The following is a 285,927-nucleotide window of genomic DNA, read 5'->3' as shown; positions in this document are numbered from 1 at the left end:
CAATTTTCAAGATACCATTGATTATATGTTGCATTCTTATTTCAGGAACGTTGAATATCAAAATATGTATATGTAGAATTGATGGGATATAGCATCAGCTATTATCAAAAATGTCAGATTCCTACTCCTTGAAGGGAGTCTCACTCGAGACTTCTGTCTTGCCCTCTGCCCACCCAGGTTCCAGCAGGAGAACCACCTCAGAGAGCCGGTGTCACTGTGGGGCTGAGATAGTTGCTAAGAGCAGTTGCTTTCGATTATACAATTAGGGGAGGAATGGGAGGATGAGCTCAGGGCCTGAGGCTGCAGCCCAGACCCAGGAGTGTATCTGGCACCACCAAGGCGGGGGCTGGAGGCAGTGTCCACCACCTGCCATGTCCAGAGCCAGGCGAGGCAGGCAGCTCTAGGTTTTGGGGATTCAGAGACAAGGCAAGGGGTTTACCAAAAGCACCAACTCCACTTTGGACAAATCCCTCCCTCTTTGGTCTTCCATTTCTCTGTCTGTTACTATGGAGATAGTCAGGTTGATGGATGGTTCTGAGCTCTTGGGGGAGGCTGTGCCACAGAGGCCCTGACCCCATCTTCAGCTAGAGGGATCCATTTGTATTTCTTCCACCCTTGGGTGTTCCATGTAAAATTGTGTTAGTTCCCAAGCTGGAGGATGGCTATGAAAGCTTTAAAAAGCACAAAGATGGGGCCAGGCGCGGTGGCTCACGCCTGTGATCCCAACACTTTGGGAGGCCGAGGCGGGTGGATCATGAGGTCAAGAGATCGAGACCATCCTGGTCAACATGGTGAAACCCCATCTCTACTAAAAAAATACAAAAAATAAGCTGGGCATGGTGGTGGGTGCCTGTAATCCCAGCTACTCAGGAGGCTGAGGCAGGAGAATTGCCTGAACCCAGGAGGTGGAGGTTGCAGTGAGCCGAGATCGCGCCATTGCACTCCAGCCTGGGTAACAAGAGCGAAACTGTGTCTCAAAAAAAAAAAAAAAAAAAAGCACAAAGATGGCCTTAAAGTTCCTCCAGGGTTGGCATCAGTTGAATCCAGAGGTTTTCAAGCCTGAGCAAGCTGCGGAATGACCTGGAGCCTTTTCTAGGAGGGGCAGAAACCCGGAATCTGCCCTTTTAGCCAGCTTCTTGGTCATTCATGTGTATGATTTCTTTGTTTTTTATATCTCAGTTGTATTTCTGTAACTACCCAGTTTATTTTGATTTTTTAAACCTTTACATTTTTTTTGAGGCAGGGTCTCATCTGGACTTTGTTCTATACTTAGTATTTCTTTGTTTTATACAGCATTTCTTTGGCTTAGCTGTGACTACAGGCGCACAGCACCACGCCTGGCTAATTTTTGTATTTTTAGTAGAGATGGTTTCACCAGCCTGGCAAGGCTGGTTTTGGATTACATGTGCATATGGAAACAGACCTATTCCACAACTGACCACAGATAAACTAGCATGCAAATGTCCTTTCTGAATATGATTAAGTTTCAGAGGCAGCATGGTTCAAATGGAAGCAAATGAGCTGACCTCCTCATGAAATAAACTAGACAAAAAATCAAGAAGTATTAAGGGTGCTAAAGACTGATTCCAAATCTTTTGTCTCTTCTTTTTTCTTTCTTTTTTTTTTTGAGACAGGTTCTCACTCTCACCCAGGCTGGAATGCAGTGGCCCGATCTCGGCTCACTACAGCCTCCGCCTCCCAGGTTCAAGTGATTCTCCCACCTCAGCCTCTCGAGTAGCTAGGAGTACAGGCACACCCCACCGCGTCCAGTTAATTTTTGTATTTTTATTAGAGACAGGGTTTCACCATGTTGGCCAGACTGGTCTTGAACTCCTGGCCTCAAATGATACACCTGCCTCAGCCTCCCAAAGTGCTGGGATTGCAGGGGTAAGCCACCTGCCCAGTCAGTCTCTTCCCTGTCTTTTAAATATACAAATGTGCCCTGTGTGTGTGTATGTGTGTGTGTGTGTGTGAATTAAAACGATTCTAGACTTGTGAGCTTCTATGGGTGAGGCTATTGTCACTCCATAAAAGGCCCTAGGGCAAAAAGATCGAGGTAGTGCAGGGAGCAGAGGGTGCCTGTTCTCCATCCAGCCATCATCAAACCCACTGAAGAGGTAGACTCGATTATCTTAAGTCTCAGTGGGCTTAGATGTTGACCTGGGCCTTCAAGGGAGGTTTTACTCCACTGTGTTTTATTTTGTTGTTTTCTGTTTCTTCCACTGTTTTTGTTATTGGGGCAAAGTGAGAGGCTCAACTAAGCTTCCTGAATCAATGGTTTTTATTTTTCTGCCAAACAACTGATTTTCATCTGCAATTATTTTTTAAGGTAAGAAACAGTAAGTCATTGAAGAAACAGCTGGAACGTTGGGCTATGTGGAACACTATTATACTTTAGCTTGCTCACTGAGAGATGCAGAGCCAAAGGCTGGGGTCTAGTCAGGTTGGCCGCCACAGGGCAAGAACCAGCCTCGATGGGCTTCCTCCAAGAACGTTCTGCAGCACCTGACTCGCTGCTGGTACACCATCTCAAAAGGCAGCCATGCACATGATAGGGATCTGCATTAATGAGCTGATTTTGTGGATCACAGCTCCCAGGCAGTTCAGGTTTAGCTTTTCAGTTTTTAACTTGATTGCTTTTTCTATTCCTATCTCTGCTGGGCAACGTGGCTCTTGAGAATGCCATGCCTCTTCATGCAGCTGTGCCCTCGGTAGTCAGGGGATTCCCTATCTCATACCCAGACGTCATCATGCTGTCTACCCTGCAATTCTCTGAAGTGTTTTTTGGGTTTTTCTTTTTTTGAGCCAGAGTCTCTCTCTGTCACCCAGGCTGGAGTGCAGTGGCTTGATCTTGACTCACTGCAACCTCTACCTCCTGGGTTCAAGCGATTCTCCTGCCTCAGCCTCCCACGTAGCTGAATTACAGGCATGTGCCTCCACACCCAGTTAATTTTTGTATTTTTAGTAGAGACAAGAGTTTCACCATGTTGGCCAGGCTGGTCTCCAACTCCAAACCTCAGGTGATCCACCCGCCTTGTCCCAAAGTGCTGGGATTACAGGCATGAACCACCGCACCCAGCCCTCTGAAACATTTTTGTCAGTTAGTTACAGGTTTCATGAAAACTGCTTCTGCAATGGGTGGCCAACAGACATTACCCAGACACACAAACAGCACCTACTTAGGAACCTGCTCTGCCATCTTTCCATGCACAGAGGCACCCAGAGACTGCCCACATGACTTCTTTCAAGAAACATTGAACAATTAATTCTACAGGAACTGGTTCCCAAACTCAAATGAGAGTAAGGAAATACCATCCCAGTCTGAATGTCTGAACCGTCCTAGTCCTAGACCTGGACTTTGTTCTATATTTAATATTTCTTTGTTCTATACACCATTTCTTTGGCTTAGTTTGTGTGAAGGGCTAGGACACCCAGACTTATTTTCCAAGAAGAATCTGCTTCTTTCCAAACTAACATTGCAGACTAAATGCCTGGATTAGGGTTAAGGTCAGGGTTCCAGTTCTCCTGCCCGCCGGGTTCAAAGTCCATCTCTCCAAAGCAATTTCTGCCCTTCCCCTTAGTCGTCTTTGTGGGACTGGGTCCTCACCATTTTTTATTTTTTTAGATGGAATCTCGCTCTGTGGTCCAGGCTGGAGTGCAGTGGCGTGATCTTGGCTCACCGCAACCTCCACCTTCCGGGTTCAAGGGATTCTCCTGCCTCAGTCTCCCGAGTAGCTGGGACTACAGGCACATGCCACCATGCCCGGCTATTTTTTGTGATTTTAGTAGAGATGGGGTTTCACCATGTTGGCCAGGCTGGTCTCGAACTCCTGACCTCAGGTGATCCGCCCATGTTGTCTTCCCAAAGTGTTAGGATTACAGGTATAAGCCACCGCATCTGGCCTGCTCCTCACCCTTTATATCAGTGATTCTCAACAAGGGTCATTTTTGCCCCCCAGGTGATATTTGGCAATGTCTGGACACACATTTGGTTGCTGTAACTGAGCGGGGTTACTACCAGCATATAGTGAGTAGAGGTCCAGGATGCTGCTAAGCATCCTACACTGCAGAGGAAAGCGCCTCGGGGCTAAGAATTGTCAGCCCCAAATGGCAATAGTGTTGAGGCTGAGAAACCCTGCCGTAGTCACAGCTCACGTGCTACCTCCCGAACAGGCCTCCGTAACAGCCCTAGTCATCTCTTGTTAGCTGTTGATTTTCTTCCTAGTATTCAAACCATCTGAAATGACCGTATTAACTTGTTTACCTGATTTTATGGCTGTGCCTTAAACTACCTCCCCACTCTGCCCCATATAATAATAGCTCCTGGTGATGATGGTGGTAGTAGTCAAAGCAGCTGGCATTTATTAAATATTTGCTGTGTTTCAGGCACTTGCTCGTGTTATATCTTACAGCCATCCCAGTAACCCTACAAAGTAGGAAGTATTATTAGCTGTGTTTTACAGATCAAAAAATGAGGGTGCAGAGACGTTTGCCTAAGGACAGCGGCAGTGAAGGAGCCACAGTTCAACCCCATACCCTCTGAATCTGCTGCCATCCTGTGCTCCTCATTCCATGGCTTCAGAATGCATGAGATAAAGGCTCCATGGCTGGTCCAGCTGGCCATCCCGATCACCCTGGTAGGGAACATCCCGCCAGGACAGAATAATGGACATGGGTTCATAAAAGCAAAGAGTTGCCTGGAGTTCATACTCCCGATTCATGGCTGGGGTTCTCAGAGCATGCTCACCAGCAGACACAGAACCATGGCTCCTTGCACATCTGCCACTGGCTAACATGATTTGTGGCTCCATCTGTCTGCCTCCAATACGCTTGGATCTGGGAGGGGCTCCATGAGCTCCCAGCCCCATCTGTGAAGGTGAAGGCCTGGGACCAGAGCTTCCCCCAGGAGGGGACCTGCCTCTCTGCTGCCTCAGACCAGCTCCAGGCACCATCCAGCTGGTGAAACAGCCCAAAGAGCTGCCCTCTTCCTTGCCAGCACCCAGCATCCTTGTGTTTCTGAGGCAATCCTTGGCACCAAGTGCCTGGAAGAGAATCTCAGCAGCCCTCATGAACCAGGGTCTGTTCCTCAGAGTAGACCCTTGTGAAATGAATTTCAGCAGAAGGCAGCAGAGCATTTGGTGGGTGTCTCAGGTCCAAATGCCCGCCAGGGCCAGGTAAGTACCATAAGTGTGCAAATCCAGCTGGATGACCGACAGCATGAAGTGGCCGGGACTGTATCTACTCAGCTCCAGCCTGGTATTACCTTTCAGGGATATAAGCTCCATGTTTCTAGAGAAACTGGGAATCTGGGCTTTCCAGGAAATCTAATTTTTAAAAATTTTAAAAATTAAATGTAAAACATTTTAACAAACAGAAAGCCAATAAAACATTATAGTTTAGAGTGGAATCTAGGCCAGGTGTGGTGGCTCACACCTGTAATCCCAGCACTTTGGAAGGCCAAGGCAGGTGGATCACCTGAAGTCAGGAGTTTGAGACCAGCCTGACCAACATGGTAAAACCCCCTCTCTACTAAAAATACAAAAAATTAACCAGGTGTGGTGGCGAGCACCTGTAATCCCTGCTACTTGGAAGGCTGAGGCAGGAGAATCACTTGAACCCGGGCACAGTGAGCCGAGATCGCGCCACTGCACTCCAGCCTGGACAACAAGAGCGAAACAACATCTCAAAAAAAAAAAAAAAAAGAGTGGAATCTAGACAAGAATGCGGGGCCTGAGAGATGAGAGGTCTGAGTGTGCCTGCTCTTAGCTGGATGATCTTGAAGACAGCCAGCTCTCCACTCTGAACCTATGTCTCATCGTTTAAAGGGGAAGGCTGTCAACCTGGCCTGCGGTTCAGGTGCATGGTAAGGAAGCATGGAAACACGTGGTATTAGCAGTGAGTTCTACAAGGAACACTGTAAATAAGTGGATCCTCCCTTCTTTAGGCCTCAGGTAAGACAGCTTCACCTCCCTCCAACCCAGCTCCCACTTTAAAGGAAGAACTCAAGTGGCCAGGCTCTGCTGGGCCAGCTCTGGCTGGTTGTAGGCCCCTACCCCTATCAAAGACACACAGGCAGGACATCTGGGAAGTCAGGCCTTCTGCTGCTCCCCGGCTGTGTGGACCGAGGCAGGTCATTTCCCTTTTCTCAAGCTCAGTGTCTCCCCTTGTAAATGGGAGGGTGAAACTGGATGGTCTCCCAGGTCATACCTAGCAGGGAAGCATGTCCCAGCGGCACTCCAGGTCTTCTTACTTAGAGTCATGTCCAGCAGGTCTGAGATGGGAGGTTTCCCAGGAGAGGCTAGTGCACAGCCAGGCTGGCACACTTCTCCCTGCTCTAAAGCCCTACGCTGTGTGTGCCAGTTCTCAACTTTCAAGAAGAGCCCTTAATAGCTCTTTTGTGCACATTTACTATGTGGCAGGCTCTGTCTTTGGCACTTTACTCATGCCCTTATCCTTACTTTGCCCTCACAACGCCACCATGATCCAGCTGGATTATCACCATTGCCCAGATGAGGGTACTGAGCATCGGGGAGGCTGAAGGTCTCACCATGCCGTTTCACCCCTAGGTGACACATACCCCACACAAACGCCCAATCACTAAAATCACTGCTCCTGCCCCACAAACACACCAGGTATCCAAGGAATGACAGGCAGGTGGCAGTTTTAAAAAATGTTTTAAAGACACGGTCTGGCTCTGTCCCCTAGGTTGGGGTACAGTGGTGTGATCTCAGTGCACTGCAACCTCTGCCTCCCATGGTCAAGCCATCCTCCCACCTCAGCCTCCCAAGTAGCTGGGACTACAGATGCACACCACCACACCCAGCTAAATTGTTTGCATTTTTTGTAGAGACAGGGTTTCACCATGTTGTCCAAGCTAGTCTCAAACTCCCGAGCTCAAGCAATCTGTCCACCTCAGCCCCCCAAAGTGCTTGGATTACAGGCATAAGCCATTGCGCCTAGCCCTAATGGTGATCTTTAAAGATGCTATGGGTAGCTCCCAAGTTCACCAAAGGAGCTTGCCAGGAGGGAAGCAGGTGCCCTGGAAGAGTGGGAGAGATGACTCCCAAATGTCAGGGTGAAGATCATGGAGAGTCTGGGGTAGAGGGCACCTGAACCAGGTCTGTGGAATGGGAAGTCACTTCAACATCTTGCATAGTGCAGCAAATGATGAAGCCAATCTAATCTTCTGGGAGTCATGAGCATGGATTTAAAAACTTTTTTTTCAAAATGGGATCTCACTCTGTCACCCAGGCAGCAATGCAGTGGTGCAATCATGCCACTGCAGCCTCGACCTCCTCAGGCTCAGGTGATTATCCCATCTCATCCTCCCAAGCAGGTGGGACTACAAGCACGTGTTACCATGTCCGGTTAATTTTTGTATTTTTTGTAGAGATGGAGTTTCACCATATTGTCCAGGCTGGTTTTGAACTCCTGGCTCAATGATCCACCCGCCTTGGCCTCCCAAACCATGGGTGTTTACCCTTTATCCTTGTAACTCCCCTGTGATCAAGGAAGGGAAGGTCTTACTAACTCATTTTACACTTGGACAAGATGAGGCTCAGAGAGCTCCAGTGACTCACAAGCTAGTGGCAGAGGCACTCCTAACCCTTTGATTGCACTGACCTTAGAGTGATGGTTGTGATGATGGAGGTGATGGTAGGAGCTAATATTGAGTGACTTTGTAGCAACTCTATTAGGTAAGTACAGTTGTTATCTCCATTTACAGGTGGGAAACTGAGGCTCAGAGAAATGGATGAACTTACCCCAAGGTGACACAGCTACTAGGTGATAAAGGAAAGATTCAAATCTTGGTAATGTGACTCTAAAACTAAAGCGAAAGATTCAAATCCTGGTAATGTGACTCTAAAACTAAAGCTCTTTTTTTTTTTTTTTTTTTTTTTTGAGACGGAGTCTTGCTCTGTCGCCCAGGTTGGAGTGCAATGAATGGCACATCTCAGCTCACTGTAGCTCTGCCTCCTGGATTCAAGGGACTCTACTGCCTCAGCCTCCCAAGTAGCTGGGATTACAGGTGCGTGCCACCACACCCAGCTAATTTTTTGTATTTTTATTAGAGATGGGGTTTCACCATGTTGGCCAGGTTGGTCTCGAACTCCTGACCTCAGGTGATCCTCCCAAAGTGCTGGGATTACAGGCGTGAGCCACCTCACCCAGCCCCAAAGTTCCTTTTTTTGAGACAGAGTCTTGCTGGAGGGCAGTGGTGCAATCGTGGCTCACTACAGCCTTGACTTCCCGGGCCTGTTCTAACCTCCCACCACAGTCCCCCAAGCTGGGACCACAGGCATGTGCCACCATGACCAGCTAATGTTTTACATTTTTGTAGAGATGAAGTCTCCCTATGTTCTCGAACTCCTGAGCTCAAATGATCCCCCTGCCTCGACCTCCCAGAGTGCTGGGATTATAGGCGTGAGCCACCACACCCAGTCCAGAGTCAAAGCTCTTAACCACCAGCTCTTCTGGCTGAGGAATCTTCCCTGCCAAGATGCCAGTGACATAGGTGCTTTTCTCCATCCAGCTCACCTTATTCTATTTACCCACACTAAGAAACTGCACCTGCATCAGTGAGTGAAGCCCACCCCCACATTACTCTCAGAGACTCACTCACCCTCTACTATTTGACTTTGGATAAATTTCTTTTCCTCTCTGAGCCTCAGTTTCCATATCTGTGAAATATAGAGTTTAAACTAGTTGAGAGCAGAGGTCCTGTTTTTCCATAGTCTATAAATCTGTGAGCTTATAACATTTCAGGCTTGAAAATTTCTCAGGCCGGGTATGGTGGCTCACTTCTGTAATCCAAGCACTTTGGAGGCCAAGGCGGGTGGATCACCTGAGGTCGGGAGTTCAAGACCAGCCCGACCAACATGGTGAAACCCCGTCTTTAAAAATAAAAAATAAAAAAAAATAAAGAAAATTTCTCCCCTGCCAACAATTTGAATTTGTCCTTGAATCAATTACAGGAGCAAAAATTCTCTCTTATCTCTGTCTCTCCCTCCCTCCCTCCCTCCCGCTCTCCCTTTCTCTCCCCTTCCTTCCTCTTTCACTCACTCCCATTCTCTCAATTTTCAGCCTCATTATAGTTAACTCTGCTATTTAGAGACTTATTATCCAAGCTCATTATGAGTAATTATTCAGTCTGGAGGGGAAACAGCAACACTGCTAGTTTAATTTAATGCTTACCTAGTTCACTTAATTAGCAATAGGTCTTGGCAAAACTGTGGAATTCATGGGTCCTTGCTGGCTGGGTGGGTGGGTGGGTGGGGAGAGGCTGTGTGTTGTTCTTAGAAAGACAAACAAGGTTTCAGAATAGAATGTGGGAGGAGGCAAGAGAGGGCTGCCTGTGACCTGGGCCGTAACATCTGTCCAGGTTGAGGCTAGCTCCCAAGAGTGAAAGGCTGCAAATTGCACAGAGCTGGTAGGACCTTAGGTCAGGTAGCACTTATTAGGCCCTTTCTGTGTGCCAGACCCTGTGCAAAGCTCTGGGCAAACCTTTTCCTTATGTCTCACGTGTGGGACCTGTACATTCAAAATAATATGAGTACTACCTGCCTTTGCTAATTCAACTCTCAGTGAGTCCATTCTCCTTTCAGTAGTCTCTATGGAATGTTGATGAGTTAAGGAGAAATTTTCCCATTTGTTACCACTATGTCCTTTACCTTTCTCACCCTTTTCACAAAGGGAGGCCTCAGGCCCAGGACCTTGGGCAGGCAACAGAATCTAGCTAGAAGTCGACATTGTTCAGCTTTGACTCTTTAAATGCTTTTAGTCTACTTATGGCAAATGATAGTGGTTGTCCATGTATGGAAGTGATGTGATTTTCTATTATAGTAAAAATAAGTGAATTGTACTATAGAACAATATTGGGTAAAAAGAAGTCAAGGTTGTACCCAGATGTGGCAACACTTTCAAGGAAAGAGGAGGATGAAGAAAGTCCCCTTCAGGACTCTGAGTTAGAGATTGCCCCAGGACATCTACCAAACCCGAATGCTGTCTCAGAATGCTTCTCAACCCAGGACTCCAGGCACCAGATGTCAGGGTGACCATGCCCCCACCCCGCTTCCCAGCCCACCACAGCCTCTCAAAGTTCCTCCCAGGCACCCCGCCCAAGCCCTACAAGTCTCCAGTTCCTCCTGTCGCTCCTATCACCCCTGTTGCCCCTTTGCCATCTCATAGACCACTGCTCCCCCTCATCTTGTCATTGGTCCTGCTGGACCCCCTTTGTACCCCTCAGTGGGTAAACTGAGGCCCAAAGGGATGACTCCACAGTGAATAACAGCAGAGCCCTGGCCAAGCTGAAACAGCTTCCCTGGGCAAGCCCTGGTCTGTCCCCACTATGAGCTTTGGAGCCCAGCAGACAGGGCCCTTCCTAAAGGTACAGCTCCCACCCCACAACCCCTAAGTCCTGATATGCCTGTCCTGTGGCCCATCTGAGAATCAACGTGTTACCCTTCCCAGGTGACTTTGTCTCCATAAAGGAGCCTTCATGCAGCACAGAGTGGTGGGTGGCAGAGTGGGACAAAGGGGCCACAGAAGTGTGCCCGCCATGCTTCCTGTGTGCCACCTTCAGCCTCACCCGGGGCAGGAGCATTGCAGTCACCCACATTCATGTCTTCCTCTGCCATGACATGGATCCCATAGGGATCTCAGGGCCAATCAATGTGTGGCCCATGTGGCCATCCCTGGGGGCCTTCCACACCCCGTCACCCAGCCAGAGGCTGTCCCAAGACACCAGAAAAGAAAAAGAAGTTCTGGAGCGAGCAGCATCTGTCTTTATATCAGCTTTATTGGCGGGTTCGTAGCTCCCTGGGCCGGGCCTGGCTGCTTAGGCCAGCCTCTTGCTCACGCGCTCATAGGTCACGCTCCCGATGGTGGAGAACTGAAAGAAGCAGCCAGGACAGAGGGAGTCAGTGCCCCAACCCAGGCCTCACCCCGAGGTAGCCAGGAGGCACCTCCGAAGGAAGATGGGCCTCTAATCCCAGCCTTGAATAGATGGGAGTCAGGCACACCACTTCTTTGGGCCTCAGTTTCCCAATTTGTTCCAGGAGTCAGTGTGCAGACTCCCCCTGTGATGAAGGGTAACCAGTTGTGAGGGGTGATGTGGCTCTGGGTGTGGAAGCTGCACCTCTGTTCCTCTCCATTCACCCGTGCCAGGCTCTTCCCCCACATGATTCCATTTACTCCTCCCAACAGCCCTGTGAGGTTGTTCCCATTGTACAGATGGGAAAACGTAAGTTTAGAGAAGTCAAGTAACCCTTCCAAGGCCACACTCCATGGCTGCATCCCACGGTGTTTATGGGCACCTGTCACAGGTTCACTGATGGGAACATACAGTCCCTACTCTCAGGAAGCCGAAGGTTTAGTGGGAGAGGCAGGCAGGGGAATACTGTTCATTGAAGGCCCGTAGTGGACGGTGCCCTGGGCTCCACGCCATGGAGCTGTGCTGCCGTTCAATGTGCACGTCTTCATTTGGTTCTGAAACCCAGCACAGGAAAGCAGCATTTCCATGAGGAGGGCAGGTGGCAAACAGAGAGCTGTGGGAGAGCCTAGAGGAGGCAGGGAGCCCCTGACTAGGGAACAGGGTGGGGAATTGGCTGCCGGACAGAATCCTGAAGAAGTGGATTTGGAAAAGCAACAGGAGACTGGGAATTCAGAGCAGAGGAACCACATGGCACAGAAAGGGAGATAAGAACAGCTCTGGCCAGCTCAGGAGCAGTGGCTGGTCCAGGGAGACTGGACAGAGCGTACCTGTAGGATTGGGCAGTAAGGCCCTTGAAGGTCGGGTGGAGGAGTTTGGTCCTGATTCATAACAAAGGTCAACAGTGTGAAGTGATGCGTGACTTGCATATGGGATGGATGGAAGGTGGAGGACAGGTGGAATCAGAGGAGGCTGGGGCTTAGTGTAGGGGAGAGGTGATGAGAACATGGCGGGGTACTGTTGGCAGGAGGCAGGAGGAGGGACGCTTACAAAATGCGCTGTCAGTGGAGAAGTGGAGAGGTGCCAGGATGATTCTGGGCCTCTAGAGATGGGAGATTTGCAATTAAGACAGCTCCTCTCAGGGCCTAGTCATGCAATTTTGTTCATGTGTGCATGTGCCTGGGTCTATGTGCATGCAAACGTGTGTGTACCTAGCTGTGTCATGTGTGTGTGTGTGGATGATGACCCTGAACTCTGGTCACCGCCTATACCACATGGGCTCCATAATGAGGAGCCTCTGGGAATTGAGAAGCAGGTTTGCTCAGCTTGGGAAGATAATTCTCTTGTCAGTCCCAAACCTGCTTCCAGTTCTCCTGCCCTATGTTCGCCCCGCACACTTCACAGGCTGGGGAGCTTGGCTTCTTCTGGGAGTCACTGACTGACATTTTATGTAAAAATGTGTCAAAAACCCTGTCATCAGACCCTCCAAAATGTCAGTTTTCACCCAGGAAAAGAGGGATATAGTCACTTTTGTTCTTTTTACAGTTTTTCAACACTATACTTCTGTTAATTTTTAGAATTTTTTTTTTTTTGAGACAGAGTTTCACTCTTGTTGCCCAGGCTGGAATACAATGGGGCTATCTCGGTTCACTGCAACCTCTGCCTCCCAGGTTCAGGTGATTCTCCTGCCTCAGCCTCCCAAGTAGCTGGGACTACAGGCATGCGCCACCATGCCTGGCTAATTCTTGTATTTTTAGTAGACATCTGGTTTCACCATGTTGGCTAGGCTGGTCTTGAACTCCGGACCTCAGGTGATCCACCCACTTCGGCCTCCCAAAGTGCTGGGATTACAGTCGTGAGCCACCACACCCGGCCAAGTTTTAGATTCTTTAAACAAAAATGTTAAAGGGAGATAAAAGACCCGTGGGCCTTGGCAGAACAGGCAGAGGGCCTAGTCTAGAAGTTGGCAGATGAAGTCTGCCTCTGCATGTACTAGCTGTGTGACCACGGCCAAGTCCCCTGCTGTCTCTGAGCCTTGTAATGCTGCACTGTAAAATGAGGATAATGGGAGGTCCCTGAATCTCTTGGGTGTTGTTATGGACTGCATGTGTGTCCCCCACCAAAATCATACGGTGAAGGTCGAACTCCCAATGTGATGGTACTTGGAGACAGGACCTTTAGGAGGTTGTTGGGTCATGAAGGTGGAGTCCCCATGAGGGATTACTGCCCTTATAACAACAGACACAAGGCCTGGTGCAGTGGCTCAAGCCTGTAATCCCAGCACTTTGGGAGGCCAAGGCGGGCAGATCACTTGAGGTCAGGAGTTTGAGGCCAGCCTTACCAACATGGTAAAACCTTGTCTCTACTAAAAATACAAAAATTAGCTGGTGTGGTGGCACATGCCTGTAATCCCAGCTACTCAGGAGGCTGAGGCATGAGAATCACTTCAACTGGGGAGGCGGAGGTTGCAGTGAGCTGAGATTGTGCCACTGTACTCCAGCCTAGGCAACAGAGCGAAACTGTGTCTCAAAAAAAATAAATAAAAGGCCAGGAACAGTGGCTCACGCCTGTAGTCCCAGCACTTTGGGGGGCCGAGGGGGGCAGATCATGAAGTAAGGAGTTCGAGACCAGCCTGGCCAAAATGGTGAAACTCTGTCTCTACTAAAAATACAAAAATTAGCTGGGCGTGGTGGTGTGCACCTGTAATCCAGCTACTCGGGAGGCTGAGGCAGAATTGCTTGATCCTGGAAGGCGGAGGTTTCAGTGAGTGGAAATCACGCCACTGAACTTCAGCCTGGACAACAGAGCAAGACTCTGTCTCAAAAAAAAAAAAAAAACCAGACATGAGGGAGGTGATGTCTCCCTGCCATGTGAAGAAACCAGAACGGAGGCCCTCATAAGCCCTTGCACACACTGGCACCCTGAGCTTGTACTTCCCAGCCTCCAGCACTATGTGAAATAAGCGTCCGTGGTGTAAATCATTTGCACCAGTGTCTGAGAGAGGCAGTGTGCTCCTTTCCTCTTGTCAGGGCTTGAGATGAGGGCACAAGGAAGCAAGAGAGAGAGAGGAGGATCAAAGAAGGAGAAGCAAGGGGGTTGTGAACTCTGCCTTCCTCATCACATCTTCCCTGCTGGAGAGCTTCAGAGAGGAGCCAAGGGCCCTTTCTAGACCTACACGGGACCCCAGAGGTCTCTGGCTCAGGTCACAGGCTCACAGTGAAGGAATGAAGTGTGGAAATGCCGCCTTTTCCCTTTTAACTTCACACCCATTTCTTCCACCTGGGGAAAACTTGAAGACCCATGGGAAAGAAACAGAAGTGAGAGGAAGGGCCACCCAGGGCACCACCTCCAGTGTAGGAGGGGTGGGTCCACAGGTGTGTGTGTTGGACCTGCCAACATTTAAAGAAATTTTGTAATTAGTTGTCAATATTTAATAGTGTGGAGATTTCACATAAAAGTGCAAATTTCCAGCTTCTCTTGATAAATCAGAAGATCTGATAGAAGGGGCCCGATGTCCCTCATGGAAATGGAGTGGAGTGGTGGCTGTCCTTTGAGGAGCCCACCTGGACCACCTCCTTTATTTATATTCTAGGAAGGATCTTCCGGGCTTCCAGTCTTGTGCCCCAGAGGTGGCTGAGTGTGAGTGCTGGAGTCAGGCTATCTAACATCAGATCACGGCTCTCATCAAAGCTGTGTGCTCCCCTCATTTAGCTTCCCTGTGCCTCAGGGAAATAATGACTTTCCCTGTGCCTCAGGAAAATGGACATTAAAATCCCCACCTCACAGGGTTATTTTGAAGATCAAATGACATCATGTGCATCCAGCACTCAGCATAGAGCCTGGTACAGGGGAAGTGCTGGTAAAGCCAGCTGCCCAGAGGCCTATCTCTGAGGGGCTGTGGCCAGGAGGAAGATAGATGTGCAATCATCATCCCAGGAACCAGGAGGACACTTACCTCCACCAGCTTGTCACCCACGATCTCTGAGGTCTGTTGATAGTTGGGGAAATTCACCACCAGCTTCCCACCCTCCATCTGCACAGTGGCCTGGAATGGAAGCACAACATTACGCCTGGGATGTTGCAAGTGATTGGCAACTATCTGGGGCTGGTGGCGCAGGCAGTAGGAAGAATTTACCAAGGCCAAGAGCAGTGGTTTATTCCTATAATCCCAGCACTTTGGGAGGCTGAGGCAGGCAGATCTTTAGAGGTCAGGCATTCGAGACCAGCCTGGCCAACATGGTGAAACCCCATCTCCACTAGAAATACAAAAATTAGCCAGGCTTGGTGACTCATGCCTATAATCCCAGCCACTTGAGAAGCTGAGGCACGAGAATCACTTGAACCCAGGAGGCAGAGGCTGCAGTGAGCCAAGATTGTGCCACTGTGCTCCAGCCTGGGCAACAGAGCAAGACTCCGTCTCAAAAAAAAAAAAAAAAAAAAAAATTTACCAAGACAGTTGTAGGTAAAGAAAGTCAGATTTCTTGTTTCCTATGATCCATATTAGAGGAAGTTAAAAAAAAAAAGATTAAAAAAAAAGGAAAGATTTCTTAGAGAAAGTATGAAAACACATTACAAGAGTGCACTGGGCAGGTCAGCAAGAGAGGAGCTGACTGCAAGGAGACAAAAGTCTTGCTGGGGAGTTTGTAGACTGTTGCTTATGCTGTGTGCTGAAGAAGGTTTTGTGCAGTATTGATAAAGCAAAGGTTGCAGTGAGATAACTTACATTTCTCTATCAGCTGAGGTGTTTGATGATAGCTAGACACAGGAAGATTGTGAGTTATTTGCACGGGGGTGCTATGTGTCCTGGACCACGAAGAAAGGCAGACTTACAGCTTATCTGCTCTCTCTTTTTGCTTTCCCCTGGTGCCACCAGCCTGACTCCTTTTCTATAATTAGAACTCCACATGGGTTACCAGAGACCTAATGATAGAGGCAAAAAGCTGAGGTTCAAATCCCTGGTCCCACCATGTTCTGGCTGCAGGGCCTTAGACACACTACTTGTCCTCCCTGAGCTTCAGTTTCTTTACTTCTGAAACAAAAGCAAATTACTGCATTTTTTCTTCTAGCATTCACTATGTGGCAGGCACTATGCTAGGTGCTTTCATGCGCTGTCTTGTTTAATCTTCACCACAGCTCTTGGAGCCAGAGACTGCATGTAGTCTCATTTTGCATACTAGAGATACAAGGCTCAGGGGAGTGAAATGACTTGCCCAAGGCCCTACAATTGCTGGAGGGAAATCATGGTTTCAAACCCAGCCAAGGCTAACTCCAGAGTCCAGCCTCTTTATCTCTGTGCTACACCGGGAGGCAGCATAAAAAAAGCACTTATGGCCCGTCATGGTGGCTCACACCTGTAATCCCAGCACTGTGGGAGGCTTAGGTGGGCAGATCACAGGGTCAGGAGTTCCAGGCCGGCCTGGCCAACATGGTGAAACCATGTCTCTACTAAAAATACAAAAATTAGCCAGGCATGGTGGCAGACACTGTAATCCCAACTACTCAGGAAGCTGAGGCAGGAGAATTGCTTGAACCCAGGAGGTGGAGGTTGCAGTGAGCCGAGATCACACCACTGCACTCCAGCCTGGGTGACAGAGTGAGACCCTGTCTTGGAAAAAAAAAAAGCGCTTTTGCTCTCTAGTGCCTGGTGTAAAGGCCTGCCCCTGCTGTGTGACTAAGGCAAGGGGATTTTTGTTTGGTTGGTTTGTTTCTTTGTTTTTGAGACAGTCTCACTCTGTCACTCAGGCTGGAGTACAGTGGCCTGATCTTGGCTCACTGCACCTCCGCCTCCTGGGTTCAAGCAACTCCCCTGCCTCAGCCTCCTGAGTAGCCAGGATTACAGGCATGCACCGCCATGCCCAGCTAATTTTTATATTTTTGGTAGAGACACTATTTCACCAGGTTGGCCAGGCCAATCTCAAACTCCTGGGCTCAAGCCATCTACCCAGCTCAGCCTCCCAAAGTGCTGGGATTACAGGCGTGAGCCACCGCACCTGGCCAGCAAGCTTTTTAATCCCACAAGTGTTTGGTTATATTAAGTTTTCAGCAAGCATTAGCTATTTTTCTTACTCTTTTAGTGCCCATTTTTGATTATTAAAAACCAGGAGCATTAAATTGCCACATAACACAAGCTCTTAATGCTGGAGGCCAAACTGGAGAAAGAAGCCTCAGCTTGGGAGCAGGGAGGCCGTGTTTGAGACGAAGTCGGATGGAGACCTGGGGAGGGAGGGGGACAGGGAGTGGCCTCTCACCTTGAACTTCTTGCCCCCCATTGTCTGTATCTCGCTTTCCTTGCCAACAGTGAACTTGTTGGTCATGGTGTGGCCCCCGGCGTAGTGCTGGGACCAAGTGAAGTCCTGCCCATCCTGCTGCACCTCCGTGACGATCTTGAAGTTGCGGGCCTTTTCGATTACATCACTGGAGATTCCTGGACCCGGGACAAGCAGAGTAGCCATATAAGAGTTGCTTTTAACCCTGTGATTTGGGGAAAGAGCTTTCCTGCCTGCCCCCACCCCCCTACCCTCTGTGCATGGTAGGCTAGCCTGCAGATAGAGAGCACAGTGCCTGAGACAGATAATACATTCTGTGAGCCACGTGGCTGGGGCAAGTCACTATCTCTCTGAGCCTCAGTGTGTTCATCCACAAGATGGGGATAATAAGGCCCATCCCAAAGAGCTGTTCCAAGAATTATATTCCATGTGAGTGTGTTGTGAAGCTCCTGGCACATAGTGGGTGCTCATCAATCATAAGCAAGATTCTGATAGTAATATAAACATGACGGAATCTTGCCAAGCTCACGAAGTTCTGGAATGAACAAGGCTTCCAAGATTGTATCTTCTGGCCAGGTGTGGTGGTTCATGTCTGTAATCCCAGCACCTTGGGAGGTCGCGGCAGGCAGATCGTTTGAGGTCAGGAGTTCGAGACCAGCCTGGCCAACATGGTGAAACCCTATCTCTACTAAAAATACAAAAAATCATACAGTCATGGTGGTGGGCACCTGTAATACCAGCTATTTGAGAGGCTGATGCAGGAAAATCACTTGAACCTGGGAGGCAGAGGTTGCAGTGAGCTAGGATCATGCAGTGCAGTCCAGCCTGGACAAAAGAGCTGGACTCTGTCCCCCTCTAAAAAAAAGAAAAAAAAAGATTGTGTCTTCTAATACTTCGATTTTACAGATAAGGAAGTGAATACCCACAATGGGAAAGGGACTTTCCAGTATTTCCTTGAAAGGTCTTGAGTTCATGGCAGAATCAGGTCTAGAACTGAGGTGGGTTCACTTCCCCTTCCACAACATGAGATTGTTAGAGGTGAAGCCAGGTCATTGCTCCTTCAGGGCCACTGCCCATACATGACTCAGAAGGGCTATCAAATCTTCAAGGCCACAGGGCACAAGGACCCAGGTTTCAGGGCTCCTCTGACCCAGCTGGCCGGAAAGATGTGGCCACCGAGACGGAGGGCCCAGGTCTCCTGGAGCTGTCCTCTGAACCTTGAGAGTTATACTGCCTGAGACTTTTAAATAGTGAGATACTGAGATTTCCACAGGATTGTCAGATCCACTGTCTCACAGTTCCTCACAGCAGACCAGTGCTACAAGTCAAGCAGTGAGAGAAGGAAGGAAATCATTGGTCTCTCTGCCCACAGTGTCTAGCACAGTGAGAGGTCTGTGTTTGCTGAATGACTGTATGAAGAAGTGACTTGTCAAACCTGGTCTCCGTGATAACCCTTTGGTTTCCTCTCCTAGGATGTGGTGACACCACTCATCATAGGCTCCTGGGTGCCAATGGCCTCTGCCACTGACTTTGGCAAGTCACACTGAGTCTCCATTGGTAACATAGAGATAGCGTTGCATATAGCTGGTGTTCAATAAATGTTTGACGGGCAGGGCACAGTGGCTCACGCCTGTAATCCCAGCACTTTGGAAGGCCGAGGCGAGCAGATCACCTGAGGTTAAGAGTTCCAGACCAGACTGGCCAACAGGGTAAAACCCTGTCTCTACTTAAAAATACAAAAAATTAGCCAGGCGTGGTGGCATGTGCCTGTAAATCCAGCAACTCAGGAGACTGAGAGAGGAGAATCACTGGAATCCAGGAGGCGGAGGTTGCAGTGAACCGAGATTGCGCCACTGCACTCCAGCCTGGGAGACAGAGTGAGACTCTATCTCAAAAATAAATTAAGAAAAATAAAAATAAATGTTTGACCAAATAAACATCAAATCTCTACTTCATCAGCCAAGTCCCTACTTTACCAATTAACTAGCTGTTTGACTTTGGACTAGTTACTCAATTCTCTGAGCCTCAAGTTTTCCGTCAGTAAAGTGGAGATACTAATAAATTCTGTATGTGTTTTAAAGTCAAAGAATGTCTAGGTTGGGCGTGGTGGCTCACACCTGTAATCCCAGCACTTTGGAAGGCTGAAGCGGGTTGGATAACCTGAAGTCAGGAGTTCAAGACCAGCCTGGCCAACATGGTGAAACCTCGTCTTTCCAAAAAACAAAAAAATTAGCCCGGTGTGGTGGTGCACACCTGTAATCCCAGCTACTCAGAAGGCTGAGGCAGGAGAATCACTTGAACCTGGGAGGCGTGGTTGCAGTGAGCCAAGATCACGCCACTGCATTCCAGCCTGGGCAATAAGAGCGTAACTCCATCTCAAATAAATAAATAAAGTCAAAGAGTGTCTTTTAGTTCTTATTATCCTCAGAGCCTAGGAGAAAGCAATTATTCAACAAATGTGTGAATGAATAAGTGAATGCATGAATGAAGTCCTGTCCCATTCTACCTTAGGGGTTTGGGTTCCTGGCACAGAGCTGGCTGTGACAAACCAGCCCCGAGGAAGGCATACTCAGGAGCTCACTCACCCAGCAGCTTCATGAACTCATCGTAATTCTTCTCACTCTCTATCTCGAACTTGCCAGTGAAAGCCATGCTGCTAGGAGGCTGGAGGCCAGAGAGCAGAGGGCTGAGGAGAACGGGTGGTGCTGAGGGGCGTGCTGTCCCAGTTTATAAACTCTCCCAGTTGCTGAGGTTCAGCCCCTAAATCACCCCACTTCTTCTCCCTCCTGCCCTGAAAAGGAAGCTCTTGCTATTTTATGATGTGGGCAAGACCTGGAGGGGCAGAGCCCTGAGGTTATTCACCCTTGGGAAGTGCTGGCTGTGATCCCATTGCCATTGCCAGCAAGGCCGGGGTGAGGATGGCCACGGGTTTGAGGAGTCATCACCTCTCTGCCCATCTCTCCCTCCATTCCTGCATGCCCTGCCCTCCATCTATGCTCTCACCATCTCTCGTCACTCATGCACTCCCTCACTCTGCAGCCAAAGCATGTGAGCACTTGCTGCTTGCAGGGCCAGCACTGAAGAAACACGAACGAAGGACACACACACCTCTGTGTCAAAGACACAAAGACAAAGAGCCTTTTGGTTTAGTCCAGAGACAAGCACACACCTGCAGAGAGTTCTTGTGTAAGCAGGATGCAATGCACCCCAGGAGAAAAGCAGATGGCTGGACTGGGCATGGGGCAGGAGCAATGGTGTCCAGCAGGGGGCTGGTGCATGTTTGGGGAGGAGGTGGCATTTGGCATTGTCTCGGAGGACCAATAGGACTTGGATGTGTAGAGAAGCAGGAGGGTTGGAGGAGATTGAGAACAAAGGGAGACGATATTCTAGGATGAGGGAACAGTGAGATGAAGATGGAAAGAGCCACAGTGGAAGGAAACAATGAGTTTGGCTGGAGCAAATTACACTTGAAGGAGAACAGATGCCCCAAAGGGTGCAAATAATGCAACCAGAGTAAAGCAGCAACCCATGGACCCAGGGAGCGCACCTGGAGGAGAAGGTGCCAGGTACCTTGAAAACACCTGTGCGTCAGGCACTGGGCTGGGAGTTGAATGAATTTTATTTTGTTCAAGTCTCAGAGCTGAAAGGGGTTAGGGGTTCAGACTCTTGACTTCCAGTTCCTGCTCTCTCTCCCAGTACCACTTCACATGCAGGAACTCCATCTCCTCAGTGATTGCTCCCGCCTACCTATCTTATGAGATCGCCCTCTGCACTGGGTAAAATTGACAGTGCAAAGTATAAAACACTCTGCAAAGGCTCTCGTGATTATTATTGTTATTAGAGATGGAGTTTTGCTCTTGTTGCCCAGGCTGGAGTGCAATGGCACGATCTTGGCTCACTGCAACCTCCACCTCCTGGGTTTAAGCAATTCTCCTGCCTCAGCCTCCTGAGTAGCTGGGATTACAGGCATGCGCCACCATGCCCAGCTAATTTTGTATTTTTCGTAGAGACGGGGTTTCTCCATGTTGGTCAGGCTGTTCTCAAATTCCCCACCTCAAGTGATCCTTCTGTCTCAGCCTCTCAAAGTGCTGGGATTACAGGTGTGAGCCACTGCACCTGGCTGATTATTATTATTAATTCAGGAAATCTCTGCACATCTATTTCCTTTTCCAAGGCCTGCTCTTCATGAATCTCCTTTCATTTCTATCCAAAGCTAAATTCAATACTGACTTCCAGACATGGGACTAAGGGATCTCTGAACTGATGAAAAACCAACTTTGCCACATTTTACCAGGCTTTAATCTCCAATCTTGGAATTGAAATTCCAGTCTTGGAATTTCAGCCAGGACTCTTCTTTTAGACAGACAGACAGACACACAGACAAACACAGACACAGACACAGACACACACACACACACACACACACACACACATCATGGATGTTTCTGATAAGTTATCTATATAAACATTTCAAATAATTCAGAGCAAGTAACAGTCCTATCAGAGGTGACCTGTGATAATAGTTTGGTATCTCTCCTTCTATGCTTTTTCTTTTTTTCTTTCTGAGACAGGGTCTCTCTTTGCTGCCCAGACTGGAGTGCAATGGGTGATCTCAGCTCACTGCAGCTTCAACTTCCCAGGCTCAAGTGATTCTCCCACCTCAGCCTCCCGGACAGCCGGGACTACAAGTGCATGCCACCATGCCGGACTTTTTCTGGGGGGCGGGGGCCAGAGTCGCCCTCTGTCGCCCAGACTAAAGTGTAGTGGTGCAATCTTGGCTCACTGCAACCTCCACCTCCTGGGTTCAAGCGATTCTCCTGCCCAGACTTCCTAGTAGCTGGGACTATAGGTGTGTGCCATCATGCTTGGCTAATTTTTGTATTTTTAGTAGAGACGAGGTTTCACCATGTTGGCCAGGCTGGTCTTGAACTACTGACCTCAGGCTACCTGCCTTGGCCTCCCAAAGTGCTGGGATTACAGGCATGAGTCACCGTACCTGGCCTGCCTAATTTTTGTATTTATTTTTTGTAGAGACAGGTTCTTGCTATGTTGCCCAGGTCAGTCTCAAACTCCTGGACTCAAGTGATCCTGCGGCCTCCCAAAGTGCTGGGATTACAAGCGTGAGCCACCACACCCAGTCCTTCCAGGTTTTTAAATGCACATATTTGCTTTCTTGTATAAATGAAACTATATAGTTCTGTTACCTCCTGTTTATGTAATGATATAGGCACATGTCTATATCATTACAAACAGGTATATATCCTGTTCAGTAGCTCCAGAGTATTCTATCGTATGTATGTCTCATAGCTTAAACTTAGCTATTGCTGGATTTTTAAGTTTTTTCCAATCTTTTCCTATTATAAATAACTGTGATATAAATATTCTTGTTCACAGCTTTCACTATACATGTCAGATTATTTAGTAAGATTACTTGCTAAGGATGAATTTCCAGACATGAAATTCCTGGAGCAAAGGGTTTTAGTATTTAAAATGTGTGTATCTACTACTTTACTGCCTTTCAGAAAAGCTGTAGCAGTTTACACTCCTGCCTAAAGCATGTGAGAATGTCCCCTCACTGATAATAATCATGATGAAATAACAATGACAAGAATAGCTCACATTTATTGGCTCTTTATTATGCATTTGGCACTCACCTGTTTTACATGAATGATCTCATTTAATCTTCAGAACAACTCTATGAAGTATATACTGTTATTGCCCCCATTGCGCCTAGGAGCAAACAGAGATTCAGTGAAGTATTAACCTTGAAAGTATACCTTGCCAAAGTCAGAGTCCCAGCGTATAGTTTATATTTACTCTTAAAATAGCTTTCATGGCTTTTAAGGACATTTCAAAAAATCCCTATAATCCCATAACCCTAACACAAGTAACTGCTTTCATTTATTTATATATCTGAGACAGAATCTCGCTCTATTGCCCAGGCAGTGGAACGATCCGACTCACTGAAACCTCCACCTCCCGGGTTCAAGTGATTCTCCTGCCTCAGCCTCCCAAGTAACTGAAATTACAGGCACATACCACCACGCCTGGCTAATTTTTCTGTTTTTAGTAGAGACAGGGTTTTGCCATATTGGCCAGGCTGGTTTTAAACGCCTGACCTCAGGTGATCCATTCACCTCAGCCTTCCAAAGCTGTGGGATTACAGGGGCGAGCCACCATGCCCGGCCTTATGTTTTCTGCTCTCTTCCCTCTTTCATTATTTCTCTCCTTCTCCCTCATCATTGTGTTCTTTCTTATCAACTATAACAGATATACAATAACCATACCCCACAATATTGCATTCTATTTTTCTTCACCCAGCAGTAGTTTGTAAACACAGTCCCATGTCTCTAAAAAGCTATTAGGTTTGGCCAGACATATAGCTCATATCTGTAATCCCAGCACTTTGCAAGGTTAAGGTGGTCAGATAACTTGAGGCCAGGAGTTCGAGATCATCCTGACCAACATGGTCCATTACCGCAATAAGGGAGATGTAAGTCGGCCATAAGGTCTTTAAAATGGGTATATCTAGTACTTTACTGCCTTTCATGAACTAGAGCCAATGAGTGAACTAGAAAGATTTAGGGGGTGGGGCACAGTGTCCTGGAGTCTTCTGGGGTCTCTAGTCTTGGAGGAAGTTCATGCCTTGTAAAACCGCTCCTCCTGCCTTGGCCTGCCTGGAATGACTGCTCACCTTTCATCAGTCTTTGAGTTCTAATTGTCCTTCTACCCCCACCTCCTCCAATGAGGCTTCTTTGATTACTCCAACCTATAGATATTGCCCCTTGCAAAAATCCCCACAGCCTGTACCTTCTCTTTGTAATGGATCAGTGGGGAAACCTAGGCTTTAGAGTCACTCAGCCTTTTCATGTATTAGCTCTGAGACTTCAGACACACCATTCATTATTCAACAAACATCACGTGAGCACCTATAGTTCACTGGGTTCTGGAAGTACCAAGTATCTGCCCTCAAGTCTCAAGTCTTTTTTTTTTTTTGTCTCACTCTGTCACCCAGGCTGGAGTACAGTGGTACAATCTCAGTTCACTGCAACCTCCGCCTCCCAGGTTCAAGCAACTAACCTGTCTCAGCCTCCCAAGTAGTTGGGATTACAGGCGCACACCACCACACTTGGCTAATTTTTGTATTTTCAGTAAATACGGGGTGTCACCACGTTGGCCAGGCTGGTCTTGAACTCCTGACCTCAAATGATCTACCTGCCTTGGCCTCCCAAATTGCTGAGATTACAGGCGTGAGCCACGGCACCTGGCCTGTCCTCAAGTCTTGTGAGAGACACAGTCTCATAAACAGGCAATTACAATGTGATGTGATCAAAGAAAGAAAGGCTGTAACATAAGGATATTTTTGGAACACAGAAATATTACCGGATCACTTCCCGAGTATCAGGGAAGGCTGATATAAGAAGACTTGACAAATAAGCCGAAGCCTTAACTTATTTATTATTGTTGTTGTTGTTATTATTATTATTATTATTAGGCAGTGTCTCACTCTGTTGCCCTGGCTGGAGTGCAGTGGCACAATCAGCCTCAGCCTCATAGGCTCAAGAGAACTTCCTGCCTCAGCCTACCTAGTGGCCGGGGCCTCAGGCATGCATCACCACGCGTCGTTAATTTTTTAGTTTTTAGTAGAGACGAGGCCTCACTATGTTGTCTCAAACTCCTGGACTCAAGCGATCCTCCTGCCTTGGCCTCCCAAAGTGCTGGGATTAACAGGTGTTGAGTCATCACCTGGCCTCATTCATTATTATAAGGGGAAAAAAATACCTATCTTCCAGAGTTGTAGTGAGATTAAATGAAAGTACATAGCAAAAGTGCTTAGTACAGGATCTAGCATTTCACAAGCAATCACTGAAGGATACTCATTGGCAATTTGTCCAGCCTACCTGCCTATTTTGAACTACTGTTTATATATTGCAGCATTGATGTAACCCTTCACAAAGTGAGTCTTTTATCTCCTCAGGCTGCATTTCATACTTCCTTCTGTAAGTGTGCCTGGTGGGCTCAGGGATAGTGTTGATTTTGTTTTATTTGTTCAGATCTGTCTGTGTGTGTGTTCATACACTGCTGGGGATATAGGAAGGGAGGCTTGTGAAAAATGAAAACCCCTGTGACCTGACTCCCCAAAATTCTGATTTGGTGGCTCTGAGGTGGGGCCCTAGAATCTGCATTTTTACCAACTCCCCAGTGATTGCAGTGCTCAGTGGCCTTGAGAAGCTCTAGGCCAGGGGATGTGGGCAAGAAGGACCAGGTGTCTTCTCCAGGCCCCTGCTGAACTCCCCTTCCCACTGACTTCCTCCTGCATGGCCAGAGCTGTGTTTTCCTTGGTTGCTACTTATCCAAGGTCAGTGTCCAAGGCAGGATGGGAGTGGTGGGGCTATGGGAAAAGATGACATTGGCACTCGGCTGCCTGACTCAGCCATGCTCCCACCCCTTCCCTAGAGTCCAGGTGTACATCTGAACCTCCACCCTCCATCCACCCACACCCGCCTCTTCCCCTCTTCTCCTGGGTTTTCCTATTTGTTCAGACCCTCATTAAGAACCTCCCAGGTGGGGTAAATGAACTCAAACTGTCTCCATATCACAGTGAAGTTTTATGGGGCAATAGAACCAATAGAACAACTATACCCCAATGGAGATAAAGAAGGGCCCAAGGCTAACTCCCCTGGTCACCCCAACTTTCCATCTGGACTCTGGCCCCTGTCTCAGCCAGCCACCATTATTCTCAGAGTAATGCCTGAAGAAGGGAGTGGGAATACAGGTTCTCAAGTCCATAGGTGGGGAGGAGGCCCGGGCACCCTCCTAATCTCTCCATCCCCGGGACCATACAGGCTTTGCATAGAGTAAGTGAGCTATCAGAGTTATCAATTCCTTAATTAAACTCCCCTTCCTCTTTCCTCAACCAAAATCTGAAATGCTAATTGGCACTGATCCCTAGAATGTCAGGGTTAAATGGGACCTCTGAGAGCAATACTTTCCCACCATGATACTTCTAGTTTCACTCTCAAGAATCAAAGGCCAGGAGTTTGAGACCAGTGTGGCCTAATAGTAAGACGCCTGTCTCGGCCAGGCATGGTGGCTCATGCCTGTAATCCCAGCACTTTGGGAGGCTGAGGTGGGCGGATCATCTGAGATCAGGAGTTTGAGACCAACCTGACCAACATGGTGAAACCCTGTCTCTACTAAAAATACAAAATTAGCCCGGCATGGTGGCACATGCCTGTAATCCCAGCTACTCAGGAGGCTGAGGCAGGAGAATCTCTTGAACCTGGGAGGTGGCGGTTGCAGTGAGCCGAGATTGTGCCATTGCACTCCAGCCTGGGTAACAAGAACGAAACTTTGTTTCAAAAAAAGAAAGAAAGAAAGTAAGAAAGAAAGAAAGACCCTGTCTCTAAAAAAATTAAAAAACAATTAGCCAGACATGGTGGCTTGCACCTGTAGTCCTAGCTACTGAGGAGGCTGACGTGGGAGGATCACTTGAGTCCAGGAGTTTGAGGCTGCAGTGAGCTATGATCATGCCACTACATTCCAGGCTGGGTAACAGAATGAGACCCCAACTTGTTAAAAAAAAAAAAAAAAGTTCGGGCACCATGACTCACGCCCATAATCCCAACACTTTGGAAGGCCGAGGCAGGCAGATCACCAAGTTCTACACCATCCTGGCCAACATGGCAAAACTCTGTCTCTAGTAAAAATACAAAAATTAGCCAGCCATAGTGGTAGGTGCCTGTAATCCCAGCTACTAGGAAGGCTGAGGCAGGAGAATTGCTTGCACTTGGGGGTCGGAGGTTGCAGTGAGCCAAGATCAAGCCATTGCACTCCAGCCTGGGAGACAGAGCAAGACTCCCTCTCAAAAAAACAAACAAACAAAAAAACAAAGGCTAAGATAAGAAATTCCAGTTGGCACTTTGTTTATCTACAATGAGAAATGAAAGAGATAGAGATTTTGGGCCCAGGCTGCCTAGGTTTGAAGCCCAGCTCTGTCACTCACTGGTTCTGTGGCCTTGGGCAAATTATTCATTTTTCTGTCTCAGTTTTCTCATCTGCAAAATATGGATAATAATAGTGCCTACCAGAGGGGAATGTTGCTAACATTAAATGAGTTAACCCAGGGGTGGTGGCTCTCACCTGCAATCCCAGTGACTCAGGAGGCAGAGGCCAGGAATTCCAGACCAGTTGGGGCAGCATAGCAAGACCTTGTCCCTAAAAAAACAAAAAAAAACAAAAAACAAAAAAAAACTTAGCTTGGCATGATGGCCTGTGTCTGTAGTCCCCCCGCTACTCAAGGGGCTGAAAGAAGGATCGTTTGAGCCCAGGAGTTCGAGGCTTCAGTGAGCTACGTTTGTGCCACTGCACTACAGCCTGGGTGACAGAGCAGGACTTGACTCTAAAATAAATAAATAGACCAGGCACAGAGGCTCCTGCCTATAATCCCTCCTCTTTGTAGCCGGGGGTGGGAGGATTGCCTGAGCCCAGGAGTTTGAGACCAGCCTGGGAAGCATAGGGAGACATCTCTACAAAAAATAAAATAAGATTAATCAACTGGGCATGGTGGTGTGTGCCTATAGTCCTGGCTAGTTGGGAGACTGAGGTGGGAGACTGTTTGAGCCTAGGAGTGGAAGGCTACAGTGAGCCACGATCACGCCACTCACTCCAGCTTGGGCAACAGAGAGACATTCCGTCCAAAAGTAATGATAATAAAATGAATAAATAAAATAAAATAAATCAATGAGTTAATTTTTATAAAGTACTTATTGCCGCACCTGGCTGAGGGTGTTCAGTGAGTGTTGGGGCAGGCTGGCCGTGCGGCTTCCACGCTGCTCTGACCAGTTCCCAGCTTTGCAGAGTTAACCATCTCCCTTATCTCCAAGTGTCACATATACTAGCGTTCAGCCCTCCTTCTTGTCTTTCCTCTGAGCACTCATTCCCTTGGTGATTTCATCCAGCCCCTAGCTTTAAATATCATCTTTTGCTGATAACTCTAATTCTTTTCCTCCATCTCAGACCTCTACTCTGGACTTAGTATATCCAACTACCTACCTAACAATGCCTTATGCCATTTCTAACTTACATCCAAAAGTCCTGCTCCACCTTCAACAAAACTTGCTCCCCCCATGGAGCATCTCAGTTGATGGGAAATACTGAGAGCCAAGATCTAACGTGCACCTGCAATGCGCCAAGTCCTGTGCTAAATGCTTTACATGAATTATCATCTTATCCTCCCAACCAGTCTTGTATGTCAGTCCTGATATCATCCCCATCATGTAGATGAGGAAACAGAGGCTCAGAAACAACATGCTCAGATGGTAAGTGAAGGAGGCAGTCTGACTACAGGTCCTGCACGCATGTCCTCTAACTAAACTCAATTTTATTAGATGTAGCCTCCAGAGGCAATCAGGGCCTTGGAGACTGATTGCTCCTCTGGTACTTAGTGAATGACCCCGAAGCACCAGACACCATGTTAAGCACTCAACACATGGCATCTCTCTTAATCCACACAACAAACTTCTGAAAGAGCTGTAATAATCCCTACTTATGGCCAGGCGAGGTGGCTCACACTTGTAATCCCAGCACTTTGGGAGGCCAAGGTGGTCAGATCACAAGATCAGGAGTTCAAGACCAGCCTGATCAATATGGTGAAACCCCATCTCTACTAAAAATACAGAAATTAGCCATGTGTGGTGGCATGCGCCTGTAGTCCCAGCTATTGGGAGGCTGAGGCAGGAGAATTGCTTGAACCCAGGAGGTGGAGGTTGCAGTGAGCCAAGATGGCACCACTGCACTCCAGCTTGCGTGACAGGGTGAGACTCCATCTCAAATAATAATAATAATAATCCCTACTTACAGAAAAGAAGGCCTAAGTTCAGAAAGGTTAGGTGACTTGTCCAAGCTTACACAACAAGTCATTGATTAAGTTTGGATAGAAATTCAGTTTTTTCTGACCAATAGTGGTACTTGTTACCACCATGGATCCTGCTGGCTCTCTGATAAAAAGCAGAATGCCAGTCTGTTAATTTACAATGAGGGCTGGCCAGGCACAGTGGCTCATGCCTGTAATCCCAGCATTTTGGGAGGCCGAGGCAAGTAGATCACCTGAGGTCAGGAGTTTGAGACCAGCCTGACCAATATGGTGAAACCCATCTCTAATAAAAATTAGCCAGGCGTGGTGGCATGCACCTGTAATCCCAGCTACTCAGGAGGCTGAGGCAGGAGAATTGCCTGAGCCCAGGAGACAGAGGTTGCAGTGAGCTGAGATTGCATTACTGCACTCCTGCCTGGGTGAGAGAGTGAGACTCTGTCTCAAAAAAATAAAATAAAATAAAAAATTGATGGCAGCGCACAGTGGCTCCCACCTATAATCCCAGCACTTTGGGAGGCTGAGGTGGGTGGATCACTAGGTCAGGAGTCTCAAAAAAAAAAAAAAAAGTGATGGTGGCCAGGCATGGTGGCTCACACTTGTAATCTCAACACTTTGGGAGGCCGAGGCAGGAGGATTGCTTGAGCCCAGGAGGTTGAGGTTGCAATGAGCCATGATTTTGCCACTGTACTCCAGCTTGGGTGACAGATCAAGACCCTGTCTAAAAAAAAAAGAAGGGCATGAGGAATTAGAACTGGGATGTGGGGATGGTGGGAGTGCTGCAGGAGACTTGATAAGAAGGTAAAGGTTATTTCAAACCAGCTGCTGTTGTAAGGAAGGTAGTGGGATTCACCCAACGAAGAGAGGAAAGAACCAGTGTGTATCCCAAAGCCCTGCTGAGGGAGGGTCATGAACTTCAGGTCGTGTTACCCCCACCCGCATTGTGCCATCTCTTCTGGCTGCAGCTGTAAGTTCTGCAGATGGGAGGTAGAAGGACAAATGCTCTCTTGTGTGTAAGGATGGGGCCTGGGAAGCTAATGTGGCAGAAGGATATTGAGGGTCCTGGCAGAGGAGGGATACATCTATGGGCTGGATAGGAAGTAGGTGAGACTGAGTAGGGGATGAAGTGAGAAAAAGTGATGAGCTGCAAAGCTGGAAGCTTCATTCAACAGGGTGAGACAATTTTCTCTTCTGCTATGTAGCTCCATCTCCTAACACATAGCCTGGTGCCAGTAAGTACATAGTAAATGAGTAAAGTGATGAATAATTTTTTCTTTCTTTTTTTTGAGATAGAGTCTTGCTCTGTCACCCAGACTGAAGTGCAGTGGCACGATCTCGGCTCACTGAACCTCCGCCTCCTGGGTTCAAGCACTTTTCTTGCCTCAGCCTCCCGAGTAGCTGGGATTACAGGTGCACACTACCACACTAGGTTAATTTTTTGTATTTTTTTTTAGTAGAGACGGGGTTTCACTGTGTTGCCCAGGCTGGTCTTGAACTCCCGAGCTCAGGTAATCCACCCACCTCGGCCTCCCAAAGTGCTGGGATTACAGGCATGAGCCATTGTGCCTGGCCCTTTTTTTTTTTCCTTTTTTTTGAGAAGAAATTTTGCTCTTTTTGCCCAGGCTGCAGTATAATGGCATGATCTCGGCTCGCTGCAACCTCCGCCTCCCAGTTTGAGTGATTCTCCTGCCTCAGCCTCCTGAGTAGTTAGGATTATAGGTACCCACTACCACATCCGGCTATTTTTGTGTCTTTAACAGAGATGGAGTCTCACCATGTTGGTCAGGTTGGTCTCGAACTCTTGACCTCAGGTGATCTCCACTTCGGCCTCCCAAAGTGCTGGAATTACAAGGCATGAGCCACCAAGCCCCGCCCGCCATCACTTTTAATGACCATATCGTAATCCACTGTACAGACGTATCACAACTTACTCAGCCATTCTCCCTTTGTTGGACAGTTAGGTTAGAAAAAGAAAATTGTGTACATCAATAGGAAACACCACAACATGGGGAAAATAAAAACAAAAACATTATTCAATACCAGGTGTTAGCATGAACACTATTATGTGAGGCAAGTGGGATAGAGCTGAAGATCCACCGGATGGTCATGGGTCATAAACTAGTAGAGGATAGTGACCTCTGAGATGGTGACCTGGGACAAGCTGGGAAGTTCTGCAGGGCAGTCACCTCACTGGGAACAGTTTTTGCTAGACAAGGAAAACCTTTATTTTCTGCTTCTGTTCTGTGTCTCTACCTGTTCCACTCCCCACTTTTGAGCTGAACTGAAGGAATTTCTTTTCTTTTCTTTTTTTAATAGAGGCAGGGTCTCCCTACATTGCCCATGCCGATCTTGAACTCCTGGGCTTAAGTGATCCTGCCTCAGCCTCCCAAAGTGTTGGGATTACAGGCATAAGACACCAGGCCTGGCCAGGTGATGAAATTTCTGACTGTTGTAGACAAGTCCTTTGAGTCACAAGTCATGAAATCCATTTGAGGCCAGGCATGGTGGCTCATGCCAGCCACACTGGTCGCCAAGACAGGAGGATCACTTGAGCCCAGAAGTTCGAGACCAACATGGGCAACATAGGGAGATCCTGTCTCTACAAAATTAAAAAAAAAAAAAAATCCATTTGAGGCCAGGTGTGATGACATACACCTGTAATCCCTGCACTTTGGGAGACTTGAGGCAGGAGAACTGCTGGAGGCCAACAGTGCAAGACTAGCCTGAGCAATATGGCAAGACCCTGTCTCTACAAAAAAATTTTTTTAATTAACCAGGCATGGTGGCATGTGCCTGTAGTCCCAGCTCATAGGGAGGCTGAGGCAGGAGGATCACTTGAGCCTAGGAGTTCAAAGCTACAGTGAGTTATGATTACACTACTGCACTTCAGCCTGGGTGACAGAAAAAGACCCTGTAATAAAAATTATTTAAAAAAAAAGAAGGCCGGGCGCGGTGGCTCAAGCCTGTAATCCCAGCACGTTGGGAGGCCGAGGCGGGTGGATCACGAGGTCAAGAGATCGAGACCATCTTGGTCAACATGGTGAAACCCCGTCTCTACTAATACAAAAAATTAGCTGGGCATGGTGGCGCGTGCCTGTAATCCCAGCTACTCAGGAGGCTGAGGCAGGAGAATTGCCTGAACCCAGGAGGCGGAGATTGCGGTGAGCCGAGATCGCGCCATTGCGCTCCAGCCTGAGTATCAAGAGCGAAACTCCGTCTCAAAAAAAAAAAAAAAAAAAAAAAGAAGAAGAAGAAGAAAAGAAAAAAGCAAAACCTACTTGAGCTAGCTTAGGTTTGAAAAAAGGTGATTTATAAAGTTGAACCATCAGCATATGTAACTGCTGATATTTGACCTTTTTGACCTATAAAAACAACAATTTCAGATGGTTCAACCCAATATTCTGAGAATGCAGGAGGATCTCAAGGAGCCCAGGGATAGGAAATGAAGTCTAGGTTCATGAGGAACTAGAACCAGAATCTGAAAAACATCAGGAACCCTTCCCTCCCTTCTTCTACTGCACCCCTTTCCTTTCTGTGTCTGTTTCATTGTCTGCACGTCTCCTTTCGGGCTCACCCATGTGCACGCAGACAATACAGCTTTCAGAACCCAAATCAGAAGAGAAATAATCTGATGGGCCTATCCTCAGTCAAGTGGGCATCTCTGGTCCAATCAACTCTTGGCAGGAGAGAAAAAGTGTGCCTACTCCAACATCTACAGGTGTGACCTAGGGCGGTGGTGGAGAAGAAGGAAGAAGATTGGGAGGCAGGTATAACAACATCCAAGCAACCTCCCTACCAAAGCGGCCATGACGCTTGAAAGATACTGCTTCAGAAGAAAGTCAGATGGCAAAAGGTCATCCAGCTCCCATGCAATCATTCATTGCCCCCTCTCCTGCCCCTGGCTAACCGTGATTAATTCCTGTGGCAGCCGCAGGAATCATTCCTAATGAATTTCTAATGAACTCATTTGGTGTTAATGCGATGTGTAATTCCACAGGACACTCATTGTAATTTAGCCTTATTAAGTCTCTAGTTATTGGGAACTACCATTGCTCTAAGCTCATAAGCGGGAGAAAAGTAATTATGCAGAGCAAGCAGTTAAATTATGAAGAGGACTGGACATTCTCAGAAGGCCGGGACGTGGCTGCTCCTGTTTTCTCCTTGGGGTGCGCTGCTCTACAAAGGTGAGCAGGCTGCGCAGGTCCTCAAGCTGAGGCAAGAATGCCCACCTTGACTTCCGTTCTGCAATGTTAGATCTGTGCAGGCTGCCCCTGTGTTCTGGGATTTTTAAGAGTCAACCAAAGGTGGCCCTGTCCCCAAATGATCCATCCCACTTGCCTGCTGCTTGGGGGAATTTCCACCATAGGGATAGATTCCTTCACATTTGAAGTGCTGTTCCAGGTTGAAAGGTAACTATACCACAGTTCACAAAGCAGTCACTGATAGGTTATCTCATCTGATTATCACAGCTTCCCAATTATTGTCATTAAACTCCTTTGACAGATGAGATTAAAGTGCACAGAAGTGAAGCCACTCGGTTCCCAAGGTCATCACTGGGTGCCAGGACTAGGAACAGAGCCCGTATCTCCTGGTAACAGGGTGAATTCTCTTTCCAGCATACCTGTAATTTATTGCCTGCTGTGTTTTTCATATGTGACTCATGCTTCCACCTAGAGCATATGTTTCTGAGGTCAAAGCCCTTTCTATGATCTGCTTTACCTGTTTGACTTGCCTTGGTACAGAGGATGGAGCTGCAAGGCTCCCTCGGTTAGATCAGGTCAGGTCTCCTGAACATACCAGGAGGATTCTACCATGAACGGGCTGATGGTGTATCTCCTTTTCCCACTTCTTCCTGAAAGTTTCTTATAGTCCATTTTATACTTCTGATTAAAACGTATGTCTTACTTTGCTCTCTGTTGATACAGTTGAATACCTGAGACTGGGTAATTTATAAAGAAAAAGGCTGGACACAGTGCCTCATGCCTATAATCCCAGCACTTTGAGAGGCCAAGGCAGGGGGATTGCTTGAGGCCAGGAGTTTAAACCAGCCTAGGCAACACAGTGAGACCCCATCTCTAAAAATAAAATAAAAGAGAAAAAGAAAGAAAACTATTTATTGTAGTTTTGAAGACTGCGAAGTCCAAGCTCTAGGGGCATGTCTGGTGAGGGTCTCCTTGCTGGTGGGGACTCTGTAGAATACCAAGACAGCACAGAGCATCACAGCAAGGGGAGCTCACTGAGAGCCAAACTGACTTTATTTGTTTGTTTGTTTTAATTTTTTGAGACAGGGTCTCATTTTATCACCCAGGCTGGAGTACGATCACAGTTTACTGAACCCTCAACCTCCCAGGCTCAAATGATCCTCCTGCCTCAATCCCCCAAGTAGCTAGAACTATAGATGTGGGCCACCACACCCGGCTAATTTTTGTATTTTTTGTGGAAAGAGGTTTCACCATATTGCCCAGGCTGGTCTTAAACTCCTGGGCTCAAGTGAGCCGACTGCCTTGGGGTCCCAAGGCGCTGGGATTATAGGCATGAGCCACCGCACCAGATCTTTATTTCTGAGACAGAGTCTTGCTCTGTTTTCTAGATTGGAGTGTAGTGGTGCAAAGATGGCTCACTGCAGCCTCAGCCTCTCAAGTAGCTGGGACAACAGGTGTAAGCTACCACACTTGACTAATTTTTATGTTGCCCAGGCTTGTCTTGCATGCCTGACCTCAAGCAATGCTCCGACTTCGACCTCCCAAAGTTCTGAGATTAAAGACCTAAGCCTTGGTGCCCAGCTCCCACTCTTGTGATAACTAGTCCACTCTTATGATAATGAATTAGTCCATTAATTTATTGGTGGATTAATTTATTAATGAGGGCAGAGGCTTCGTGATCCAGTCCCCTTTTGCTATTGTTACACTGGGTATTAAGCTTCAACATGAGATCAGAGGGAACAAACATTCAAACTACTGCAATGTAGATTCAACTTTTTTTTTTTTTAAGAGCATCTAGCCACGCGTGGTGGCTCACGCCTGTAATCTCAGCACTTTGGAAGGCCGAGGCGGGCAGTTCATGAGGTCAGGAGTTGGAGACCAGCCTGGTCAATACAGTGAAACCCTGTCTCTACTAAAAATACAAAACTTAGCCGGGCGTGGTGGCACTTGCCTGTAATTCCAGCTACTCAGGAGGCTGAGGCAGGAGAATTGCTTGAATCTGGGAGGCGGAGGGTGCAGTGAGCCAAGATTGTGCCACTGCACTCCAACTGGGAGACAGAGCAAGACTCTGTCTAAAAAAGAAAAAGAGAGCATCTTGTTCTGTCACCCAGGCTGGAGTGCAGTGGCGTGATTTTAGCTCACAACAGCCTCAAACTCCTGGGCTCAAGTGATCCTCCCACCTCAGCCTCCCAAGTAGCTAGGAGTAAAGGCATGCACCACCTTGCCTGGCTAATTTTTTTTTTTTTTTGTAGACAAAGAAACTAGTTATATTGCCCTCAATGGCCTTAAATTTCTGGCTTCAAGCAGTCCTCTTGCCTTAGCCTTTCAAAGTGCTCAGATTATAGGCGTGAGCCATTGAGACCAGTCTTTTTTTTTTATTTGTTTTTTTCTGTGTGAGACCAGTCTTAAACTTAAAAAAAATTTTGAAATCATTTTCTTCTTATGATAAAAGTAACACATGCTTTTTACATAAAATTCAGAATAACGCAGAAAAGTCTAAAGAACATAAAGATGACCTACAATCCCATCACTCACATATAACTATTGTTTAACAGTTGGTGTGTATTTACTTCCAGACTTTATTATATGCACAAATAAATATACATGCAAACATTTTATCCAAAATGGGAACATACCATATGTAATGTTTTGGAAATAGCTTTTTATTAAACTTGGAAACATGACATTTTTGAAAGATGAATTTACATTGTTGAATAATAAATAAAACTAATTTAACAAGAATATCCTTGGTAACTCCTCTCTGTAATAAAAAAAAAACAAAAGAAGGGTAATTTAGAGAATAAAACCCAAATAACTCCATACAAAAGTCAGAAAGAAAATCTGGCTATTGCTACCTTGTCTCCTAAAATACCTTGGTTATCAATTTGATTTGGGTGTTTGGCATGAAGAAGCTGATGGATGGAAGATGAAGGCCTGAGAGCAAAGTCACGTGACCCTGGGAGTCAGGATGAACGGACTGGGCCATGGGAGTTTAGAGGTTAATCTAGGTTCGCGATGTGCCCCTTGCCTATTGCCCTGCCTCATCTTCTGTTATAGCCTAGGTTTCTGCTGCAAACTCATTTCCACTGGAATCCCCTCAACTCACTGTGCTGTTTTGCATTTCCTTGCCTTTGCACCTTTCCTTCCATCTAGAATGCCAAGCAGCATCAATGGGAAAAAATTGACCTTTATGCAATGCCTAACTCAATTATTTGCCTATGAGGAAAACAAAAAGACCTCCTTAAAGGGCAAAGTATGTTTTTTGTCTATATGGAAGGAGCTCCTGGGGCAGGTGGGAGTAAGGTTTTTTCTCCTTTGAAGGTGGAAACACCCTAATCACCGCTTGCTTTGGGGCTGTGTCTAGTATCCATGACTCTAGGACTGCTGTGCATGTCCAAGCCACCCTGGACCTGACCTCCTTCCTCCTGGGTGGTGTTCTGGTCTGTAAGTCCCTCTCCTAACTCTTTCCTGAACTTTCTTCAGTCCCGGGTGCTCATAGCCAAGCAGCCCTCAGAGCTGTGGGTATGCATCTTGTGGTTGTTTAGATGTGGGTAGGAAGAAATCATGTCACCATCGATGTCACCAGTATATGTGCCTCTCTGTAGAAATGCATCCTGCCCATGTGCTTGTATGTCTGTGGTACTATACATAGAATTGCATGCATGTGTGAGACATGATGTATATGTGTCCTTCTATCTGTGTACCTGGGAGGATATATACTTTCCTCTGTGTATAGTAAGTGTGAATCAGTGTGTATACATATAGAATATTATGTGCTTTTTTTTTTTTTGAGACAGAGTCTCACTCTGTCACCCAGGCTGGAGTACAATAGTGCAATCTCGGCTCACTGCAACCTCCGCCTCCTGGGTTCAGGAAATTCTCCTGCCTCGGCCTCCCAAATAGCTGGGACTACAGGCACCTGCCACCATGCCCAACTTTTTTTTTTTTTTTTTTTTTTTTTGGTATTTTTTTTTTTTTTTTTTTTTTTTTTTTGAGACGGAGTTTCGCTCTTGATACCCAGGCTGGAGCGCAATGGCGCGATCTCGGCTCACCGCAATCTCCGCCTCCTGGGTTCAGGCAATTCTCCTGCCTCAGCCTCCTGAGTAGCTGGGATTACAGGCACGCGCCACCATGCCCAGCTAATTTTTTGTATTAGTAGAGACGGGGTTTCACCATGTTGACCAGGATGGTCTCGATCTCTTGACCTCGTGATCCACCCGCCTCGGCCTCCCAAAGTGCTGGGATTATAGGCGTGAGCCACCGCGCCCGGCAGAAGACTCAGTCTTTATCATAACTCTGCCAAAACCACAGTGCTGGCAGTGGGAGACGGGACAACCACATTATTTTTTTAATTCTCTGAGACACTTTCAGATTTGAGCTTTTCTATCTGAGGCACCACTGGCCCCCCAAAAGCCAGTGGAAAACCTTAGCTGTTATGCCCCCTTTCTTTCCAACACCAAGCCCATCCCTGCCCATGGAGCTGAAGACCTACCCCTGGAGCTGGAGCTGCAGGAAGCCTGAGCCCAAGGCTGCTAGCAGGGTGAGGCTTCCTACCTCAGGTGGGCCCTGAGCCCTTGGCTTCTCCTTCCCTCTCCAAGCAGTGTGCTTGCCGGTAAAGAAAATAGGATGCAGGGGATGAGGGAGAGCAGGGGAGGAAAGACATGGGCTGAGCACGTTCACACACCACTCATCGTGTGGCCCCTGTGGAATTTCACTCCATCTCCATAGTGAGCTTTTTTCTTAAATGTATTATTTATTTTCATTTTTATCTTTATTTTATTAGAGATGAGGATCTCGCTCTATTGCCCAGGCTGGAGTGCAGTGGCAGGATCATAGTTCACTGCAGCCTCCAACTCCTGGGTTCAAGCAATACTTCCACCTCCCAAATAGCTGAGACTGCAAGACTTCAGCAAGGACCTTGTGGGGCTTTTTTTTTTTTTTTTTTCCTTTTGAGACAGAGTCTTACTCTGTTGCCCAGGCTGGAGTGCAGTAGCACAATCTTGGCTCACTGCAACCTCTGCCTCCCAGGTTCAAGAGATTCTCCTGCCTCAGCCTCCTAAGTAGCTGGTATTACAGGTGCCCACCACCACAACTGGCTAATTTTTTTTTTTTTTTTTTTTTTGTATTTTTAGTAGAGATGGGCTTCACCACGTTGGCCAGGCTGGTTTCAAATTCTTGGCCTCAAGTAATCCATCCGCCCGCCTCGGCCTCCCAAAGTGCTGGGATTACAGGCATGAGCCACCATGCCTGGCCTTAAAGTCCTTATTTTTTCAAGATTTATATTGAAGTATTTACAGATGAAATATAATGTCTGATTTGATTCAAAATAATTGGGTGGAGCTGGGTACAGTGGTTTACACCTGTAATCCCAGTTACTTGGGTAGCTGAGGCAGAAGGATTGCTTGAGCCCAGGAGTTTGAGACCACTCTGGGCAACATAGCAAGACCTTGTCTCAAAGAAAAAAAAATGGGGTGAGCATTGCTAAATAAAATTTTTGAGAGGTCATTGTTTTGTACTGAACTTCTGGGCTAGGCCCTAATAGATCAGACCAAACCTGGGGTTTGGAGTCACTCAAAATGGAGTCACTCATTCTGAGGGGCCACATAATCAAACTAAACTTAGAAATGGGCCAGTTTTCCGGACGGGCACGGTGGCTCACGCCTATAATCCCAGCACTTTGGGAGGCCAAGGCGGGTGGATCACGAGGTCAAGAAATGGGCCAGTTTTCCAAAAAAATGGAAGGTTCACAGCAGCTAACTAAAATGGCCAGTCAACCTGAAACAGCATGATAAGGAGGTCTCCTGGGCTTTAACCCTACAAGGAGTGTAACTCTGAAATAACCAATCTGCTTTTCGTTACCTGTTTCTGCTTTCTTCAACATTTTTCTGCCTATGAAGCCTGGCTTCTGGCCAGGCATGGTGGCTCATACCTGTAATCCCAGCACTTTGGGAGGCCAAGGTGGGCAGATCACCTGAGGTCAGGACCAGCCTAGCCAACATGGTAAAACTCTGTCTCTACTAATAATATAAAAATTAGCCAGGCATGATGGCACATGCCTGTAATCTCAGTACTTTGGGAGACTGAGGCAGGCAAATCATGAGATCAGGAGTTCAAGACCAGCCTGACCAATATGGTGAAACCCCATCTCTACTAAAAATACAAAAATTAGCCAAGTGTGGTGACGCACAGCTGTAATCCCAGCTACTCAGGAGGCTGAGGCAGGAGAATCGTTTGAATCTGGGAGGCAGAGGTTGCAGTGAGCTGAGATCACAGACTACTCCAAAACAAAAAACAGCCCAACTTCTCTGCTCAGCTCATTGGAGCACTTTTCTGTTTTGTACATGGGATGCTGCCCAATTCATGAATTGCTAAGAAAAGTCCATTAGAGTTTTGAAACTCAATTTGTTGACATTTTGCTTTTTGACATGGTCAAGTGGGGAAGTGGGTGGGATAGGGTGAGGTAGGATTGGCCATATTGATCAGTATGGAGCTGGACGATGGGTACATGGGGTATTCTCTCTATGTTTGTATGTGTTTGAGTTTCTTCATGAGAAAGGAAACAGCCCCTCCCCTCCCCTTCCCTCTTTCTCTAAAAAAAAAAAAAAAGAAAAAAAAAAGAATTAAATGGAAATAAAGAAGTCACTTTCTCAGAAAAGCCTTTCTGGCCCTCCAGGCTAGGTCAGGCCCCTTTTCTATGCTGCCATGCCACTTCTCCTTCATGGCACTTAGATGAATGATAATGACATTACTGAGGATTGTGTCTCCTCCATATCTGCCTCCCCCATAGACAGCAGAAACTAGAGGCTGCTTAAATTTTTGTTTCCACCCAAGAGCACATTGGTGAATGAATCAGTGAATGGCTGGGTGCAGTGGCTCATACCTATCATCCCAGCACTTTGGGAGGTAGAGGTGGGCGGAGCTCCTGAGCCCAAGAGTTTGAGACCAGTTTGGGCAACTTTGTGAAACCTCATCTCTACAAAAAACACAAAAATTAGCTGGGAACGGTGGTGCACACCTGTAGTCCCAGCTACTCAGGAGGCTGAGGTGGAAGGATCACTTGAGCCTGGAAGGTGGAGGCTGCAGTGAGCTTTGATCACATCACTGCACTCCAGCCTGAGTGACCAAGACCCTGTCTCAAAAATAAATAAATAAATAAATAAATAAGCAAATTAATTAATGAGTTCAGAGAAAGGTCACTGTAGGCTGGAGAAAACAGGAGAGGTAGCTTCCTGAAGAAAGAGAGGAGGGGGACGGAAAAGAGAAAGAAAGAAGAAGGGTGAGAAATGAGAAGGGGAGAGGGAATCCCACTTAGATCCTCCTCCAACTCTGATTTTATTTTATTATTTTGTTACTTAATTTTATTTTATTGTATTGTATTTGGCTACCATTCCTGTTTTAAAAAATGTTTAAATCATTTTTTCTTTTTCTTTTTTTTTGAGATAGTGTCTAGTGCCAGGCTGGAGTGTAGTGGCATCATCTCAGCTCACTGCAACTTCCAGCTCCCTGGTTCAAGGGATTCTCCTGTCTCAACCTCCCGAGTAGCTGGAATTACAGGCATGCACCACCATATTCAGCTAATTTTTGTATTTTTACTAGAGACAGGATTTCACCATGTTGACCAGGATGGTCTCAATCTCCTGACCTCGTGATCTGCCCACTTCAGCCTCCCAAAATGCTGGGATTACAGGCATGAGACACCACAGCTGGATAACTTTTGTATTTTTAGTAGAGACAGGGTTTCACCATGTTGGTCAGGCTGGTCTCAAACTCCTGACCTTGTGATCTGCCCGCCTCCCAGATTGTTGGGATTACAGGCATGAGCCACAGCACCTGGCCCTGCCCCATTTCTTGTAGGATGGCCTGTCTCTCCTTAGCAGTCCTTTCAGGAGGTTTCGTTGCTCCGGGCTGGTGCTGGGATTCAGGTTAGGATGTGAGCTCCCTGATGGGCGGAGATCCCACTGGGACAGGTCTGTGTCCTTCCCCCGCCGGACACTGGGGCTCCCCAAAGGACAGGCTTCAATGCGGGTTTGCTGATGGAGACCAAGGAGAGGGGCGGGGAATGAAGATAGCAGGGGCAGATGCCAGGTAGGGAGAGAGTGAGACAGGAACGGCAAGAGAGAGGGGAAGAGGGAGACCTCAGTAGGAGACTGTCGAGCCCCGCCTGCCGGCCCCAGGCTGCCACGGAGCTGGGATGCCGCGACCTGGAGCGCCCTCTGGTGGCCGACTTGGCCCGGCCCCGGGTGGCGCAGGAGAGGCTGAGCACAGGGGACCAGGTGCTGCCCCACTCCCCACCGCCATTACCTCTAGGGGTGGGTGAACCTGCCACTACCCTAAGCGTTCATCCAGCTTAGTAACAGCAACAATGAGACTGTCACAAAGACAGTCCCAGAGAGACAGCCGAAAGGAAGAAAAGGGCTTCGAAGCCATGACAAGTCTTAAGTTATTAGCATCACAGAGAAAGGTGAACAAGTTCCCCCCAAGGTGTTCTCCCCACTGTGACCTGGGACATCCTTTCATTTGTCTCAAATGACTTCTTTCCAGCTTTACGGGGCTACCTGGGTCAGCACCTGCAGCGCCACCACCACCACCATCATCATCACTGTCTTCATTACCTCTGGGCTGGACTTGCCTGTGAGCTCCCTGGAGCCAGAGGTGCAAAGTCTGCAATGAGACACAGAGCCAGCACGCTGGGAGGGGCTCTGGAGACCATCTCATCATTCTTTCATTTGTCTCTTCAATCCATTTTATTAACCCCTCACTGTGTGCCAGACACATGGGCCCTGGAAAAACAGAAGAGACAAGTGAGGTCCCTGCCCTCCAGGAATTAAGATAATGTGTGGGGTCAAAAGCGCTGCAAAGAACAGCAGGATGATGGGCCAGTATTTGAGGAGGTCATTTTCAGATGGGGTGGACAGAGAAGGCGTGCCTGAGAAAGGAATCTTTGTGGACACCTTAATACTTAGGACATGGGGCTGAGAAGAGCAGGCAGAGGAATTTCAGGTAAATTGCACAGTTGGTAAAAAGCTAGGGGGATGATGCAGGCAATCTTAGCATATTGAAGGAATAGAATGAAGGATAGTGTGGTAGGAGCTTGGTGATGAGTGAAAAAAGGGGCCTGGGTGTTAAACGTGTGCTCTGAATGAAGAGATCCCCTTAACAGGCTTTGTGTGAGCAACATGACTGTTTATTCACCTGGGTGCAGGTGCTGAGTCGGAAAACAGTGTCAGCGCAGGGTGGTAGGACAGAAGTTAGTTTTATAGGTTTGGAGTAGGCAGTGAAAAGTTACAGAAGTTATAGTTCAAGGCGGTTTTTGCAAGCTGGGAGGGGGTCGTAGGGTCTGGAGTCACTAGGTTGACCGAGGTCGGTTACAGAGTCCAACTGCCTTATCAATTGAGGTGGGAATGAGGAACAATAGAAGACTGCCTCAAGTTAATTAGGCTCTGCAGGGTTTGATCTTTCTTCCTCTTTTCATGGTCTTCCAGTTACTTCAGATTTTCCAAGTCCGGGAGGCCATCCAGAGGTGTACGTGCGGGTCACGGGGGTCGCCATGGCTTGACTTAGGGTTCAAAGAACCAGCCAGTTCAAAGAACCTTGCACTGGGGACCATGAACACTTGAAGCCTGTGGCTAGGAATCTGGCTTTGATTTTGAGGGCTGAGGGGACCATTACAGGGCTTTAGGCATGGGGATGGCATGATCCAATTTGCACTTTTTGGGTCATTTCATCTGCTTCCTGGAAAGCACATGATAGGAAGCGGGAGCGTGGAAGCAGGGAGACTAGGGAGGTGGTAACTGCAGAAACAAAGAGGTGTGGCTGATGGGGAGGGCAGGAATCTGACCCTGCTGGATTTTAGAGGCACAGAAGGCAAACCTGCTGTGGTGTTGTCTGGAGGGGACAGGGAGAACAAAGGCTGGGTGCCTCCCTCTTCCTCCTTTACCCCCTTCCTAAATGGCCTAAACCATCTCCCTCAGGCCACTAAGGGGGGGGGGCGGCGAAGGACCCCAGACTATGCTGCCAGAGGTCCCCAGGTCACGAAGGCTTTATCTTGGGTCTGTGCAGAAACTAGGGACCTGGGGCCAGAGGTATTTTCAGCCTTCTAGCTCTCTCCTTCCATGTCTGCAATCTCTCTCCCCACCCTCTCTTCCCCCGTCTTCTCTCCCTCTCCCTTCTCTCTCCAGCTCCTTCCCCCTCCTGCTCCTCTCTCTCTCTCTCTCTCTCTCTCTCACACACACACACACACACACACACACACACACACACACACACACACACACGAAGCAGCCTTATCAGGAGGAAGCCTCCAGCAGAGACAAGCGGTCTCCAGGGACAGAGCTGAGGAGCTGACTGAGGAGTTTCCGGAGCACGGGGAGGCTGACTTCCCTGCTTTCCACATTCCTTCCAGCTCCCACTGTCTCACCTTCTCGCTTCCTGCAGCATTTCTCTCCAGACCCATGGTTCTCAATGGAGGAGACTTTGTCTTCCTGGGACATTTGGCAATATCTGGAAACGTTGTTGGCTGTCTTAACTGAGGAGGGGGCGGGGCTGGCAGGGAGTGGGTAGAGACCAGGGATGCACAGGAAAGCCCCCATGCCAAAGAACGATCGGGGCCAACAGTGCTGCTGCTGAGAGCCCCCGCAGGCTCTGCCAGCAGAGCTGAAAGGGACTGTCCTCTTCCTGTGGTCCCACTGTCACCACAGTGGCCACACTGTCCCTGCACTATCCCGATTGGTCTTCTCAGGCACACTGTGAGGTACACAGTATTATTCACTCAAGGTCACGCAGGCAGTCAGAGGCAGAGCTGGGATTCAGACTGTAAGCCTGTGGTTTAACTGGACTCTCTCTACTGAAGGGGTTTTCACAGGCTGTGTCACTGTCATTAGCAATGGCACACATTGTCTCAAGTGAAGTCTTACGTAAATCCAATGTGTGAAAGAGATAATGCAGAGCTGCCTAGGGTGAAGCAGTGTGGGAGGGTAAGAACCCCCTAGGCCCGCCCATCCCTACCCTCTCTATGGAGCCTCCAAAGCCATCTGTCCAGCCTGGCAGGGCCCCTGCAGAGGGCTGCACAGTTGTGCACTGCAAAACTCTAGGGAAGGCCACTCCCGTGGGCTTCTCTGTGGGGCTCGTTGAGGTAAGGCAGAGCTTCTTTAGGGAAGGATGGCAAATGAGATTTCTCCCATTGCAGACATGTGTTGCTTAGCAGACAAGGTGTCACGGTAGCTTAATAAGGTCTGGGCCGGGCTCGGTAGCTCACGCCTGTAATCCCAGCACTTTGGGAGGCTGAGGCGGGCCGATCACAAGGTCAAGAGATCGAGACCATCCTGGCCAACATGGTGAAAACCCGTCTCTACTAAAAATACAAAAAAATTAGCTGGGCGTGGTGGCTCGCACCTGTAGTCCCAGCTTCTAGGGAGGCTGAGGCAGGAGAATTGCTTGAATCTGGGAGGTGGAGGTTGCAGTGAGCCAAGATCACACCACTGCACTCCAGCCTGGTGACAGAGAGACTCCGTCTCAAAAAAAAAAAAAAAAAATTAAGGTCTGGAGCAGAAAAGCGGGATGGGAGTGGCTGTGAGTGGTCAGCATCTGCCTTCCCATTCCTAAGATATGGAAAATAGAAAATTGAATAGGACTAGTAGATATCTTGACACTCCCCACCCCTTGCAACTTAGCAGTGACTCAAAAATGAAGCTGCCAACCCTCGTTCCGAAAAACCTTACAAGACCTGAGGCTCCTATATACGCTATTCCCCCAGGAAAGCCTCCCCAACCCTAGAGCCTCTCTCCCCAGAGCCCCATCAGGTTTCCTGTTTGAGGCCTCCTATTGTTCATCTTTACCTAACATTAACCCAGATTCATGTTTGGGCAGAGGGGCTGTAGTTGAGGTTTTCGCCGCGCTCTCAATCCTCTTGGGAAAGGTTTGGGCTAGAACTGGCAGAGTGGGTCAGATAGGGGATGTCCCTCCCCAGGCCTCACCGTGAAGTGAGACCCTTCCCCACTGAGTGTCAGAGCTGCCCCGAGGCATCATCAAGCCACCTGGCATCTTGGTGGTTTGACCGTGAGGACCGGTGGAGACCCCGTAAAAGAAGACTGGGAGCACTGTCTGCTCTCTCTGCATGGGCTTCTCCAGCTGCCCTGCACTTGGCTATCTTCCAGCCTGGAATAAATCCTTCTGGCCCATGTCCCCTCCGTCTGGACCCAGCTACAGAGTGACGCCGCTGATGCCAGAACTGACCCTTCTGTTCCAACAGGGAGTGGTGCCCTTGGGTCCCAAGCGGGCTGCAGGCCTCCCTGAAGTGAATATTCAGCAAAGTGGAAGACAGCACACGGAAAGCATGCAGCAGCTCCCTCTGGGGAAGAGAAAGAGGGAACCTCATTGCTCTATACCTTGTGGACTTATTGCAGTATAAACCCTCATGGACCTAAGAAAAATAATAATAAAGTAAAAATTAGCCAGTTGTGCTGGTTCACGCCTGTAATCCTAGCACTTTAGGAGGCTGAAGCAAGCTTAGGAGTTCCAGACCCTGTCTCTACCAAAAATTATCCAGGTAGGGTGGCACGTGACTGTAGACCCAGCTATTTGAGAGGCTGAGATGGGGAGAATCGCTTAAGCCTGGGAAGTTGTGGCTGCAGTGAGCTGTGACCGTGCTACTGCACTTCAGCCTGGGGGACAGAGCACGTCCCTGTCTCAAAAAAAGAGAGAGAGGGAAGTTTGAGGCTTGGCAGTAGAACCTCTGAATGAGGAGGTTTCCAGGCCAGCAGTGAATACACTGAGAATGGACTATGACCATGTGGAGGGGCTCTTGTTCTCAACCCCTTGTGCTGGCCTCAGAAAGGAAATTAAGTTCCTTTTTTTTTTTTCTAAGACAGAGTCTCACTCTGTTGCCCAGCCTGGAGTGTGATGGCCTGATCTCAGCTCACTGCAACCTCCACTTCCCAGGTTCAAGCGATTCTCCTGCCTCAGCCTCCCAAGTAGCTGGGACTACAGGGGCCCACGACCAAGCCTGGCTAACATTTGCATTTTTAGTAGGGATAGGGTTTCACCATGTTGGCCAGACTGGTCTCGAACTCCTGACCTCAAGTGATCCACCTGCCTCAGCCTCCCAAAGTGCTGGGATTACAGGCATGAGCCACCACGCCTAGCCAGGAAGGAGATTCAATTCTGCCTTCCCAGGAAATCTTCTGTCTGTGTATTTGTTCATTCAGACAACAAATATTCCTTGAGCTCCTGCTATGTACTGAGCACCACGCAGGGTGCTAGTCAAGGCCCTGCTTTCCAGGAACAAATAGACCAATGGGGTGGGCAGGGAGTGGGGAATATGGAGGTACAGGCAGGGAAACTGGCCACCAGAGCAGTGGTCAGCATCAGGACTGAGATCTAAAGGGACTGCCATCAAGGTGAGACATCAGGGGTCAGGAAAGGCCTGGAGGAAAGGAGGTGAAAACTGGAGTGAAAGAATGAATAAGAAGCCTGGGAGCGTTGGAGTGCAGTGGAGGGGGGTTCCCACACACAGAGGGAGTCCCTGGTGAGAGGCCCAGCTCTGCCAAAGAAAAGGAATGGGGATTTCTTTCTTTTTTTTCTTTCTCTTTTCTTTTTTTTTTTTTTTTGTGACAGAGTCTGGCTCTGTCGTCACCCAGGCTGAAGTGCAGTGGCACGATCTTAGTTCACTGCAACCTCTGCCTCCACCTCCCGGGTTCAAGCAATTCTCATGTCTCAGCCTCTCGAGTATCTGGGACTACAGGTGCGTACCACCACGCCCAGAGAATTTTTTGTATTTTTCAGTAGAGACAGGGTTTCACTGTGTTAGCCAGGATGGTCTCCATCTCCTGACCTCGTGGTCTGCCTACCTCAGCCTCCCAAAGTGCTGGGATTACAGGCATGAGCCACCGCACCTGGCCTTTTCTCTTTCTTTTTCCTTTTTGAAGACAGGGTCTTGCTCCATTGCCCAGGCTGGAGTGCAGTGGTGCAATCACAGCTCACTGCAGCCTCAACCTCCCAGGCTCAAGCAATCCTCCTGCCTCAGCTTCCCAAGTAGTTGGGATTCCAGGTGTGAGCCACCATGCCTGGCTTATTTTTTATTTTTTGTAGAGACGGGGTCTCACTATGTTGCTCAGGCTGGTCTCAAGCTCCTGACTTCAAGTGATCCTCCCACCTCAGCCTCCCAAAGCACTGGGATTACAGGCATGAGCATCCAAGCCCAGCGTGGGATTTCTTATAGGATTCAGGAGCCACACTGGCATTATTTTCAGCTACCCTCTGACCCCAGACGGCTTTTCAGTAGAACCTGGGCACACGCACCTTGCCTGGCTTTACTGCGCATGCACATCTCTCTGCCCGGTGGGCCAGTGAGCTCCTCAGCTGGGACTGAGCCTATGTCTCTGAGGCTGCCCTGCCGTCTGGCTCAGTGCCAGAGGCATAGTAGGGCCCAATGTGTATTGGATGATTCTGTTGCAAGTTCATGATCTCCAGTAGAAAGGGGATCCAGGCCTAATGGGCCATTAATTCATCAGACATATGTTGAGCACTTATTATATGCCAGACATGGGCTAAGCCTGGGGACTGAGTGGAGAATGAACACACAAGATTTCTGCAGGAATGGAGCTAACCTTGCACCAGGGAAGACACAGTGTGTGCAGAAAAATGTCAGATAGGGATGACGGCTCAAATAGGAGAAAACAGGGTGAGGGATAAGAAGACTGCTGAGGCCAGGCATGGTGGTATGAGCCTGTAAATCTCAGCCACTTGGAAGGCTGAAGAAGGAGGACTGCTTGAACCCAAGAGTTCAAGACTAGCCTCAGCAACATAGCAAGACCCTATCTCTAAAAAGTTTAATTTAGAAAACAAGGACCAGGACAGGTGCAGTGGCTCACGCCTGTAATCCCAGCACTTTGGGAGGCCAAGGCAGGTGGATCATGAGGTCTGGAGTTAAAGACCAGCCTGACCAACATGATGAAACCCCGTCTCTACTAAAAATACAAAAATTAATCAAGCATGGTGGCGGGCACCTATAATCCCGCTACTCAAGAGGATGAGGCAGGAGAATTACTTGAACCTGGGAGGCAGAGGTTGCAGTGAGCCAAGATCATGCCACTGCACTCCAGCCTAGGCAACAAATCATGATTCCATCTCAAAAAAAAGGGGGTGGGGCTGGGCACGGTGGCTCACACCTGTAATCCCAACACTTTGGGAGGCTGAGGCGGGTGGATCATGAGGTCAGGAGTTCGAGACCAGCCTGACCAATATGGTGAAACCCCGTCTCTACTAAAAATACAAAAATTAGCTGTGTGTGATGGCACCTGCCTGTAATCCCAGCTACTCAGGAGGATGTGACAGGAGAATCCCTTTTTTTTTTTTTTTTTTTTTTTTTTTTGAGATGGAGTTTCGCTCTTGTTACCCAGGCTGGAGTGCAATGGCGCGATCTCGGCTCACCGCAACCTCCGCCTCCTGGGTTCAGGCAATTCTCCTGCCTCAGCCTCCTGAGTAGCTGGGATTACAGGCACGCACCACCATGCCCAGCTAATTTTTTTGTATTTTTAGTAGAGACGGGGTTTCACCATGTTGACCAGGATGGTCTCGATCTCTTGACCTCGTGATCCACACACCTCGGCCTCCCAAAGTGCTGGGATTACAGGCTTGAGCCACCGCGCCCGGCATTTTTCATTTTCATTTTTTTTTTTTTTTTTTGAGATGGAGTTTCGCTCTTGTTACCCAGGCTGGAGTGCAATGGCACGATCTCGGCTCACCGCAACCTCCGCCTCCTGGGTTCAGGCAATTCTCCTGCCTCAGCCTCCTCTGTAGCTGGGATTACAAGCACGCACCACCGTGCCCAGCTAATTTTTTGTATTTTTAGTAGAGACGGGGTTTCACCATGTTGACCAGGATGGTCTCGATCTCTTGACCTCGTGATCCACCTGCCTCGGCCTCCCAAAGTGCTGGGATTACAGGCGTGAGCCACTGCGCCCGGCCTGAGAATCACTTGAACTCGGGAGGCGGAGGTTGCCGTGAGCCAGGATTGTGCCACTGCACTCCAGCCTGGGCTACAGAGCATGACTCTGTCTCAAAAAACAAAAAAAGAAAAAGAAAAAGAGGACCAGTGGGGGCTGCCAGGGAAGGCTGGCTGGGGAGACGTCACTGGGGCCTTTATCCTTGTGAAGGCTGGCAGGAAAGTCCAAGGAGTCACGTGAGGGAAAGGAGACATGGCTCCCTGGCAAGTTAAAGAAATAGAAAGTGCTTTGAGAGGTCAAGGCAGGAGGACTGTTTGAGCCCAGGAGTTGAAGACCAGGCTCGGCAATATAGTGAGACCCCATCTCAAATTTTAAAAAATTTTTTAATAAAGAAAAAGAGAAACAGAAAGAATGCCATTGAAGCTGAAGCAAAAGGAATGAGGGGAGAGGGGAAAACAGTAGAGAGATGAGCAGGGGCTAGTTAGCACAGAGTCCTGTGGTTTGGGGTTTTTGTTTTGTTTTGTTTTGTTTTTTGAGACGGAGTTTCACTCTTGTTGCCCAGGCTGGAGTGCAATGGCTCAATCTTGGCTCACTGCAATCACCTCCCGGGTTCCAGCAATTTTCTTGCGTCAGCCTCCCAAGTAGCTGGGATTAGAGGTGCCCGCCACCACGCCTGGCTAATTTTTTGTATTTTTAGTAGAGATAGGGCTTCACCATGTTGGCTAGGCTGGTCGCAGACTCCTGCCTCAGGTGATCCAGTGACCTCAGCCTCCCGAAGTGCTGGGATTACAGGTGTGAGCCACCGTGCCTGGCCAGGTTTGGGGTTTTATTTCAAGTAAACTAGGAAATCTTCCAAGGTTCTAGGCAGGGATGTGGCATGATCTGATTTGCCTCTGCTTCCTGGGTTCAAGCTGTTCTCCTCCCTCAGCCTCCCAAGTAGCTGGAATTACAGGCATGTGCCACCACGCTCGGCTAATTTTTGTGTTTTTACTAGAGACGGGATTTCTCCATGTTGGTCAGGCTGGTCTCGAGCTCTGGACCTCAAGTGATCTGCCTGCCTCAGACTCCCAAAGGTCTGGGATTACAGGCATGAACCACTGTGCCTGGTCTTGATTTGCATTTTTAAAAGACCACAATAACTTTCAAAGCATGCTATGGTTTCCCTGTAGCCCCAAAACAGATTCAGGATATATTTTCAGGGATGAATCAAAACCACTTGCCAGTATACTAGACATGGGTTATGGGAAGGGAGGAGTCCTCAAAGCCTCCTAGACTTAGGGTCTGTGCAGCTGGTTACTCTGAAGCTATTCTCAGTAGAAAGAGCTCAGTTTTGGGGTCAAACAGTTCTAGGTTTCAATTCTCACTTAATATCACGCCTCAGTTTTCTCTTCTGTAAAACTGAGATACAGGCCGGGCGCGGTGGCCACTGCACTCCAGTCTGGGTGACAGAGTGAGACCCTGTCTCAAAAAAAAAAAAAAAAAAAAAAAAAAAAAAGCTGGACGTGGTGGTGGGCGTCTGTAATCCCAGCTACTTGGGAGGCTGAGGCAGGAGAATCACTTGAACCTGGGAGACAGAGGTTGCAGTGAGCTGAGATTGCACCATTGCACTCCAGCCTAGGCAACAACAGCGAAACTCTGTCTCAAATAAATAAAATACGATTTCTTGACCGGTGAGAATCCAAATGTCAGCTGCTATAAACAAAGCTTCATGGAAACACATCATGCCCATTCGTTTACGTCTTACCCACGGCTGCCTTGGCTACAGTGACGGAGTTGAATAGCTGTGACAGAGCATGTGGCCTGCAAAGCCCAAAGTATTTACTCCCTGACCCTTTACAGGAAAAGGGTGATTCCAGTGTGTACTCTGGATGTAAATAGGAAGGAAGGAAGGAAAATAAGCAAAGAAGTAAAAGTGTGCAGAGCCCTGCTGTAAATCACAGCAGCAGGGCAACATTCTCACTGGAGGAGGCAGACTGGAAAAACATCACCCAGATAACCCAGGGTCCACCCGAAGGCGATGGGGGAGGGACGAGTTCCAAATCCAGAGAAGGAAGGGCATTGCAGGGAACCGCTCCAACCCGGAGGGACCTTGGAGAAATGAGTCTAGCCCCTCTTTTTAGATGAGAAAAATCTGAGGCCCAGAGACAGGAGGCAATCTGCCCAAGGCCACCCAGCCAGGTCCCGGCACTGCCTCCCTCTCTGCGGGAAGAAGCCGGCCAAAGCCGAGGGTCCCAAGGGTGACACCTCGGGGCCTGAGACCTCCTCCCTTCAACGGGGCCCCGGAGGGTTGGTGCAGGCCAGGCGCTGCGCGGCGGCCGCCTCTCCCAGCGGGAAAGAGGAGGCGCCTCCGATTGGCCTCCCTGCAGTTCCCGCTCCCAGCTCTGCGCCGCAAGCAGCTTTGCCTTTGGAGCCAAGGGCCCCCACCCAGACCCAAGTCCCTTTCCCGCTCCCCACCCCCCGCCGCCGAGTTCCAAGGCGGGACCGCGCTCAGCCAGCCGGCTACCTGGCCTGGGGATTTGCTAATGCTTTTTTCTTTTCTTTTTTTGACAAAGCGCAGAAGACACACCCGGTTTCCTAGAGCTAGGAAGCAGCATTTGATCGCGTGTGGCTGGAGAAACTCGAGCTTCTAGCTGATAAGGAATCGGGAGGAGAGGCCGGGAGGGCATTCCTGGGGTGCTTGGCTCCAGCCACCCCACCTCCACCAGGGCTTCCCGCCCCGTTGGAATCCTAGCTCGGCCCCTGCCTGCTTTTCTCCCTGGTGAATTGGGAGGGCTGCCCCAGAGAAATGCAGAAGATTCCCTCTCTTGTAGCCTGGAGAAATAAAAATAATTACAGGCCGGGCAATTCCAGCACTTTGGGAGGCCGAGACAGGCGAATCACCTGAGGTTGGGAGTTCGAGACCAGCCTGGCCAACATGGAGAAACCCCGTCTCTACTAAAAATACAAAATTAGCTGGGCATGGTGGTACATGCCTGTAATCCCAGCTACGCAGGAGACTGAGGCAGGAGAATTGCTTGAACCTGAGAGGCGGAGGTTGTGGTGAGCCGAGATCATGCCATTGCACTCCAGCCTGGGCAACAAGAGTGAAACTCCATCTCAAAAAAAAAAAAAAAAAAAAGCAAATTTTTTAAGGGCGCAGCTCAGAACAGGTGCTGGAGAGGAACTGTTGGTGGAAAGGGTAGACCCTTCAGCCCACAGGCCCAAGCTTCCCACAGTGCCCAGCTTCCATCACCTGCACCCTTGTTCCCCCAAGTCAGGGCACCACTCCTGATCTGACTCGAGTTTTCTGTTTCCCAAGTTTCCCCACCCTTTCATGACGCCCCCAGCCCTCACTCTGTGCAGTTGGTTCCTCAAGCGTTAAGTACTGGAGTCTCCCCTCTTCCCCGTACAGTCCCTTCACCTACTTGCTGGCTCCCTTCCCTCCGGGCTGTGCCCCTCTTCTAGTGCCTTCAAGGTAAGCTGTTTTGCAGTTGCTGCTGTTGTTGGAGACAGGGTCTTGCTGTCATCCAGGCTGGAGTGCAGTAAAGCAATGTTAGCTCCCTACAGGCTCTACCCAGCCTCCTGGGCTCAAGCCAGCCTCCAGCCTCTTTCTCCCGAGTAGCTGGGACTACAGGCCGGTGCCACCACGGGAGCCAAGGGAAGCTGTTTTCAATTTTCTCACACCCTATAGCTCAAGGCCAGGGAGGTCAGGTCACCTGAGGGAAAAGACCCCTCTTTCCTGTCTCTTGTCTCAAAGGAGGAGGAAGTAAAAGTTGAAACATAGCAGGCATGAGGTCAGTGGCAGGTTGGCTGACCTGGAGGTTAAAGATTAAACCCCCCACCCTTAATCACACTCCTGTCTATAGATCGCAGGCATAATATGGAGAAACGCCCTGCATTGTTCTCGCTCAATCTTGCTCAAGCCCCCACCTGGTCATGTACCCCACACCTACTTCATCTATCACAACCCTTTCACAGGTATTTTCTAGAATTGTGCAGCCTTTAAAAGGGCTAGGATTGGCTGGACATGGTGGCTCACGCCTGTAATCCAAGCACTTTGGAGGCCAAGGCAGGCGGATCACCTGAGGTCGGGAGTTCAAGACCAGCCTGACCAACACGGTGAAACCCCATCTTTAAAAAATTAATTAATTAATTAATTAATTATTTAAAAAAAGGGGCTAGTATTGTCTCAGTCGGGAAGCTCGATTCTTGAGACGCAAGTCTGCCAATGTTCCCGGCCGAATAAAGCCACTTCCTTCTTTAAATCTGGTGTCTGGGAGGTTTCCCATGCGGCTTGCCCTGCTACAACTCTCTTGCAATCCATTTTTTTTTTCACTCTATCACTCAGGTTAGAGTGCAGTGGTTCACTGCAACCCCCAGCCCCCCAACGCCCGACCCTGTGACTTAGCTCCCACCTCAGCCTCCTAAGTAGCTGGCTCCCAAGTAGTGGCACCACCATGCCCATCTAAGCTTTTATATTTTTGGTAGAAACAGGATCTCACCATGTTGCCCAGACTGGTCTCAAACTCCTGAGCTCAAGTGATCCACCCTCCTCGGCCTCCCAAAGTGCTGGGATTACAGGCATGAGCCACCACACCCAGCTCTTCCTCCCTTCTTCCAAACACATTACCGCCTGTGGGTTTATTACATCAATCTTTCTTTCCTGCCCACAACTCCTCTTGTTCCTCTCTCTTGCCAGCTTCTTGGAGGCGGCCCTCACTGGTCAGAGGTGGCTCACAGCTGTCTTCGTCTTTATTCCTGTCACCACCACTTCAGCCTCCACCTGGAGGACTTGGCCGCATTTCTTAGCCCCTGCAGTCAATTGTGCCCTCCACCCACCTCAGCCATCCTTCCACGGTCATATCCCTGACTCCCATCCTAGCATCACACCTCCTCTGAAATCCCAAGGTCAGCGGTTCTCTTTGACCAGCACTTCTTCCTCCTGCCATTCATTTGCTCCTTCCTCCAGCATGTCTTTGACTTCATCTGGGCCCTGAATCCACTATCCTTCATCCCCCTCCCTTCCAGCCGAGTCTGTCCCCAGATAGTTCCCCTACCCAGACTCATCCAGTAGTATTAGTTTTGTATTACTTCCTCTTGCTTAAAAGGCTTTCTTGCAAAGCTTTTGTTCTTTCACAAAAATGTCCTGGTTTTCCTCCTGCCTCACTGTCTGCTGCTTCTCAGTCTCCTTCACAGGTTCCTCCTCTACTTGGCAAGAAAATATAATGTGCTCCCCCAGGTGTGGTCATGGAACTGCTTCTCTTCCTTGTTAATGCTCTTCTCCTAGGCGATTCCGTCCCATGCTGAGACATTTAAGAGCATATATAGGCCAGGCGCGGTGGCTCAAGCCTGTAATCCCAGCACTTTGGGAGGCTGAGGCGGGCAGATCACGAGGTCAGGAGTTCAAGACCAACCTGGCCAATACAGCAAAACCCTGTCTCTACAAAAAATACAAAAATTAGCCAGGCATGATAGCAGGCACTTGTAATCTCAGCTACTTGGGAAGCTGAGGCAAATCGCTTGAACCCAGGAGGCAGAGGTTGCAGTGAGCTGAAATTATGCCATTGCACTCCAGCCTGGGTGACAAGAGTAAGACTCCGTCTCAAAAAAAAAAGAAAAAAAAAAAGAGTACATATAGGCCAGGCATGGTGGCTCACGCCTGTAATTCCAGCACTTTGGGTGGCCGAGGTGGGCATAGCACCTGAGGTCAAGAGTTCAAGACCATCCTGACCAACATGGAGAAATCCCATCTCTACTAAAAATACAAAAATTAGCCAGGTGTAGTAGCAGGCACCTGTAATCCCAGCTACTTGAGGGGCTAAGGCAGAAAAACACTTTAACCCAGGGGGCAGAAATTGCAGTAAGCTGAGATCACGCAATTGCACTCCAGCCTGGGCAACAAGAGTGAAACTTTGTCTCAAAAAAAAAACCGAAAAAAAACCCATGGAGCTGAATAACTCCTATCAAGTACATAATACTTGAGAATGATAATAAAGGACTATGTTAGTGATTTATATATTTACTATACTATATTTTTTATCATATTTTATTTATTTATATTTTTTATCTTTATTTATTTTCTGAGACCAAGTCTAACTCTGTTGCCCAGGCTGGAGTGGAATGGCACGTTCTTGGCTCACTAAAACCTCCGCCTCTTGGGTTCAAGCAATTCTCCTGCCTCAGACTCCCGAGTAGCTGAGATTACAGGTGCCTGCCATCATGTCTGGCTAATTTTTATGTTTTTAGTAGAGACAGGGTTTCACCATGTTGGCCAAGCTGGTCTTGAACTCCTGACATCAAGTGATCCACCCGCCTCAGCCTCCTAAAGTGCTGAAATTACAGGTGTGAGCCACCGTGCCCGGACCTTATCATTATTTTAGAGTGTACTCTTTCCACTTATAGATACCTAAAAGTTAACTGTAAATCAGCCTTAAGCAGGTCCTTTGAGAGGTATTGCAGAGGAAGGCATTGTTGTCATAGGAGATGTAGCTCCCTATGTGTTTCTGCCCCTGTAGACCTTCTAGGGGGACAAGATGTGGAGGTGGAAAACAGTGATGTGGATGATCCTGACTCTGTGTAGGATCCTGATCGTGCCTGGATGTTTTTGTCTTAGTTTTTAACTAACAAGTTTAAAAATTGGCCAGGCGCGGTGACTCATGTCTGTAATCCCAGCACTTTGGGAGGCCAAGGTGGGCAGATCACGAGGTCAGGAGATGGAGACCATCCTGGCCAACATGGTGAAACCCTGTCTCTACCAAAAATACAAAAATTAGCTGTGCAGGCCGGGCATGGTGGCTCACGCCTATAATCCCAGCACTTTGGGAGGCCGAGGCAGGTGGATTACGAGGTCAAGAGATCGAGACCATCCTGGCCAACATGGTGAAATCCCATCTCTACTAAAAATACAAAAATTAGCTGGGCATGGTGGTGCGCGCCTGTAATCCCAGCTACTCAGGAGGCTGAGGCAGGAGAATTGCTTGAACCCAGGAGGCGGAGGTTGCAGTGAGCCAAGATCACGCCATTGCACTCCAGCCTGGATAACAAGAGCGAAACTCCATCTCAAAAAAAAAAAAAAAAAAGAAATAGGAAAAAGTTTACAGAATAAAGGTACACAGAACGAAAATACTTCTGTACAGATGTACAATGTGTTTGTGTTTTAAGCTGTGTTGTTATAAAAGAAAGTTTTTAAAAATTAAAAAGTTTGTAAAGTTGGCCGGGCATGGTGGCTCACACCTGTAATACCTTTCAGAGGCCAAGGTGGGTGGATCATCTGAGAGCAGGTGTTCAAGAGCAGCCTGGCCAACATGATGAAACCCCATCTCTACCAAGAATACAAAAATTAGCCCGGCGTGGTGGCTCATGCCTGTAAATCCAGCTACTCGGGAGGCTGAGGCAGGAGAACTGCTTGAACCTGAAGGCAGAGGTTGCAGTGAGCTGAGATCACACCACTGCACTCTAGCCTCGGCAACAGAACAAGACTCCTCATCTCAAAAAAGAAAAAATTTTGTAAAGCAAAAAAGCTATAATAGGGTCAGGCGCAGTGGCTCACCCTTGTAATCCCAGCACTTTGGGAGGCCTGAGCTCACGAGTTTAAGACCAGCCTGGAGAATATGGCAAAACCTCATCTCTACAAAAAATACAAAATTTAGCCAGGCATGGTGGTGTGCTGAGTAGTTTCAACTACTCGGGAGGCTGAGGTGGGAGGATCACTTGAGCCCAGTAGGTGGAGGCTGCTGTGATTGGTGATCATGCCATTGCACTCTAGCCTGGGCAATAAAGCAAGATCTTGTCTCAAAAAACAGGAAAAAAAAAAAAGGAAAAAGAAAAAGAAAGAAAAGCTATATATGGTAAGCTAAATTTAACTTGTTATGAAGAAAAATGTTTTTTATAAATTTAAATTTAGTGTAACCTAAGTGTATAGTATTTATAAAGTCTACGGTAGTATACAGTAATGTCCTACTCCTCATTCACTCACCACTCACCCACTGACTCATCCAGAGTAATTTCCAGTCCTGCAAGCTTCATTAGTGATAAACACCCTGTACAGGTGTACCATTTTTCAATTATTATTATTTTTTGAGACAGAATTTTGCTCTTGTTGCCCAGGCTGGAGTGCAATGGCATGATCTTGGCTCACTGAAACCTCTGAATCCTGGGTTCAAGCGATTCACCTACTTCAGCCTCCCAAGTGCTGGGATTACAGAGGTCCACCACCATGCCCAACTAATTTTTTGTATTTTTAGTAGACACGGCGTTTCACCATGTTGACCAAGCTGGTCTGGAACTCCTAACCTCAGGTGATGCATACGCCTCTGGAAGTGCTGGCATTACAGGCGTGAGCCACTGCGCCCGATTTCAACCCTTTATACTGTATTTTTACTATACCTTCACTTTGTTTAGATATGTTTAGATACACGAATACTTACCATTATGTTCCAATTGCCTACAGTATTCAGTACGTAAGATACTGTACAGGTTTTTGGTCTAGGAGCAAAGAAATGGCCTGATAACTCATTTCTCAGAAGACCAATTGTTAAGTAACACTTGATTATAAATATTTTATATTCATATAACCTCAACAACTCTGAGATAGGTAATTTTACAGATGAGGAAACTGAGGTACGGAGAAGTAAGGTCAGGAGTCGATTTTCTACCAAACCTTTCAAGTTCTGTAGAGAATGGCCTGAAATCTAGGTACTGGGACACCCTCAGGTCTCTCATGCTCACTGAGTCTGTCAGGGGCCGGTGAGAGCGGCACGTCTGCCGGGGTCTCTTGACCTGCAAGAGGGTCCCAATACCTGGAAGAGAGAGTGCGCAGAAGAAAAGAAAAGACAGGACAGCTGGAGTCTGGAGGGCTGGCCCTAAAACCAGCCACTTTATTGTACACTGAGTTAGTATATATATCTTTTCCTACCTCATTTTACAGGAACATTCTTTGCCCCACCTCATTTACATAAGCATTCTTAGTCCCATCTCAATTATCAGAACAGATGCCATTATCTTAATAAAGGGAAGAGACAGCCATCCGGCTACAAGCTTAGGCAGCGGAAAACACACAATGGGTACAATCAAGTCACACAATGGGTACAATCAAGTCACGCAGGTGGGTCTCATTATCAGGGTGAGGAAATCTATAGTTAAAATGTTAATGATCTATGCAAGTCATCAGAGAGGCGATAGACCATTAACTTTGCAAATAGCAGTCACAGGAACAAGCATGGGACCCATCAATAGAGGGTAAACAAAGTCATAAAACTAGCCCAGAGCAGGTACTTCAAGAAACAATGCCTAGTAAAACCACACAGCCTTCACCCAGCATTTTAGGTCAGTGGACCAGAAATAGGCTTCTGCAAACTCAAACTTCTATTAAATCTCTCCTTCACTGGTCTCGACTGCTTCCAGGGGGTGGGAAACGTGTCCGGGCTCAAGCTCCATTATGGCGGGGACACCGAGTGGTCTCAACGCTGGAGCGATCCCCACATGAGTCTAAAACAGAACTTACCTCTCTTCCCCAGATTTCTCTTGCTGGGGTCTCATCCTCAGCCTTCACTCACCGTGTGCCTGTCATGCCAGTCAGAAACCAGGCGTCCCACAGCCAGGCACCATGGCTTACTCCTGTAACCCCAGCACTTTGGGAGCCCAAAGTTGGAAGATCTCTTTAAGTCAGGAGTTCAAGACCAGCCTGGACAAGATATCAAGATCCCCCCATCTCTACAAAAGTATTAGCCGGGCATGATGGCACGCAACCATGGCCCCAGCTACTTGGAAGGCTGAGTCAGGAGGATTGCTTGAGCCCAGGAATTTGAGGCTGTAGTGAGCTGATTGTGCTATTACACTCCAGCCTGGGTGACAAAATTAGACTCCTCTGACCCGTCTCAAAAAAAAGAAAGAAGAAAGTAAAGAGAGAGGAAGGAAGGTAGGAAGGAAGGAAGGAAGGAAGGAAGCCAGTCAGGCGCAGTGGCTCACACCTGTAATCCCAGCACTTTGGGAGGCCAAGGCTGACGGATCATGAGGTCAAGAGATCGAGACCATCCTGGATAACACGGATCTGTATTTAAAAAAAAACAAAAATTGGCCGGGCGCGGTGGCTCAAGCCTGTAATCCCAGCACTTTGGGAGGCCGAGGCGGGTGGATCACGAGGTCAAGAGATCGAGACCATCCTGGTCAACATGGTGAAACCCCGTCTCTACTAATACAAAAAATTAGCTGGGCACGGTGGCGCGTGCCTGTAATCCCAGCTACTCAGGAGGCTGAGGCAGGAGAATTGCCTGAACCCAGGAGGCGGAGATTGCGGTGAGCCGAGATCGCGCCATTGCGCTCCAGCCTGGGTATCAAGAGCGAAACTCCGTCTCAAAAAAAAAAAAAAAAATTAGCTGGGTGTGGTGGCACGCACCTGTAGTCCCAGCTACTTGGGAGGCTGAGGCAGAAGAATCGCTTGAACCCAGGAGGTAGAGGTTGCAGTGAGCTGAGATCATCGCACCACTGCACTCCAGCCTGGCGAAAGAGTGAGACTCTGTCAAAAAAAATAAGAGCTTTCCTCTCCACCAGACCGCTGCTGAGCCTCCATCATGGATACCAACCGTGTGCAGCCTATCAAGTTGGCCAGGGTCACCAAAGTCCTGGGCAGGAACGGTTCTCAAGGACAGTCCTGAGACTGTCATGTCGCAGGTGCGCGTGGAATTTATGGACGACACGAGCCGCTCCATCATCCGCAATGTAAAAGGCCCCGTGCGCGAGGGAGACGTGCTGACCCTGTTGGAGTCTGAGCGAGAGGCCCGGAGGTTGCGCTGAGTTTGGCTGCACGCTGGGTTTTGGATGTCGGATTCAACCACTTGAGATGGAAATGGTGTGTCACAATCTGGTCCTTTATTTTGTGCTGCCACACGTAAATTGAGATGGACCTTTAAATAAAGCGTTTGTGATACAAAAGAGAGAGAGAGAGAGAAAAGAGAAGGCGAGGGGAGGGGAAGGGAGGGGCAGGCAGGGCATGGCGGCTCATGCCTGTAATGCCAACACTTTGGGAGGCCAAGGTGGGTGGATCACCTGAGGTCAGGGGTACGAGACCAGCCTGACCAACATGGTGAAACCCTGTCTCTACTAAAAATACAAAAATTAGCCAGGCGTGGTGGTGGGTGTCTATAATCCCAGCTACTTGGGAGGCTGAGGCAGGAGAATTGCTTGAACCTGGGAGGTGGAGATTGCAGTAAGCCGAGATCACCCCATTGCACTCCAGTCTGGCTGACAGAGCAAAACTCTGTCAAAAAGAAAAGAAAAGAAAAAAACAGAATAGAAACCATACCTCCCCAGACTTCTCACTCCCAGATCTAATCAATCATCAGAGGCCCTCCTTATCTCTGGCAGCTCCACAAACCAGCCTCCAGGCACCTACTCCCACCCTACTGCACCCTTGCTCTAGACCCCAAGCTTTCTTTTTTCTTTTTTTTTTTTTTTGAGATGGAGTTTCGCTCTTGTTACCCAGACTGGAGTGCAATGAAGCGATCTCGGCTCACCGCAACCTCCGCCTCCTGGGTTCAGGCAATTCTGCTGCCTCAGCCTCCTGAGTAGCTGGGATTACAGGCACGCGCCACCATGCCCAGCTAATTTTTTGTATTTTTAGTAAAGACAGGGTTTCACAATGTTGACCAGGATGGTCTCGATCTCTTGACTTCGTGATCCACCCACCTCGGCCTCCCAAAGTGCTGGGATTACAGGCGTGAGCCACCGCGCCCGGCCCGTGACCCCAAGCTTTCTATGTGCAAATCTATGCTGCCACATCTCATACCCGGCAGTGGTTCCCATTTGTCTCCTGGCTACACCCCACACTCCAGCCACTTCTGGAATCTGCAGTTCCACCTCTCATCCCTCCCTTCCCTGTGGTGCTGCTTGGGTGCTCCTCTAGGCCTCTGGGCCTCTGCATAGCTGGTCCTGGCTCCGCTCTTTGCCTGGGCTACACTTACTAGTCCTGTAAGAGTCAAAGCCTTCTCTGCCCCATAGGTCTAGATCGTGCCATAACATCCAATGTTCACCTCCACCTTACTGGAATTGCTTGTCTGTCCTGTCCCCAAGTAGAAGGTAAGTTAAATTGGTCTTGTAAGCAGGGGCCTGGCACACAGAGGGCGCTCAACATTATGTGTGTTGCATGAGTGAATGAACGGATGAATAAGTGGATGAATCAGTCTGGATGCCAAGCATGGAGGTGGCACATGACACAGCTGTCACAGCGTGGAATGTGTGGGTGGTGTTCACATTCATATATCGGATAGGCTGGGAGCTTTAGCTTTGCACTCAATCAGGAGTTTCTCACAATATTTATGTGTGTGACATGAGGCAGGTCACTCAGCCTTACTGTGCCTTGGGTTTTCCACCTGTGAAATAGGATGATAATATCACCTTGAAGTGAAGTGTTTGCTATAAAAAGCATGCCCTTGGAGGGCTCCACAGACAGTATTTATCAAGCGATGACTCTTTGCTGCACAGCAGATGACAGTTTTGCTTTGTAAATCGGTTTGATCATACCTATCTCCCAGGGTTGCTATGAGAATAAAATGAAATAATGTTTGTAAAGCAGTTAGCACAGTGGCTGTAGTTTTGGCTGTCATTCCTAAGGTGCACTTGAGTCCCATAATGTAGTGTGACAGGCAGGAAACCTGGGTTCTCCATGAGTGACTCAGAGATAAATTTTCTCTCTCAGATGCTTAGCTTTTTCATCTGTACAGTGGGTCAGTTCACTGGGCTCTCTGGAGGTCTCAAATTCAATGATTCTGAGTCGTGCCTGGTCCTTATCATCCCTGATACTGCCAGGCACTCTCTTTCTGCTTTTGAGCCCACTTTCCAAGGAAAGAGGAAAGACCCCTTCTCTGTCTCTCCAACTCTGCTCCCTCAATCGCATCAAAGCTGATTCACTCAGTGACTCATCCCCTCTGCGGTCCCTGGTCCCTGCTCTTCCGGCTTTCAATGGGTGCTAATGGGTCAATTGGAGGCACTAATGGAACATACAGGAACTCAGTGTTAGTTTACTAATGGGTCGCCCCATCTGCCTGCCCTGTAACCTAACGCCTTCACCCTACTAAAAGGCACTCGGGGATTTCCTGTTGGGCTCCAATCTGCTGGTTTCTTTTTTTTTCTTTTTCTTTTTCTTTTTTTTTGAGACCGAGTCTCGCTCTGTCACCCAGGCTGGAGTGCAGTGGCATGATCTCGGCTCACTGCAACCTCACCTCCTGGGTTCAAGAGATTCTCCTGCCTCAGCCTCCGAAGTAGCTGGGATTACAATTGCCTGCCACCAGTCTGACTAATTTTTGTATTTTTAGTAGAGACCCTGTTGGCCAGGCTGGTCTCGAACACCTGACCTCAGGTGATCCGCCTGCCTCAGCCTCCCAAAGTGCTGGGATTACAGGCGTGAGCCACTATGCCCAGCCCAATCTTCTGGTTTCTGACGTTGAAGAGGGAGACCCAGGCATCTCAGATCAACTTCTCCTTTTTATTCCTAAGACTGTAAACTTCCCCTTATCATTCCTAAGACTGTAAACCGAAGCCCTTTTCATATGTAATTCCTAAGACTGTAAACCAAGACCCTTTTCATATGTTAATCTATAAACCTAAGATTCTTCCACATGTAACATCTAAAGTATAAGCCTATATAAAGATGGAACCTTCCTTTGTTAGGGGAGCTTGGCTGTTAGGCAACTATGCCACCTTGCTCCCGGCCGAATAAACTCCTTCCTCCTATATCTGGTGTCCAAGAGATCAGTTTCCCGTGGCCGCTCCTGCTACAACATCTTGAAAGTCAGAGGACAGGAAGGGAAAGAAGATGGATTGATAGACGGTGGGACAGGCTAGGCATGGTGGCTCACGTCTGTAATCCAAGCACTTTGGAGGCCAAGGTGGGCGGATCACCTGAGGTCAGGAGTTCAAGACCAGCCTGACCAACATGGTGAAACCCCGTCTAAAAAAAAAAAAAAAGATAGATGGTGGGACAGATTGGCAGAGGATCTGAACCAACAGTCGGGATATCTGAGCTCCCGTCCCAACTCTGCCACTGACTTGCTGTCAGTGAGCTAATCCGCTCCCCACTCTGGAGCTCGGTTTTCTCATTTGTAACATGAGGGAAGTTGGGCTATGAAGTACTTGCTGGAGCTGACATCCTGGAATTATCAAACAGCATTGCTTTTGCACCTGAGAGCTCAATGTCTTTTCATCATCATTCAACATCAGAACTATGTGCCAACCTATATCAGTCACTGAGAATCAGGGGTGAATGAGGCACAGTTCTTGTCCTAGGAACTCTCAGGCACCATCTCATCCTGCTACTATTTTTCTTTTTCTTTTTGAGACAGGGTCTCATTTTGTCACCCAGGCTGGTGTGCAGTAGCTTGAACACACACCACCACACTTGGCTGATTTTTTTTTTTTTTTTGAGATGCAGCTTTGCTCTGTTGCCCAGGCTGGAATGCAGTGGTGCGACCTCAGCTCATCGCAACCTCCGCCTCCCAGGTTCAAGCGATTCTCCTGCCTCAGCCTCCCGAATGGCTGGGATTACAGGCACCTGCCACCATGCCCGACTAATTTTTGTATTTTTGGTAGAAACGGTGTTTCACCATGTTGGTCAGGCTGGTCTGGATCTCCTGACCTCATGATCCGCCCGCCTTGGCCTCCCAAAGTGCTGGGATTACAGGTGTGAGCCATCGCGGCCCAGCCTACTTGGCTAATTTTTATAGTTTTTGTAGAGACGTGGTTTCACCATATTGCCCAAGCTGATCTTAAACTCCTGTGCTCAAGCGATCCACTCACCTCAGCCTCCCAAAGTGCTGGGATTACAGGGGTGAGCCACCGTGCCCGGCCCTGCTACTATTTTTCTATTCACAAAACAGAGGTAGAAATAGAAGGAAGGCTTCTACACTTCCTAAAGATCTCCTGTGTGCCTAGCTAAGGGCCCAGAAACGATAAAGACGTTTTCACATCTTTCAGTCCTTTCGGTTCTCTGACTATACCATTTTCTTTTGACTCTTGGCCTTTGTACAGCCCATTCCCTATGCCTGGCATTGTCTTACCTCTCAGTTTGCTTTTCAAGCCTCACCTTCATTCATTCATGCATTCATTCATCCACTTCACACCGAAAGAACACTTACCTTGTGCCAAGCCGTGGGATTGGTATCTAGAAGTGAACAAGATACATTCTGTCCCTGTTTTCTAGAAGCTCGAAGATTTTTGGTTTTTTTCTTTTGTAATTTATTATTATTTTCTTTTTCTCTTTTCATCTTTTTTTGTCTTTTTCTTTCTTTTTTTTTTTAATAAAATTTTTTTTTTTTTTTTTTTTTAATAAAGACAGGGTTTCACCATGTTGGCCAGGCTGGTCTTGAACTCCTGACCTCAGGTGATCCGCCCGCCTCGGCCTCCCAAAGTGCTGAGATTACAGGTGTGAGTCACTGCGCCTGGCCGTTTTTTTCTTTTTCTTTTCTTTTTTCCTTTTTGAGACAGAGTCTTGCCCAGACTGGAGTTCAACAGTGAGATCTTGGCTCACTGCAACCTCTGCCTCCTGGGTTCAAGCGATTCTCCTGCCTCAGTCTCCCGAGTAGCTGGGATTACAGGCGAGTGCCACCCGGCTACTTTTGTATTTTAAGTAGAGATGGGGTTTTACCATGTTGGTCAGACTGATCTCAAACTCCTGACCTCATGATCTGCCCACCCCACGAAGTGCTAGGATTACAGGCGTGAGCCACCACGCCTGACCTCCCTCCCCTTTTTTTTAAGAGAGAGGGTCTTGGCGCAGGGAACTCACACCTGTAATCCTAGCACTTTGGGAGGCCGAGGCGGGCAGATCACCTGAGGTCATGAGTTGGAGACCAGCCTGGTCAACATGGTGAAACCCTGTCTGTACTAAAAATACAAAAATTAGCCAGGCGTGGTGGCACGCACCTGTAATCCCAGCTACTTGGGAAGCTGAGGCAGGAGAATTGCTTGAACCTAGGAGGTGTAGGCTGCAGTGAGCCGAGACTGCGCCATTGCATTCCAGCCTGGTCAATAGAGCGAGACTTGGTCTCAAGAAAACATAAAAATAAAATAAAATAAACAAAAACGACACCAGACACAGTGGCTCATGCCTGTAATCCCACCACTTTGGGTGGCCGAGATGTGCAGATCATGGGGTCAAGATTTTGAGACCAGCCTGGCCAATATGGTGAAACTCCATCTCTACTACAAATATAAAAATTAGCCAGGCATGGTGGCGGGCACCTGTAATCCCAGCTACTTGAAAGGCTGAGGCAGGAGAATCGCTTGAACCTGGGAGGTGGAGATTGCAGTGAGCCGAGATCTCACCACTGCACTCCAGCCTGGGCAACAAGAGCAAAACTCCATTTCAAACATAAATAAATAAATAAGAGAGTGGGTCTTGCTATGTTGCCCAAGCTAGACTTGAATTCCTGGGATCATATGAGCCTCCTGCCTCAGACACCTGAATAGCTGGGAGTACAAGCACATATCACTCAGCAGTTTACAGATTTTTATGGGAAGAGACAGTCAATTAAACAATTTCATTTAAGAAAAGGAGGTTGGCTGGGCACAGTGGCTCACGCCTGTAATCCCAGCACTACGGGAGGCTGAAGCGGGTAGATCACCTGAGGTCAGGAGTTCGAGACCAGCCTGGCCAACATAGAGAAACCCCATCTCTACTGAAAATACAAAATTAGTCGGGCATGGTGGCACATTCCTGTAATCCCAGCTACTTGGGAGGCTGAGGCAGGAGAATCAGCTTGAACCGTGGAGGCAGAAATTGCATGAGCCAAGATCGTGCCATTGCACTCCAGCCTGGGCAACAAGAGCGAAACTCTGTTTCAAAAAAAAATAAAAGAAAAGGAGATCAGGTGCTTTGGCTCAAGCCTGTAATCCCAGCACTTTGGAAGGCCAAGGTGGGGCAGGGGGAATCATTTGAGGTCAGGAGTTCGAGTCCAGTCTGACCAACATGGTGAAACCCCGTCTCTACAAAGGTACGAAAACTAGCAGGGCATGGTGGCAGATGCCTGTAGTCCCAGCTACTCTGGAGGCTGAGGCAGAAGAATCGCTTGAACCTGGGAGGCGGAGGTTACAGTGAGCCCAAGATTGCACCACTGCACTTCAGCCTGGGCAACAGAGCAAGACTCTATCTAAAAAAAAAAAAAAAAGAAAGAAAAGAAAAGAAAAAGGGAATTTAAGTTAGGATGAACATGGGAGGGACAGAAACAAGGGCTGAGATAGGTGGGGTAGGTAGGAGAACTCTGGGAGGAGGCAGCAGCATGTGCACAGCTGGGAGACAGGAAGGATATGGCTTCTTAGAAGAATGGAAAGACCAGTGTGGCTGGAGCAGAGGAGGCCGGAGAAGAGGCAAGAGCAGGAAGCCAGCACTCCCATATTCGGGTAGGTCTTCCCCTGGACACCGAGCCCCCTTTCCCTCCCTGTCACAGCGGCTGTCACACTGGATTATCATTGCCTGCTCAGTTCTCTGACTCCCCAACTGGACCTCAGATTCTTGAGGACAGAGATCACCTCCCATAAGCATTGTACCCTCTGTTCTTAACTCATTGCATAAAGCAAAATCACCATTATCCACAAAGGCTGGGAAACACTGTCTCTCCAGGCTTCCCTGGCCTACACCAGCATTCATCAGGAGGCTCCAATGAGATAATAGGATGGTCACCTTGATTGTGATTGCCCTTCTCCCAGGTATCCAGGAAAAGACCTGTCCTTATGCCTCTCAAACCCTCCAGAATCCGCTATGGCCACCACCGGAGCCCAAGCCACCATGGTAGCTGCTTTCTCTCCTATTTCCCCCAACAGACTGCTCCAGCACTTAAAATTTTGGCAATTAATTCCTTTTTTTTTTTTTTTTTAACTATGCAGACCGAAAGGCAAACAAAAACAAAAGCATAGTCAGTTTCCACTGTGCTTAAAACAAAACCTTTACGCCCGCCTGCAAGCCCTAGCTGATTTGGCTTGTTTGTGTCTCCAAGCTCATCTATCTGCTCCCTTTCCTTTTGCTCCTCCACACTGGTCTCTCTTCTCTTTTTCTGATTCTTACATACTCCGAGGTTTATTCCTGCCTCAAGGAACATGTGCTGTTTCCTCTAGCTAGAATGCTAGAGGAATGTTTCCCCAGGTTTTCACCTGACAGCCCCTTCCTCGTCCAAACTCAGCTCCCAAGTCCCCTCCCTGAAGGGGCCTTCATGATGACTGCCCCCTCCCCATCACCCCTTGCCATTTTACACCCTCTTAGCTTGCCCTAGGATGTCCTTGTTTTTTCATTCAGTTATAAGTCTCAGTCTTTCCTCTCTCAAAGATGAAGTGCTTGAGATCAGAGATCTTACCTGCCTTGTTCGTGACCATGGCCCAGAACCTGGGCCAGTGTAGGTCTTCAGCTATCAGTCGTTGAATGAATGAATTTATTGATCTCTTTTCTATGCTAGGCTCTGTTCTAAGCAGTTTACATGTATTATCTGGCTGAATCTTGCAATGGCAACCTTGAGAGAAGTTGTGGCTTAGGCAGGGGAAGTATCCTGCCCAGCATCACGCAGCTAGGAAGGAATGGAGCCTGGATTCAAACCAGCCTGCCTCCCAAGACCACACTCTCAGTGACAATGGAGTGCTGATCCCCACAGCAAACCTTCATGTTGCACATATGAATGAATGAATGAATGGATGGGCAAATTATAAACACCTGGACTGAGTGGCATGACTGAATGATAGACATTTCCAGCTTTAAGAAGTTCACTGTGTTCATCTCCTTGGGCTTCTGTTTTGGAGTGGGGAAAGAAGAGAGCACTCATTCACTGAGGGACCACCATGCATCAGGTACTGAACCAGTGACCCTTGTGGCTACCTGTTCTGCCCAGAGTGCCACCACCACCAACCCAGGCATGGGGGGGCTAAGGGGGTATCCCCAGGGAGCATCGCATCCTGGTAGCTGCGGCCCCTCCTGGGGCGGCTCTGCTATCTTGTGAGAGCCTTGTCTCTGGCTGGCTGCCACCTTCCTGCCAGCCAAGCGTCTTAGCTCATCAATCAAGCGGCTGCTCTCTGCCAGGCTGGATCTCACGGGAAGACAAGTCTGCTGAAGACGGAATGGGCCACAGGCTCAGGAGGGAATCGAAGCCACTGAGGGGGAGGGAGGGGAGGTGCAGAAAGACAGGCAAGATCTGGATCAATTCCCCCTCAGCTAAGAAGGGTCGATTGGGGGAAGTAGGGAGGGCAGGGTTTCCATTGGAAGAGGAGTGAGAAAGGAGAGGTGGAGAAAATGGCTGGTGTGGGCGGGGGCGGGGGGCGGGGGGTTTCCCATTGCAAAGGAAATTCAGCCTCCGCTGGTGCCCTGCCAGCTCCCCGCACCCCAGGGAGCAGAATGACTCTGGGAAAAGCGGACAGGTTATGGCGGCTGATTTATCACAGGCCCCGCTGCTCTCCCGCACCTCTCTAGCACCCTGCGGCCTGGCTTCCCGTCAACCCAGATTCCCCAAATACCTCTGGAGGGGCATGGTGAGGGGAAGCTGCGCACCTCCGTCTTCCCCACTGCCCTCTCCTTTTTCCCATCTCCACCTCTTGGGAGTGGAATTTATGTTGTCTCCCCAGAGACTCCGGTGAAAGTCAAGATGTCTGAGCCGAACACTCCTTAGAGATCTGCTAGTCCAGAGAGACAAACCAGCAGCCCTTGCTTTTGTTTTTGTTTTGCTTCTCAGTCTGCACAGTTAAAAGAGAGAAAAAAAAAAAAGAATTAGTTGCCAACATTTAAACAGAAATAGATTGCACATAAAAATCTGATTTCTGAAAAAAAAAAAAAATCTGATTTCTGGTTTCTCTTAAAAAATTCCAAAGATCACGATCTGTAATTCCAGCACTTTTGGAGGCCGAGGTGGGTGGATTGCCTGAGCTCAGGAGTTCAAGACCAGCCTGGGCAACATGGTGAAACCCCATCTTTAAAAAAAAAGAAAAAGAAATTCCAAAGATCTGGCCAGGGACAGTGGCTCATGCTTGTAATCCCAGCACTTTGAGAGGCTGAAGCAGGTGGATAGCTTGAGCCCAGTAGTTTGACAGTAGCCTGGGCAACATAGCAAGACCCTGTCTCTACAAAAAATGGAAAACTTAGCTAGGTGTGGTGGTGCGTGTCTGTGGTCCCAGCTAGTCAGAAAGGTAAGGTGGGAGGATCACTTGAGTCCAGGAGGTTGAGGTTACAGTGAGCTGAGGTCGTGCCACTGCACTCTAGCCCGGGTGCCAGAGTGAGACCCTGTCTCAAAAAAAAAAAAAAGAAAGAAAGGCTGGGCACGGTGGCTCATGCCTGTAATCCCAGCAGTTTGGGAGGCTGAGGCGGGTGGATCACGAGGTCAAGAGATCGAGACCATCCTGGTCAACATGGTGAAACCCCGTCTCTACTAAAAATACAAAAAATTAGCTGGGCATGGTGGCGCGTGCCTGTAATCCCAGCTACTCAGGAGGCTGAGGCAGGAGAATTGCCTGAACCCAGGAGGCGGAGGTTGCGGTGAGCCGAGATCACGCCATTGCACTCCAGACTGGGTAACAAGGCGAAACTCCATCTCAAAAAAAATAAATAAATAAAATAAAAATTAAAAAATACATTGTTGTTTTAAGCCACTACACCCTGGTGTGTATTTGTGTATGTGAATATTAACTGGAACATTTATATTACCAAACATGCATTACTTATTCAAAATTCAGAGTATCTTCCTTGTAAATATACAAGAGATGGTGCTGAATGTTAAATGCACAATATCTATTTTATTTCCTCACAGGGTACTGCCATTATCTCTGTTTCACAGATGAGAAAACAGGGGCTCAGAGAAGTTCTTTTACTTGTCCAAAGGCACACAGCTCATAAGAGGCATCCCTGCAAGATGAAACCAAGAGGCTTCTCAGCTCCAGGCCACCGCGCCCGGCCGACAACCATGTATTATGATCCCTCATGGTTGTATGTGTTGACCCATTTCAGATGGGTGGTTCTCACCTGGGGTCTCAGGTGTTGCTGTAGTCACATGGCAGCTGGGAAAAACGTCAGTTGAATGTTTGACTGGGATGGAACTTTTTTTTTTTCTGGAGACGGAGTTTCGCTCTTGTTGCCCAGGCTGAAGTGCAATGGCGCAATCTCGGCTTACTGCAACCTCCACCTCCCAGGTTCTAAAGATTCTCCTGCCTCAGCCTCCCAAGTAGCTGAGATTACAGGCATGTGCCACCATGCCCAGCTAATTTTTGTGTGATTAGTAGCAACGAGGGTTTCACCATGTTGGACAGGCTGATCCCACACTCATGACCTTAGGCTATCCATCTTCCTTGGCCTCCTAAAGTTCTGGGATTACGGGCGTGAGCCACCGCACCTGGCCTGGGACTGAACTTTCAAGATACGCACTCACATCGCTGGCATATGATGTGAACCATGAGCAGAGAACTGAAATGGGAATGTGAACTGCAGTGGCTCTGTGGGGCTGCTGCATCTGGCATGGGCTTCTCCCAGCGTGGAGGTGAGGATTGGAAAGAGAGCATGCCAAGAGCAAGCAATCCAAGAGAATGCAGAGTCACTGCATGATGCTTCTATGACGTAGCCTTAAAAGTCATAACATGGGCTGAGCATGGTGGCTCACGCCTGTAATCCCAGCACTTTGGGAGGCCGAGGTGGGTAGATCACAAGATCAGGAATTCGAGACCAGCCTGGCCAAGATGGTAAAACCCCATCTCTACTAAAAATACAAAAATTAGCTGGGTTCGGTGGTGGGTGCCTATAGCCCCAGCTTCTCAGGAGGCTGAGGCAAGAGAATTGCTTGAACCCAGGAGGCAGAGGTTGCAGTGAGCCAAGATCGCACCACTGCACTCTGGCCTGGGCGACAGAGCAAGGCTGTGTCTCAAAAGAAAAAAAGGCATGGGGCCGGGCGCGGTGGCTCAAGCCTGTAATCCCAGCACTTTGGGAGGCCGAGGTGGGTGGATCACGAGGTCAAGAGATTGAGACCATCCTGGTCAACATGGTGAAACCCCGTCTCTACTAAAAATACAAAAATTAGTTGGGCATGGTGGTGTGTGCCTGTAATCCCAGCTACTCAGGAGGCTGAGGCAGAAGAATTGCCTGAACCCAGGAGGTGGAGGTCGCGGTGTGCCGAGATTGTGCCATTGCACTCCAGCCTGGGTAACAAGAGCGAAACTCCGTCTCAAAAAAAAAAAGAAAAAAAGGCATAAAATGTCACCCCAACCATTCCTGATTGGTCTATACCAATTGCAAACCCACTCAGATTCAATGGGTGAAGATGTAGACCTCACCGCTCAAAGAAATCTGGGACCATGTTTTAAAACCACCACAACATATATGAAAACTGAGAACAGGCCGGGAGCGGTGGCTCACTCCTGTAATCCTAGCACTTTGGGAGGCCGAGGCAGGTGGATCACTGGAGGACAGGAGTTCGAGACCAGCCTGGCCAACGTGGTAAAACCCTATCTCTACTAAAACTACGAAAAAATTAGCTGGGCGTGGTGATGCCTGCCTGTAATCCTAACTATTCAGGAGGCTGAGGCAGGAAAATCGCTTGAACCCAGGAGGTGGAGGTTTCAGTGAGCTTAGATTGTGCCACTGCACTCTAGCCTGGGAGATAGAGCAAGACTCCATCTTAAAAAAAAAAAAAAGGGGCCGGGCGCGGTGGCTCAAGCCTGTAATCCCAGCACTTTGGGAGGCCGAGGCGGGTGGATCACGAGGTCAAGAGATCAAGACCATCCTGGTCAACATGGTGAAACCCCGTCTCTACTAATACAAAAAATTAGCTGGGCATGGTGGCGTGTGCCTGTAATCCCAGCTACTCAGGAGGCTGAGGCAGGAGAATTGCCTGAACCCAGGAGGCGGAGGTTGCGGTGAGCCGAGATCGCGCCATTGCACTCCAGCCTGGGTAACGAGCGAAACTTCGTCTCAAAAAAAAAAAAAAAGAAAGAAAGAAAACTGAGAACACAAGTTTCCCTTCCACCTTGTCCCCTCAGGGCTCAGTTACTCCCTGTAGCAACAATTATTACTAACCAATTTCTTATGTGTCTTCCCAGAGAGTCCGCATATACATAGGTGTGAGAATTATACATATACAGATATCTCTACTGTCTACTCTGGTTATCCAAATACTATTCCAATGCAGAAAAGCAAATGGATTCAGACCACCTCTTGGATGAACGATCTGCTATCCAACTCTTTTTTTTTTTTTTTTTTTTAGAGACAGGGTTTCACCTTGTTGGCCAGGCTAGTCTTGAACTCTTGGCCTCAAGTGATCCACCTGCCTCGGCCTCCCAAAGTGCTGGGATTACAGGCGTGAGCCATTGCGCCCAGCCTATCCAACTCTTGTTATTTGCTATCTGAAATGAAATGTAGGAGTCAAAGATTCCAGTAATGTAGCATTCCTTGCTTTCTGAACCCTAGATATCTGAATTCAGAAACCAAATAGATTTAGATAGCAAAAGATGCTTGCATAAATACACACAAATACCTCTTTTTAGCATCCCCCACAAATGTGAGTGTACCAGACACACTGTTCTTACCTTGCACTTTTCATTAATAATTTGTCTCATATGTCAGCCTGTTTCAGCATATCTAGATGGACCTCATTTCTTGTAAGAGCACAGAGCACTCCATTGTTCAGGTGCATCATAATTTGTTTAGTTAAATCACCTCCTATTGGCCACTTGGTCTTTTTTTCCAATCTTCTGCTAATCATAATCCATGCTGCAGTAAATAGCCTTCTCCTCAAGTGTTTATGCACTTTCGCAAGATTATCTGGTGTGATAAATCCCTAGAGACAGAATGCTGCGTCAAAGGGAAGCGTTCCCATGACCATCTATGCTCTCTCCTGCCAGAGCAGGCTCAGACCCCACATCTCTTGTGCTCTGGCCAAGATCTTTTACCCTTGCTCATACTGTCACCTGTGGGTTCCTGACTGCTTCCAGGAAAGCAGGTGGCAGCTGTTCCCAGCTACTCACCAAGGTCATACAGAGGTCTACATGAGTGAGGGGAAAGAGGGGACCCAGCAAGGCTTTTGCAAAAGAATGTCATATGGAGCTGGGATCTCACCTTACTTAAGTTCCTCCTGATTTTCAACAACTGCTGCATTTGCTTCTCACAGACCCCAAAGCAGTTGCTGGGGTGATTCCCTTTAAAGAGAAGGGCTGAGTGAGGCAGCTTACACCTGTAATCCCAGCACTTTGGGAGGCCAAGGCGGACGGATCACTTGAGATCAGGAGTTCAAGAGCAGCCTGACCAACATAGTGAAACCCTGCCTCTACTAAAAAAAATGCAAAAATCAGCTGGATGTGGTGGCATGCACCTGTAGTCCCAGCTATTCGGGAGGCTCAGGCAGGAGAATTGCTTGAACCTGGTGGTGGAGGTTGCAGTGAGCCAAGACCACGCCATTGCACTCCAGCCTGGGAGACAGAGCAAAGCTCCATCTCAAAAAAAAAAAAAGAGAGGAGGAAGAGACAGGTTGTTTTTTGTGGCAGGTCTGCACCCAGCTATGTAGAGCTGTCTGTAGAAGCTTCTAGATATGCAAAGGCAAAGGGGAGGAGGCACCGTCAGGACCCCCAGTTGTTGCCCCTTCCCTTGCTTTTCAGGTATCACAGGATTTACCATAACCGCTGGGTTCTACTTCAGGGCATACTAACCTCAATTCCTTCTTCTTTTTTTTTTTTTTGAGTTGGAGTTTTGCTCTTGTTGCCCAGGCTGGAGTGCAATGGTGAGATCTCAGCTCACTGCAATCTCTACCTCCTGGGTTCAAGTGATTCTCCTGCCTCAGCCTCCCTAGTAGCTAGAATTACAGGCATCCACCATCATGCCTGGTTAATTTTTGTATTTTTGGTAGAGAGGGGGTTTCACCATGTTGGCCAGGCTGGTCTTGAACTCTTGACCTCAGGTGATCTGCTTGCCTTGGTCTCCCAAAGTACTGGGATTACAGGCATGAGCCACCACACCTGGACACAATTCCTTTATCTTTTAAGTAGGAAGAATAATAATACCTGCCATGCAGGTTTGTTATGAAGGTTAATTAGACTAATAGTTTGCAAAGTGCTTAGACCGATGCCTGGAACATATTAATCACAATATTTCTGGTTTTTTTATTTTGAGACAGAGTCGTGGTCCATCACCAGGCGCCAGGCTGGAGTGCAGTGGTGCAATCTCAGCTAACTGCAACCTCCGCCTCCCGGGTTCAAGCAATTCTCCTGCCTCAGCCTCCTGAGTAGCTGGGACTATAGGCGTGTGCCACCACACCCAGCTAATTTTTGTATTTTTAGTAGAGACGGGGTTTCCCATGTTGGCCAGGATGGTCTGGATCTCTTGACCTCATGATCCACCTGCCTCGGCCTCCCAAAGTACTGTGATTACAGGCATGAGCCACCGCGCCCACCGCGCCCGGCCTAATCACAATATTAATAATAGGTTTCTCTTTCTCATTTAATCCTCACAACTTCCCGTGGAGAAACAGGGGTCATTATTGTCTTGGTTTTATAGACAAGGAAACAGAAGCCTGGCAAGATAAAGTGACCTTTTGTAGGTCACAAAGCTCTAGCAATGGAATTTAAACTAGGTTGGTCTGACTCCAGCTTATTCCTGCTCTACCATGCAGCTGATTCCAATCACATACAGTGACCAGGCTGGGAACCTTAGTGGTGGGCCCAAAGCTCCCATGCTCTCTGTCTGGCAGGCACTGGATAGTCTGGCTTGCCTCTCACTGTATCCCTGACCCCCACCCCATTCTTGCCAATGGAAAGCACACATAGCCAGCAGACCAGAAGGAGAAGAAGTGAAACTGTGTTCTGGGAGTAAAAACAGGGGTGGTGAAGGGGGATAAGATCATTTCCACCTCCTTATTGTAGTGAAAATTTGCTGAGACCTTTGTATGTGGAAGATACTGTGCTCAGGGCTTTGCATGGCAAACAATTAAGATTCTTGTGACTGGCCGGGTGCAGTGGCTCACGCCTATAATCCCAGCACTTTGGGAGGCTGAGATGGGTGGATCACGAGGTCAAGAGATCGAGACCATCCTGGTCAACATGGTGAAACCCCGTCTCTACTAAAAATACAAAAATTAGCTGGGCATGGTGGCACATGCCTGTACTCCCAGCTACTCGGGAGGCTGAGGCAGGAGAATTGTTTGAACCCAGGAGACGGAGGTTGCGGTGAGCCGAGATCGCGCCATTGCATTCCAGCCTGGGTAACAAGAGCGAAACTCCGTCTCAAAAAAAAAAAAAAAAAAAAGATTCTTGTGACTGCAGGTAAAGGAACCCTAACTAAATAAGGAAAACCCAACTTATTAATTGGCTCGTGGAATTGGGAAGTCCTAAAGTGAATATTGCTTCAAGTAATACATGATGATGTCTACATCATCTTCATCATCTTGGCTTTATTTCCTTCGAAGAAGTGACTTCATCCATCCACAGATAGACAGGCTTTCTCCAGATTCATATTCTCCCAATTCAGTAACCCCAGGAAGAAGCAGTCCTTTCCCAAGGTAGGTACTGGTTGACCTTCTTGAGGCTTGAGCCCACCTCGGGGACCAATCACAGTTGCCAAAACAGGGATCTCATGATTGGCTGGGCATGGTCTGTGCCCCCACCCTGTGCCCAGGAAGAGGCCAAGGCTCTGACTGAAAGTCTCAGCAGAGCACATAAATGAATAGCATGGATTCTTGAAGAAAGGAATGCTCCACAGACAAAAGAGTCAATGAGTGAATTCATGACCGTTTCACTATATATGCATTACTTCATGTAATCTGTACTATAATCTTCATTTTGCAGAAGAGGAGACAGACACAGACAGATTGTGTCAGAAGGTCACACTCAGCTGGGCGCAATGGCTCACACCTGTAATCCCAGCACTTTGGGATGCTAAGACAGGTGGATCACTTAAGGGCAGGAGTTCGAGACCAGGCTGACCAATGTGATGAAACCCCCATCTCTACCAAAAATACAAAAATTAGCCAGGCATGGTGGCAGGCACCTGTAGTCCCAGCTACTCGGGAGGCTGAGGCAGGAGAATCACTTGAGCCCAGGAGGTGGAGGGTGCAGTGAGTTGAGATTGCACCACTGCACTCCAGCCTGGGTAACAGAGTGAGACCCTGTTTCAGAAAAAAAATAAATAAAAATTTGAATTAAAAAAGGTTACACTCTTGCCAGTCACAGTGGCTCATGCCTGTAATCCCAGTACTTTGGGAAGCCAGATTGCTTGAGGCCAGAAGTTAAAGACCAGACTGGGCAACATAGCAAAACCTTGTCTCTACTAAATAAAAAAAAAAATTAGCTGGGCATGGTGGTGTGCACCTATAGTCACAGCTACATGGGAGGCTGAGGCAGGAGTATTGCTTGAGTCCAGAAGTTTGAGGCTGCAGTGAGCTATGCTCACACCACTATATTCCAGCCTCAGCAACAGAGTGAGGCTGTGTCCTTCACCCCACCCCTCAAAAAAAGCCAAATTAAAAAAAAAAAAAAAAGAAGGTCACACTCTCAATAATGGCCCAGCAAGGAATGGAACTGGAGGTTGTCTGACTCCACAAAGCACCCACTTTTACCCATGATCGTTTCCTGTCCTCACAGGCCCTGCAGAGCTCAGGGACATGCATGGGAAACAGGGAAATCTAGGAGGAATTGGGGAGTGGGAGAGAAGAAGGAAGATCTTTGCAAAGCGTCTCTGGGCCCTGCCTTTAGTGGCCTACAGTAATTTCCAATAGGGAAAGAGTCAAGTGCCCACTGTGGGTGTGGATCTCACCAATACATATGCTCAAAGGCTCTGCCATACCTCTTGGCTTGGAACCCTGGCTGGGGATATACCAGCTTGTTTTCTACTCTGTGGGCATGAGTCAGGCTTTGCCCTGGGCTCGGGTTTGGGACTGGGCTGTATTGCTTGCTGTCTGTATATTCTTACACATAGGAAGCAGCCCTCATCAAAGTCAGCTTGTCAAACAACGGGCCAGCCACCCTATTCCCCAATGGGGAGCCTCTACCCACACCAACTCTACCTCAACCAATTCCTCCTACAAGCCACAGCCTCTCCCATGCTTTGGATTTGGCACTTCAGCTGCTCCTTTGCTTGTCTGGAAAGCTCTTCCTCTGCCCTCTCTCCTGCCTGACTCCTCATCCTGTGGAATTCAGCTAAAGGGTTACTTCCTTCAGGAAGCAGCTATGTCATGCCTGCCGCCTCCCCCTGGTCTAGAGGCCACTTCTCTGTACTTACCTCTAATACAGCACTAATCACATTCTGATGAAATTCTTTTTACTGGTCTGTTTTCCTCACCAAAATCTAAGATCTCTGAGAACAAGAACATCTTTGAACACAGTTGGTGCTCCATACATGTGTGTTGAATTGACAGATGAATGAAGGACACTACTAGGACCTATGACATTCTCTTTGTGGGTTTGGGCTCTGGAAATCAAGGCTGCCTAGGGTATATGTTGTTGTCAGAGGCGTTTGAACCAGTGTAACTCCATCTTAAACAGGAGCTGGGTAAAATAAGGCTGAGACCTACTGGACTGCATTCCCAGGAAGTTAAGACATCCTTAGTCATGGGATGATGAGACAGGAGGTCAGCACAAGATACAGGTCATAAAGACCTTGCTGATAAAACGGGTTGCAGTAAAGACACCAGCCAAAACCCACCAAAACCAAGATGGTGATGAAAGTGACCTCTGGTCGTCCCCACTGCTCATTATACCCTAATTATAATGCAGTGGCATGCTAAAAGACACTCCCACCAGCACTACGTCAGTTTACAAATGCCATGGCAACATCAGGAAGTTACCCTATAAGGTCTAAAATGGGAGGAACCCTCAGCTCCAGGAATTGCCTGCCCCTATTCCAGAAAACTCATGAATAATCCACCCCTTGTTTAGCATATAATCAAGCAATAACTGTAAGTATCCTTCGTCCAGCAGCCCAAGCTGCTGCTCTGCCTATGGAGTAGCCATTCTTTACTTCCTTTCCTTCCTTAATAAACTTGCTTCCATTTTACTCTATGGACTCTCCCCGAACTCTTTTTTTCATGAGATCCAAGAACCCTCTCTTGAGGTCTGGATTGGGACCCTCTTTTCCGATAACACTGGGGGTGATGACAGGGCAGAAATGCAGCCATGATTCTTGAGATTTCATTGGCAAATCTCTCTGATTTCAAGCAATCAGGGTAGGTTTTAAGGGGCCCCAGGTTCATTGCTATCTTCTTTCTGCTGTGAAGAAAATGAAGTAGAATTTTGTTCTTAGGTAAATCACAGACTTGTGTAGAACATTGGAGTCACGGAAGCTTAGGTGAGCAGGTGGAGGCGGGGCAGGGAAAAGTTTTCCTCTACTTTCTTAGGATAATGACTGGGGGCCTGCAAATTAAACTGACAAAAGACAGATTAGCATGAGAAGAGACAGATTTAATCATTTAATCATGTCCCTACAGGATTTAATGGAAAAATGTGACTCAGGACGGCTTTAGAATTGGGAGTTTATACACCATCTCAATAGAGGAAGGAAAAGGGAGAAGGGCACTTACAGGAACACAAGGCTTTTAGAATAAAAGATAAATGGGCCCTTAGGAGAATAGATGGGAGATATGATAATTTTGTGACTATGTGTTTAGGTGTGGTGACTTCTACTCTTCAGAGATAAGAGTCAATCTTCCCTGATTGCTATGGGAGGGGATTTATAATTGTTCTTTTGAGAGGCTCTACTTTTAGGCAGATCAAAGATTTCAGGAACTCAAATACCTTCTGCTCAAAGTAATTTTTATGCCCATGGCGGCATATCCTGGACCCCTTCACTGGAAAGCCCAGGGATTAGATACCGACTACGTCATTTAAAACTGGATTTAGGCCGGAAGTAGTGGCTCACGCCTCTAATCCCAGCACTTTGGGAGGCTGAGGCGGGTGGATTACCTGAGGTCAGGACTTCAAGACTAGCCTGACCAATATGGTGAAACCCATCTTTAAAAAAAAAAATATATATATATATATAATGATTTCAAAAAATTTAAAAAAAAAAACTGGATTTAGGAGCTCAAACCATTTTTACCAAGTCTCAGGTCTTTTTCTATCTCTTACATGTGTCAATTAATCACTCTGTTGTCCTCTTCCTCCCTCTCTATGATGTCTTTCTCTGTGATGGCTTCATTCTCAGGCAAGCTCCTCCCATGTCAGAACCAGATGCCCCCCAGCACCTCCAGCTATGCATCAAGCCAATTGCTGGCAATTTTACTTTTTCCAAGAATTCCATCAAAATCCCTTGGATTGGGTCTCACTGGATCCAGCAGAAGAAGAAATCTACTGATTGGCCAGGCTTGGCACACATGCCCACCCTCGAGCTGGGAGGGTGGAAAGGCAAAGTCAGCCTCACTCAAACCGCATGGACCTAGAGTGGAGGCGGGGTGGCTTCCCGGAGGATAACTAGTATGCTGCTAATAGAAGGAGCAGAATGGATGCTGGGCAAGGGAAAACCACATATGTTTTCTGTACAGAGAGATTCTACAGTGTGAGAAAAACTGAATCACAGAGTTATTGGATCACAGAGTCTCAGGAGACCCCTTCCAGGTGGGCTTCTCGAGTTCTTTCTGCGGCAGCTGCTTGCCCGGTGCCTCAGGGAGCCCTATGCTGTCCCTGACTGATGCTTGAGTCCTGGGCAGCCTGGGGAATCGGGGTGAGGGTCCCCCTGGTATCCCCCCTCCCTCCTCACTGCTCTTCTGCTGGAAGATTCTGGGTCACAGCTGCCCACCAGGCGCCTTGTTTATGCTCCTTCCCAGCCAGCTCTGGGCTCTGGCCATCTGCCAGGCTGGCCGTCAGCCACACTGACCACAGACTACATTCTCTCTCCCTGACACACAGGCCCAGTCGGGAGGACATCCGGGGCTCCTCCAGGGCTAGCAGCAGGCCAGGGCACAGGGAGCGGTCCACTTGGAGGCCTCAGCCTCAGCCTCTTCTGGACTAGGATGGTGGTCTCCTCTCTGTCCTTCCACCAGCACTGAGAGCTGCAGCCCCGCTTCTCCAGCCACACACTGAAGCGTGCTGTTCAAACCTGCTCAGACACTCCTAAGGCTTGGGCCATTACGTTTCTCCCAAGTGAGAGCCAGCAGCAAGAGGAAAAGAAGGGTTAACTTAAACAAGAGCCAGGAAAGGCCAGGCCTTCTTCCTCTCCTGGCAAACTGGATCTCAAAGAGATTCCCCAGTGGCTCCTGCTATCCCTTCTTCTTTTCCTCCTTCCCTGTTCACTGCTCCCTCCACAGAACATTCCAGCAGAAAGACAGCTTTAAAAACACCTAATGTGGGCTAGCACAATGGCTCATGCCTTTTGGGAAGCTGAGGTGGGGAATTGCTTAAGCCCACAAGCTCAAGACCGGCCGGAGCAACATAGGAAGACTCTGCGCTACAAATAATTTTTTAAAAAATTAGCCAGGCCTGCAGAGGTTTCAGTGAGCCAAGATCATGCAACTGCACTCCAGCCTGGGTGACAGAGTGAGACTCCATCTCAAAAAAAAAAAAAATTAGTCAAGTTGTGGCACACTACCTTGAATAGTGGTCCCAGCTACTCAAGAGGCTAAGGCAGGAGAATCACCTGAGCCTGGGAGGTTGAGGCTACAGTAAGTTATTATTGCACCAGTGCACTCCAGCCTGAGTGCAGAGGGAGACCCTGTCTCAAAAAACAAACAAACAACAACAACAAAAGAACCTACTCTGGAGATGGCAGACTGGCAGCTCATAGTCCAGAACATATCGTACTTGGCCCATCTACTTTTTAAGGAAAATTTGAGCTGACATTTTAATAATTGGAATTTTTTTTTTTTTAACATGGGATTTCACCATGATGGCCAGGCTGGTCTTGAACTCCTGACCTCAGGTGATCCACCCACCTCAGCCTCCCAAAGTGCTAGGATTATAGGCGTGAGCCACTGTGCCCGGCCAAATTTCTTTTTTTTTAATCAAGAAAGTCTCGCTCTGTTGCCCAGGCTGGAGTGCAGTGGGGCATCTTGGTTCCCTGCAGCCTCCACCTCCTGAGTTCAAGTGATTCTCCTGCCTCAGCTGAATGGCTGAGACCACAGGCATACACCACCACCCACAGCTAATTGTTTTGTATTTTTGATAGAGACAGGGTTTCACTGTATTGGCCAGGATGGTCTTGATCTCCTGACCTCACGATCCACCCGCCTCGGCCTCTCAAAGTGCTGGGATTACAGACGTAAGCCACTGTGCCCAGCCTTTTTTTTTTTTTTTTAGACGGAGTTTTGCTCTGTCACCCAGGCTGGAATGCAATGGCATGATCTCAGCTTACTGCAACCTCTGCCTGCCAGGTTCAAGCGATTCTCCTGCCTCAGGCTCCTGAGTAGCTGGGATTACAGGTGCCTACCACCACACCCAGTTATTTTTTTTATTTTTTTATTTTTTGTATTTTTAGTAGAGACGGGGTTTTGCCATGTTGACCAGGCTGGTCTTGAACTGCTGACCTCAGGTAATCCGCCCACCTCAGTCTCCCAAAGTTCTGGGATTACAGGCGTGAATCACCACACCCGGCCAGGAAATTTCAAATACAAATTGATGTGTCCAATTTCTTTAGAAAGCATGTAAGATCCGCTAACACTGGACCCCCATGTCCACGTGGCACCAATCAGCATATGCTGAGTGTCAGTTGCCCCCGAAGACAGAATAGGCTTCTTACATGTGCCTTGTAGACAGTGAGAGCCTAGAGGCCCCTCTTATTCCCCTCCACTGAGACCAAGTGACAGCTGTCATTTTCCTTCACCCTTTTTTTTTTTTTAAGAGACGGGGTCTCGCTATGTTGTCCAGGCTGGAGTGCAGTGGCTATTCACAGGCGCGATCCCACTACTGATCAGCATGGGAGTTTTGACCTGCTCCATTTCCAACCTGGGCTGGTTCACCCCTCCTTAGGCAACCTGGTGGTCCCCCGCTCTGGGGAGGTCACCATATTGATGCCAAACTTAGTGCAGACACATGATCGGCATAGCACACTACAGCCCAGAACTCCTGGGCTCAAGCGATCCTCCCACCTTAGCCTCCCGAGTAGCTGGGACTACAGGCATGCGCCACCATACCCGGCTTTTTTTTTTTTTTTTTTTTTTTGAGATAGAGTCTTGCTCTGTCATCCAGGATGGAGTGCAGTGGGGCAATCTCTGCTTCCTGGGTTCAAGCGATTCTCTTGCCTCAGCCTCCTAAGAATCTGGGATTACAGGAACATGCCACCATGCCCGGCTAATTTTTGTATTTTAGTAGAGACAGGGTTTCACCATGTTGGTTATACTGCTTCTTGAACTGCTGACTTTAAGTGATCCACCCGTCTAGCCTCCCAAATTGTTGGGATTACAGGCATGAGCCACTGAGCCCTGCCATCATTTTCCTTCACTCTTGCATTTTTTTTAAATTATTACTTTAGATCTGCCTCTATGGATTCATCGGAAGTAGGAAATGAAACTGAGACTGTGGCATGTTTCAAGGAAATCAGAAGAGAACCTACCTCTTTTAGAGGAAATGAATATTCCTAGATGTTTCTATCATTGGCATGACCCCAGTAAACATTTGGGTTTGTCATCCCAATCTCGACAGCCCCCTCCTAGTTTGCAGTAGGACCCATCCAGGCCCAGAAAGGGACATCCAGTCCCTTGGCCAACGCTGGGATGAGCCAGGGGAAAAGGGATGTCAAGGGGGCTTTGGGTTCGCTCCATCCACACTTGCTCTCAGCAGAAATGAGGACGTCTTTTCAGAAGCAACATCACCCTCATATTCATGTCCCTCACTTTAAGGGGGAATTTAGCCAGGCCTGGTGGCGTATGCCTGTCCCAGTTACTCAGAAGGCTGAGACGAGAGGGTTGCAGGAGCCCAGAAGTTCAAGTCCTGCCTGGGCAACATAGTGAGATTCCCATCTCTAAAAAAAATAATTTAAAAAGAGGGAACCAGCCAGGCATGGTAACTCAAACCTGTAATCCCAGTACTTCCAGAGGCCAAGGCAGGTGGATCACCTGAGGTCAGGAGTTCAAGACCAGCTCGACCAACATGGTGAAACCCCATCTCTACTAAAAATACAAAAATTAGGCCGGCCACAGTGGCCCACACCTGTAATTCCAGCACTTTGGGAGGCTAAGGTGGGTGGATCACCTGAAGTCAGCAGTTCAAGACCAGCCTGGCCAACATGGTGAAACGCCATCTCTACTAAAAATACAAAAAAAAAAAAAAAAAAAAAAAAAAAAATTAGCTGGGCCTGGTGGCAGTTGCCTGTAATCCCAGCTACTCAGGAGGCTGAGGCAGGAGAACCACTTGAACCCAAGAGGCGGGCGTTGCAGTGAGCTGAGACCACACCACCGCACTCCAGCCTGGGCAACCCAGCAAGACTCTGTATCAAAAAAAAAAATTAGCTGGGCATAGTGGTGTGTGCCTGTAGTCCCAGCTATTGGATACTGGGGAGGCTGAAGCAGAAGAATTGCTTGAACCCACAAGGCGGAGTTTGCAGTGAACTGAGATCGTGCCACTGTACTCCAGCCTGGGAGTACTAGGAATAAAGAATGGCTATTTCATAGGCAGAGCACCAGCTTCGGGGGCTACTCTAATTATAGATATCTCTTGATTGTGTGGTAATCAAGAAGTGGATTATTCACGAATAGTTTCTATCATTGACATGACCCCAGTAAGCATTTGGGCTTGTAATGCCAATCTCGTCAACCCCCTCCTAGTTTGCAGTAGGACCCATCGAGGCCCAGAAAGGGACATCCAGTCCCTTGGCCAACGCTGGGATGAGCCAGGGGAAAAGGGATGTCAAGGGGACTTTGGGTTCCCTCCATTCACACTTGCTCTCAGCAGAAATGAGGACATCTTTTCAGAAGGAACATCACCCTCATCTCCATGTCTCTCACTTTAAAGGAAATTTAGCCCTTCCCTAGTTTTCCAGGAAAGGGGTGGGCAATTTCCGGAGCTGAGGGTTCCTCCCTTTTTAGACCATATAGGGTAACTTCCTGATGTTGCCATGGCATTTGTAAGCTGTCACAGGGCTGGTGGGAGTGTCTTTTAGCATGCTACTGCATTATAATTAGGGTATAGTGAGCAGTGGGGATGACCAGAGGTCACTTTCATTGCCCTCTTGGTTTTGGTGGGTTTTGGCCAGTGTCTTTACTGCAACCTGTTTTATCAGCAAGGTCTTTGTGAAACTGCCGTTTCAAAATTATGACTTTGACAGTGAAAGAGATCTAACTTAAGATAATGCCAGCTCTTTATTCCTTTACTTCCTAAATAAACTTGCTTTCACTTTACCCTGTGGACTCTTGTCTAATTCTTTTTTTTTTTTTGAGGCGGAATCTTGCTCTGTTGCCCAAGCTGGAGTGCAGTGGCGCAATCTTGGCTCACTGCAACCTCTGCATCCTGGGTTCAAGTGATTCTCCTACCTCAGCCTCCTGAGTAGCTGTGATTACAGGTGCTCATCACTACACTCGGCTAATTTTTTTTTTTGTATTTTTTTTTTTTTAGCAGAAATGGGGTTTCACCATGTTGGCCAGGCTGGTCTGGAACTCCTGACGTCATGATTCGCCCGCCTCTGCCTCCCAAAGTGCTGGGATTACAGGCATGAGTCACCATGCCCAGCCACCCAATTCTTTCTTTCTTGTGTGAGGTTCAAGCCTCTCTGGGGGTCTGGACAGAACTCTTTTCTGGTAACAAAACCAAAAAGTGCACATATAACCAACTTCAAGTAAAGACAAATGTCAAGAAGGCAGTAACACCAGGTTGAGCGCAAGAGAGTGAAGAGATGGGGCTGGCATGGACAGGATTCTCTGAGGGGGTGCTGGCTGAGTTTCTCTCCTGCCAGCTGCCAGCGAATTTGAAACCGCACCATGGCCTCATTCCTCAGAAGATCCCCAAGAGGAAGCTGTTTTATCCTTGTTTTACTGTGGGGGAATGAGGCTTCCAGAGATTAAATAATTTACCTAGGCGCAGAGCTTGGAAGTGGCCCGCAGAGATTCGAACCACCACACCCCTTGCACTGCAGTCTGTTTACTTCTCTGGCATTGTGTTGGCTTCACTGTAAAATGAGTGGGTTGGCCTAAGACTCCTAAAGTTCCTTCCTCTAAAATCATATGTACAGAGAGTGTACAAAGGAGATCTGCCGGCAACTGATGCCTCAGAGAGCAGGTGTTTGGGCTATTTTCTCTCCCCACAAGGAATAAAATACTAATTATGACATGAAAGCTGGGAGGGCCAGGCTTACTGATTTTTTGTCTGCTTATCAGGGGTTTCAGAGAAAGAATATCAGTGGTTTAGCAGCTGCAGGAACAGGTTAGTAGTTAAGATACCAAATGCAAATACCTCAGGCTGGAAAATTCCTGCTCTGCTGAAACAAAGGACAGGATCTCAGGTGATCTGTGCGAAGGGCTCCCGCAGGTGGACCCTCCCAGCCAGGAGTTTAGTGTTTAGCCAGGGCAGCCTGCTTCTAGATGTTTATGGTCAGTGGATTCACACTCACTCACGGGAACATCCTCCTCTAACTCTGCAGCCGAATCTGAGTCCCATGTGGCCTTGGCTGTGAAGCGCCCCCACTCTTCCCCGACCGAGATCACAGACCGTATTTGCCAACCTGCTTGCTTCTGGCCTCCTAGCTCTTGGATTTTCCCTTTATTGGACTACTTCTAGGTAAAAGGTGTCATAATAAATATTTGCCTCCTGAGCTAACTGACCTTATAAGATGATGTCATGTAATTTTTTTTTATTGTGGTAAAACATATGTAACATAGAATTTACCAATTTTAAGTGTATGATTCAGTGGCATTAGGTGCACTTACACTTGCGCAACCAGCCCCTGGTAGCCATCTGTCTCCATGAATTTGCCTATTCTATGTGCCCTGTATTTTTCCTTACAATATTTGTCCTTTTATGTGGCTTCCTTCACTCAGCTTGATGTTTTCAGAATTCATCCACGTGTGGCATGGATAAGAGTTTCATTTCCTTTTAAGGCTGAATAGCCGGGCGCGGTGGCTCAAGCCTGTAATCCCAGCACTTTGGGAGGCCGAGGCGGGTGGATCACGAGGTCAAGAGATCGAGACCATCCTGGTCAACATTGTGAAACCCCGTCTCTATTAATACAAAAAAATTAGCTGGGCACGGTGGCGCGTGCCTGTAATCCCAGCTACTCAGGAGGCGGAGGCAGGAGAATTGCCTGAACCCAGGAGGCGGAGGTTGCGGTGAGCCGAGATCGCGCCATTGCACTCCAGCCTGGGTAACAAGAGCGAGACTCCGTCTCAAAAAAAAAAAAAAAAAAAAAGGCTGAATAACATTCCATTGCCATGTGAGAAATAAAAATAAACTCTGACAGTATATGGTGCCTCACGCCTGTAATCCCAGCACTTTGGGAGGCCAAGGCAGGCAGACCACTTGAGGTCAGGAGTTCGAGACCAGCCTGGCCAACATGGCAAAACTGCGTCTCTACTAAAAATACAAAAAGTAGCCAGGGGTGATGGTGTGCACCTGTAATCCCAGCTACTCAGAGGCTGAGGCAGGAGAATGGCTTGAACCTGGGAGGTGGAATTTGCAGTGAACTGAGATTGTGCCACTGCATTCCAGCCTGGGCAATAGAGCTAGACTTCATCTCAAAAAAGTAAAAATAAATAAATAAGGCCGGGCGTGGTGGCTCATCCCTGTAATCCGAGCACTTTGGAGGCCAAGGCAGGTGGATCACTTGAGGTCAGGAGTTCACAACCAGCCTGACCAACATGGTGAAACCCTGTCTTTATTAAAAAATAATAATAACAAATAAATAAATAAATCCTAAGCAGCTTAGCAGCTTAATGGACTGAACAGACCCTCTCTTAGCCAAAGGGACCTCCGAGAAACCTTGAGAACTGAGTTCCCAGCCATGACAGGGTGAGAGGTCAGACACGCCTTATTCTGTCCCCTCCCTCACCAACTGCCATCAGGCTTCCTTCCTGAAGGGTTGAAGAGAAACCAGCCCTTTTAAAAGACTCACTTACGTGAGCAGCTTGGTGGCTCACGTTTATAATCCCAGCACTTTGGGAGACTGAGGTGGGCATGATGCTTGAGTTTAGAAGTTCCAGACCAGCCTGGGCAACATAGTGAGACCCTATCCTACAAAAATTACAAGTTAGCCAGGCGTGGTAGGGTGTGCCTGTAGTGACTGCTACCTGGAGGGCTGAGGTGGGAGAATAGCTGGAGCCTAGGAGGTTGAGGCTGTAGTGAGCTGTGTTCATGCCACTGCACTCCAGCCTGGGTGACAAAGTGAGACCCTATCTCAATAAAAAAAAAAAAGGCTTGCTCCACCACTGATATTAACCTACTGCCTGACCCCTCCCTGTTTGCAGTTTTGACACAACAACCTACCAGCATGTTTTCCTGATAAGAGACCACCAACCATGGAGCGGTTCTGACCATTCTACAGAGGATGGGCCCAGAGGGTTTTTATGTCTTCTGCTTCACCTTTTGACTCCAGAGGGCTGAAAGCTCCATCCTCGGATCACGCTAAAACCACCATTTTTTGAACATATGACCCACAGAGAGGCATGAAGCTCAGTTGCACATGTTTATCCTTTCATAAATATTCATGACTCCTCCAACAGCTTATTAAATATGTATAATATGCCGGGCGCGATGGCTAATGCCTGTGATCCAAGCACTTTGGGAGGCCAAGGCCGGTGGATTGCCTGAGCTCGGGAGTTCGAGACCAGCTTAGGGAACATGGTGAAACACCCATCTCTACTAAAAATACAACAAATTAGCTGGGCATGACTGTGTGCACCTGTAATCCCAGCTACTTGGGAGGCTGAGACAGGAGAATCGCTTGAACCCTGGAGGCGGAGGTTGCAGTGAGCTGAGATAGGGCCATTGCACTCCAGCCTGGGCAACAGAGTGAGACTCTCTGTCTCAAAAATAAATGAACAAATCAAAAACAAGTATGTATAATACATGCAGCCACCTCACTCAGTATCAATTTCTATTCCCTTTATCCCTTCCATAAAGTGGCTGTTTTTGGCTTCTGACCAGAGGCTATGCTTCCCAACCTATCAGAATGGCCACCCTGCAGGGTGCAACCTTTGTGAGAAATAAAGCTCTCCTTTCCAAATGTATGAACCTCATCATTCTTCAGTTGACACATGTATATAGCAAACGTTGTCTATCCATTCATCTGTCAATACATATTTGAGTTGTTTCCCTTTTTGCTATTGTGAATAATGCTGCTATGAAGATGGGTGTATAAATGTCTGCTTGGGGCCGGGTGTGGTGGCTCATGCTTGTAATCTCAGCGCTTTGGGAAGCTGAGGTGGGAGGATCACTTGAGATCCAGAGTTTGAGACTAGCCTGGCTAACGTGGTGAAACTTTGTCTCTACTAATTCTAGCTACTCAGGAGGCTGAGGCAGGAGAATCACTTGAACCCAGGAGGCAGAGTTTGCAGTAAGTGAAACTGCAACTCCATTGCACTCCAACTTGGGCAACAGAGCAAGACTCCGTCTCAAAAAAAAAAAAAAAAAAAGTCTGTTTGTGTTCCTGCTTTCAATGTCTTTGGGTATTTACATACATATATGTTTTTTTTTTTTTCTTTCCTGAGCTTCTGAGGAGTAGCTGGGAAAACAGGCACTTACCACCATGCCCAGCTAATTTCTGATTTTTTTTTTTTAATAGTGGGAGTCTCGCTTTGTCAACCAGGCTGGAGTGCAGTGGCACTATCTTGGCTCACTGTAACCTCCACCTCCTGAGTTCAAACAATTCTCCTGCCTCAGCCTTCTGAGTAGCTGGGACTACAGGCACACGCCACCATGCCAGGCTAATTTTTTGGATTTTAGTAGAGACAGGGGTTCACTGTGTTGCCCAGGCTTGTCTCAAACTCCTGAGCTTATGCAATCTGCCCACCTCAGCCTCCCAAAGTGCTAGGATTACAGGCATGAGCCACTGTGCCTGGCCATCTTTGGGTATATTCTTTTTTTTTTTTTTTTTTTTGAGACGGAGTTTCGCTCTCGTTACCGAGGCTGGAGTGCAATGGCGCGATCTCGGCTCACCACAACCTCCGCCTCCTGGGTTCAGGCAATTCTCCTGCCTCAGCCTCCTGAGTAGCTGGGATTACAGGCACGCGCCACCATGCCCAGCTAATTTTTTGTATTTTTAGTAGAGACGGGGTTTCACCATGTTGACCGGGATGGTCTCGATCTCTTGACCTCGTGATTCACCCGCCTCGGCCTCCCAAAGTGCTGGGATTACAGGCTTGAGCCACTTTTTTTTTTTTTTTTTTTTTTTTTTTTTGAGACAGAGTTTCGCTCTTGTTACCCAGGCTGGAGTGCAATGGCGCTATCTGGCTCACTGCAACCTCCGCCTCCTGGGTTCAGGCAATTCTCCTGCCTCAGGGGTATGTTCTGAGGCCAGGCGCGGTGGCTCAGGCCAGGCGCAGTGGCTCAAGCCTATAATCCCAGCACTTTGGGAGGCCGAGGCGGGTGGATCACGAGGTCAAGAGATCGAGACCATCCTGGTCAACAAGGTGAAACCCCATCTCTACTAAAAATACAAAAATTAGCTGGGCATGGTGGCGCGCGCCTGTAGTCCCAGCTACTCGGAAGGCTGAGGCGGAAGAATTGCTAGAATCCAGGAGGCGGAGGCTGGGGTGAGCCGAGATCGCGCCATTGCACTCCAGCCTGAGTAACAAGAGCGAAACTCCGTCTCAAAAAAAAAAAAAAAGTGAAATTGTTGGATCATTCATCTAAGCTTATTTAGCTAAGAAGGAAGGTACCAATATCATCACATTTTACAAATTGGGTAACTAGGTTTTTTTTTTTTTTATCATCATAGACCAGGAAGGAAACCAGGTTTTAAAAAATTAATTTTCCCGGCCGGGCACTGTGGCTCATGCCTGTAATCCTAGCACTTTGGGAGGCTGAGGTGGGTGGATCACCTGAGGTCAGGAGTTCAAGACCAGCCTGGCCATCAGGGTGAAACCCTATCTTTAAAAAAAAAAAAACTAAAAAATTAATTAATTAATTAATTAATTTTCCCAATCCAGGAAGCAGATTGAAAGGTATGTTGTTTATGTCATCTTTCAGTCTATCTTTCCCATTAGACTGTGAATCTCAAGGTCCTTACATTTTTCTTTTATTGAGATAGAGTTTCATTCTTGTTGCCCAGGCTGGAGTGCAATGGCACGACCTTGGCTCACCACAATCTTCACCTCCCAGGTTCAAGTAATCTCCTGCCTCAGCCTCCCGGGTAGCTGGGATTACAGGCATGCACCACCACACCCAGCTAATTTTGTATTTTTAGTAGAGACAGGGTTTCTCCATGTCAGTCAGGCTGATCTTAAACTCCAGACCTCAGGTGATCCGCCTACCTCGGCCTCCCAAAATGCTGGGATTACAGGCGTGAGCCACCGCAGCCAGCCAGAGGGGTCTTTTTTTTTTTTTTTTTTTTAGTTGAAAAGAAAAGTATGGAATGCTTCATGAATTTGCGTGTCATCCTTGCTCAGGGGCCATGCTAATCTTCTCTGTATTGTTCCAATTTTAGTATACGTGCTGCTGAAGCGAGCACGAGGGGTCTTTTTAAAGTACAAATCCAGAGGTGGGGAGTGGTGGCTCATGCCTGTAGTCTCAGCACTTTGGGAGGCCAAGGTGGGTGGATCACATGAGGCTAGGAGTTTGAGACCAGCCTGGCCAACATGGTGAAACCCCATCTCCACTAAAAATACAAAAATTAACTGGGCACGGTGGCGGGTGCCTGTAATCCCAGCTACACAGGAGGCTGAGGCAGGAGAATGGCTTGAACCTGGGAGGCAGAAGTTGCAGTGAGCAGGGATCACACCACTGCGCTCCAGCCTGTGCAACAAAGTGAGTGAGACTTCATCGCAAAAAATAAATAAACAAATGAAAAATAAAGTACAAATTCAGTCCTGCTGCTAGACTGATTAAAATTATTCAGTGTCTTCCTGAGAACCTCAAGAAAAAGTCTAGACTAGTTTATAAGTCCCTATGCGTCCCTGTTCATGTTTCCCTCTGTGTGACAGTCAGATGGAGGACTCCCAGTGCAGCCCCTGTCCAGGGCTTCTCCACCTTGACGCTATTGATCATTCTTTTTTTTTTTCTTGAGATGGAGTCTTGCTCTGTCTCCCAGGCTGGATGGAGTGCAGTGGTGCGATCTAGGCTCACTGCAACTGCCACCTCCCAGGTTGAAGCAATTATCCTGCCTCAACCTCCTGAGTAGCTGGGATTACAGGCATATGCCATGATGCCTGACTAATTTTTGCATTTTTAGTAGAGATGGGGTTTTGCCATGTTGGCCAGGTTGGTCTAGTACTCCTGACCTCAGGTGATCCGCCCACCTCGGCCTCCCAAAAGTGCTGGGATTATAGGCGTGAGCCACTGCGCCAGGCTGAAATAATTCTTTGTTGTTGGTGCTGTCCTGTGCAAAGCAGGATGTTCTTTGGCCTCTACCCACTAGACGCCAGTATCACCTCTCCCCAACTTCACCCCCAGTCATGACAACCAAAAGTTTCCAGACACTACCAAGTGTCTTCAGCATACATCCACTCACTCTGTCCTGGGTGGTTACAGGAGCATTTACTTACCTGGCAAAATCTCACACTCTTCAGGTTTCTCTCCTAAATGCCCTCAACACGCTGTACCTTGTGCTTCCCCCACTAGACTGTGAATATCCTGAGGGCAAGAACCGTGTCTAATTCTTCTTGGTGTCTTCAGCAGCATGAATCAGAAGCCACTTGTCAGAGTATCTCTGCTTTGTGGGAAGAGAGGGTGGCATGAACAGGTGGAAGACAAGTCTCTTGGTGTACACATTTGCTGGCTGCGTCTGTTTACATTCCAATTTTTAATTTAATTTATTTTTTTTTATTTTTTGAGATGGAGTTTCACTCTTGTTGCCCAGGCTGGAGTGCAATGGTGTGATCTTGGCTCATTGCAACCTCCGCCTCCCATGTTCAAGCGATTCTCCTGCCTCATCCTCCTGAGTAGCTGGAATTACAGGCATGTGCCACCACGCCCGGCTAATTTTGTATTTTTTTAGTAGAGACAGGGTTTCTCCATGTTGGCCAGGCTGGTCTTGAACTCCTGACCTTAGGCAATCTGCCTACCTCGGCCTCCCAAACTGCTGGGATTACATACTTTAGCTGCAGCACCCAGCTACATTCCATTTTTTGCAGTTCCTGCTATGTGCAAGCAAAAGGTACATGATAAGTAGCATCTCTCTCTCTCTTTTTTTTTTTTTTGAAATGGAATCTGGCTCTGTTGACCAGGCTGAAGTGCAGTGGTGCGATCTTGGCTCACTGCAGCCTCCATCTCCCAGGTTCCAGCAATTCTACTGCCTTAGTCTCCTGTGTAGCTGGGATTACAGGCACCCACCACCACATCCAGTTACTTCTTGTATTTTTAGTAGAGACGGGGTTCACCATGTTGCTCAGGCTAGTCTCAAACTCCTGGCCTCATGTGATCTACCCACCTTGGCCTCCCAAAGTGCTGGGTACCTGGCCAAATCATGCTTTTTAGTGTCAAATCTAAGAACTCCTTGCCTAGCCCTAGATACTGAATTTCACCTATTTTTTAAAAGTTCTATCGTTTTATATTTTACATGTAAGCCTATAATCCGTTTCAATCTAACTTTTGTATAAGGTATGAGGTTTAGGTGGAGGTTCATTTTTTGCTTGTGGATGTCTGACTTTTTTGTTTTTTCAGATGGAGTCTTGCTCTGTTGCCCAGGCTAGAGTACTGTGGCATGATCACGGCTCACTGCAACGTCTGCCTCCCAGGTTCAAGTGATTCTCCTGCCTCCACTTCCCAAGTAGCTGAGATTACAGCCACCCACCACCACGCCCAGCTAATTTCTGTATTTTTAGTAGAGACGGGGTTTCACCATCTTGGCCAGGCTGGTCTCAAACTCCTAACCTTGTGATCCACCTGCCTCAGCCTCCCAAAGTGCTTTTTTTTTGACACGGAGTTTTGCTCTTTTTGCCCAGGCTGGAGTGCAATGGCACAATCTTGGCTCACTGCAACCTCCGCCTCCCAGGTTCAAGCGATTCTCCTGCCTCAGCCTCCAGGAGTAGCTGGGATTACAGGCGCCCTCCACCATGCCTGACTAATTTTTGTTTATTTGTATTTGGGTTTTTTGTTTGGTTTGGTTTGGTTTATTTGTTTTGAGACAGAGTCTTGTTCTGTTACCCAGATTGGAGTGCAGTGGTGCAATCTCAACTGAGTGCAACCTCTGCCCCCTGGGTTCAAGAGATTCTCCTACTGAGTAGTTGGGATTACAGGCGTGTGTGCCTCCTGAGTAGCTGGGATTACAGGCATGTGTGCCACCATGGTCAGCTAATTTTGTATTTTTATTAGAGACAGGGTTTCAGTATGTTGGTCAGACTGGTATTGAACTCCTGACCTCAAATGATCCACTCACTTCGCCTCCCAAAGTGCTGAGACTATAGGCATGAGCCACTGCGCCCGCCAGTTTTTGTCATTTTAGTAGAGACAGGGTTTCACTACGTTGGCCAGGCTGGTCTTGAACTCCTGACCTCATGATCTGCCAGCCTCAGCCTCCCAAAGTGCTGGGATTACAGGTGTGAGCCACCACACCTAGCTAGATGCCTGATTTGATTTGCTTGATTTTTAACCATGCCCCCCACCCCCATTACTCATTCCTATCATGAAGAACTATCTTGTGCAACCAACTGTTTTATGGCATGCAGCATTAGGTTTTGTTTTGATCTAAAATAAATGGTACCAACATACCACACAATAGTACTCAGCAAAAAAAGAAAGGAATTGCTGATATATGCAACCACCTAGAAGAATCTCCAGGGAATTAAGCTAAGTGAAAAAAGCCAATTCCAAAATAATATTTACCGTATTATTCCACTTACATAACATTTCAAAATGACAAAATTTTAGAAATGGAGGACAGATTAATGGTTGCCAGAAATTAGAGATGAAGAGGACAGGCAGGGGTGAGGTTTGGTGTGGTTATGAAAGAGCAACATGGCCGGGATGGTGGCTCAAGCCTATAATCCCAGCACTATGGGAGGCCAAGGTGGGTGGATCACCTGAGTCAGAAGTTCTAGACCAGCCTAGCCAACATGGTGAAACCCCGTCTCTACTAAAAATGTAAAAACAAGCCAGGCGTGGTGGTATGTGCCTGCAATCCCAGCTACCCAGGAGGCTGAGGCGGGAGAATTGCTGGAACCTGGGAGATGGAGGCTGCAGTGAGCCAAGATCGCACCACTGCACTTCGGCCTGGGAAACAGAGTAAGACCCTGTCTCAAGAAAAAAAAAACAAAAGAAAGAAAGAGAGAGAGAGCAAGAAAGAAAGAAAGAAAGGAGGAAAAAGAAAGAGAAAAAGAAAGAAGAAAGAAAGAAAGAAAGAAAAAGAAGGAAAGAGGAAGGCCGGGTGTGGTGGCTCATGCCTGTAATCCAAGCACTTTGGAGGCCAAGGTGGGCGGATCACCTGAGGTTGGGAGTTCAAGACCAGCCTGACCAACATGGTGAAACCCTGTCTTTAAAAAAATAAATAAATAAAATAAAAAAAAAAAAAAGAAGGAAAGAGGAAAGAAAGAAAGAGAGAAAAAGAAAAAGGAGGGAGGGTAAGAAGGAAGGAAAAACAACACAAGGGATCCTTGTGGTCACGGAACTGTTGTTTTATTTAACTGTGGTGGTGGACACAGGAATCTATACAGGTGATGAAATTGTGTAGAATGAGTACACTCACACAACACATTCACACACACAAATGAGTCCAGGTAAAACTGGTAAAATCTTTCTTACAACTGAATGTGAATCTACGATGATCTGAACAAGAAATTCTGTTTAAAAAATCAAGTAAATCTGTTGTAATAATCATGTTAGCCCCTACTCTTCAACTTCACAATACCTTTGCACTTAGACTGTGTATGAGGAGCCACAGACTAGGAGAAGGAAGTCACTTGCCTAAGGATACACATTAGTAAGCATCTGACTCCAAAACCACATTCCTTGCTGGGCACAGTGGCTCACGCCTGTAATCCCAACACTTTGGGAGGTCGATGTGGGCAGATCACCTGAGGTCAGGAGTTCAAGACCAGCCTGGCCAACATGGTGAAACCCCATCTCTACAAAAATACAAAAATTAGCCAGGCATAGTGGCGTGTGCTGTGTAATCCCAGCTACTCGGGAGGCTGAGGCAGGAGAATCGCTTGAACCCAGGAGGCAGAAGTTCCGGTGAGCTGAGATGCGCCACTGCACTCCAGCCTGGGCAAGAGAGTGAGTCTTTGTCTTGGAAAAAAACAAAAACAAACCACATTCTCTTTGCTTCCTGCCAGGTGAGATCTTTTGTGGTGTCTCCTAGCCCCTCTAAGCCCTATTCTGCCCACCTGGCTCAAATTTCATATGGTTAACTCTCTCTTTGTTTATATTTTATTTTATTTTTATTTATTTATTTATTTTTGAGACGGAGTCTTGCTCTGTCACCCAGGCTGGAGTGAGTGCAATGGTGCAGTCTTGGCTCACTGCAACGTCCACCTCCCAGGTTCAAGCGATTCTCCTGCCCCAGCCTCCCAAGTAGCTGGGATTACAAGTACACACCACCACACCTGGCTAATATTTGTATGTTTAGTAGAGACGTGGTTTTTCCATATTGGCCAGGCTGGTCTTGAACTCCTGACCTCGTGATCTGCCCTCCTCAGTCTCCCAAAGTGCTGGGATTACAGATGTGAGCCACCACGCCCGGCCTATATTTAATTTTTTTATAGTAACTTCTGGAAAGTCTTTGATTCCTCAAACACTTGGCACCTGGCCTTGTCAAGGTAACAACTCTGTATATCTTTAGGCTGGTTGTTAGTGGTGGTGATCCCAGGCTGGCAGATCACTTAAGCGAGTTTCCAGATTATTGTGTGAGCCCAGACCTGCCTGCCTTTGAACCTCACCTCCTGCCTCCCTCTCACTCCGTGCAGTTGCACCTGCCTTCTCTCAATCCTTCCTACCAAACCCCTTCCCTCTGCAGGGCCTTTGCACATGCTGTTCCTACTGGCAGGAAAACTTTTTCCCTCTGGTTTTGTTAACTCCTATCCATCCTTTAGGACTCAGCTTAAATGTCATTTCCTTGGCAAGAAATGTTATATAGCTTCAAAGTTCCCTGTAATTTTTCTTTATGGCCATGTTCACAATTATAGTTAAATAATTATGCATATGAAATTACTTGTTTATTGACTCCCTTCCTCACTATAGGGAAGGCTCCCTGAGGCCAGCGAGTGTGTCTCTATGCTTATCATGTCATCCCCAGTGTCAGGCCTAGTGCCTAACACATAGAAGGGGCTCAATAAATATTTCATGATTAAAATAATTCAGGGAAATGTTTGGACTAGGAGAGCTGAGGTTACATAATGCATTGAAGAAAGAAGACTGTAGTTGTACCCAGGAACCTGAGAACTGGCATGAAAAGAGGGCTTACTTTTCACTCTACTCCCTAAATAGTGTGAATTGTTCATTATGTGCATTTATTCATTGGAAAAAAGTTTTGGGTTTTCTTGCTTTTTGTTTTTTTTGAAGACAGAGTTTCCACTCTTGTTGTCCAGGCTGGAGTGCAATGATGTGATCTTGGATCACTGCAACCTCCACCTCCCAGGTTCAAGCGATTCTCCTGCCTCAGCCTCCCCAGTAACTGGGATGACAGGCGTACACCACCACACCCAGCTAATTTTTTGTATTATTAGTAGAGACAGGGTTTCATCATGTTGGATGTTGGTCAGGCTGGTCCTGAATTTCTGACCTCAGGTGATCCACCCGCCTCAGCCTCCCAAAGTGCAGGGATTACAAGTGTGAGCCCCGGTGCCTGGTCAGAAAAAGTTTTAATCAGAAGAACAAAGAAGAAAAAAATAATCAGGTGTCCTACCTATAAATAAGGATATTTGAACTTAGGTCTTTGGACACTCTCTCTGTGCCCACTCTCCCTTCTCACTGACTGGGAAAGTGACTTCAGAAGTCAAGTGGTCCATTACCCCAGCAGGTAAGGCTTTGCCAGTTGCTTGCATTGCTAAATAGGAAGTTTACTTTCTCCCAAAGACCCATGGGAAAGTACACTGTATTCTAATTTTTCCTGTGCTTAAAGATGCTACAAAGGTCTGCCCCTACCAGACAATTTCCTTCCTAGCCTGTCATGGATCCCAGTTAATACTCAAGTCACCTGAGGTCCCAAATTATTCAGTCCTTTAAAAAATACTGGCCAGGGCAGGGGTGGGGAGAGAAAAAAAAAATACTGGCCTGGCAGGGTACGGTGGCTCACGCCTGTAATCCCAGCACTTTGGGAGGCCGAGGTGGGCGGATCACGAGGTCAGGAGATGGAGACCATCCTGGCCAACATGGTGAAACCCTGTCTCTACCAAAAATACAAAAATTAGCTGGGCAGGCCGGGCGTGGTGGCTCACGCCTGTAATCCCAGCACTTTGGGAGGCGGAGGCAGGTGGATCACGAGGTCAAGAGATTGAGACCATCCTGGTCAACAAGGTGAAACCCTGTCTCTACTAAAAATACAAAAATTAGCTGGGCATGGTTGTGCGCGCCTGTAATCCCAGCTACTCGGAAGGCTGATGCAGGAGAATTGCTTGAACCCAGGAGGCGGAGGTTGCGGTGAGCCGAGATCGCGCCATTGCACTCCAGTCTGGGTAACAACAGAGAAACTCCGCCTCAAAAAAAACAAACAAAAAAAGATTAGCTGGGCATGGTGGCACTTGCCTGTAATCCCAGCTACTGAGGAGGCTGAGGCAGGAGTATCGCTTGAACCTGGGAGGCGGAGGCTGCAGTGAGCTGAGATCGCACCACTGCACTCCAGCCTGGCGACAGAGTGAGACTCCGTCTCAAAAAAAAAAAAAAAAGAAAGAAAAAAAATACTGGCAGGGCATGGTGGTTCACACCTGTAATCTCAGCACTTTGGGAGGCCAAGGCAAGTGGATCACTTGAGGTCAGGTGTTTGAGACCAGCCTGGCCAATATGGTAAAATCTCATCTCTACTAAAAATACAAAAATTAGCTGGGTGTGGTGGTGTGCACCTATAGTACCCAGTTACTCAGGAGGCTGAGGCAGGAGAATTGCTTGAACCTAGAAGGCGGAGGTTACAGTAAGCCAAGATTGCACCACTGCACTCTAGGCTGAGGCGGGTGGATAATGAGGTCAAGAGATCGAGACCATCCTGATCAACAAGGTGAAACCCCGTCTCTACTAAAAATACAAAAATTAGCTGGGCATGGTGGTGCACGCCTGTAATCCCAGCTACTCGGGAGGCTGAGACAGGAGAATTGCTTGAACCCAGGAGGCAGAGGTTGTGGTGAGCCGAGATCGCGCCATTGCACTCCAGCCTGGGTAACAAGAGCGAAACTCCGTCCCAAAACAAACAAACAAACAAACAAAAGCCTGACCTATATCTAGAAAGAAAGTAAGGAAGGGAAAGAGGAAAAGAGAAAAAGAGATTGAGAAAAGGAAAGAGAGAAAGAGAAAGCAAGCAACCAACATGTCTCATGCGTATGATCCCAGCACTTTAGGAGGCTGAAGCGAGAGGATTGCTTGAGTCTAGAATTTGAGACCAGCCTGGGCAATACAGTGAGAACTTGTCTCTAAATAAAATAAAAAAGAAAGAAAGAAACAAAAAAGAAACCTAATCTAGCTTTGCTCACAGGGTAAGGGCTGCTGCTAATTCCCTGCTCCCCTGTACCCTGGCCCTCCCCACTAGGACTTGGTTCAGGTTTCTTCAACCTGACAGGTTCATCTTTCTGCTTCTGAACTACTGTCATGGTTTTGTGAGCCTTACCCCTACTCTCAGGATACATTTTTTTCTATTGCTTGTGTTCTTTTCAGCTTCCCCTGTGTCCACTTGTCCACGGCCTTGCCTTGGCCACATCAGGGAATTTGGGAGCCAGGTCTAACAAGCCTGTATCCTAGCTACCTTGGAAAAGCAGAAGGACCTTGGTGAACACTGAGCTAGAAATAGACAGGAAGAAGTGTCTGGTGTGGGAGGAGGCAGATGTGAGCAAAGGTCATGGCTGCTTTTGCACATCAGCTGGAGAATGTTAGTTGGAAAAAGCTAGAGCCTTATTAGAAGACCCTTCAGACTAAGATGAAGAGAGAGGGTGATTGATTAAAGAAAGGAAAAGGAAACAAATCTGTTTATGCCGGCTGTCAGCCAGGTATGATGCATTGTGGTTGATTGGTTCAGATCATTTAATCTGCATAAAATATTTCTTCATTTTTGTCTTTTTGTTTTTTTTTGAGACAGGATCTCAGCTGGAGTGTAGTAGTGCAATCATGGCTCATTGCAGCTTCACTCCCCTGGGCTCAAGTGATCCTCCCACCTCAGCCTCCTGAGTAGCTGGGACTACAGGCACCTGCCACCACGCCTGGCTAATTTTTTTTTTTTTGAGATGGAGTTTCCCTCTGTTGCACAGTGCAGTGGTGTGGTCTTGACTCGCTGCAACCTCCGCCTCCCAGGTTCAAGTGATTCTCCTGCCTCAGCTTACTGAGTAGCTGAGATTATAGGTGCCCGCCACCATGCCCAGCTAATTTTTATATTTTTATTAGAGACAAGTTTTCACCATGTTGACCAGGCTGGTCTTGAACTCCTGACTTCAGGTGATCCACCTGCCTCAGCCTCCCAAAGTGCTGGGATTACAGGTGTGAGCCACTGAGCCCAGCCTGAGGAAAAAAAATTTTTTTTTTTTTTTTTAAATAAAGACAGGGTTTCTCCATGTTGGTCAGGCTGGTCTCGCACTCCTGACCTCAGGTGATCCGCCTGCCTCAGCCTCCCAAAGTGCTGGAATTACAGGCATGAGCCATCATGCCTGACCGGAAAAAATTTTTTAAAATAAAAAAAAAAGGCCGGGCGTGGTGGCTCACACCTGTAATCCTAGCACTTTGGGAGGCCGAGGCGGGTGGATCACCTGAGGTCAGGAGTTCAAAAACCAGCCTGGCTATCATGGTGAAATCCATCTTTAAAAAAAATAAATAAATAATGTGAAAAAAAAAAAGAAAAAGAAAAAAAAATTAAGTGGCCACTTTGTCTTTCTATGCCTTGGCTTCTTCATCTGTGAAATGAGGATTAGACTGTTGTAACAATTAAGTGAGATAGCTGGTCTGGAGTGCAGTGTTGCCAGGCTGGAGTCCCATCTTGACTCACTGCAACCTCCGCCTCTGAGGTTCAAGCTATTCTCCTGCCTCAACCTCCACAGTCCCTGGGACTACAGGCATAAGCCACCACGCCCAGCTAATTTTTTGTATATTTAGTAGAGACGAGGTTTCACCATGTTGGCCAGAATGGTCTCAATCTCTTGACCTCATGATCTGCCCACCTCGGCCTCTCAAAGTGCTGGGATTACAGGTGTGAGCCACCAGGCCTGGCCTTGAACTACTGATTCTAAGAGAATATGATAACACTTTGGACTTATAGCACTTTCGCCTTAAAGGAATGTCAGGGCGAGAGTAAATTTGGCTGGGTGTTGTGACTGATGCCTGTAATTCCCGTACATTGGGAGGCAGAGGAGGGTGGATCACTTGAGGTCAGGAGTTTGAGACCAGCCTGACTAACATGGTGAAACCAGATCTCTACTAAAAATACAAAAATTAGCTGGGCATGGTGGTGGGTACCTGTAATCCCAGCTACTCGAGAGGCTGAGGCAGGAGAATCACTTGAACCTGGGAAGCGGAGGCTGTAGTGAGCTGAGATTTGGTCATTGCAGTCCAACCTGGGTGACAGAGGGAGACTGTCTCAAAACAAACAAACAAAAAAACCGAGAGTAAATGTATTTCTTTTTTGCAATGGAGTCTCACTCTTTTTTTTTTTTTTGGAGATGGCGTTTCTCTCTTGCTCCCCAGGCTGGAGTGCAATGGCACAATCTCAGCTCATGACAACCTCCGCTTCTTGGGTTCAAGTGATTCTCCTGCCTCAGCCTCCCAAGTAGTTGGGATTACAGGCATGCGCCACCACACCTGGCTAATTTTGTACTTTTAATAGGTTGTGGGGGGGTGTTCTCCATGTTGGTCAGGCTGGTCTTGAACTCCCAATCTCATGTGATCTATCCGCCTCAGCTTCCCAAAGTGCTGGGATTGCAGGCGTGAGCCACTGTGCCCTGCCAGAATAAATTCATTTCTTTTACAATTATGTTTCTTTTTAGTTTTTTTTTTTTTGAGACTCTATTGCACAGGCTGGAGTGCAGTGGCATGCTTTTATCTCACAGCAACCTCCACTTCCCAGGTTTAAGCGATTCTCTTGCCTCAACCTCCCGAATGCTGGCCTTACAGGTGCCCGCCTGCAAGCCAGGCTAATTTTTGTATTTTTAATAGACACTTTATTATATTATATATTTTTTTATTTTTATTTTTATTTTTATTTTTATTTGAGATGGAGTTTCGCTCTTGTTACCCAGTCTGGAGTGCAATGGTGGGATCTTGGCTCACCACAACCTCCGCCTCCTGGGTTCAGGCAATTCTCCTGCCTCAGTCTCCCAAGTAGCTGGGATTACAGGCACGCACCACCATGCCCAGCTAATTTTTTGTATTTTTAGTAGAGATGGGGTTTCACCATGTTGACCAGGATGGTCTTGATCTCTTGACCTTGTGATCCACCCGCCTCGGCCTCCCAAAGTGCTGGGATTACAGGTGTGAGCCACTGCGCCCGGCGAGACTTTATTATATTTTAATACAGATTTTACTCTGTTGGCCAGGCTGGTCTCAAACTCCTGACTTCAGGTAATCTACCTGGTTTGGCCACCCAAAGTGCTGGGATTACAGGCATGAACCACCTCGCCCAGCCTCTTCTACAATTATTGAGTACTGCTGAATGCCAGACATTGCTCTAGATGCAGAGTAGGAGGAAGTGGAGAAGGTATACAGTAGGAACAGTTAAGCATATAACTAATTAAGACTTATGGATGGGCGCGGTGGCTCACACCTGTAATCCCAGCACTTTTTTTTTTCTTTTTTTTTAATCAGTCTCCGTAGAGACTGTCAAAAATTGCCAGTGCCGACTATATTGCAAGTCGTCATGACTGGGTATTGGGAAAAGTTTTCAATTAGCAATAATCGCGCCTCAGATAAACCTCATTGGCTACGATACTGCCACTGCACAAAGCTAATCCCAGCACTTTGAGAGGCCGAGGTGGGCGGATCATTTGAGGTCAGGCATTTGAAACCAGCCTGGCTAACATGGTGAAGCCCCATCTCTACTAAAAAATTTTTTAAAAATAAGCTGGGGGTGGTGGTATGCGCCTGTAATCCCAGCTGCTTGGGAGGCTGAGGCAGGAGAATATCTTGAACCAGGGAAGCCGAGGTTGCAGTGAGCTGAGATTGTGCCACTGCACTCCAGCCTGGCAGCCACAGCGACACTCCATGTCAAAAAAAAAAAAAGAAGCCGGGTGCAATGGCTGACTCCTGTAATCCCAGCACTTTGGGAGGCCGAGGCAGGTGGATCACTAGGTCGGGAGTTCAAGGCGAGCCTGGCCAACATGGTGAAACCCAGTCTCTACTAAAAATACAAAAAATTAGCAGGGCGTAGTGGCGGGTGCCTGTAATCCCAGCTACTCAGGAGGCTGAGGCAGGAGAATCACTTGAACCTGGGAGATGGAGGTTGCAGTGAGTTGAGATCATGCCACTGCACCCCAGCCTGGGTGAAAGAGTGAGACTCCATTTCAAAAAAAAAAAAAAAAAAAGCTGGCCGGGCGCGGTGGCTCAAGCCTGTAATCCCAGCACTTTGGGAGGCCGAGGCGGGTGGATCACTAGGTCAAGAGATCGAGACCATCCTGGTCAACATGGTGAAACCCCGTCTCTACTAATACAAAAAAATTAGCTGGGCATGGTGGCGCGTGCCTGTAATCCCAGCTACTCAGGAGGCTGAGGCAGGAGAATTGCCTGAACCCGGGAGGCGGAGGTTGCGGTGAGCCGAGATCGCGCCATTGCACTCCAGCCTGGGTAACGAGAGCGAAACTCCGTCTCAAAAAAAAAAAAAAAAAAAAAAAAGCTTATATTTCTAACATTCAAATATGGCCATTATTATTAAAATTTTATGGTATTTATTCCTAGGATTTCTTTTGTTTTTTCTTACACATTGCTACAAAGACATGTCCGATTTTTTATTTTTATTTTATTTTATTTATTTTATTTATTTATTTATTTATTTATTTTTGAGACGGAGTTTCGCTCTTGTTACCCAGGCTGGAGTGCAATGGCGCGATCTCGGCTCACCGCAACCTCCGCCTCCTGGGTTCAGGCAATTCTTCCTGCCTCAGCCTCCTAAGTAGCTGGGATTACAGGCACGCGCCACCATGCCCAGCTAATTTTTTGTATTTTTAGTAGAGACGGGGTTTCACCATGTTGACCAGGATGGTCTTGATCTGTCGACCTCGTGATCCACCCGCCTCGGCCTCCCAAAGTGCTGGGATTACAGGCGTGAGCCACCGCGCCCGGCCTTTATTTTTATTTATTTTTTATTTTTTTTATTTTTTTTATTTTTATTTTATTTATTTTATTTATTTATTTTTTTTGAGACGGAGTTTCGCTCTTGTTACCCAGGCTGGAGTGCAATGGCGCGATCTCGGCTCACCGCAACCTCCGCCTCCTGGGTTCAGGCAATTCTCCTGCCTCAGCCTCCTGAGTAGCTGGGATTACAGGCAGGCGCCACCATGCCCAGCTAATTTTTTGTATTTTTAGTAGAGATGGGGTTTCACCATGTTGACCAGGATGGTCTCGATCTCTTGACCTCGTGATCCACCCGCCTCGGCCTCCCAAAGTGCTGGGATTACAGGCTTGAGCCACCGCGCCCGGCCCTATTTTTATTTTTAATAGAGACGGGGTTTCACCATGTTGGCCAGGATGGTCTCCATCTCCTGATCTTGTCATCCGCCCTCCTCAGCCTCCCAAAGTGCTGGGATTACAGGTGTGAGCCACTGCACCCGACCTGTTCTTAGGATTTCTTAATGCTTTTTAAACATTGTAATACTTTCTATTCTTTTAGCCTTATATGATAAGCATGTTTTCATGTTGATGAAAATTTATATAATGACAACTTAAAAATATATATTTTGTAGGGACAGCGTTTCACTGTGTTGCCCAGGCTAGTCTTTTTTTCCTTTTCTTTTCTTTTCTTTTTTTTTAAGATGGGGTTTCACCATGTTGGTCAGGCTGGTCTTGAGCTCCCGACCTCAGGTGATTCGCCTGCCTTGGCCTCCAAAGTGCTTGGATTACAGGCGTGCGCCACCACGGCCGGCCAGCCCAGGCTGGTCTTAGACTCCTTAACTCAAATGATCCTCCTGCCTTGGATTCCGAGAGTGCTGGGATTACAGCATGAACCACCATGCCCAGCCTAAACTTAACTTCCAATTATAGCATAATATACCACTGAGAGCTAAACTGTAATTTATTTACCAATCCTTACTGGTGAAATTTAGGTTGTCCCTGTTATTCCTGCTTTAATAAAGTATGCAGTGATAAACATCTTTATACATAAAGTCTTTTTTCAATGACTTCCTTAGAAATGGAATTGAAAAATCAATGTCTTTCTACATATTGATCAAATTGCTTTTCCAAAGGGAAATATCACATTGAAGAGGCTAGAGGGCCTAAGAGAAAATTCATCTCACCTTACTGAGACCCATATTTGGTGGCTCACACCTGTAATCCCAGCACTTTGGGAGGCTGAGGCAGGTAGACCAGCCTGACCAACATGGTGAAACCCCAACTCTACTGAAGATACAAAAATTAGTTGGGCATAGTGGTGCATGCCTGCAATCCCAGCTACTTGGGAAGCTAAGGCAGGAGAATTGCTTGAACCAGGGAGGCAGAGGTTGCAGTGAACTGAGATCACGCCACTACACTCCAGCCAGGGCAACAGAGTGAGACTCCATCTGGGAAAAAAAAAAAAGAAGAGAAGTCAGGCATGATCTTTTGACTGGGCTTGGTGGCACACACCTATAGTTCTTGCTACCCAGGAGGCTGAGGTGGGAGGATCTCCTGAGCCCAGAAGTTTGAGGCTGCAGTGAGCTATGGTCATGGCATTGCACTCCAGTCTGGGCAACAGAGTGAGACACTGTCTCAAAAAAAAGAATTCTGACATGATCTCCGTGAGGGGTGAGCTTCTGAAAGCCAGCCAGGAGGTGGACAAGTCAGAAATCAATTGTGTAATGGCTTGTGCCTATAATCCCAACATTTTGGGTGGCTGAGGCAGGAGGATTGCTTGAACTCAAGAATTTGAGGCCAGCCTGAGCAACACACTGAGACCCCATCTTTTGTTTGTTTGTTTGTTTTTGAGACAGAGTCTCACTCTGTCATCCAGGCTGGAGTGCAGTGGCATAATCTCAGCTCACTGCAACCTCCACCTCCCAGGTTCAAGGGATTCTCCTGCCTCAGCCTCCCAAGTAGCTGGGACTACAGCACATGCCACAACGCCTGGCTAATTTTTTGTATTTTGAGTAGTGACGGGGTTTCACCATGTTGGTTAGGCTGGTCTCCAACTCCTGATCTCAAATGATCTGTTCACCCCAGCCTCTCAAAGTGCTGCGATTACAGGCATGAGCCACTGTGCTCAGCTGTGAGACCCACCTCTACAGAAAAAAAACTTGAAAATTAGCCTGGGCAGCAAAGCAAGACTTTGTTTCAAAATAAATACATATATACATTGTAGCTCAGATATGAGAAGCTCAGTCCTACATCCTCTGTCCTGTGGGAAAGAGGAGGAAGTGGAGTGGTAACCCCTTGGCAGACCCTTGAGCACCGCCTGGAAGATGCAGATGAAGCCTTGGAGTGGCCCTAGTATATACAGCCTTGGCCTCCACTGGATATGGGGCACTGGAGTTTTGCATAGTTTCTCTAAGGGCTGGGTTCAAGTACGAGAGCTTCCTGACATTTTCATCAGAAGGGAAAATGAGAAAGGTGGTTAGATGGAAATCTCTCTTCCATATTCATGCAGAATGAAGGCAGATATGTTGATTTCCTTTTAAGTACTTGTGTCACTTCAACTGTAATTACCTTTTCCCAAATTCAAGAACAGAGTGGGGTGGGGAGGGTGAGAAAGGATATGAATCTATAATAAGATTCTACAAAAATTAAAATCTCATCAAATTTTTACCCAAATGCAAACTGCAATCGCTCTCTGGAGCAATTATGGGGAGGCAGAATTTAAAGAGAATAGGCCTTAGAGTTTATCAGATGTGGGTACAAATCCCACAGCCCCCACTTATTAGTCAAGTGGCTCTCAGAGCCTCAGTTTCCTCATCTGTTAAATGGAGATAATAATCGCACTGGCCTCATGGGTTGTACAGAACCGAATAGGACAAAGCATATATTAGCCCAGTACCTGCAAGGTAGTAAGTTCTTAGGAAATGTCAACTGCTCTTATTTGGGCAAAACACTGTTTTACATAGTTAAACTTTTAAATTTTATTGGCATTAAAAGTCATTTTTTGGCCAGGCTCGGTGGCTCATGCCTGTAATCCCAGCACTTTGGGAGGTAGTGGCGGGCGAATCACCTGAGGTGAGGAGTTTGAGACCAACTTGGCCAACATGGTGAAACCTCGTTTCTACTAAAATACAAAATTAGCTGGGCATGGTGGCAGGTGCCAGCTACTCAGGAGGCTGAAGCAGGAGAATTGCTTGAACCTGGGAGGCAGAGGTTTCAGTAAGCCAAGATTGCACCACTGTACTCCAGCCTGGGCAACAAAGCCAGACTCCCGCTCAGAGAGAAAAAGAAGAAAAAAAGTCATCTTTTTTTTTTTTTTTTTTTTTTTTTTTTTGAGACGGAGTTTCGCTCTTGTTACCCAGGCTGGAGTGCAATGGCGCGATCTCGGCTCACTGCAACCTCCGCCTCCTGGGTTCAGGCAATTCTCCTGCCTCAGCCTCCTGAGTAGCTGGGATTACAGGCACGCGCCACCATGCCCAGCTAGTTTTTTGTATTTTTAGTAGAGACGGGGTTTCACCATGTTGACCAGGATGGTCTCGATCTCTTTTTTTTTTTTTTTTTTTTTTTTAGAGAAAGAGAGAGAGAGAATAGGAAGGAGAAAAAAGGAAGAGAGAGAGAGAGAGAGAATGGGGAGGAGGGAGAAGGAAAAGAAAGAGGGAGAGAGAATGGGAGTATTGCTTTCTTGCCCAGGCTAGAATGCAATTTAGTAATGGGTATTGAAAACCTCTTTTATACTGATAATTATACTTAATGATGTAATCAGGAAGGAGTAAGGGAAGAAGATAACAAACAAACAGCCAACCAATATTTAATTTAAACCTATGAAATGCTATGCGATTACTGAGGAGTGATTTACTTCCAATTATATAGTCACCTTTGGAATAGGTGTGAGGTGGTAATGTATGTTTTGTGTATTTGAAGTGGAGAGTACTATAAATATTTATTAAGTTTACTTGTTCCGGGTCTGAGTTCAAGTTCTGAATATCCTTGTTAATTTTCTATCTCGTTGATCTATAGAATCGTTAGCTCTTCTTGTTGCATTGATCCTTTTGCCATTATGTAATGTCATTCCTCGCCTCTTTTGATCTTTGTTGCTTTAAAGTCTACTTTATCAGAGGTGAGAATTGCATCTGCTGCTTTTTGTTTATTAGTTTATTTTTACTCTCTGTTCAATTGGTAAATCTTCCTCCTTCTCTCTGAGTCTTTGTGTATTGTTTCATGTAAGATGGGCCCGGATGCAGCATACCGATGGGTTTTGGCTTTTTATCCAATTAAAATATATGTAAGTTTAATACCAGCATTTGATGCTAGCTGGCTGTTTTGCCCATTAGTTGATGTGAATTTTTTATTGTGTTAAAGTTCTTTGCTTTTTGATATATTTTTGGAAAGGCTGATATTGGTTGTTCCTTTATATGTATAGTGCTTCTTTCAGAAGCTCTTGTAAAGCAGGCCTGGTGGTGGTGAACTCTCTAAGTACTTGTTTGTTCGCAAAAGATTTAATTTTTCCTTCGCACATAAAGCTTAGTTTGGCTGGATAGGAAATTCTGGGTTGAAAGTTCTTTTCTTTAAGGATGTTAAATATTGGTCCCCACTCTTTTCTGGCTTGTAGGGTTTCTGCTGAGAGATCTGCTGTAAGTCTGATAGGTTTTCCTTTATGGGTAACCTGAACTTTCTCTCTAGCTGCCCTTAGTATTTTCTTCTTCATTTCAACCCTAATAAATCTGGCAATTATGTGCCTTGGGGTTGGTCTTCTTGAAGAATATCTTTGTGGTGTTCTCTGTATTACCTGGAGTTGAATATTACCCTGCCTTGCCAGGTTGGGAAAATTTTCCTGAATGATATCCTGAAGAGTATTTTCCAACTTGGATTCATTCTCTTCATCACATTCAGGTACACCTATCAAACGTAAATTAGGTCTTTTCACATAGTCCCATATTTCCTGGAGACTTTGCTCATTCCTTTTCATCCTTTTTTCTGCATTTTTGTCTTCTCGTTTCATTTCACTGAGTTGGTCCTCGACTTCTGATATCCTTCCTTCCGCTTGATCAATTCGACTGTTTAAACTTGTGCATGCTTCGCGAAGTTCTCGTGTTATGTTTTTCAGCTCCATCAATTCACTTATATTCTTCTCTAAATTGTCCATTCTCATTAACATTTCGTTAAACCTTTTTTCAAGGTTCTTAGTTTCTTTGCATTGGGTTAGAATAAGTTCTTTTAATTCACAGAAGTTTCTTATCACCCACGTTTGGAAACCTGCTTCTGTTATTGGAATACCGGTGTAATCTATTAAGCCTTGTTCCGTTACTGATGAGGAATTGCAATCCCCTGTAGAGGGAGAGGCATTCTGATTTTGAGTATTCTCTACCTTTTTACGCTGGTTTCTTCCCTTCATTATATATTTGTCCGTCTGTCGTCTTTATAATTACCGACTTTCTAACTGGGTCTCTGACGTCCAACTTGTTGATTCCCTGCGCCGAAATCTGAGCAATCCACTGAGCCGGCCAAAACAGCGGTGTTAAGATTGATGGTGCTTTTCTGCCCGGGAATCTCCGGACTCTGCACCAAGAACTGGCGTGCTAAGGCACCAGCAAAACCGCCACGCCGGCCACAAGAGTCGCCCTGGCGACCCGTGGAGCTCCTCCACTGGGAATCTCGTGGTCCGTGAGCAACTAATATTCGTCTGAAAGTGTGGCGTCCTCTCGTTCTTTGCGCTTTCACTGGGAGGTACGTGCCCGAGCTGCTAATCATCAGCCATCTTGGATCTCTCTCCGGTCTCGATCTCTTGACCTCGTGATCCACCCGCCTCGGCCTCCCAAAGTGCTGGGATTACAGGCTTGAGCCACCGCGCCCGGCCATCTTTTTAATAAAATAATAATAGTACATAATAATAGGGGGTTTTTGCTGACCTTACCTGGCAAAATGAAGAGCTGGCATCCCCAAGCTTGTCCTTCAGTAACAAAATGTAGATAAACAATACCTTCCAGACAAAAGTGTTGTCAGAATTAAAGGAGAAAGGCTGGGCATGGAGGAGAGAAGTGCAGAGGTGGCCGACACAGGCTGACTGAGCTAGAATCAGATTTTCCTTTCTCTCTCTCTCTTTTTTTTTTTTTTGAGACAGAGTCTGGCTCTATCACCCAGGCTAGAATGCAGTGGCACGATCTCTGCTCACTGCAACCTCCATATCCAGGGTTCAAGTGATTCTGCCTCAGCCTCCTGAGTAGCTGGGATTACAGGCACCCACCACCATATCCGGCTAATTTTTGTATTTTTAGTAGAGATCGGATTTTGACAAGTTGGCCAGGCTAGTCTCAAACTCCTGGCCTCAGGTGATCCACCTGCCTCAGCCTCCCAAAGTGCTTGGATTACAGGCATGAGCTGAGCCACCGTGCTCAGCCTGGAATCAGATTTTTCTTTTTCTTTTCTTTTTTTGAGACAGAGTCTCACTCTGTCACCCAGGCTGGAGTGCAGTGGCGTGATCTTGGCTCACTGCAAACTCCACCACCCAGGTTCAAGCAATCCTCGTGCCTCAGCCTCCAGAGTAGTTGGGACTACAGGCACATGCCACTATACCCAGCTAATTTTTGTATTTTTAGTAGAGATGGGGTTTCACTATGTTGGCCAGGCTGGTCTCCAACTTCTGACCTCAGGTAATCTGCCTGCCTCGGCCTCCCAAAGTGCTCGGATAACAGTGTGAGCCACCACGCCTGGCTTATTTATTTATTTATTTTTGAGACAGAGTCTCACTCTCTCACCAGGCTGGTGTCCTGTGGTGTGATCCTGGCTCATTGCAACCTCCAACTCCCTGGTTCAAGTGATTCTCCTTCCTCAGCCTCCTGAGTAGCTGGTATTACAGGCATAGGCCACTACACCCAGCTAGTTTTTTTTTGTATTTTTAGTGGAGATGGTTTCACTATGTTGGCCAAGATGATCTCGATCTCCTGACCTTATTATCTGCCCACCTCAGCCTCCCAAAGTCCTGGGATTACAGGCATGAGGCAACGCACCCTGCCAATAATGTATTTTATTTAAAATACAATATGCAATGAATATTTCAATATGTAATGAATATTTTAAAAATCAATGCTTTGTTTTGTTCTGTTTTGTTTTTGAGACAGGGTCTTGCTCTGTTGTCCCAGCTGGAGTGCAGTGTCACAAACACTGCTCACTGAATGAAGCCTTGACCTTCTGGGCTCAAATCATCCTTCTGCCTCAGCCCTGCAAGTAGCGAAGACTTGTACGCCACCATTCCCAGGTAATTTTCTCTGTATTTTTTGTAGAGAAGGGGTTTCGCCATGTTGCCCAGGCTGGACTTGAACTTCTGAGCTCAAGAGATCCACCTGGCTTGGCTTCTCATAGTGTTGGGATTACAGGAGTGAGCCACCCCACCAGGCCTATGAGATATTTCAAAATATTTTTCTGCCACTAAGTTTCTAAGATCTGGTGTGTGCTTTATACTTACAGAACATCTCATTTTGAACAGAAACATTTTATGTGTTCAAGTCCCACACAGAGCTGGTGGACATCGTGTCGGGCAGCTTAGCTCTGGAAGGTATTGACAGCTAAGCTATAGAGAGACACTGACTCAACTATTTCCTTTCCTTTCTTGTTTTAAGTCTCTTATAAACTCAAAATATCTGGGCACAGTGGCTCATGCCTATAATCCTAGCACTTTGGGAGGCTAAGTTGGGCAGATTACATGAGGTAGGGAGTTCAAGACCAGCTTGACCATCATGGTGAAACCCTGTCTCTACTAAAAATACAAAAAGTTAGCTGGGTGCAGTGACACGTGCCTGTAATCCCAGCTACTCTGGAGGCTAAGGCAGGAGAATCACTTGAACCTGGGAGGTGGAGGTTGCAGTGAGCCGAGATCATACCACTGCATTCCAGCCTGGGCTACAGAGCAAGACTTCGTCTCACAAAAATAAAACAACAACAACAACAACAACAAAATCACAAAAAAACCCACAAAACTCAAGTTATGAAAATCATCTTTCAAATTCAGTTTACTCACCCGGAATGTCCTTTTTTCCAGCACTTGGTTCCTAGGCTGACCAAAAGAAAGACCTTAGGCTCTAGGTGAGTATGGCACTGGGATGCACACTTTCTCTTTTTGTCTTTTACTTTTAAATATTGAAATAATATAATCCACTTATGAAGTGCCAGGCACAGTGCTAAGTGATTTACACACACTATTTAATCTTTACAATGACCTTATGAAGTAGGTTCTATCGTTATGCTGTTTTTACAGCTGGAGCAAAACAGTCTCAGAGAAGTTAAGTATACTATCCAAAGTCACACAGCAAGGAAATGGCAGGATTTGATCTCCCTGAGTTGGAAGGCAGTGCTTTTATTAATGAGTTCTTAGGCAATTCTTTATCATTAGTAAATTGCAGAGTTAGGATGCACATGATTCACATTCACCGCTCTTTTTTTTGAGATGGAGTCTCACTGTTGTTGCCCAGGCTGGAGTGCAATGGCGCGATCTAACCTCACCGCAACCTCCACCTCCCGGGTTCAAACTGTTCTGCCTCAGCCTCCCGAGTAGCTGAGATTACAGGCATGCGCCACCACGCTCCGCTAATTTTGTATTTTTAGTAGAGACGGGGTTTCTCTATGTTGGTCAGGCTGGTCTCGAACTCCTGATATCATGTGATCCGCCAGTGTCGGCCTCCCAAAGTGCTGGGATTACAGGCGTGAGCCACCATGCTTGGCTTTTTTTTTTTTTTTTTTTTTTTGTCTTTTTTTTCAGATGGAATCTTGCTCTGCCCCCGGGGCTGTAGTGAAGATTCATTTCACTTCTGACTCCAAGTTGTTCTATTCAAACACATGTTGAAGTCCCAAGTTTCTCACTTTAAAAAGGAGTAATAATAGTCACTTTACAGGGTGATTTTGAGGATTAAATGAGCTAATTTACTTGCAAATCTGTACCGGAACTAGGAGTCTTTTGACTGGCTAAGGGAATTCTATCTAGTTCAGGCCTTTCACTAGGGGTTTATGAGCTGATTACCATAAATTCCCATCACCTTTAGTGACAGTTGTGGAAACTGTGAGCCCTGTGCTTAGCCCAAAAGTTCAAGAAATTAGAAACCTGGACCAGGACAATGGGCCCTGCATGGCCCTGAGTGATGGAATGCAGTGAGCACTAGTCCAGGAGAGGAGGGCACCAGTTCTAGTCCCTGCTGTACCTCGGAAGGGCTGAGAAACCGTGGGCAAAGTCCCTTCTCTGTAAACTGAGGGAACAGGACCAGATGGGATGTGAATTCCTTCCCGGCTTTGACACTTGAGCTGTGCCCAGCGTAGGCCCGCCCCATCCTCCCTGACACGCAGTGTTTAAAGGCCCCGGCGCCTCAGCCTTGTGACTTCAATGCACATGGTACTCGGTCCCCCAGTGGGCAAAAAACTCAGGGGTGGCCTTATTATGAATGAATATCGAGCAATAACTGCAGGGTTGAGGCTTCAGACAGAAGTCACTATGGTGACCAAAGCAGAACGAAAGAGTGCCGGCTCCAAGAGCCCTCCAAGGTCTCCTGCCATTCATTCCAGAGCTCTGCCGAGCTCCCCGCACCGCGAGCTCCGCTAAGTTAAGTGCCTCAAGGTCGCGGGAACAAAGAAAGGACAACTAAATTGGCTTCATCTGTTCCCTTCCTAGTCAGCATCCACACAGCTGGATGGAGTGGGCTGACTCTGGGCGGAATTCGGATTTGAATACAGGAGCCAGCTCATACGGAAGGGGGTTGCCTCTCACGGTTCCCCCCGGCGAGGAGTGGGTGGGCTGCGGCTGAGGGCGGGGGTGGGAGCTGCACCACCTCCACTGCAACGCCGCAAAGACAGCCGACACCCAGGCCTCGCCTCCGCTGGAGGAGGAAAGGGCCTTATGAATCATTTAAAGTACATGAAAAACTCTCCTGGGACTTTCTTCCTTCACCCAGCAGAGATACCAGGGGAAAAAAAAAAATGTGCCGTGACCCAAAGGAGAACAAAATGCCAGGCTGGTGGAGCTCTGGCTTCTCGTAGGGGAACTCTCTGTCCCTCCAACCCATCAGATCCCGGGGAACCCAGTCACGCCTGTTTTTCCGCAAATCCTGTCTAGAAAACCCACGTTTGGGATCTTCCTATTACTAGGCGACCCAGGCCCTATTTTATTCATTTATTTATGTATTTATTTGCCAAAGAAACAATGTAAAGATTCCCCGTTAAGAAATACATGTTGCCGGGCGCGGTGGCTCACGCCTATAATCCCAGCACTTTGGGAGGCCGAGGTGGGTGGATCACGAGGTCAAGAGATGGAGACCATCCTGGTCAACAAGGTGAAACCCCGTCTCTACTAAAAAATACAAAAATTAGCTGGGCACGGTGGCGCATGCCTGTAGTCCCAGCTACTCAGGAGGCTGAGGCAGGAGAATTGCTTGAACCCAGGAGGCGGAGGTTGCGGTGAGTCGAGATCGCGCCATTGCACTCCAGCCTGAGTAACAAGAGCGAAACTCCGTCTCAAAAAAAAAAAAAAAAAAAGAAATACATGTTTACTGACCGGGGGCGGTAGCTCACGCCTGTACTCCTAGCACTTTGGGAGGCCGAGGTGGGTGGATCACGAGGTCAGGAGATTAAGACCATCATGGCTAACATGATGAAACCTCATCTCTACTAAAAATACAAAAAATTAGCTGGGTGTGGTGGCGTGTGTCTATAGTCCCAGCTACTCAGGAGGCTGAGACAGGACAATCGCTTGAACCCAGAAGGCGGAGGTTGCAGTGAGCCAAGATCGCGTCACTGCACTCTAGCCTGGGCAACAAAGCAAGATTCCGCCTCAAAAAAAAAAAAAAAAAAAGATCTCTGTAGAAAATTTAGAAAATTAGGATAATTGAGACATCCAGATGGCCAAAAAGAAAAGCAACTCTGCATTAATTGTACCACCTAGAAATAACTATTTACTTATTCGGTCATTTCTATGAATTATTATTTTGAGACAGGGTCTCACTCTGTAGCCAAGGCTGGAGTACAGTGTCACAATGATTGATCCCTACAGCCTCGACCTCCCTTGCTCAAGCAATCCTCCTACCTCAGTCTACCAAGTTGCTGGGACTATAAGCATGAGCCACTGTGCTGGGCCCACAAATATATATGTACGTATATGTATATGTGTATATATATGTATATGTATACATATATATGTGTGTGTATATATATGTATTTTTTGAAACAGAGTCTCACTCTGTTGCTCAGGCTGGAGTGCAGTTGTGAGATCTCAGTTTTCTGCAACCTCCACCTCCGAGGTTCAAGTGATTCTCCTGCCTCAGCCTCCCTAGTAGTTGGGATTACAGGCGCTCGCCACCACACCCAGCTAATTTTTGTATTTTTAGCAGAGACAAGGTTTCGCCATGTTGGCCAGGCTGGTCTGGAACCCCTGACCTCAGGTGATTCACTACGTCACCCTCTCAAAGTGCTGGGATTATAGGCTTGAGCAACCACATCCACCCTGTTCATTTGTTTTTGATGGAGGGACTGGCTCCATTGCGCTGACTGGAGTGCAGTGTATGATTATAGCTCACTGCAGCCTCAGACTCCTGGGCTTAAGGAATCCTCCTGCCTCAGTCTCCCAAGTAGCTGAACTGTAGGCATGCACCATTAACCCCAGCTAATCAAAAAAAATTATTTTGACCAGGTGCAGTGGCTCATTCCTGTAATCCCAGTGCTTTGGGAGGCCGAGGTGGGAGGATCTTTTGAGGTCAGGAGTTTGAGACCAGCCTGGCCAACATGGTGAAAACCCAGCTCTACCAAAAATACAAAAATTAGCCAGATATGGTCATTTGCATCTGTAATTCCAGCTACTTAGGAGGCTGAGGCAGGAGAATGGCTTGAACCCAGGAGGCAGAGGTTGCAGTGAGCCAAGATCGTGCCACTGCACTCCAGCCTGGGCAACAAAATGAGACCCTGCCCCCCACAACACACACAAAATTATTATTTTATTTTATAGAGACAAGGTCTTGCTTTGTTGTCCAGGCTGGTCTCCATTTCCTGAGCTCAAGCAATCTTCCCCCTTGGCCTTCCAAAACACTTAGGGAGGTGGAGGCAGGTGGATTGCTTGAGCTCAGGAGTGTAAGACCAGCCTTGGCAACAAGGTGAAATCCTGTCTCTACAAAAAACCAAAAATTAGCCAGATGTGGTCATATGTGTCTGTATTCCCAGCCACTTGGGATGCTGAGGTGGGAGAATCACTTGAGCCCTGGGAAGCGAAGGTTGCAGTGAGCCGAGATTGCACCACTGAACTCTAGCTTGGGTGACAGAGGGAGACTTTGTCTCAAAAAAATAAAAAGAAAAAAGGAGAAGAAAAATAAAAAAATAACAATCTAATAGCTGATAAGAAAGTCAAGTAAATAAATGTTTCTAGAATTTTTTTAAGGTGATGAGTACAATCAAGGGTGTTTAGAATCTAAGATCAGATTTGACTTGTGGACTTGGAGCTAAAAGTTTTGACCAGAAAATGCACACCAATAAGCCATTTGCCAAAGGATCCTGTCCCAGGAGATGACTAAAGAAACAAAGAAATAGCCAAAAGATCAAAGTTGCCAAGAATACATTCTTTGGAGACAGACAAGCCTAGTCCCATCCTAACCCCCTTCTTCAGCTTTCAGGTTTTTTTTTTTTTTTTTTTTTGAGATGGAGTTTCACTCTTGTTACCCGGGCTGGAGTGCAATGGCACAATCTCGGCTCACCGCAACCTCCGTCTCCTGGGTTCAAGCAATTCTCCTGCCTCAGCCTCCCAAGTGGCTGAGACTACAGGCACGCACCACCATGATCGGCTAATTTTTTATATGTTTAGTAGAGACGGGGATTCACCATGTTGACCAGGATGGTCTCGATCTCTTGACCTCGTGATCCACCCGCCTTGGCCTCCCAAAGTGCTGGGATTATAGGCGTGAGCCACTGCGCCCGGCCCAAAGTTTTCTTTGACCTTTCTGAGGCTTTGGTTCCTTGCTGGGTTGTTGCAATGATTAGTGTTCGTTTCTGCAAGACACATTGCATGAAGCCTGTCCAACCGTCATGATTTACCCAGCAGCATCCCACTTTTCTTTTTTTTTTGAGATGAAGTCTTGCTCTGTTGCCCAGGCTGGAGTGCAGTGGTTCACTGCAACCTCTGCCTCCTGGGTTCAAGCAATTCTCCTGCCTCAGCCTCCTGAGTAGCTGGGATTAGAGGTGTGCACCACCATGCCCAGCTAATTTTTGTATTTTTAGTAGAGACAAGCTTTAGCCATGTTGGCCAGGCTGGTCTTGAACTTCTGACCTCAGGTGATCTGCCCGCCTCCGCCTCCCAAAGTGCTAGGGTTACAGGCATGAGCTCGGCTTCAGTGTCCCACTTTTAACACTGAAAGTCCTGCGTGCCAGGAAACCCCTCAGTCCCAGGCAAACCAAATGGTTCACCTAGAACCACCCCCTCCAAAGTGGTACTGTGAAGTCAATTTTTTTTTTTTTTTTTTTTTTTTTTGAGATGGAGTTTCGCTCTTGTTACCCAGGCTGGAGTGCAATGGCGTGATCTCGGCTCACCACAACCTCCGCCTCCTGGGTTCAGGCAATTCTCCTGCCTCAGCCTCCTGAGTAGCTGGGATTACAGGCACGCACCACCATGCCCAGCTGATTTTTTGTATTTTTAGTAGAGACGGGGTTTCACCATGTTGACCAGGATGGTCTCCATCTCTTGACCTCATGATCCACCCGCCTCGGCCTCCCAAAGTGCTGGGATTACAGGTGTGAGCCACCGTGCCCGTCCTGTGAGGTCAATTTTTAAGAAATTATTCCTGTAATCCCAGCTACTCAGGAGGCTGAGGCAGGAGAATTGCCTGAACCCAGGAGGCAGAGGTTGTGGTGAGCCGAGATCGCGCCATTGCACTCCAGCCTGGGTAACAAGAGCAAAAAACTCCGTCTCAAAAAAAAAAAGAAAAGAAAAAGAAATTATTGACATGGCAATTGTTAGGAATATACAAAGAAAAAGGGGGAGCCATGTGAAAGTATACCCCAAGACTATGGGGAAGATGTTTCAGGATACAGCCCAAATTTGATTACTTGATTCTCCCAAGCTCATCTGGTTGCTATCTCTGCCTGGCACATAGTAAGTGCTCAATAAATGACTTGATTAATGTTGGCTCTCATTTTGGAGATTGACCTCAATATTGGGATTTATCTTTGTGATATGATGGCTTTTCTACCTGCTGGTGTGAAGTGAGAATCTGTTAGCAGAAGCAGGTGGTAGTGGGTGTGTGCTATCCACATAGAGCAGGAACTTTTAATAGAGTTTGTAGATGAGTATATAGGGAGTCTGGATGAGAAACCATCTGAAATATTTTTTTTCTTTTCTTTTCTTTTTTGAGACAGAGTCTTGCTCTGTTGCCTAGGCTGGGGTGCAATGGTGTGGTCTTGGCTCACTGCAAACTCTGCCTCCTGGGTCAAGCAATTCTCCTGCTTCTGCCTCCCAAGTAGCTGGGATTACAGGCACCCACCACCATGCCTGGCTAATTTTTGTATTTTTAGTAGAGACTGGGTTTTACCATGTTGGTCACACTGGTCTCGAATTCCTGATTTGAGGTGATCTGCCTGCCTTGGCTTCCCAAAGTGCTGGGATTATAGGCATGAGCCACTGCACCTGGCCCATCTGAAATCTTTTGTTTTCATTTCTTCAAACTTTTTTTGTTTTTTCTTTTCTTTTCTTTTTTTTTAAAGACGGGGTTTCTCCATGTTGGTCAAGCTAGTCTTGAACTCCCAACCTCAGGTGATCCGCCCGCCTCAGCCTCCCAAAGTGCTGGAATTACAGGCGTGAGCCACTGCGCCCGGCTCTTCGAACTTCTAAGTTGTGTGGTATCAGTTTTTGAAATTGCTCTCCATGATCCCTGCCTCTTGGCATCTGTGCCCTTGTGGAACCCTCTCTCCTTGTAAATAACTGAACCAGGTGACTTGCTTCTGAACAGAGAACAGCAAAAGTGCTGGAATGCCTCTTCTGAGATCGGATGACAAAAGACTGTGAGTTCTTTCTTGGTCACACCATTTTTTTCTCTGACTCTTCTTGTATGCTTACTCTGACAAAGCAAGTTACATGCTTTGATTGTCCTATGGATCAGACCAATGTGGCAATTAGCTGACAGCAGCCTCTGGTCAGCCACCAAGGAACTGAATCCTGTAAATCACTGGTGTCCAATCTTTTGGCTTCCCTGGACCACACTGGAAGAAGAAGAATTGGGCCACACATAAAATACACTAACACTAACAATAGCTGCTGAACTAAAAAACAAAAAAAAAAAAAAAGAAAGAAAGAAAGAAAGAAAGAAAGAAAAGAAAGAAAAAGAAAAAGGAAAAAATTCTCATAATATTTTAAGAAAGTTTACAAATTTGTGTGAGGCTGCATGTGGCCCATGGGCTGCAGGTTGGACAAGCTTGCTGTAGATGAAAACGTGAGTGACCTTGGAAGTGTACTTCCAAAATACATATCCCCAAATATATATATTTTGGAAGAAATTTATAATTAGGAATTGGATCACTTGATTGCAGAGGCTGCGAAGTTGCTTAATCTGTCATCTGCAAGCTGGGGACCCAGGAGAGCCTGGTGTTATTCTAGTCCAGGTCCAAATGCCTAAAAATCTGGGGAGCCAATGATGTACATCCCAGTCTAAGGACAGGAGAAGACTGATGTTCCAGCTCCAACAGGCAGGCAAGCACCAAAAGGGGTGAATTCCTCCTTTCTTGGCCTTTTGCTCTATTCATCCCCTGAACAGCTTGCATGATGCCCACCCACATTGCTGAGGTCCATCCACTTTACCGAGTCCACCGATTCAAATGCTAATCTCATTTGGAAACATCCTCTCAACACTCCAGAAATATGGTTTAATCTGGGTACCCCTTGCCTCAGTGAACCTGGCACATAAAATTAATCATCATATATACCCTTCCCTAGTTGAGCTTTCAAATGAAACCACACCCCCAGCTGATACCTTGATTTGCAGTCTTGTGAGAGACTGAAAGACAGGACTTAGTTAAGCCTTGCCTGGGTTTCTCATTCTGAGACACTGTGATGAAATAAATGTATGTTGTTAAGACACTAAGACCACTAGCAGTTATAGATAACTGATATAAATATACTTAAAGAAAAGTACACATAACTGCAGAGCTTGACGAATTATTAAAAGCTGAACATACCTGTGTAAACAGTACCCAGATCAAGATCAGAAATTATCAGAATCCCAAAAAGCACCACTCATATTCTCTTTCAGTCACTAGTTGTGCTGTTCCTCCTCATCTCCTATCAAGAATCACCCTCATCCTGACTTCAAACAGCATAAATATGTTTTGTTTGGTTTTGTACCATATACAAATAATATCAGTCAGGTGCAGTGGCTCACATCTGTCATCTAGCACTTTGGGAGGCCAAGGTGGGCATATTACTTGAGGTCAGGAATTCGAGACGAACAGGGCCAACATGGTGAAACCCTGTCTCTACTAAAAATACAAAAGTTAGCCAGGCATGGTGGTGTGCACCTGTAATCTCAGCTACTTGGGAGGCTGAGACATGAATCACTTGAACCCAGGGGGCAGAGGTTGCAGTGAACTGAGATCGCACCAGTGTACTCCAGCCTGGGTGACAGAGCGAGACTCTGTCTCAAAAAAAAAAAAATCATATAATGTGCACAAAATAACTTTTTAGCAGATTCTCAGAGATCCCCCTATACATGATACACCGAGAACTACTCACTCACTCTCTCTCTCTCTCTCTCTCTCGCGCGCTCTCTCACACACACACACACACACACACACACACACACACACAGAGGAAGAAGCAATGAATGACATATTTGTCAGTAGTTATCCATCACAGCCTTGGTCTGGGAGCAGGTGATCTAATTCTAGAAGAAAAATATTGATTACCTAGTCAGAAATAGGCCCAGAACAGGAGGAGCAATTCACGCATTTCTTCAAACTTGGCCATGTTCTCCATGTTGTCTTCTGTCTATAACTCTATTTCCTGAGAAACCAGACCCAGAGAAAACCACTAAGCTATATTTAGCCATAATTATTCCTCTCCAGGGACCAATACCCTGTGTTTGGGTTTTTACTTAGATTTACTCAAGTTTGGTTGTTTACTTATTTATTTATTTTTTTTTTTTTGGAGATGGAGTTTCGCTCTTGTTACCCAGGCTGGAGTGCAATGGCGCGATCTTGGCTCACAGCAACCTCCGCCTCTTGGGTTCAGGCAATTCTCCTGCCTCAATCTCTTGAGTAGCTGGGATTACAGGCATGCGCCACCATGCCCAGCTAATTTTTTTGTATTTTTAGTAGAGACGGGGTTTCACCATGTTGACCAGGATGGTCTCGATCTCTTGACCTCGTGATCCACCTGCTTCGGCCTCCCAAAGTTCTGGGATTACAGGCGTGAGCCACCGCGCCCGGCTTGTATTCTTTTTTTTTTTTTTGAAACAGAGTCTTGCTCTGTTGCTCAGGCTGGAGTGCAGTGGCGTGATCTGGACTCACTGCAACCTCTGCTTCCTGGGTTCAAGGGATTCTCCTGCCTCAACCTCTCGAGTAGCTGGGATTACAGGCACTTGCTACCATGCCTGGCTAATTTTTGGTATTTTTAGTAGTAACTGGGTTTCACCATGTTGGCCAGACTGGTTTTGAACTCCTGATCTCATGATCCGCCTGCCTTGGCCTCCCAAAGTGCTTGGATTACAGGCATAAGCCACCGTGCCTGGCCCTTTTGTATTCTTCATTGCATGCCTTCTGCCTGACTAGTCCAGTAACTGAAACATTTAGTATCTATTTGTTGAATGAATGAATAAGTGAATGACGAATATAGGACCAAATCCTTCTCGTATTAGGAGGCTTGAAGAGTAGTGGAGAAGAGACCTTGAAAGGTAAGGTGCGAACACAGAGAGGGCTTTGAAAGCCAAGCAGAAGAAGGTATGCTCCATGTGAGCATTGGGAGCCAGTAGTAGCCCCCCTTTTTTTTTTTCCAGTGGTAGCTCTTGAGTTACAGGATGAAATGGTGGCTTATGACAGTGAGTTGGTATACCACAATCTGCTATGAATCTGAAATGTAAATTACTCATTGCAGCATCTTACAATACTACAAGAAGTCATCAGGCCCCAGGACCTGAACTGTATTTTTCTCCTTGTGGGAGATTATACAATGTGAGACCTCAGGGTCTAGGCGTTTCATATACTACATGTTGTGTTTAATTAGTTGATTATGGTGAACTATAGACAAAGTATTATGGTGAAAACCTTATAAGGCAGAATCTGTGCTTACTGCAAGTATCTAGTCTGTAGGAGATAACTCTTTGTTGAATGAATGACTGAGTGAAAGTCAGGTACTTGGAAGGACCCAGGTTAGATAGGATCTGCTGCTAGGTAGCTGTGTGACCTTTAAGATCTTATTATTTTTTATTTTTTTTGAGATGGAGTTTCACTCTTGTTTCCTGGGCTGGAGTGCAATGTCATGATCTTGGCTCACTGCAGCTTCTGCCTCCCAGGTTTAAGTGATTCTTCTGCCTCAGCCTCCCAAGTAGCTGGGATTACAGGTGCCTGCTACCACGCCCGGCTAATTTTGTATTTTAAGTAGAAAGGGGGTTTCACCATGTTGATCAGGCTGGTTTCAAATTCCTGACCTCAGGTGATCCGCCCACCTTGGCCTCTCAAAGTGCTGGGATTACAGGCTTGAGCTACTGTGCCTGGTCCCCTTAGGATGTTTAACGTGGCTAAAGTTCGGCTTCCTCATCTTTAAAAGAGAGAGAAGATTTAAGTCACAGGATTTTAAGTGAGAGCTTTTGGGAAAATGTCTGGTACAAAATGAACACCAAGTATATTTGTTTCTTTCTGTATTTTTAAATGATACTCTGAAACTTCCCTGATTGGGATCTTCTACTGGCCTTTCCCCAAGAGCCACTTGGTTTGAAATAGGCAGAGCATATGGTGATATTTGTTTATTGCTATTTTCAGCCTTTTCCATGTAAAACTGAAATTCTGACTATGCAATTTACAAGCCAAGTAACCTTGGACACCCTCTTTGTATCTCGAAATTTTAAGGATTGAGATGATATGCTATAGTGTTTGTACTAGTGCCTGGTATATGGTACTCAAAAGACACTAGCTGTAATTACTCTTTAGGATTTTATTTTTTCACACTCAGTGCTAGCAGCTTTTCTTCCCTTTCTTCTGTAGGCATTCACCCAGAGGAAAGGCTGACTCTGAGGTGCCATTGAGAGAAATAGGTACAGTAGATTCTTCCAGAGATAACAAACGGAGACTTGACGTGGGAGTAAGAGAAGTCGGGGTGTCAGGACACTGAAGAGAGAGAGCTTTGTTCTCGTGGCATAGAAGCCAGGAAAGAAAAAGGCTTTAGCAGGCACCAGGTGCGTCCACTTTGCAGCGGATTTGAAGAGAACAAGCAGTGTTCACATATCAGTCCAGCAATGTCTCAGGACTCCTTTCTGGAACAGTCATCAGTTTAATCCAGTGAGGATGGCTCTCCTCTTTCATGACATTTTCCTATTTTTGAAATATTAATAAGTAGGTGCTTTGTTCCTAGGAAGTGGAGAGAAGTCAAGGAAAATACTCCTCATACTCCTCATGGCAGCTGGAGTGGCTGCCATGAGCCAGCTGCCATTAGGTTATGGAGAACGTCTTGAACATTGTAAAACCCCAGCACCTAGTGCAGTGACTAGCATAGTAGGCACTCAGAAAGTGTCAGCAGGATTGTATTTCAAACTTTAGTTGTCTTTCCCAAAGAAGCCTGTCGTACCCACACGCGGCCGCAAGAAGTCCGCGCCTAGAAATAACATTTATTCTAAGGATCTCTGCGCAGAGATTCTTGGGAAGCGGTTTCCCTTCCCGCATCCCCTTGTTACTCCTCCCCTCCGCCGCCTTTGAAAGAAGTGGCACGCTACTTGATTCCCTTCTTTCTCCCACCTCCGAAGACCTGACTGATAATGGGCAGGAGCGTAGGCCAACCATAAAACTTTATTTCCTCCTCCAGCCAATAGCAAGAGGCGATGAGTATATGGCTCCTCTTTTGTGACTTCCCCCGCCCCCTTTGATTCCCCCCCTATTCCTCCACTCAGATTCCACACTTGACAACACATCTGGCCAATGAGAAGTTCCTACTCTGCATGGGAAGGATGGACTGAGTAGATGATAGACGTCCGCCTGTGGCCAATGAAATGTCACAAGTGCGGGAGGGCTGTAGGATGGAACCAATGGCGAGGTGCCAAAAACGAGCATCAGGGAAAGGGCGGGACGAAAGTGTTCGCGGGAGGGAGGGGAAGGCCCAGGGAACCAAGCAGCGCTGCCGCCGCCGCCGCCGCCGCCGCCGCTGCTGCAGCCGGAGTTGGAGGAGGGAGAAGCCAGGAAGAAAATGGCGGCCGTGGCTGCAGAGGCGGCAGCGACTGCAGCGTCCCCCGGGGAGGGGGGCGCCGGCGAGGCCGAGCCGGAGATGGAGCCCATCCCGGGCAGTGAGGCCGGCACTGATCCCCTCCCGGTCACGGCCACTGAAGCGTCTGTGCCGGATGGCGAGGCCGACGGGCAGCAGTCCGCTCCTCAGGCCGACGAGCCACCGCTCCCGCCGCCACCGCCGCCACCGGGGGAGCTCGCCCGCAGCCCGGAGGCGGCGGGGCCGGAGCTGGAAGCTGAGGAGAAACTGTCCGTTCGGGTGGCGGAGTCGGCGGTAGCCGCGCCTCAGGGAGGGCCCGAACTTCCACCTTCTTCTGCACCGCCGCAGGAGCAGCTCCCGGCTCCTGAGGAGCGCGAGGAGCCGCCGCTGCCTCAGCCCGCAGCTCCGGCGCTCGTGCCGCCGGCGGGCGGGGACTCCACGGTGTCGCAACTGATCCCGGGCTCGGAGGTGCGGGTCACGCTGGACCACATCATTGAGGACGCGCTCGTCGTGTCGTTCCGCCTCGGGGAGAAGCTCTTCTCCGGGGTCCTAATGGATCTGTCCAAAAGGTACCGCGTCCGCCCCCAGCACGCTGCGGTTCGCTGGGTCCCCAGGGAGGGAGGGAGCCCCGGGAGGCCCCCTTTCCCCGAGCCCTCGCTTCCCCACTGCCCCGGGCCCCGCGGCTTGCACCGCCCTCTGGTCCTGCGCGGCGCGTGGAACGCGCTCCGAGTGGGGCAGGCGCGCGGGGCCGGGAGGGGGCGGTCCCGGCCCCAGGTGGGCGCCTGCGGGGCAGGTGTGCCACCAGGTGGGAGGGTGCGAGTGCAGATGGGCTCGCAGGTCTCACCCCTCACGCCCGGTGTTGTTCTGCGACTTGGTCTGGACTCACCCTCACTGGGGCCAGTGGGTTAATGCAAAATGCAGATGGATTTTTGCAGAGAACGGGATGCTGGGCGAGTGGGCATTGCTTGCGAGGAGGCATTGGTCTGTTTGTCCTAAAATTAACGTTTAACTGTAGCAGGGTTGGAGAAAGGGGTGTGTACATTTGGGTTCACAAAAGGTTACCTGTCACTCCTTACAGAGGGAAGAGCATTTGTTAAAACGAACCTTTTAACTGTAATTCTTAGAAGTCATTCCCGTTAGGTTAACTGTTCAATAGAGAAACATATTTTGCTAATTTTAATGGTAGTTGTAAGGAAAGTTTAAAGATTGGAGATTTTTTTTTTTTAAATCCTCTAATGTCAAGGTGATGTAGCATAAAAATGTTCAAATAACTTTTAACACTGGGGATACGGTTTATGTATTAAGGACAAGAAGGTTGAGTTCATCTACAAACTTGGCTTAACCAGCACATGTTCATTTTTTGATTTAAAATATTTTGGGGCACTGTTTTAAACAGGAAGAGAATCTAAGTCTGGAGTTAAATTAACCTTTTTTTTTTTTTTTTGAGTCGGAGACTTACTCTGTCGCCCAGGCTGGAGTGCAGTGGCCGATCTAAACTCGCTGCACCCTCCGCCTCTCAGGTTCAAGTGATTTTTCCTGCCTCAGCCTCCTGAATAGCTGGGATTACAGGTGCCCACCACCACGCCCAGCGAATTTTTGCGTTTTTAGTAGGGATGGGGTTTCGCCATATTGGTCAGGCTGGTCTCGAACTCCTGACCTCGTGATCTGCCCGCCTCTGCCTCCCAAACTGCTGAGATTACAGTGTGAGCCACCGCGCCCGGCCAAGTTAACCTTTTTATTCTCTTCTTTTGCAGATATGAAGTGCAGAGACTCCCATTCACGGCTTTCCATTCTGTTTCCTGCAACAGCACACACTCTGATGGTATCTCACCTGTTTGCAATGGCTTATTAGTATGTTTTTTACTCTTAAACTGCTTACTCTCCCATGAAGGCACAGGAATCCTTTCCCATTTGGGGAAAAAAGCCATTTAAAATTTCACATTGAAGTATGGTGTTTTTAGGGGGAAAGATGAGAGCAGTTATTCTATATTATTTAATCTCAAATATCTTTTAAAAAATAATATTGGCTGGGCGTGGTGGCTCACGCCTGTAATCCCAGCACTTTGGGAGGCTGAGGCAGGTAGATCATGAGGTCAGAAGATTGAGACCATCCTGGCCAACATGGGGAAACTGTGTCTCTACTAAAAATACAAAAATCAGCTGGATGTGGTGGTGCGCACCTTTAGTCCCAGCTACTTGGGAGACTGAGGCAGGAGAATTGCTTGAACCCAGGAGGTGGAGGTTGCAGTGAGCGGAGATTGCACCACTGCACTCCAGCCTAGTGACAGAGCGAGACACCATCTCAAAAAATAATAAAAATTTTGGATGAGGGCATTTGCACTTCTGTTTATATTTGTTTGTTTGTTTACTTATTGAATAGAGACAGGGTCTCACTGTGTTGCCCAGGCTGGTCTCAGACTCCTGGGCTCAAGCGATCCTCCTGCCTCGGCCTCTCAAAGTGCTGAAATTACAGGTGTGAGCCACCGCACCTGGCCTCCACTTATGTTTTCATAATTAGAAAGCAGAATAAGGTGAGTGTGCTTTCTATTGATGTATTTAATAGTGAGAGACACTCAGTGTGTATGCTATTGAATCAAACAGAAGAGATGGCCAGTGATTGTGTGAGAATCTGGATTTCAAATCTGCAAAAGGAAGGCACAGAAGGTAAGTTGTTTTTGGAAATGGAATGGATAAGTGCTTATTGTGTTAGTGCTTTATTTTTTAAAAATTTTCTTTTGTAGAGAATTGCAATTGAGTTTTGGTCTCTTGCTAACAGTGCTTATAAGAAGCAATTTCTTTTGCTGGAGGAGCTATTCCTAATATGAACCTTTTTCATTTGAATATTCTGAGTGAAAGGATCCTATTATTTATTTATTTTTTTTTTCCGAGACGGAGTCTTGCTCTGTTGCCCAGGCTGGAGTGTGGTGTGATCTCAGCTCACTGCAATGTCCGCCTCCCAGGTTGAAGCAATTTTGCCTAAGCCTCCTGAGTTGCTGGGATTACAGGTACCCACCACCATGCCTGGCTAATTTTTGTATTTTTAGTAGACGGGGTTTCACCACTTAGGCCAGGCTGGTCTTGAACTCCTGACCTTGTGATCTGCCCACCTTCCAAAGTCCTGAGATAGATCCTATTATTAAAATGTTTTTTATTAAGCCATTAGGGAATCATATCAGACTTTTAAGTTTTTCTTTTAATATTCTGAGTATAACATGTATGAGATATAGCCCCTGCCCTCTAGAAGCTTATTATGTGAGAGATATCAATTGCGGAAATGGTAGCTGGGCGCAGCAGCTCATGCCTGTAATCCCAGTGCTTTGGGAGGCTGAGGCAGGCAGATCACTTGAGCCCAGGAGTTCCAGAGGAGCCTAGGCAACATGGTGAAACCCCGCATCTACAAAAAAAAAAAAAGAAATATATATATATAAAACTAAAAGCTTGCCTAAAAAATAATTAAAAAATATATATATATATAAAAACTTAGGTGGCTTTATATATAAAGATCCTCCCACCTCAGCCTCCCAAGTAGCTGAGACCACAGGCACAAGCCACCATGGTGGCTTTTTTTATGTATATATATACATAATATTTACATAAAAAAAGCCACCATGGTGGCTTGTGCCTGTGGTCTCAGCTACTTGGGAGGCTGAGGTGGGAGGATCTCTTGAGCCTTGGAGGTGGAGGTTACAGTGAGCTGAGATCATGCCACTACAGTCCAGCCTGGGTGACAGAGCAAGACACTGTCTTAAAAAAAATGGTGTAAATGTTAAGGAAACCGAACGTAATGAGTCTAAAATTTAGCAATTCAAGGAATTATTATTGGACTAATGATTGCTAGTTGTATATCCTTTTTTTACAGTTTAGTCTGGAAAAATGGATCTGTCAGTATATTTTGTAATTTGCACTAATGTTGACTGCATACTTTTTTTTTTTTTTTTAATTGAGATGGAGTTTTGCTCTTGTTGCCCAGGCTGGAGGGCAGTGGCATGATCTCGGCTCACTGCAACCTCCGCCTCCTGGGTTCAAGCGATTCTCCTGTCTCAGGCTCCCGAGTAGCTGGGATTACAGGCATGTGCCACCATGCCCGGCTAATTTTGGTTTTGTATTTTTAGTAGAGATTGGGTTTCTCCAGCTTGGTTGGGCTGGTTTTGAACTCCTGACCTCAGGTGATCCGCCTGCCTCAGCCTCCCAGAGTGCTGGAGTTACAGGTGTGAGCCACCGCAGCCGGCTGATTGCATACTTTCATGTGCAATTTTGGGGTTTACTGATGGATGCAGGAGATAGTGGTTATTTTGTTTTTGTTTTTAAGAGACAGGATCTCGCTGTGTTACACAGGCTGGAGTGCAGTGCTGGAATCATAGCTCACTTTGTTCTTCCACCTCAGGCTCCCAAATAGTTGGGACTACAAATCCATACCACCACGCCTGGCTAATTTTTTTTTTTTTTTGAGATGGAGTATCACTGTCAGCCAGGCTGGAGTACAGCGGTACAATCTCGTCTCACTGCACCCTCTACCTCCTGGGTTCAAGCAATTCTCTTGCCTCAGCCTCCTGAGTAGCTGGGACTACAGGCCTCGCCACACGCCCTGCTAATTTTTTGTATTTTTTATTAGAGATGGGGTTTCACCATATTGATCAGGCTGGTCCCAATCTCCTGACCTCCTGATCTGCCCGCCTCGACCCCTTGATCTGCCTGCCTTGGCCTCCCAAAGTGCTGGGATTATAGGCCTGACCATTTTGCCCGGCCATACCTGGCTAATTTTTTAATATTTTGTGAAGATGGGGGTCTCAACATGTTGCTCAGGCTGGTTGAAATTTTTTTTTTTCTTTTTCTTTTTTTGAGATGGAATCTTACTCTGTTGTCCAGGTTGGAGTGCAATGGCATGATCTTGGCTCACTGCAACCTCTGCCTCCGGGGTTCAAGTGATTCTAGTAGAATCAGAGTTTTGCCATGTTGGCCAGGCTCATCTCGGACTCCTGACCTCAAGTGATCCGCCTGCCTCGGCCTCCCTAAATGCTGGGATTAGAGGTGTGAGCCCGTGCACCAGGTCTGAATTCTTGGCCTCAAGTGATCCTCCCACTTATACACTCCCAAGGTGTTGAGATTACTGGCGTGAGCCACTGCACCCAGCCAAGATACTTTATATGGACTCTACTAAGGCTATATTCATCAGTTGCTTTAAAATATCTTATTTGGGCCAGGCGCGGTGGCTCATGCCTGTAATCCCAGCACTTTGGGAGGCCGAGGCGGGTGGATCACGAGGTCTAGAGATTGAGACCATCCTGGTCAACATGGTGAAACCCCGTCTCTACTAAAAATACAAAAAAATTAGCTGGGCATGGTGGCACATGCCTGTAATCCCAGCTACTCAGGAGGCTGAGGCAGGAGAATTGCCTGAACCCAGGAGGTGGAGGTTGCAGTGAGCCGAGGCCATTGCACTCCAGCCTGGGTAACAAGAGCGAAACTTTGTCTCAAAAAAAAAAAAAAATCTTATTTGAATTGGCCATTGAATTCAACCTCTAGGTAAAAATAACAAGCTTTCTACCGAGTGCCCATTATATGCCAGACGTTGTACCTCATGCTTTAGTTTTTTTATAACCTTAATAGTGTTTTTTTTCATTTACACAGGAGGAAATGGAGGTTCATTTAGTTTGGCCAGTTAGCTTGTAAATGGCAAAGCAAGGATTCAAATGTAGGTTGATCCCATTCTAAAATCTCTGCTTTTTCTTTTTTTCTTATTTTCTTTTATTTTTTTTTTGAGATGGAGTCTCTCTCTGTCACCCAGGCTGGAGTACAGTGGCATGATCTCAGCTCACTACAACCTCCGCCTCCCGGGTTCAAGTGATTCTTGGGCCTCGGCCTCCCGAGTAGCTGGGATTACAGGCACCCACCACCACTTCACCATGTTGGCCAGGCTGGTCTCGAACTCCTGACCTCATCATGATCTGCCTGCCTCGGCCTCCCAAAGTGCTAGGATAACAGGCGTGAGGCACTGTGCCAGCAACCTCTGCTTTTTCTACTTGAATATTAGAAAGCTAGTTGGGCTGCTAAGTTTTATTTTAAGTAGAAAGTAAAGAATTGCATATTTCTGGAAGTTAGTGCTTCTCTTGATTTCATTGCCTGTGTGGGGATAATATAAAGGATATGGGTGTTGGAGCCAAGCAGATTCATTAGTTGGGTACAAGCCATGAAACCTGGCTCTGGAGACTCAGCTAGTGCCTTAGCTAAATACTGGGGAATACATAGTAAGCTCTGAAGTTTTGGTTCTTGCCTCTCTAGTGAGATAGTTAAAAGAATTAACATTTGGGACACTAAATGTGTAAATGTATTTGTGCTTTTCTTCAGTCTTCAAAAGGGCTAGTTATTGCTTTTATAAATTTCTTCCACATTTTATGCTGATGTTATGCATGGTACAGAAATGTCTTTGTAAAATTGGAAGAGCTATCTACTATGTGGAAAAGATGTTTGAGTCTAGAACACAGGATTTAATGTATGTGTGTGGATGACTAAGAGTCTGCTTTTGTAACCATCTGAAATTCTTCCCCTCCCTGTTGTGTTATTATTTTTTGCATTATTTTCAGATTTATTTGGTTGAAGAACACATTTTTGAGGAGAATCATTCTGTGAAAAAAATGGAGCTGGACACATATAACCCAAGAAAGAAAACAAAGTGGTGCTAAATAGTAAATTGTTGACCTAGACAGAGTGTTAGGGTGCTTGGGCTTTAATTTCTAGTATTGGTACTGGCCTCTACTATTAGCACTGTGACTTTGGGCAAATCATTGTGCCTCACTAAGCTCTAGTTCCTAGTTCTTAGGCTAATTCATTTAGCTTTGGGCAGTTCACTTAGACACAAGCAAACAAACTTTATGCCTCAGTTTATATGTAAAATGAACAGAATGACCAGGTGGCCTGGTTTTCCCTATACTGTACTGGTTTGTTACATCCTCCTTTCTTCTGGGTAGTTTGCTTTGGCCCATAAATGATAAAGTGATTTTTGAGGATATCTTTAAGGATAGTTTTAGTATCTGGTGAAAATCAGACTTTGTTTTATCATTGTATGCCTGGATGCCTGCTCATGCCTGTAATCCCAGCAATTTGGGAGGCTGAGGTGGGTGGATCACCTAAGGTCAGGAGTTCAAGACCAGCCTGGCCAACATGGTGAAACCCTGTCTCTAGTAAAAATACAAAAAATTATTCGGACGTGGTGGCGTGTGCCTATAATCTCAGCTACTCAGGAGGAGGTTGAGGCAGAAGAATTGCTTGAACCTGGGAGGTAGAGGCTGCAGTGAGCTGAGACCGTGCCACTGTACTCCAGCCCAGGCGACAGAGTGAGACTCCGTCTAATAAAACACTGGATGCCTTTAAATGAAGCATGCATTCTCTAGTTTACTCTGTGCTCCTCCACTGTGTTTTTTTTTTTTTTTTTTTTTTTTTTGAGAGAGAGTCTTGCTCTGTCACCGAAGCCAGAATGCAGTGGCATGCTTATAGTTCACTGCAGCCTCAACCTCCTGGGCTCAAGCAATCCTCCCACATCAGCCTCCCAAGTAGCTGCAACTACAGGTGCATGCCACCATGCCTGGCTAATTTGCATCTTTTTGGTGGAGATAGGGTTTCGCCATGTTGCCCAGGCTCACCCGCCTCGGCCTTTCAAAGTGTTGGAATTACAGATATGAGCCATAGCACCCGGCCACTGTTGTTTTATACCCAGCTCTCTTAGTTTAAATTACCTGCTTGCTTCTGAGCTCATTAGCAATGTCTAATGAAAATAGTCTGAATACTAACATGAGAATAATCAATTAACCTACAAATTCCCTTTGGGTTTTCGTGTTCCCTTTTTGTCCTTAATCTTAGCTTTTGTAATTTTGACATGTAATAAGCATTCCTTCAGGATTCTAAACTGTTTCAATTATTTTATTTATTTGTTTAGAGACAGGGTCTCACTTTATCACAGAGGCTGGAGTGCAGTGGTATGATCATAGCTCACTACAGCCTTGAACTCCTGGGCCCAAGCAATCCTCTCACCTCAGCCTCCCATGTACCTGGGACTAGAGGCTCATGCCGCTGTGCTTGATGAGTTAAAAAAAAATTTGTAGAAACTGGGTCTCGCTACGTTTCCCAGGCTGGTTGCAACCTCCTGGCCTCAAGCCACTAGTAATCTCCCACCTCAGCTTCCCAAAGTGCTAGTATTACAGGCATGAGCCACTGCAGTCAGCTTAAATGATTACTTTTAGACAAAATAATAAATTATTGGTTGTGTCATATTTTTGTTGAACTTTTTTTTTTTTTTTTTGAGACTTGCTCAGGTTGCCGAGTAGCTGGGACTACAGGCTTGTAACACCAAGCCTGGATAATTTTTGTATTTTTAGTAGAAATGGGTTTCACCATGTTGGCCAGGCTGGTCCCAAAATTCCTGACCTCAGATGATCTGCCCACCTTGGATTCCCAAAGTAATAGGATTACAGGCATGTGCCACCGCACCCGGCCTTTTTGTTGAACATTTTTTTTTTAAGACAGAGTTTTGCTCTTGTTGCCCAGGCTGGAGTGCAATGGCATGATCTTAGCTCACCACAACCCCTACCTCCAAAATTCAAGCAATTCTCCTGCCTCAGCCTCTCCAGTAGCTGGGATTACAGGCATACACTATCACACCCGGGTAATTTTATATTTTTAGTAGAGATGGGGTTTCACAATGTTGGTCAGGCTGGTCTCAAACTCCCAACCTCAGATGATCCTCCCTCCTCGGCCTCCCAAAGTGCTGAGATTACAGGCATGAGCTACCACAGCCAGCCTTGTTGAACTTTTTTTTTCTTTTTGTTTTTGAGATGCTGTCTGCCTCTCGCCCAGGCTGGAGTGCAGTGGCACAATCTTGGCTCACTGTAACCTCTACCTCCCGGGTTCAAGTGATTCTCCTGCCTCAGCCTCCTGAGTAGCTGGGACTACGGGTGCACACTACCATGCCTGGCTAATTTTTTGTATTTTTCGTAGATCTGGGGTTTCACCATGTTGACCAGGCTGGTCTGGAACTCCTGACCTCAGGTGATCCACCTGCCTTGGCCTCCCAAAGTGCTGGGATTACAGATGTGTTCAGCCACTGCGCCTGGCCCAAGATAAGCACTTTAAAAATGACAATCTTACTATCATTATTACTTGAAATAATAGCAGTAATTCTTTTATATCATCAAATATTCAGTCACTGTTAAAACGTCAGATCTTTGGCCAGTCGTGGTGCCTCACGCCTATAATCCTAGCACCTTAGGAGGCTGAGGCAGGTGGATCAGTTGAGGGCAGGAGTTTGAGACCAGCCTGGCCAACATGGGGAAACCCCATCTCTACTAACAACGCAAAAATTAGCCAGGCCTGGTGGCATGCGCCTGCAATCCCAGCTACTCGGGAGGCTGAGGCAAGAGAATCTCTGGAACCCGGGAGGTGGAGGCTGCAGTGAGCTGAGATTGTGCCACTGCACTCTAGCCTGGGTGACAGAGTAAGACTCCGCCCCCTCCCAAAAAAAAAAAAAGCTGAAGACTGTTCAGTTTTCAAATTAGGATCCACATAAAGCTCATGCATTGCAATTGGTTGATTGTCTTGTCCTTTTTATCTGTAGTTCTGCTGTTACTTTTATTCACTTGCAATTTACTCTTAACCCATGGACTTTGTAGAATTTTTTGCATTCTGTATATATTTTTTTCCAGTTTCATCCTCATGCATTTCCTTGTTTTAAAATACTTCTTTTAGGCCGGGCGCGGTGGCTCACGCCTGTAATCCCAGCACTTTGGGAGGCCGAGGCGGGTGGATCACGAGGTCAAGAGATCGAGACCATCCTGGTCAACATGGTGAAACCCCGTCTCTACTAAAAATACAAAAAATCAGCTGGGCATGGTGGCGCGTGCCTGTAATCCCAGCTACTCAGGAGGCTGAGGCAGGAGAATTGCCTGAACCCAGGAGGCGGAGGTTGCGGTGAGCCGAGATTGCGCCATTGCACTTCAGGCTGGGTAACAAGAGCGAAACTCCCGTCTCAAAAAAATAAAATAAAATACTTCTTTTCCCTCAGGAGCAAACTGAAAGGGCAAGAACCACAGCCTTATCAGGGCCTCTCTTAAAAGCCTCTCCTTGTTTTGGGTCAGTAGAAATGATTATGGATATCCTACCTGCTGGCAAACTTTTAGGTCTATCCCTTAAACACAACCCCAAGTTTAGTAATTGCAGACGTAAGAAAATTGAACCTCTCAAGACAATTTGCAAAGAGCAAAAGCCTTCAGCCCAGGCTTCTGAAAAGGTAGTTCTTCATTCCTCATAATTATTAAGCCACTGGGAAATCCTTAAAAACCTCCTTGCAGAAGCTTTTGAATGGCAGGGGAAAAAAAAAGTGAAAATCCTGAAAGGTCTTTCTGAATCATTTTTTTTTTTTGTGAGGGGGCGGGCATCACATGAAATAAGGAATCATGAAGTAAATGTGCTTGAAAATGCTTGTTTGGCTGGGTGCAGTGGCTCATGCTATAATCCTAGCACTTAGGGAGGCTGAATGGGTGGATCACTTAAGGTCAGGAGTTTGAGACCAGCATGGCCAATGTGGCAAGATGCCATCTACAAAAAAATACAAAAATTAGCCAGGCGTGGTGGTGTGCACCTGTAATCCCAGCTACTCAGGAGGCTGAGACATGAGAATTGCTTGAACCTGGCAGGCAGAGGTTGCAGTGAGTGAAGATCGCGCCACTGCACTCCAGCCTGGGTAACAGAGTGAGACTCTGTCTCAAGAAAACAATAAATAAATAAAAACTGTGTGGCTGGGCATGGTGGCTCTTGCCTGTAATCCCAGTAGTTTGGGAGGTTGAGGCAGAAGGATCTCTTGAACCCTGGAGTTTGAATCAGCCTTGGCAACATAGTGAGACCTCATCTCTTAAAAAAATGCTTGTGCATTTTAATTCTGTGGTACATGTTTATTAAAGGATGTAACTAGCTTTTTCAGAATTGATGTTTTTACAAATACCAACTTTGTGTGTATATATGGGGGTCCTGTTGCATTAAAAATAATTAATGATTTCCTTAGGAAACTTCAGTTTTCAATAAGTTCTTAAAAGTAGTTTGTAGAAAATTGGCTTGTTTTTTGAGGAAATATAAACCAAGACAATGATTTCTTTTCTTTACAGAAACCATGAAACGTATGGTGCAATAGCCCTACTTTTGGTGGGAAAAATATACAGCCATTCTGGTGAAGCAGTGAGTAGTGGTATCAGTAGCTTATACTACAGTGTCCAGGTTGAGAACTTAGGCCCTCAAGTAGTATGCTTGAATGATTGTGTTGTGGTACATTAAAAGTAATATTTTTTGGTGATTATTCTGCTTATATGCCAAGATGTCAATAAAGGCTTTACACAGTGAAACATAGAAGAGGCAGGTGCCAATCACTCTCTGACCCACACAACTTTAGGACACCCACTACTGTGCAGTATGTGTTGAGAGTGAGTTCTTCCATTGCATGTTGCATTAATATGATGTTTTTCAGAAGTGATTATTACTGGGCATTAAACCTGGTTTCATTCTGAGTCTAAAGAATCCTCTGGGCAACTATGCTGAGGGGGTAGCCCTGCTCTGTCTACGGAGAAGCTACTCTAGAAAAATAAAAATAAAAGAAAAAATAAAGAATCCTGTAACAAATTGTAGAATTAAAATAAAACTTAAAAGCAGATTTTATACACTAATTAGATGTGTTATAAACAAACTATACCAGGCATGTTTTATTGGACTTGAGATTTCTTTTTTTTTCTTTCTTTTTTTTTTGAAATGGAGTCTAACTTTTGTGCCCAGGCTGAAGTGCAATGGTGCGGTCTTGGCTCCATGCAACCTCTGACTTCCAGGTTGAAACAATTCTTGTGCCTCAGACTTCTTAGTAGCCGGGATTACAGGTGCCTGCCACCAAGCCTGGCTAATTTTTATATTTTTAGTAGAGATAGGGTTTTACCATGTTGGCCAGGCTGGTCTCGAACTCCTTACCTCAGGTGATCTGCCTGCCTCGGCCTCCCAAAGTGCTGGGATTACAGGCATGAGCCACTGTGCCCGACCTGGACTTGAGGTTTCTGATGAGATTTTCAACCTCTTACTGTAACTAAGACTGGTATGGGCTGAGCGCAGTGGCAGTGGCACTTTGAGAGGCCGAGGTGGGTGGATAACTTGAGGTCAGGAGTTCAAGACCAGCCTGGCCAACATGGTGAAACCCTGTTTGTACTAAAATACAAAAATTAGCCAGGTGTGGTAGTGCATGCCTATAATCCCAGCTACTCGGGAGGCTGAGGCAGGAGAATCACTTGAACCTGGGAAGCGGAGGTTGTGGTGAGCTGAGATCGCACCATTGCACTCCAGCCTGGGCAACAAGAGCAAAACTCTGTCTCAAAAAACAAAAATAAATAAAAATAAGACTGTACTTTACTGTGTACTATTTTAAAGTACAGCTCTTCTTGAAACAAGGTCTAATCTTCCTAAGATCAGGTTTTCTATGGGGACTACTAAAGAGTTTATATATTATGGATAATCTTCACTGTAATGGCTGAGTTAATTTTATGTTGATAAAAAATGAAAGTTGTGTTAGTAGTTATTTTTGTCTATAAAGTACATCATTGTTTATTGGTATTTATTTGCCCTGTTTTCCCTAAATTGTTAAGTAAATTCAGACACACATTACCAGGAGAATAGAAGCTTGCTGTAGTGGCAGGTTTTGCAACAAAATAATTGGAAATTAAGTTACATTCTAGGTAGATTTAATAAAAGTTACATTCTAGGTAATTTAATATAGAATGTCTATACATTTTTGGGCAGTAGTCCTCAAAACAAACGTGCATAGATTTCTGAGCTTCATTCCATCATTTTGCATATTAAAGTGATTCTGACACAGAAGATTCTTGGACCGTATTTGGAGATAACTTATTTTTAGGGGGTAGTTTGCCAAAGTAATAGAATGATAAATTTGTTAAGCCTCTTTTAAAGGTTACTGGTTAAGGCTGGTCACAGTGGCTCATGCCTGTAACCTAGCACTTTGGGAGGCCGAGGAGGGAGGATCATTTGAGACCAGGAGTTCGAGACCAGCCTGGCCAACATGGCGAAACCCCGTCTCAACTAAAAATACAAAAAAAAAATTAGCCATTACGTTGTGGTGTGCACCTGTAATCCTAGCTACTTGAGAGGCTGAGACATGAGAATCACTTGAGCCTGGGAGATGGAGGTTGCAGTGAGGTGAGATCTCCTCACTGTACTGCAGCCTGGGTGAAAGAGTGAGACTCTGTCTCAGAAAACAGTTACTTGTTAATTAACAATGAGACATAATTAGAAACTAAGCAATGTATTTTGTGTGTGTGTGTGAGACAGTTTCGCTCTTACTGCCCAGGCTGAGCTGCAATGGCGCAATATCGGCTCACTGCAGTCTCTGCCTCCTGGATTCAAGCGATTCTCCTGCCTCAGCCTTCCAAGTAGCTGGAACAGGCATGAGCCACCACGCCTGGCTAATTTTGTATTTCTTATTAGAGACAGGTTTCTCCATGTTGGTTAGGCTGGTCTTGAAGTCTCGACCTCAGGTGATCCACCTGCTTCAGCCCCTCAAAATCCTGTGATTACAGGCATCAGCTACTGCACCCGGCCCTCTAAGCAACGTATTATATGTGGGGATGGGCAACTTGGGTGGCTGATCTAAATCCTTATTGTAGAGATGGTAATTAGTCTTGTAAATGATTTCCTGAATCTATAAGTAGTCCATAATTTTCATTTCTTTACCCTTGAACCAATTTTATGTAGTTGCCTTACATACAGTAGTGGATTTTAGCCTTTTAAAACCTGTATCCCTATAATACTTAATTTCACTTTTTTGCATCTTTCTTTTTTTTAATGTGTGAGGTTTTAAATTAAAAAATTTTTTTTTTCCTGAATATTTCTACCATCTAAGAAGGTTGCCAAGTTTTACTTTATGTATTTTATAGTAACTACTATGTATTTCCAATTTCTATGCTAAGTCATGTGCCAAATACTTTTACATTGTTTCATTTTACTCTGGAAAATCTGTTGAAATAAATTCTATTAATCCCCATTTCTTTTTCTTTTTTCTTTTTTTTTGAGACGGAGGCTGGAGCCAAGTGATTCTTCTGCCTCAGTTTCCTGAGTAGCTGGGACTACAGGTGCATGCCACCATGCCCGGCTAATTTTTATATTTTTAGTAGAGATGGGGTTTCATCATATTGGTTAGGCTGGTTTCGAATGCCTGACCCTGTGATCCTCCCAAAGTGCTGGGATTACAGGCGTGGGCCACCGCACCCGGCAATCCCTATTTCATAGATAGACACCAAGGCTCAGAGGTTACTTAAACAAATTGCCTAAAATTGTAAATGGTAGATAATAGCAGATATATTTAAGATGAGCTTTTGAATGATATTCTCCAAGATATTTTTTTGTTTTTTTTGAGATGGAGTTTTTTGCTCTTGTTACCCAGGCTGGAGTGCAATGGCGCGATCTCGGCTCACCGCAACCTCTGCCTCCTGGGTTCAGGCAATTCTCCTGCTTTAGCCTCCTGAATAGCTGGGATTACAGGCACGTGCCGCCGTGCCCAGCTAATTTTTCGTATTTTTAGTAGAGACAGGGTTTCACCATGTTGACCAGGATGGTCTCGATCTCTTTTTTTTTTTTTGGTCTCGATCTCTTGACCTCGTGATCCACCTGCCTCGGCCTCCCAAAGTGCTGGGATTACGGGCGTGAGCCACCGCGCCCGGCCCTTCTCCAAGATTTTTGAATGCAATTCTCCAAGATTTGAAAACGACCTTGTTCTAATTAAAATGTACTTAACTATATTTTGCCATACCACTTAGTTTATGGTTTTGGTGGGTAGTTAGCCTGGCAGTTAGAAATAAGAGTTCTCTGTTCCTCATTCACCCAGGCAACAGCTATTTGCTATAAACATTAATTGCTCTTCAGTTCAATATAGTGAACTTTGGACACTTTTGGAAATCATATTTCTTCTATATGGTCCTAGGTCTTAAATTAGATAACATGCTGTTTTGTCTTGATTGGCCTGGACCTGGCAGTAGTGAAACCGACTTGTTCATTAGAGGAAATACAGATGTCAGCTTTGAAGCCTGTTAGGCACAGATCAGTGTTTAGTAAGTGCTGGATGACTGAATTTGAAATGTATTTAAAGACTAAAATAAAATAAGTTGTTAGGTAACCTTTATTTGAGGTTTTTTTTTTTTTGAGATGGAGTTTCATTCTGTCACCCAGTCTAGAGTACAGTGGCGCAATCTTGGCTCGCTATAACCTCTGCCTCCCGGGTTTAAGCAATTCTCCTGCCTCAGCCTACCAAGCAGCTGGAACCACAGATGTGCGCCACCATGCCTGGCTAGTTTCTTTGTATTTTTAATGGAGATGAGGTTTCACCACGTTGGCCAGGCTGGTCTTGAACTCCTGACCTCAGGTGATCCCCCAACCTTGGTCTCTCATAAAAAATATTCTTTTATGCTGGCATTTAATTTATTTGTAAAATGTCAATTATGTTGCTGTAAATGATGTATTAATAAAAAAATGAAATCAAGGTTTGTCTGATCTTAAAAATATTTTGCCCACTTTGTGACTTATAATTTTCTTGGATAGTTATTTAAAAAGGAATTTCCATCTAGGGAGTTAAATAATTTTAATACTGTACAGATATTATTTTTTCTTTTGAAAAAACAAGCATAAGTGTTTTCTATATCTATAGTTGTTTCAATTTTCATTTCCAAACTTAATTATCCAGTAAGTTTTTTTTAGAGGATTGTTTGAAGGCACATGGTTGGGAATTTAAAATGTAAATTATTAGAGTTTAAACCTTTCCCTATCCAGAGCTGTCTGTGATTTATAAAAGAAGACTGAATATACTTTTTTTTAAAGATTAATTTTTTTTCTTTTTTTTTTTTTCTTTTTTTTCTTTTTTTTTTAGACAGTCTCAGTCCGTCACCAGATGTCAGGCTGGAGTGCAGTGGCGCGACCTCGGCTCACTGCAACCTCCGTCTCCCGGATTCAAGCAATTCTCCTGCCTCAGCCTCCCGAAAAGCTGGGACTACAGGCGCGCGCCACCACGCCCAGCTAATTTTTTTGTATTTTTAGTAGAGACAGGGTTTCACCATGTTGGCCAGGATGGTCTCGATCTCTTGACCTCGTGATTCGCCCGCCTTGGCCTCCCAAAGTGCTGGGATTACAGGCGTGAGCCACCGCGCCTGGCCTTTTTTTTCTTTTATTGAGACAGAGTCTTGCTTTGTTGGCCCAGCTTGGAGCACAGTAGCAAGATCTTGGCTCACTGCAACCTCTGCTTCGCAAGTTCAAGTGATTCTTGTGTGTCAGCTTCCCAAGTAGCTGGGATTATAGGTGTGCATCACTGCACCTGGCAGATTTTTTTTGTAATTTTAGTAGAGATGGGGTTTCACCATGTTGGCCAGACTGGTCTTGAACTCTTGGCCTCAAGTGATCTGCCTGCCTGCGCCTCCCAAAGTGCTGTGATTACAGACATGAGCCACTTTGCATGGCCACGATTGAGAATTTTTTAAATTTTTTTATTATTTTTTTTTATTTTATTTTTTAAAGACGGTGTTTCACCATGTTGGTCAGGCTGGTCTTGAACTCCCGACCTCAGGTGATCCGCCCGCCTTGGCCTCCAAAGTGCTTGGATTACAGGCGTGAGCCACTACACCTGGCCTGAGAATTTTATGGTCAGAAAGATCTTTATTTTTTCAGCCTCCCTTCCCACCAGTTGATTTTATAAGATACTGTTTTTAATGTTGCTAAAGTCATCTTCTCTCCCACTCCCCATCTATTTGGGTACTCTGCAGACTGCCCTTGTGATACTTGGAGCTTTTAGTTAAATTATCCAGTGATATTTAGAAAATAAAATCAAATACATTTTAATTTTAATATAATAGCTACCATATATTTTGCTTACCTACTGTGTACTAGACCCTATAAGTTCTCATGTATATGTATTCTTATTTAATGTTGCTGAAAATTCTATCAAGTTTGTTAACTACAATTCAAAAATACAAAAGGCTCTGAAAACTGGACTTCTTTTGTTAGGTTTTTGGTGACAAAACCTAATCTGACCTGCAATGATGTAAGGCTGTTTTATCTGTTTATCCATCCCATTCAGTGTGAGTATGCTTGCATTTTATTTAACTGCTGAAATATTAATATGCTTGATAATGGCATGCTTATTATCTTCTGAAAACCAGAAAAAAATGTGAATTCTGAAGCCTGTCTACTGCTTCAGGATTCAAAAAAGAGCATGTGGGCCTCTTAGCTCCTCCACTCTCTTGGTGGAGAAGAGAGGTTAAGTAACTAATGAAATGAGGGGAAACACTGGTTAAGAACCTGACTTTGGGCTGCTACCTGTATACATATCCTGCCTCTACTGGGAGAGCCACTGGGTCACTTTCCTTGGGAAGGTCACTTTCCTTTTCTGTGCTTTAGTTTTCTCAACTATAAAATAGGGACAGTAATAGTACTTTACTAATAGGTTTGCTGTGTGATTAAATCAATTGATGTAATTACACATTTAGAATAGTGCCTGGAATATAGTAAGTGCTGTATAAGTATTAACTATTATTGCTTTTTTTTTTTTTTTTGAGATGGGGTTTTGCTCGTTGCCAGGTTGGAGTGCAATGGCTCCATCTTGGCTCACAGCAACCTCCGCCTCCTGGGTTCAAGTGATTCTCCTACCTCAGCCTCCCGAGTAGCTAGGATTACAAGCATGTGTCACCATGCCCAGCTAATTTTGCATTTTTGATAGAGATGGGGTTTCTCCATGTTGGTCAGGCTAGTCTAGAATTCCTGACCTCACGTAATTTGCCCATCTTGGTGTCCCAAAGTGTTGGGATTACAGGCATGAGCCACTGTGCCCAGCCAAACTATTATTACTTTTATGAAGTAGGTGCTAAGTGGCAGAACTATAATAGGATGAATGTGACAGTAACTTTTTCTTTCTTTTTTTTTTGAGACAGAGTCTCACCTGGTTGCCCAGGTTGGAGTACAGTGGTCCAGTCTCGGCCCACTGCAACCTCTCTCCCTTTTGGGGTCAAGCAGTTCTCCTGCCCAAGCCTCCCGAGTAGCTGGAACTGCAGGTGTGCAATACCACGCCTGGCTAATTTTTTTGAATTTTCAGTTGAGATGGAGGGAGTTTCAACATGTTGGCCAGGCTGGTCTCAAACTCCTGACCTCAAGTGATCCTCCTGCCTTGGCCTGCCAAAGTGCTGGGATTACAGATATGAGCCACTGCTCCTGACCCAACAGTAGCTTTTGAAGTCACTTAATATGGGTTTGATTTTGAATATCCACTGAACCTACATCCTGTTGTATTATGGCCTACAGTATAATAGGAGCATCTTTAAAATGCTTTGAAAGGATCTGTAGAAGTTTCAGATAATATCTATGAAGTATTCTCGCCACCCCCCGCTTTTTTTTTTTTGAGATAGAGTCTCACTCTGTTACCAGGCTGGAGTGTAGTGGTGCGATCTAAGGTTCACTGCAACCTCGGCCTCCTGGGTTCAAGCAATTCTTGTGCTTCAGCCTCCTGAGTAGCTAGGATTATAGGCACGTGCCACAGCATCCTGTTAATTTTTGTATTAGGGGTTTCACTGTGTTAGCCAGGGTGGTCTTGATTGATCTCCTGACCTCATGATCTGCCCGCCTCAGCATCCCAGAGTCCTGGGATTATAGCTGTGAGCTACTGCACCTGGCCTGTTCTTCTGTTTTGTTTTGTTTTTTTTTCTTAGAGACAGGGTCTCTGTTGCCCAGGCTGGCATGCAGTGGCGTGATCACAGCTAACTGCAGCCGTGAACTCCTGGTCACAAGTGATCCTCCTGTCTTAGCCTTCTGAATAGCAGGGACTACAGGCCTGTGCCTCCACATCTGGCTCATTGTTTTATTTTTAGTAACAACAAAGTCTCGAACACCTAGGCTCAAACAATACTCCTGGTTTGGCCTCCAGAAGTGCCTGGATTACAGGCATGAGCCACAGCACCTGGCTACCCGGTATGCTTTCTAAACATTATTGAAAAGGGCTCACTTTTGAGAATGTAAGGGAAAGGGAATTATTTTTATGCTCTTTTTGTAATTTTAAAATGATGAGATCAGACTAGGATAGCTGTGCTTAAATTTTTTTGGTTTTTGTTTTTGAGACGGAGTCTCTTTCTGTCGCCCAGGCTGGAGTACAGTGGCATGATCTTGGCTCACTGCAACCTCTGCCTCCTGGGTTCAAGTGATTCTCCTGCATCAGCCTCCTGAGTAGCTGGGATTACAAGTGCCCACCATCATGCCCAGCTAATTTTTTTTGTATTTTTAGTAGAGATGCAATTTAGCCATATTGGCCAGGCTGGTCTTGAACTTCAGACCTCAGGTGATCTGCCTGCCTCAGCCTCCCAAAGTGCTAGGATTACAGGCATGAGCCACGGTGCCTGGCCACATTTTTAACAAAGTGATTTAGACACATTTAATCACATCACTAGACAGTCAGAAGACTTCACTATCTCCTTTTTTTTTTTTTTTTTTTTTGAGGCAAGGTCTTGCTTTGCCATCCAGGCTGGAATGCAGTGGTGCTATCACCGCTCACTTCAGGCTTAACCTTCTGGGCTCAACCGATCCTTTCACCTCAGCCTCCCAAGTAGCTGGGGCAACAGGCGTGCGTCACTACACTCGGCTAATTTTTTGTAGAGACAGGGTCTCCCTATGTTGCCTAGGCTGATCTCAAATTCTTGGCCTCAAGTGATCCTCCTGCCTCAGCTTTCTATAGTGCTGGGATTATAGGCATGAGCCATTGCTGTTGTGCTTAGCCAGCCTCTTTTTCTTTTCTTTTTTTTTCTTTAAAAATTCTTTTATTTAAGAGACAGAGTCTCACCCTGTTGCTTAGGCTGGAGTGCAGTGGTGGATCTCAGGTCACTGTAGTCTCCACCTCCTGAGTTCAAGTGGTTCCCCTGCCTCAGCCTCCCAGGTAGCCGGTAGCTGGGATTACAGACATACACCAGCAGGCCCGGCTAGGTTTTTTGTATTTTTACATTTTTATTTGTTTTATTTTTCTGAGATGAAGTATCACTCTTGTCACCCAGGCTAGAGTGCAGTGGTGCTATCTCGGCTCACTGCAGTCTTCACCTCCTGGGTTCAAGTGATTCTCCTGCCTCAGCCTCCTGAGTAGCTGGGATTATAGGCATGAGCCACTGTGCCAGCCGTTTTTGTATTTTTAGTAGAGACAGGGTTTTACCACGTTGGCCAGTTTGGTCTTGAACACCTGGTCTCAAATGATCCACCCACCTCGGCCTCCCAAAGTGCTGAGATTACAGGCATGAGCTACTGCTCCCGGCCAGCCTCCTTATTAAGAGACTGATTATTCTCCATCTATCACACTCTTAGACTGGCAACCCTTTCCACTCAGGCACTCTCACTAACATGCCCTCCTCTTTTTCTGCCAGATGGATCCCTTTATTTTATTGCTTATTTAAGCCTCTGAATCCTTAATAATATTCAGAATGGATAACTAGTCTTCACCATTTACCACTTCTTGTTTTGCTCTTCACTTAATCTGCTTGAGCCCTTCAAGGTCCCATTCCCTGCAAAGCCCATTTCCTGATCACTAATCCATAGTGATTTCTTTCCTTCTGAAGACTGTAACCTCATTTAGCATTGTCTGGTACGTTCTGGTCTCACCTACTGAAGCTGTGTCCTAGGGCTGAGACTGTTTTATACTATGAGACCAGTTAGCATACTTGTTTTTTAAAAAATTCATTTATTTTTAAGAGATAAGGGTCTCACCATGTTTCATATAGATTGATACTTAGTGATAATTGAGGTGAATTTGCTGGCATTTATACTTAAGTGGTACAAATTTTCTTTTTCGTGTGCTTTCTTTGCTTAGAAGTATTGGTGGAACTGAAGTAAACTGAATTCTTGCTTTTAAAAAATACTATTTTTTAGCTTCTTATTTTTAGATAATTTAAAACATAGAGAATTCTTGTAAACTCTTTTGTCAAGTCACTCGTTTTTAACATTTTGCTACATTTAATTTATCATTCTCTGTGTAACTTTTTTTTCCTGACTGAGTTGAAGACATCATTCTACTTTACTTAATGCTTGAGCATTTCTTTTCTAAGATCAAAGGAAAACTATAGCCACAATATAGTTTTCAAATTAAAGAAACATTAATAGAGTACTTTACTTTGTATCTCATGTTTTGTTATTTCTTCAATTTTTCCAATAAAAATTTCCTTCAAAGTGTTTTTCTCCTCCAGTAAATGATTATGTATTTACTTGCAATATAATTATGTAGCAATTATATAATAAGGACTGTTCCTCAATTTGGATTTGCTTGATATTTACTCCTGAGAGGTTTAGGTTATGCAGGCAATGTTGTGATCTCGGAACACTGCCTCTGCAGGCCCATGATAGCCATGTGCCCTCATTGGCAATGTGTACTTTGATTCTCCCTGAGGTTAGGGTGTTCTCCTGTTTCTCTGTTATGTAATTACTGTTTCCCTGCTATGTAATTACTATTTCCCTTGCACTAATAATTTCTTTTCTTTTTTTCTTTCTTTTTGAGATAGAGTCTTGCTCTGTCACCCAGGCTGTAGTGCAATGGCACAATCTCAGCTCACTGCAACTTCTGCCTTCCTGGTTTAAGCGATTCTCCTGCCTCAGCCTCCAAGTAGTTGGGATTACAGGCGTGTGCCACCGCGCCTGGGTAATTTTTTTTTTTTTTTTTTTGAGACGGAGTTTAGCTCTTGTTACCCAGGCTGGAGTGCAATGGCGCGATCTCTGCTCACCGCAACCTCCGCCTCCTGGGTTCAGGCAATTTTCCTGCCTCAGCCTCCTGAGTAGCTGGGATTACAGGCACGCACCACCGTGTCCAGCTAATTTTTTGTATTTTTAGTAGAGACAGGGTTTCACCACGTTGACCAGGATGGTCTCGATCTCTTGACCTCGTGATCCACCCGCCTTGGCCTCCCAAAGTGCTGGGATTACAGGCGTGAGCCACCGCGCCCGGCCCAATTTTTGTATTTTTAGTAGTGACAGGGTTTCACTGTGTTGGTCAGCCTGGTCTCGAACTCCCAACCTTGTGATCTGCCCGCCCTGGCCTCCCAAAGTGCTGGGATTACAGCTGTGAGCCACCATGTCTGGCAACGCTAGTAATTCTTTAACTATCAATGTACTGCTTCTTGTAAAACATTCCCCTCTATATTTAGCTAGATATACATTTATTATTTTTTTCATATTTTCATTTTTTATTTAATTATGAGATCGAGTCTCACTGTTAGTTGGTCTTGAACTCCTGGCCTTAGGTGATCAGCCTCTTGAGTAGCTAGTATTACAGGCTTGAGCCATCGTTCCTGGCTGCTTTTATTTATTTATTTATTTTTGAGGTGGAGTCTCACCTTGTTGCCCAGGCCGGAGTGCAATGGCACAGTCTCAGCTCACTGCCACCTCCCGCTCCTAAGTTCAAGTGATTCTCCTGCCTTGGCCTCCCGAGTAGCTAGGATTACACGCGTCTGCAACCACGCCTGGGTAATTTTTTATATTTTTAGTAGAGATGGAGTTTCACCATGTTGGCCAGGCTGGTCTTGAACTCCTGACTTCAGGTGATCCACCCACCTCGGCCTCTCAAATTGTTGGGATTGTAGGCATGAGCCACCGGGCCCAGCTGCATTTTGTTTATTAATAGTTGGTTCTTTCTGTGTTGCCCAGACTGGCCTCGAACTTGGCTTTGTGGGCATGCCTGCCTTAGATATTACATTTGTAAGAGTTTTTTGAAATTATAAAAAAAATAACAAAATATATTTTAACCATTAAGCATACAGTTCAAAATAGTGTTAAGTACATTCACATTGTTGTGAAACAGATCTCCAGAAATTTTTTATCTGGCAAAACTAAAATTCAATAGTTACTAGACAACAGCTTCCCATTTCTCCTCTACCTGCTATCAACCATTCTGCTTTCTGCTTCTGTGAATTTGACTACTTTAGATACCTTTCTTGTAAGTGGATTCATACGATATCTTTTTATGATAGGCTTTATTTTACTTAATGTGCTCAGGGCTCATTCATGTTGTAGCATGTGTCATGATTTCCTTTTTTTTTTTTTTTTTTTTTTTCGACACAGTCTTACTCTGTCACCAAGGCTGGAGTATAGTGGCACGATGTCTTTTCATTGCAATCTCCGCTTCCTGGGTTCACATGATTTTTGTGCCTCAGTTTCCCAAGTAGCTGGGATTACAGGTGTACAATTCTGTGCCCTGCTAATTTTTCTATTTTTAGTTAGAGACAGGGTTTCACCATGTTGGCCAGGCTGGTCTTGAACTCCTGGCCTCAAGCAGTCTGCCTGCTTCAGCCTCCCAGAATGCTGGGATTACAGGTATGAGCCACCATGCCGGGCCTATATTTCAGCCTTTTTAAGGCTTGAAAATATTAACCAGGCTCAAGCTGTTCTCCTGCCTTAGCCTCCCAAGTAGCTGGGACTATAGGTATGCGCCACCATGCCTGGCTAATTTTGTATTTTTAGTAGAGATGGGGTTTTGCTATGTTAGCGGGTCTGGTCTGGAAGTCCTGACCTCAGGTGATCCGCCTGCCTCTGCCTCCCAAAGTGATGGGATTACAGGTGTGAGCCAGACCTGGCCAATTTTTTTTTTTCCTATATATGTCTCTGTCTGTCTGGCTCACAGTTTGTTTGTCATTTCATGTGTCGGTGGACACTTGGGTTGCTTCCACCTTCTACCTTTTGGCTAATATCTCTTTGAGATCCTACTTTCAGTTCTTTTGGATATGTACCGAGAAGTGGGATTGCTGGATTGTATGATGATAATTCCATTTTTAATTTATCGTGGTAAAATTTTCTATTGCACTTAGCTATTTCATTTTTTTCTCAGTTAAACTTTGACCTCGTAACCAATCTCACAAAGCGATGAAATAGAAAATAAGCTTGCTTCAGTTTTACCTCTTCTGTGATTTAATCTGCTGCTGTTTGTAAGGCAAGGTCGTTTCTAAAAACATTGGCTTAAAATAAAGTGAATCTGGGTATTAGTGTTTTCTTTTTCCTTTTTCTGTAGAGACACCATCTAGCTATGTTGACGAGGCTGGTCTTGAACTCCTGGCCTGAAGTTATCCTCCTGTCTTGGCCTCTCAAAGTGCAGGGATTATAGGCATCAGCCACCACTCCTGCTCCTGGCCTGTTTTTGTTTTGTTTTTTTGAGACAGGGTCTCTGTCACCCAGGCTGGAGTGCAGTGGTACAGTCACTGCTCAAGCAATCCTCCCACCTCAGTCTCCCAAGTAGCTGTGACTACAGGCATCCACCATCATGCCTAGCTAATTTTTATTTATTTATTTTTATTTTTTAATTGATTAATTAATTTTTGAGAGGAAGTCTCACTCTGTTGCCCAGGCTGTAGTGCAGTGGTGTGATATTTTGACTTACTGCAGCCTCCATCTCCCGGACTCAAGCGATTCTCCTGCCTCAGCCTCCCAAGTAGCTGGGACTATAGGTGTGTGCCACCATGCCTGGCTAATTTTTGTATTTTTAGTAGAGATGGGGTTTTGCTATGTTAGCTGATCTAGTTTTGAACTCTTGACCTCAGGTGATCTGCCTGCCTCAGCCTCCCACAGTGCTGGGATTATAGGTGTGAGCTACCATGGCTGGCCACATTTTTTTTTTTTTTTTTTAATTTTTTGTAGAGACAGTGTCTCAGGATGTTGGCCAGGCTGGTCTCAAACTCCTGGACTCAAGTAGTCCTCCCGCTTCGCCTCCCAAAGTGCTGGGATTATAGGCCTGAGTCACTATGCCTGGCCTGGGTATTTTTTTTTTTTTTTTGAGATGGAGTTTCACTCTTGTTGCCCAGGCTGGAGGGCAATGGCTCGATCTTGGCTTACTGCAACCTCCACCTCCTGAATTCAAGTGATTCTCCTGCCTCAGCCTCCCGAGTAGCTAGGATTTAAGGCATGCACTACCATGCTTGGCTAATTTTGTATTTTTAGTAGAGACAGGGTTTCTCCATGTTGGTCAGGCTGGTCTCAAACTCCCAACCTCAGGTGATCCACCCGCCTCAGTCTCCCAAAGTATTGGGATTACAGATGTGCCTACTGATTCTTTTTCATAGTGAAAAGGAACCTCATGTCTTGACACAAAGTATTTTTTTTTTGTGACGGAGTTTTACTCTTGTTCCCAGGCTGGGGTACAATGGCGCGATCTTGGCTCACCTTAACCTCCGCCTTCTGGGATCAAACCATTCTCCTGCCTCGGCCTCCCAGAAAGCTGGGATTATAGGTGTGTGCCACCACACCTAGCTAATTTTGTATTTTTTTTTTTTTTTTTTTGGGAGACTGGAGTTTCGCTCTTGTTACCCAGGCTGGAGTGCGATGGCGCGATCTCGGCTCACCGCAACCTCCGCCTCCTGGGTTCGGGCAATTCTCCTGCTTCAGCCTCCTGAGTAGCTGGGATTACAGGCATGCGCCACCATGCCCAGCTAATTTTTTGTATTTTTAGTAGAGATGGGGTTTCACCATGTTGACCAGGATGGTCTCGATCTCTTGACCTTGTGATCCACCCGCCTCGGCCTCCCAAAGTGCTGGGATTACAGGCGTGAGCCACCGCGCCTGGCCTAATTTTGTATTTTTAATAGAGACGGGGTTTCTCTGTGTTGGTTAGGCTGGTCTTGAACTCCCGACCTCCCAAACTGTTGGGATTACAGCCGTGAGCCACTGCACCTGGCAACACAAAGTAACTATTAAACCCTAGTGTTCTTCCGTCTTAAAATTTTGGCAGTGGGAAGAAATTTTAAGAGGGAAGAACACTAGGGTTTAATAGTTACTTTGTGTCACCGGGTGCAGTGGCTCAGGGCTGTAATCCTAGTACTTTGGGAGGCCAAGGAGGGTGTATCAGTTGAGGCCAAATGTTCGAGACCAGCCTGGCTAACATGGAGAAACTCCATCTCCACCACAAAAATACAAAAATTAGCTGGGCTTGGTGGCACACACCCACTTGGGAGGCCAAGGCCTGCAAATCTTGAACCCAGGAGGTGGAGGTTGCAGTGAGCTGAGATCAGGCCACTATGCTCTAGCCTGGGTGACAGAGTGAGACTGTCCCCCTCACCAAAAAAAAATGGCACCTATTACTCCTAAATTATTAAGGAGATAGTCATTTTAAAAGAATTTTGAGGCCTACTGTGGTGACTAACACCTCTAATCCCACCACTGTGGAAGGCGGACCCATTGCTTGAGCTCAGGAGTAATGTAGGGAGACTGCATCTCTATTAAATGTAAAAGAAATAAAAGAATTTTGAATAGAATTACAGATTCACAGAAAGTTTTATTTTCAAAGAATTACAGATTTGCAGAAAGTTGCAACATTTTTAATTAAGCCGTAATACCTGAATAGTTTTACTTGAGAATCTTTGGGTAGTGGTTAGAATGAGTCACTAATATGTTAACACATCTTTATGCTGCACAAAGGAAGGGTAGGGGCTTCTTATTAACTGAACTCTTGGGAGTATTTGTAGAAAGTTCTTTTGGAAAATTTAAAGCAAGGGATACCAGTCAGCCTTTCAACTAAACACTTGTTCATTAAAATCTTGGTAAGCATTCACATGAGACATAAGTAAGCTAAAGCAAAAGTACTTGCTAAAATATCAGATCCCAGTTCCTCTGTAGGAAAGTTTTATGATTTACACTTTGGGCAGGGCTTAGGAATTTCCACTGCAAACACTCCATGGAGTTGTGATGTATTTTTTCACAGACTGTACTTGAGAAATCAGGGTTTTTTTTTCCTTCTTTTTGAGACGGAGTCTCGCTCTGTTGCCCAGGCTGGAGTGTGGTGGCGTGATCTCTGCTTACTGCAACCTCTGCCTCCCGGGTTCAAGCAATTCTCCTGCCTCAGCCTCCTGGGTAGCTGGGATTATAGGCATGTGCCACCTCACCCGGCTAATTTTTATATTTTTAGTAGAGACGGGGTTTCACCATGTTGGGTCAGGCTGCGAGAAATTAGGGTTTCTAAGGGTCTATAGTTTTGTTTCTACTTTATATTCTTTTTAAGATTATAGTTTCATAGGTTAGTGGCTTTCAAACATTTTAGCATAGTTAGAAATCTGTTTTACATCTGGATCCATATATCCTTATATACATGTACAAAACAGATTCATTGCAGTTTCAGATGTTTACTTCGACTCTTTATACTCTGATTTTATTTTAATCATAGTATGACCCCTGAAATTGATTTCAGAATTAATGTCTTCATCCTTAGTTTGTTAATATTGCCCTAGGTATTATCTGTGTAAGGGTGACAGCATCATTACTGAGATGAAATGAGGACATGTGATCCTTGTTTCTTCTTAAAGTGATTTATCCTTTTAGTCCTTTGAGGATGTTTTATTATTAGAAATATTTGTCTGCTTTGCCAATCATTTACTACCCACACACAGTTACCAGTTTTATTACCCCTTCCCCCCCCTTTTTCTTTTTGTAGTTTTCACTCATCATTACACAATTAGGTGTTTCTTCCCTATGTTATTAAAAGCATTTAATGCTTGGGTATTTTGTATGCTTATGAGGGAACAGCAAAGAATAAAAATCCAGTTGTAAAATATTAACATTCTTACTGAACTTCAAAAAGATAAACATATCAGATACCATTACTTGATATAAACAGCTGTAAAGTAATTAACTGGGTCATACTTGCACTGCGAGTAAAAATTAAAGATATGGGAAGGAGCCTAAACTCTAGCAAATTTGGCTGGGTGCAGTGGCTCACACCTATAATCCCAGCACTTTTGGAGGCTGAGGTGGGTGGATCCCTTGAAGCCAAGAGTTTGAGACCAGCCTGACCAACATGGTGAAACTCTATCTAAAAATATAAAAATTAGCTGAGCATGATGGTACGCACCTGTAATCCTAGCTACTCAGGTGGCTGAGGCATGAGAATAGCTTGAACCCAGGAGGTGGAGGTTGCAGTGAGCCAAGATTGCGCCACTACACTCCAGCCTGGGCGACCTCCGAAAAAACACAAACTTCAAAAAACCTCTAGTAAATATTAAGTGTTTTTTTGTTTTTGTATTTGATTTTTTGTTTTTTTTTGAGACAGAGTCTTGCTCTGTTGCCCAGGCTGGAGTGCAGTGGTGCGATATTGGCTTACTGCAATCTCTGCCGCCTAGGTTCAAGCTATTTTCCTGCTTCAGTCTTCTGCGTAGCTGGGACTACAAGGTGCCCCACCACGCCCGGCTAATTTTTGTGTTTTTAGTAGAGACGGGATTTTGCCATGTTGGCCAGGCTAGTCTCGAACTCCTGACCTCAGGTGATCCTTCGGCCTCCCAAAGCATTGGCATTATAGGCGCGAGCCACTGTGCCTGGGTTTTTTTTTTTTTTTGGACAAAGTTTCACTCTGCCCAGGCTGGAGTGCAATAGCGTGAACATGGCTCACTGAAGCCTTGACCTCCCAGGCTCAAGCAGTCCTCCCACCTCGGTCTCCTAAGTAGCTGGGATCACAGGTGCATGCTGCCACACTAGGCTAATTTTCCTATATGTAGAGACATGGAGTCTTCCTATGTTGTCCAGGCTAGTCCTGAACTCCTGGGCTTCAAACATTTTGCCCATGTCAGCCTCCTAAAGTGTTAGGATTACAGATGTGAGACACTGCATCAGGTTCTAAGTTACTAGTTTGAAATTAAGAGTAAATTACTTAAATGAAGCAAATTAAAGTAAATTTAGCCAAGGAAAGAGGATTTAAACAGTTGATAAAAGACAGCTGTGAAACTTCACCTCAAACTTAAGATAAGTATGGTTTAGTTCTAATAAAAGGAAGGGAGCCTGGCATGGTGGCAGGTGCCTGTTAGTCCCAGTTACTTGGGAGGCTGAGGTGAGAGGATCGCTTGGTTCAGGAGGTTGATGCTGCAGTGAGCCATGATTGCACCACTGCACTCCAGCCTGGGTGACAGAATGAGACTCTTTTATTTTTTTTGAGACGGAGTTTCTCTCTTGTTACCCAGGCCGGAGTGCAATGGCGTGATCTCGGCTCACCGCAACCTCCGCCTCCTGGATTCAGGCAATTCTCCTGCCTCAGCCTCTTGAGTAGCTGGGATTATAGGCACGCACCACCATGCCCAGCTAATTTTTTGTATTTTTTTAGTAGAGACGGGGTTTCACTATGTTGACCAGGATGGTCTCGATCTCTTGACCTCGTGATCCACCTGCCTCGGCCTCCCAAAGTGCTAGGATTACAGGCGTGAGCCACTGCGCCCGGCCTCAGAATGAGACTCTTTATAAAAAAAATTTATAAATCAATAAAAGGAAGGGTACTTCTTCATTTAGCTCTTGAAACATCATGTGAATGTGTGATGGGGGCAAAATGATGCCTTCCTATGAGTTAGAAAATTTTATTGTTAATGCAAATAGTGGCATCACATCAAATAAGTCACATTGTTTATGTTGGTTCTGCATTAAAACACAAGACACACCTCTTTTTTCCTGTCATCTTTTAAAAAAGTTGTTAATGAGAACCTATATATTGTAAGAAAAGGTTAAATGCTTAAAGTTATTTTGAATTAAGTAGTCAGGAAGCAAACACTTGGTTACCAGAAGCTAGAATGGAGAAAGCAACTCTCTGTGTAGTCTGGTACAATAGGAGGGTACCTTTCCTTTTTGGACTAGCCAAGACCTAATCTTGTCCTACTGTAGGTAAAAAAGCTAAGTTGTTGGTTTGTGGTAGCCAAGCTAACAAAGACTTTGGGAAAAAAGTGTTCAGGTGCTAGAATAATACCTGGTGTATGCTGGCTCTCTGTAAATCCTGCCCACGTTTAGGTTTGTCTGCAGCTGTTAGTACCTAATATCAAGATTTCTTCGTAGTAAAGGTATTCTGAACCTTTTTGGGAGCATAAGAACATTTCTCACCACACACAGTGTGGCTCACACCTGTAATCCCAGCACTTTGGGAGGCTGAGGCGGGCAGATTGCTTGAGCTCAGGCATTCAAGATCAGCCTGGACAACATGGTGAAACCCTGTCTCTACAAAAAAAATACTAAAATTAACCAGGCATGGTGACATGTGTCTATGGTCCTGGCTACTTGGGAGGTTGAGATGGGAGGATTGCTTGAGCCCAGGAGGTTGAGGCTGCAGTAAGCTGTGATGGTACCACTGCACTGCAGCCTGGAAGACAGAGTGAGATCCTGTCTTTAAAAAAACATTTCAGAGAATCTGAGCATTGAAGATTTCTTATGTAGAAAAACATATATAAAACATTGGCATCTAGTTTTGTAGGTTCCATGTGACTGACTACTTGAAGCCGATCCTTGGGTTTAGATCGAAGCACCTTTGCCTTACAGGATTGGTATTACAGTTGTATTGGTGTTAAATACTGTTGGAATCAAATAGTGCATACGGTCAACATGCTAACATATATGCTGAAATTATTTGGTAGTGTGATTTGATTTTATGTGAGGAAAACTTAGTATAGCAGGTTTATTTTAAGGATCAGGTTCTTGATATTCAGTCCAGGCATGCCAAACAACTGTTATTTCTAACTCTGTTTATGAAATAAGACTATTAGAAACTAAGAATTTTAAAGATTCATATTAGGTACTGTGGTTTGCAAACAGGGTCTGGACCTGTAATGGAGTTTTCAAATCAGTTTAATGGGTCTGACTAGCCTTAAAACAAATGAAGTAGAACAGAGTAGAAAAGAAATTATCTATCACAAAATACCTAGTTAAGTATTTGGTGAAACTTTTGCTTAAGTGTGTGTATTTATGTATATGTATGCATGCATGTATACATTCATAAATGTTTTTATTGGATTGCAATGCAAATATATTTCTTTTTCTTTTTTCTTTTTCTTTTTGAGACGGAGTCTTACTCTGTCACCCAGGCTGAAGTGCAGTGGTGCAATCTGGGCCCACTGCAGCAACCTCCACCTCCTGGGTTCAAGCAATTCTCTGCCTCAGCCTCCTGAGTAGCTAAGATAACAGGTGCCTGCCACCATGCCCGTCTAATTTTTGTATTTTTAGTAGAGACAGGGTTTCACCATGTTGGCCAGGCTGGTCTTGAACTCCTGGCCTTGTAATCTACGCTTCTTGGCCTCCCAAAGTGCTAGGATTACAGGTGTGAGCCACTGCGCCTGGCTGCGAATGTATTTCTTAATGTGAGATGATTTAAAAAGTTACAAAGCCACAGCTCTATAACTATTTGCTTTGGAGGTAGTTTGAGTATCTGAGTTCCTGATATTTTTGTGTTTTGAGAGACAGAATAGGGAGCTAAAGAGTTAGGATACAGGAGTAAAAGAGCAACTTTATTTGAATCTTCAGTGATTAACCAATAAAGTTGAGATAGGATTTTACTCATTAAATAGTTTTGGATAGTTAAGGCAGAATTTGTTTTGTAAAGGTTTTGGAAGCTGTTTTAACCAGAGGAAGAAATACATGTATGTGTCACAAATTTGTAGATGCATTTACTGAAAATGTTGTGTATATGGTTCAGTGAATATAATATACGTGATGCTTAACATAAACCTATCTGAGAAAATATTCTTTCTGATTCAAGACTGGAAAGATTTTTACTTCAAGTAAAGTCAACTATTCTGGCATTGCTTAGGGCAGCTGTTTGTTTTTACCAAAAATGTAGGACCTAAAGAAATGAAGGTCTTTGGACTTTTGGGTGAAGAGATAGTCAGTAGATTTTTGTGTTTTTTTTTTTTAAAGACAGGGTTTCACCATATTAGTCAGGCTGGTCTTGAACTCCTGACTCAGGTGATCCACTCGCCTCAGCCTCCCAAAGTGCTAGGATTACAGGCGTGAGCCACTGTGCCTGGCTTAGATTTTTGTGTTTTTGTTTTTTAATATGAAATGTTTTCAGGAAAGGTTATATAAATAAGCATCAGGTGTTTACATTTAAGAAATTGAATTATAGATGTTGACTTAATGTCTTCTTTTTTTCTTTTATTTCTTTTAAAGGTTTGGGCCCCATGGTATCCCTGTGACAGTATTTCCCAAAAGGGAATATAAGGATAAACCAGAAGCCATGCAGCTCCAAAGTAATACATTCCAAGAAGGGACAGAAGTCAAGTGTGAAGCAAATGGTGCTGTTCCCGATGACCCTTCTCCTGTCCTGCCTCCAGAGCTGAGCTTGGCTGAAAGCCTGTGGACTTCCAAACCACCACCTCTCTTCCATGAAGGAGCACCTTATCCTCCCCCTTTGTTTATCAGGGACACATATAACCAATCAATACCTCAGCCACCTCCTCGGAAAATTAAGCGCCCTAAACGAAAAATGTACAGGGAAGAACCCACTTCAATAATGAATGCTATTAAATTACGACCCAGGCAAGTTCTGTGTGATAAATGTAAAAACAGTGTTGTTGCTGAAAAAAAGGAAATTAGAAAAGGTAGTAGTGCAAGTGACTCTTCTAAATATGAAGATAAAAAACGGAGAAATGAAAGTGTAACTACTGTGAACAAAAAACTGAAAACTGACCATAAAGTGGATGGGAAAAACCAAAACGAAAGTCAGAAAAGAAATGCTGTGGTTAAGGTTTCAAATATTGCTCACAGCAGAGGCAGAGTAGTAAAAGTTTCTGCTCAGGCAAATACATCAAAAGCTCAGTTAAGTACTAAAAAAGTTCTCCAGAGTAAGAACATGGATCATGCAAAAGCTCGGGAAGTGTTAAAAATTGCCAAAGAAAAGGCACAAAAGAAGCAAAATGAAACCTCTACTTCCAAAAATGCACATTCAAAAGTTCATTTCACACGTCGATATCAGAATCCTAGCTCAGGTTCCCTTCCACCCCGGGTTCGTTTAAAACCACAGAGGTACAGGAATGAAGAAAATGATTCTTCTCTGAAGACAGGACTTGAGAAAATGCGGAGTGGCAAGATGGCACCCAAGCCCCAGTCTCGCTGCACCTCTACCCGCTCAGCAGGTGAGGCCCCTTCAGAAAATCAGAGTCCCTCAAAAGGCCCTGAAGAGGCCAGCAGTGAGGTTCAGGACACAAATGAAGTGCATGTGCCTGGTGAGCAGGATGAACCACAGACATTGGGCAAAAAGGGCAGCAAAAGCAATATCTCTGTTTACATGACCCTAAATCAAAAGAAATCTGACTCTTCCAGTGCTTCAGTGTGTAGCATTGATAGCACAGATGATTTGAAATCTTCCAACTCTGAGTGTAGTTCTTCTGAAAGCTTTGAGTTTCCTCCAGGCAGTATGCATGCACCTTCCACCTCCTCCACTTCCTCCTCTTCAAAGGAAGAGAAAAAGCTCAGTAATTCCTTGAAAATGAAAATCTTTTCCAAAAACGTCTCTAAATGCGTCACACCAGATGGCAGGACCATATGCGTAGGGGACATTGTTTGGGCCAAGATATATGGCTTCCCTTGGTGGCCAGCCCGTATTCTTACTATAACTGTGAGCCGGAAAGATAACGGCCTTTTAGTCCGACAGGAGGCCCGTATTTCATGGTTTGGGTCTCCAACAACATCTTTCCTTGCTCTTTCACAACTCTCCCCCTTTTTAGAAAACTTCCAGTCACGCTTTAATAAGAAGAGAAAGGGCCTGTATCGCAAGGCTATCACAGAGGCAGCTAAGGCTGCCAAGCAGCTGACCCCTGAAGTACGGGCTTTGTTGACACAGTTTGAAACCTGAACATGGACAGTAAGGTAGGCAAGACCATTGGAAGTCACCACAGATTTTCTAGTTGAGTTAGGAATAATTTCTACAAAATAGCTTGGCCAGATTGGAGAGAGAAGTTGCACTCAGTTGGCTGGCTTTTTAATACTTACCTTATAGCCATTTTTAGACTGAGAAGCTTAAACTGAACATATAATCAAATTTTGTGTTGAGATTTTAGCAGTATTTTTCAGTTTTGAAGTCCAAAACCATCCCAAGGCATAGGAGCCATAGCCTCAACTGAATTGAACTTTTGTAGGGACTGTTAATTGCCATTTGTACCTAATACTGTATGTATACATATATATACATATATATATGAAATAGAGCCTGTCACTGTGTGACACAGGTTGCATATTTGGGATTGCAGTAAGGGCTTGGTGAGCTGGGGGAATAATGTGGATATTTAATGACTACTTGTTTTTTAAATAATGAACACTTAGCCTTTCATGCACATAACGGTGTACAAGTTAGATGGTTAGGTGTTTGACAAACAGATGCTTGCTGTTCAGTTACAGACTGGGGAAATAGCCCAGTATTTGGGATTAAAACTGTCAAGACTAGATAGGTTTTAGTCATCACTGTCTTTTGTCCAGTGGGGATTTAATCAGTACTTTCAAGCTTCTGGTTTGGGAGTGTAGATAGGTTTGATTTTGGATATGTAAATAGTTGATTGCTAAATTTGGTCAGATTTCTCCTGACTGGCTGTTCCTAAATTCTTAGGATACGTCCCAGTAAAATTACACTTTGTGAATTAATTGTCATTTGTGTAATTGTTGCATTTTGGATGTAACCTAATTTGATAATTAAAAAAAATAATTTCCGTTTAAGGTATCTGTTTGCAGGTCAGAAAATGAGAAAATGTAATTGTGTAATGCTCTGAAATGTAAAAAACAAAAACAAAAAAGCTGTAAATAAAATCAACTAAATCCAAATTATTTGTGTGTGTTTCTCAAAAAGCTTTGAAAAATTTCAAGATGGTAGAAAATTATTCTTTGTAAGAGTGTTTAGAAAAGACGAAAAATCAAACTTTTATTTTGCTATTTGCCCTATCAGGGAATATATTATCTGAGATTAGAAAAGTTCAAATAATGAGAGATGAATCAGTATATTCTCAAAATAAGATTTTGTAGTATAGAGGTTTGATAATGCTTCTAGATTTGATATCCTCTTCCTGCCAATTTCTCATAAATGTGTGGATTTTAATTTTTAGCCTTAATATTTCATCACATGCTTCCTTTTTTTACATTTGGGTAATTACAAGTGGTGTCTTCTCTTTGGTTTTCTGCCTCATGTATCGCTGCTTTTGGGGCTAGTAACGTAGCTTACTATTTTTCTACATGGTCCATCTGTCCCTAAGATTTGATTTCTTATTTTCCAGTTTTAGCTTTGTATTATTAGTGAGAAATATATCTGATTGGCTGTGGAGGCAAGTTTATCTCAAGATTTTTAAAGTTGCTTTCATACTTTTTGTGTCTAACAACTTTCGGACAGTTAATTTCAAAACTTTTAGAAATTTAAGACTTAGCAGTTTTTGTGGATTTCTAAATCCAGTTTGAAATATCTTAGTTACTGTGAACTCATAATGAAAAGATTAATGGAGATTGAAAATCAGTAGTCTTGTCAGTTTTCTTAAGGTTATGGACTGATTACAAATTTCTGCAAAAGCAAGTAGAATTTCTTCTGGGGAACTCAGTCAATGCTTTTTGATTATAATAAACACACAATTTAAAAATAGATGTTTCACTTGAGTAGAACATATTCTTTCCTGCAAACAGAAACAACTATACTTAAAAAATTATTTGATTGAAATTCACAGTGTGGTTAAGAAGTTATAAGAAACTATCCTAAAATATTTTCCAAGTATTTGTTTCAGATTAATGAACTTGTTCATTCAGGTGTTTTTAAAAGTTTGAAATCTAAAGTTCAGAAAGTCTTAAAAGTCACCAAAATATGTAATTCCAAGGCTTTGTGTCCTAATCTGGGTGAGTTTTATCTTTTGAAGTGTACATTACTAATATGGTCAAGTGCTTGGTAAATGTGCTCTTGTGGCAGAAACCAAATTTAATTTGTTTCAGAAGCCATGGGGAAAGAGAAGAAAATAAAAAGTCATGATTGTTGACTATAATAGTTTTGTAGAACACACCTTTGAGGAAAAGGTTGCGCATATCACAAATGACATTATGCCAAATGACTCCTTCATTTTAAACTGGCAGTCTGGCATATTTCATTTGTAGTTTCAGTAGGGAAGCAAGTTTTAAAGAATCTCTATAATCTTAAATGTGTATTCTAAACACTAATCCAATAGCTATATATTAAAAACTTTTATTCAAATGGAAATGTCTTAGGTAAATTTGTCCGGTATCTACTGCAGGTGGAGATAGAGTTGAATTGGGTAGTTGTAGCCACTTTATATTTCTCTTTGAAATGACAAAAGAAGGCACTTACCCTTGATATGGAGATAACAGAAGTGGGTATTTTTTCCCCTTGCAGTGGGAATAAACTGGCTTAGACCAAATCTGTGGCATAAGAGTTGTGGCTAAAACAAAGGATTGGCAAGGGGAGAAACCAAGTGAAGAGTTGTAAAAGCTAAGAATGTATTTCTAGAAATTCTCAAAAATGTAAAGCATCAGAGTATTTTCTCCTTTTTACTTTCTAGAATTTATAGACCAGGAAGTTAACTAATCATTTGGAAGGAACATCCATTCAGATGTGGAACCAAAGATCAAATAAATAACGATGAGAGACCAGGTGCGGTGGCTCACTCCCTTATTCCTAGAAGTTGAGGAGGCCAAGGTGGGATGATCACTTGAGGCCAGGAGTTTGAGACCAGCCTGGGCAACATAGACCCCTGATTCCACCCTCCATCTCTGCAGAAAAATAAAAATTTAGCTGGGCATGGTGGCACACACTTACAGCCCCAGCGACTTGCTTGTATCCTAGCTACTTGGTAGGCTAAGATCGCTTGAGCTCAGGAGTAGTAGACTGCAGTGAGCTGTGATCACACCACTGCACTCCAGTCTGGGCAGGAGTGAGACCCTGTCTCTGAAAAAAACCCTATATATCAGTGATATAGGGAAACTGGGATTCACCAGTCTGAAGCCTTTTTGCATGACTTGATGGTGTGTTCCTAGACAGTTTTGATGGAGAAAAAATCTGTAAGTAGTAATTGTAGGTTAGTACTAAGTTGAATAGGCAGGAATTTTGATGTGAAAACACACTGTAGGCAAAGGACAGGGAACTGATACTAAAATCAACTAAATGAATATATCTTCATTAGTGAGGCTGAGTATCTAAATTGTAAAATATTGAGTTACACTCCTATTTAGGTTGTACTTTTCTAAAAATTGGTTATGTTGAAGGAAAGGTCACAAGTCTATAGAATAACTGAATTGGGAATCGGAAATACCTTGTCTATAATTTGTATCTAAAATTAGGTTTTCCCTTTTAAGTTGTGAATTTTCTGTGGTCTGTGCTGCATGCTTTCACTTATATTAGTACAGCTGAAGAGATGGATAAATGTCTAGAAAAATGAATGTTTTGATTCAGGAATTTGTGCCTAGTGATGGCCTCCAATAGGGAATTTTCCAGAGAGAATAAAGACCCAATTCCTAAGTTGGGGCAAATTTAGTTTTCATTTTGGTATTGTTTTAAAACAATCTCTTAAAAACTGCTGGATATGACCGGGCATGGTGGCTCACTCCTGTAATCCCAGCACTTTGGGAGGCTGAGGCAGGTGGATTGCCTGAAGTCAGGCGTTTGAGACCAGCCTGGCCAATGTGGTGAAAACCCATCTCTACTAACCTTGCCTCTACTAAAAACACAAAAATTAGCTGGGCGGGGTGGCATATACCTGTAAATCCCAGCTACTCAGGAGGCTGAGGCAGGAGAATCGCTTGAACCCAGGAGGCAGAGATTGCAGTGAGCTAAGATCTCACCACAGCACTCCAGCCTGGGTCACAGCAAGACTCCGTCTCAAAAAAAAAAAAAAAAAAAACAAACAAACAAAAAACATGCGGGATATAAAGGAATTCAGATATACAACAAAAGACTGATGCTATATCAATTTCCAGGAGAAAATAAAACATCGAGGGTGCGTTAGTTACTTTTACCTGGATCTGAGTTAGTTAGTAGGCCCTTAATATCCAAATATACAATTTGTGCAGATTTACTGTGTCCTTCATTTAAATGAACAGGATTAAAAAATGAAAGCATTAGCTAATAATAATATGCTTTTGTTGTGCTATTTTGAATGAAGGAATAGGAAGTTTAAAATCACAGTGATATAGCTGATCTGTATATTTTTAGTTTTCCAGGGTATTTTGATGTCTTTACCATGGATAATTGACACTAACATAAGAGAAACAACTCTTTGTCTTATCTTTACTCAAGTTAGAGACCTAACATTTAGAGATCCAAACAGGTTTTTTTTTTTTTCCTATTTCTTGTGGCATTGCATGGAAATCATTTTCTCCTTGTTATTAACAGAGCACTGTGATTTTTTTGTGTGTGGTATTTAAAAATTGTGGTTAAATAGATGTAAAATTTATCATCTTAATCATTTTTAATTATACAGTTCTGTGGCATTAAATATATTCACAATGTTGTTCAACCATCACCTTCCATCTGTAATTTGATTTTGATAGAAATCTTTTAAATTTGGGATGTCACTTTCTAGAAGGTGGTGGAAATTAAGTTACAGGAGTGTTTTTCTTGGTCAGTGGTGTGGCTAGAATATGCTGCTGGCACTGCCCCACTTCCCAGGATTCCTTCCTGATCAACCTGCAGTCCTATACAAGGAAATAACTGTTGCTTACAATGCCAATCGGTGCCCCCATTTTTCTTTATTTTTGAGACAGGGTTGCACTCTGGAATGCAATGGCGAGATCACAACCTAGACTTCTGGGCTCAAGCAGTTCTCCCGCCTCAAGGCCCTGGCTTCCACCATAGCTGGGATTACAGGTGTGTGCCACCATGCCCAGCTGATTTTTAAAAAATGTTTAGTAGAGACAAAGTCTCCCTTTGTTGCCCAAGCTGGTCTTAAACTCCTGGGCTCAAGTGATCCTCTTATCTTGGCTCCCGCAAAGTGCTGGGATTACAGGTATGAGGCACCATGCTCAGCCAGTGTCTCCATTTTTTTTTTTCAGACGGACTTTTGCTCTTACTGCCCAGGCTGGAGTGCAATGGCATGATCTCTGCTCCGCCTCCCAGGTTCAAGCAATTCTTGTGCCACAGCCTCCCGAGTAGCAGGGATTACAGGCATGTGCCAACATGCCCAGCTATTTTTGTATTTTTAGTAGAGACAGGGTTTCTTCATGTTGGTCAGGCTGGTCTCAAACTCCCGATCTCAGATGATCCACCTGCCTTGGCCTCCCAAAGTGCTGGGATTACAGGTGTGAGCCCCTGAACCCGGCCTCAGTGTCTCCATTTTAAGAAGTGTAACTGACAAATTTTTAGGTGAATTAATGTGACTGCATTTACCTATTAGTTAGTTGGTTTGGGTTAAAACTGTTCCCTTCCAGTAACATAAACTTTTATATCAAAGCATATTTGTTTTCCATTAATTGTATGGACATAAAAAGTGGAAAAAGCAAGTAATTTTCAAAAAATAATACCCATATTATTAAAATATGGCCAAAAAATAAAAATAAAACTTTGAGGCTGAACATGGTGGCTCATGCCTGTAGTCCCAGCTACTCCGGAGGCTGAGGCAGGAAGATAGGGTTTCATCATATTGGTCAGGCTGGTCTCAACTCCTGACCTGAGGTAGTCCACCTGCCTCAGCCTCCCAAAGTGCTGGGATTATAGGCATGAGCCACTGTGCCTGGCCCCTAAAGCTTTGATGTTAAAAACAGACCAATTGCAAACTTGGTTTAAATGTGAATTAAAGATTTTTGGTTTTTTTTTTTTTTTTTTGAGACAAGGTCTTATTCTCACCCAAGCTAGACTGCAGTGGTATAATCATGACTCACTGCAGCCTTGACCTCCTGGGCTCAGGCGATCCTCCTGCCTTAGCCTCATAGCTGGGACCACAGGCACATAGCATCACATCTGACTAATTTAAAAAAATTATTTGTAGAGACGGGGTCTCACTATGTCACCCAGGCTGGTCTTGAACTCCTGTGCTCAAATGATACTTCCACCTCGGCCTCCCAAAGTGCTACCCAGCTAAATTTTTTTTTTTTTTTCACATTTCTGATATTTTTGTAAAAGATCATTAAAAAGAAGTTGAAAACATAGTCTTTATTTAAATATGGAAGTTTCCTTGTATCATATGAATGTGACAGTTATTTCCTTATACTGCCTTGGAAATCTGAGTCTTAACCAGAAACCTTGATTAAAACTTCTCATAACTTTTTCTATCCTGGTTGTCAGAATCTACAAGGAAAAGCCAAATACTTCATAGCTAAAGTGTTAGCCTATTATAATCACACTTTTTCCTCTTCTCAAATAAAAACCTTGTAATTATAATGCATGTTGGGAGGCTGAGGCAGCTGGATCACCTGAGGTCAGGAGTTCGAGACCAGCCTGGCCAATATGGTGAAACCCCATCTCTACTAAAAATATAAGAGAAAAATTAGCCAGGCGTGGTGGTGGGTGCCTATAGTCCAAACTACTCAGGAGGCTGAGGCAGGAGAATCACTTGAACCCAGTAGGCAGAGGTTGCAATGAGCCAAGATTGTACCACTGCACTCCAGCCTGGGTGATAGAGCGAGACTCCATCTCAAAAAAAAAAAAAAAAAAATGCATATCAGGTTTTAGCAAGGGCTTGCTTTCTTTTTCTTTTCTTTTTTTCTTTCTCTCCTTCTTTCTTTTCTTTCTCTTTGTCTCTTCCTTTCTTCCTTCCCTCCTTTCTTTTTCCTTCCTCCCCTCCTTCCCTCTTCCCTCCCTCCCTCCCTTCCTTCCTTCCTTTCCTCCCTCCCTCCCTCCCTCCCTCGCTTTCTTTTCGGTGTCCCTCATTTAGATTCACTTAAAAGCTACTGGAAAGGCGTAGGAGTGTCAGGTAAAATATCATAGATCTTTTTGATTGCCTGTGGAAAAGTTTTTTATAACGTGAGTGTCATCAACTTGCGTGTAAAAGATAGAAATGGATACTTAGGAGTATATATGTAACTTGCCAGTGATGCAGGTGAGTTTAAGCATTCATTAACATTTTTAGGACCAGGTGCTTTGGCTCACGTTTGTAATCCCAGCACTTTGGGAGGCAAGGCAGGAGAATTGTTTGAGCCAGGAGTTTGAGACCAGCCTGGGCAACATGGTGAAACTCTGTCTCTACAAAAAATATGAAAAAATTAGGTGGGCTTGGTAGCGTGTGCTTGTAGTTCTAGCTACTTGGGAGGTTGAGGTAGGAGGATCACATGAGCCTGGGAGCCTGAGGCTGCTGTTAGCCATGATCGTGCCACTGCACTCCAGCCTGGGCGATGGAGTGAGACCCTGTCTCAAAAAAGAAAAAAAAAATAGTTTTGCAACAGCAGTGCTTAATAGCAGGATTTTATTGAGCAAAAAACCATTCCCTTTCATGTTTCAGGCACATGGCTCAAAGTACAAGCTCTTGAGCCAGACTTGCTAGATTCAAAGCCTGAGTTGGATCAGCCATTTACAAACTATGTAATCTTAGGCAGGTTACTCCAATGCCATCACCTGTGAAATAGGGGGAATAATAGTATCTCCTCATAGGGTAATTGTGAGAATTTAAAAGAATATTTAACGCAGTAAAAAAAATGTCTTGCATGAGGCTGTATACATATTTACTATCATTACTACCACTGCAATCACTTTGTATTGCACAGCAAATTCTGGTAGCTTTTGATACTATCTTTCTGCAACATGTACTCAGTATAAATGGAAATATGTTATAACAATGTTATTTGTTCCTGAAAATTTCAAGAATCATAGCATGATCATTTACAAGTCTCTGGAAGTCGTATGAACACATTAAGTTTAATGCGCATTTGTAGTGGTTAACTGACTCGAAGGTCATGAGGATTGTGGTTAAAGGAGACCTGCGTTAACACATTTCAACTCTTGCCTCATTCATTTAACACACAAATTCCAGTGATCTAGTGCTCACTTTCCCATTCTGCTCTCCCTTATGCCAAACACAGGGCCTGGCATGAGGAGAAGTGATTGTCTTCTTGTGAATGAATGATGAACAATTCTTGTTCAGACACATCCTAATGACCGATGGCCATCTCAGATGCCCTGCACATCCCATATCCTTCCCATGACACATGACAAGTATCTGAGCTTGTGGGGCTCAATGCAGTGGAGGTCCTATTAGGAGAACTTTACAAAGATGTTAGAACTACAAAGCTACACTTGTCATTAGGTGAATTATCTGATTTGTATAGATGGCGTGTTCCCCTGGAACTGTAGCATTTTATTATTTTAATGTTTTGCCATATGGTGAAAAAGTGGAGATTAATTTGAACACTTTCGTTTTTATTGCTGCTTGTATGATTGAGTAGATTGTCTCCTCTTTCTGGGCGGGAAATGCCATACATTCCAAGGCCTTGATCTGTGTGTGGTGTGGCCATATTTTCCAGAGGATAGTCATTTTTACCCATGGCTCATTTTTGGGATGCTCTTAATCACAAATATGTCATCTCCCCCAACAGTTTAGTTTTTAGCAAGAAATCTGGCTGGGAGTGGCACATCTTGGTGTGAGTCCTGGTATGCTGGGAAGAATCATGTGCAGTTTGTCTAAACTCTAGTAAAAGAGCTGGTTAGAAAAATAGCACTAAGGTTAGAAAGCCAGAAGAGCTATTGTAAGATGAGGTACTGTTGATGCTTTTCCTGCTTGTTCATGTTGCATCATACTTTATTAAAATTCATTTTGAGTGTTCAGTGAGATAATAGGTACATGTCTGTGCTCTTAAGTTTTTAGTTTTTAATTGTGGGCTTTCTTTAGGATCATAAGCTCTACTTTCCTGCATGCTAAGAGGGAGATTGAGGGTTACCCTTTCCTGATTTGCCCCATTACAGTTCTGCTGCTTCCCAAGAATAGTTGCCATTGTTGCACTTAAGCTGTCTCTCAAAGGACAAAATAAGTAATTTCCGATGTAACTGCCACCTTTTCATTGGTCTATCCCTCCACTTACTGCATCACAGCTGGGTGTCCTTGGCTCTTTCTAATGGATATCCTGTACTAGTGGTAAATTTCTAAAGAAAAGCCTTGAGACCCTAAAAGCATTGAGGGGAAGATTATCTTAAACATTAGCGCAAAAGACTCACAAGCCGGGCACTGTGGACCAGGGACTGGCTTGTTAATATTTTGGTATTTCAGGGGGTTGAAGGTGAGGAATTACACAGGGAAAGATGAGATCATTCTTTGATACATCTTGACTCCTTGCTTAAAATTGAAAAGGAGATTCTTTAGAATGATTGTTGAAACCTAACACGTTTTACTTATGGAGGGAAAGGTTCAAAAGATAACTTCCAGTGCATTCAGCTTTCCTTATTCTTGTGTGATTGCTGTTGGGTTATAGTTAATGGTGTATTAAGTTTTTCCATGAACAGAAGGATAAATACCTCATTATTAAATCTCGCCTAAAAAATTATTTTCCCCGAGTTAAAATTCAGAAGTAATTGGCCGAGCACGGTGGCTCATGCCTGTAATCCTAGCACTTTGGGAGGCCGAGGTGGGTGGATCACCTGAGGTCAGGAGTTCAAGACCAGCCTGGCCATCATGGTGAAACCCCCATCTTTTAAAAAAAAAAAAAAAAAATTCAGAAGTAGTTATTTTTCTAGATCAGGTATATACAAAATCTTTCCTTTTCAAGGTCAGAAAAGTCTTTTATAAAGTTTTAATTATATACTACTACTTCTAATTTAACTTAGCATTAAAAAAACAATTATTATAAAGACTGGATGTTATCTAATGATCCCAGAGTTCACTACATTGATGTGATAGGTGAATTGGTTTTTTATCTATAGTTAGGAAAGTAAGCAAACAAGCAAATAATGTTTAAAAATTAGGCTTAAGATAGCAGTCCTTCATTTAAATTATGCTTAGTATTTGAAGTTTGTTTTGAAAGCTTAAGTGTCATAAAAAATCTTGTTATAACTGTTAATTCAATGAGGTATTACCTCACACAGTAAATTTAGGTCCTGCATAGTATACAAGTGTGGTTATTGGGATTAAAGCAGAAAGAGGTTCAGGAAGTTTTTGGTCATTTTGCAAAAAAGGGTCAAAAGAGGCCAGGCGTGGGGGCTCACGTCTATAATCCCAGCACTTTGGGAGGTGGGAGGATCACCTGAGGTCAGGAGTTCAAGACCAGCCTGGCCAAAATGGTGAAAACTCCATCTCTACTAAAAATACAAAAAATTAGCTAGGTATGGTAGTGTGTGCCTTTAGTCCCAGCTACTCAGAAAGCTGAGGCAGGAGAATTGCTTGAATCTGGGAGGTGGAGGTTGCAGTGAGCCGAGATTGAGCCACTGCACTCTAATCTGGGAGACAAGAGTGAGACTCTGTCTCAAAAAATACACAAAAGGGTAATTGAGCTCATTTATTATGTAGTATGGGTAAGGATGACAGGTTCAGCCTTATCTTTGAATACTCACTGAGAAGATCAGGACTTCTCCAACACTAGGCTAAGGTTAGATTAGTACAAAGTTTTTTGTTAGGACCATTCAGTGTGAGTTAGCATTTCCCCTTTCATTTGTAAGTTTGCTTGGAGGGCAGAATCTTGGTGTGCCCCATGGCATCTTGCTGCGGATTTGACTTGGGCCGGAGAGTGCCCTCTCCTGGCCAAGGCTGTTGTGTCTACACAGCTCTCAAGTCTGTTTTCATTTAGTACCAAAGCTTCTCTTTCTGTGAAGCCAGCACGTTATCCAGAATAAATTTGTTATGAAAATTCACCTGAATTTTGGTCTTATTTTAAAACAATTTTTTGGTAAAATGGATGGATTAAAACACTCGAATGCTTTATTTTTGTTAACTTGGTTTTTTCTACCATAGGTCTCAACAAATGGCAGCTATTACATCAGACAGTGACGAGTCCTGCTGCTCCCTTACAGTGTCTGACAGACCACTGTGGATTCAGACTGGGAGCATTGAAGTTAACAGTGAAACGGGCAGGTCTGTCTGTTTTAAGCCCTGCCACAAAGTGAAGAGGGCATCATGTCATCACTTAATCATTCCTGAAGTAGATTAGGCTAGACTTAAAAGAATTCATTAGTTCTTTTTCTTTAGTTTTCATTGACCTTGGTACCTGGGTGTGCCTCATGTAGGTGATAGTTTTAATGAATGAAAATAACTTTCCATTGATGCTACCTGCCATGCTAAAAAGAGGAGTGTCTTATGAGCTTCCGTGAGTTGAGAGTAGATTCTCTTAAGGTAGTAGAAGTTGGGTGTTACCTTGCAGAATTATGTCAAATAGCAACTGAGTCTCCATGGAAAGTCAAAAATACTGGATTTCTTTTATCTTTTCACTATCTCGGTCTTTTTTTGTCACTTTTATATTCATTAAACTTCTTAGTCATTAATTCTTACTGTATATATAAGAATATATATATGAGCACATATATGTATATATATTCTTAGTGAATTAATCTCAAAACCATTATCATTTACATAAAGCAAGTCAAAATTCCAGAGGGTGGTAAAAGATAGTGCTGAAATGTAGTCTATTTTTTTAAGTACATTTATTAATAACTCCTTGGATAATGCCTAAAAGGCTTATTTTGGGCCCTTATAGGGCAGCAAAAGTTCAGGGATTTCTGTGTGTGAATTTGTGCTGCTTTGAAACTTAGGACTTTTATTGCTTCCTCAAAGTAAGGCTGTTTAACACTCTGGTGTTTGTACAGCTAGTGAAGAGCTGTATAATTGGATGGAAGCTGTAATTTGCAAGCTGGGTCAGAATGGCAAATTTTGAGTTAGAGATTGCAGCTGGGATTTTGGACACTTATTACACTTAAAAGGAGTGATAGCTACCTTTAAGATGATATCTTGAGGGAATATTGTTTTTTATTTTTCTGCACCTCTCATAGGAATAGTAAGATCTGCTTGACTCCTTGCCTTTCCTGCCCTAGACTTCAACTGAACTTGAATAGGCCTCACTAAAATTAAGCCAAATATTGAGAGTCATAAATAAAAGGAAATGGAATTGTACATGGGATTGGCTGTTTACCTTTTTTCTTTCAGTTTATAAAATGGGAACATTTGCTCCCATAGTTCTGTGTGAGCCTAAATCTATTAGTATTGCAATCATATTAGTACAGTATCTTAGTTTTAGAAAGTAAAAACTGAGCTCAATGTCAAATTTTTTTTTTTTTTTCCAGAGGCAAGGACTGCATTCACCTTTCATCTTGATGTGTGTAGTATTTATCCCTAGAGGTCACTTTTCATTGCTTGAGGGGAAACGTGATAGAATACCCTGTGAAATTTATTTTGTAGGCCTTGATTTAGTAAGCAAATGAAGCATGACAACACCAGAAGACAACATAGAATCAAGTCAGTTCTGTCAAATCCTGGGAAAGATACCTCCTGTGAAATGTTTGGAAGTTAAAGAATGGGAAGGATGGGTGGTTTTTCTGTTTTTCTTGTTGCATTGTGTTTGTTGTGTCTGTTATTACTCCACTGAAATACCATTTTTGTTTTAAAAATGGATTTGACCAAAAAAATTCATCTTTCTTTCCACGGATCATCTCTTTTGGAATTCAAACTCGCATTGGTACTTGGGTTTCCAGGTTTGAGAGGCATAACCAGGGACTGTAGAGGGTTTCAGTGGGCTTCTTTCTACTTTGTAGTATTAGAGGGAGGTTGGTAGTGTTGGGCATTCTGGTCATGCTGTTTAGCAGGTATTTTTACAAGCCTTGCCCTTTATAAATACTGTGCTTGTTGTCCTCCTCCTTGTTGGAGGTATGGTGAAGAGGCCTCTGCTGATCATCAGGTTTACTGGTGTAACATGGGATACTGGTCAGCCTAACCAGTGTACATGTGTTGTCTTCTAGTATCAAAATGGTGCTCTTGATACCTTCTGATATGCTGTGTCTACTTCATAGGAGGCACCCTCCACTCCCTTCTTTTTTTGCTCTTTGCAAATATGTGGACAGTGTGACCTGCTGCTGATTTGTGCATAGCCTGGCTCTGTATATAAATTTGCTCCTTAAAACTGTAGGCTAGTCTGTGCTAGCAGAAAGCTGTTGGTGCTTCATAGCAGTCCCCAGCAACTCAGCTGACTCTCAGAGTATTATACTGTGAAATGACAATATAAAGAACAAAGTTAAAATTCCCCTGTCATTAGGCAAATATTTATAAGTAAGTATTTTAAAAAAACATTCAAGGGCCGGGCGCGGTGGCTCATGCCTGTAATCCAAGCACTTTGGAGGCCAAGGCGGGCGGATCACCTGAGGTTGGGAGTTCAAGACCAGCCTGACCAACATGGTGAAACCCCATCTTTAAAAAAAATAAAAAAACATTCAAGTGCACATTGGTTATGTAAAGATGACAGCCATTTTACTTGTGTTGGAAACTGACCTGATAATACTTTAGAAATAACATGAATATTTCTGCTGGTTTAGAGTGGCAGTAAGTTGTTTTCCCAAAACAACATTGGTTAGGTTTAACCGATTTAAAAGAAAAAATCAGGTGTGATCCCACAGTCTATATAGGGCTTAATTTAAACAACAAGGACATCATTTTTCTCATATAATTGCTTGTGCTTAACTACATTTTCTTCCTTTTCTTTACTATATTTCAGCACAAAGACATTAGCAGGCTGCTGGTTTCATGGACCTGTACCACAATGACACAGAGAACACCAGAGCATCAGGACTGAATGAAATTGGAGTTTTTAAAGCTGCACTAAGAAGTAAATGTTAAGGCAGTGGTTAAAAACAACAGTCTATAAAGGGGCACTTGCAAATTGTGCTGTATTAAACCGAAGAAAAGGTATTAGGGAATATTTTATAAAAAATAAACTATTGCAATAAATTATGCATGAGATGAGGAGAAAAATGATGTGAAATACACATACAAGAGCTCACTTGAATTTTATGTATGAAGAAACACTGACAGTAACTTCTTTTGAATGTGAAGTTCTTATTAGTACAGTTCGGACAGGCCTAAAAGGCATGGGATGATGCAGAAATGCTGAATTATTTTTCATACTTAAACTGTGCTTTCTCTAAGGTTTAGGTTAATTAGTTCAGATATGAGCAAAAGTATTTCTAAAATGGCTCTCCTATAAAACAGCAATAGTCACAGATGCCAAGGCCAGTGTTTCCTTCAGGGTACCAGTAGACACAACAGAAAGTTAACATCCTGCTGAAAGGATGGCAAAGTGCCCCGCCCCACCCCACAAGCAAAATTTGGATCTTTTCTTTCTTTAATAAAGCAGGGCTGTATTATCTTGAATATATGTTTGCTTGTTAGAACATATTAAGATATATTTATTTGCCACTAGTATTTAACATTTTGTGCACATTTTCATAATTACATTCTTATCTTTCAAATTTTGACTCAATGTGGATAGGTTAGTGTTGATCTTGGAGTGCAAATATATACTCCAAGAGCTAGTTCTTAATTCTGCCGAGCTGGAAAGCCTTTTATTATTGTCTGTATCCTTACTGGTTTTATCTAGTTCAAAAAAGGTGATGTCTAAATTTTGATGTGGACCTCTCTCTACAGAGAGCCCCTCCTAAGTGCAAGAAATTCTAACAGGTGTCAGTAAGACTTGGCCCTGGGGGACAAGTGGCAGGAACAGGATCCTTTAAAACAGTGTCAAACTTTTCATGCATGGAGCATGAATTCTTACTAATAGAGACTATAATTTTTTTCTTGTCTTTGGTAAATATTATTAAAAAACCTTAATTTTTCTTTTTTAATGAATGGAGAAAACATGAGAAAACCAGATGGACCTGTTAGTACTACATTTTTAAGGCATTTTATATTTGATGGTGCCGTACTTTTAATAATAAAACTGAAGTTTTTTAGTGGCAATACTGATTTATTTTTTAAACCAGAAAGATAAACCATATTGATTATTACAAAAAAAAGGGAAAATATGCCAAAAAATAGAAAACCGTAAAATTCATATGAAGCAACGTAACAGATAACTGAGCACTTGGCTCAAGTAGTCAGACTTTCCATAATGTTACTATATAAGTATGGAATTACCTATTAACCCCAGGCTCAGGATTAACAAAAGGTTCTGGGTGAGTTTTAAAACGTTTAATATGCCTATGATTTGTTTTACAACTTGAAGAAAAGGCAGGCAGTCTTGTTTCTAATGAGCTTAATGCAAATTCTAATTATACTGCAAATAATTTAAAGTTTTGATTGCATTCTACAATTGTCTGTTTGGAAAATTCCATATTATGGAGTCATTATATATTTTATCAGATCAGAAAAAGTCAGCTCAGGAACTGTAGCAGCAGGGAATTCTAAAGATGACATGAACTATACTATAGGGGTGCCCTACTCTATGTGGCCTAGAGCTTTGGTTTGGGTCAGTCTTGTTCTTTCAGATACATAACACCAGCAGTACCTTTCAGGCTTACTTCAAGAACCAGATAACTCCCAAGCCATGGTGGAATTATATGAATTGTATAATCACGATTTTTAATTAAGCGTTAGAATTCTTTATTTGTGTAGAGTGATGGAAATGACCAAGAAGTAATAATATAAAGCAAAAGAATTGGGAGGATCAGGTTTTAAGTATATAAATTGTTTTTTCTCATGGCGTATTCTCAAAGCTGTTTTGTTACAAACCAAATTTTCATTTTTAAAAAAATGAAACTTGGAGGTATTTAAAATCTAGACCTACCATGTTGCTATTTCACTTTCATTGCTTTAGTTGCTTAATATTTAAGCTTTGCTTCATGCTACCTTTTGTCTGTATTTCAATCTTCATAAGCCTATTTTGTTTTGTAGACTTGAATGATAAAAATTGTTTCTCATCTGAAGTATGCTCAGAGTTTTAAATGTTAAAGAATGTTGTGTAACCTTTATCCAATAAAGTCTTTCATTTTTTAAAAAATTAGTTATTTAAAAACCACGTTTACTTTTTAGGAGTTAGATTTTAAAGATTTTTTTTTTTGTAACTATTACAATTCAATCACTAGTTATACTTTAGGGAGCTGTTTTGAGTAGCAGTGCTTCCTAAGGAGAACAGCCTGTAGGTTTCTAATCACTAAGAGATTTTATGGGACCTCTTTATGTCCAAAGATAGAGGAAAGGTGAACGATTTAATTAGGACCCTGTGCACAAACATAACTTTTTTTTTTTTTGAGATGGAGTCTCGCTCTGTTGCCCAGGCTGGAGTGCAGTGGCACAATCTCAGCTCACTGCAACCTCTGCCTCATGGGTTCAAGTGATTCTCCTACCTCAGCCTCCCGAGTAGCTGGGACTACAGATGTGTACCACCACGCCTGGCTAATATTTTGTATTTTTAGTAGAGACAGGGTTTAGCCGTGTTAGCCAGGATGGTCTTGATCTCCTGACCTCGTGATCTGCCCGCCTTGGCCTCCTAAAGTGCTGGGATTACAGGCGCGAGCCACTGTGCCCTGCCACATTAACTGCTTTTCCATACAAGCAACCTGCCCTTCAGAGTTGGATGTAATTAAATATCTACTGCTGAGTTTATTTTGTTTTCTTTTGTTTTAATTTTAAGGTATCCTGCTCTTACGGGTAAATGGCTGCTTCTTTAAGAGCCCAGCACGTTCAGTGAGAGGTCAAGGGTTTGATCTAAAAATCAGAAACACTTGGTTATCAGGAAAAAGCCTTTTAAAACCTACAGACAGTTCACAGGACTGACCCAGAAACTTAGGTCAATGTACCTTTTTTTTCTGTTTCAGAAAAGTAATCCTTTGGTTGCCTGTTATTCCAGAGTACATGAAGGCTTTAATCTCAAACATTCTCCCATTTCAGTTTATCTAAATGAGTGTAAAAAAGAGACCACAGGAATCTGGCTCTGCTACTATCTTTTTTCTCTCAAGTTTCTCACTAATGAAAATGGAACAGTCCAGGTGTGGTGGCTCACATCTGTAATCCCAGCAGTTTGGGGGAGGCTGAGGTGGGTGGATCATTTGAGGTCAGGAGTTCAAGACCAGCCTGGCCAACGTGGTGAAACCCCATCTCCACTAAAAAAAAAAAATACAAAAATTAGTGGGTGCAGTGGCACACGCCTATAGTCCCAGCTACTCTACTTAAGAGGCTGAGGCAGGAGAATCACTTGAGCCTGGGAGGTGGAGGTTGCAGTGAGCCGAGATCATGTCACTGCACTCTGGCCTGGGCAATAGAGCGAGACTCTGTCTCAAAAAAAAAAAAAAAAAAAAAAAAGAACAAATGGAACAGAGAGGACAGGGAAGATTAACAAGCCATGTGCTCTTATCCGAGAAGGCCTACATGAGACTCATACTGATCCTGGTCATGTATACATGTATCAGTATATTTATAGACACAACTCCTACAAGATGCAGAGAACAAGAGTGATGCAACCCATAGATGCAACTGAAAATTTTACTGACGTTGGCATTTACATAAGAAAGTGTAAGTTCATGCCAGGTGCAGTGGCTCACGCCTGTAATCTCAGCACTGAGGCCGAGGCAGGTGGATTACCTGAGGTCAGGAGTTTGAGACCAGCCTGACCAACATGGAGAAACCCTGTCTCTACTAAAAATACAAAATTAGGCTGCGGTGGCTCACGCCTGTAATCCCAGCACTTTGGGAGGCTGAGGCGGGTGGGTCACCTGAGGTCAGGAGTCTTGAGACCAGCCTGACGAACATGGTGAAACCTCAAAAAAAAAAAAAAATTAGCCGGGTGTGGTGGCGTATGCCTGTAATCCCAGCTAGGAGGCTGAGGCAGGAGAATCGCTTGAACCAAGGAGGCGGATGTTGTGGTGAGCTGAGAACGTGCCAGCCTGGGCAACAGGAGTGAAACTGTCTCAAAAAGAAAAGCGTAAGTTCATTTTTTCTCTTTCAAGTAAAGATTTTATGTTGCTATTCACTGAGGGTGGCGGCAAAATATTACAGAAAATATTTAGGGAAAGTTATAGTCTCAAACCTTTTGGAAGGCCGAAAGGTTTTACTGGGGCAGGCCAAAGGCGGCTGGCCAGTCCATTATGTTAAGATAGGGAGAGATAGAGAAAATCAAAGGCCTTATCCCACACGCATTTGTCTCCACTCTGTTCACTCACGCAAATTTTGTGCTGAGTGGCCTCTCCAAAAGAGAATTACCTGTTTATAGCATTTACTCTGGCCTGGAACTTAAAGCTTTTATCATTCGTAAAACCTCTCTCTTAACCATGTTAATTATCCACAAGTGTGTTAACTTAGAACCTCTGTTGTAAAATCTTAACTGAATAAAAGTGAAAGACGGAGGGTCTGTGTCGATTGGTTGCATTTTGCCCTCTGAAAGCAGCCAACGGCCATCCCTAGCCCACTTGCAACAATGTCATGGTGTGAAAGTGCATTTATGCATCCATCCTTGAGTCAGGGTCTGCAGATCAGACTTCCGAAGACGGTGACCCACGTCTCAATTTTTTTTTTTTTTCAAATTAAAAAAAATAGAGACTAGATCTCACTATGTTGTCCAGTCTGGTCTCAAACTCCTGGGCTCAAGCAGTCCTCCTGCCTCGGCTTTTCAAAGTGCTGGGGTTACAGGCATGAGCCACTGCACCTGGCCATAATTCTTTTCTCAGAATAAGACATTATTTGAATTTAAAAATTTATGTTTATTTTTTGAGACAGAGTTTTGCTCTTGTTGCCCAGGCTGGAGTGCAATGGCACAATTTTGGCTCACTGCAACCTCCACCTCCTGCATTCAAGCGAGTCTCTTGCCTCAGCCTCCTGAGTAGCTGGGATTACAGGCATGTGCCACCACACCCAGCTAATTTTGTATTTTTAGTAGAGAAGGGGTTTCTCTACGTTGGTCAGGCTGGTCTTGAACTCCTGACCTCAGGTGATCCACCCACCTTGGCCTCCCAAAGTGCTGGGATTACAGGTGTGAGCCACCACGCCTGGCCAGAATATGTTGTTTTTTAAGCATCTTTTTCTCTAGTGATTAGCATGCTGCCAAATCTTTGCTTAATTGGAATGAAATTTCTTTTCTTTTTCTTTCTTTTTTTAGACAGAGTCTTGCTGTATCACCCAGCAAGGAGAAGTACTCCTGGGTTCAAGCACTTCTACTGTCTTAGCTTCCCGAGTGGCTGGGATTACAGGTGCCTGGCTAAGTTTTGTATTTTTAGTAGAGATGGGGTTTCTCCATGTTGGCTAGGCTAGTCTTGAACTCCTTATCTCAAGTGATCCACCCACCTCAGCCTCCCAAAGTGCTGTGATTATAGGCGTGAACCACTGTGCCTGGCTTAGAATGAAGTTTCATAGCCTTAACAATTCCTTTGCTTTGGTACCAAGAAGGTAGTGAGCTTGGGGTGACGGAGAGCACAGTTCAGGAAAAGTGTGCCAGAACAAGAGAGAGCTGGCCAAACACAGTGGGAAGTCATTGTCTTCAAGAATTAAGAGTACTTTCAGGGTTAGCCCTTTCATCATTTCCTTCTGAGGCAAGTTTGTAGAAGCAGCTTTCTAAAGGAGGGAAAGTCGATTGGTGATGTTAAAAGAAAGATGTTTTTATACTAATAAACTGCCCTAGTCTAGAGGTAGGAGACATGGATTCTAATATCAGTTCTGTCAATGACCTTTGATAGCAAAGTCACACAGTAGCCTCACTGGCAAAATGGCGTGTAGAAATCCATCTCATCAAGCGCTTCACTTCCTACTCAGCCAAGTCCAAAACCTCTAGGGAGATGTCAGGAATTTTTTTATTTTTTGAGACAGAGTCTCGCTCTGTCGCCCAGGATGGAATGCAGTGGCACGATCTCGGCTCACTGCAACCTCTGCCTGCTGAGTTCCAGTGATTCTCCTGCCTCAGCCCTGAGTAGCTGGGATTACAGGCATGCGCCACCACGCCCAGCTAATTTTTGTATTTTTAGATTTTTAGTAGAGATGGGGTTTCACCATGTTGTTCAGGCTGGTCTCAAACTCCTGACCTTGTGATCCACCCGCCTGGCCTCCCAAAGTGCTGGGATTACAGGTGTGAGCCACCTCACCTGGCCAGGAATTTTTGTTTTTGTTAATTGGGATATAATCCACTGTTTCTGAGTTTTGTTTAAGCTCAGTGTCTAAGTCCTCTGGATCCTTAGTAGATAGCTCAAAATTTGGGTGATCTTGTAAATAAGTTGAACTATAACATCATTGTGAAGTGCCTTGAGGTAAAAGAGGAGCCTGACATGTCAATGGTCAGAAAAGCACAGCCAGGGCCTTTAGTAAGACAGAGCAGCCTTATAGAAGACAAAGATGGATGTGACCCTTCACATATCTAGATGCAGCTTTCTTAACACCTGTAGGAAATGAGGTGGGCCAGACAAGCTTCTGCAGCATAAGCTGAAACCATAATCCCCAGCCTCTGATGCTAATTCAGAATCCAATCCAATCAGGCTGCAGAGCAGTCCTGGCTCACTGCAGCCTTGACCTCCAGGTCTCAGGCGATCCTCTAACCTCAGCTTCCTGAATAGCTGGGACCATAGGCACACTACCAGGCCTGGATAATTCAGAACCACACTGCCCTAGGAAACTATCAGACATTTTTTCCCAGTTAAGTTGATGGGCAAAGTTGCAAACAACATTTAATTTTGGGGCAATCAAACTACGCCCTGCAAACTTGAGACCAAGTATTGTGTATAGCTTACCAAAGCCTACTCCTCTGATGTTTAATTACTATTATTTTTCCCACCTCTGTTCCCTTACTTCCCATCCCTGAGGAGTTTCAGGTTTGTGGATGTCTGACTTTTAGTTGGAGGCACCAACTGGAAGCCTTTTGCCACTGACTCAAACAGCAGCTGCTGGGTGTGAGTCCAGGTGGGATGTCTCTGATATGGACATCAATCTGGTACTGCAGGCTGCAGAGGGACAATGAGATTCCAGTGTCTTCAAATCCACCTCCACATTTGAAACCAAGAGTCTCCAAAAGCCTTTTTGGATGGGTGTTCCCTTCACATCCATCATGACGACTGATGGCTGCTGAGCCCAGTGCCTGATAGCAGATCCCACCTTAGTAGGCCACATTTTTCTGCAAGCAGAACCGGCAGCTGGGACTGACAGAAATGAAGACTAGCTGATACTGGGTCACTGCCACAAATCACTTGCCGTGGGTTTCCTTGGCAGTAAGGCAGCGGGCCCTGGTGTACCTTAGTGAAGGGGGAAATGTGAGCTTCCGATTTCCCCTCAAGTAAAAGGAAAAAGAAAGCAGGGAATCATATTTCTAGTTCTGGCTGATGGAACTTAACTTCTATATTATGGCACTTGTTCCTAGCTTGCAGATCTCAGAGGGTTGGGCAATTAGGAGAAAATCTGATGTTAATGTTTTTATAGAATATCTCAGCTATTTGTAAAAGTAGACCAGTATAATAAATCCCTGTGTACCCATCCTAGCTTTAACAATTACCAACTTGTGGCCAAGAAGACTGAAATTTTTGATGCTTTGAAATGTGAAAAACAGAACATCCTCACTCTTTTTAGTCATAGTGTTTTTGAGATAGGGTCTCACATAGTTTGGGCTGCAGTGCACTGGTGCAATCCTGGGTCACTGCATCCTTGACCTCCAGGGCTCAGGCAATCCTCTGACCTCAGCTTCCTGAATAGCTGGGACCATGGACAGGCACACTACCAGGCCTGGCTAATTAAAAAAATATTTTTTTTTGGTAGAGCTGGGTGTCTCACCATGTTGCCCAGGCTGGTCTTGAATTCCTGGACTTCAGCAGTCCTCCCACTTCAGCCTCCTAAAGTGCTGGGATTACAGGCATGAGTCAGTGTGCCTAGCCCTCTCCTTCATTTTCATAAACTAATTTTTGCTTTGTTTTTTTGAGATGGAGTCTCGCTCTATCGCCCAGGCTGGAGTGTAATGGCGTGATCTCAGCTCATTGCAACCTCTCCCTAGTGGGTTCAAGTGACTCTCCCACCTCAGTCTCCCAAGTAGTTGGGATTACAGGCACCTGCCATCACGCAGGGCTAATTTTTGTATTTTTGTAGAGACAGGGTTTCACCATGTTGGCCAGGCTGGTCTGGAACTCCTGACCTCAGGTTATCTGCCGCCTCACCTTCCCAAAGTGCTGGGATTACAGGCATGAGCCACTGAGCCTGGCCTATTTATTTATTGAGACAGAGTCTTGCTCTGTCACCCAGACTGAAGTGCAGTGGCACAATCTCAGCTCACTGTGGCTTCCACCTCCCAGTTCCAGCGATTCTCCTGCCTTGGCCTCTTGAGTAGCTGGGATTACAGGCACATGCCACCACACCTGGCTAACTTTTTGTAATTTTAGTAGAGACAGGATTTCACCATGTTGGCCAGGCTGGTTTTGAACTCCTGACCTCAAGTGATCCACCTGCCTCAGCCTCCCAAAGTGCTGGGATGACAGGCATGAGCCACTGTGACTGGCCACTAATTTTAAGACAGGGTCTTGCTCTGTTGCCCAGGCTGGAGTGCGGTGGTGCAGCCATGGCTCACTGTAGCCTCAACCTTGTGGGTCAAGTGGTCTTCCTGCCTCAGCCTCCTAAGTAGCTGGAACTACAGGTGTGTGCTACAACCCCCAGCTAACTTTAAAAAATTTTATTTTGTAGTGATGGGGTTTCCTTATGTTATCCAGGTGGTTCTAAACTCCTGGCCTCAAGTGATCCTCCCACCTCTCCCTCCGAAAATGCTGTTTACAGGCGTGAGCCACCGTGCTCAGCTCATCATAAACGGCTCCTTGAAGCGTTGTGAGCAGTCATTCTCATGCCCTAACATAATTTTTGCCCTACCTCTTGGGCTGGCTGGTAGCAAGTAATCCATTTTTTTTAAGTTGACTTTTTTTCAGAGTCCATGCTAATCTTCTCTGTATCATTCCAATTTTAGTATATGTGCAAGCAGAGGAATCCATTTTTCATTTTCAGAAGCATTAATAGATCTGGTCTAGTGTGGGGTCAGGACAGCTCTGCACACAGCAGGAGGAAGTGATTGCAAATGATAGCTTTCTTTCTCTGTACAGCTTTTAATTGTGCAATTCACTGAAGGAACAGATTTTTCAGCCACTTCTGGTGGAATGCGCACATACTTTTTTAAAGGAAATCTAGGTGGTAGAAGTATTAAGCTTGTTACTACCAAGTACCAAGGTAGCAGGCTGGAAATAATCCCTAACTGAAATCACTTCAAGATTTGACTAGGATTGTGTGGATCAAGTACACAGTATCTCCAGATAAGAGAAGGAGTTTCCCTTCCCTATCCTCATCCCTCCTGTATTTCTTTTCTTTTCTTTTTCTTTTTTTTTTTTGAGGCAGAGTTTCGCTGTTGTTACCCAGAATGGAGTGCAATGGTGTGATCTCGGCTCACCGCAACCTCCACCTCCTGGTTTCAGGCAAGTCTCCTGCCTCAGCCTCCCGAGTAGCTGGGATTACAGGCGCACACCATCATGCCCAGTTAATTTTTGTATTTTTAGTAAAGACGGGGGTTTCACCTTGTTGACCAGGATGGTCTCGATCTCTTGACCTCGTGATCCACCCGCCTCGGCCTCCTGTATTTCTTAAGGGGAGGGATGGGGATAGGGAGAGGAACGGCACAGTAATGAAGGGAGGTGATCACAGAAAGCAACATACAATCCAGCTGGCAGCGACCACAGGCTGGAAGCTCATAAGGCTACATCTGAATGGGGCGCTTATGCCAAGGGCAAGCTGGAGAGAGCACGGATAACAAGCAGAAGAAATGGATGAGGGCTTGTCAAGGTATTTCCCATCCTGTGTGGTGTCTCAGATTTGCACTTTGGTCTTGGGGGATTATTGGACTCTTCCCTTAAAGCAGCCATTAACTTCCACAGCTGTCTTAACAACCATCCTCTTGGGTCTCTTATAGCCTTTCACTTTGACATCCCAAGTTTTGCAGAACTGGTGATAAAATGATTTGCAGGCCTGCTTAGTTCTTGGGATCAGACGGACCACCCTTGCAAAAATATATCTTCAAATTAGGTTTACATCTGACGCCTGCTGCCAGCTTCTCATCCCACTATCTATTCAGCAGTAAAATGCTTTCAAAAAGCTCCTGCTTCTGGTCTTCCTGCGTCAACTTAGATTCTAGCTTGAAAACGGAGGGAAATGTCACCAGTAGTCTTAGAGGTCAGCTCAGAGACTGAAGGAGCACCAGAAATAAATACTAAGCCCAGCAACATCTCTTTTTCTTTTTGAGTCAGGGCCACACTCCCAGGAGTGAGACCTGGAATGTAGTGGTGCCATCTTGGCTCATGGCAGCCTTGACTTCCTGGGCTCCGGTGATAGCTGGGATTACAGGTGTGTGCCACCATGCCCAGCTAATTTTTTGTATTTTTACTAACGATGGGGTTTTGCCACGTTGCCCAGGCTGGTCTTGAACTCCTGGGCTAAAGCGATTTGCCCATGTTGGCCTCCCAAAATACTGGAATTACAGGCGTAAACCACTGCCCCTGGCCGGCAACATTTCTTAAAGCACTCCCCTACCTTCGGTTACATAAAATGTAGGAACTGCAACTCTCAGCATTTATGGATTACGCAAACATTCATGTGTTTGGCTATACCCCAGCAGCTCTGAAGGCCAGTGTATGAGGTCTTGTCATTTTGCCGAAGCTCAGATGTATGCCTAGAGCCACGATGTTCCTAAAGATCATTAACTAAGTAGGCTCAGCCGCTCCCCAGCCTCCACATCTAGATATGGTATAACACTGTCTACTTAAGCACAGTTATTTGTAAAGTGAGAAGATGGGCGTTTTGCAGGGAATGGGGCAAGCAGCAAAAGGCTAAAAAACACCAACCACAACAAACTGGCTGTAGTGCTTGTGATGGAAGGGAAGCACACATGGAAAGTCATGTGTTTCTTATTTTTTTTCCTTTCAGAGACAGGGTCTCTGTTGCCCAGCCTGGAGTGTGGTGGCTCAATCATAGCTCACCGTAGCCTCAAACTCCTGGGCTCAACTGATCCTTCTCCCTCAGCCTCCCATCTAGCTGGGGCTTCAAGCATGTGCCACCATGCCTGGCTTAGATTTATATTATTATTTTTTGAGACAGAGTCTCACTCTTGTCACCCAGGCAGTGGCACAATCTTGGCGCAATCTTGGCTCTCTGCAACCTCCACCTCCCAGGTTCAAGCGATTCTCCTGCCTCAGCCTCCCAAGTAGTTGTGGCTACAGGTGTGTGCCACCACGCCCGGCTTTTGTATTTTTAGTAGAGACAGGGTTTCACTGTATTGGTCAGGCTGGTCTCGAACTCCTGACCTCTTGTCCTGTTCCACCTGCCTCAGCCTCCCAAAGTGCTGGGATTAGAGGCATGAGCCACCACGCCCCTGGCTTAGTTTTAAGACATTTTTTGGTAGATATGAAGTCTCAGTATGCTGACTAGGCTAAGGTCTTGAACTCCTGGCCTCAAGTGATTTTCCTGCCTCAGCCTCCCAAAGTGTTAGGATTACAGGTGTGAGCCACTATGCCCAGCCTACAGAATGTTGTTTTGAGCTTCATGGGTATAATTACCGGATTCACTGTTGAGAAACCCTAGCTGAGCCCTCCAAATTTGCCAGAACTGCACCCTTAATGAAATAACATTACTGCAGAAACTTTACTTAAGTAACTAGGGCCAGAAACTCCAGGGTGAGGTGGCCACTTTGGGCAATACTGGGTAAGTCATAGGTAAGATTTGGTGACATCAACCTGTTGCCTCTGTCTCCCACTGCATTGTTTGGAATGTGAAACACAGCAAGTAAGCCTTTTTTTTTTTTGAGACAGGTTGGTCTCTTCGTCACTCTTTGTCACTTTGGCTAGAGTATAGTGGCATGATCTCAGTTCACTGCAGCCTTGACCTCATGGGCTCAAACAGTCCTCCCACCTCAGCCTCTCAAGCAGCTGGGACTACAGGCATGCACCACCACACCCAGCTCGTTTTATATATATTTTTTGTAGAGATGGGATTTCTCCATGTTGCCCAAGCTGGTCTCGAACTCCTGAGCTAAAGCAGTCCGCCAGCCTCAGGCCCCCCAAAGTGCTAGGATTAAAGGCCCTGAGCCACTGTGCCTGGCTGAAAAAACAATAGCAAGCCTACTAAGCTGACATGTGAATTACTTGCTGGGTCTTAAATTTATGGAGATGACTAGTTTCTATTTATCTTGAGGTAACAGATATTGGCAGCAAAGGAGACATTTGAAAAAACAGGCACTAACAGGGCACAGAATTAGAAGACTTTTGAATAGTAATGGTTGTTCACACTGAAACCACCTCTTGTGGAATATCCTCTAATACTAGTTTACTAAGTCTCTAGTACAGCGGTAGCTGCTGGTGCTATTAATATCATAAATTTGGCCCTTCCCATGAGCTCACGGTCTACTCAGGAGGCAGACAAGAAACAATAGATCATAATATTTTTTTTTTTTTTTTTTTTTTTTTTTTTTTTGAGACGGAGTTTCGCTCGTTACCCAGGCTGGAGTGCAATGGCGCGATCTCGGCTCACCGCAACCTCCGCCTCCTGGGTTCAGGCAATTCTCCTGCCTCAGCCTCCTGAGTAGCTGGGATTACAGGCACGCGCCACCGTGCCCAGCTAATTTTTTGTATTAGTAGAGACGGGGTTTCACCATGTTGACCAGGATGGTCTCGATCTCTTGACCTCGTGATCCACCCGCCTCGGCCTCCCAAAGTGCTGGGATTACAGGCTTGAGCCACCGCGCCCGGCCGATCATAATATTTTTAAAAATGTTTCTCAGAGTCTCCAGGGCAATTCTAAAAGATCAAATGTTATTATTATTAACACAGGGTCTTACTCTGTTACTCATGCTGGAGTGCAGTGGTGAGATCTCAGCTACCTGCAACTTCTGCCTGTCAGTTTCAAGTGATTCTCCTGCCTCAGCCTCCCAGGTAGCTGGGATTACAGGTGCCAGCCACCACACCTGGCTAATTTTGTATTTTTAGTAGAGATGAGGTTTTGCCATGTTTGCCAGGCTGGTCTTGAACTCCTGACCTGAGGTGATCCACCCGCCTCGGTCCCCCAAAAGTGCTGGGATTACAGGCGTGAGTTACCGCACCCAGTCTCCAAAAATTATTTTGACCCATTGCAATATTGTTGGAATAAGAATACATACACTGTCAGTGTGATTATCTTAAAAGTAAATTCTGGTATGCTTTTTTGGTGGGGAGTGGGAAGCATCACAGAACTTTTTATTTATTTATTTATTTTTGAGATGGAGTTTTGCTCTGTCACCCAGGCTGGAGTGCAGTGACGCAATCTTGGCTCACTGCAACTTCAGCCTCCTTGGTTCAAGCAATTCTCCTGCCTTAGCCTTCCAAGTAGCTGGGACTACAGGCATGCGCCATCATGCCCGGCTAATTTTTGTACTTTTAGTAGAGACGAGGTTTCACCATCTTGGCCAGGATGGTCTCACACTCCTGACCTCAGGTGATCCGCCTGCCTCAGCCTCCTGAAGTGCTGAGATTACAGGTGTGAGCCACCATGCCCGGCCAGAACTTTAAAATCATACGTTAGCAGCAATAGGCAAATATAGCCCACCCTCCTTCCTTCCTTAACATTTACTTTTTCTACATTTGAACTCTGAAGATTTTCTATGGTGAAACATTTTCAAAAGGTCTGAATATATCTTTTCTTACAAATTTTGGAAGCAGCAAAGTAACACTGCCACATAAAAACTCCTTGGCTTAAGCAAATTCACACCTACTGAGATCCTTTCCAGACAATGCACTACTTGGCCCACACACTGGGAGCATGTAACGTTGGCCTTGTGTGGCATCCTATAAGATTTCAGTGTGACTGAGAGGAAGAGGAGGAGGAAGCCTAAGAAACAAAACCTCTGCACTTGTGGCAACACAATGGTGGTCTCAGCATCTTCTCTTAACCAAAGCTGTTTCTAGATGAACAAGTCTATTTACTATTCTTTGGAGGCACAGATAGTCCTTCAGGAATCTCAGCCCTGATTTTGCTTAGTCTCAGCCACTGAACTCAAGGCACAATCTGACAGTTCTCAAAATGTAGTCCAAGGCTCCGTAGGGGTTCTGGAGACCCTTTCAAGGTGTCTATCTGGTCAAAACTATGTTCATAATACAAAATTGATGGGACTATTTTTTTCACTATCATCCTGTCAAGGAGTGCACAGAATTTTCCAAGGATATGACCCGTGATCTCATGACAAACTGGATATAGAAGGAAATGTGAGATTCTTGTTGTTCTCTATCAAGTCATTCATTAAAGAGATTTGCAAAAATGTCACTCTTCTCAATAAAATGTGTCTGATTTGGAAGATTTTTTTCTTTTTTCTTTTTTTTAAAAGATAGGGTTTCACATAATGGCCAGGTTGGTCTTGAACTCCTGACCTCAGGTGATTCACCCACCTCGGCCTCCCAAAGTGCTAGGATTACAGGCGTGAGCCACTGCGCCCTGCCTGGAAGATTTTTTCATAAAGAATTTAAAAATTTCATTAAAACTTTTTTTTTTTGAGACAGGGAGTCTTGCTCTGTCGCCCAGGCTGGAGTGCAGTGGTGCAATCTTGGCTCACTGCAACCTCTGCCTCCTGGGCTCAAGTGATTCTCCTACCTCAGCCTTCTGAGTAGCTGGGACTACAGGCGTGTGCCACCATACCTGGCTACTTTTTTGTAATTTTTAGTAGAGACGGGGTTTCACCGTGTTAGCCAGGATGGTCTCGATATCCTGACCTTGTGATCCACCTGCCTCAGACTCCCAAAGTGCTGGGATTACAGGCGTGAGCCACCATGCCCAGCCTAAACTTTTTTTTTTTTTAAGAGGCAAAGTCTCACTCTGTCACCCAAGATGAAGTGCAGCAGTGTGATCGTAGCTCACTGCAGCCTTGAACTCCTAGGCTCATGCGATCAATCCTTCTGCCTCAGCCTGCCAAGTAGCATGAAGCCACTAGGCCCAGCTAATTTTTTTAACTTTTTTTTGCAGAGATGGAACCTTGCTACGTTGCTCAGGCTGGTCTGGAGCTCTGGCCTCAAGCAATCCTCCTGCGTTGGCCTGTAATCACTTCCAAAGTGCTGTGATTACAGGCATAAAATATCCATCATTCCTGGCCCAACATAAAATTATTTATATTAACATGAAACATGTTATTTTTAAAAGGGATTAAATACTTAATATTTTCTTTTTTTTTTTTTTTTAAATAAAAAGATGGGGTTTCACCATGATGGTCAGGCTGGTCTTGAACTCCTGACCTCAGGAGATCTACCCACCTCAGCCTCCCAAAGTGCTAGGATTATAGGCGTGAGCCGCCGCGCCCGGCAATATTTTCTATTTTAATTTTTAATATACTAAATATTGACAGAATGCACATAAATGGAAGCGCTCTTAAATTTTTTTTTCCCAGACTATGAAGGGCTCCTGAAATAAAAGTTTGGGCATGGTGGCTCATGCCTGTAATCTCAACACTTTGGGAGGCTAAGGTGGGTGGATCAACTTGAGGCCCGGAGTTCAAGACCAGCCTGGATAACACGGTGAAACCCCGTCTCTACTAAAAATACAAGAAATTAGCTAGGTGTGGTGGCGCATACCTGTAATCCCAGCTACTCTGGAGGCTGAGGCAGGAGAACTGCTTGAGCCTGGGAGGCAGAAGCAGTGAGCCAAGATCGCACCATTGCACTCCAGCCTGGGTGGCAGAGTGAGATCTCATCTCATTAAAAAAAAAAGAAAAGAAAAGAAAAAAAAAGTTGAGAACCACTGTCCAGTGTAATGCTGGCTGCACAGGAAGCACCGAACACTGACTACTAGACCATCCAGCATTCTACACTGTTTCCATACAACTTGTGAGATCTTTCACACACACATTTTTTGGAAAATTGGATGCCAGATTTAACATAGTTTCTTCTGAGGTTCACTTTGACCAAAAGAAAACAAAAAGATAAAAAGCTTTTAGGAACAGAGCAGAAGAACCACATAGCCCTTAACACTGGGAGTATGACTGGCTACTGCACGTCACTTACAGAATTATATGTGTAATTTACTTCCAAGATGAAACCTGCATGTCAGTGCTTCTGACACACAAACCAGAGCAGCTGCAAGCTTTTCACTAGCATCAACCGATGAGGAGAAAAATATTCTATCTTTGACACCTCTGGGTTCATGTAGTTTAAAAGAATATGGTGTTGTTCTGTGATTCATATACTACCATTCCTCAATGAAGCTATTTTAAGTAAAAAAAAAAATAACATTTGCTCAAAAACAGATTTATAATTATCTACACAAATCTGGTGGGGCCCAAGACAGCTTGTAAGGTGGACTTTATGAATTCTAGTGCACGGTAGAATGGTCAGCTCTTCAAGATAAATCTTCAAGGCAACAAAAACTGCGCAGATTTGTGGAATTTGGAATCAGTAACCCTGCTTAAAACCAACACTGCTCCCAAAGCCAGAGAAGGCTTCTGCCTTAGCTGTCGTTAGTGACAAAATTCACAACCTAGCCCAGACCTAAGCACAGAAAGCTTTTATTACCACAGAGGAAATCAGGAAATGCTGGAGACAGCCTCGTTAGCTGTGTGATCAGGGAGGGGGCAGGCAGGCAGGCAGGAACCTGTCATCAGTCATGTCTAGGCAGTCTCCCAACCAGCAGGTCTGCGTGGTTCAGGAGAGGCTTTTGGTGGGCTGTGTGTCTGTGTAACTCAGGAAGGTCAGCCTCGACAAATGGGCTTCTTCCTGAACAAAGGAGAGCCAGAACCAGAGAGACCAGCTGCACAGACATCACCTTAAAATGGAAATCAAATTAGGTTCATTACATCAGGAAGTACATTTCACCCTGATCACAAAAGAGGGAAAAGGGAGCACTAGGCTCTGCTGGATAGCCTTTCTTTTAGATAAGATGCTTTTAAAAGTTAAACATTGGCAGGGCCTTTCCCCTCGCTAACAGCAAGCAGCACACAATTTTCAAGTCAGCTTTTATAGCTATTGTTATCTTTGTTATCTGTTATTATTTGGATTTTGAACAAAATTGATGGAGTAGGAGCCAGTAGAGGAATCCTGTTTGATCTGGAAATTTTCCGTGGAGAGCCCAAAAGGTCGGAGTACCAAGTTCCCAAGATCTTTTAATTTACCTGTAACGTAAAAGCAAAGACTCAAATGAATACAGGAATGAACAGAAGCAGGAAGGCACCAATTCATCTTGCCTTACCATTGAGTACAAAATATAAAAGTATCTCTTTGCGGTTAAAGAAATGCCTACTTTTAATATGATGAAAGCTTCCAGGAGAGTTCCCAGTCCCTGTTCCCCACTCAGTAGTGCAGTCACTTCAATGCCATCCACCCCAGGCCTGTGCTTGCATAGATGAGAGTGGAGCCCTGTGGCTCTCTCTGGGAGATCAAAGCCTCCTGTCCAAACTGGCCAGTACTATCAAAGGACACAGGCTTCTGGGGTGAGTGCAGGGAAAACCAACTGCTGTTCCAGTGGTGCTCACAGCATCGTGCCAAGCCAGGTCTGCCTGGTAGTGAGGGCAGAGGTCCCTCCAAGTCTCTTCTCTCTAGAACAGCAGCAGCCACCTGCTAAATTTAATTTAACTCAGCAAATTTCCACTGAGCCTGGATTCACACTCAAGAGCTTCCTGCTTTCCTAAGCAAATCCTTAGCTTCTATACCAAACTAACAATTTCTTAGAAATGGGATCTTGTTCATTTGCACAGCAACCTCAATAGGACTTTAATAGTCCAGGCTCCTCAAGTTTCAGGCTTTATTTACTCATGACTCGGGTGAGGTATATAGGTGGGTACGGTGGCTCACACCTGTAATCCCAGCACTTAAGGAGGCCGAGGTGAGTGGATCACTTGAGGTCAGGAGTTCAAGACCAGCCTGGCCAACATGGTGAAACTTTATCTCTACTAAAAATCCAAAAATTAGCTGAGCGTGGTGGCATGCACCTGTAGTCCCAGCTGAGGCAGGACAATCGCTTCAACCCAGGAGGTGGAGGTTGCAGTGAGCTGAGATCACGCCACTGCACTCCAGCCTGGGCGACAGAGCGAGACTGTCTAAAAAAAAAAGAAAAAGTCATGGTATATAACCAACAGTTCTTGCCAAGTGTGGTGACTCACACCTGTAATCCCAGCACTTTGGGAAGCTGAGGTTGAGAGGATGGTGTGAGCCCAGGAGTTCAAGACCAGCCCAAGCAATGTGGTGAGACGCTTATCTCTACAAAAATTTTTTTAAATAAAACAAAAAACTAACAGTTCCGATGCTGTTTTTAAGATATAAGAGGGTTATGGAGTTAGTATGTCAGAAGTTGGAATTTCTAGAACATTTCAGAAATCTAAAGGGATTTACAGAGCAGTGGAATGGAACATCTGAAACTAGGAATGTTCCAAAAAATTTTGGCTGGGATAGGTGAGTAAACAGTTTCAACCCTTTCTAAACTGCAGTTTTTCTTGCAGGTCTGCTTCCAGTGGAGGTGAGAATGGGGGAAGATGAAAAGAGAAATCCCTAATCACCAGAGGTACAGGCTCCTTCCCACTTCTTAGCAGCTTTTCTCACTCTGCAGCCTCTTATCTTAGAGTAAAGCTCAGGTAAAGAACTTCAAGATGCATGGCCTTGGCTGGGTGCAGTGGCTCACACTTGTAATCCCAGCACTTTGGGAGGCTGAGGTGGAAGTAACACTTGAGCACAGGAGTTCAAGACCAAAAGTTCTCACCGTGAGCTATTAAGAGGATCACTTGAGCCTAGGAGTTTGAGACCAGCCTGGGCAACATAGGGAGATCCTGTCTCTACAAAAATTTAAAAATTAGCTAGGTGTGGTGGTACACGCCTGTTGTCACAGCTACGTGCAGGCTGAGGTAGGAGGACTGCTTGAGCCCAAGGAGTTCAGAGCTGCAGTGAGCCATGATCATGCCACTGCACTCCAGCCTGGGTAACAGAGCAAAAAAGACGCATGGCCTTTACATTTTAAAGGCCTTCCTATTACTTATGGTGAGAACTTTTGGTCTTGGGCTTAAGAACGAGCCCAAAGAGGCTCACCATGTCCAGAGAAAGGCCAGTCCATCTTGGGATAAAACATTCAATTGAGAAAGCTCCCAGAATCTGGGACAGCTGTTCTCCAGGCTGGCTTCCCAAACCTAAACCTGGGACACACACGCTCAGTGCTACTGCTTGTGTCACTGGCATAAACCCTGGGTGCCTGCACGTGGGAGCAGCACAGCCTCAGGCAGTATAGGGAGGGGCTCACAACAAGTAAGAGAAAGATAGGGCAGCCTCAGGGCAACCTGAGTTAGCAACGCCAATCAAGAACGCCAATCAAGAACGCTGGCAGTTTGTCCTGGGGTTGGAAAAAGTGGATGGGGGTGGGGTGGGAGAACCATTAAGAGTGGCCCAATAAAATGCTGGTACTGAGAAATCCTTGGCTCTTGTGACATGGAGTGAGTGAAGTGAGAATGAGTCTCAAGAACCACTCACATCAGAGTCCCGAGGAGGGGCAGAGCTCCGTGGTGGAGAAGCCTCTGGTCCAGGTACTCTGGATGGTCCACTGAGCCCAGGGCCACTACCTGGATAGAGCAAATCACTGCAAGCCCATCTCCAGTGCCAGAAAAACAATTTAAAGTACAAACTGGAGATTTTACTTGGCATCTATTATGTGAGCCAATGGGATGTAAAGAATAATAGTTTCGACGTGCAATGCTCACAGTCCAGTGGGGAGGCAGATACAAAAGACTGAAGTGTGCTTTCCGACCTTGCAGTGGGATGAGGAAGGCTTTTCAGGAAAGCCACATGCCACAGTGTTGTAGGGGATGGGAATAGGTCCAGGACGATGGCTATGTCACTGTGCTGGAGATGGCAGCGTCCTCAGGCAGCAATGGTTTGGCTTTAGGCTGGTCTGCACTAAAGGAGGTTTCCCTCTACTGCAGGAATATCATTCCAAGCTAGGACTGCAAATATGACTTCAAACTGCCAGTAAGAGGAAGAATTCTCTTTCTCAGGCCCTCACTTTGCCTAACTGGCGAATGGGCCTGTCTGCCACAAACTACCTTTGAATTTTTAGCTTGGTTGATTCTATGGTGTGGCAGTCGTGAAGATGTGCTTCTCCAAATGCAAGGGACAGAGTGGCTGCACTCTAATATCCATCAGCACATTCATGCAGAGGCCACCCTTCCCACGTGCTGCTCCCACCCAACACCTGAGCATGCCAGGAGCTGACCAGGGACTCGTTTGATGGGCAGCAGTGGCTCCCCAATGGCTTTGCTGAAACTTTCTCAGCATCACACTTCAGTGGAAAACTTCCTCTCTCCCCGCCTTCCTCCTCCACAGGGGTCTGTCAGCTCTGCCAACATCCTCCAGCTCCCAGCCCCATTTTCCCTTGCAGATGTTTTCCCCAATAAATCTCTCGTACTTCTAATCCTATCTTGGCTTCTATTTTTTGGACGACCCAAACTAACATGTAATTATTCTTTTTCCTTCAATTCCAGTATCTCTGCCTTTATAATATTCCACAATAGTGTCACCAACCATCACTTACAGAATAGAATAGAAAATGCAAAATTCTGCTTTCTAAATGAGACTACATATATCTAATACCTGGCAGGTAGCAGACACCTAATAAAAGACACATGAATAAACAGTCTGCATTAGAGAAGACCTAAGGTCACCCGACATAGATTGATTCAACCAACACGTACCGATGACATGTGTGGCACTTGCTGTGTGTGGTGGAGACGCAAAGATGCGTGGCACGGTCTATGCACCAAAACAAGTTCAGAATTTGAAAAGGAAGGAAAGACATACAAAAACAACTCATATGTAGCTGAGTTATAAAATGCTCTAAGAGTCAGGAAGGGGAGGATTTCTTCCAGCTGGAGCAGGAAGAGAGGAAAGGAGTGCAGGAAAGAGGAGATTTGGTCTATCTTTGTGTAAGAGATTGCACTTGAATCAGGCACCAAAGGCCATAGGACTGCAACCATCTGAGACAGAGGTGGTGTCAGTGCAAGCAACAACAGCGTGAGCCAATGGACAGAGGCAGGCAGGCAAGCCATGGGTCCAACGGGGCTGAAGCGGGGCAGGCAGGTGCCTCCTGCCAGGCTCTCCTGAGCCAGGCCCATCAGCCTATGGTTCCCATGCCATAGGAGGCCACTGACGGCTTGAGAACTAAGCATTCTGGGTTAGTAATCCTGTGGCAAAACGAAGAAAGAACAAGAAGGGGAGACCACGGGGGTGGTTCTGACAGAAAGTTAGTCCCTCATTATGGGAAAGAGGCCATTTATTCACTGAACAAACGTTAACATTTCTACAGTGCTTGGGTAGTTGGGCTCTGAAGCCAGAGTGTGGTCAGTGGAACATAAAAGGGCAAAACAGTATGGTAGAATCAACAAGTTTTTAGTGACTGAAAAATTTACCTTTTGCTGTTTGTGCTGATGACAGAGAAGCAACAGGCTTCAGTACAGCTCAGGCTCCTAAATACATGCACACTCACACACCCACAAATTTTTCTGCCTGCTACATAGTCAGGTTGGGTGCTCAGAGGCTACAGCAGCTTCCTTGTATCCAAATAGGATCCTCTGCCAAACTAGCCTATCTGCCACACTTTCCACTGGCTGTCAAATTCTGTCTTCCCAATCTGGACAGTAATCAATGAGGTTTCCTTGTTTCCACCTATAGCACACGTGGAACCTTCACTCAGCCTGAACATGTCCACATGTCCCTATTAGGATCTCTTCTATTAGACTAGATCCCATGGCAAAGAGAAGAGTCCAAAGCTGCTTGTGCTTAGACAAGAATGTTTAGAAACAGGGATCGGTGCTTGCTACTGGATTCAGTTGATAAATACTAACTTCTCTGCCAAGTAGCATATCACAATAACCCAGTTGATTTGTTATGCATAATTTCTCTTTGGAGATTACTGACTGTACACCAGGCAGTTTACTCTGAGCAAAACCAGGAATGCTGTTTGTTTTCATCTCCTTAAGATCACTCGGGCATGGATTCAATGGAATAGCTCCGTTGGGACTTTCTTCTCTGTTTAGATGAACCAAATTGCATACAACTGAATTCTAATACATTTCCCCCTGTGAGGCAGGAAACTAAGGCATGCTGCTCACTGTAGCTTTTCTCTGAGCAAAAGGCACAGAAAGGATAAAATTCATGCCCAATTCAAATTCTTATACAGGCAGACTTCATTTTGTTGTGCTTTGCTTTTTTGTGCTTTACAGATACTGTGGTTTTTACAAATTGAAGATGTGTGGTAATCCTGCACTGAGCAAGTCTATCGGCACCATTTTTCCAATAGCATGTGCTCATTTTGTGTCTCTGTGTCATATTTTGGTAATTCTCATATTTCAAACCTTTTCATTATTATTATATCTGTTATGCTGATCTGTAATCAATGATCTGTGAGGTTACTATTGTAGTTGTTTTGGGGTGCCAAGAACTGCACCCACGTAAGACAGCTAACTGAATCGGTAAGTGCTGCGCATGTTCTGACTGCTCCCCGACCAGTTGTTCCCTGTATCTCTCCCTCTCCTCAGGCTTCCCTATTCCCTGAGGCTTCCCTATTCCCTAATATTGAAATTAGGTCAAGTAATAATCTTGTAATGTCCTTTAAGTGTTCAAGTAAAAGGAAGAGCCAGACTTTATAAAAATAACAAAATTAAAAGTGCTACTTCAATGAACACATGAATAAGAAAGCAAAACAGTCTTCTTGCTTTTATGGAGAAAGTTCTAGGTGTCTGGATAGGAGATCAAACCAGCCACAACATACCCTTAAGCCAAAGCCTTGGATTACCACAGCAAGGCCCTAACTCTCTTCAATCCTACCAAGGTTGAATGAGGAAGCTGTTTTAAGAAAAGAAGCCATCTCGGTCTCTTGCTGCAGCAACACGAGTGGGAGCACCAGGATCCCGGGCTTGGAGCGGGACCGTACGGATTGTTTTAAGAAAATGGCAGATAAACCAGACATGGGAGAAATCGCCAGCTTCGATAAGGCCAAGCTGAAGAAAACGGAGACGCAGGAGAAGAACACCCTGCCGACCAAAGAGACCATTGAGCAGGAGAAGCGGAGTGAAATTTCCTAAGAGCCTGGAGGATTTCCTGCCCCCGTCATCTTCGAGACCCTAGTCCTGATGTGGAGGAAGAGCCACCTGCAAGATGGACACGAGCCACAAGCTGCACTGTGAACCTGGGCCGATGCCACCGGCCTGTGGGTCTCTGAAGGGACCCCCCACAATCGGACTGCCAAATTCTCCGGTTTGCCCCGGGATATTATAGAAAATTATTTGTATGAATAATGAAAATAAAACACACCTCATGGCAAAAAAAAAAAAAAGAAAAAGAAAAGAAGCCATCTCCATAACATAAAAGTGCAAAGTGAAACACCAAATGCTGAAATAGAAGCTGCCAAAAGTTATCCAGAAGCTTTAGCTAAGATCACTGATGAAGGTGGCCACACTAAACATGTTTTCAGTGTAGATGAAACAGCACTATATTCAAATAAGATGCCATATAGTACTTTCATAGCAACAGGCGAAAGTCATTCAATGCCTGGTTTCAAAGGACGGGCTGACTCTCTTGTTAGGGGATAATGTAGCTGGTGACTTTAAGTTTAAGCCAGTGCCTAATTACCATTCCAAAAATCTTAGGGCCCTTAAGAATGATGCTAAATCTACTCTGCCTGTGCTCTAGGAATGGAACAACAAAGCCTGGATGACAGCATATCTATTTATAGAATAATTTACTGAGTATTTTAAGCCCATTGTTGAGACCTACTGTTCAGAGAACAAGATTTCTTTCAAAAAATTGCTGCTTACCGACAATGTGCCTGGTCACTGAGGAGCTCTGAGATGAACAAGGAGTAATTTTGACTTTTTAGTCTCATTATTTAAGAAATACACTTCATATGGCTATGGCTGCTGAGATGGTCAAAATACCAACATTAACAGCAGTTTGAAAGGAGTTATTTCAACCCTCATGGATGACTTTGAGGGGGTGAAGACTTCAGCGGAGGAAGTTGCTGCAGATGTGGTGAGAATAACAACATAACTTGATTTTGAAGTGGAGCTTGAAGATGTGACTGAATTGCTGCAATTTCATGATAAAACTCGAATGACAAGTTGCTTGCTGTGGATGAACAAAAAAAGTGGTTTTTTGAGATGTTGTGACACTGTTGAAGTGACAACAAAGGATTTAGAATATTATATAAACTGGCTGGGCTCAGTGGCTCATGCTTATAATCCCAGCACTTTGGGAGGCTTAGGTAGCCAGATCACTTGAGATCAGGAGTTTGAGACCAGCCTGGCCAACATGGCGAGACCCCATCTCTACAAAAATAAAAAATTAGCCAGGTGTGGTGGCATGCACTACTGAGGAGGCTGAGGCAGGAGAATCTCTTGAACCCAGGAGGCGGAGGTTGCAGTGAGCCGAGATTGCACCACTGCACTCCAGCCTGGGCTACAGAGTGAGACTCTGTGTCAAAAAACAAAAAACAAACGCCAAAAATATTACATAACCTTAGCTGATAAAGCGGTGGCAGGGTTTGAGAGGACCAAGTCCGATACTGGAAGAACTATTGTGGGTAAAATGCTATCAAACAGCTTTACATGCTACTGAGAAATCTTTCATGAAAGGAAGAAGCAGCTGATATGGCAAACTTCCTTGCTATCTTATTTAAAGATACTGCCACAGATACCCCAGTGTTTAGCAACTACCACCCTGATCAGTCAGTAGCCATCCACATGGGGGCAAGGCCCTCCAGCAAAAATGATTACAACTCTCTGAAGGCTGAGATCATTGTCAGCATTTTTTAGTAATTTTTTAGTGTTTTAAAATTGAGTTATGTACATTGTTTTTTTAGACACAGTGCTGTTGCACACTTAATAGACTATAGTGTTATGTAAACATAGCTTTTTTTTTTCTTTTCTTTTTGAGATGGGGTCTCGCTATGTTGCCCAGGCTGGAGTGCAGTGGCTATTCACAGGTGCGATCCCTCTACTGATCAGCACGGGAGTTTTGACCTGCTCTGTTTCCGACCTGGGTCGGTTCACCCCTCCTGAGGCAACCTGGTGGTCCCCCGCTCTGGGAAGGTCACCATATTGATGCCGAACTTAGTGTGGACACCCAATCAGCATAGTGCCCTACAGCCCAGAACTCCTGGGCTCAAGCGATCCTCCCACCTCAGCCTCCCGAGTAGCTGGGACTACAGGCACGAGCCACCACGCCCAGCATAAACATAACTTTTATATGCACTGGGAAACTAAAAAATTCTTGTGACTCGCTTCATTGTGCTGGTCTGGAACTGAACCTGCAACACCTCTGAGGTATGCCTCTATTAGACCTTGGGTAAATTGGAGGGCTGAAAGAAGCCTTACCAAGTACTTTCAAAGGAGTGGGAACTATTCTCCTAGGAGAAGCCTCAGGATAGCAATTAAGAAATCAAGAAAAAAGCAAAGAACTGAAAATCTACTGATATCCCCTACTGAGGAACAACCAACCACAACAAGGAATTAGTTTCTTATGGAATGTGGCCAGAGTGCAAAATACTGCAAGTGTGCAGTCTGTAATGACAGTATTAGCCAGAGTAGCACGAAGAGAAATGTGGAAAAAAAAAAAGACTCTGGGTTTCTGTACTTACATGTATAGCTTCAGCAGCCTTAAAAGAGGCAGTAACAAGTCAGTCTTTCTTGTGAGCCTCAATGAGAGAGCTGATTCTAGGACCTTCTACTACTTGCAAAGCAGAAAGCACACAATACTCAGGTCTAGCCAGAAGAATATGCTGAACTTAGCAATGATGTGTTAATTCTACCTCCATATGTAGCTCTTGACTGTGGCACTAATACAAGATAATATTTTTTCTTTTGAGACAGGGTCTCACTTTGTTGCCCAGACTGGCATGCAGTGACACCATCACAGCTCACTGCAGCTTTGACCACCTAGCTCAAGCAATCCTCCCACCTTAGCCTCCCAAGTAGCTGGAACTACAGGCACATGCCACACGCCTGGCTCATTTCTCATTTTTTGTTAAGACAGGGTCTTGCTATGCTGCCTAGGCTGGTCTTGAACTCTTCAACTGAAGTCTTGACACCCCATCACCGCTGCGTAAAGTGATCTTTTTACCTAGGCCTCCCAATATGCTAGGATTACAGACACGAGTCACCATGCCCAGCTCCAGATGGTATGCTTAATTCAGTTCACAATGAGCCCTCATCAGATTGCTAGTGGCCAGGAGTAAACAACTGCATGACTTTAGGAATCAGGAGACAAGGAATATGTTCCTGGAAAGTGAAGGTAAGTGGAAAACCTGGGTTGGATTATGAACAAGGCCCACATGTGTGCCACAGTGGTCAGGGCAGGGAGCAGCAGCAGGTGCTAGTGAAAGGAAGGTGGATTACTGGGGCAATGCCCTGTCTTTGTGTCTATGGTTTCTTTGAGGGAAGTAAGTAACTTTCAAGTAGCTGCTCTAGGTCAAGGTGGGGATAGGCACCAGGCAGCTCTTGGTTAAGGTAGGAAGAGCAGCATCTCATGGAATGGTCCAAACAGAAGCCATACTTGTGTTTTGGGTCATACTCCCTACCCAGGATCTGGGGCAAGAGAAGCCTGGTATCCCCTGCACACCCAGTAAGTGGTAATGTGACTGACTCTATTCCTCTAGTGGCAACTTGTCCAAATACAGAGCTGAGATCTGCAGTCTAGTGAATTGAAAGACCACACATTCTGAAACGTTTGCTTTCTAGTTTTTCTCTGCTGCAGCTACAAAACAAAGAAGAAAAGATAAAACTCAGTGTCATGCCTGCTTTTGCTCAGGTATGAGGTGTCTCTTGGAGCAGAACTGAATGCCCCTCCTGGCCATGCCCTCCTCTGGCCTTTTATCCCTCACCTGACTGCCTCTACACTCCGTCTCTCAACTCATCAGGGTCATTAAAGTTGAGTGTGCATCAGAAACACTTTGAGGGGTTAAAACTTAGATTGTTGAGCTCCATCCTAAATCTCTGATTCAGTAGGTCTGGAGCAGGGCCTGATATCATGCATTTTTGGCAGGTTCTCAGGTGCTGATGTTCTGGGCACCGTATCTGAGATGCAGCCCCAAAAGGTAACTTGCTTTGCAACTGGTGATTAGAATCGTGATGAGAGGGCTTATATTAAAAAATGAATTGTAAACATCCATCTCTAGTGATTAGAAGGATCAAGCTGCCTGGGTAGAGCTTCCCTGTTAGACAATGTGAAAAGTAGTTACTTTTTGGAGAAAGTAGATGATTCTATCTGCTACCTTATAGTTCAATAAACTGAGATGACAGATCAAGGAAGAACCAAAAATATACATATACAGATTTTATTGACAATTTCACTTGCTTGAAAGACTTCTTGGCTGGGCCAGCATATAGGACAAAATAATTTGCAAATGAGACAGATGTCTTTACCCTATATTCTTTTGTTTGGGAGCAAAGCTTGTTTAGAGACCCACAGCATCATCCCAAGTACAAATCTCTTGCCCTCCCAGCATGGCTGCCAAAAAGAATGACTCATGTCACCAGCTCCTGTGCGAAGAACCAACACCCAGGAAGGCACTCTTCCCATAAGGTGACACAGCCACACCTCTCAAGGTACTCCTGAGGGCAGAGCAGTAACACTAGGAATTTGTCCTAAGTATCTTACAGTTGAGCAGAGGAGCTTCAAGGTTGCTGAAAGTGTCTCATCAATTTTACTTTTATATGTTTTTTTACTATTTACCTATGTGAGCAAAATATTTAATCCTGTAAAATTGAAACAGTGAAATATACCCATAAAGGCTCAGATATACTCATAAAGTCTGTGTCTGCCATATACAACCTTACTTCAAATCTTTGGTCCTCGAACTTACCTGATTATTCTGATTATAAATGCTATACTGTACATTTGCATTTATATAAAACTCTACTTTTTTTCCTATATTGTGGTTTCACATGAGATTTTTCTTTTCATTTTTCTTTCTTTGTTTTTGAGACAAGGTCTAGGCTCTGTTGCCCAGGCTGGCACTATCATAACATTGCAGACTTGACCTCTTGGACTAAAGTGATCTACCTCAACCTCCCAAGTAGCTGGGACCACAGACTTGTGCTACCACGCCTGGCTAATTTCTAAAATTTTTTGCAGAGATGGGGGTCTTGCCATGTTGCCCAGGCTGGTCTCGAACTGCTGGGCTCAAGCAATCCTTCCACCTTGGCCTCCCCAAATGTTAAGATTACAGACATGAGCTACTGTACCTGGCCAATTTTTTTTTCCAGCTGTTTAAGAAAACTGTGAAATCATTAGGAAAAAGCAAATAGAGCATCAATGACTAATTGCTCAAAAATGCTCTGTGCCTGTTGGGATGCTATGTCCAGGGTCTCTATTTCCATCTCATCACACCATCAACCATACATGCCCTTAAGTCTTTTTAAACCTTATATTCTGGGGCCGGGCACAGTGGCTCAGGCCTGTAATCCCGGCACTTTGGGAGGCCGAGACGCATGGATCACCTAAGGTTGAAAGTTCAAGACCAGCCTGACCAACATGGAGAAACTCTGTCTCTACTAAAAATACAAAACAATTAGCTGGGTATGGTGGTGCATGCCTTTAATCCCAGCTACTCAGGAGGCTAAGGTGGAAGAATCGCTTGAACCCAGGAGGCGGAGGTTGTAGTGAGCTGAGATTGCGCCATTGCACTCCAGCCTGGTGACAGAGCGAGACCCCATCTCAAAAGAAAAAAACAACAACAAAACTCCTTATATTCCTTGGTTATTATGGCTGTAAGGCTAATTATTCCAGAGAAAAGGACATTAAAAAGACACCAATCCAGCTGCTGACCACTTTCCTCAAGGGATCGTCTTGAAGCTATCATGATCATCTTCTGTGACCAGCAAGGACTGTGCCACTAAGACTAATGGCCACCCTGGGTCTTATGTTCTAAAGATTATAAATGATAGGCTAGAAAGGGCAAAGCAAATAACTGTTCTACCCACTAGTAATTCCTTTCAGGATTTTTCCCCCCATGGGTAAATAGCTCTTTTTTCTAATAAAAAGGAAATTGCAGAGATGAAAGAAAAATCAAGTTAAAGAATACTGAACAAATCTAAATAAAAACCCATTTTGTACTACTCAAAGTGATCTACAGATTCAATGTAATCCCTGTCAAAACACCGATGACATTCTTCACAGAAATAGAAAAACCCTAAAATTTGTCTGGAACCACAAAAGACCCTGAATAGCTAAAGTGACCCTGAATAAAAAGAACAAAAGCTATAGGCATCACACTACCTGATTTTATAATTTTCTTTTTTTTAAAGACAGGGTCTCACTCTGTCACCCAGGCTTGAGTGCGGTGACATGACTGTGGCTCACTGAAGTCTTGACCTCCTGGGCCCAAGTGATCCTCCCACCTCAGTCTCCTGAGTAGCTTAGGACTACAGGTGCACACCAGCACACGTGGCTAATTTTTGTAGTGACAGGGTTTTGCCATGTTGCCCAGGCTAGTCTCGAACTCTTGGGCTTGGCTTCCCAAATTGCTGGGATTACAGGTATGAGCCACTACACCCAGCCCACACTACCTGATTTTTAGAATTTTTAACTGCTTATCCTTCATAGAAGCCATTAAGTTAACAGGAACTAGCATAAAGATCATGCAGTCCACTGTGAAAAGCTTGCTCAGAACTTCTAAATGATATTAATTTGCATTCAGAATGTCTAGCCTCCAGGGATCTCACAGAATATGAACTAAAGTTACGTCATCTGTAACAAGGAGGAAAGAATAACACAAAAGTTCTTGTGGGGGCTGAAATTCCATGTAAAGAGTGCTTTCTCTCTTCTAGGTTATCTACTGTGGGGTAACACCTAGGGCAGTATATTATTCATGATTTTTATATTCATTAAGGGAAAAAAGGAACCTGCACATTCAAACTACTCATGTGTAACAACACACATTATTTACCAAGCAACTTAAGCTGGTTAAGTCTAATGGTAGGTGAATTCATTTTAGAAGCAACTGAGGGAATGAATTAAATCTGAATTTTTTCAAATGAAGAGAATGACATAAGAAAATCCCAAAGCCTTGGAGACAGAAAACTCTGATGCATTAGAATTTATAAAGACAAGGACAAATGAAAGTTTTAATTGCACCTGGAACTAATAATAGGCAGTAAGATTCAGTTTGCACCAGTCCCTTACTAGACTGCTTTTAAAAAAATGGATTAAGAGATCAACACCTTCCAGATCCACTGTGGCCATTCACAAGGTTATCTTTTTTGGCAGGAAATTCAAATACTAAATGCAAATATATATTTTTTTTGCCAAAATAAAACATCACTGTTAATAAAAATAGGTGAGAAAATGCTCTTTTCCCTCTTCTCTTTTTTGAGACAGAGTCTCATGTGCTCTGTTGCCCAGGCTGGAGTGTGGTGACACCATCATACCTCACTGCAACCTTGAACTCTTGGGCTCAAGTGATCCTCCCATGTAGGTAGGTGGGACTACAGGCAGGCACATGCCACCAGGCCTGGCTAATTTTTTGTAGAGATGGGGTTTTACCATGTTGTCCAGGCTGGCCTTGAACTCCTGGGCTCAAGCAATCCTCCCACCTTGGCCTCCTAAAGTGTTGGGATTACCCAGGAGCCACTGTGCCCAGCCAAGTTTAATTAAATATGTAAATTAGGGGAAAAGCTCACCACCCCCCTTCTTTTTTGGAAAATCTAGGGAAGGCTCCAGAGCTATCTCAAGTCTGAAGCAGCAATTCTTACAACCTGGGTCTACCCAGCGGGGCCAAAAGACTCTGAACAGTCTAGGTTAATGGCCTCCTCTCAATCAACTTGGCTATCAGAATGATCCTTTGAGAAATCTGTTCCCATTCTCTGGATACTGATGTCTGAAGGCCATAAATGGCAGGCAGGCCCAACTTATTTTAAATAATTTTTCCTTTAGGGTCACATGACTGCAATTTATTAAATGTAATTCAAATAACAGAGTTAGAAAATAGTCATAAAGGAAAATACATGGCAGATCTTGACCAGCAAAATATCAGACAGGTTACAAGTGGAACAGACTTAAGTCTGTGTTCAGGAACCTTCACTCCTCTTAATCAAGCAGACTGCTCGTGGGAGGTTCTCTGATTCCAACTGGAAAATGCTTTGGCAAATACGAGAAATAACTAAACATGGATCAATGAATCCATTTGCCCGACCCCTACCCCCAGGCTTCTTTCCCTTTACTCCCAATTCCTGCCCTCTCATGTGTTCTCAAACACTAAAGGGACTTTGAGTGCCATTTTCTAAGTAAAAATTCTCATGATCTTGACTGCATCCTAATGAAACTCAAGGAGTGATAATTCAGTGAAGAAACTCAACTGTTTTTATGTAATTGTCATCCGAAATACAGGTTGGTAGTATCCTAGGATTTTTAATCCCATGTAAGCATAATCCCGGGAAACTGAATTATGCTTAAATTCTTGAAGGCAAGAAAAATTTCCAAGAAAAACAAAAAGGAAATTTGGTTTCTGAAAAAGCTGATACCCTCTCTAAGCCATGCTGCCCCTTCTGGGGTCAAAATAACTCAGAAGTCAGTAGCCTTGTGGCACTGCAGCCCACAGTAAAGGCAGAGTCCGAAACTATTTCTAACTGTTGTGTTCTTCTCTAGTATTCATGATGTCCCCATCCTAGATTCCTAGCTGTTTATGACCAAGTGAAAGTAAGAAGTAAGCTTACCTAACATCTCTTCTTTTAGTCTTTCATTACGTTCTTCAATTTGCTTAGGCAATCTCTGAGGAAAAGAGGAGAAACAAGGGTTCGTAAAAAAAAAAAATCCTTTGACTTTATTTCGAATTTGAGAAACATGAGAATCCTAATACGGAATTAAGATCAAGTTGAATCTATGTCTATGATCCTATTAAATAAAGAAAAAAAAGAAACCCAAGTATTTGTGTTTGTGGGTGAGCTATTTAAAGACAAAAGTTCTGTTTGGGTCAGGTGCAGTGACTTCTGTAATCCCAGCACTTTTGGAGGTTGAGTTGGGAGGATTGCTCAGCTCAGGAGTTTGAGACCACCTTGGGCAACATGGCGAAACACCATCTCTACAAGAAATACAAAAATCAGCTGGCTGTGGTGGCATGTGTCTGTAGTCACAGCTACTCAGGAGGCTGAGATGGGAGGGTTGGTTGAATCTGGGAGGTTGAGGGTGCAGTGAGCTACAACTGTGCCACTGCTCTCCAGCCTGGGTGACAGAGACCCTGTCTCAAACAACAACAAAAAAGTTTTGTTTGCTCTATTTCCAGTTCTTAATAGAATGCCTACACTAAAGGAGGGCACTGATACAAATTTAATGAATAAATACATAGAGAAAAAGTCTGAAAGGATACATATCAGATGTTTACAGTGTTATAATTAGATGGTGGGATTATGAATGATATTTGTATTTTTAACTTTTATTAATTTGTATTTTCTAAGTTGAAGTCCCTTCTTTATACAATCTAATTTGTTGAGAAAAGGTCATATCAATCTTGGATGTTCTTTTTCTTTTTTTCTTTTAGAGACAGGGGTCTCACTCTGTTGCCCAGGCTGGCCTTGAACTCCTAGGCTCAAGTGATCCTCCTGCCTCAGCCTCCCAAGTGATAGGATTACAGGTGTGAGCCATGTGCCTGGCTGGACGTTCTTCAATAATCATCTAGCTCAGGGTTTCTCAACCCTGGCACCACTGACATGTAGGATGGATAACTCTTTGTTGTGGGGTCTCCCTGTGCATTGTGGGATTTTTAGCAGCATCCCTTATGTATACTCACTAGATTGCAGGACTTTCCCAGTCATGACAATCAGAATGTCTGCAGACACTGCCAAATGTTCCTGAGAACTGCCCCAGTTGAGAACTACTGACAGAGATTAGTCTTTTGTTTGTTTGTTTGTTTTTAAGAGACAAGGTCTTAAGCTGTTGCCCATAATGGAATGCAGTAATGCAATCACAGCTCACTGTAGCCTCCAACTCGTGGGCTCAGTGATCTTCTCTGTCGCCCAGGCTGAAGTGCAGTGGTACGATCTTAGCTCACTGCAACCTCTGCCTTCTGAGTTCAAGCAATTCTCCAGCCTTGGCCTCCCGAGTAGCAAGGATTACAGGTGTGTACCACCACCCCGGCTAATTTTTTATATTTTTAGAAGAGATGGGGTTTTTTTGTGTTTGCCAGGCAGGTCTCAAACTCCTGGTCTCAAGTGATCTCCCCAATGCGACCTCCTGAAGTGCTGGGATTACAGGCATGAGCTGTTGTGCCTGGCCTCCCATATATCTTGATAAGCTCCTCAAAAGCACAGAAATGAAATTTAATTGTGTCTGAAAGGATTATTTAGGATTCACTTAGCAACACAGGGAATAGAAGAAAAAATATTAGAAAAAATTTTAGGTTTTACCATACAAGCTTCTCTTGCTTGATGTATTGATGGATCTTTTTCTAATACAGATTTATAGTCTTCCAGGGCTTCGTCCAGCTTGTCCGTCTTCTCGTACAGTTCCGCTCTCCTCAATATTGCCCTGATATAGCTCGGGTTTAACCGAATTGCTGTAAGAAGAGAAGAAATAATTTTTATCACAAAGAAAAAGGGCCTACATATCTTTGGCTATATCAAATTCCTTCATCAATCATCCTCCAAGGGTACAAAAAGAAGAGTCATTTATCAAAGTGGATACCTGACACTGGAAAACTTTTTCTGTAAAGAGCAAGACAATAAAGATTGTAGGCTTTGCAGGCCAGACAGACCATCTGTGTTGCAATTCCTCAATGATGCTATTGTAGCATGAGAGCAGGCATAGAAAATATGTAAACAAACAAGAGTGGCTGTGTTCCAATAAACTATTTATGGACACTAAAATTTGAGTTCACATAATTTTCACATTATCATGAAATATTTTTCTTTTGCTTTCCAATGATTTAAAACTGTAAAAATAATTCTTAGGTTTTAGGCTATCAAAAACAGGTGGCAGGCTGGAATGGCTTGTGGCTGTGTTTGCCATATACTGGTTTATACCCCAAGTCCTGGTTTTTGCCCACTTGTCATTTATAAAGGCCAGAACAGGCCAGAACACAGAGTTCAAGACCACAGTGAAAGAGTGAGAGAGAATCTGAAGATACAAATTAAAGAGTTAAGGGAAACCAGTCTGGTGGCAGACTTCACCATTCTTTTTTTTCTAGCTCTTGAATACTAAGATTACGTTTCTAGTTAAATCCTCACTGTTTCTTCAACCCTCAAACTATTGCTCCAGCACTATGAGGTGGTTCATGCATAAAGTCCTTTCCTTTATCCAACATCAGTTGCCCTTGAAATAATCCTTTGCTATGTTTTGGTTCACCATACTGCATTTCCTCTAATTTCTTCCGAGTTGTTTCTTTTTCTATTAGAAAGCAGCTGGCCAGGTGTGGTGGCTTATGTCTGTAATCCCAGTACTTTGGGAAGCCAAGGCAGGAAGATGACTTGAGGTCAGGACTTTGAGACGGCCAGTCTAGCCAACATGGCGAAACCCCATCTCTACTAAAAATACAAATATTAGCTGGGCGTGGCAGTGTGAGCCTGTAATCCCAGCTTTTCAGGTGACTTACACATCAGAATCACTTGAACCCAGGAGGTGGAGGTTGTGATGAGTGGAGATTGCATCACTGCACTCCAGCCTGGGCAACAGAGCGATAAAACGGTCTCCAAAAAAAAAAAAAAAAAAGCAATGTCTTGGCTCTAGAACTTTTTAATTTTCTCATAATCTAGCCTTCATTTTTAAATTCATGCTTTATGTGAACATTTATTTAATACTTTATATATATATCCAACGTAGTATATCTCTGGGCTATAGTGGTAAACAAGACACAGTCCTTGTTCTCATGAAGCCTTATGCTATTCTAGTAGGAAAAAGTAGACAGGTATATAATTTAAGATAGTCATAGTACTACAGTGAAAAATAAAACAAGGTCATGTAAATGCAAGTGAAGTGAGAAATGAGGTAACTTCAGAAAGTGGCCTCAGAATATGAAGAGGGACTATGTGAGAGAGATCAGCCTTGTGAAAGGCTAAGGAGGAGTGTGCCAGAAGAGGGACCAACAAGAATAACTCTGGCATGTTAGTGACTAGGCTGGGACCAGAGGTGGAAATGGAGGGCCATGCAGGGCCTTCGTGGCCAGGGAAAGGAGTTTGGACTTTTTCCTGAGTGTGATGAGAAGCCACTGCAAAGTTTTCAAGCAAGCTTCAGACATACTCTGATTTACATTTTTGAAGGATTGCTTTGGCTGTAGTGTGGGGGTGGGTGAGGCAAGACTGAAAGCTGTGAGATCAGTTGGAAAGCCAGTGTAGTGGCTATCCAGATGAGGGAAGATGTTGGCTTGGTCTAAGCTGGAAGTAGTAGTGATGGAAAAATAGCAGCCAGATTAGATTAAGTAGGTCTTTAAATTTGAGCCCACAGAACTTGCTAATTAATTAATTAGCCATGTAGCATAAAAGAACAATCAGGGATGACTCCAAAGGTTAAACTTAAGCAAGGGAATGGATGGTAATACCATTTATTAGAATGGAAAAAACTAACTCCAAGTTGTGTGTGTGTATGGGGGCTGGGCATGTTAAATATGAGGTGCCTTCCAAAATGAAAGAACAACTTTGCACTGGGATACAGGACTCTAGAATACAGGGCAGAAGTACAAGTTGAAGACAGAAACTCTGCCATACAGATGGCATATATTTTAAAATTGATTAGTTTTGGCTTTTATCTTCATGAAAATACTCCTTTTGTTTCCCTTAATTGCATTTTTGTTACTCTAATTTCTTTCTTTTTTTTTGTTTTTTTTTTTGAGACCAAGTTTCACTCTGTCACCCGGGCTGGAGTGCAATGGCGCAATTTCAGCTCACTGCAACCTCTGCCTGTCGGGTTCAAGCGATTCTCCTGCCTCAGCCTCCCAAGTAGCTGGACTATAGGCATGTGCTACCATGCGTGGCTAATTTTTGTATTTTTTGTAGAGATGGGGTTTCAGCATGTTTCCCAGGCTGGTCCTGAACTCCTGGGCTCAAGTGATTCTCCTGCTGCAGTCTTTCAAAGTGCTGAAAGTGCAGGCACGAGCCAGCATGCCTGGACTTTACTACCTTTTTTTTTTTTTTTTTTTTAGACAGACTCTCCCTCTGTTACCCAGGCTGGAGTGCAGTAGCACAATCTTGGCTCACTGCAACCTCTGCCTCATGAGTTCAAGTGATTCTCCTGCCTCAGCCTCCCGAGTAGCTGGGATTACAGGTGCATGCCACCATGCCCAGCTAATTTTTGTATTTTTAGTAGAGACAGGGTTTCATCATGTTGGCCAGACTGATCTCAAACTTCTGACCTCAGGTGATCCGCCCACCTCGGCCTCCCAAAATGCTAGGATTATAAGCATGAGCCACAGCACCCAGACTACTACATCTTTTAAAAAACGGAAACCTCTAACTTTTATTTTAAGCAAGATACCACAATTTTCCAACTAGTGGATAGCTTCTAATTATGCAGATATGTGTTGAAGAGACAGAAGTTTCCCCATAATTATTATTATTATTATTATTTTTGAGACCGAGTCTCATGCTATCACCCAGGCTGGAGCACAGTGGCTCAATTTTGGCTCCCTGCAGCCTCAACCTCCCCAGGTTTGGGTGATCCTTCTACCTCAGCCTCCTGAGTAGCTGGGACCACAGGCTTGTGTTACCATACCTGACTAATTTTTGTTATTTCTTGTAGAGACAAGATCTTGCCATGTTGCCTAGGCTGGTCTCGAACTCCTGGGCTCAAGCCGTCTGCCCGCCTCAGCCTCCCAAAGTGCTGGGATTACAGGCATGAGCCATTGTGCCTGGCCCCACTATTACTTTATATAATCCTCTAAAACCAGCATATCACTCTAACGTGATTTTCCTTCTCAATATACATAAAGACAATGGGCCAGGTGTGGTGGCTCTGCCTGTAATCTCTCAGCACTGTGAGAGGCTGAGGCAGGAGGATCGCTTGAGCCCAGAAGTATGAGACCACCATGGTCAACATAGGGAGACCCCCTTTTTTTTAGACAAAATAAAAAAAAGTAGCTGGGCATGGTGGCGTGCACCTGTAGTCCCAGCCACTTAGGAGACTGAGGTGAGAATGAACTTAAACTTTATGCCAAGGATGAAAACCCTGGAGCTCCAATATGACCTCAGAAATAAGCTAAGTTCTTTGCCAAGGCTTATGAATTGAGAGAGAAGACTGAGAAGTGGGGCGGGGGTGTGGGGGGAGGGAGGGGGGAAGGAGGGAGGGAGGGAGAGAGGGAGGAGGGAGGGAGAGAGGGAGGAGGGAGGGAGAGAGGGGGGAAGAGAGAGAGAGAGAGAGAGTGTGTGTGTGTGTGTGTGTGTGTGTGTGTGTGTGTGTGTGTGTGTGGTGGGGGTTGTTGGGGGCTCTCAATACAAACAAACCATACAGATGTAAACGTAATTTGCCCATGAATACAATGCATATATCCATAATGACCATGTCTAACCACATAAATTAGTTTAAGCAAGTCCAAAAACAAATCCGGAAAACACTTTGGTTGGAAAACACTTTCTTCTCGTTTCTCTCATTTTCTAGGCAAGGCTCCTACACTTTGGGCTGCAGCTGTAAGTAAACTGTTTCATATGGAAATGAACTATTTCTTACAATATACCATGCTAATCATGCTTACAAGGCATTTTTTTCACCATCTGGTTACAGAGAAAGCAGCTCTGAAAACCAGCAGTTTGTTCCTAATTTAAACTTCTCAAACCCACACATCCTCACATAAAGGAAATAGGTTAAATAACTTCTTTCACAGAACAGTACATTCAGAATTAGTTCCAGTCCAACTTGGTAACAGATCAGAAGTGGTTTTCTATATTATAATATAGAAACAGTTTCATTCAGATACTATAAGGAAATACCAAATATAAAGAAGAGAAAGCCAGTAGAGAGGGCACCAAATTAATTAGAGAAAAAAATAGAAGTGTTAGAGGCATTTGAATCAGAGTAGCTCCATCTTGAATAGGTTCTGGGTAAAATAAGGCTGAGACCCACTGGGCTGCATTCCCAGGAGGTTAAGGCATTCTAAGTCACAGGATGAGACAGCAGGTTGGCACACGATACAGGTCGCAAAGACCCTGCTGATAGAACAGGATGCAGTAAAGAGGCTGGTGAAAACCCACCCAAACCAAGATGGCAATGGAAGTGACCTCTGGTCACCCTAACGGCTCACTATATGCTAATTATAATGCATTAACATGCTAAAAGACATTCCTACCAGCGCCATGACGGTTTACAAATGCCATAGCAACATTCAGAAGTTACCACCTAAAAAGGGGAGGGGGCCTCAGTTCTGGGAAATCTCTGCCCCTTTCCTGAAAATCTCATGAATAATCTGCCCCTTGTTTAACACATAATCAAGAAATAACTATAGGTTTACATAATTGAGCAGCCCACACTGCTGCTCTGCCTATGGAGTAGACAATCTTTTGTTTATTTCTCTAATAAACTTGCTTTTTCACTTTATGGACTTGCCCTGAATTATTTCTTGTGAGAGGTCCAAGAACCCTCTCTTGGATCTGGATCAGGACCCCTTTCTGGTAACAGCAGGGGAATACATGCTTAGTGTGAGAGGGGATCTAGAGAACATAAAAGGTTCTCTTCAACTCTGTAATTCTCCCAGAAACTATTATCCAAAGAAGAAAAACTGAAAAAATATAAACAAAAACAGTGATTTGCTAGAAAAACTTCTGAGACTGAGATGCAAGAAAAAGTGATTATGTATTCTCCACATGAAGTTGGTTAGAAAGGCAAGACACCTGACTGGCCTACCAGGCAATTTTTGAAAACAAAAACGAAAACAAACCACAATACAACTGTAGTGATCCCATGTCTGAGGTATCTCTATAAAAGTTGGTGGGATGACAAGACCTTAATAGAACTTAGATATCATATAGCAAAGGCTTGATCCATTGTGTAGAATCTGAAAGGGTAAAAAAATGTTGGGAAGTAGGCTGGAAGAATTATGACACCTGAAAAGACTATCAATTCACTAACAGAAATTGTCCCTCATCACAGTTGTCCCCCTTCTCAAAATACACAGATCCAAATGCTCTAATGGCAGCTACGATCTTCAATTTGAATCTCAACAGAAAGTAATTAGGGACTACAGCAAGTAAATTCTATTCCATGAGTTCTGTTACCAAGACAGCACTGAATTTTTCTTTTCTTTTGGAGACAGGGTCACTCTGTCACACAGGCTGGAGTACAGTAGCACAATCATGGCTCACCACAGCCTCAACCTCCCGGGCTCAGGTGATCCATCTCAGCCTCCTGAGTAGCTGGGACTACAGGTGCATGCCACCATACCTGCCTAACTTTTGTATTTTTGGTAGAGACAGGGTTTCGCCACATTGCCCAGGCTGGAGGACTGAATTTTTCTTCACATATATACCAGTATAGGAGAAACTGATTGAATTATCCATTCAAAAGCACAGTTATTCTAAGATGACTATTAAATATTATCTCTGAAAAGACAGAATTATAAAGCCACCTCTTGAAAGGCCCCAGAGGAAGGGTACACACGTACAATGCACACCGGACCCAAAGCCCCTCTGTCTGACATAATGCTCCTGTATGTTAACATGTAGTGAGATGAACAAGGCTGTACCTTTGCTGCAGTCATTGATGGCCATTTCTTTCTTGTCCTAAAAGGAAAAACAGTATTAATATGTGTTGCCCTAGTTTTATCTTAATGGCCCAAAGGCTCAATGACATTATCTGATCACTAACAACTGCTTATGAGATACAGAATGCTTTTCAAAGAAATTACATGAAAACCTGAGTGTTACTTCCAAGACAAAATTCAAAATTAACATGGGGATGGCTCTGATCTGAAAGCCTGGTGGTAACACATTATTCAAGTTTCTTCTTTCTGAAAGTGTCTTTAAAGATTGTTCTAAATGACCTGTTAAATTTGCAAGACACTTTACATTACAAAGCTGACATTGAGAAACTCTGTGACCTAAAACAGGGCAAATGACTGACATCTGAATAACTGAATTACCCTCCTCTCTCATACCCCAAAGCAGTATCTTTCAGAAAGTATACAGATGCTCCATCTACAGACACACAGTGTGGCTTGGCATGTAGTCTCAGATATAAACCTTAATTCATCTACTGATCAAACAAAAATACAAAACAGTTAATCAAACAAAATATCTGACTAATTGAACTTTCTGCATCTAGAAGCATGGCATAGCGGAAAGAACACTGGATGTCCAAGAACTAAATTCTGGTCCTGGCTCTGACAATAACCTGCTCTTCAACACTGGTCATGCTACTTTCCTTCTCTAGGCCTCAGTTTGTGTCATCTAAAATAGGTGCAGGCTGAGCTGGATGTTATATAAGATGCCTTGCAGCTCTAAAATGTCCATTTTCCTGAAATTAGAAATTTTTATATTACAGAAATAAGTTATTTCAAATAAGTGTTCAATATTCTCACAATGCCTACTGTAGCAAATACTAAATATTTTGCAGAATATTTCAGAGCAATGTCAACTAAATTGTTTCAGGATTCAATCAAAAGCAATTTCAGGGCCAGGTGCGGCGGCTCATGCCTAGCATTTCAGGGGACCGAGGTGGGTGGATCACTAGAGGTCAGGAGTTCGAGATCAGCCTGGCCAACACGGTGAAACCCTGTCTCTACTAAGAATACAAAAATTAGCTGGGTGTGGTGGTGGGTGCCTGTAAGCCCACCTACTTGGGAGGCTGAGGAAGGAGAACCACTTGCAACAAGGAGATGGAGATTGCAGTGAGCCGAGATCATGCCACTGCACTTAAGCTAGGACAACAGAACAAGACTCTGTCTCAGAAAAAAAAAAAGTTACAGGATGGGAAGTGATGACTTAATGAGTGTGGGGTGTCCTTTTAGGATGACGGAAAAGTTCTGGAACTAGATAGTGGTGTTGGGTATATAACACTGTGAAGGTATTTTAATCCACTGAATTGTATACAGACACACACTGCATAATGACGTCTCAGTCAATGATAGACTACGTATAAAACAGCAGTCCCACAGGAGTATAATGGCGATGAAAAATTCCTATCACATAATGACATAGCAACCGTCGTAACATCATGGTGTAACTTACTATTCAGGTGTTTGTGTGATGCTGGGGTAAACAAATCTACCACACTGCAAGTTACGTGCAAGTATAACATAGGCTGGACGCAGTGGCTCACGCCTGTAATCCCAGCACTTTGGGTGGACCACCTGAGGTCAGGAGTTCAAGATCAGCCTGGCCAACATGGTGAAAGCCCGTCTCTACTAAAACTACAAAAATTAGCCGGGCATGGTGGTGCATGCCTGTAGTCCCAGCTACTCAGGAGGCTGAGGCACGAGAATCACTTGGACCCAGGAGGCAGAAAGACTGCAGTGAACCAAGATCATGCCACTGCACTCCAGTCTGGGCGACAGCATGAGACTCCATCTCAAAAAAAAAAAAGAAAGCATAACACATACATACTTGATAATAAATGGCTATTACTGGTTTATGTATTTACTATACAGTATTTTTTATTATGTTAGAGTGCACTCCTTCTACTAAAAAAAAGTTAACTGTCAAAACAGCCTCAGGCAGGTCCTATAGAAAGCATTCTAGAAGAGGGCGTTGTTATAATAGGAGATGACAGGTTGAGTCACCCTTGAAGACCTTCCAGCGGCACTAGATGTGGAGGTGGAAGACAGTGATACTGCTGCTCCTGACCCTGTGTAGTCCTAGGCTACTGTGTGTATCTGCATCTCGGTTTTCAACAAAAAAATTTTTAAAGTAAAACAAAAAACTTACTTTTATTTATTTTTTTGAGATGGAGTTTCACTCTTTGTTGCCCAGGATGGAGTGCGGTGGCGTGATCTCGGCTCACCGCAACCTCTGCTTCCCGGGTTCAAGCAATTCTCCTGTCTCAGCCTCCCAAGTAGCTGGGATTACAAGTGCCTGCCACCATGCCCGGCTAATTTTTGTATTTTTAGTAGAGATGGGGTTTGACCATGTTGGCCAGGCTGGTCTCCAACTCCCGACCTCAGGTGATTCACCCGCTTTGGCCTCCCAAAGTGCTGGGATTACAGGCATGAGTCACTAAGCCTGGCCCAAATCCAACTATCTAACTTTAGTACCATTATGGTATAAAATAAATATATTTGTACTCTTACCTATTCTACATTCAGTTTGTTATACTAAAGGTTCTCAATCCTTTGGAAATACACAATGCTTTTAAAAGCTCCCTGACACCCATTTTGCATTTAAGGGTACTTTTTTTTTTTTTTTGAAATGGAGCATCGCTCTTGTTGCCCTGGCTGGAGTGCAATGGCACGATCTTGGCTCACCGAAACCTCTGCCTCCCGGGTTCAAGTGATTGTCCTGCCTCAGCTTCCTGAGTAGCTGGGATTATAGGCCACCATGCCTGGCTAATTTTGTTTAGTAGAGATAGGTTTCTCCATGTTGGTCAGGCTGGTCTCGAACTCCTGACCTCAGGTGATCTACCAGCCTCAGCCTCCCAAAGTGCTGGGATTAGAGGTGCGAGCCACCGCACCTGGCCTTAAGGGTACCTTTTATCCCAACGGTTGGACATTTCTCCCAGTGTCCATACTTGGAACAGAAAAATCAGAATCCTGGAATAACCATTTTTATAGATGCTTTAAAGCCCAGAGTTTTCACCAGTGTTTCCCTGTGCCTTTGCATATTTATATAGAATCCCAGTGGCCTAAAACAAGCATCTAGTTCTATTCTAGGATATGTACTACTTGGCTCATTGCTTCATTAACCTGCCCTAGTTTAGCAAAAAATCTGCCACCCCTACTTTCATGAAAGTATTCACTCAGCTACTTTAATGGGGAATGTTAACAGTAATCTGACTCAAGTTTTTCAAAATATTTTCTAAACTCCCTGTGCCTTTACATCAGGGAAATATATGGGCAGGAAAAGGGAGGCAGCAATCTCTATGCTAGTTTTTGGAGAAACTATGGTGTGAAAAGACTGCAAGTCCATGTGCTTTTTAAAAAGAAAATGTCAAAGATTCATACCTGCTTCATCCTTGCTGCAGCTCTATTTGAAAATAGAATCGACCTGTCCTTTTGGAAGCAGGATGGGCATATTTCGAGGGCTCGACTATAAGAACTTTCAGCTTCTACATAATCTGAGGATGATAAGATAAAGAATGAGTGGTCATTATGATTTTATTCCTGTTACTACCATATTCCACAGGATCTCAGAAGAAGTTTTTCATTCATAGGATGAAGGTTTCAAGTTAAAAGATGGTCACAGTCTATTAAGTTTTGGGCAGTAAAAATAATTTCCTCCTTTCTTCTCTCTTTAAAGGAACAGTGTTTGCTTGTGCCAATCTCACAGGCTGTGCTTGGTAAACTGACAGCTGAACATGCTGTCAGTGACAAGCCCTCAATACTCAGGAGTCCTGGCATTCCCTAAATGTTCAGTTTTCATTTGGCTGGGCAATTGAGAAAGGAGGTTTCAAAGGAGGTTAGAGAACTGGATAGATGAAGGAGATTAAACTCTGGGATCCATGGCCTGAGATAAAGAAAAAATTATACATATTTGTTTTCATTAAAACTACTGTCCTTTCATACAGTCAACCTGGCTAAAACCGCATCCATGAAATGTTTGAAGAGACATTTGATAGAGCCAAAAGCAACAATATAAAAAGCAATATTTGCATCAAGACCTTAAAAGAGAAAATGGTGATAAATTTATATATTCATTGTTACATGCATAATTATGGTCAGGATAGTAACAGAAAATTGCCTATATACTCCTTTCTCAGGTTTGAAATATTTAATATTAATATACAAAAAATATGCTTTCAAAATTAGAAGCACTTGTTCTATTAGAAAAAAATATATTAATGATTACTAAACCAGGATATAAGAAAAAAAATTTAAAATCTGAAATCAGGTAATTAGGGCAACTTTTGGAAAACAAAAAAACAAACAAAAAAACCCTGAAAATAACTAAGGGAAAATGTTAACACTCCTAGATTTCTGAAGCATATACACTTTAACATGTGACAGAAGACTTAAATTATCAGAATGAACCCCACCAACTTATTTCTAAGCAAATGTAGGAATTGCAGAAGGACATGAAGAATATCTCTCTACTTAAGGCATCCAAAGAAAATGGCACATGAAAGAGCAACCCTTCTGAAGCAGTTTGGAGAATTTAAAAAAAGAAAAGAAGGCCGGGGACAGTGGCTCATATCTGTAATCCCAGAACTTTGGGAGGTTGAGGCAGGTGGATCATAAAGTCAGGAGATTGAGACCATCCTGGCCAACATGGTGAAACCCCATCTCTACTAAAAATACAAAAATAAGCTGGGCATGGTGGCCCATGCCTGTAATCCCAGCTATTCAGGAGGCTGAGGCAGGAGAATCACCTGAACCAGGGAGTTGGAGGTGGCAGTGAGCTGAGAATGGCCACCGCATTCCAGCCTGGTGACTGAGCGAGACTCGGCTTCAAAAAAAAAAAAAAAAAAGAAACAGCAACCAAAGGACAGGCAACCCTAGGCCATACCAGAGCAGTCAGGCCTGCTTTTACAGTACCACAGCAAGCGAGGAGTGGGGACCGTGGTTTTCACAGCAACACAGCACATAGCCTTTTGACATTCCAGGTTAGTATTTTCCAAAGCAAGAGCTAAAGAGTTTTACCCTTGATTCTAGATAAACAGACAGTGAATTAAGAAAGACTATGCATGTGCCAAGAGACAAATGGTAACTTGTCACCATCGGATGAATAATTTGGCCTAGTAAAAAACCCAAAATGCCAAGGTACTGGGAAGCAACACTGTATTGTGAAGTCTGGTTTTGCTAGTTGTTTCCAAACGTTCTTTGGGGTTTCTTCACAGACTCTATGACAGGATGACGTGTCAAGACGACCAGATTATCAGTGCTGAAAGTTATCTTACCTCCTTTCTTAAACTGTTCATTTCCCTCCTCCTTTAGTCTAGTGCTCTCTTCTCTTCTTTTCTGAAAGAGATCGGACAATTATACAATTTCTCACAATATTATTGTAAGTGAACAAAAAGGTCAGCTTTCTTTACACTCAAGTCCATTTAAAAGGCAATAGTCTGACTTTTAAGAACTGGATCAGTTTCACCTAAACCTTGCACAGTGACAGAGAAAAAACACACGACCATTGGGCTAATTATCAATTGCATTCTTGATGTTTAAAACAAAGAACAGTTTTCTTGGCATGTCCTTTGCTTTCTATGTTTCTTCTATCTTTTGCATGGAATGATAATTCTAGTATCACTTAATATCTACTTACTCAGAAATGAAACTAAATAACATACCCACTGGTGTGCGTACCAGTGTAAATTCAAATTTTAGCTTCTACTACTTACTAGTTATGTGACTTTGGACAAGTTTCAGAATCTTCCTGAGCCTCAGTCTCTTCATTTCAAAAATGAAGCTTTAATAGTTTTATGGACTACTGTTTAATGGATTAATATAATAATATATGTAAAGCTGCCCATACAGTGACTAGTAAATAAGGGCTCAATAAATAAGCTATTATTTTCTGTGAAATAAGTACTTTAATCCTTATAGCTATAAGAACCCTTCATGGTTTGTGTCACGAAGGAGACATAGTATGCTGGGAGAGCACATTCGTGGGGACAAACCATGTCTGCAGGGTCAGGCCAGTATACCATTAGCAGGTTAACACATGAAAATGTGAAGAAACCTAAATAAATAAGTCTTTCTTTTCTTAGCTTCTTCAAACAACTCAGAAACTTGCACAGATGGTCAAAAACTCACCAAACACAAGGGATGAGAGAATGTTATTCTGCAAAGCAAAGCAGACACGTGCTGACTGTGTGCACTTTCTTCTGGAACATCTTAACAATATTAATTGGCACAAGCCAGACTAGCAGAACAATCTGTCTGCCTGACACCTTTTCACAGTGTTTTAAAACAAAAACAACAGAAACCCCCAAAACAGAGAACACCCCAAAGTTCCTTTCTTTCTTTTTTTTGGGGGGGAGGGGGGCTTTCTTCCTTCTTGAAGCTTCTGATTAAGTAATTTCAAAGGGAGTAAATAAATTAGCAGGGAATTTCACACACAGGAGAAGCCGGGAATCTAAACAATTGGTCCTTTTAACATTAGAAACTGATATGGTCTGTGTCCCTACCCAACTATCCCCATGGGTCAAGGGAGGGACCTGGTGAGAGGTGACTGAATCATGGGGGCAGTTCCCCCATGCTGTTCTCATGACGGTGAGTTCACTCTCACCAGAGCTGATGGTTTTCAAAAGTGCCACACTTTAAAACAATGGGCTTCCCCTTCCACCTTCTGCCATGATTGTAAGTTTCCTGAGGCCTCTGGAGCCATGTGGAACTGTGAGTCAATTAAACCTCTTTTGTTTAGAAATCACCCAGTCTCAGGCAATTCTTTTTGTTTTTTTTTTTGAGACAGACAGAGTCTTGCTCTTGTTGCCCAGGCTGAAGTGCAATGGTGTGATCTTGGCTCACTGCAACCTCCGCCTCCCAGGTTCAAGCAATTCTCCTGCCTCAGCCTCCTGAATAGCTGGGATTACAGGCATGTGCCACCATGCCCAGCCAATATTTGTATTTTTAGTAGAGACGGAGTTTCTCCATGTTGGACAGGTTGGTCTCGAACTCTCGACCTCAGGTGATCTGCCCACCCTGGACTCCTAAGGTGCTGGAATTACAGGTGTGAGTCATCACGCCTGGCCACAGGCAATTCTTAACAGCAGTGTGAAAATGGACTAATACAGAAACCAAAGTAAAAATATATTCTTTCTCTGGAAAAGAGTTGTCAATATTCTATTGATGAGACCAGGGTATTTCCCAAATGTCTTATTATTACACTGTGGATTAAACAGAGCACTTAATTTTTTTTTTTTAGAATCTCAGTAAAGAACTAAAAGGTAAGTACTATGTGCCAGACACATAGCAGGTACAAGTAACAATTCATTTTAAGATATAACATATCTGAGGGAATAGCTATTCTAAAGGAATTCAGAAAAAATAAAATAAAAGAATATGGCCATATTTACCTAGTACTACCCATAAGAAAGATGCTTGGATTGTAATGATCTCTGCTGTATTGATTATGGTTACTGGATGCAAGCAAAAGACTACCTTCAGAAAAATATTTTAGGGGGCAGGTTTACTGGAAAGATATCAGTGCTCACAGAATCAATGGGAGGCTTAAGGGACAGTCTTAGAAAGCAGGTAGAACTCGGCTGGGTGCAGTGGCTCATGCCTGTAATCCCAGCACTTTGGGAGGCTGAGGCGGGCAGATCATGAAGTCAAGAGATCAAGACCATCCTGGCTAACACGGTGAAACACCATCTCTACTAAGAATACACACAAAATTAGCTGGGTGTGCTGGCGTGTGCCTGTAGTCCCAGCTACTCGGGAGGCTGAGGCAGGAAATTGCTTGAACCCAGGAGGCAGAGGTTGCAGTGAGCCGAGATCGTGCCACTGCACTCCAGCCTGGCGACAGAGCAAGATTCCGTCTCAAGAAAAGAAAAAAGCAAGCAAGCAGGTAGAACTCAAGGACAATCTGTTAAGAAGAATGCTTGAGTGTCTTTCAGTGAAAGAATTGCCAGGACAGGGCTGCAATGATAGCAAATCAACTCCAACCATTCCATTATCTTTGCTTCATTCAATCTAGATTCAAGGTCTTGGTCAGAAGCATCTAATATACCAAGCACAGATCACAAGCCTTGGTTGTCAGAGGATGAACTGAGAGACATGGGGTACTGCCACGCAACAAGATTATAACACAAGAGAATTCCTTCAAATAGGAAGGGGTGTTGGAAACCAAGACAACATAACAAATTCAGTTAACAGTTGTTTTAAAAACACATTATTTAGAGAGGGGTTAACTCATCAAGTTACTAAAGTTTAATGCCCATCCTTTAAGAATTTCAATTTCTTTAGCATTAACTGTAAATCTCAAGCTACTCTCTGATCTATAATCTTCTCTTCAGAGCCAAGTCATTAGGAATGTTCTGTGAACACAGATGAATCACTCAGACTGCCAGATCGGGCTCTTGTAAAGTAAGCGTGTGTGTGTGTGTGTGTGTGTGTGTGTGTGTTCGTGTTTGAAGAGACCATTCTTTGGTAAATTTATAACATCAAGTTCCCAATGGGCAAAGTCAACACTCAAGTATCCAGAAAGGAACTGGTGATAAGGGCCAGCCTGAGTAGCCAGCTCGAGAAATACTTTATTTTCAGAGACAGGGTCTCCTTCTGTTGCCCAGGCTGGAGTGCAGTGGCACCATAAGAGTTTACTGTAACCTTGAACTCCTCAGCTCAAGCGATCCTTCTGAGTAGCTGGGACTATAAGCACCACCATTCCCAAGTAATCTTTTTCTATTTTTAGTAGAGATAGGGTCTTACTGTATTGGCCAGGCTAGTCTTAAACTCCTGGGCTCAAGCAATCTTCTCACCTCAGCCTCCCAGTGTGTTGGGATTACAGGTGTGAGCCAGTGTGCCCAGCACTCATCTTGCCTTTGTAACTTGAAGGACTGAAAGTTGAACTAGCAAAGCAAAAGGCTCTAGAATGTAATTCTGAGGTTAATTATTCCTTTTTTTTTTTTTTTTTTTTTTGAGACAGAGTCTCACTCCATCACCCAGTCTGGGGTGCAGTGGTGTGATCTTGGCTCATTGCAACCTCTGCCTCTGAGGTTCAAGCGATTCTCATGCCTCAACTTCCTGAGTAGCATGTGCCACCACACCCGGCTAATTTTTTGTATTTTTAGTAGAGATGGGGTTTCCCTATGTTGGTCAGGCTGGTCTTAAACTCCAGGCCTCAAGTGATCCGCCTGCCTCAGCCTCCCAAAGTTCTGGGATTACAGGTATGAGCTGAGGCCAATTATTCTAAGTAAGGCATTCCATTGTTTGAACTGATAAATCACAACCCAGTGGCCCACTGAGTAGTAAACACTGAAAAAGAGCTGCCACTTCCTTCTCCACATATTGTGCAAATTAAAGAGTAATGCAATTATCAGTATCATTCTGAACATCTCCTTGGAAACAGCTAAAAATAGCACATTGAGGAGAAAATTGAACTATTTCCCAGCTGTGCCAAGACAGTATTGATGATCCCAGTACAAAGACTGGAATTTTTTTCTGCTTAATATATTCTTTCTCCAAAGGATGACAGGCATATAGTACAATATTACTGGAATCCAAGGATAGATATGATAGTGTATAGGTCTTCCTTAGCGTGCTAAGTGCCAGAAGCATTCACACATACATGAGCTGGCAGTGCTGATATTCTGCAGCACTATCAGGGGAAAATCTTTCCAGGTTCTGTTCTATGAGCAGAAGCTTCTAATATGGTTAGAGCCCTCACACACCTCCACAATGCCTTTTAACACATTCCAGAGAGGCCTCACAGGGAAACATCCGATCTTGAATTTTACTTCCATAAAAATGGAAACCAACAAATTTTATAGGACTCTTTACTCAGTATTCTTCTCCATCACTGAAAACTTAGGGGAAATAGTGACATTATCCTGCACCGTAAATCATCATAGGAACTGCCAAGGAAAGCCCCAAACAGACAATGCTCTCAATGAATGGAGTTTATTTGAACAGTTACTATCACAACTGTAAACTTCTCAACTGGTATTCGAAATTCATTACAACTATACCAGTACAGTGCTTCACTGCTAAAAATCTGCTGTCACGTACATTAGCTCATTTGTTTTTCAAGACAATTCTGAGAGGTGAGTATGGTGGTCTTGACTCATTTTACAGATGAGAAAAATCAAGATTCAGAAATCTCTTGTTCACATTACACCAAGCTTTTATTCCAACCTACTCAACTTATGCAACACATGTCCTCTCTGCTAGACAGTCTGATCTCACTATTGTCTCTCAAAGCTTACCATGCTTATACTTCATTCCATTTGTTTGCTTATATGTCCCCACCTTGTCCTTCCATGGAATAACTCTTCCATATCCTTCTTCCAACTCCTTAACATCAAATTTTCTGTGGTTTTCAAAGTCTAGTACAAACTGTATCTCCTCCCTGGGGCCACTTTTCACTTCTTTTCCCACATGGTCTTTCTTTGAATGCAGACTGTACATACCGCTTTTAATTTTGTAATTCAATTCTGTCCTACAGATTGTTTAAAATTATAAAAACAATAAAAGCACTGCAAAAAATTTGGAGTGTTACTTAATGCTTAAATGGTTTCATGCGTTGTAGAGTGCTTTTTGACCCTCAGATGTGGGCAGAAGAGGCTCCTGTCAATGCCCTCCTCTGGCTGGCCCTACGCATATCCCATATGGCCCTTTTAAACCATGCTCTGGGTACTGAGTTCTCTAGGATTTCTAGTTCAAGCCTCCCTAGCCTACTTCCAGGGTTAGGGCATTTTACCTGGGTTTATTCTCCCAAGGGTAAACTTACAGGTTTACATAATATTCCAGGTGTAGTATTCTGTACTTTGCCTACCCTAGATCTGTCTGTATCTCAAAGAAGTCCTAGATAAATTTTTACTTATTTATTTAAAGACAAAGTCTCGCTTTGCCACCCAGGCTAAAGAAATCATGGCTCACTGCGGTCTCAACCTCCTAGGCTCAAGTGATCCTCCCACCTCAGCTTCCCCAGTATCTGGGACCACACGTGCACACCACCACACCTGGCTAGGTTTTTTTTTTGGAGAGCTGGGGGTCTCACTATGTTGCCTAGGCTGGTCTTAAACTCCTGGGCTCAAGTGATCCTCCCACCTTAGCCTCCAAGGTGCTGAGATTACAGGTGTGAGCCACCCCACTCGACTGAGTCTTGGATTCTTTTAGTGTGGAACAATGTTTAGAACCAAAGATCTGGGTGTTAGTGTGTTCACTGTTACTAGGGTGTTACTGCTTTTAGGCCCTCTCAGTGAAGAAACCCAGGAAATACATCTTAAACAAAATGAAATCCTTATGAGTCCAAAGAACACATACAAATGAAATCCAAAAACACACGATTCTTCCTCACATTCCTACAAAGTGAAAACTGTGGTTCTCAGAATAGCAACTTTATTAATTTGCTCTATCTTACAATAAATAAGAGTTTCAACACTGCTATATAAATATCATTACCAACAATGAACCTACTATGTAAAGTTCAAGGTTTTCTTGCAGTCAGTCTGTGCCCAAAGTTAATGGAATTATCTTTCCTATATAATCAATTCATTATTGTTGTGCTAATTTGTTTCTGTTTATGGTTAATTTTAAGGCTTAGTTTTTTCCTCATCCTTTCTGATTTAATTCTACTTTTTGAAAATAAAAAAATTATTTACACAGTTCAAAAATAGGTGGAATTTCTGGTGTGCTGAAGTAAGGAGGTTGCCAAATCCTCTTCCCTAAAGCCAACTATAAAACTGGACAGGCTGGGAGCAGTAGCTCGCACCTGTAATCCCAGTACTTTGGGAGGTCGAGGTGGGCAAACTACCTGAGTCAGGAGTTTGGACCATTGTCGGCAATATGGCAAAACCCCGTTTCTAGCAAAAAGCCAAAAATATAAGCCATGTGTGGTGGTGTGCACCTGTGGTTTCAGCTACTCTGGAGGCTGAGGTGGGAAGATCAGCTGAGCCAGGAAGCTGAAGCCATGATTGTGCCACTGCACCACAGCCTAGGCGACACAGTGCGACCTTGTTTCAAAATAAAAAGAATAAGTAAACTTGAAGTTGTATTTTAATAAATTATTCCATCTGAAGAATGAAGAAAAAACTAAAAAGACTGAAGAAAAATAAATAGATCCCTCTTGACACAAATGGAAGAAACAAAAGAAGGGAAGAGAAAAAAGAATGGAACAAATACTTGAAGAGATAAAGGCTAACTTTAAAATTCTGACAAAGATTATACATTTAGCAAAACTACCTCAAGATGAAGGCAAAATAAAGACTTTGACAGATGAACAAAGAGAATTTACTGCTATGAAATCTGCCTCACAAAACATACTAAAGTACTTCAGGCTGGAGGAAATAACAGTAAATGATCACTCAGAACCACAGGAGGAAATGAAGAACATCAGAAATGGTAAGTATACATAAGACTCTAATATTATTTTTTCTCTTCTTCAATTTCTTTAAAAGACAAAAGATTATAAAAAGCAGTAATTATGACACTCAGTGGTTGGGTTTACAACATAGATTGATATGATGTACATGACAATGGTAGTTCAAAGTGGAGGAGAGGACATGGAGCTATGTTAAAGCAAAGCATCTATCAGCTTATCTCACTAAAATTAAGTAGTATTAAACTAAAGTAGGGCTGGGTGTGGTGGCTCCCATCAGTAATCTCAGCACTTTGGGAGGCCAAGGTGGGTAGACCACTTGAGCTCAGGAGTTTGAGAACAGCTTAGGCAACATGGCCAAACCCTGTCTCTACAAAAAATACAAAAATTAGCTGGTCATGGTGGTATGTGCCTGCAGTCCAGCTACTCAGGAGGCTGAGGTGGAAGGATCACTTGAGCCCAAGGAGGTGGAGGCTGCAGTGATCCATGATTGCTCCACTGTATTCCAGCCTGGGCAACAGAATGAGACCCTGTCTCAACAAAAACAAAAACAAAAAAATCCCAAAAAACTACAGAGTAGAAAAGATGCACATTATAATTCCTAAAGCAACCACTAAGAAGTAGCTAAGAAGCAAATATAGTTAATAAAATCCAAAGTATTAAAATGGCATGCAAAAAATTAATACAAAAAAAGGCAGCAAAAAAAGAAGAAAGAACACATATGACTTGTAAAAGACAAATCAAATGGCTAATGTAAATCCAACCATATCAATAAGCAGATTCAATATGAATGCACTAAATAACCCAAATAACAGAGATTAGCACGCTGGATTCAAGAAGATTCAATTATATGCTGACTATAAGATGCATACTTAACATTCAAGACATATACAGGTTGAAAGTGAAAGTATAAAAGAGATACTGTGCAAAGAGCAATCTTAAGAGAAGTAGCTGAAGTTCTATCAGACAAAATAGGCTTTAAGACAAGATATATTACTGGAGACCAAAAAAGGTGATATTTTATAATGGTAAAAAGATCAAATCAGGAAAATGTAACAACTGTAGTGTATACATATCTAACAGCAGAACCACAAAATACATAAAGGAAAAACTGACAGAATTCGGAGGAGAAACAGACAATCCAACATTAGTTGAAGAGTTCAATACCCCAATATCAGAAATTGATTCAACAACTAGAAGTATAATACATATGGAAAAACACACACAAATGTACAGCTTAGTGCACTGTTGCAGAATATATATCCACAAAACTACTATACAAATTAAGTCAGATAGAGAACACTGCCAGAACCTCAGAAACTTCCTGTGTACTCCTTTCTAAATTCTCTCACCCCCATATCCCTAGCCACTCAATTTTTCTTCATAAGGTAACTTGAAGGAGCTGAATAATTGAGGTTGTCGTATTATCTGTAACACTGTGGAATGAATGTATGCCTGCAATCTTGAAAAAAACAAGTATCTAAAAGTGATTTTTAAGAGATCTTCAAAGTTCCGTTCTAGACCTGAAATATTTTATGGTCTATGCTCATTTAATTTGACTTAATAGCTACAGTCAACAGTTCCTCATTGCTTTTATGTGCTAGTCATTTAATCCTTATGATCCCACTTTACGCCAAGTTAAATGATGGAGCTAGGACAGATCTAACATTTCCAAGTTCATGTTTTTAGGAGAGGTGGTGTACACCTATAGTCCCAAGTACCTGAGGGACTGAGGTGGGAGAATCGCTTGAGTCCAGGAGTTGCATGGGCAACGAAGCTAGACCCTGTCTTTTAAACAAAACAAAAGAACAAAGTTCATACTCTTAACCACAAGACCGTACCGTCTTTCACAGATGTGGAAATAATTGTTTGGAGGAAGTAGAACTGAGTAACGCACAGAAACTACTGCAAAAAGGTGAACACAGGCTTACATGTTTCATAGTCCTAAAGAAAAAGTCACTTCTAATTCCCTTGCTGTCAAGAACTAGGGCATTTGAAAAGAGAATGACACTGCTCCAAAACATGGTATTCAGTTCCAGAGCTCTGACCTATAGTCATTTTGAGACCTATGTTAAAAATAAATCTCACTGGGTGTGGTGGATAACACCTATAATCCCAGCACTTCGGGAGGCCAAGGAGGGTGGATTGATTGAGCTCAAGAGTTTGAGACCAGCCTGGGCAACATGGTGAAACCTTGTCTCTACTAGAAACACAAAAATTAGGTTGGGCACAGTGGCTCATGCCTGTAATCCCAGCACTTTGGGAGGCCGAGGCAGGTGGACTGTCTGAGGTCAGGAGTTCAAGACCAGCCTGGCCAACATGGTGAAACCCTGTCTCTACTAAAAATAGAAAAAAAAAAAAAATTAGCTGGGCATGGTGGTAGGTACCTGTTGTTACAGCTTCTTGGGAGGGTGAGGCAGGAGAATGGCTTGAACTCAGGAGGTGGAGCTGAGATGATGCCACTGTGCTCCGGCCTGGGTGACAGAGCAAGAAAACCACACACAAGAAACCCCCCAACCTTCTGGCACTGCTATAGCTACTACTGATCCTGGAACTGCCACAGACATTTGGTTTCATGATTTGGCAAAGTACTGTCCTCTACCACCACAGGGGCCAGAGCTCTGCCTCCAAAGTGTCCTCCCTCCATAGGGCCAAAATTTGAAGATTGGTTATTGTAACTGCCAAAATCACTGTAGCTTCCATCACCTCTGAAATTGCTTCTATCATTACCAAATCCATTAGAGCCACTGCCACCGTATCTACAACTGCTGTTGCCACTAAAGCCACCATGACCAAAGTTTCATCCATGACCAAAGCTGTCATTCCCACCAAAACCAGTCTCACAACCATGACCAAAGTTTGCAGAACCTTGGCTGGATGAAGCACTAGCCATCTCTTGTGGCAACAGAACCTTCCTTACTTCACAGCTGTGGCCATTCACGGTACGGCATCTCCGAATGAGTCTTATCCATGAAGTCGTGGTTGTCAAGGTTACAAAAGCAAAGCCCCTCTTTCTGCCACTGCCTCAGTCACTCATGATTTAAATCACTTCAATTTTTCCACACTGTTCAAAATAATCTCTTAGGTGGTGTTATTCAGTGTTTTCTTTAATGCCACCAACAAGGATGCTTTTCATGGTTAAGTGGAAACCTGGTCTTTGAGATCTTGAGACAGCTCTCTTTGGTTTCACAGCTCTTCCATCCACCAGGCTGCATCCACCCTTTCCACAGTGGTGCAGGTGACACACCCAAAGCCCCTGGAGAGCTTGGTGTTTGGATCTCTCATTACCACACAGACTGTGAACATTCTCCACTGTTCGAAATGGCTCCTCAGACTCCAATGGCTGTTTCAAAGCTCAACCCTCCTGTGTAGAGCTTCTGTAGCTGTTCAAGCCCTTCAGGAGACTCTTAGATATAATGGCAGTGTGAGAGACTTTAACGATGCTCTTGGTGGTGTCCACTGAGGGTCTTTGTTTTGATAAATGATGTCACCATAAACTCAGGTTTTAAATGATAATCTGACAAACAGGTAGAGAAGGTGAGTATTTGGAAAAAGAGATACACTTCAACTTAGCTGCTATTAAAATTTAGCCAGATCACTAAAGCAAAAATGAACCTTTTTTTTTTTTTTTTGAGATGGAGTCTTGCTCTGTCATCTAAGCTAGAGTGCAGCGTGGTGCGATAACGGCTCACTGTAGCCTTGACCTGCTGGATTCAAGCGATCCTCCTACCACCCCTCCTAAGTAGCTGGGACCACAAGTACATGCCACCACATCCAGGTAATTTTGTATTTTTTGTAGAGATAGGATTTCACCATGTTGCCCAGGCTGATCTTGAACTCCTGGGCTCAAGCAATCTGCTAGCCTCGGCCTCCCAACTGTTAGGATTACAGGCATGAGCCACTGTGCCTTTAAAAGATCAACTTTAAAAAATGATGCTGAACAATTTGGTAGTCATTTGGAAAAAAATGAAATTAGACCCATAGGTCACATCCTATTCAAGAATAAAATCCAAACAAACTGGAGATCTAAATGTAGAAAGTAAAGTCATAAAAGTAATAGAAGAAAATATGAATTCCTCTTTAACCTCAGTATGAGAGATAACATTCTGACTTAAAATACAGAGATAGTGTAAGAATAGCAGTGTGATGGCTGATACTGAGTGTCAACTTGATTGGAGTGAAGGATGCAAAGTATTGATCCTGGGTGTGTCTGTGAGAGTGTTGCCAAAGGAGATTAATGTTTGAGTCAGTGGGCTGGGAAAGGCAGACTCACCCATAATCTGGTGGCCACAATCTAATCAGCTTCCGGAGAATAAAAAGCAGGCAGAAAGACGTGAAAAGGCGAGACTGGCGTCCCAGCCTACATCTTTCTCCTGTGCTGGATGCTTCCAGCACTCAAACATCAGACTCCAAGTTCTTCAGTTTTGGGACTTGGACTGGCTCTCCTTGCTCCTCAAGATTGCAGACAGCCTACTGTGGGACGTTGTGACTGTGTAAGTTAACACTTAATAAATTCTCCTTTATAAATATATATAAATATATATATCCTATTAGTTCTGTCCTCTAGGGAACCCTAACTAACACAAACAGATTAATAAATCTGACAACAGAAAAAAATTAAAAAAAATTATTTGTCCAACAAAACAAACAACCCCACTGTAAACAAAGTCAAAAGACAACTGACATCAGACATATCTGTACCTCAACATTCATAACAGCATTAATGACAAGAGCCAAAAGGTGGAAGTAACCCAAGTCTCCACATAGATAGATGAATGAATAAACAAAATGTGGTGTATACATACAACGGAATATTATTCTACTTAGGAAGGAATAAAATTCTCATATATACTACAATATGGATGAACCTTGAAAACATGATGCTTAGTGAAATAAGCCAGATATAACAGGACACTGAAAATTCCACTTACATGAGCTACCTGAAGTAGTAAACTTTAGAGACACAAAGTAAGTAGGACGGTGTTTATTCAGGGACAGGGGAAAGAGGAAGTGGGTAGTAACTGTTTAATGGATATGGATTGTAGTTTAGGAAGATGAAAAGTTCTAGGGATGCTTAGTGGGGATGGTTGTTCAAAAAAACAAATGTACTTAATGTCACTGGATTGTACACTTAAAAATGATTAATATGGTAAATTTATCTTATGCATATTTTATCGCAATTTAAAAAAGACAACTGACAAACAGGGAAGAAATATTTGCAACATGCATCACAAAGAGCTAAAATTTAAAATATCTTTTAAAAAGCTTAAAAATTGAGAGACAAAGAAGTAAAACGCCATAGAAAAAATGGGGAATAGACAACTCACAAAAAATAATATAAATACGGCTCTCAAATGTATGAAAAAATGCTTTAACTTACTAAAATTAAATAAAGGCAAATTAAAATAATACTGAGATATCATTTCCACCTCAGACTGGCAAAAAGTAAAGGGTATAACACATACTATTGGTGAGGCTGTAGGAAGCAGGCCATCTCATCTGCTGCTAGTGAGGATACAAACTGGTACAACCTTCTGAAGAGTGAAGTGATAATTCTTAAGAAAACTGCATATGCATCTACCAGTTTTTAAAATGTTTAAATATTATTATTTTAAAAATACAGACAGGGTTTTACTATATTGCCCAGGCTGGTCTCGATATCCTGGCCTCAAGCAATCCTCCTGCCACGGCCTCCCAAAGTGCTGTGGATTATAGGCATGACCCACCACACCCAGCAGGGGTTTCCTTTTTAAAAAAGAGACAGTTTCTTGTTATGATTCCCAGGCTAGCCTTGAACTCCTGGGCTCAAGCCATCCACCCATCTCAGCCTGCCAATTACCCGGTACTACTGGAACACCATCTCTAGCTGCACCTACCTTTTAACCCACAAATCCCATTTTTAGGAAACTACTCTGAAGATATATTTCCAACAATATAAAAACACACACACAAGATTATTCATTGCAGCAGTGTTTGTAATGGCAAATAGTGGAAATAATCTAAATGTTCATGAATACAAGTAGTTGGATAAATGAAGGTACTTCCATATAATGGAATATTATTCAGCTGGAAAAAAAGAATTCATAAGATCTCTATGAACTGATATGGTTATTTCCAGGATATACTGTTAAGTGAGAAAAATTAAAGTATAATAAAGTATCTGTAATGTTCTATCCCTCATGTATAAAAAAGGAATATAAGAAAATATATCTACATCTGCTCATTTGTACAAAAGAAACAAGGTAGACAGACCAGAAACTCAAGAGACTGATTGGTTACCTATAGGAGGTGGGTGGGAAAGGGGAAGAAAGAATGGGAATGAGGCAGTAGGGATGAAGAGGGCATAGTATTTCTTGAGTATATCGTTTTGTATAACTCTAGGAAAACCACAGTTACGTTTTCGTACACCCCCAAATAAACAATTAAAATAAACCAGGATGTAAGAAGAACTCAAAATGGAGTACAAACACTAACAAATGAAGCATATTAAACATTGATGTTGTTAGGGAAAAAAAGAATCTAACCTAAGTAACTCTCTAATTATCTCATCCAAGATGTTAACTATAAAGGGAAATATGCTATAATTACTTTACAGTGAAGAAAGAAGGCAGGTGATCAAGGTTAACATCACCAGTAATAAGACATACCACTACACACCCCCAGATAAGATGCACTAAGACGGGGACATCATTTCTGTAGTATTCTTGACAAAAATACATAACTTTGTTACATCACACACACACACACACACACACACACACCCCAATCAGACAAACCCAAACTGAGGGACGTTCTATAAAATAACTGCATATTCTAAGGATGTAAAAGACAATGGAGGATGGGTACAATGGTGTATGCCTGTAATCTCAACACTTTGGGAAGTCAAGGTGGTAGTATCACTTGAGCACTTGAGTTCGAGACCAACCTGGGCAACAAAGCAAGATCCCATGTCTAAAAAAAAAAAAATAGCTGGGTGTGATGTCAAGTGCCTGTAGTCCCAGCTATGAAAAAGGCTGAAGCAGGAGGATCACTTGAGCCCAGGAGTGTGAGGCCACAGTAAGCGATGATCATGCCAGTGTGCTCCAGCTTGGGCTACTCTGTCTCAAAAAAAAAAAAAAAAGACAAAGGAACTATCATCAGCTAGAGAAAACTAGGGCAATATGAAAACTAAATGCAATGAGGGATAATGAACTGGATCCTGGAACAAAAATGACGTTTGTGGAAAATGTGATGAAATCTGAATAAGGTCTGTAGTTTATAGTGTTGTAATAATGTTTATTTCCTGGTTTTGATAATTGCACTATGGCTATGTAAGCTGTTAAAATTAGGGGAAGCTGGAATCTACTTTTTGCTACTTTCTAAAAAATATTATTTCAAAAATAAAAAGTTAAAATGAAACTCTCCACCTGGGAAATAAATAGGTTTTATCTTTCAAGAGCTAAATATAATCTCCAGTAAGGACTTTAAACTCCTACCTCAGTAACGACAGTTTTTCAACATACTTATGGCATATAATGTGCAGGCACTGTGCTAATGTACAAAGCACAGAGAAGGCTCTACCCATTGCCTCCCCCACACTTACATGCTAACTACAGTATACTGATAAAACACTAAACTACCTAAAACATCAATGTAAGCATAGTTACATGTCTCCCTAGCTGATCTATACATTTCTTGTCAGAGGAAATCATATTCTTCAAGAAAACTCCAGCCTGGGCAACATAGCAAGACCATGTCTCTACTAAAACTAAAAAAAATTAGCTGGGTGTGGTGGCTCATGTCTGTAGTCCTAGCTACTTGGAAGGCTGAGGTGGGAGGATCACTTGAGCCTGGGAGGTGGAAGTTACACTGAGCCACAATTGCATCACTGCACTCCAACCTGGGCAACAGAACAAAACCCTATATCCAAAAAAAAAAAGAAAAAAAAAGGGAGCCAATTCTGCCTAAGTTTTCTTTTTTTTTTAGACATAGTTTTGCTCTGTTGCCCAGGCTGGAGTGCAGTGATGTGATCTTAGCTCACTGCAACTTCTGCCTACCAGGTTCAAGAGATTCTCCTGCCTCAGCCTCCTGGAGTAGCTGGGATTACAGGTGCATGCCACCACACCCAGCTAATTTTTCGTATTTTTAGTAGAAACGGGGTTTCACTTTATTGGCCAGGCTGCTCTTGAACCCAACCTCAGGTGATCTGCCCACCTAGGCCTCCCAAAGTGCTGGGATTACAGGTCTGACCCACTGTGCCTAGCCACTTTTGCCTGTTAATTGCGGGTACTAACAAATATCTGCGGAATGAATAACTCAATTTCTAGAATTACCCTGAATCTGTAGCATATGTGGGTTAATTTTCATTTAACTGAAAAAGAAATAAGGGGGGAAATTATTACAAGTGTCCTTTCTGAAGAATAAAATTAGCAAATCAAGTATTTACACATTATAAAGTGCTTTGTATAAAGATATTCTATAAAGAAGCCAAATTATTTTCTTCCTTTATTTTTTATTATACCTAACATACTCAAGACAAATTACTTTAAATACTAGTTAGGATGAAAAATGGTAACTAATATTGCTAAGTGAAGATGCTTCCTGTAAAGCAAATATCCATTACTTGGCTATAGTCTTACCTTGTAATTTCCTATTTTGTAACATAGTACTCCTATCTGCTTAGATTACCTATACTAGATTAGATGTTTGATTCCATAGCTGTGTAACTCATTCAGTGAGCTAAAACTCATAATACTTATTATGTGCCTGACATTGTGCTAAGAGCTGCAAATGGATTAATTTGCTTGCTTAAAATATTAGAGGTAGCTTGATTTTAACTTTTTAATGGACAACAACAAAAACCACTCTGCAAAAAATCAAAAATCCAAGCTAGAGAATTTCAACTGATATTATTTAAAATCCTGGTGTAGCATGGTAAAATGTTAGAAAGTGCTCCTCTAGTCCCTTATGAATAGGCCACTCTTCAACAGACTACAATGCAGTGGCTGAGTAGGATATTTCTTTTACTTTATCTCAGTGAATGTATATACTTGACTTGGAGCTTACAAGTGTATATCCCATCTATCATTATTAAATAGTAAAAACTGGCATGAAATACATTTAAACAATAATGTCATAATTAAATAATCGTATGGTAGCATCTGCGCAACAGATAAACAGGGAGAAACCAGGACTCTTAGGTCCATATTATAAATCTATCAGCAGCTCTCTGCTGCCCTCTGCAGCTGTGTGAAGTAATTGCTACAAAATAAGACGGCATAAACTTTATGCCAAGCTCGGTATACTCAGAGATCACAGTATCCAGAGATCAATCACTGGGGTAAAAGAGAGAGTAAAGAGAGCTACACACTTGCTCAACTGCTGGAAAATGAAGGCACATGCAATAAAACTTCTGCTTCAGTCTTATCTAGGTGAGACGAGAAAACTACACTTGGAATGCAAATATTGGAAGGTCTAGGGACACCAGTTCTGCAAATTATTCTGAAGGGAATTCCTTATTAAAAAATAAGCTTTTGGTTTTGTTTTCTTTGAAATCAGACATTACTTGCTTTACATACAAAAAGACACATCTGTTCTTTCCACAAGTCACCTTTACAGGTCCTCTAGGGAGGCATGAGAAGATCTTCAGATCTAAGCGACAGTTAGAACCTGCCTCTCATTAGGTATTATCCTTCTGAGGAAAAAAATGACTGCTCTATGAGGAATGAATCTCAGAAATAGTTCCCTGTTTCTTAAATCAGAAAATTCTATTTCCCAAAACTCAATAGAAATAAATTTTCTATATAAGGACTGCTTAAATTTGCCCAGTAAGTTGTTTTTAGACCTTGATCAATGGACGTAAAAGAAAACCTCCTGTAGTTCTTCAATGTGGGATGCAGTCAGTGTACTGGTTAATAGTTCTTGTTTTGGAAGCTTAGTCATCTGTGTCCATCTGGATCTGTTTCCCATGGTGTGACCACTGTTCTTCATATATTGAAATTACCTGGGAGGGTTGCTAACAAAGCAGATACCAGGTTGTCACCTCACAGGTCTGTGGTATCAGATATTTCTCAGGTTTTGCATGGTTAATACATTTCCTGTGATACTTAGGCACAAAAAAGTCTGGAAACCACTGATCCACATAAAGTGACCTTCCTTAATAAACACAGGAAATACTGAACGTCATTTTAACTTTTCTACTAGCAAATAATGTAAACACACCTAACTTCCAAATGTTTTAGAGCAGTGGTTCCCAACTTTTTTGGCCCCAGGCACTTCTTTTATGGGAGACCATTTTTTCCACAGATGGGGGTGGTAGGGGAAGGGGTGTTCGTAATTACATTTATTATGTAATTTATTTCTGTAATTATTACCTTGTGATATATAATGAAATAATTATACAATTCACCATAATGTAGAATCACTGGGAACCCTGTGCTTGTTTTCCTGCAACTAGATGGTCCCACCTGGGGGTGATGGGAAGACAATGACAGATCATCAGGCATTAGTCATAAGGAGCATGCAACCTAGATCCCTTGCATTTGCAGTTCACAATAGGGTTTGCACTCCTATGAGAATCTAACGCCACCACAGATATGACAGGAGGTGGAGCTCAGACAGAAATGCAAGTGATGCTGAGCAGCTGTAAACACAGATGAAGCTTGGCTCACTAGCCTGCTGCTCACCTCCTGCTGTGTGACTGGATTCCTAACATGTACCAGTACATGGCCAGTGGGTTGAGGACCACTGTTTTAGAGCAAGCAACGCTTATTTCCTCTGGTTTAAACTCAGGATCAAGCCAGGCAGGGTGGTTCATGCCTGTAATCCCAGCACTTTGAAAGGCCAAGGGAAAAGGCCTCTACAAAAAGAAAAATAAACAAACTTGGGATCAGAAATCTAAGGTCCTTCCAGGATTTGATTCAATCATTTGCCGACAGCATTAAGTCCAACAGTGGTAACTCTAAGAAGTTAGTAAAAATGACAACCTTACTTCCAAAGGATGCCCATTCGAAATGAAAAAAAAAGGAGGCCGAGGTGGGCGGATCACTTGAGGTCGGGAGTTTGAGTCCAGCCTGGCCAACAATGTGAAAACCCATCTACTAAAAATACAAAAATTAGCCAGGCATGGTGGTGGGCAACTGTAATCCCAGCTACTTGGGAGGCTGAAGCAGGAGACTCATTTGAACCCGGGAGGTAGAGGTTGCAGTGAACCAAGATCACACCACTGTACGCCAGCCTGGGCGACAGCAGAGTGAAACTGTCTCAAAAAAAAGAAAAACAAGAAATGAAAGAAAAGGGAAACAACAAAATCAGAAAGGTTGCTCATGAAGCTAACAGAAATATGCAGGCCACTATGGAAGAAGTTCCTGAAAACTTTCTGGAAGCAATCAAGAAAGTATTCCCTGCAAACACATCCACAGCCACAACATTGATTAGGTTATAAAAATGATGAAATATGGTGGCAGAAACATGGAAATCCCAAAAGATTAAGTAATGTGAAATTCAGGAAAAATGACAGAGATAGGGAAGAGACTGAAATATAACTTCCGTTCTAAACTGAAACTTCTAAGCTTTGATAATGGTTCCTAAAGAGAAAATGACCTTAAAGAATAATTCTTAAAACTTTCAGAGCCTAATGTTTTAAAATCCCAGATACTATACATTCTGAGTCCATGTTCACCAAACAACAAATTTTTGGATCCCTTATGTGTACATGTAAATGAATACCATCTGCAAACAACTAGTGAAAGGGAGCAAACCCATTGAAATGACTAAATCTGCATTTTGGCTTACAAATAAAAAACATTTGTTTGCAGGAAAGAATTAAATCACCAGAACCTGGATGAGTTCAAAGTTCCTTCATCTTCTTCATATTAATAAAGGGTATCACCATCTATCAAGTAGCTGAAGCCAAGGCATCATTCTGATGTCTCACTCCGTCCCTCCAATTGAATCCACTGCAATGTCTTGTCAGCTTTACCTCTGAAATATATCCCGAAATCACTCACTTCTCTTCAGATTCACAGTTCAAGCTACTATCATCTTTGCCTGGGTTACTGCATTAGACCCTAACTGGTCTCAAATGTTCCACTGACGTCCCTCCTCCATCCTCATACCCTCCATTCTCTGTATAAGAACTGGAATTCTCTTATTAAAATGTAAATAACTTCCGTCCTCTCCCTGGTTTAAAACTATCCATCTGTTTCCTTCTGCACTTGGAATAAACTTGCCTACTATCAGCCCACTCTTTTCCTTAATCATTATGCTTCAGCCATTGGCTCTTCCATTCCTTGAACATGCCAATACACCAAGCTTGTTGTTACTTTAGGGCCTTTATTGAGCTGTTCCCTTTGCCTGCAATGCTTCCCTCTCAGACTGTCACACACTTGGCTGCTCCCAGTGCCACCCACCGCCAAATCTCTACTGAAAGGCCATCTCTCCAGAGAGGCTTTCCTGACCAGCCAATCTAATCAGTCCTCTCCACCTGTCTTAGTCCATTCAGGTTGCTATAACAAAATAACACAGACTAGCTAATTTATAAATAAGAGAAATTTATTTTGCATACCTCTAGGGGCTGGAAATTCCAAGAACAAGGCACCAGCAGATTTGGTGTCTGGAAAGGGGCTTGTTCTCTGCTTCAACGTGGTGCCTTCCTTCTGCATCCTCACTTGGTGGAAGGGGAGCAGAAGGGCCAAACAGGTTCCCTCAAGTCTTTTATTGGTATACTTCATAATAATACTAATTCTTCTAATCACCTCCTACAGGCTCCACTTCTCAATACTACACATTGAGGTTTAAGTTTTGACATGAATTTTGGAGGGAAACATTCAAACCATAGCACCATCCTTCCAACCCAACCCTGCATCACTTCATCTTAACATTTTGTCCTTATTCCCCAATGAGAGAACAGAAACCCTCTCTGTCTTGTTCACCACTATATCTCTCAGGGCCTCAAACAATGCCTGGTGTGTAGAAGAAATGCAAATATTTCTTGAATAAATGTGAGAAAAAAAATTTCTGTAACTTGTAAGGCCAATTATTGGCTCTCCTTGGGGAGATAAAGATGCTATTCATTCAACAGCTATTTAATGAAGGAAGACTGTGCCAATCCCATGACAGTGGTCCTCAAGCCTCAGCATGTGCATATGAATTACCTAGGAAATTTACACGAGGCCTAAGAAATCACACTGTGACAAGCAGTCTATAAAAGGTGACTTTCTTATGGAATCAATACCAACATTCTGCAGTATGTGCCATAGGTCCTAATACTATAAACACTCACTATGGTCTGAATGTATTCCCCTCAAAATTAATGTTGAGACCTAATCCCCACTGTGTTGGTATTAAGAGATGAGGACTTTGGGAATGTGATTAAGTCATAAGGGCTCCATCCTCATGAATGGATTAGTGTCCAAATAAAAAGGGTCGAAGAAAGCTGCCCTGCCCCTTCTGCCAGGCGAGGACATAAAAGGTGCCATCTGTAAGGAACAGGCCCTCACCAGGCACTGAAATTGCTGGCACCTTGATCTTGGACTTCTCAGCCTCCAGAATTATAAGCAATAAGTTTCTATGATTTATAAATTATCCAGTCTAAGATTTTTTTTAATAGAAGTTCCAACAAACTAAGACAGCATTTTTCTATCATATTATTACTGTAATTCTCATCTGCTGCTACCTCTGTCCTTCACCTAGCCAAGCCTCTCAGAACCAGTTATTTGCTTCACATACCTAATACATCTCAAATGTTAGGTAAAATTCCATTCCTGTGGGTAGTCATGTCTACATTTAAGCTTTCACAAATAGTTAAGATTTACTGCTGATATAAACACACAAATACACTATACTCTCAATGACAGCTTTTCCCGTTTTTACCAAATCTTAACCGCTTTTCTCCTCAATTACTCTTGATTTATGAGTCCTGCTGAGAAGTGACACTACACTTGAGCCTGAATTATCTTCCCAGCCATAGGACAAGCGAAGTTAGCTTGATTAACAAACTTTGGCTAATGTTATTTGGTTGTATCCAATGAGAAACCTTTCATAATACATAGACCCTATATGGAATAGCACTTCTTTCCCAAATCCTCAGAGGTCAGCTTTATGTGATTTTGTGGTACAGCATACACTTTGGTTGTAAATAATCTATTTTTATTTAATTATATTCTTAAAATGAAATAAGGTAATATAGGCTTACCGTAAAAAAAGGCAAATATTACAAAACTGCATTACATATAAATTAAAATTCCCTAATAATCACACCTCTCAAAGTTACTCACTGCTTATACTTTGGTGTATACCCTTCAAATTTGTAAGTATAAACATATTTTCACATAGGTTTAGTTTTAACTTAAAAAATATCATCAGTGTTGTATAACCTGATTAATTAACTTGACACCATATTACAGGCAGCTTCCCATGCCCACAATTTATCTTTTTAAAAATTTTCTTAAAAACTATTTATTTATTGATTTATTGATTGGGACAGTGCCTTACTCTGTCACCTAGGCTGGAGCACAGTGGCGTCATCTCGGCTTACTGCAACCTCCGCCTCCTAGGTTCAAGCAATTCTTGTGCCTCAGCCTTCTGAGTAGCTAGGACTACAGATGTGTACCACCATGCTGGCTAATTTTTGTATTTTTAGTAGAGATGGGGTTTCACTATGTTGGCCAGGCTGGTCTTGAACCCCTGGTCTCAAGTGGTGTGCCTGCCTTGGCCTCCCGAAGTGCTGGGATTATAGGCATGACTTATTATCAAGGATTTTTAACAACTGTACTGTATACTACATAAATATAACAACAGAATTTAAATAATACTCTGGGAAGAACACATTTTTTTCCCTCCTAATATACCCTCCCAATAGTTCTGATACCAGATGTGAGTTTCTTCCACACTAAACAATTCTCCAATGGATATCCTATAATTCAATTCAGTTCTGATACTATCTCCAGGTAGACAGTGTCTGATCCCATAGGTTAAGAGTTTAGTCTCACAAGACTGGCCCCACTTCAGACACTAATCACAAGTCCCAGGTTGTAACCTGTGATTCCGACTGACTGGTTAGTGCAAGGTTCTTGCCACCTGCTCCTTGGGTTCAATAATTTGCTAGAATGGCTCACAGAACTCTGGGAAATACTTTACTTGCACTTACTAGTTTATTAGAAAGGATATTATGAAGGACACAGAATAGCCAGGTGAAGAGACACACAGGATAAGGTAGCAGAGAAGGAGTGCAGAGCTGCCATGCCCTCTCTGGGTACCACCCTCAACACCTCCATGTGCTCACCAACCTAGAAGCTCATCAGATTTCTTGTTCAAGAGTTTTTATAGGCCAGGTGTAGCAGCTTACAGCTGTAATCCTAGCACTTTGGGAGGCTGATAAGGGAATATTGCTTGAGCCCAGTAGTTCGAGACCAGCCTGGGCAACACAGTGAGAACTCATTTTAAATACAAAAAATTAGCCAGGTGTCGTGGCGGGTGCCTATGGTCCCAGCTACTTGGGACACTGATGTAGGAGGACTGCTTGAGCCCAGGAGGTCAAAGGCTGCAGTGAGCTATGATCGCACCTCTGCATTCCAGCCTGGGCAACACAGCGCGATGGCTCAAAACACAAAAAGAAAAAAGTTTTGATGGAGCTTAATCTCCATCCAACACTTGCCCTCTTCCTTTCCTGGAGTTTGGTGCCAAAAGTTCCAACCCTCTAAACCTCTAATCACTTGGTCTTTTTGGTGACTGGCCCCATCCTTAGGCTATTGATAGGCCACACCCTAAAAGTTATTTCATTAGGATGAACTCATGTGTTATCAAAAGGGGTGTATTAAGAATAACAAAAGATACACTATCACAAAATTCCAGGGGTTTTAGGGGCTTTGTGACAGGAACCAGGGACAAAGACCAAATATATTTACTACACTACAAATACCGTTTAACATTGTCTAGCTTTCTAAAATTACGAATGATGCTGCAACACATCTATGTATATACATTTGTGCATATTTCTAATAATTTCCTTGAAATAAATGGCTACAAGAGAATCAGTATTAATGCTGTCATGTCCAGTATGATAGTTATTAGGCACATATGACTATTTTAATTAAAATTATTTATTTATTCATTTTGAGACAAGGTCTCACTCTGTTGACAGGCTGGAGTGCAATGGCATGATCATGGCTCACTGCAGCCTCAAACTCCCAGGCTCCAGGGATCCTCCTGCCTCAGCCTCCTGAGTGGTGGGGCTATAGTCTTTTAAATGTGGTTATTTTTTTTTTTTAAAGGCTTTAAAAAATTTAATTAAAAAAAAATTTTTTTTGAGAGGCAGGGTCTCACTATGTTGCCCAGGCTGGTCTCAAACTCCTGGGTTCAAGTAATCCTCCAGCCTCAGCCTCCCAAGTGTTGGGATTATAGGAATCAGCCACTGTGCCTGGCCCGTGTGACTTTTTATTTATTTTCTAAGATGAAGTCTTGTTCTTGTCTGCCAGGCTGGAATGCAGTGGTGTGATCTTGGCTTACTGCAATCTCCACCTCCCGGTTTCAAGCAATTCTCCTGCCTCAACCTCCCAAGTAGCTGGGATTACAGGTGCCTGCCACCAGGCCTGGCAAATTTTTGTATTTTTGGTAGAGATGGGGTTTCACCATGTTGGCCAGGCTGGTCTCAAACTCCTTACCTCAGGTGAACTGCCCGCCTTAGCCTCCCAAAGTGCTGGGATTACAGGTGTGAGCCACCCTGTATGAGTATTTAAATTAGTTATGTAAAATTCAGTTCTTCAGCCGTAATAGCCATATTTAAGTGCTCAACAGCCTGATGTAGTCAGCTGCTATCTTAATGAATGGTGCAGATGTAGAACGTTCCTATTACAGCAGAAGAGCCCATTGATAGCCCTATCTAAAGAAATGTTCATATAAAAATTTAGTATCTGCATCCCATGAAGTAACATAACAATTTAAATTCCCAGTATTAATATATGAGTTGCAACATCCTCTCCTTGTCACCATCAGATCAGTGTTCTGATCTGATAGATTAGACATAATGTTTTAGTTTGTATTATTGATTATTATTAATGAGGCTGAAAGTCTTTTTACATTTTTTGGTCATTTGTGTTTTTTTTGTTTGTTTGTTTTGCTTTTTGAGATGAAGTTTCGCTCTTATTGCCCAGGCTGGAGTACAATGGCGCAATCTGCGACCTCAGCTTCCCAGGTTCAAGTGATTCTCCTGCCTCAGCCTCTCAAGTAGCTGGGATTACAGGCATGCTCCACCACGCCTGGCTAATTTTGTATTTTTAGTACAGATGGGGTTTCTCTATGTTGGTCAGGCTGGTCTCAAATTCCCAACCTCAGATCTGCCCACCTCAGTCTCCCAAAGTGCTGGGATTACAGGCGTGAGCCACCACACCTGGCCTATTTGTGTTTTTTGTTGTTGTTTAACTGTCTGAACTTTATCTGTTAAAAAATGTTCAAATGTAAAACTATCCGGTTCCTAATGACCTATTAAACCCAAACCATATATGCAGAAGACAATTCTTCGTCTGTTTTGCTGGCTTCTTGAAAATTTCAGAAATATATTTATCAAAATAGCACGAAAACAGCTAATAGAGTAAGTACCACAATTAGCTGAAGGCAATTTGCACTCTCATAGGTTGTTTCCTTAAAGTGGAGTCAGTGGCTTACATTTCTCTAAATAACAGGACTAGCACTGCAGTATGTTACTGTTATGAGCTATTCATACAAATTTTCAAATTCAGCTATGAAAACAGACTGATATGTATAATAGAAAATATTTATGTTTTAAATATGAATACTACTGTATAATTATATTTATATACAAGTCTGGAACAGGAAAAAGCCACCTATGAGATAGGAATCAGAACAGTGGTTAACCAGAGACTGGTGGGGTTGGGAAAGGAATGACTGACAAAGCACAGAAACTGAGTTTCTGACATGAGGTAAATGTTCTCTATGTTCACAGAAATGCGAGTTACACAGGTGTATATAATTGTCAAAACTCACTGAATTCTACACATTAGACCTGACATACTGTTTCACTAAATGATATCTTAATTTTTAAAGGAGGGAATAAAGTGAAAAAATGTATTGTTCTACCTAGAATATTAAATTTACAGGCAATAATAATTATCTCACGCCTGTAATCCCAGCACTTTGGGAGGCTGAGGCGGGTGGATCACGAGGTCAAGAGATCGAGACTATGCTGGTCAACATGGTGAAACCCCGTCTCTACTAAAAATACAAAAAATTAGCTGGGCATGGTGGCGCGTGCCTGTAATCCCAGCTACTCAGGAGGCTGAGGCAGGAGAATTGCCTGAACCCAGGAGGCGGAGGTTGCGGTGAGCCGAGATCGCGCCATTGCACTCTAGCCTGGGTAACAAGAACGAAACTCCGTCTCAAAAAAAATAATAATAATAATTATCCTGGCTGGGTGTGGTGGTTCATGCCTGTAATCCCAGCACTTTGGGAGGCCAAAGTGGGAGGACTGCTTGAGCCCAAGAGATGGAGACCAGCCTGGGCAATGCGGTGAGACACTGCCTCTACCAAAAAACCCACAAAAATTAGCCAGGCAGGGTAGGGAATGCCTGTTGTCCCAGCTACTCAGGAGGCTGAGGTAGGAGGATCCATTTGAGCCTAGGACAGAGTGACCCAGTTGAGCCCATCCAGCCTGGGTAACAGAGTGAGATCCTGTCGCAAAAAAAAAAAATCCTAAAAATTTTTATAGAACTTAAAGTATGATTTTCTGATCTAGGATACAAAAATAACAAAAAAGTTTTACTAAATTAGAAGTGGGGATCAGACTTTGTGACACCTTGAGCCAAACCATTCAACTGTCAAATCCAGAGGGCACTAGAAAATTTGTTATGATTTCAGGGTAAAATATATTAAGGTATCAGAAAAGCATTGCTAACTTTTTAACATAGATGCATAATCAGTATTTCTAAAAAGACTGAAACCCACTATAATGTTATGGAACAGTATTTAATTTTTTTGAGCTGTATTTGCTGTGGCAGTTTATAAACTTGGCTCATTTTTACCCTTTTTCCTCCTGTTCTGGTGGCACACACTAGCACAAAAGCAAATATGTTGACATAAAGTTAACTGATTTGATAATGAAAAGTGCCAAGGAGAGAGGAAAGTGAAGATGGTCCTTCCCACCCCAGGACCTTCCCACCCCCACTGTTAGGCTTAGGCTGCATGTTTATGATCTCAACTCATTACCAATGTATCACAACCTGTTCAGTGAGTAAGCTTGTTAGTGGCAGAAACTACAATCTTGTTCAAGTTCTTTGTAGACAAACTCAAGATATTACAGTAACTCCCCATAGACTACCTAGCTTGTGCAAGCAGAAGGAAGTAGGACAGCAGACTTCAGTCTCCAAAAGTGAAGGCCTGCCCAGTTAAGGGTGTAGCCCCAGGGCAAAGAAGCAGGAGACTGTACATTTTATTAGTTTATCTGCTTTGTAGAAAGACAGATGTTTTTGTTATTACATTCTACATTATACTCTGGCTTTGGAATCAGATTTGATTTGAGAATTAGTTTTGCAATTCATTAGGTGTTTGATCTTGGGCTAGTTACTTCACCACTCTAAGCTGTTTCCTTATGGGAAATGCTAAGTGTGTATCTCATAGGCATGTTGTGAAAATCAACAAAAACACAAGTAACATTTTAAGTCAGTGGATGGCACATTGTAGGCTTTCAACAAACAACAGCTAGCTATAATCAAACACGATTATGTTCCTCAAGACCTCTGAAACCCAAACTCCACCAAGATATTCAGGCAGTCGTATTTTGCTAACAAGGGATAAGCATAAACAAGAAATGTTCATAAGCAGAAATGTAGCACAAATATAATGTGACATAGACATAAAAATGTTCATACAGAAATTTCAGCAGCCAACCACAGAAAAGGTCATCATAGAAAACTAAAAAGTATATATACATTTTGAAAATCATGAAACAAAACGACTGTTATGTTACAGACTCCTGAAGTATAAGATGAATATAGAACTCAAGGTTCACAGAAAAAAATGAAAATTTCTTTGCTAAGCAGACACACTCAGTGCTTCCCTGTCATGCTACTGATTTATCTCAGATTCATCACTACTAAAACAATAAGATGACAAAGGGGCAAGTTATTCTTTACCACAGATGCAGTGGTCTATGATGCAGTACCGACCACATTATTTTAAAATGCAGTGTAAGTAGCAGATCTTCCACAAAATAAACAAAATACTTACCTGTTTCTCTTCATCTGACATGTTTTTTTCCAGTTCTATTAGGTATTCTTCATCTAGTTCACAGGAATTCACATCTTCATTAGATTTGTTCTCAACCTTGTCTGCTCCTGCCTCCTCCTCAAATGAGGCACTGCAGTCATGAAAATACTCCTCTTCTCCCTGGTCCTCCTGGAGATGGGCCTCATCATCCCTGAGTGGCTTACTCTGGGAATGCTGATTTTTGGGATCAGGAACTGGAGGGCCAGCACACTCGGCTTCCTGATTATCTGTAACCTTCAAACCATTGAACAGATCCTCTGGAACCCTACAGTTCTCTGCCTTCTCCCCCATTCTGCCCGGTGAGGGAGGTGACACTAAAGCTGGGGGAAAACAAAACAAAACAACTTATATTTTTAAAAGTTCTGTTTCAAACCTCAACGAACCTCTGCATCACAGCCAAAAAACACCCTAACCTCATTTCACTGGAATTCATTATTTAAAAATATAGCTTATTGTAAGTAATAATAATGTCAAACGTCATTTTAACTGACACCCCTTTCCTGGTCAAATCTGGTACCAGAACTTCTTTTTTTTTGAGACATAGTCTCACTCCGTCACCCAGGCTGGAGTGCAGTGGCCTGATCTCAGCTCACTGCAACCTCTGCTGCCCGGGTTCAAGAGATTCTCCCGCCTCAACCTCCTCAACCTCCGGGCAACTGCCACCGTGCCCGGATAATTTTTGGAGTTTTAGTAGAGAGAGGGTTTCCCTATCTTGGCCAGGCTGGTCTTGAACTCCTGACCTCGTGATCCACCCGCCTCGGCCTCCCAAAGTGCTGGGATTACAGGCGTGAGCCACCGAGCCTGACCCAGAACTTCTTATAAGCAATAAAAGAAGCCGTTTTTAATGTGACTCTTCCATGTTCCACTGTTCGCGTTCTGTTTGGATAGCAAAAATTAGGCAGAAACTAAAACAGTGACAAGGAAAAGGAAGCAGCTCTAATCTCCATTCAGAATGTATAACCAAGGCATGAGTAAGAAATTACGATCCGTCTTTTTGCACCACCGCAGGAAGCCCAAGAATACGTTTCTAGTGGACCTCAAAATAAAATCCGTGCCAAAATTGTGTTCACTTTAACCCAAATGCGTGTGGTAGAGCCCACGCAGCTTACAGTGGAAGGGGAGCCCTGGCGCAGGTGACTCTAATCAGGATCACCACGGGAGTCAGAGTTAGGCATTAGAAAGAGTGACTATGAACCTCAACAGCCAAAGAGAACATTAGAGATTCTTTAGAAAATACCACTGCTCAGAACCTGACCAGACTCTGATTTATTAGTGTGACGTCAAGCAAGAGCATCAGTTTTTTTTTTTTTTTTTAAGCATCCCAGGTGATTCTAATGTGCAGCCAATTGCGAGCCATTGCTGTAGAAGCTGAGTCAGACCATCAGCAGCTAGAGATTTGCAAAAATGTAAATTGCTCTAGTCGCAGCAAAACCACGCCAACGATCCTTGTGTCACGACAGGAGTCCGAATTCGCCCTAATTTGTTCCAAGAAAACTTAAAAACCAGCAAGATGTTAATACGGAGACTTCGCCTCCACAGCAATGTTTTGTTTCTCTTTGTTCCCAGGTCTACTAGAAGAACACAGGAGTTTGAACTCCTAGGGTTAGCGAAGTGACGCCTCCCGCTTCCCAGCAGATTATTCCCTAACTTCGTTCCTAGCAGCCAAGACGCTTAGACCCACAGAGTTACTCACAACCTTTCAGCTCCTCCGGTCTCCACCTTCTTAGCCTCCGAGATCTTCTACTTCCGCTCAGTCAGGTGCACTTCCGTCTATGACGACTAATGGCGTCGCTATTGGCAAAGCATCCTGGGAAATGTAGTGGAAATTCTCAGGGAGGAAAGGCACGGTCGCTGTCTGACGTCATTGTACGGAGTGACATTTGAGAGCTTTCCATCTTGGGTTACGGCCTGACTCCGCGTTACTCTGCACAAAAGGTAAAAAAAGGACAAAAAGAAGTCTATCCCTGTGGTGTTGGTTTCACTCTTTATTTATTTATTTATTTATTTATTTATTTATTTATTTTTGAGACAGAGTCTCGGTCTGTCGCCCAGGCTGGAGTGCAGTGGCGCAATTACAGCCTCAACTCACTGCAGCCTCAACTTCCGGAGCTCAAGAGATTCTCTTGCCTCAGCTTCCCTAGTAGCTGGGACCTCAGGTGCGCGCCACCATGCCCGGCTAATTTTTTGTATTTTTAGTAGAGACAGAGTTTTACTATGTTGCTCAGGCTGGTCTTGAACTCGTGGGCTCAATCACTCCGCCCTCCTTGGCCTCCCAAAATGTTGGGATTATAGGCGTGAACCACCGCGCCCGGCCTGTTTTTATTTTTCAAGGGCTAGCCAAGTGAAGCAGTGAGAGTGGAGAAGAAATAAAAAAGGTCTGTAACTGGTTGTGATCAGTTAGTTGTAAACACCACTGCACTCAGACTAACCTCAATAATTTTTAAGAGTGTAGGGGAACCCTGAGACCAAAAGTGGTTGCCCTATACGGTCGTTCGAGAAATGTTCATTGAATGTTTATTAGACCCTGGGCATTGTACTGGGATCACAGAATTGAAATATAGTACCCATCCTCAAGGTAGCCAGACAGTAACCAGCCATGACAGCAGATAATTTTCTGTAATTCACAGACCCTATTGCAGAGATAGATAGCTAGAAGAGCCTTTCAGGAAGAGTATGAAACTTATTTTTTGAATTTACATCTAAATGAGGTTATGCTACAGTTGTATTTTTTGTAAGTTGAAAGCTTTATGTACTAAAACATCAACAATATATCAGATTTTTGGTTTTAATATTTCTGAATTTTTAGAAATACACCCAGAATTTAAAAAGTATAAAGGGAGGCTGAGTGTGGTGGCTCATGTCTGTAATCCTAGCACTTTGGAAGATGGAGATGGGAGGATATCTTGAGGGCAGGAGTTTGAGACTAGCCTGAGCAACATGGCAAAACCCATCTCTCTCTCTCTCTCTCTCTATATATATATATACACACACACACATACATACATATATATGTGTGTATATATATGTATGTGTGTGTGTATATATATGTATGTATGCATGTGTGTGTGTATATATATATGTATGTGTATATATATATGAGTCGGGCCCAGTGGCACATATCTGTAGTCTTAGCTGAGGTAGGAGGATGCTTGAACCTAGGAGTCAGAGGCTGCAGTGAGCTGTGATTATGCCACTGCACTTTGGCCTGAAAAACAGAGTGAGATTCTGTCTATATTTAAAAAAAAAAAAAAAAGTAAACAGTTAGGCCTCTTTAAGAGGTCCTGTTAATTCAATTCTGGTGTAATGGAAAGACTGTGAACTTTGGAGCTAAATAAATAAGTAAGTAAATACATAAAACTTGAGTTACAGTCTCAGCCTTCTTTCTTTACTAGCTGTACAACACTGAACAGTAATTCCCGTTGCTAATATTCATGGACTATATGCTTATTAAGCATCATATGCTGTGAAAAATGCTTTAGGTTGCTTATTTGATTACTGAGTTCTAATTCAGGCTCTGCCACTTGAGTAGCAGTGTGATTTTGGGGCCAGTTATTCTTCTAAGGTTTTAATTTTACTTTTTTTTTTTTTTAAAGAGACAAGTTCTCACATTTCCCAGGCTGGTTTCAAACTCCTGGGCTCAAACAATCCTCCTGCCTCAGCCTCCTAACATGCAGGATTATGGGTGTGAGCCACAGAGCCCGGCCACCTTTTTAATATATGAATTTACCTCATATGTAAAAATTGGGACAGGTAAGAATGGCACCTACCTCAAAAACTTGTTGGGAGAACAAGTTTAATGAATAGTGTTTCATTAAACTTGTTTAATGAATATTAGCACAGTGTTTAATGAATATTAGCTACAATAATATACGGCAGGTCTTGTGCTGGTAGCTGGGGACCAGAAAGCCTAATAAGACACAGTCCCTGCCCTTCCCCATCATCAGGAGCTCACAGACTAGTGGGGGAGTAGAGGGAAAATAAAGAAGTTACTGAGCCCAAAAGAAGCAGCAATCTTTCTTTTTATATCAAAAAAACCCACAAACAAACAAAAAACAAAACAAAGTTCAACTGTCCCAGTTTGGTAGGTGTTCACTAATAAGATACTTGAGTTAGGCTGTAGAAAGAGGAATAGTTCACTCAGTGGGGGGGTTGGGGGTGGGGACGGGGGGGGAACAACAACCCGGGATAGGTAAAAAGATATACAATCTGGAGAATGAAAATATCAGAAGCATTTTTAGGAACAATAAGTAGTTGGATGCTGCTTAAATATACATAGAACATGAAGCAAGAAACCAAGTTTTCATGATGGAAGCCAACCCATCGATTCCTGGAAACATGAAGATTTTGTTTCTTAGTCCTTACAATCATCCTGTAAAAGGACAAGAAATGTTTTTGATTCAGAGGTCGTTCTGTTTATATTTTCCCAGAGCAGAGACCATGCTTGCCCTGTTTACAGTTGTGAGGGATCAGTGAACATCCTATTTCAGAAATTTATGGCCCAAACACTGGCCACTCAGCTCTCCTCACTTGAGTGAGTAGATACTGACATTTTTGGAATTACAGGGTTGTTGTAAGAATTGAATGGTGTCATGTCTTATCTAAAACACAGAAAATGAAGTGTTCAAGATAGAAAAAATACTTAAAAAAAATTTTTCTGAGGCAGGTTCTCACTCTGTCACCCCAACTGGAGTGCAGTGGTGTGATCTCGGCTCTCTGCAGCCTTGACCTCCTGGACTCAAGCGATCCTCCCACCTCAGCCTCCCAAGTAGCTGGGACTGATTACTATCACACCTGACTAACTATCACACCTGGCTAATTTTTGTATTTTTTATGGAGACGGAGTTTGCCATATTGCCCTGGCGGGTCTCAAACTCCTGAACTTAAGCGCTCCACCCACCTTGGCCTCCCAAAGTGCTGGGATTACAGGAGTGAGTCCCTGCACCCGGCCACTTTAATACTAATAGCACCTAGCACAGTAAGTCCTCAATAAATGTTTGTTGTTATTGTAATCATTATTACAATAATAATAGAATGAAGATCTCACAAATTTACCATTATTATGATTAATTACTAATAGCGATTTTATTATTACTATTGTTATTTACTATTATTAATATTAATAGTGGCAAGATTTATGAATTCACACCCCCGGATAGAGAACTGAGCACCCAAGTTTGTTGAAAGAATCAATGCTGAACATGAATTATTGAATAATAATAAAGGCTAGGCATCGTACTAGGTCCAGTGGTGGGTATAGCAATAAATCAAGAAAGTAGCCAAAGAACCAGTTTCCCTCAGCATTTTTGTTTTTTTAGGGGGGAGCAGCTCAGTGGTTTCTTAATGACACAAGTCCATCACTCAATCAGGAAGGTGTTGCCCACTTATTTTGTGGCCAACTCTGTGCTGGAAACAGATCAGAGATTAGGAAGAAATGAGCAAGTTTCAATGTAACTGGTAGTAATGGAAAAAAGAGAAGGAGTCTCTTCCTCAAGGATGGTCTTTTGGGTCACTAGCATGACAACTGGATTGCTGTCCAGTATGGTGGTTAAGAGCATAGATTCTGTCCAGTAAGGTGGTTAAGAGCATAGATTGTCTATTACCAGGTATGTGATCTTAGACAAGTCATCAAACCTTGGTAATATAGTATGAATGTAATAGTGATACTTACCTCATAAGGTTTCTTGAGGCTTAAAAGAGATAACAAACCCGAGGCCAGGCAGTGGCTCACACCTGTAATCCCAGCACTTTGGGAGGCTGAGGCAGGTGGATCATCTGAGGTCAGGAGTTTAAGACCAGCCTGGCCAATATGGTGAAACCCCATCTCTACTAAAAAGACAAAAATTAGCTGGTGCAGTGGTGCGTGCCTATAATTCCAGCTACTTGGGAGGCTGAGGCAGGAGAATCATTTGAACCTGGGTGGTAGCAGCTGCAGTGAGCTGAGATTGCACCACTGCACTCCATCCTGCATGACAAGAGCGAGGCTCCATCTCTAAATAAATAAATAAATAAATAAATAAATAAATAAATGACTTAACAAACCTAAAACACTTAGTGCAGACCCTGGCACATATCTTTAACTTAAAATGAACTGCTTTGCAGGAAATCCACAGGCAGAGACAGAAATCACTCCTGCCTCCCCCAGTGACTTATGCATACCTTGCAAGCTTTTGGGAAGCTCTATGCAACTACATTCCCTGGAGTAAGCAATTTAAACTTTATGCTAGATGGACTCAGTCCTTTCTGTGCTCAAAGTAGATATATTGATGCCTTAAGGTATTGAGCCCAGTTGGTTTTAGTGATAAAACCTTACATTCTGGGACCCTCTAAGTCCTGAGCTCCATTCTCTCTCTTTCCCCTGGGATTGGGCTTCTTGAGCTTGCCAAAGGAGGGTCCAAAATTAAGGAACAGTCAGGGATGATGAAGGAACTCCTTGAGAATGAGATGTATATGAGAATAAATAAGGGCGGGCATGGTGGCTCATGCCTGTAATCCTGCACTTTGGGAGGCCAAAGCAGGAGGATTGTTTGAGGCCAGGAGTTTGAGACCAGCCTGGCCAACATAGTGAAACCCTGTCTCTACTAAAAATACAAAAATTAGCCAGATGTGGTGACGCAAGCCTATAATCCCAGCTACTTGGGAGGCTGAGGCATGAGAATCGCTTGAACCCAGGAGGCAGATGTTTCAGTCAATTGAGATTGTGCTACTGCCCTCCAGCCTGGGCAACAGAGTGAGACTCTGTCTCAAACAAAATATATAATAAAATAAAAATAAATAAATAAGATGTAGATTATGCATTCCTACAGTGTTTCCAAAAGATGCTTTTGTTTCTTAATTTTTCCCAGTTCCAATCCTTGAATTAAAATTTCTGATAAGAGACATAATAGAGAATTAGCATTCTGTGCGTCTATATATCTACATTTTTGTTTTCCCTTAGATCAGCATGCCCAATAGAAATACAATGTGAACCACATGTTATTTATTGATTTATTTATTTACTTAATTTTTGAGATGGAGTTTCATTCTTTGTTGCCCAGGCTGGAGTGCAGTGGCATGATCTCCACTCACTGCAACCTCTACCTCCCAGGTTCAAGTGATTCTCCTGTCTCAGCCTCCCTGGTAGCTGGGATTACAGGTATCTGCCACCATGCCCAGCTAATTTTTGTATTTTTTTAGTAGAGAAGGGGTGTCACCATGTTGGCTAGGCTGGTCTCGAACTTCTGACCTTAGGTGATCCTCCCATCTCAGCCTCCTAAGGTACTGGGATTACAGGCTCTGTCGCCCAGGCCAGAGTGTAGCTCCCAGCCTATTTATTTATTAGAGACCGGATCTCATTCTGTTGTCCAGGCTGAGTATAATGGCATAATTCTAGCTCACTGCAACCTCAAACTCCTGGCTTCAAGTGATCCTCCCTCATCAGCCTCCCAAAATGCTGTGATTACATGCATAAGCCACTGTGCCTGGGCACACATATATTTTATTACTTTATTTTTATATTGTGACAGGGTCTCACTTTGTCACTCAGGCTGTAGTGCAGTGGCACACAATCATAGCTCACTGCAGCCTCAACATCCTGGGTTCAAGCCATCCTCTCACCTCAGCCTCCCAAGTAGCTGGGACTACAGGCAAATGCCATTGTGCCTTAATTAATTTTTTTTTTTTTTGTAGAGAGAGGGGCTTGCTATTTTTACCAGGCTGGTCTTGATCTGCTGGCCTTCAAGGTATCTTCCAGCCTTGGCCTCCCAAAGTGCTGGGATTATAGGTGTGAGCCAGTATACCTGGTCAAATTTTAAATTTCCTAGTATTGGCATTAAAAACAGTAAAATAAGTAAAATTAATTTAACATTTACTATTATTAAATACAATTAATATTTTATTTAAATATGTCTAAAATATCTCTTGGACATGCAATCAATATAAAAATGTGTAACAATTTTTTTTTGTTTGTTTTAATTTTTTATCATTCGCTGTGTCACCCAGGCTAGAGTGCAGTGGCACAATCTCAGCTCACTGTAACCTCTGCCTCCTGGATTCAAGTGATTCTCCTGTCTCAACCTCCCAAGTAGCTGGGATTACAGGTGCACACTACCATGCCTGGCTAATTTCTTGTATTTTTAGTAGAGATGGGGTTTCTCCATGTTGGCCAAACTGGTCTTGAACTCTGGACCTCAGGTGATCCACCAGCCTCAGCCTCCCAAAGTGCTAGGATTATAGGCATGAGCCACCGTGCCCAGACGTAACAAGTTATTTTAGATTCTCTTTTTCTAAGTCTTTGAGGTCAAGTGTGTATTTTATAGTATATCTCAATTTGGACATCAGATTTTCATCAAAAATACTTGAGTCTGTATTCACATTTCATAAAATTTGTATTTTAAAAAATTGATTCATATATTTAAGTTTTTTCAAATATACTTTCCAGTAACTGAATCAAATATCAATGTTTTAATTTAAATTAATTAAAATTAAATAAAATGAGACATTTAAGTCCTTGGTTGCACTAGGCACATTTCAAATGCTCAGTAATCACATGTGGCGAATGGCTGCTGTATTGGACAGGAGAGGCTTAGACTTTCCAGAACAACTAATTATCATTCAAAGAGAATTTACATGTATCAGGGGCTGTGCTCATTACTTTACATTTGTAATTGTAGGTAATCCTTACAATAACCCTGGCCTCTTTTGTTTTGTATAATCTTTCCACAAGGCAACAAAACTGATCTTTTCAAAACATCAATCATGGCTGGGCATGGTGGCTCATGCCTATAATCTCAACACCTTGGGAGGCTCAGGCAGGAGGATTGTTTGAGGCCAGAAGTTCAAGACCAGCCTGGGCAGCATAGTGAGACCCTATTTCTAAAAATGAAAAATAGCCAGGCGCCATTGCACATGCCTGTAGTCCCAGCTACTCGGAAGGCTGAGTGAGGAGGATTCCTTGAGCCCAGGAGGTCAAGGCTGCAGTGAGCCATGATCACACCACAGCATTCCAGCCTGGGTGACAGAGCTAGACCCTGTCTCAGAGATTTAAAAAAAGAAAAAGAAATAGAAAATATGAACCCTATGCAATTCTTTTATTGACTTCCCACCCTGATTAGAAGAAAATCTAAAATTCTTACCATGATCCATAAAGCCCATGTGATCGGGCCTCCGCCTCTCTGTCTGGTCTCATCTCATACCACCTTCTCTCTTGACACTATGCTACTCTCTGTTCCTATAATAACAATTATTTTTTTGAGATGGATCTCGCTCTGTTTGCCAGGCTGGAGTATAGCAGTCAATCTTGGCTCACTGCAACCTCCTGGGTTCAAGTGATTCTCCCACCTTAGCTTCCCAAGTAGTTGGGATTACAGGCACGCCCCACCATGCCCATCTAATTTTTGTAATTTTTTATTTTTATTTTTTAGTAGAGACGGGGTTTCACCATGTTGACCAGGCTGGTCTTGAACTCCTGACCTCAAGTGATCTGCCCACCTTGGCCTCCTAAACTATTAGTGTTAGGGGCATGAGCCACCGCATCCTGCCCTAAAACAACACTTCTTTTCCCATCTCCACACCTTTGTGCTCAGTGTACCATTAACAGCTCTTCTCGTGGTTATTGCTCATTCTGATACTTCAGGTCTTCCCTCAATGTCACTTAAGTGGCTCACTCTGTTACATCACCCTCTATATCCCCTTCATATCGTTTATCACCATCTGTAACAATCTTGAGTATTTATTTACTTGATTATTATAGTGCCTTCTATTAGACGGTAGGATCCACAAAGATATGGATCTTGTCTTTCTTATTTGCTGTGAAATTTATAGCTTTTCACAGTGACTGGCATACAATAGGCACTCAAATATTTCTTATGCAGGTGGATGAAATTGGTAACTATTATTATTACAAATCATGAGACTGAGGCTCAGAGAGGTTAAAAGTTTTTCCCAAGGTCACACAGTTAGTAGAATGGATCAGGACTTGAAGCCCCGTCTAACCAAAAAGTCTATGTTCTTCTAAATAACAAAAGTGCTGGGCAGATTTAGTAACCTTGACTGCGAAAGAAGTGGCTTGAAGGTGATATGTATCTATAAAAAAAATGTGGATATATATTTGGCAGGAAAACTCAGCAGTTTTTCAGTGTCAGGCAAATGGCTCAGAGTCCGGTTAGAGACGAGCTTTTAATGCTGGTGTTGGATGGGTGGAGGGACCAAGACTGACACGGTCTTGGAAAGAGTCGTCCAGAGGCTGCCCGGGCAAGCGTCCTGCTCCTACTCACATGAGTGCCCATTCCCTTTTTGCCCTCTACCTTGGTCTTCTAGACAAAGAAAGAGAATTCACTGCCTCAACTGTAACGGAATGGTTGCCCCCCACCCTGACCCCCAGACTCATCAGCTGGACCCAAACAATTTATTCTGATTTGTGAAACATACGTCCAACCCTCACTTTATTATATGAAATGTCAATGTCTGTTTTAAAGCATAAAGCGTTGTGTCCATGGTATACAAAGCATTGCAAGCTCAGGCAGGCAGCCAATTTTGGTTCAGCAGGTAGCAAGGGCAGGTGTCAGAAGGAAGGGGACGTTTGCTGAGTACTGACTGGGTGCCAAGCACCACACACAACACCTTCAGCTGTCATTCTCCTTGCTGAATCTTTCTAGACTCATTTTGAATGGGAAGGAAATACTTTCACTCCAGAAAGGAGACAAGTTTCTTTGCATTCTCTGTTCGGGTCAAAGCAGAGATAGTGGGTATTTGAGGAGCTGATTAAACTACAAATTCTGGCCTGGCACGGTGGCTCACACCTGTAATCCCAGCACTTTGGGAGGCCAAGGCGGGCGGGTCATGAGGTCAAGAGATTGAGACCACCCTGGCCAACATGGTGAAACCCCATCTCTACTAAAAATACAAAAAAAAAAAAAAAAAAAATTAGCTGGGTGTTGTGGCGTGTGCCTGTAGTCCCAGCTACTCAGGAGGCTGAGGCAGGAGAATTGCTTGAACCTGGGAGGTGGAGGTTGCAGTGAGCCGAGATCGCACCACTGCACTCCAGCCTGTTGCCTGGAGACAGAGCAAGACTCTGTCTCAAACAAACAAACAAACAAAAACTACAAATTACTCAGCAAAAAGCTCACTCTGGGATTGAGATCTCAGCTTGGAACTTCCCACTCTGGGGGCTCACATTTTAAAGAGGATGACTCTACCCTCCACCACTCTAGTTACCCACAACTGCTCAAATGCTGTTGTTACACAAAAGCAGCCATCAATACCACATAAATGAATGAGAGAATGCCTGTGTTCCAATAAAACTTTATTTATAAAAACAGGCTGGACTTGGCCTGTGGTCTGTTGTGTGCTGACTCCTGTTTTAGTGATGAACTGTGGTATCAGACTGGCCAAGACTGAATCCCAGCTGCACTCCAACCAGTCCTATCACCTTGGAGGAGCTCCTTAACCTAAGTAAGCTTCAGATTCCCTATTGGTAACTTGGAGATAATAAGAGTATTTTCATCCCAGGGCTACTGGGATGCATAAATGAATTAACATATGTAGAGTACTCAGAGCTTGTCTTTTAAAAAGTAATGGCTGGATGTGATGGCACATGCCTGTAGTCCCAGCTACTCAGGAGGCTGAGGCAGGAGGATCACTTGAGCCCAGGAGTTCAAGGCTGCAGTAAGTCATGATTGAGCCACTGCACTCCAGCCTGGACAACAGAGTGAGACCCCGTGTAAAAAAAATAAAAACAAAAATTATAATGTTATCAGCATTAGCTTTTAAGTGTCAGGAGAACAGGGGCTTCTATTCAGCTTCTCCTTAGTGCCTGGCACAGTGTCTTGCAAAAAGTAGGCAGTCAAGAAGTCAAGAGACATCTGTCAACAAATGAATAAGTGAACAAATGAATGGATCAGCTTCTTTTAACCCCTGAATAAGAAAACCAGGGTTTGTCATTACTTGATTTTTTTTTTTTTTTTTTTTTTTGAGACAGAGTCTCACTCTGTCACCCAGGCTGGTTGGAGTGCAGTGGCACAATCTCTGCTCACTACAACCTCTGCCTCCTGGGTTCAAGTGATTCTCATGACTCGGCTTCCCAGGTAGCTGGGACTGCATGCGCCTGCTACCATGCTCAGCTAATTTTTGTATTTTTAGTAGAGACAGGGTTTCGTTATGTTGGCCAGGCTGGTCTGGAACTCCTGGCCTCAAGTGATCCTCATGCCTCCAGCCTCCCAAAGTGCTGGAATTGCAGGCGTGAGACACCGCCCCCAGCATAATCAGTTGATTTAAAATATATATATATATATACACGCACACACACACACACACACACACACACACACACACGTGGGGTTTTCAGGCCAGGGGCAATGGCTCATGCCTTTAATCCTAGCATCTTGGGAGGCCAATGCGGGTGGATCACTTGAAGCTGGGAGTTTGAGACCAGCCTGGCCAACATGGTAAAACCCCATCTCCACTAAAAATATAAAAATTAGCTGGGTGTGGTGGCAGACGTGTGTAGTCCTGGCTACTCAGGAGGCTAAGGCAAGTGACTTGCTTCAACTTGGGAGGTGGAGGTTGCAGTGAGCCAAGATTATGCCACTGCATTCCAGCCTGGGTGACAGAGGAATGCTCTGTCTCAAAAAAAAAAAAAAAAAAAAAAAAAAAAAAGAAAAAGAAAGAAAGAAAAAAAGGGCTTTCCTTTTTTCTATTTTAGTAGCATAGAAATTTCCTCAAGCCTGCTTTTTAGCTGGATTATTTCTATGGCTTAGACCCCAACATCATCCTGAAATTCTCTTGAAGCAAGAAAAAAAGAGTAGCTTCCATTGTGCAAATCAAACATCCTCCCCAACATAAACATCTCCGAGTATTTCCATAAATATTTGAAGAAACTGTCACAATAGCAGCTTGTTTAGGAACTATCTTGCTTGTCCATGTAGACTACCTCACTCAGTATCCTGTGTCTTTGAGTTAAAGACTGTGAAAGCATTCAGCAGTACTTCAAACATAATTTGAATTTCTTTCTCTCTGCCCTTCCTTCCTTCCTTCCTTCCTTCCTTCTCTCCTTCTCTCCTTCCCTCCTTCCCCCTTTCTTTCTCTTTCTTTCCTTCCTTCTTTCCTTCCTTCCTTCCTTCCTTCTTTCTTTCCTTCTTTCTTCTTGTTTTTTTTGAGATGGAGTTTCACTCTTGTTGCTCAGGCTGAAGTGTAGTGGCACGATCTTAGCTCACCGCAGCCTCCGCTGCCGGGTTCAAGCGATTCCCCTGCCTCAGCCTCCCAAGTTGCTGGGATTACAGGCATGCGCCACCACACCTGGCTAATTTTGTATTTTTAGTAGAGACGGGGTTTCTCTATGTTGATCAGGCTGGTTTCAAACTCCTGACCTCAGGTGATTCGCCCACCTCAGCCTCCCAAAGTCCTGGGATTACAGGCATGAGCCACTGTGCCCCGCCTGAAGAACTTTCTTAAACATAATTTAACAAATAAGATATTGCCTGAGCATGGTGGCTCATCCCTCTAATCCCAGCAATATTGGAGGCTGAGGTAGGAGGATCATTTGAGGCCGGGAGTTCAAGTCAAGCCTGGGCAACATAGCCAGATCCCATCTTCACAAAAAAATGAAAAATTAGCCAATTGTAGAAGTGTGTGCCTGTAGTCCCAGCTATTTGGGTGGCTGAGGTGGGAGGATCACTCAAGCTCAGGAAGTTGAAGCTGCAGTGAACTTTTGATGTGGCTTGGATCTGTGTCCCCACCTAAGTCTTGTGTTGAAATGTAACCCTCAATGCTGGTGGTGGGTCCTGAAAAGAGGTGATTGGATCATGGGGGCAGTTTCTCATGGTTTAACACCATCCCTCCTTGGTGTTGTGGTCACAATAGTAAGTTCTTATGAGATCTGGTTGTTTAAAAGTGTGTGGCATACCTACTTTATTTTTTTTTATGGCAAATTCACACTTACAGATAAGGCCCATGGCCCTTCTCCTGTTTTCCTGCACCATCCTTAAAATGTGGCCATAATATCCTTCTTCCAGGCAGGAAGAAAAGTGACAAAGACAAAAGGCACATACAGGGCCAGGTGTGGTGACTCACACCTGTAATCCCAGCCACTCAGGAGACCAGGGTGGGAGGGTTGCTTGAACCCAGGAGTTTGAGATCAGCCTGGGCAACATAGCAAGATCCTCCCCTCCCACAAAGGTAGAGGGTCTAAGGTATTTCTTTATAGTAGTACAAGAACAGATTAATACAGCTGTGTGCACACCACTGCACTCCAGCCTGGGTGACAGAGCAAGACTCTGTCCTAAAAACGAACAAGCAAACAAAAAGATATTTGTAGATCTTTACTTGGCTATTTGAAACATTAATTATGGCCACCTAAGCTGACTTTTAGATGAATATTTAATAAGTATTCACAGATATCCAAAGACACAGATTATGAACAAGACAAACCAACTTTCCTTATTTTTCTGTCCTTTGTCCAATTATCCCTCTGTTCAGAAGTTGTAGAGAAGATGACTGTGTTTGATCTATAACTCAAAAAAAAAAAAAATCACGATACATTGGCTCAAGTGTTTCAAAGAGCCTAAGATAATTGGAGCTATAATCAAGACCCATTGATGAAATCTCATTTTATCTTCTATTTTCTTAAGTAGTTCCATCCAAGTACACTTAAGATGCATTTCCCTCTTTATTACTGAATTTTATATGAATTCAGTCCTAATCTGGTACTAAAAAATAATATATGGTTGTAGCTGGACACTTACATGGAAGTGACAGAAAAACATCAGTGTCTCTGGGATATAGGTCTTAGGTTGAAGAAAGTAGTAAGACTCAGCATTTATTTAGCACTACAGAAGCCGACCCTATGTAGTTGACTATGCATAAGCTTTGCATTCGTGTGTGCTTACATGTAGATTACTTTGGTTCCTCTAACAGCTCTGAGCTAGACAAGGCAAGTATTACTACCATTTTATAGAAAACTGAGGAAATTGAGAGCTGAAAGGACTTGTTCAGGAGGACCATGATAGCTTAGGACAGAGTTATATTTATAGCCACAGGGACAAAGAGATCTCTGTCTGGGAGTTCTTCGTCTCCTTTGTTCTGTGAACTCTTTTGGTGGGCTGCTGAAGCCTCTGGATCCCTTCTCAGATAAACTTTTTTAAATGCATAAAACAAAATATACTGGAATAGGAAGGAAATAAATTATATTGAAACACAGTTCCTAAAATAGTAACAATAAAATTAGCAAGCTATATATCTACATAGCTACATATTCTGTCTACACACACACACACACACACACACACACCCCTTTTTATTAACACATTAAATATAGCAGGTGTAATAACTACCATATTTTGAAGTAGTGATGAGTACATCCAATATTTCAAGTCATCTGAAACAACTGTAATATGCTATGAAATATCTGAGATTCTTTTGGTGACAAAGTGAAAGTCTCTGCTAATATTACTGTGGCCTCTTGGCTAAATTCATAAAAGAAGGAAAAGCTAAATTTCAGTTAAAAGTTAGAGGCTAGGGCCAGGCGTGGAGGCTCATGCCTGTAATCTGAGCACTTTGGGAGGCTGAGTCGGGCAGATCACCTGAGGTTAGGAGTTCAAGAGACTAGGCACAGTGGCTCACACCTGTAATCCCAGAACTTTGTGAGGCCGAGGCAGAAGGATCACCTGAGGTCGGGAGTTCGAGACCATCTTGGTCAACATGGTGAAACCCTGTCTCTACTAAAAATACAAAAGTTAGCCAGGCTTGATGGTGGTCGCCTGTAATCTCGGCTACTTGGGAGGCTGAGGCAGGAGAATCGCTTAAACCCAGGAGACAGAGGTTGCAGTAAGCCAAGGTAGTGCCACTGCACTCCAGCCTGGGCAACAGTGCGAGACTCCATCTCAAAAAAAAAGAAAAGTTAGTGAAGATAAGAATGTAATTTTTCCCCCATCTAAAGTCATGACCCTTCCCTCTGAATTTTATCCGTTGTCCGTTTTAGGGTTTGTAGACCCCAAGTTAAGAACTTCTTATTTAGTCTAATCTCTCATAAAACGGATGAACAAATGAGGTCCAGAGAGGGAATGTGATTTATCTAAGATGTCTTAGCCACATATATCAGGGAATAAACTAGAACCCAGAGGTTGATAATTGCTTTTCTACAAGGCTGTTATGAAGAAGAAATGTAACAATATATATAAATGCTTAGCACAGTACCAGTGACACAGTAGGCATTCGTAGAAAACTGGCCACACAACACAGTAGAAGCAGATAGATCAGACTTTCTGGAAATCTCTGTAACAGAGGGCAAACTCAGCTTGTATGTGTCTTTTTGTTTATTTGTATTTATTTTTTATTTGATGAAACAATTCTTTTTGCCACACTGGAGGAGAATGCTTGTTTGTTTATTTGCTTTTAGACAGAGCCTCACTTTGTCACACAGCATGGAGTGCAGTGGGGTGATCTTGGCTTACTGCAACCTCTGCCTCCTGGGTTCAAGCAATTCTCCTGTCTCAGCCTCCTGTGTAGCTGGGATTACAGGCACCCGCTACCACACCTGGCTAATTTTTGTATTTTTAGTAGAGATGGGGTTTCACCAAGTTGACCAAGCTGGTCTTGAGCTCCTGACCTCAGGTGATCCACCCACCTCGGCCTCCTAAAGTGCTGGGATTACAGAAGTGAGCCACCACGCTGGGTCGGTTTGTTTGTTTTCACAGACAGAGTCTCACTCTGTTGCCCAGCCTGGAGTGCAGTGGTGCAATCATAGCTCACAGCAACCTGCAGCTCCTGGGCTCCAGTGATCCTCTTGTCTCAGCCTCCTGAGTAGCTGGGACTATAGGGGCACACTACCATGCCTGGATAATTTTTTGTCTTTAAATTTATTTGTAGAGGGGATCTTGCTATGTTGCCCCGGCTGGTCTCAAACTCCTGGGCTCAAACAACCCTCCCACCTTGGTCTCCTGAGTGGCTGAGATTACAGGTATGAGCCACCACACCTGGCCCTGTAAATGCCTTTTGTCTAAGCAGGGAAACACTAGAAGTCTCCTGACAGTATGGATTTGACATACTGTCCCTTCTGTCGCCAGACTGCCTACTTCCAGACTTCTCATACGATAAAAAAGCAAACAGCAAACTTTTTTGATTTGTTCAAGCCACTGTAATGTGTGTTCTGCTATGTGCAGCCAAACTCACTCCCCTAACTGACACGCAGCTCTTCCTGGCTGAGTGACTTACTCTCTCTGAGCCTTGAGTCCTTCATTTACAAAAGTGCCATTCAAGGTTTTTTGGTGAGGATTAAAAGGTATGAAGGACTTAGGCAGTGCCTGGCACAGTAAAAGGCAGCTATTATTATCGTTACTGTTTTGGTGGATTGCAGTTCAGTGCTCTTTCTACAAAATTGACTCACAGCTTAAAAATCACTCACACAGACTCAAAATCCCATTAAGCCCTCCCCAACCCCAGCCCGCCTTCTCCTGCTGCAGCTCTGGTCCACCGCCTCAAAGTCAGCCTGAGAAAATGCTTATCATGTCCCACAGAGAGGAATGGCTTATGAAAATGCTGACACAGACGACACACCTAATAATTAATGGCTAACAACCACAGACATGGAGGCAATTAGGAGGCTTATGTAAATTGAGGGGACTAGAGCAACTTCTCATTTATTCCTCAAATGTCTTGTCTAAGCCTCCGAGATACTACTTCTGCCAGCAGTGCTGACTTTACAGGAAGAAAGTGGAATGAGAAGTGGTGGAGAGTTTGTAGGAGCTGTGAAGAAGCTTTGGACTCCCTACGACTTCCCTGTTCTGGTGGCCACTATGCTAGGTTTTCTCCCATATAACCTGGGGCCACGTGGGTCTAACGGGGCATGCCTGAGCCCGTAGGACTTACAAGGGCTCAAGGGCAAGGATGGCCTGTGGTTCCTGAAGACACACTTGGCCTTACAGTTCTGTTAAAGGACGGTGACTTATCTACTTGGCTCTTTTGTTTTCTTTGACTCTACTTCCTAAGTTAGCACTGATGGTTTAGGGACCACAGAGGATGTGAATGCCTGCCAGTGTGGCTTCCTTAGATGTTCTGGGCTTAGAAGTGAGGCACATGGCTCTCTATACTGGGGGCTGGTGGGGTCCACAGAAATATATTGGGCAGACTAAAATTTGGCATCCCTTCTAATTAATCCTTTATCATCATCATCTTTATAAAAATAACACAATTTTTAAAATCTAAGCATTAAAACAGGACTAACTTGGAGCCCCAGTACCACTCCCCAGAAGTGATATTAACAGGAATGAGATCAATGAACTTTTCCTGTAATTTATCTCAGTGATTTAGCATTTCTTTCAGATTCTCCCTTTTCTGTCCTCCCCCCACAACCACCCCAGGGAGCTCTGGCTTGCTATTTAATCCAGCTGTCTATTTGAAAATTTGGGGGCTCTCAAGGCATTAGCTTGAAGGACATGAGGAAAACTCTCAAATTTCCATTTTCTTATCTAGGGAGATTTTCCTAAGGGCTAAGTCACAGTGAGTAGCTTTTGTTATTCCCTTATAATGAACAGCCCTTTAGATCTTAGATTTAGAAATAATGTTCATTTGGGATTCCTTAGTAATCACTGCTCTGGGCAGCTCCTGGCATAAGACGAATGATGAGAAAGAATATGAAGACCTGTGGGAAGTGCTTCTGAGAGTCATCTTGACCACACTTATTTCTTACAGGATCTGACACCACCAGTAGCATCCCCTTAGAAGGGTAAGTACGACCGGCAGTGTGAACACAACTTGTGAAAGCCTATTTCTAGAAGATTCTCTCACCCTTGCAGGATGAGGTGAAATATGGGAGGCAGTGAGAGTGACTGGGCATTCTCTTCCCTGCTGTCCCTTTCCCCGCTGAGGGCTACTGTGATGGAGTCACATCAGAGTCCCCAGTTACTCCTAGGGCCTGCACAAAAGGTCTTGGGCCTGAAGCCAATTTTTGTCTCCTCAGTTTAAGTTTCCAAACTGCAGGTCACTGGCCCATTCCTGTTGCTCCATACAGTGACATGGTGGGGTGGATGAAGCAGGTACGATATGTGTCTCAGCCAAAGCTTTGCCCACAGTCTATGATTTCTTATTTTTTCCTTTTTTCAAGACAGTCTAGCTCTGTCGCCCAGGCTAGAGTGCTGTGGTATGATCTTGGCTCACTGCAACCTCCACCTCCTGGGCTCAAGTGATTCTCCTACCTCAGCCTCCTGAGTAGCTGGGGTTACAGGTGTATGCCACTACACCTGGCTAATTTTTATAATTTTTGTAGAGACTGGGTTTCGCCATGTTGGCCAGGCTGCTCTCAAACCCCTCATCTCGTGATCTGCTGGCCTTGACCTCCCAAAGTGCTGGGATTACTGGCGTAAGCCCCTGCACCGGGCCAACAGCCTATAATTTCTAAAGGACTGATGGGCTGTAAGTCCTGCTTTTAGTTCCCAAGAAGTAGCATTAGTAATGGAAGAGTGTTCTGTTTCTCAAACATCAGTGATTAGCATATCTACATTATGATTTTTGTTATTTCTGCAGTCTTCTATCATTTAAGTAAATTTAAAAATCATTTCATCACTTTTTGACTCAGTAAAACTTATTTTAAGAAGAAAATTTTATGTCATCTGTATACTAGTGTCACTTGTGCTAAAGAGATGTTTTTAGTAGAAATAAGTAAAACAGAAACAAAATAGTGTTATTAAAATTGAGCTCTGAGGTTGTCTGCCTAAATTTCTGAGCCTGAGGTCTGACATCTCTTTACTTAAAGAAATAAACAAGTTGGGGGTAGTGGTTCAGGATTGTAGTCCCTGTGCTTTGGGAGGCCAAGGAAGGAGGATCACTTGAGGCCAGGAATTCGAGACCAGTCTAGGGAACACAGGGAGACCTGTCTCTACAAAAAGGTGAAAAAGTAAAAAGTTAAAAAAAACACACACATAAAAAAAGAGATTAGCAAGTATTAGAGGGGGGTCAGGTGTCTACTAGTAAGACAGTTCTCTGCGTAGTCTCAGAGGGACCCAGTTCTCCTCCCTGCCTTGCTTATAGTTCTCAAGAATAACTATAGAATGTGCTTGGAATATAATATCTTGAGATGGGGAGATGCTGACTGGAACAGCTTGGGCTTTGTTTCAGTCCCTCCCAGAAACAGATTGTCCTTCAATGCTTTAGCTCGGTGAGTCGCAGATACCCTAGTATAAAACCCAGGATGAACTGCTTTCCAGGGTCCTTTAGCTGTGGTACAAGGGAGGCATGTGCAGATGAGCCTTCATCTGCCCCAGGCAGCTTTTCCTGAGCCTTGAGGGACTGGCTTATTGTGAATCCTGGGCTTCTGTTATCCCTTACTGCCTATCTGTAAGTAATAAACTCATTTCATGTAATGTGTTGCGTGTGTGAATATTCTATCTTGACTTGGCAAGTAATTGGTGCACAGTGAACCTGCTTTGCACTAGCACCAAAGCAAGACTTCCAACTTGACACAATCAGAAAGAGTAAAAGAGACTGTAGAGAGAGTCACTTCTTAATTTTGCAGTTTAATATTATTGTTGCCTATTTGGTGCTCTACTTAAGTTATCCTATAGGTGGGCAGAGTGCAAAGTACAAAACCTGAGCAGTTTATGGTATCTTAGAAAGTTAGGACCTGAACGGCACAATGAGATCAACTTCCTTCTTGCATAGATGAGGGAAGTAGGGTGCCAAGGGGGAGGCGAGGACAAAATACCTTTACAATTTTTTATTGTAGTAAAATACATGCAACATAAAATTTCCCATTAGTAACATATAATACATTTACAATGGTGTGCAACCATCACCATTTCCAAGTTCCAGAACATTTTTATCACCCCAAAAGTAAATTCTGTACCTATTAAATCATTCCCCATTTCCCCCTCTCCCCAGCTCTTGCAACTACTCATCTGCTTTCTGTTTTTATAGATTTAATCTGGATATTTCATATAAATGGGATCTTGCAATATATGGCCTTTTGTGTTTGGCTTCTTCTTTCAAGATTCATTTATGTTGTGGCATATATCAGTACTTCTTTCTGTTTTATGGCTGAATAATATTCCATTGTACAGATATACCTCATTAAAAAACCCCTTTATCAGTTGATGCACATTTGAATTGTTTCTATATTTTGGCTACTATGAACACTGATGCTATGAACTTTTGTGTGTAGGTTTTTGAGTAACCTGTTTTCAGTTCCTTTGGGTATATACCTAGGAGTGAAATTGCTGGGTCAAATGCTTATTCTATGTTTAACTGATTGATTGAAGAACTGCAAGACTGTTTTTTTTATAGTGGATTTACTATTTTACATCCCCACCAGCAGTGCACAAGTGTCCTAATTTCTCCACATCATCGTCAATACTTGCCATCATTTTAAAAAATTATACCCATCCTAGTGAGGAGGATAAATTAACTTTAATGGAGTACGAACTCCCTCTCTCATCCATCATCCTTCCACCCACCAACCAGACTGATCTTTCCAAAATGCCCATCTGGATCACATCACCTGCAAAATTGGAAATTTTCTTCCCAATTTCTTAAGATGAAGACAAAAATACACCCAAAGCCCTCAAGATCTGCCTATCTTCTTAGTGTCCTTACGACTCTCTCTCTCCTTCAATCAGTATCATCCACACTAGCCTTTTGCAAAGTACCCTCCTGGGAGAGCCACTGCCTGAATTGTTTTTTCTGCCTGCAATGCTCCCTTCCCACCCCATCTCTAAAGCTCAGCTCAACCCAGGCACAATGGTGTACACCTACAGTAGCAGCTACTTGGAAGGCTGAGGAGGGAGAACTGCTCGAGCCCAGGAGTTCAAGGCTGGCCTGGGCAACATAGTAAGACCCCAGCTCTAAAAAACAATAAAAATAAAAATACTCAACTCAAGCTCCATTCCCTCAGGAAAGTCACCCTTGAACATCTCCTCCCTCCTCAGCTCCAAATAGGCCTGGGGCTTGGTGGCCAGCTCTCAGAACACTGTGCATCTCTCCTTTGCAACACTTATTTCTGTCTGCAATTATACATTTATTCATGCCTTTAATTGATTATGTCGGGGAGCTCCACTTTCCCTCGCTTGTGGGGCAGAGAGATACAATGAGGGCTTGGAAGTTGTTTTATCCTAAAGCAATTGTCTCTTCCCCTCTCCATTTGGTCTAATGAAGGCTCACTCTAATTACTCCTTACTCTGTATTCCTTAACTGAAACCCTTAGCTTCATCAAGCAAGCAGGGTTTGCTTTCCCCTTTTTTTTTTTTTTTTGGACAGGGTCTGGCTCTGTCACCCAGGTTGGAATGCAGTGGCACAATCATGGCTCACTGCAGCCTCCAACTCCTGGGCTCAAGCAATTCTCCCGACTCAGCCTCCCAAGTAGTTGGGACTACAGGTGTGTACCACTATGCCAGGCTAATTTTTACATTTTTTGTAGAGACAGGGTCTCCCTATGTTACCCAGGATGGTCTCAAACTCCTGGACTCCAGCAATCCTCCCACCTTGGCCTCCCAAAGTGTCAGGATTACAGGTGTGAGCCACCACACCTGGCCTGCTTTCTTTTTAAGTGAAAAAAAATTACTTACAAGACAATAAAAAGCAGGCACTTCATTGAAATTAAATATGTCTGCTTTTCAGAAGACACTGTTAAAGAAACAAAAAGACAGGTATATATTGAGAGAAAATATTTGCAAAGCATATATATGTTAAAAGAATTACACATAATATAAACAAATAACTTACATCTCAATAAGAAGACCAAAATTGCCAATAAAAATAGCAAAAGATTTAAACAGACACATCACCAAAGATGTACGGAGGGCAAATAAGCACATAAAAAGATGTTCAACATTATTAAGCTTTAGGGAAATATAAATTAAAGCCACAAGAGAGCACTGCAAACCTATTAGAATGATAAAAATGAAACAGAATAATATACTAGACGTTACTAAGGATGTGAAGCAACCAGAAATTTCATGCATTGTTTGGAGAAATGTGAAATAGCACAGCAACTTTGGAAAACAGTTTGGCAGTTTTTTTTTTGTTTGTTTTTTTTTTGAGGTGGAGTCCTGCTCTGTTGCCCAGGCTGGAGTGCAGTGGTGTGATATTGGCTCACTGCAATCTCCACCTCCTAGGTTCAAGCGATTCTCCTGCCTCAGCCTCCCAAGTAGCTGGGATTACAGGTGCCTGCCACCACGCCAGGCTAATTTTTAAAAATTTTTAGTAGAGATGGGATTTTGTCATGTTGGCCAGGTTAGTCTTGAACTCCTGACCTCAGGGGATCCGCCTGCCTCAGCTTCACAAAGTGCTGAGATTACAGGTGTGAGCCATCGCACCTGGCAGTTTGGCAGCTTTTATAAAATTAAACACACACTGACCATACAACCCAGCAATCTGACTCCTAGGTATTCATTCAAGAGAACGGAAGACTTGTATGCAAATGTTTATGGCAATTTTATTTACAATCTAATGTCCATAAACTGGTGAATTAATAAACAAATTGTAGTATATTCATACACTGGGATACCACTCACTGATAAAAAGGAATGAATTACTGACACATACAGCAACATGGCTGAATCTCAAAGGCATTATTTTAAGTGGAGGAAGCCAGACACAGGAGGCTACATAGTGTATGATTTCATTTATAAGGCATTCGGGAAAGGTAACACTATAGGGAGATCAGTGGTTGTCAGGGCTGATGAAGGGAGAGGAGTTTGATGGCACAGGGACCTCAGAGAAATTTTTGGGGTGAAGAAAATGTTCTGTATTTTGATTGTGATGTTGGCTACATGATTGCATACATTTGTCAAAACCTATCATACACTTAGAATCATACACTTAAAAATAGTAACATTCATTTTATATAGTAAATTTTATTTTATATAAATCCTACTCCCCCCAAAAAAATTGACTTAAAAATCTTACTTGAAACTCAACAACAACAAACACAAATAAGTTGATTTAGAAAATGGGCAAAGGACTTGAATAAATGTTTTTCCAAAGAAAATATACAAATATCCAATAAGCACATGAAAAGATGCTCAATATCACTATCATTAGGGAAATGCAAATCAAAATCTCTGTGAGATATCACCTCACACATGTTAGAGTGGTTACTATAAAACAAACACCAGAAAAATAACAAAGTTGGTGAGGAAGTGGTGAAAATTGGAACCCCTGTGTGCTGTTGGTGGGAATGTAAAATGGTGCAGCCACTATGGAAAACAGTACTGGTGTTCCTCAAAAAAATCAAATTATGATCAAGCAAGTCCATTTCTAGGTAGATATCCAAAAGAATTGAACAGAGTCTGTATGAGATATTTATATGCCCATCCTCATAGCAGCATTATTCACAATAGCCAAAAGGTAGAAAGTAGCCCAAATGGCCATCAATGTATGGCCTCAAGTGATCCTCCTGCCTTAGTCTCCCGAGTAGCTAGGAATATAGGTGTTAACCACCAAACCTGGTTAATTTTTAAAACAGTTTTTTGTAGAGATGGGGTCTTGCTATGTTGTCCAGGCTGGTCTCAGATTCCTGGGCTCGTGATCCTCGTGCTTCAGCCTCCTAAAATGTTGGGATTGCAGGCATGCACCACTGTGCCCGGCCACAGATGCAGTTTGAATTTGATCTTCCTAACTAGTCCTGAAACTCTCCAGGAAAGGGACTCAGTGTAGACGTGCCTCTATGGCATGGGTGAGTTCAGTAAATCTATTTCTGTAGTGTTAGCTGCACTTTCTGTCTCTTGGTTGTCTCTTTCTGGACAGGTGAAGAGCCACTGATACAGAGAATCTCAGCATGGTAAAGGACTGTGGTCTCTTACCACTTTTAGAGTCTGATGCCTGCTGAGATACATATTAGCTTCCTAAAACTGCTGTGACAAAGCACTATAAAATAGTGGCTTAAAGCAACAAACACATTGATTTGATTCTCTTGCAGTTCTGGAGGTCAGAAGTCTACAGTCAGTTTCACTGGGCTAACCTCAACGTGTTGGCAGTGAGGTTCTTTCTGGAGGCTCCTGGGGAGAAGTAGTTTCCTTGACCTTTCAAGCTTTCTGAGTCTGCCCACATCCTTTGGCTCACGGTCCCCTTACCTCATCTTCAACGTTTCCCATCTTCAAAGTCAGCAGCGTGGCATCTTTAAATGTCTGTCCCTCTGTCCTTCTGCTTCTGTTGTCACATTGTCTTCTGTCTGTCTCCTTTTGTGTTCCTCTTCCAAGAACCCTTGTGATAACAGGCCTGCCAGGATAATCTCCGCATCTCAAGATCCTTAACTCGATCAGATCTGCAAAGTCCCCTTTGCCACAAAGGGTAACATTCACACGTTCCTTATTTGGATGTGAGCGTATTTGGGAGGCCATTCTTCAGCCTACCACAACAGAGTACAAAGTCCACGACGAGAAGTGACACGTCTGCTTGGTCACCACTTACCACCAATGGCTTGCACATTGTCTGGCACTTGGTCCACAGGCCATATAAAATTAGACTCATGAAAAGTGTGCACCCCGTTTCCAGAAAAATACTACATTGTTCATACTATTTTAGAGAGCTTCCAGATTCCCTGAAGCCAGCGCGCGGACCCCAGGTTAAGCATCCCTAACCTACAATTCTAGAATATCTGGCTGCATCCATGGAAGGATAGGGGAAATGCCGCAGGACCGCACCCGCTGAATCGCCAAGCAGGTTGGTTTTTTGCACTCCCGTCGCTTAGGCGCGTTGGCCAGTGGGTGGCGCGCGGGTCCACCTCAAAGCCGAGCGTGCCCCACGCCGAGCACCTGCTCAGGGGAAGGGGGCGTGGAGCGGGCTCGGTTACTGCAGTGTCTAAAGAACTGCTTCCCAGTCTCTGCACGTACGGACGACGGATGACTCCAGGCGGCGAGGAGCGGCCCCGGGAGGCTTCGTCTTCCTTGCTGCGCTCTGCTGGTGACGCCGCGACGCCGGCCCGCTGAGCCCGCGGGAGAGACCAGCGCACCTGGGCGCCCCCGCCGCGGGAGACGGATCGGAGCTCCTGGCAACGGCAGAAAACACAGAAACCCAAAGGAAAATATTTAAGGGCCTGCAGAGGAAGAAACTGAAACCTCTGTGCGTGATTTAAAAGGCATGAAAACAACTGCTGTTTGGTTTCTGGAACCGGGCTCGTCCGGCTTCTTACAACAGCGCCCTTTAGCCCGCAGGCCCCGCTCCTCCCTCTCGGGGTGTGGGGTGTGGACGTTCACCACCTGGAAAGCATAGGGTCGATGACAAGCTTACTTTCTCTGGAGCCATCCCGGGTTCTAGGGAGCCTTAAGGCAGAGGGCAGGTAGAAGTTACACCTGGAAGAAGCATTATCAGAGTTGGGAAAGAGAGGAAGCTGCTTTTCCAACTCGGTGTTTAGCAAAGTGAGCCCCGGAAGACAGTAGGCGCTGTTGAGAGGGGAGTAAACCCTAGCCCTTTCCCGGGCAGTGTAAGCTGAAGCACCCATACTCCTGGAATTACCATGGGGCGACGTCTCCAAAAACCCATCGTAAAGTCGAAAAATCGTAAATGGAACCCTCCTGAGTCATTGATCGTCTGTACAATGCTTCGCAATAACCGGTCCATGGACCAGCTGTATTATTTCTTTAGAATGCAGATTACTGGGTCTTATTTCCATCTGCTAAATCTGTTAGAGGGCGCTGGAGGTGACTGTGAGTCTGTTTTTTTAATCGCCCACTGAGCGATTCTACTCCTTCTGAGTCTGAGAATCTCAACTCCAGCTGTTGGTACTAAAAGCTGTCGGTTCAAATAAAAGAGTGGCCTTGGAGCACACACTTCTTTTCGAAGATGACTCTCTCTAGTCTCACCAGAGGGTGCAAATTAGGTCCCGTGAGTGTGAATAATCAGTATTTTCTGTCTAGGTTGGGTGTACTGATTTACATCTTAATCCCAGTGCTTTGGGAGGCCAAGGCAAGAGGATCACTTGAGGCCAGGAGTTTGAGACCTGCCTGGGCAACATTATGGGGCTCTGTCTCTACAAATTTTAAAGATTAGAAGGGCATGGTGGCATGCACCTGTAGTCCCAGCTACTTGGGAGGCTGAGGTGGGAGGATCCCTTGAGCCTGGAGTTTGAGGCTGCAGTGAGCTATGACTGTGTCACTGCATACCAGCCTGGGTGACAGAATGAGACACTGTCTCTTTAAAAAAAAAAAACAAACCTGTCTACTAGTCTTCACCTGTCAAGCTCAGGCTCTCTTTAAAAGGCTCCCCCAGATATTTCTGGGGGCCCCGTAGGTTCCTTTCTTCCTACCACCTTCTTAATAACTCCTTTCAGCAAGTTGCAAGAGTAGCCACTGCTGCTGATGCTTCTGGTGCTTCTGTGAGCGCTCCTCCTGCTTCAGGGCTTTGTCCCAGCCCTCCCAAAGCTGCAAAGCCTCAAGGGCTAGATGGAATTGTCTTCCCTTCAGGTCCCACAGTACCTTGTTCCAAGCAGAATGCTCCTCTTTCCAATGCGGGGTCGACTTTGTCATCGGGGCCCAGAGGCAGCACTGCTTGGCCTCTTAGTGATCCAGAGTCCTTTGAGGAAAGAGTTTCTTCCAAGATTATTTCCAATCCTTTTCCAGACCCTTTGGTGTGCTGCTAAACAGCTCTACAAAAAAGAAAAGAAAAAGGAATTCCTGATTTGTAGTGTTTGTCAATTTCTGTGGTGTACACATTCCCCTCAGCATATTTCAAGCTGTTGGTACGATGTCACTGAAGGCAAAATTGAACAGAGATGCTTATAAACTGCTCTCAGTCAGTGCAAGTCAGCTTTAGCATGCTACTACTTGGGGCCTGGCCAGAGACCAGATATCAAGACGTTATTCATTCATTCAATAAATATTTAATGAGTGCCTGCTATGTGCCAGCTATTTATTCTCTGATCTAGGAATCCAGAAATAACCAAAGTAGTTAACGTACTTGCCAAGGTGGATTTCACATTCCAATGGAGGAGACAGCCCATAAAGAAATAAATGATAGCTCAGTTCATCATACGTGCAACTAAAAGGTAAAACTAGATAAAGAGCTACAGAGTGACAGATGACCTGTTTTAGAATAAGTGATCAGGGCCTCTTTATTGAGTACTGAAGGGTGTAAAACCTGTAAGTATCTGGAATGAGCACAGGCAGAGGAAACAGCAAGAGCGAAGGCCCTAAGAAAAGACTGCCCCTGGTGTTTTCATTAAGGGGACCCGTGTGGATGAAGTGGAATGACGGAGAGGGTAGTGTCAGAAGAGGAGGTGGGAGAGGAAACAGAGAGGGGCAGATCATTGCAAAATGTGGATTTTATTGTGATGGGAAATCACTGGAGGGTTCCTGCAGAGGCATAGTCTCAATTCCTTTCCTTTTCCTTTCTTCCTTCCATCCTTCTTTCCTTTTTTGAGACGGAGTTTTGCTCTTTCACCCAGGCTGGAATGAAGTGGACTGATCTCAGCTCACTGCAACCTCTGACCTCCCAGGTTCAAGCAATTGTCCTGCCTCAGCTTCCCAAGTAGCTGGGATTACAGATGCCTGCCACCATTCCCAGCTAATTATATATATATATATATATATATATATATATATATATATATATATATATATTTTTTTTTTTTGGTAAGGATGGAGTGTCCCCATGTTGGCTAGGTTGGTCTCGAACTCCTGACCTCAGGTGATCCACCCACCTTGGCCTGCCTAAGTGTTAGGATTACAGGCATGAGTCACCACGTCTGGGCTCATTGACTCTTCAAAGAGATCACTCTGGTAGCTGAGGAGGGTGCAAATGGACAGTTTTCTGAGGTGGAAGCACGGAGGTTAGTTAGGAGGCAACTGCAGTTGTTTAGGCTGGAGAAGATAGGGTGGCGGCAGCAGTGGAGGTGGTGTGAAATGGATGGATTTTGGGTAGGTTCTGATGCTTGATGTGGGGTTTAAGAGTCAGAGAGAAGTCAAGAATACTCTAGGATTTTTATTTTGTGCAATCAGATGAACATTGGTACATTTCCTGAGATGGGGAGCAGTCATTGTGGCATTGTAGGAAAGAAACGAGAAATTAGTTTGGGACATGTACAGTTTGAGATGCCTATGAAAATTCTGAGCTGGTGCCATGATTTGAGAGTCACCATTTTGGATAAACTTAAAAGTCATGGGAGTGGAGGAGGTCACCAGGGAGTGAAGAGAAAGGCCTAAGGACTGAGTCCTAGGAACCTCAACATTGAGAGATTGGGAAGAGGAGAAGGCTCTCCACTGAGAAAGAGTGGTCAGCGAGCTTGGAAGCAGTGTGAAAGAAGTGCTTAAAAATAAAAAAGAATATATCGGTCACACCAAATATTGCTGAGAGGTGCAGGAAGGTGAGGCCTCGGCTCTGGCAGCATCAAGGTCCTTAATGACCTGGACAAGCAGGGTTCCCAGGGGAAGTAAAGATGAAAGCCATCTTCAGTGGATGGCAGAAAGAACCTGGGGAGGGAAAGTGGAGTCAGGGAATATAAAAGTGGAGTGCTTTTCTTAGGGGAAATACAGGAGTAGTTTGGTAGCTGGAAGGCAACGTGGCTCAACAGAGGAAGAAAAGGAGAGATCAGTGATGCTAGAAAAAAAAGATCTTGTCTCTCTGTCCCTAAAAGACTCACTTAAAAAAGTCTCCTTCTTACGGAATCCTGTGACCGTGCATGCCATTTTATGTAAGCAGATGTTTAAGAGGACCTCTGAGCCACAAATGCAGCAGACACAATCAAACTTCAAATCCCAGTTTTGGTTCAGCTGGCACCCTTGCCACAGTCCCACTGCCAAGGTGGTGATGAAGGTCCTTGTTCATCACTGTATTTTAAGTATGCCTGGCTGAAAGGAGGCCCCAGCAGCATGCGGTGAGTGGGTATTGAAGGAATACCTGTCTCTGTTACCTTAGTAATGAGAGTGAGAGACAGTGGTGCCAGAACACATGGGGTTTAAGGCTTGTAATGGGGAGAATCCTAACAGAAGGCATCTGGTGTCTCCGACATTTTTCTGCAGGTGTTTTCCGGGGTGGGGGTGTGGGATGGTGGAGAGGAAAGCCCTGTCCAGGGTGTTCTCTTGGACAGATCACAGCCCTGGACTGGCCAGCCCTTGGGGATTTCTGAAGCAGCAGAGGGATCTGGCTGGGATGGAGAAATTCTGCTACTCTGCCCTGGTGGGGAAGCCACCAGCCTCTGCCTTTGGAACCCCTTCATGAGAAACCTTCAGGCTCATCCTGGGGTCAGGTTGAAGGGAAAGAAAGGTGATTACTTTCAACCCTGAATTCTGCAGTAGGTGCTTCTTCATCAATCCCTGCACTAGATAAGCTTTTGAGGAGTGGACTTGAGCAGGATTAACTGAACGCCATCCACATCAGATTGAGTCAGACAACCGCGTCCTGCATGTGTGAGCATGCAGTGCAGAGCATCTCAGCAACTGCTTTCGGATAGGGACTGATGAGACATTTAGGTAGTGAGTGACTGGATAACATTTTGTGATATTCATTCATGTTTCTGTCCCCACCCATCCTTTCCCTGGATTCGATCAGGTAGCAGACTTTGTGCCTCCCTCCTTCAGGTGAGGTATCAGGGAGGGAGGGAAGCAGGAGAAACTTGCAAGTTTTCTGGGTTTTTGTTTCCTAAAGGCTAGAGACCAGAAAGAGGGCAGAGGTAGGTGGGAGCTTGGAGAAGCAGGAGGTGAGAGGAGCTTCCAGGTACAAAGGATTGTCCGGGCTGGGGGTGTGCAGAACAAGGTTGGTTGGCTGCATGACTCAAATCCTGGCTCTGCCACCCAGAAGCCTTGTTATCTTCAACTAATTACCTTAACTTTTCTAAGCCTAAAAATGAGACAGTAATAATGCCTACCTCTTTGATGTGTTGTTCTAACATTGTAGTTTTAGTCCCAGTGTTCTGGGTTGTTGATATGAAGCTTTGGAGGTCCCTGAGACACAAAGCCACCTACCTAATTCAGATGGAAAAAAAGTCAAATAACAAGGCACATCTCTTCCCGGCTTGATGCCCTCTGACGCCTTTGCAAGTCAAAATCAGAAGACGCCAGACCTCAAATCTTTCCCATCATTTCATTAGCTCTGTCAAGACGAATGGACATTTCTGGGGCAACTGTTAGGTGCCCAATCATTTGTTATCATTACTTTTATTGCCATTATGAGGGTTGACTGGGCTCGGCCAGTTGACTCTCACTCGGAGTTATTTGCATGTCTGGCAGTTGAGGCTGACTGTTGGCTGGGACCTTAGCTGGTAGGAACATCTCCATGTGACCTCTCAATGTGGCTTGAACTTTCTCATAGAATGATGGATGGGTCTCAAGGGAGAGCATTCCAAGAAAGAAAGACAGGTGGGAACAGAATCGCCTTATATGACTTTGAAAGTCCCACAGGTCACATCTGCTGCATTACATGCAAGATGTGGGTAATTAGGCTTCACCTCTTAATGAGAGGAGTGCCAAAGAATCTGCAGAAATATTTTAAAACCACCAGACCTTTCTAAGTGTGCATCATTGGACAAGTTACTTAGCTTCTTAGAACTTCACTTTCCTCATCTATACAGTAATGATAATAACCATAACACCTCCTTTATAGAAACAAAGTGAGAACGAAATGAGTACATTTGTGTAAAGCCATAGTGATGGCTCAATTAGAGTTGGTGCTTATTTTAAGAATTATCTCATTAATGTCCACCCAAGTCTTTGAGATAGGCATTTGACCCCCATTTTGCAGAGGATGAGACAGAAACCCTGAGAGGATAAGTAACTTTCCCAGCCCAAACATCTTCCCAATTCCCAATAGGGGGTCTCCTCTGGGAATGATGGGAGACACTGGAAAATAGTTACAACTGAGTTCTTCAGGACCTGGGGTAAGTAGATACCCTCACCTGAAATAGTAGAAGGACCCTTAAAGTATGGTCATTCTGGTGTAAAATCAAGGTAATGGACCACAATTAGCACTTTTATTATTATTATTATTGCTATTATAATTTTTTGTAGAGACAGGGTTTCACCATCTTGGCCAGGCTGGTCTCAAACTGGCCTCAAGTGATCCACCCGCTTTGGCCTCCCAAAGTTCTGGGATTATAGACGTGAGCCACTGTGCCCAGCCCCAAATTAGTGCTTTTAAAAAGTGACATCTAATAATACAAAATGGGAAATATTAGAGTACATTTTGTAAATATGGGTAACCTTCATGAAAACTTTTGTTTCTTACATCTCATTCATCAGTGGTTTTCAACTCGGGGCTATTTTAATCCCCAGGAGGCATTTGGCTGGAGACAATTTTGATTGTCACGGTGGTGGCAAGGGATGCTGCTGGCATCTAGTAGGTAGAGGCCAGGGATGCTACTAAACATTCAGCAATTTGCAGGACAGTGCCCGCCCCCCTCCCAATAAATAATTCTCCAAATCAAAATTTCAGTAGTGTCGGGATTGAGAAATCTTGATCTAAGTATATATCTATAACTGCATATCTATATCTCTCTGTGTATACTGGGCTGTAGTGTAAAATGTATTTCTTTTTTTTTTTTTAAAGAAAGAAAGAAAGAAAGAAAAAAAGAATGTAGAAGAGGAAGAAAAAGGAAGAGAAAGAGAGAGAGAGAATGGAAGTATTGCTTTTTTGCCCAGGCTAGAATGCAGTTAAGTAATGGGTATTGAAAACCTCTTTTATACCAATAATTATACTTGATGTGGACAGGAAGGAATAAGGGAAGAAAATAACAAACAAGCCAACCAATATTTCATTTAAACCTATGAAATGCTATGCAATTACTGAGGAGTGATTTACTTCCAATTATGTAGTCACTTTTGGAATAGGTGTGAGGTGGTAATGTATGTTTTGTGTATTTGAAGTGGAGAGTTCTATAAATGTTTATTAAGTTTACTTGTTCCGGGTCTGAGTTCAAGTCCTGGATGTCCTTGTTAATTTTCTGTCTCTTTGATCTATAAAATCGTTAGCTCTTCTTGTTACATTGATCCTTTTGCCATTATGTAATGTCCTTCTTTGCCTCTTTTGCTCTTTGTTGCTTTAAAGTCTACTTTATCAGAGGCGAGAATTGCATCTCCTGCTTTTTGTTTATTTGTTTATTTTTACTCTCCGATTGGTTGATAAATGTTCCTCCTTCTCTTTGTTTTGAGTCTTTGTGTATCGTTGCATGTGAAATGGGTCTGGATGCAGCATACCGATGGGTTTTGGCTTTTTATCCAATTAGAATATATATAAGTTTAATACTGGCATTTGACACTAGCTGGCTGTTTTGCCCATTAGTTGGTGTAAATTCCTCATTGTGTTAATGCTCTTTTCTTCTTGATATATTTTTGGAAAGGCTGATATTGGTTGTTCCTTTATATGTATAGTGCTTCTTTCAGAAGCTCTTGTAAAGCAGGCCTGGTGGTGGTGAACTCTCTAAGTACTTGTTTGTTCGCAAAAGATTTAATTTTTCCTTTGCTCATAAAGCCTAGTTTGGCTGGATAGGAAATTCTGGGTTGAAAGTTCTTTTCTTTAAGGATGTTAAATATTGGTCCCCACTCTTTTCTGGCTTGTAGGGTTTCTGCTGAGAGATCCGCTGTAAGTCTAATAGGTTTCCCTTTATGGGTAACCTGACCTTTCTCTCTGGCTGCCCTTAGTATTTTCTCCTTCATTTCAACCCTAATAAATCTGGCAATTATGTGCCTTGGGGTTGGTCTTCTTGAAGAATATCTTTGTGGTGTTCTCTGTATTACCTGGAGTTGAATATTACCCCGCCTTGCCAGGTTGGGAAAGTTTTCCTGAATGATATCCTGAAGAGTATTTTCCAACTTGGATTCATTCTCTTCATCACATTCAGGTACACCTATCAAACGTAAATTAGGTCTTTTCACATAGTCCCTTATTTCCTGGAGACTTTGCTCATTCATTTTCATCCTTTTTTCTCCAATCTTGTCTTCTCGTTTCATTTCACTGAGCTGGTTCTCGACTTCTGATGTCCTTTCTTCTACTTGATCAATTCGACTGTTTAAACTTGTGCATGCTTCGCGAAGTTCTCGTGTTGTGTTTTTCAGCTCCATCAATTCACTTATATTTCTCTCTAAATTGTCCATTCTCGTTAACATTTCGTCAAACCTTTTTTCAAGGTTCTTAGTTTCTTTGCATTGGGTTAGAACAAGTTCTTTTAATTCACAGAAGTTTCTTATCACCCACGTTTTGAAACCTGCTTCTGTTACTGGAACACACGTGTAATCTATTAAGCCTTGTTCCGTTACTGATGAGGAATTGCGATCCCCTGTAGAGGGAGAGGCATTCTGATTTTGAGTATTCTCTGACTTTTTACGCTGGTTTCTTCCCTTCATTATGTATTTATCCATCTGTCGTCTTTGTAATTACCGACTTTCTAACTAGGTCTCTGAGCAGACATCCAACTTGTTGATTCCCAGCGCCGAAATCTGAGCAATCCACTGCGCCGGCCAAAACAGCGGTGTTAAGATTGAAGGTACTTTTCTGCCCGGGAATCTCCGGACTCTGCACCAAGAACTGGCACGCTAAGGCACCAGCAAAACCGCCGCACCAGCCACAAGAGTCGCCCTGGCAACCCGTGGGGCTCCTCAGCTGGGAATCTCTCGGTCCGTGAGCAACAAATATTCGTCTAAAAGTGTGACGTCTTCTCGTTCTCTGCGCTTTCACTGGGAACTACGAGCCTGAGCTGCTAGTGATCAGCCATCTTGGATCTCTCTCTGTAAAATGTATTTCATCCTGTGGGTTGCAGTTGGAAAGTTTGATAGCCCCTGTCCTAGAAGTCTCTACATGAGTCCAGCTCCTGGACCTAGTTTTGCTCCCAACATTTGCTCACCAGCCCCAGGTAGCATCTGCCCCTGTTCAGATGATTTGGATTTATAATTTATTTTCTTCTGGTTTTCTTTTATTGTGAGGTCTCCCAAAATAGTAGTTATCTCAGGAGAGTTGAAGCAGGGCATAATGTGCCCTCGAGAGAGGGAGTCCTCTAACACCTCTTACCCCTGATTCAGAGAGAAGGTTTGTGCTTTCCTGTTGGCTAATTCTAAGACTTCATTTTCCCTGCTCCCTCACACTAGATAATGCTGACTTCTCACTAATACTGCTGGCTGTTAGTTGAGCATTTCCTGTATGCCCAGTACTTCTCAATTCCACGCATTGGCTCTTTTATTTCTCATAGCAACTTTGTGAAGAAGATTCTATTATTCTGCCAGTCTTACCAATGAGGAAATGAAGGCAGAGAGAGGTTAAATCTCTTGTCTGGGACCACACAGCTGGCAAGCAGCAGAACCAGGATTTGAATGCAGCTGTTTCTGACCTCAAGCATAAGTCCTTAATGGCCAGGCTGTACTACTACTCATCTGAGTTATGTTCTGGGCATTGTAATCTGGGGTTGAAATACATCTGTCATGTAGACAGATCTAGTAAGACAAACCATTTCTCAGTTGGGGCCAGGCAGCGTGGAGTCTTGCTCTGGCTCTCCCTCACACCAGCTATGTGACCCAAGAAAGAAATCGTCTAGAGTGTCATTTTCCTCTTCTTTCAGGGGGAGATTATTGTACCTGTTCAGCGTGTCACAGGAGAACCATGATGGGGCAACTCTATGGACATGGAACCTCTTGGGTTAGTTCTGTGTCTGCCCACCCAGCCACCTTTCACAGATCTCACCTTGGAACTCCCTGCTTGAATCCTCATTGCTGGCCCGTTGTCAGGGCCTCCTAACCACCCTCCCAGCCCAGAGTCCCTCCTTCCACCTGTCTCTCTTTTATTTCTCAATGGTTCCTCTGAAGCACGACTCTCCCTCTTCTACGGCAAACCTTAGGTGCTCCACACACGATTGTCTGCTTACATTGGTGGGGCTCCTTCTGCCTTGATCTCCTTCTGGCTTCCTTTCCCAGCCCTATCTTCTCCTCTTCCTCATCATGCTTTGTCTCCTCTGCTTCTCCTTCTTGCCCTCTCTACTTGGCCACATCTTTTTTTTTTTTTTCTTTTTTTTTGAGATAGAGTCTCACTCTGTTGCCCAGGCTGGAGTGCAATGGGGCGACCTCAGCTCACTGAAACCTGCTTCTCCCAGGTTCAAGTGATACTCCTGCTCCAGCCTCCCGAGTAGCTGGGTTTACAGGCATGTGCCACCACACCTGGCTAATTTTTGTATTTTTAGTAGAGCTAGGGTTTCACCATGTTGGCCAGGCTAGTCTTGAACTCCTGACTTCAGATGATCTGCCCTTCTCGGCCTCCAAAGTGCTGGGAGTACAGGCGTCAGCCACCGCGCTTGACCGGCCACATCTTTTAGACCCATCTCAGATGCCACTTCCTCCATGAAGCCTTTCTGATTCTGTGCAAAGGGACATGAACCCTTGGATTCCCAAAGCCCTTTATTGGTATGCCTACAATGGTGCTTAATAACTCTCATTTACTGAACAAATACCATGTGCCAGGCACTGCACTAAGCACGCTACATCTCAAGTGTAACTTATCTTCATGACAACCTTTTAAGATGGGTATGATTATTCTTATTTTACTGACGCCTCTGAGAGGATTGGTGACGTGCCCAAGAAGACACGACTAATATATGGGAAAATCAGGATTGTCACCCAGTTACAGCTGATTCTATGGTTCTAATACTTAACTCGTGAGTTACACAAATGTCTTTCTACCTTGTATATAAGGTTTTTAAAATTAACTTTTTTTTGTAGCGATAGGGTCTTACTGTGTTGCCCAGGCTGGTCTCAAAGTACTGGCCTCGAACAATCCTCTTGCCTCGGCCTCCCAAAGTGCTGAGGAGGCCTCAATCTCCCCTTTCAGGATGAAATTTTCATGAGAGAAAAGACTGAGTTTGCTCAAGTCCTTGGCTCCAAGCTTTGTGCAGGTGTTTAAGAATAGTTTGTAGAATGAATTAATGAAAAAATGAATGAGTGAATGGAGTGGTGTGCAGGTGTCAGTGGTTTTTGGGTTTCAGGTGGTGTTTGATGAGGACATAGAATGCTTCTGACAGTAGTGGCTGACACAATGTTTGAGAGCAGGCACTAGGTTTTAGCATTTTCCTCTGCTCCCAAGCAGTTTTGTAAATCTCTTGTGAAGATGCTGTTTCTCTGAATAAGGCCATCAGTAAGGGCCAAAGCTGTTTGTTTTACTAATCCCAATGAAGTTGTCTCCAAAAATAGCTTATCTGAGGATTGTGCAATGAGGAGGGGAGAACAAAAGCTGGAGTGACAGATCCACATAGCTTAGCTATTGTCTGTGGCTCCGTACAGATAATAGAGCCCTAGAGAAGGCCAGGGACTTAGAGGCGGAGCCAGAATCAGGGGGCAGACCTTCAGACTCCCATCCCCACGTAGGGGCACAAGGGAGAGCACTAACTATAGAAACACCAGGGTTGCTGGGCAGTGAGTCCCAGCTGACATTCTTCAGATGCCGCTTCTTACAGGAAGCCCTCCCTGACCAGAACTGCTCCACCAATTTAGAGATAGGAGCCCCTGCCATGTGCTTACCATAGCACTCTGTTCTGCTATTATAGCATTTTCACAGTCATGCAGGGTAATACACATTTATTCATTTAAGAATCTTTAGTGAGCACCTATAATGTGTTGGGTACTACTTGAAGTGCTGAGAATACACAACAGTGAGCAGAATAGACATATATCCCCACCCTCATGGAATATACATTTCTAGTGTGTGTGTGTGGGGGAGACAGACAATACACATGTAAATAAGTTTGAAAAATATGTCAGGTGGTGATAAGTACTACAGGGAAAAATGAAGTGGGAAAGGGCTATAGGGAGTGCTGGACAGTGTAGGCAACAGGGAAGTCACTTTTAAATGGGACGGTCAGAGAAATCAGATGATCACTGAGAAGGTGACGTTTGAGCAGAGGGGAAGGGGGTAATGGAAGAAGCCACATGGAAAGAAGGGGCTCCAGGCAGAGGGGACAACAAGCACAAAGTCCTGAGCTGGGCGTCGGGAGGCTCCCCCTGCCCACATCATTTGAAGAATAGCAAACAGGCATGGTAGGCAAGAAGATGAGAGAGGGAATAAGGGCAGGTCATAGCTGTGTGCCCCCTCCTCACCCTAACACCCACACTTCAGTGAATTAGCTTGGACACTAAACCTCTGACTCCAGCCAAGTCGGCTGGAAGTCAGCCACTTATTACCCAAGGGAATGGTTGTCAAGGAGAAGCTAAAGAAAAAAGTGTCAAATACTTGGCTCTTAACTTTCAAAAGGCAGGTCCAGGTATAAGCTGGGAAAACTGTGGAAGGATGCCAATTCTTCCAAATCCAACCAGCCTTGGGGGGCAACCTCCTTGCGATAGCCAAGAGTACTTCACCACACTTCACTGTCGCCCCCATCCCTCCAATGGGAAATGGAGCCTAACACTGGGGTCTCACCAAGTGAAGACAATAGTGGACCACCCTCTACCTGTGAGGCACTTGAATGGGACTGCCCGCTGACCTGCTGCCTCTCACCCAGGCCAAGTTCCCTAAGCCTGGGTCTTGGTCTCCTTCTGTGTTGTGTTCACATGTCTAACACAGGGCCAGATTCGTCACTCTTGTATTTTTTCTCCAGATTTGGCTGCTTCTGTATACTAAGTAAGCCATATCTGTTAAGAAAGTTATAACCTGGGTTCCATGTGTCCTTTGGGAGATTTAGGGGGGCAGAAATAATAGGTGAAGTTTGGGCTTGCTATGTTCATTTTTCTTTAGCTTTTATTAGATTCTTAAAGGAACTGCTGATCCAGGAAAAGTTGAGAACTGCTGGAATGGAGGATACATAAGGTCCCCCATAGTTAATAAAAATTGTGCGTACTCCGTGCCAAACTCTTTCATGTTTTGCCTCATTTATTATTCATCCCAACCTTGTGAGCTAGGTGCCAACCATGTCCCCAGTTTACAGGCAAAGTGGATGGCTTCAAGAGGGTAAATGCTTGATTTGGGTGGGAGAGCTGGGCCTTGAATCCAGGTGCATGCTCGGGTCCACTGTCCTGGGTCTCCCCCTCCACCTCTTCTGTCACAGAATGTGCTAATCCTAACACATCCATGCTTCCCTTACCCATTTTTGTTTTGTCACCTGGAATCTTCTATAACTTTTATTAAATGTTTGAATGTTATTTTTAATTTTAGTTTGGACTGATGACCTTTTTCAGTAATGCATCTTCATGCTGTAGGACACAATTTTTTTTTTTTTTTTCCTTGAGACAGCAAGATAACTCACTCTGCTCGGCTCACTGCAATCTCAGCTCACTGCAATCTCTGCTTCCCAGGTTCAAGCAATTCTCCTGCCTCAGCCTCCCGAGCACCTGAGATTACAGGCACATGCCATCATGCCTGGCTAATTTTTATATTTTTAGTAGAGACAGGGTTTCACATGTTGGCCAGGCTGTTCACCGCCCTCAGCCTCCCAAAGTGCTGGGATTACAGGTGTGAGCCACTGTGCCCGGCCCACAAAGTTCTTTTACTCCGTGATAACCTATTTATGTCTTTCTTCTTCAGGGTGGACCCTGAGTCCTAAAACCTGGAATCTGACCAAAAAAACTCTGAATATTTTTTTTTCTCTACATTCAGATTTTCCAAATTTCATATATCCAAGTAATTAATTGAAAAGTGACTACCTCTGTTAGTAGCTGCTGTTCCTGGGATGCTCACTGAGTGCTTGGCATGGTGCCAACTGTGTCAGCCTCATTACTTCATTTGATCCTCCTGATGTCCCTGTGAAATAGTTAGTATTATTATCTCTATTTTATAGCTAAGGAAACGGAGGTTTAGACCCATGATGTGAGTTGCCCAATGTCACACAGCTACTGACTGGCAGAAGTATAATTTGAGTTCAAGTCTAGAAATTAACTAGTACTCCACTTGCCAAGCCACTGGCCTCTAAACAGGTTGGCAGATTTATTCCTGTGCACGCTTCAGTGGTGACAGTGACCCAGCAGTCTGGGTGGCTGGAGAGGAAAAAGTAGGGCTGCTTTGCTGCCAGTTGGGAGATCAGAACAGAGAGGACCTGTCTGCCTGAGGGGATCTTGATGAACTCTGAGTCCTCCTAGGGCCTGGCTACAATGAGGTGACTTGGAAAGGCCAGAAAAATGTAGACTCTGGCTAGGGGCAGATCTGGACCCCAGCACCCTATGGCGTATGTAAGCCAATCTTCCTTCTGGAAAGAAACAGGAGACTGCTACTGCCTCCCTATGGTACCTGGGTGACCTCCAAACACCAGTAATGAATGAGATCATCAGAACTGAGCAGCTTAGGAAATGCCTTTGGTGCCTTGTGGCTTCAGATATCCAAGGTCCAAATTATAACTTGCATCTGCCCAGTGATTTGCATTTCAGTGTTTATACTACAATGATCTCATTGAATCCTTCGTGCATCCTGGTGGGCTGTGATGATCATGTCCATCTGCTAGACCAGAAGAGGCAAGATGAATTACCCAAGGTCATGCAGAGCCAAGACTTGAACCCAGGCCCTACTGACTCCAAATCCCATTTACTTGCACTAGATCAGTGATTTTTAAACATCATTTCATGGAACCCCAAGATGACTGGGGCAGGCCAGAGCAAGGGTCTCAGGAGGGGGAAAAGGCTGAGGAGGCTCTGTCTTCTCTCCACTCCACTACTATGGACTGATCTGATATCAGATTTCTGTGTAAAGTTTATTAGATTTGTGTTGCTAACAAAATTGTTTTCAGAACTGCCCCAAATGATTCCTTCTTTTCTGGGAATCGAGTTCGAGTTTTCTTTTCCTAGGGCCCCTGTTTCTTTCTTTGGGCAAGAAGAGGCCTGCTCTCTGTTGGAGGATGTCCTTAACTACAGGACAGTAGCACAGTGGAATACAAAACGTATTGGACAAAGAGGCAGAAGACCTGGGTTCTACTTCTAGCTTTGGTGTGACCCAGTAAAGTTAGTTACCTCCATCTCCCCCTGTGTAAAAACGAGGGAGTTGGTCCAGATAATTACTAAAAATCCAGTTCAGAGCATATAAACCATGGACAGTGAGATCTTAGACAGCGGTACAACATCTATAACTGAATGAAAATGTAATGTTTTTTCGTATGTGAATTTTTATGGAAAGAGAGTCTACCGCCTTCATCAAAGTCTTAAGGGTGTTTGTGATACGGAATCTCTGGCTTCTTCTTCCTCTTTTTTTTTTTTTTTTTTTTGAGTCTTGCTCTTGTCACACAGGCGAGAGTGCAATGGCACAATTTCAGCTCACTGCAACTTCCACCTCCTGGGTTCAAGTGATTCTCCTACCTCAGCCTCCCGAGTAGCTGGGATTACAGGTGCCCGCCACCATGCCCAGCTAATTTTTGTATTTTTAGTAGAGTTGAGGTTTCACCATGTTGGCCAGGCTGGTCTCAAACTCCTGACCTCAGGTGATCCATCCGCCTCAGCTTCTCAAAGTGCTGGGATTACAGGCGTGAGCCACTGCACCTGGCTGTTTTTTTTTCTTTTTTGATGGAAGTGCTGGACAATCTTGTTTCTCCTTTTGTGCGTATCAAATTGTAAGAATGTTGTGAGGAAGGCATTTCAGGTAAGGAAACTAGGGCAATATACAAAGATAAGCCGAGCTAAAAGATGGAAGCTACAGGAAAGAGGAAGAGACTGTGACTAACCCAACAACCTTGTTTGTGCTCCTGGATCCAGCAATGCCTGACACCTCTACACTTTTCAACTACATCAATCAGTGGTTCTCTCTCCTTTAAGTATTTTCTCTCTCAATCACCTATATAATGAATGCTCGATGTACTAATATTATGGAAGAGGCCCTTGCCATTTGTAAAATTATGAAGCTCAACTTAGAAAAGCTAAGTAGAAAGGGAAAAAGTGATGTAATGGGGGAAGACAGTTCCTTCTACGCTTTTCTGAATCTTTGAAGAAAAATGTTTGATATTTCGTTCACTGTCCTTTATTCTTTTTTCAAACTGGGAGCTTTCAGAGGCAGGAAAGACCTTAGGATCAACCCCGCCATTACACAGATGGGGAACCAAAATCCAGAGAGGGGATGTAGCTCTCTCCTCTTCATACACTAGTAGGAGTGAGACTAGAACCCAAGTTACGAGCTCCAAAGAATGCTGCACCTTTCTGTGTGACCTTCCTCTGCTTTTTTCCAGGCAGGGTCACAAGTTAGCAGAGCGTGGGAGGGTTCTTGTGCCCCTGTGTGTTGCTGGGCGGCAAGGATCCATACCTTATCCAGAAACATCTGCAGTTTGGATGT

At 44.5% G+C, this 285,927-nt stretch overlaps 4 protein-coding genes, 2 non-coding genes and 3 pseudogenes across 17 annotated transcripts; 3 read left to right on the top strand and 6 right to left on the bottom strand.

The window, feature by feature from the left end:
* Positions 1–2,435: 2,435 nt before the first annotated feature.
* On the bottom strand, positions 2,436–3,214 carry LOC110568567 (low molecular weight phosphotyrosine protein phosphatase-like; annotated as a pseudogene).
* Positions 3,215–10,780: 7,566 nt separating this feature from the next.
* FABP6 (fatty acid binding protein 6) lies at positions 10,781–41,879 on the bottom strand. Of its 2 annotated transcripts, XM_064376358.1 has the most exons (6): positions 41,850–41,879; positions 32,590–32,696; positions 19,782–19,882; positions 17,179–17,354; positions 14,886–14,975; positions 10,838–10,891 (listed from the first exon to the last, which is right to left on the bottom strand). In XM_064376358.1, the coding sequence occupies exons 1-6, from the start codon at positions 41,877–41,879 to the stop codon at positions 10,838–10,840; spliced, it is 558 nt and encodes a 185-aa protein (XP_064232428.1). The 2 variants fall into 2 exon arrangements, with proteins under 2 accessions (XP_012316445.2, XP_064232428.1); XM_012461022.2 differs by lacking the exons at positions 32,590–32,696; positions 41,850–41,879 and having other exon boundaries at positions 10,781–10,891; positions 19,782–19,900.
* Positions 41,880–59,758: 17,879 nt separating this feature from the next.
* On the top strand, positions 59,759–59,981 carry LOC110568566 (small ribosomal subunit protein eS28-like; annotated as a pseudogene).
* A 30,602-nt stretch (positions 59,982–90,583) lies between these two features.
* LOC135275122 (U6 spliceosomal RNA) lies at positions 90,584–90,690 on the bottom strand. The gene has a single exon (XR_010342839.1). It is a non-coding gene; the product is annotated as a U6 spliceosomal RNA (small nuclear RNA).
* Positions 90,691–102,098: 11,408 nt separating this feature from the next.
* LOC135275117 (U4 spliceosomal RNA) lies at positions 102,099–102,239 on the bottom strand. The gene has a single exon (XR_010342834.1). It is a non-coding gene; the product is annotated as a U4 spliceosomal RNA (small nuclear RNA).
* Positions 102,240–123,862: 21,623 nt separating this feature from the next.
* Positions 123,863–190,535, top strand: PWWP2A (PWWP domain containing 2A). 10 transcript variants are annotated; one of them, XR_001108773.3, is made up of 5 exons: positions 123,863–124,523; positions 155,908–156,872; positions 160,275–160,366; positions 168,576–168,695; positions 171,319–173,820. XR_001108773.3 is itself a non-coding variant. In XM_012461056.3 (4 exons), exons 1-4 carry the CDS (start codon positions 123,940–123,942, stop codon positions 171,330–171,332), a joined length of 1,683 nt encoding a protein of 560 aa, XP_012316479.1. In that variant the 5' UTR covers positions 123,863–123,939; the 3' UTR covers positions 171,333–173,819. The 10 variants fall into 10 exon arrangements, 9 of the variants coding, with proteins under 9 accessions (XP_012316479.1, XP_012316481.1, XP_012316480.1 ...); XM_012461056.3 differs by lacking the exon at positions 160,275–160,366 and having other exon boundaries at positions 171,319–173,819; XM_012461058.3 differs by lacking the exons at positions 160,275–160,366; positions 168,576–168,695 and having other exon boundaries at positions 171,319–173,818.
* Positions 180,427–180,524, bottom strand: LOC135275133 (U6 spliceosomal RNA; annotated as a pseudogene).
* Positions 188,076–245,610, bottom strand: TTC1 (tetratricopeptide repeat domain 1). Of its 2 annotated transcripts, none has more exons than XM_012461059.2 (8): positions 245,534–245,610; positions 243,802–244,160; positions 216,506–216,566; positions 214,614–214,726; positions 211,203–211,239; positions 204,949–205,097; positions 203,263–203,317; positions 188,076–188,694 (listed from the first exon to the last, which is right to left on the bottom strand). In XM_012461059.2, the coding sequence occupies exons 2-8, from the start codon at positions 244,129–244,131 to the stop codon at positions 188,561–188,563; spliced, it is 879 nt and encodes a 292-aa protein (XP_012316482.2). In that variant the 5' UTR covers positions 244,132–244,160; positions 245,534–245,610; the 3' UTR covers positions 188,076–188,560. The 2 variants fall into 2 exon arrangements, with proteins under 2 accessions (XP_012316482.2, XP_012316483.2); XM_012461060.2 differs by having other exon boundaries at positions 245,537–245,609.
* Positions 194,430–194,742, top strand: LOC110568574 (thymosin beta-10). Its single transcript, XM_064376500.1, has one exon. It carries the CDS (start codon positions 194,503–194,505, stop codon positions 194,635–194,637), a length of 135 nt encoding a protein of 44 aa, XP_064232570.1. The 5' UTR covers positions 194,430–194,502; the 3' UTR covers positions 194,638–194,742.
* Positions 245,611–285,927: the final 40,317 nt, after the last annotated feature.

This window comes from Aotus nancymaae, unplaced genomic scaffold, assembly GCF_030222135.1.
Source record: "Aotus nancymaae isolate 86718 unplaced genomic scaffold, 86718_ANA_hifiasm-v0.15.2.pri h1tg000015l_0, whole genome shotgun sequence".
Classification (NCBI taxonomy): domain Eukaryota; kingdom Metazoa; phylum Chordata; class Mammalia; order Primates; family Aotidae; genus Aotus; species Aotus nancymaae.
This window is presented reverse-complemented; position numbering and strand designations above follow the sequence as displayed.

Bases quoted from the DNA above. Each gene is read 5' to 3' on its own strand.
- FABP6 (XM_064376358.1), bottom strand. From the start codon at position 41,879: ATGAAGACAGTGATGATGATGGTGGTGGTG. The intron at 17,355-19,781 runs GTGAGTGAGCTC...TCCCGGGTCCAG, and splicing joins TGAGTTCATGAAGCTGCTGG to GAATCTCCAGTGATGTAATC. The intron at 10,892-14,885 runs GTAAGTGTCCTC...TGCTTCTTTCAG, and splicing joins TGGGTGACAAGCTGGTGGAG to TTCTCCACCATCGGGAGCGT.
- PWWP2A (XM_012461055.2), top strand. From the start codon at position 123,940: ATGGCGGCCGTGGCTGCAGAGGCGGCAGCGACTGCAGCGTCCCCCGGG. The intron at 124,524-155,907 runs GTACCGCGTCCG...TTTCTTTTAAAG, and splicing joins CTAATGGATCTGTCCAAAAG to GTTTGGGCCCCATGGTATCC.
- LOC110568574 (XM_064376500.1), top strand. From the start codon at position 194,503: ATGGCAGATAAACCAGACATGGGAGAAATCGCCAGCTTCGATAAGGCC.
- TTC1 (XM_012461059.2), bottom strand. From the start codon at position 244,131: ATGGGGGAGAAGGCAGAGAACTGTAGGGTTCCAGAGGATCTGTTCAAT. The intron at 214,727-216,505 runs GTAAGATAACTT...TATCATCCTCAG, and splicing joins TGAACAGTTTAAGAAAGGAG to ATTATGTAGAAGCTGAAAGT. The intron at 211,240-214,613 runs GTATGAATCTTT...TTTTCCTTTTAG, and splicing joins CTGCAGCAAGGATGAAGCAG to GACAAGAAAGAAATGGCCAT.